Below are 288,358 nucleotides of genomic sequence, written 5' to 3'. Positions count from 1 at the left end.
TAGACAATTTAAAACTATTAAGTCCAAACAATACTTGGCAACTCAGGAACATTCACTGTCTTCTTTGTAAGCAACTCCAATGTAGATTTGTCATTGTGTTGAAGGTTATTGTCCTGCTGGAAGGTGAATTCCTCTTCCAGTGTCTGGTGGAAAGCAGACTGAACCAGGTTTTCCTTTAGTAATTTGCCTTTGCTTAGTTCCATCCCGTTTCTTTTCATCCTGAAAAACTCCACAGTTTTTAACGATGTCAAGCATACCCATACCATGATGCAGACACCACCATGCTTGACAATAAGGAGGCAGTTACTCAGTGATTTGTTGTGTTGGATTTGCCCTAAACATAAGGCTTTGCATTTGGGCTAAAAAGTGTATTCCGTTGCAGTTTTTTTCAGTATTAACTTTAGTTCCTTGTTGCATACAAAAAATGTATGTTGGGGCGGCAGGTAGCCTAGTGGTTAGTGTGTTGGACCAGTAACCGAGAGGTTGCTAGGTTGAATCCCCAAGCTGACAAGGTAAAAATCTGTTGTTCTGTCCCTGAACAATGCAGTTAAAACCTCTTCAGGATCGGACCTGTTTTTTTTCTCCAATTTTTGCCTAAAATGACATACCCAAATCTAACTGCCTGCAACTCATGCCCTGAAGCAAGGATATGCATATTCTTGGTACCATTTGAAAGGAAACACTTTGAGGTTTGTGGAAATGTGAATGGAATGTAGGAGAATATGACACAATAGATCTGGAAAAAGCTAATACAAAAAAAAAAAAATGTTCTTCTGTATTTTTTTATACCACCATCTTTGAAATGCAAGAGAAAGTAGCTTTTGGCTACTAGATGGCAGCAGTGTATGTGTAATGTTTTAGACTGATCCAATGAACCATTGCGTTTCTGTTATATAGCATGGTATTATTTCACTGTAATAGCTACTGTAAACTGGACAGTGCAGTTAGATGAAGAAGAATTTAAGCTTTCTGCCAATATCAGATATGTCAATGTCCTGGAGAATTTTCTTGTTACTTACAACCTCATGCTAATCGCATTAGCCTACGTTAGCTCAACATCCCGCAGGGAACCCACCGATCCATCTATCAATCACTACCCTTCTTTATGAGGCTTTCAAAAAGCTCCCTGGTCTTTGTAGTTGAATCTGTGCTTGAAATTCAATACATGACTGAGGGACCGAGGTATGGGTAGTTATTACAAAATAATGTCAACCCCTATTAAGTCCATATAACATCATCTGTGATTTGTTAAGCCAAATTTAACTTGTTAACTAATTTAGATTTTAAAAAATCGAAATTAAACCAATTTCAAGCCAATGTAACACAATAAAATGTGAAGAAATCCAAGGGGTATGAATACTTTTGCAAGGTACTTTATGTATAGTAGTTGAAATATTATATTTGAGGAGGCGCTTGACCAACGTGAGATTAGGTGCAAACAAAAATTATAAAACCCTTTGAAAGGAATAGGTGCTTCCTATTGATATTATTATCCCTTATTTATTATTGATTATATATTGAATGATTTATTTTCTGCTTAAAAACATTAAGGTACCTTTTAAGTTTTCTTTGTCTTACGGTGGCAAGAAATGGGACGATGACTGGATCAAGGCCGAGGACCAGGTTTCTCCAGTTTAACCTCTACTTTATGCACAAATGTATTCCTCACTCTCCCTTCACATGTATCCCTGTCAATCATAAATGGCCAAATTCGCCATGATTTACCATTGAAACATTCATGGAGCATCAGCATGCCAACCATTTGATCTCAATTAGTTTCATGAGAATATGCATTTAGATATTCTTGATATACAAAAGTATTGCAACAGTGACACATTTTTTGTTATTTTGGATCTGTACTCCGGAACTTTGTCTTTGAAATTATACAATGACTATGAGGTTGACGTACAGACTATCAGCTTTAATGAGGGTATAAAACGTCGGCGCACTATTAGAAAAGGCGCACAGGTTAACATACACAGTTCTTCATTTTACCTGGGCCTTTTCCAATATAGTAAAGCTACAACATTCTGTTTGGAACAAATTAATGCAAATCTGAGACTTACTGTAAAGGTCACTTGTTTCCTTCTGTCTTTCTACTGGAACGATGTTAGTTCAGTGGATAAAGGTACTGGATCCTTTCTTTCCAAATGCCACCCTATTCCCTTGAATGTGCACTACGTTTGACCAGAGGCCTAGGCACATAGTATAATGTTGATATATTAGTTATGAGCAGTGGATTGGGCTGATCAACTTTAGTACTTAGTGAATGTCTGATGAGTAATGAGAAAAGAATCATCAAAATTGATGAGAATGTAGTATTTTGGCTGGCTGACGTTGTCCTTCACAATTCATATCCAAATGTATTATAGGCCTATAGGCTAGGCACAGCTAGGCTATATATTATAATACATAGGCCTACGTGTATATCAACACAGATTACATTTATATATAATGCTATAACGTATATGACTTTACCTGCCTTTTTATAGGCCTGAGTCATATTGACAAGCAGCATGTTTAGCGCATTGAGGCATACAGTATATCTGCTTGGTATCTAGGCTAGTTGTCCATGGAAAGTATAGTTTTATAGGCCTGAGTCATATTGACAAGCAGCATGTTTAGCGCATTGAGGCATACAGTATATCTGCTTGGTATCTAGGCTAGTTGTCCATGGAAAGTATAGTTTTATAGGCCTGAGTCATATTGACAAGCAGCATGTTTAGCGCATTGAGGCATACAGTATATCTGCTTGGTATCTAGGCTAGTTGTCCATGGAAAGTATAGTTTTATAGGCCTGAGTCATATTGACAAGCAGCATGTTTAGCGCATTGAGGCATACAGTATATCTGCTTGGTATCTAGGCTAGTTGTCCATGGAAAGTATAGTTTTATAGGCCTGAGTCATATTGACAAGCAGCATGTTTAGCGCATTGAGGCATACAGTATATCTGCTTGGTATCTAGGCTAGTTGTCCATGGAAAGTATAGTTTTATAGGCCTGAGTCATATTGACAAGCAGCATGTTTAGCGCATTGAGGCATACAGTATATCTGCTTGGTATCTAGGCTAGTTGTCCATGGAAAGTATAGTTTTATAGGCCTGAGTCATATTGACAAGCAGCATGTTTAGCGCATTGAGGCATACAGTATATCTGCTTGGTATCTAGGCTAGTTGTCCATGGAAAGTATAGTTTTATAGGCCTGAGTCATATTGACAAGCAGCATGTTTAGCGCATTGAGGCATACAGTATATCTGCTTGGTATCTAGGCTAGTTGTCCATGGAAAGTATAGTTTTATAGGCCTGAGTCATATTGACAAGCAGCATGTTTAGCGCATTGAGGCATACAGTATATCTGCTTGGTATCTAGGCTAGTTGTCCATGGAAAGTATAGTTTTATAGGCCTGAGTCATATTGACAAGCAGCATGTTTAGCGCATTGAGGCATACAGTATATCTGCTTGGTATCTAGGCTAGTTGTCCATGGAAAGTATAGTTTTATAGGCCTGAGTCATATTGACAAGCAGCATGTTTAGCGCATTGAGGCATACAGTATATCTGCTTGGTATCTAGGCTAGTTGTCCATGGAAAGTATAGTTTTATAGGCCTGAGTCATATTGACAAGCAGCATGTTTAGCGCATTGAGGCATACAGTATATCTGCTTGGTATCTAGGCTAGTTGTCCATGGAAAGTATAGTTTTATAGGCCTGAGTCATATTGACAAGCAGCATGTTTAGCGCATTGAGGCATACAGTATATCTGCTTGGTATCTAGGCTAGTTGTCCATGGAAAGTATAGTTTTATAGGCCTGAGTCATATTGACAAGCAGCATGTTTAGCGCATTGAGGCATACAGTATATCTGCTTGGTATCTAGGCTAGTTGTCCATGGAAAGTATAGTTTTATAGGCCTGAGTCATATTGACAAGCAGCATGTTTAGCGCATTGAGGCATACAGTATATCTGCTTGGTATCTAGGCTAGTTGTCCATGGAAAGTATAGTTTTATAGGCCTGAGTCATATTGACAAGCAGCATGTTTAGCGCATTGAGGCATACAGTATATCTGCTTGGTATCTAGGCTAGTTGTCCATGGAAAGTATAGTTTTATAGGCCTGAGTCATATTGACAAGCAGCATGTTTAGCGCATTGAGGCATACAGTATATCTGCTTGGTATCTAGGCTAGTTGTCCATGGAAAGTATAGTTTTATAGGCCTGAGTCATATTGACAAGCAGCATGTTTAGCGCATTGAGGCATACAGTATATCTGCTTGGTATCTAGGCTAGTTGTCCATGGAAAGTATAGTTTTATAGGCCTGAGTCATATTGACAAGCAGCATGTTTAGCGCATTGAGGCATACAGTATATCTGCTTGGTATCTAGGCTAGTTGTCCATGGAAAGTATAGTTTTATAGGCCTGAGTCATATTGACAAGCAGCATGTTTAGCGCATTGAGGCATACAGTATATCTGCTTGGTATCTAGGCTAGTTGTCCATGGAAAGTATAGTTTTATAGGCCTGAGTCATATTGACAAGCAGCATGTTTAGCGCATTGAGGCATACAGTATATCTGCTTGGTATCTAGGCTAGTTGTCCATGGAAAGTATAGTTTTATAGGCCTGAGTCATATTGACAAGCAGCATGTTTAGCGCATTGAGGCATACAGTATATCTGCTTGGTATCTAGGCTAGTTGTCCATGGAAAGTATAGTTTTATAGGCCTGAGTCATATTGACAAGCAGCATGTTTAGCGCATTGAGGCATACAGTATATCTGCTTGGTATCTAGGCTAGTTGTCCATGGAAAGTATAGTTTTATAGGCCTGAGTCATATTGACAAGCAGCATGTTTAGCGCATTGAGGCATACAGTATATCTGCTTGGTATCTAGGCTAGTTGTCCATGGAAAGTATAGTTTTATAGGCCTGAGTCATATTGACAAGCAGCATGTTTAGCGCATTGAGGCATACAGTATATCTGCTTGGTATCTAGGCTAGTTGTCCATGGAAAGTATAGTTTTATAGGCCTGAGTCATATTGACAAGCAGCATGTTTAGCGCATTGAGGCATACAGTATATCTGCTTGGTATCTAGGCTAGTTGTCCATGGAAAGTATAGTTTTATAGGCCTGAGTCATATTGACAAGCAGCATGTTTAGCGCATTGAGGCATACAGTATATCTGCTTGGTATCTAGGCTAGTTGTCCATGGAAAGTATAGTTTTATAGGCCTGAGTCATATTGACAAGCAGCATGTTTAGCGCATTGAGGCATACAGTATATCTGCTTGGTATCTAGGCTAGTTGTCCATGGAAAGTATTTGATGAAGATGAAAGACAGTGAGAATACATTTTCATCATTGTTGCTTATCAGGAATATGATGTGCCGAGGACCATGGCAATAGAGGTGTGGTTATAAGGCCATGCGGGTAATGACTGTTGAATGTCTATTTTTTTACTTCTAGAAGCGTCAATATCGATGTTACAACATTTATATAAGCATTTCTGTACGTGTTTTCTGCCATGAATAAAGATGTATAACGATACACCCCTAGGAAACGTTTGTAAGAGGTCAGGTCAGGTCAGGTCAGGTCAGGTCAGGTCTGGTCTGGTCTGGTCATGGAATGCCCAAAAATATGTTTTTGTTTTTTGTAGCTCAGTTTTATAGCTTGGCACAAATAATCCTTTGCATGAATCAGACATAATTATGCAATCCCATACCCCTGGTGGCCATGGGGTGCTCAGTAGCACCACCAACAGTTGACTTTCTCCCAAACTTTGATGATTTTTTAATCAAGAATAAATAGGAATATTTCCAATTTTGCAACTTAACACGTAAGGGAAATGCACTGATCTTCCCAAAAGATGCCATGGGTCAGAATTGGGTCAGAATTGGGTCAGCATAATAAAATACAATAATCACTTCAATCATTCTGTGTCCATACTTTTGATTAAGTGTGAGTGCCTGTATATTCTAGGCAACATGGGAGAGCAGATGGGAGAGTCAGTTCTTATACTCAGCCCTCACAAAAACTACTTTAGTGAGAGTAAAGAAGTAACTGGTCAAAGTACCATGTACTAGTTAAGCATTTGTACATCTCATACATACATAACAAGGAATTGTTGACTTAAAAGCCCATAACTAATGTACTGATGTAGCGCCATCAGGATGCAAATGATTACTTGAAGACCAATAAATCATTCTCCCCGTCAAAGGTTCTGTAAAAAGCAAAGGGATGGGGCTGGAGAAACGGAACCATAGTTCCAGTGGTGTCAATCTAGTGTGTGGTGCTTTTCAATTAAGACCTAGACAACCAGGTGTGGGGAGTTCCTTAGTAATTAGTGACCTGAAGTCATCAATAATGTACAAGGGAGGAGCAAAAACCCACAGACACTCGGCTCACCCGTGGAATGAGACACATGCTAGGCTGTATGTTCACATTGACTTTGTTTACAAACATCGGAGTAGAAAAAGGTTATATTTGGGGTTCTGATGGGGTACGGTAGTTGAACTATGTTTGAGGCATTTATACATTATATTCTTCAAGAATCCAAAAGTGGATGTAGCAACTGCATATTTTCTATTTAAAAGGGGTGCATCGGACCTGGTCATGTGACCGGGCAAAAGCAGTAACAGACCAGCGCCCTTCTCAGATATGTGCCACATGATCACATCGTCAACAAGGAAGAAACATAAACGTTTATTTTCCATAAAATGTTCAAACTATTTTTCCTTAGGAAGGCAGATAAAGCACATATTTTTCACCCAGTGCAAACTGCGTCCACCCAAACGAACACCTTCAGGCTGTGATAGATTCCTAGTCATCAGAGCTGTAGTGAATGCTCTCCTCTTCCAGGAGGTAATCTAGTAAGTTATTTTCTAGAAGGGAGGTGTCTTGGCCCATAGCTTTACTGTATATCAGTTGGACAGAGTCCTGGTGTCTTCTGAGGCTGTTGACTCTCCTCTGAAGCATGGAGAAGAGACCTCTGCTCCCAGCTTCTGACGGATTCAATTGACAGCCTAACACCAACAATCATAATGTGTAGTGTAAATAAACTCAGCAAAAATAGAAATGTCCCTTTTTCAGGACCCTGTCTTTCAAAGATAATTCGTAAAAATCTAAATAACTTCACAGATCTTCATTGTAAAGGGTTTAAACACTGTTTCCCATGCTTGTTCAATTAACCATAAACAATGAATGAACATGCACCGGTGGAACGGTCATTAACACTAACAGCTTACAGGCAATTAAGGTCACAGTTATGAAAACTTAGAACACTAAAGAGGCCTTTCTATTGACTCTGAAAAACACACAAAAAAAGGGTCCCTGCTCATCTGCGTGAACGTGCCTTAGGCATGCTGCAAGGAGGCATGAGGACTGCAGATGTGGCCAGGGCAATAAATTGCAATGTCCGTACTGTGAGACGCCTACGACAGTGCTACAGGGAGACAGGATGGACAGCTGATTGTCCTCGCAGTGGCAGACCACGTGTAACAACACCTGCGCAGGATCGGACAGGTACAAGATGGCAACAACAACTGCCGAGTTACACCAAGAACACACAATCCCTCCATCAGTGTTCAGACTGCCCGCAATAGGCTGAGAGAGGCTGGACTAAGGGCTTGTAGGCATGTTGTAAGGCAGGTCCTCACCAGACATCACCGGCGTCACTTGAGTGGGTTGAGTCACTGATGTGATCTTCCTGTCCCCCCCCCCCCTTGGGTTGTACCGTGGCGGAGATCTTTGTGGGCTATACTCGACCTTGTCTCAGGATGGTAAGTTGGTGGTTGAAGATATCCCTCTAGTGGTGTGGGGGCTGTGCTTTGGCAAAGTGGGTGGGGTTATATCCTTCCTGTTTGGCCCTGTCCGGGGGTGTCATCGGATGGGGCCACAGTGTCTCCTGACCACTCCTGTCTCAGCCTCCAGTATTTATGCTGCAGTAGTTTATGTGTCTGGGGGCTAGGGTCAGTTTTTAAAATCTGGACTACTTCTCCTGTCCTATCCAGTGTCCTGTGTGAATTTAAGTATGCTCTCTCTAATTCTCTCTTTCTTTCTCTCAGAGGACCTGAGCCTTAAGACCATGCCTCAGGACTACCTGACACAATGACTCCTTGCTGTCCCCAGTCCACCTGGCCGTGCTGCTGCTCCAGTTTCAACTGTTCTGCCTGTGATTATTATTATTTTACCATGCTGGTCATTTATGAACATTTGAACATCTTGGCCATGTTATAATCTCCACCCGGCAGAGCCAGAAGAGGACTGGCCACCCCACATAGCCTGGTTCCTCTCTAGGTTTCTTCCTAGGTTTTTGCCTTTCTAGGGAGTTTGTCCTAGCCACTGTGCTTCTACACCTGCATTGCTTGCTGTTTGGGGTTTTAGGCTGGGTTTCTGTACAGCACTTTGAGATATCAGCAGATGTATGAAGGGCTATATAAATACATTTGATTTGATTTATGGGCACAAACCCACCGTCGCTAGACCAGACAGGACTGGCAAAAAGTGCTCTTCACTGACGAGTTGCTGTTTTGTCTCACCAGGGGTGATGGTCGGATTTACGTTTATTGTCGGAGGAATGAGCATTACACCGAGGCCTGTACTCTGGGGCGGGATCGATTTGGAGGTGGAGGGTCCATCATGGTCTGCGGCATTGTGTCACAGCATCATCGGACTGAGCTTGTTGTCATTGCAGGCAATCTCAACACTGTGTGTTACAGGGAAGACATCCTCCTCCCTCACGTGGTACCCTTCCTGCAGGCTCATCTTGACATGACCCTCCAGCATGACAATGCCACCAGCCATACTGCTCATTCTGTGCGTGATTTCCTGCAAGACAGGAATGTCAGTGTTCTGCCATGGCCAGCAAAAAGCCCAGATCTCAATCCCATTGAGCACGTCTGGGACCTGTTGAATCGGAGGATGAGCGCTAGCGCTATTCCCCCCAGAAAGGTCCGGGAACTTACAGGTGCCTTGGTGGAAGTGTGGGGTAACATCTCACAGCAAGAACGGGCAAATCTGGTGGAGTCCATGAGGAGGAGATGCACTGCAGTACTTAATGCAGCTGGTGGCCACACCAGATACGGACTATTACTTTTGACCACCCCTTTGTTCAGGGACACATTATTCCATTTCTGTTACTCACATGTCTGTGGAACTTGTTCAGTTTATGTCTCAGTTGTTGAATCTTGTTATGTTCATACACATATTTACACATGTTAAGTAAACGCTGAGTGAAGTATTCCTTAAATGCAATATCAAAACAGAAACATAGTTATTGTGACTCACAAACATATTACTTACTTTGTCAATGCAGCTCCCAAGGCCATACATGAAGGTCTGTGGAAAGGATCTCATCTGCAGATGGTATTGCTGAATCTGGTGAGGGAAAAAGGGAACTGCACACTGCTTTTGATAGATTCACTGATCTTTAATAAGCTTACGCATCGGCCTCACTGACAATAGCTCTGACGAAGGCCGCGAGGCCGATATGTAAGCTCATTCAAGATCAGTGATACTATCAAGAGCAGTGTGCAGTTCCCTTTTTTCCCTCATTTGTCCAACTGTTGCCATGCACCTGCAAAGAAGATTGCTCAGATGTGCGAGTGCCTTTTGAATTTTGAATTGCTGAATCTGGTACAAGGGTGTTGTACTCCTCTATGGCAGCTGTTCATTTGGCCTTTTCTTCGAATATCTTTCTGCGCAGAGGGTGTCGTTTCTTGCATCCATCTGTCATGAAAACAAAGGGAGAACGGAATTATTTGATAAATTGAATGGCTTTTAAATTAAAGAGAACTTCAGTATGTGCAATTCAATATTCATTAAATGTAACAAACCTGTCTGACGGTAGAAGTTCTGTTTCCTTTGTTTGATGCTAAGAAACAGGACTTCAATTGTTCTCTGTACTACCATCCGTGTTCTCAGCTGTTTCCTCTGAAATACAATACATCTATAAATTAACACTATATCTCCAATGGTGAGTAGTTGCACTCACTTCCCGGAGGAACATGTGAAGGTTTCTGTAACAAATTATTTGTTACAGTGGGGAGAATCTAAAACAAAAATCCAGAAAATCACATTGTATGATTTTTAAGTAATGAATTTGCATTTTATTGCATGACACAAGTATTTGATACATCAGAAAAGCAGAACTTAATATTTGGTATAAAAACCTTTGTTTGTAATTACAAGGATCAGTTCTTGACCAGGTTTGCACACACTACAGCAGGGATTTTGGCCCACTCCTCCATACAGACCTTCTCCAGATCCTTCAGGTTTCGGGGCTGTCGCTGAGCAATACGGACTTTCAGCTCCCTCCAAAGATTTTCTATTGGGTTCAGGTCTGGAGACTGGCTAGGCCACTCCAGGACATTGAGACGCTTCTTACAGGGCCACTCCTTAGTTGCCCTGGCTGTGAGTTTTGGATCGTTGGAAGATGGATCATGTTGGAAGACTCAGTCACGACCCATCTTCAATGCTCTTACTGAGGGAAGGATGTTGTTGTTGGCCAAGATCTCGCGATACATGGTCCCATCCATCCTCCCCTCAATACGGTGCAGTCGTCCTGTCCCCTTTGCAGAAAATCATCCCCAAAGAATGATGTTTCCACCTCCATGCTTCACGGTTAGGATGGTGTTCTTGGGGTTGTACTCATCCTTCTTCTTCCTCCAAACACGGTGAGTGGAGTTTAGACCAAAAATATATATTTTTGTCTCATCAGAACACATGACCTTCACCCATTCCTCCTCTGGATCATCCAGAGGGTCATTGGCAAACTTCAGACGGGCCTGGACATGCGCTGGCTTGAGCAGGGGGACCTTGCGTGCGCTGCAGGATTTTAATCCATGACGGCATAGTGTGTTACTAATGGTTTTCTTTGAGACTGTGGTCCCAGCTCTCTTCAGGTCATTGTCCAGGTCCTGCCGTGTAGTTCTGGGCTGATCCCTCACCTTCCTCATGATCATTGATTCCCCACATGGTGAGATCTTGCATGGAGCCCCAGAGGGTGATTGACCGTCATCTTGAACTTCTTCCATTTTCTAATAATTGCACCAACAGTTGTTGCCTTCTCACCAAGCTGCTTGCCTATTGTCCTGTAGCCCATCCCAGCCTTGTGCAGGTCTACAATTTTATCCCTGATGTCCTTTCACCCTCTCTTGTCTTGGCGATTGTGGAGAGGTTGGAGTCTGTTTGATTGAATGTGTGGACAGGTGTCTTTTATACAGGTAACGAGTTCAAACAGGTGCAGTTAATACAGGCAATGTCACACCCTGACCATAGTTTGCTTTGTATGTTTCTATGTTTTGGTTGGTCAGGGTGTGAGCTGGGTGGGCATTCTATGTTACATGTCTAGTTTGTCTAGTTCTATGTTTGGCCTGATATGGTTCTCAATCAGAGGCAGGTGTTTGTCATTGTCTCTGATTGGGAACCACATATATTTTGCCTGTTTGGTGTTGGTTTTTGGTGGGTGATTGTCCTTGTAACTGTCTAGTGTTAGTTTGCACCAGTTTAGGCTGTTTCGGTTTTCACATTACGTTTATTGTTTTTGGATTGATTCATGTTTACTTAGTTTTTATTAAACATGAATCTCAATAGCCACGCCGCATTTTGGTCCGACTCTCTTTGCCATACAGAAAACCGTGACAGGCAATGAGTGGAGAACAGGTGGGCTTCTTAAAGAAAAACTAACAGGTCTGTGAGAGCCGGAATTCTTACTGTTGGTAGGTGATCAAATACTTATGTCATGCAATAAAATGCAAATGATTTACTTATAAATGTGATACGATGTGATTTTCTGGATTTTTGTTTTAGATTCCGTCTCTCACAGTTGAAGTGTACCGTGTACCTATGATAAAAATTACAGACCTCTACATGCTTTGTAAGTAGGAAACACTGCTGATTTTGCAGGTTATCAAATACTTGTTCTCCCCACTGTATGTAGGGGGTGAGTGAGCCCCAACCTGGAGGACCAGGGAATACACCCTCTAAGGGTTAGCTCTCAGGGTCATTGGAGTATGCAAGCCTCTCCACCACATCAAAGTGACAGTCCAGGAGAGTTACATTTAGGATTTTTAAAATTTATTTGTATTAATTGACCTGTATTAGCCCATTGCTGAACTTCCGTTGTACAGAGTCTCATTGCCTACACCCAAATCACTACTCCTGGATTTTTTTTCCTGAGAATTATGTCAAAAACAAAACAGAGTAATTAATAACTTAAAAATAAATTAAATGCATAGATATAATACTTCTAAAATAAATGTATTGATCCACAAAATACACCTTCAGGTATCTTCTGGAAAATACGCTGTGCAGGTTCTTCTTTCTGTTCCCCCCCACGGCCTGGATGGTTAACATGTCTGTTTCCCCCCACGGCCTGGATGGTTAACATGTCTGTTCTTCCTTCTGTTCTCCCCCACGGCCTGGATGGTTAACATGTCTGTTCTTCTTCCTTCTGTTCCCCCCCCACGGCCTGGATGGTTTACATGTCTGTTCCCCCCCACGGCCTGGATGGTTTACATGCCTGTTCCCCCCCACGGCCTGGATGGTTTACATGCCTGTTCCCCCCCACGGCCTGGATGGTTTACATGCCTGTTCCCCCCCACGGCCTGGATGGTTTACATGTCTGTTCCCCCCCACGGCCTGGATGGTTTACATGTCTGTTCCCCCCCACGGCCTGGATGGTTAACATGTCTGTTCACGGCCTGGATGGTTAACATGTCTGTACCCCCCCCACGGCCTGGATGGTTAACATGTCTGTACCCCCCCACGGCCTGGATGGTTAACATGTCTGTACCCCCCCACGGCCTGGATGGTTAGCATGTCTGTTCTTGCTAGAAAAGCCAAATAGAATTTCTTATTCCAGATAGGTACGAACATAGCTGAATAGAACAACTTTAAACAAATTGTTCACCTCCTTTGGACATTTGCTTGGAACAGACTGCAGCCCTCGACAAGAAGCTGTTCCCTTGTTCCACTTCCTCCCCCAGAGTTGTGCCAGCTCCTTTCTGATTCCGTCCTCCGCACTTAATCTTAGTTTAAATTTTTTTTTAAATTGACTTAATGTTGCTATAACGTGAATAACAAACATCTAAATGGGAAGCCGTGTAAAGAACTGAAGCTGGAAATTCTCTTTGAACATTTTGATAAAGAAACACTGACCTCGCATTTCAAACGATGTGCCTTCGCATGACGGAAAGCATTGGCCTCATGTCTAGAAGAGTGGCGAGCTCTGGATAATGAAGGGAAACTTTGGTCAGGTGTGGCCAACATTTGCAGATCATATCCGTACACATGAATTGTATGTTCCTGCTGCCAGACAATTCCTTCTGCAAGAACAGTTGGTACGCAAAGATCTCTCCACGCATCATGTTGAGGCTCCTCGGAAGTGTTCTGTGGTGGCAGATGGCAACTTTGAGTCCCTCTTCATCAAGTTTGTCATTTGTTTTCCTTGACGACTCTTTAGCTGCTGTCCACTGGGATGATCCACATACCCCTTTTCCGTGGAGGGGGTGTTGACGTGACAGTGGTTAGGTTTCTAAAACCTAGCTGAGGGTGCTGAGCTACAATGGAGATCAGAAGTTGGAGATCGACTGTCAAAAAGAAGCACTTGTAAAGTGTGTTGCATTTCTGAACGGATGGAATTGTGTAATGACCCTGGACCATGAAATGATCTGTTTTTATTGGACTAGTGTATAACAAGTCTGCCTTTGAGTCAGATGGCCCGAGGTCAGTCCTATTCTTAATTACATCTTCAAATGGGGGGACTAGACATATGAAGTGCTTTTATTTCTAAACGGTAAATCAGATAAGTCTGAAAATACCCCGAAATAAAAGGTGACATTCTGTACTGTAACCTCATATCAAACATTTGATCTCAAACCCGAAATTCTGGAGAATAGAGACACATTTAAAAATGTTGCATCACTGTCAAAATAAAGATGTAGTGCAGTATAATTCAGCAACATCAAGATGACCCCAATTTTGATAGTGAAACAATTTAAACATACCTATTGCTTCATCAATGCCGACAACTGGAGTGGATTCCAATCCACTGGTCCTTGTCTCTAAAATAAGATATGCAAAAAGGGATTAGACTTAATGGGGCATTCAGAAGTTGATGAAGCCATTTTTTTGGACATATATTAATGATATGAACTCATTGATTCTTCAAGATTATAACTTATTAATTTCTCATGAGTTTAATTCAACGGTCGTGCACCATCAGAACCCAAAATATAAGCCTGTTTTACCCAAATTATAAGCCTGTTTTACCCAAATTATAAGCCTGTTTTACCCAAATTATAAGCCTGTTTTACCCAAATTATAAGCCTGTTTTACCCAAATTATAAGCCTGTTTTAGTCAAATGTTTGCAAATAAAGTAAATGTAAAAACCAGAACACACTGTATAGCCCAAAAACATGGTTAAAACGATTTTAATAACATTGATGGTAAGTTATTGCATCCAAAGCTGTCTATAAATTGGCCAGGTCGCAGTTGCAAATGAGAACTTGTTCTCAACTAGCCTACCTGGTTAAATAAAGGTGAAATACAAAACATTTAAAAAGTGGTTACATTTTCCCCAACCCCATCACTCAGCTTTAAACCAAAACAGCGGAGGGGAGTGTGCTTTGTCATTTTTTCAACTACCGATTAGGGCTTTAATAAAAATACAATAAATGAATTATAAGGCCACTGAATAACAAGGAATTGTATAGAATAATCTATTCAATCGCTCATCAATACCATATTCTTCTTCCTCAGTGACTGGCCAACAATTTTGCACTGGTCTGGCTCTTGGTGTACTGGCTCTTGGTGTACTGGCTCTTGGTGTACTGGCTCTTGGTGTACTGGCTCTTGGTGTACTGGCTCTTGGTGTACTGGCTCTTGGTGTACTGGCTCTTGGTGTACTGGCTCTTGGTGTACTGGCTCTTGGTGTACTGGCTCTTGGAGCTGAAAAAAAAAAAGATTTGCTGGAGTTCTGACTCTCCTTTCGGTAAATATGTATTTTCATCAGAGAAAGACAACAGTTAGAGAGTTAGGGAAAAGTGGGATCAGACCCCATGTAATATATTATGTGCTGTGGGTAGATGGTACTAGACCGGCCTATGGAACGGCAACAAACCTTTGATATGCTATGATACAGTATGTTTGAAAGGAAAAAGTCACACCAGGGACGAATAAAATGAAACACCTAGACAGGATGAAACTTACCAAGAGAAGTGGATGTAGTTGCCTTCCTGGTTGGAGGAACAATCTATTCTCTCTCATCCCTTTGTCCCTGGAGGCTTGATTGTCTGTTTCTTATTATTTTCCTAAAATGTGCATTTCAATTATCATGGCTGGCCCACTAATAAAAGTCTCCCACAAGCATGGCTTGCTTGTGCACATACGGAGCACGAGCAAGACTTTTATTTTCACATATGGTGAAGTGATTTTTCAGCTGAGGAAAGGCACCTGCAGTAGACTCAGGTTCTGGTTCACTCACACAGCTAACATGTGTAGAGGTTCACAAGGATGCTAACAAGTGCACCCTTGTGCCTCATGCTCAATGGGCAATATCATTGATGCCTGTGATCAGGTCATATCACGGAGTCCACGTTTGAATTGACATTTGTGCCATGTGGGCTCTACTTTGACAAACAAAATGCAATGATAAATCATAAATCTGTGGTGCTGGGAGTATTTGTGGCCATATGGGAGCTATGGGGGTTACATTACATTAAATCCAAAAGCTTTCTAGCTATTACGCATTGACGGTAATTTAAATAAATGTTATACGGGGGGAAAAAGTGGTATTGATGGACAAAGGCTGCTATTGTATTTTCAGTTACATTCTGGTCAACAAAAATGGTTTACACATTTGTTTTTTGTAATAAATATAAATACATGAAACTACAACCGAATAAAATACCATTAGCCATCATGCATTGCTTAATATTCATTCTATTTTGAAAAGGATGTTCAGAAAAATCAAAAACAGTACATATAGGCATACAACCACAATGTTTAAATAGGGATTAAATAAAGACAAAATATCTATATATTCATAATGTAACAAAAATAATATTAAATAGTCGCGTCAATGGTTATATAGGCTATCGCGTCAATGGTTATATAGGCTATCGCGTCAATGGTTATATAGGCTATCGCGTCAATGGTTATATAGGCTATCGCGTCAATGGTTATATAGGCTATCGCGTCAATGGTTATATAGGCTATCGCGTCAATGGTTATATAGGCTATCGCGTCAATGGTTATATAGGCTATCGCGTCAATGGTTATATAGGCTATCGCGTCAATGGTTATATAGGCTATCGCGTCAATGGTTATATAGGCTATCGCGTCAATGGTTATATAGGCTATCGCGTCAATGGTTATATAGGCTATCGCGTCAATGGTTATATAGGCTATCGCGTCAATGGTTATATAGGCTATCGCGTCAATGGTTATATAGGCTATCGCGTCAATGGTTATATAGGCTATCGCGTCAATGGTTATATAGGCTATCGCGTCAATGGTTATATAGGCTATCGCGTCAATGGTTATATAGGCTATCGCGTCAATGGTTATATAGGCTATCGCGTCAATGGTTATATAGGCTATCGCGTCAATGGTTATATAGGCTATCGCGTCAATGGTTATATAGGCTATCGCGTCAATGGTTATATAGGCTATCGCGTCAATGGTTATATAGGCTATCGCGTCAATGGTTATATAGGCTATCGCGTCAATGGTTATATAGGCTATCGCGTCAATGGTTATATAGGCTATCGCGTCAATGGTTATATAGGCTATCGCGTCAATGGTTATATAGGCTATCGCGTCAATGGTTATATAGGCTATCGCGTCAATGGTTATATAGGCTATCGCGTCAATGGTTATATAGGCTATCGCGTCAATGGTTATATAGGCTATCGCGTCAATGGTTATATAGGCTATCGCGTCAATGGTTATATAGGCTATCGCGTCAATGGTTATATAGGCTATCGCGTCAATGGTTATATAGGCTATCGCGTCAATGGTTATATAGGCTATCGCGTCAATGGTTATATAGGCTATCGCGTCAATGGTTATATAGGCTATCGCGTCAATGGTTATATAGGCTATCGCGTCAATGGTTATATAGGCTATCGCGTCAATGGTTATATAGGCTATCGCGTCAATGGTTATATAGGCTATCGCGTCAATGGTTATATAGGCTATCGCGTCAATGGTTATATAGGCTATCGCGTCAATGGTTATATAGGCTATCGCGTCAATGGTTATATAGGCTATCGCGTCAATGGTTATATAGGCTATCGCGTCAATGGTTATATAGGCTATCGCGTCAATGGTTATATAGGCTATCGCGTCAATGGTTATATAGGCTATCGCGTCAATGGTTATATAGGCTATCGCGTCAATGGTTATATAGGCTATCGCGTCAATGGTTATATAGGCTATCGCGTCAATGGTTATATAGGCTATCGCGTCAATGGTTATATAGGCTATCGCGTCAATGGTTATATAGGCTATCGCGTCAATGGTTATATAGGCTATCGCGTCAATGGTTATATAGGCTATCGCGTCAATGGTTATATAGGCTATCGCGTCAATGGTTATATAGGCTATCGCGTCAATGGTTATATAGGCTATCGCGTCAATGGTTATATAGGGCTATCGCGTCAATGGTTATATAGGCTATCGCGTCAATGGTTATATAGGCTATCGCGTCAATGGTTATATAGGCTATCGCGTCAATGGTTATATAGGCTATCGCGTCAATGGTTATATAGGCTATCGCGTCAATGGTTATATAGGCTATCGCGTCAATGGTTATATAGGCTATCGCGTCAATGGTTATATAGGCTATCGCGTCAATGGTTATTGCAAAGGCTTGTGTGTACTGGTTAAATTTGTCTTTTCGCACAAATTAAGTAGGAAAAAATGCACAAAAACGCACGAAATCCGCTGAAATACTTGATGTACATATATGCACAAATTGAATGTGAGGTTGGGCTGAAATAGCAGCACCACCACCTTTGCCTCTCCTATCAGCCCTAAACACATTGTAACCATCCATAGCAACATCAGAGTCCAGGGTTTTATCAGTTAACCAGGTCTCAGATACAATACAAATATCAGGGTCTGCCTGAGAGACCCAGATCTTGACATGATCAATTTGTCAAACCTTTTCTACATTTGAAATCATACAGAGTTTCAATACTTTGAGATTTCAGAACAACAGGATACTCAATGATTGGATTATACATATTAGGAAAAGAGAACAAAGTAGAAATAGCAATGACATTTCTCCGGTTAGCACCATTAGGCATGTCACCACTTTCAGATACAACATGTGGAACTCACAGTGACCAAAGAGAAAACCGACTGACATGTAATGCTAATATTGTCCTCATATACCATCTACTGTATCTTGCCTATGCCGCTCTGTACCATCACTCATTAATATATCTTTATGTACATATTCTTTATCCCCTTACACTTGTGTCTATAAGGTAGTAGTTTTGGAATTGTTAGCTAGATTACTTGTTGGTTATTACTGCATTGTCGGAATTAGAAGCACAAGCATTTCGCTACACTCGCATTAACATCTGCTAACCATATGTATGTGACAAATACATTTGATTTGATTTTTGATTTGAAATACATTTTGATGACCAACAACCTTTCCAATGTTTGATGACAACAGCCGGGAGCCATTTTCACCCAGGTGAGTTCCGTCTTCCACCAAGTAGCCAGGCCTATTCCAGAAGGAGTCAAAATTGTCGACGAAGAACATGTCCAAGTACTTGGTCAGATGCGTTAACCACTGGTGAAGAGACCAAAGACGGCTATAAAACACTCAGTCCCACAACGGTGAGGAGATGGAATTGGGCCCGAGACAATTAAATTGTCTCTTAGCTTTACAGAATACATATGCATAATATCATTAGACCCAATATGCAACACAATTCTTTTCAGAGCAGGAATCTGTTTCTTGATGGTGGGCATGACCTCTGATAAATCCAATACCCTAGCTCCAGGAAAACAAAGTGTACAGGTATTTCGGACTTCCACCGATCTAACCATGGAACTTCCCATAAAAATGGTTGATGGCTGCTGTCCATTTGGAGCCGGAGCCCTCATTAGGAATAGCAGAGCCCACCGTAAACCCTGGTGACGCAGAACCCACCTTAGTCCTCGGCGATGCCATCACAATATTGGCTGATACCGAAGGAACCTCTGACTCTCCATGAGAAGATGGGGCCGCCGTTGTGCCGAAAAGCTCCCCCATGCCAGATCCCCCCCCACCCTTCACGTGAACGCGCACGCACTCAATTCTTCATTGCTGTGACTTGCTTGCTAGTTGAAATTTCTGATCACGTTAGGCTGCGTTTCATTTTATTTTTGATGATGGTTTGATAGCGGGGAGTCACTAGTAATGTCTCACGTTTTTGGTTTGGCTGTTTGTTTCAGGTCTATTAATTATTCATATCGGTTGCCCATTCTGATGTGAAGTATTGGACTCTGATGTGTGCCACAGAGAGTATTTGACTCTAGCCACAAAATTAAGGAAATTAGAAGGGAGAGGGGCTATTTTCTTGCCTGCCGAAATTCTCCCTCCCTTCTATCTTGGGACTGCAAGGCCTGGCACACTTCTGGATAATTTTGGTAGCTCTTGTTGACCAGTAGTGTGTGCCACAGAAAGTATTTGACTCAAGCCAAAAAATTAAGGAAATTAGAAGGGGGGGAGGATTTCGACAAGGCCATTTTCTTGCCTGCCGACCCCCCCCCCCCCTTTCTATCTTGGGACTGCAAGGCCTATCATGCCTTCTGATATGTGCCACCAGAAGTATTAGACTCTAGTCACAAAAGGAAGTTGTTATTTCAGCAATAATAGTTATCAGAGCCCTCTACTGTTCTCTCTACCCATCCCTCAATCCCCCATCCCATTGTGCTTTTCCCTCTTATGGCTTTTCCTACATTTTTTAAAAACTTTTTCTGTTTTAGTTTTTAATAATGTAGGGACAGTAGCAATACTAAAATAATAACAATAATAAATACAAAAACTGTACTCTGGGCGAAAAATAAAGTTCAAATATATAAGTCAACATGAGTGCAGAGGAAAGGGGGCAAACTAGATCCCAACTATCTCGGCCAATATACGATTTGAGGTCTCGAAGGGAAAAGCGCTGACTTGGAAGATGACAAGGGGGTTGTCTTCCCTAAAATAAGCGTGTATCACCTGATGCCTCATATAGAGGAGACTCATCAGATCCCTAAAATCAGCAGCCTCCACAACCACCACACCAGCAGGTGCAGCCTCCACAACCACCACACCAGCAGGTGCAGCCTCCACAACCACCACACCAGCAGGTGCAGCCTCCACAACCACCACACCAGCAGGTGCAGCCTCCATAACCACCACACCAGCAGGTACAGCCTCCACAACCACCCCACCAGCAGGTACAGCCTCCAACACCACCACACCAGCAGGTACAGCCTCCACAACCACCACACCAGCAGGTACAACCACCACACCAGCAGGTACAACCACCACACCAGCAGGTACAGCCTCCACAACCACCACACCAGCAGGTACAGCCTCCACAACCACCACACCAGCAGGTACAGCCTCCACAACCACCACACCAGCAGGTACAGCCACCACACCAGAGGCCTCCACAGCCACCACACCAGAGGCCTCCACAGCCACCACACCAGCAGGTGCAGCCTCCACAACCACCACACCAGCAGGTACAGCCACCACACTAGCAGGTGCAGCCTCCACACCAGAGGCCTCCACCTCCACAGCCACCACACCAGCAGGTACAGCCTCCACAACTACCACACCAGCAGGTACTGCCTCCACAACTACCACACCAGCAGGTACTGCCTCCACAACCACCACACCAGCAGGTGCAGCCTCCACAACCACCACACCAGCAGGTGCAGCCTCTACAACTACCACACCAGCGGCCTCCACGGCCACCACACCAACGGCCTCCACCTACACAGCCACCACACCAGCAGCAGCAACTACTGATATAAACAAATGTATGTATGTAATCTTGTCAGGTGTATTATTGTTATTATAAACTGGTTACCAACATAATTACAACAGTAAACAAGTAATTTGTCATACCCGTGATATATTGTCTGATATAGCATGGCTTTCAGCCGATCAGCATCCAGGACCCAAACGGTCCTGTTTATAATATACATTAATATAAATTAATCAGTTTAGATCAGGGGTGGGCAAACTGTTTTTGCTCAAGGACCAAGTCGTGATTTTGAAATTCAAGTGTGAGCTGCACAATTTTTTTTAATGAATGATTTGTTTCATAAAATCAAACTGTGGCTCAGAGAAAGGTCAGTTATTTGAAAATATGTAGGTCCATTGTAGAAATTATATACTGTCTATCTAGTTTTAGACGTTAAAGTGTGGCCAGAGTGTGTATTATAAAAAAATAAATATATACAGGTATATATAACCCATTTATTTTTTTCCCCTCAAACATCCCACGTAACGATTGAATGGGCTCCGGCCCACGGGCCATAGTTTGCCCACCCCTGGTTTAGGTTGTCAATGGCTGTTTTTTTGTGTCACAGATACGAGTCCAACCTTGTCCGAATCAATGAGCCAATCCCTCAACTTCCTGGAAGGCAGAGCCTGTGGAGGAGGAGCCAGGAGTCATGGATGACACAAATGCAGAGAACCTCTACATCATTGTTAATTGCCCTCATGAACCCCCCTCATATCAATCACATGTATTTATATAGCCCTTTTTATCAGCCGATGTCACAAAGTGCTGTACAGAAACCCCAAACAGCAAGCAATGCAGACATAGAAACACGGTGGCTAGGAAAAACTCCCTAGAATGGCCAGAACCTAGGAAAAAACCTAGAGAGGAACCAGGCTCTGAGGGGTAGCCAGTCCTCTTCTGGCTGTGCCGGGTGGAGATTATAACAGTGCATGACCAAGAGTTTCAAACGTTCATAGATGACCAGCAGGGTCAGATAACAATAATCACAATGATTGTAGAGGGTGCAACAGGTCAGCACCTCAGGAGTAAATTTCAGTTGGCTTTTCATAGCCGATCATTCAGAGTTAGAGACTGCACACATTTTTGTCTGTCATAGTTTAAGTGTACCTATGATGAAAATTACAGGCCTCTCTCATATTTTTAAGTGGGAGAACTTGCACAATTGGTGGCTGACTAAATACGTTTTTTCCCTCACTGTAGTTCTATGGATGGTTTTACATTGTAGTCATTTATGTCTGAGATTATATGAACATAACTGGGCATTCTAACATATCTGTATTTAGGTCTAGTGTGATTCAGGCAAAAATAGCTCAAGTTAGTGAACTAGCTGGCTAACATTAGCAGACCTTCGGCTAGCTCTAGCTAATGTTATAATGGTATATCAATTTACTTCTGTTGAAATGGGAAACAAAGACTACAAAACATTTCCATACACACAACAGCTGTTACATACTGCTACCTGACAGATAGCCATGGGCTAGCTAGAGCTGAACTGGCTGTGGTAGTTACTAGCTAGCTAACTAGCTGCTAGTAGTTCATTCACCTAAGTCGGGATGAAACATTGGATAACGTAACACATCAGTTACACTACTAGCTCAGCACTGCAAGTATTTCTTTTCTTCTGTCAAACAGCAGTTACCTTGCCAGCTAGATCAGTCAACTAAAGAGTAGCCAGTTTCTGCTCTGCTTGCTTGTACAACTCAGAGAAAAAGTGCAAGTACACTGACAGCAGCTCCCTCTATTAATCTCTCCCATACTGGTCCTATACACCAGCCTTTCAGAAGCTTTGCCTTCACACAGCCTGTCCGCACGTTCTGTTTTGTCCTTGCATTTCAGCCAGAAAGCAGCCTACCCGACAGCTCTGAGGCATCTGCATGGTCCTAAAGCACACTGGTGCCGCATTTTGTATCACAGTGCAATGATAAAATTGGGGGGGGGGCAAAAATGCCATTTCAGAATGTGGGAGGGGGGTCATTTTTTATTTTATTTAACTAGGCAAGTCAGTTAAGAACAAATTCTTATTTACAATGACGGCCTACCAAAAGGCCTCCTGCAGGGAGGGGGGCTGGCAAAAAATAAATATATATATATAGGACGAAACACACATCAGGACAAGGGGGACAACACTACATAAAGAGAGACCTAAGATGACAACATAGAAAGGTAGCAACACAACATGGTAGCAGCACAAAACATGGTACAAACATTATTCGGCACAGACAACAGCACAAAGGACAAGAAGGTAGAGACAATTCATCACGCACATCATGTCCCGCCTGTCCCCAGTGAAAGTTGCGAACCTGTGATTGGACAAGACTCGAGCAATAGCACTATGATCATTGGGCGGATTAGATTATGCTGAGCCTGGGGCCCTGGGCAAGGCCTGTCACATCATCCAGCGAAAGTGGGGTGGGAGGTGCACCCTTCCCAAATCGAACAATAATCTGCACCACTCTGTCATTTTGTCAACAAGGCAGCATGGTGCATCCTACAGAAACATACATCACTTTACCATGTAATAAATGTTTCCACATAATAACTTGTTTTCATTAACAAAAGCAACCCCTTTTGCATTGGAAACACAGAATCCTTGTAATTATGGCGCTTTCATGACAACAGGAAACTCATACAAAAAGGTTGAATTACGTCAGTCATTTTCAGATCAGAAAGTCGAGCTTTATAAAGTGCCCCGAGTTCCCGAATTCCGAGATGTATGACCAAAACGAATTTTCGTTTTTTCCGAGTTCCATTTTGTTGTGAACTAACAGAAGTCCGAGATTTCTGAGTTCCCAGTGGTTTTGAACACGGCGTTACTACACGTGCTTAATTACATCACATTTGTTTCGAACCGATTTTGCGGGCGGGATTAATCGAGCCCCCCTTTGGACGATAACTCCTCCTTTATATTCCAGTACAGGTTTGTTCGAGTATTGTGAATGGTTGAAAGGATTGTGTTTCGTATTGGTTAGACGGACTCTGGTATTACGTTTTGATTCGTTGATCCACATTGCCCGGTGTCCGGGTAAAATGGCGTCGGAAGAACACTGCTCGGTACCACCTCGATGGCGGTCGATATCGCTAACCCACGTAGAGTTCCCTGCTGGTAAGTGTATTGACTAATCATTATTATTATTTTACATTTGTCTGATAGATACTCGATGCTTTGGTAATCTGCAAGATATCGTGGGATGTTTTCCGATTGAATTGGCACGACCGACGTGACCTGCCAAATAGTGAAACAATAAAAAGCATATACACAGCTCTGCAGAGAACGTTGGTAACATTAAATGCCAAATAGTGGGACAGTTCCGCATGCGCAGTTGGAAAAATTGTCCACAATGCTAAGTTAACTAGTTCGAGTTTGCGTTGCTACATAAAATGTTGAACTTAAATGGTCATGAAACAGCGTATGCTCAGAATAAAATGTAGTTTAAAGTTTGTCGCGTATAATTTCCTACTTGACTTGTTACTGGCCCGGTATAGCCAACTAGGTTTTGTTGATCGCAAAGTAGCTAGTTAGCTGAGAGACACTACGGTAGTAAATTGGCTAGCAAGGTTACGCCTTCCAAGCCTAGAAAATGGCCAAACCATATGTAGGTTGTGTACCTTTTTTTATCACGCAAATTGATAATTTGTAATGTATACACACCTTGACGTTAGCTAGTAGACTCATATTAACCAACTAGCTAGCTGGCAAACTAACCCTGCATCCATTGTAATGGGATGTGGATGCCGATACAAAATTAATCTAATCATGCAATTAAACAAGCTACATTTATGGTGTTTGAATATTAACTTAACAATTATCTGTATAATATCCAGGCATTGAGAACTTCTGCTTGATGTATGCCCCTTCTCCTTCAATCATCACTGATTTGACAGTAAGTGTATTGGAAAGGTAAAGGCATGAGAACTCTGCCATAGCATACTAGACAGGTAGCCACTCCACAAGCTAAATACCCCCATGCCCTACTGTACATTCCCCTGAATTTGTATTTATTTGATTTAACAAGGCAAGTTTGTTAACAAATTCTTATTTACAGTGACTGCCCTAACCCGGACGATGCTGGGCCAATTGTGTGCCACCCTATGGGACTCTCAATCACGGCCGGTTGTGATAGAGCCTGGAATCGAACCAGGGTCTGTAGTGATGGCTCTAGCACTGGGATGCAGTGCCTTAGACCACTGAGCCACTTGGGAGCCCCTCCCGAGTGTTCAAATTGTCTTGCAAAGGGATTGTTTATATTATATATTTTTCCCCCAAAGGTGATCTGACGGGACAATTGTTGGCCTACACCAGCCTGCTACCCATAGTGATCCTTGTGGGCTTTGTCACCCTCATAGTGTTCAAGCGTGAACTGCACACGGTAAGTAATATAACCCAGATCCTTGCCCCATATGGGACCTCTATTACAGAAATCCATAAAAGAGGTCCCAAATGGGGCTACCCAAGTCCCTGCTGGACCACTAAATGAGGACAGGACACGTGTCACACTCACACATGACGCATGCTAAAACTCTACATACAGAAATGCTTGTACAAGGTCATATAGATTAGATTATCATTGGCCATTAATATTAAAGACTAGGGTATTATTGAAAGGTGCATTACTGTAAGCACGTTTCTAAAAGCTGTATCCATTCACAGTGTGGACTTAAGCAAATTATCACACCTAATCCTTTTCCCATTCCTCTTTCATAGATCTCCTTCTTCGGTGGGCTCGTACTGAACGAAGGGGTGAACTGGCTGCTGAAGCATATTTTAAGGGAGCCCCGCCCATGTGAAGGTGAGGAAAGCGACAAGCCACTTACTGCAATGACCCAGTACATACACCAATAAAAGTGTCTGTCTGTGCATCATATGTACAGTCGTGGCCAAAAGTTTTGAGAATAACACAAATATTAATTTCCACAAAGTTTGCTGCTTCCGTGTCTTTAGATATTTTTGTCAGATGTTACTATGGAATACTGAAGTATAATTACAAGCATTTCATAAGTGTCAAAGGCTTTTATTGACAATTACATGAAGTTGATGCAAAGAGTCAATATTTGCAGTGTTGCCACTTCTTTTTCAAGACCTCTGCAATCCGCCCTGTCATGCTGTCAATTAACTTCTGGGACACATCCTGACTGATGGCAGCCCATTCTTGCAAAGTCAATGCTTGGAGTTTGTCTGAATTTGTGGGTTTTTGTTTGTCTACCCGCCTCTTGAGGATTGACCACAAGTTCTCAATGGGATTAAGGTCTGGGGAGTTTCCTGGCCATGGACCCAAAATATCAATGTTTTCTTCCCAGAGCCAGTTATCACTTTTGCCTTATGGCAAGGTGCTCCATCATGCTGGAAAAGGCATTATTCGTCACCAAACTGTTCCTGGATGGTTGGGAGAAGTTGTTCTCGGAGGATGTGTTCTTTATTCATGGCTGTGTTCTTAGGCAAAATTGTGAGTGAGCCCACTCCTTTGGCTGAGAAGCAACCCCACACATGAATGTCTCAGGATGTTTTACTGTTGGCATGACACAGGACTGATGGTATCGTTCACCTTGTCTTCTCCGGACAAGCTTTTTTCCAGATGCCCCAAACAATCGGAAAGGGGATTCATCAGAGAAAACAACTTTACCCCATTCCACACAAGTCCAATCCCTGTACCTTTTGCAGAATATCAGTCTGTCCCTGATGTTTTTCCTGGACAGAAGTGGCTTCTTTGCTGCCCTTCTTGACACCAGGCCATCCTCCAAAAGTCTTCGCCTCACTGTGCCACCCTCCTTTTGAAGCTTCCAGTCTGTTATTCGAACTCAATCAGCATGACAGAGTGGTCTCTAGCTTTGTCCTCATCAACACTCACACCTGTGTTAACGAGAGAATCACTGACATGTCAGCTGGTCCTTTTGTGGCAGGGCTGAAATGCAGTGGAAATGTTTTTTGGGGATTCAGTTCATTTGCATGGCAAAGTGGGACTGATCACTCTTCATAACATTCTGGAGTATATGCAAATTACCATCATACAAACTGAGGCAGCAGACTTTGACGAATATTAATTTTCATTCTCAAAACTTTTGGCCACGACTGTACACTGTGAAAGGCTTACATACAAGCCCTTAACCAACAATGCAGTTTTAAGAAAAATACCTGGTAGATAAGAAACTTATTTAACAAATTAAAGAGCAGCTGTAAAATAACAATTGCGAGGCTGTATGCAGGGGGTACCGGTTAGTTGAGGTAATTGAGGTAGTTATTAAAGTGACTATGCATAGATAATAGCAACAGAGTAGCAGCAGTGGAAAAGAGGAAGGGGGGGGGCAATGCAAATAGTCTGGGTAGCCATTTGATTAGCCGTTCAGGAGTCTTATGGCTTGGGTGTAGAAGCTGCTGTTTAGAAGCCTCTTGGACCTAGACTTGGTGCTCCGGTAGCGGAGAGAACAGTCTATGACTAGGGTTGTTGGAGTCTGACGATTTTTAGGGCCTTCCTCTGACACTGCCTGGTATTAAGGTCCTGGATGGCAGGAAGCTTGTCCCCAGTGATGTACTGGGCCGTACGCGCTAACCTCTAGTGCCTAGCGGTTCGGAAGCCGAGCAGCTGCCATACCAGGCAGTGATGCAACCAGTCAGAATGTTCTCGATGGTGCAGATGTATAATTTTTTGAGGATCTGAGGACCCATGCCAAATCTTTTCAGTCTCCCAAGGGGGAATAGGTTTTGTCTTGCCCGGCCAGACACCGATTTTTTTGTATCTGTCAAACACAGATGAGACAATGGATTTTCTACGGGGCCTATATGTTGGACAGTGGAGGGGAATGGAAGTATCTCCAGTTTTGCCCGTCGTTTTTACATACGAAACTCGCCCGACTGTCCATCAAAAGTTCAATGAAACTTTTGACCAACAAAAATGGACATTGACGAAGGCCTTTGCTTTTCATCCGTTTTAATGTCATCCATGTCTGGCCACGGCCTAAAGCATCTATTCGTGATTAATTTCGTAGCATGTGGTTAACCCCATGTCTATTCTCTTCCCCAATATTTTTCCAGGAGCTCATGCAACCCTGACCACTGAGTATGGGATGCCCTCCAGTCATTCCCAGTTCATCTGGTTTTTTGTTGTTTACTTCTTTCTTTTTCTTTATTTAAGGTGAGTGACTTCTCTCCCAGTCTACATTTCTTAAAAAAATGGTCACGAAAATAATTATTTTTCATAGTCATTATTCATACGTGACATTTGATGTTGGCTGACGCACTTTGCCCATGTCTAGAATGCATCAAACGAACAACGCTCGCTGTGTGGAGCTGCTGTGGAGACATATACTGTCCATCACCTTGTTAGGTGTGGCCTTCTCCGTGTCATACAGCAGGTGAGGGCGGGAGGGATGACAATGGAGGAGACTTAGAATAAATACAAATATTGATTTGAATGTATTTTTAGAGCATGACACAGTTGCTCAATTTGGTCCCAACTCCTCAAATAGGTTTGTTGTTAATAACTGTCGTAATTAGCTCAACTCAAAAATGGTGCACATTTTATTAAAAAAATATGCTCAATGACTAAATAGTGTTTTTTTTTTTTTTTTCCTTTCTCAGGGTTTACCTGTTGTACCACACCTGGAGTCAGGTATTCTACGGGGGAGTGACCGGTAGCACCATCGGAGTAGTCTGGTTCTTCTTCACACAGGAGGTGCTGACACCGCTATTCCCCAAGATGGCAGCATGGTAAAGAATGGGGACACCTCTCGGGGGGGGGCACACAGGCTTAGAAGAAAGTGCCTGGCACAGATTTGGGCAGAATGCACTGTAGCTACAGATTCTCAGTGAATCTGATGTTTTTCATTTGATATGATGTATTTTTTTCCTTTTGTTTCTCAATGTTTAACTTGTCCCACCTCCCAAACCCTGACTGCTGACAGGCCGATATCAGAGTTTTTTCTGGTGAGGGACACAAGCCTGATCCCCAACATCCTGTGGTTTGAGTACACGGTGACCAGATCAGAGGCAAGGTGAGTTATATATTTTATTCACCATATTAGGTGGGAAAGCTGTGACTTCATATTGAGATGTTTTCATCCGTGTTTAGTAATAGTTTGAATGTCTGCTTATCCTCCAGAAACAGACAACGGAAGCTTGGAACAAAACTTCAGTGATTGTAGCAGTTCCTTGATGAAACTGAGTAAAGGACCACACACATATGCGCGCACACACACACACACTCATAAAAAAACACACTGGAGAATCATCTTCTGGACTGACCTGATTGCAAAAAGGGCCAACCCATTTACAGGTGTACCTAAAGAGAGTGCCAGGACACGGCCCGGAGCCTGCAGCCTGAGCAAGTCCGTCCACATGCCTCACTTTGTACAGCTTGCCCAAATGCTCCCCCGACGCATAAAAGACCGTGAAAGAGGGCATACTATTTAATGACAAATTAATATATACTTTAACTGTAAACTCACACACAGACAGGAACCATTTACTGTAAGAAAGAGATTTTCAGAAACCAACGGAGGGCTAACAAAACATTGTCTGGTGTTAATACACCATGACATTTGTCACACTTTTGTTTTGGGTTTGCTGGTGGGGGAAATATGAGATTGGTGGGGTAGTAAACCCTTGTTTTTTGGGGGGGTCTTATATTACAGAAAAGAGAACCATTTTTAAGACTCTGGTGTAATATATAAACATGTGTACTTTGTTAAAATTAAAGAGAAGTGTGTGGGCGGGTTAACACTATTTACATGAGAAAGGTGGGCGGGGTAACACTATTTACATGAGAAAGGTGGGCGGGGTAACACTATTTACATGAGAAAGGTGGGCGGGGTAACACTATTTACATGAGAAAGGTGGGCGGGGTAACACTATTTACATGAGAAAGGTGGGTGGGTTAACACTACATGAGAAAGGTGGGTGGGTTAACACTATTTACATGAGAAAGGTGGGTGGGTTAACACTACATGAGAAAGGTGGGTGGGTTAACACTATTTACATGAGAAAGGTGGGCGGGTTAACACTATTTACATGAGAACGGTGGGTGGGTTAACACTACATGAGAACGGTGGGTGGGTTAACACTTTACATGAGAACGGTGGGTGGGTTAACACTTTACATGAGAACGGTGGGTGGGTTAACACTTTACATGAGAACGGTGGGTGGGTTAACACTATTTACATGAGAAAGGTGGGCGGGTTAACTTTATTTACACGTGAAAGACCCCTGTTTCCCCCTCTGATACATCTTGTCAGCCCAATGTATTCGGTTCCAAAATGTACTTGCAGGCGTTTAAGCCCTCACATAGTGTACAAGCCAAGGCTAGTGTATCTTCTGTACAACTTGAGGTCTCGATGATGCAGAAGAAGAGAAACGAGCCAGAACACAAGGGGCTCTGTTCTTTTTCTATTCCTCTTCCACACAGGGAGCGAGGGAGTGTTTTCTCAACCCCTTTCTCATGTCTGACACCCCAGGAGCACAAACCTGGGACATGTATTTCTCCTTTCATTTGCGGTTCTAGAGAACATGAAACAGTGGATTAACACGTGTCCTTCCTAACTTTCTTTTTACCTGTCTTTTCAAAACATTCCATATCATCTGGTGAAAGAAACAAATGATATGACTGCTGAGGGGAAATGTTAATGGTGATTATTTTTTTTCTTCTATTAAACCTCAGGTCAATCTGTAGCATGTGTTAATGCTGCATTCCTCGGAAATGCAAGAGCTGATGTTTGAGGCTGTCTGGTGAAGGTTAAAAGCTGATTTGGAATTGTCATGTCATTAGCTCCATAAAGGGAAGTAGTTCTCTTAGATTATAATTTTGTGTAACCCATATCAGGCTGAATAAATAAATGAAGTGTTTATCTAAAATTGTATGCTTCTTCTCTTCCCCCCCGCCTCCAATTCTTCAGTGAATAATAGTAAATTAAAAGAGAGCTTATGTAAGAATCATTATGCAATCCATTTTGGATTATTTGGAACCTACCTGCACAGAGATCATACACAAGCATGTCACATAAGATGTTCAACTTATGTTAACATGACTATGTTCAGGAGATCTGCACCGTAAGATACCACATTATGGCTTTTAGACCAGGGGTTGTTTGCGGCCCAATCATCAACTATGCCAGTCAAATTCAATGATTGGTCATTCAATTCATTCAATTTATTGGTCAAATCCCCCAGTGAACAATTTGCATGAACCAGACCTTGTCTGATATCAAATTTGTACACCATAAAATGATCATGGTCTTCCCATCTTGATGTGAAGAGGGTGTACCTGCCCTATGCTGTTTCCCAAAAGCATTGTAGAACTAATATATTTTGTCCATCTTAATTCCATTTAAACTAAATTATCTTAGTGCTACAATGCTTTTGGGGAACTCAGCCCTAGTTGTCAATGTATCGGTTTACTTGGACATGTCGTCATGAATGATATTCATTCTCTCAAGTTATTTCTTTGCTTATTTGTGTAATGAAGAACAAATCCCTGAGTCGGAGTACTACATGTCAGGCCCAATTTTCTATAAATTAGGGCCACTTCTCAGCGGTACAGTAATGAAACATGGTAATGGCTAGATGGGATCCAGCTTTTAAAAAACTTTTTGTAGCAGGTTCGGAGTACTGATGCAGCAGGTTAGGACAATTAACGTAGTAGGTTAGGATAATTAGCTCAAAGGTTAAATAACATTTTTTAATTAGGTGAAGTTTAGGATAAAATGATTCGAATGGTTAGATAAAAAGAAAAAAAAATCAACTTTTGATGTTAATTTGACAAAAGCTGTATTCCTACTAGCCATGACCAGCATGACCATGAACATGGCCTAAAATGAACTTTTTGGTCCACCAGCCACTATGGCAGGTAGATTTTAAATGTACCAGCCACTCAGATTTTTTTACCCGGTCAAAATTCAACATTTTCTACAATAAAGTTTTCTTAGTGTCCTACAAGCTTTCTCTGCCCTTAACATTGTTCTGAACACCTCCAAAACAAAGGTCATGTGGTTTGGTATGAAGAATGCCCCTCTCCCCACAGGTGTGATTACTACCTCTGAGGGTTTAGAGCTTGAGGTAGTCACCTCATACAATTACTTGGGAGTATGGCTAGACGGTGCACTGTCCTTCTCTCAGCACATATCAAAGCTGCAGGCTAAAGTTAAATTGAGACTTAGTTTCCTCTTTCGCCCCAGCTGCTAAACTAACCCTGATTCAGATGACCATCCTACCATGCTAGGTTACAGAGATGTAATTTATAGACCATTCAATCCATTGTAAAATTCCATTGGGGCCGAAACTGTAGGCTTCACCCCAGTAAGTACGGACCAATGCCTACATCTTTTTTGGACCGGCCATCTTTTTTTCTGTTTTACACTGTAGGCTACACCCCAGTAAGTACGGACCAATGCCTACATCTTTTTTGGACCGGCCATCTTTTTTTCTGTTTTACAAACGGTAGACCTGCCACGTAGATGGGCATTCATACAATTTCTTTGTCGGCTGACACTGTAGGCTACACCCCAGTAAGCACAGACCGACACAGACCTCTTTTGGATGTATTCTTTTCATATTTTATTTCCATGTCCACAGATGTAGATTTTTTGGTCCGGTCCAAATCTGAACAAACATAGACATCTATAATTGGTTCAGATTTGGACCAGACTAAAAATCTACTTCTGTGGACATGGAAATAAAATATGAAAAAATACCAGTCTGGACCGGCCTTGATTTGACGTATTTGCAACTTTAATTTCAGTACCAAAAATTTATCTGATTTAAATGTCTGGAAAATATGTATTTTCAACGTCTGGAAAACACATTTTCAACTTTCATTCAAAAAACTAAATCTAACTTCAATGTCTGGAAAATATGTATTTTAGACTTCTTTTCAATGTACTTTTGCTTACTGGGACTATTCTAGTTTTTCGGGGTATAGGAGGGTGTTTTTTGCGCAGTGGCGTGTATTCATGGATGCCAAAGGAAGCCATGCTTCCCCAAATATTTGATCAATACATTTTTTTAAAAATTATAAAATACATTTAGTCTCACTGTGTTTTCATACTGGAGAAATCATTGGAGCGAGGGAAACAGCACCACATTTCTCAGTATGTGTAGCCCATGTATCCAATGCTGTCTGGAACAAAAGAATATGACATGTTGTCACCATAGCATTTTGTTTGATTGATGCCAGCAAGCATTTGGCCTCCCTTGATAAAACAATTATAAAATAATTAGCCAATCAGCGTTGAGCTGAGCTCAACTGTGGATTGTCCTGGAGCAGAAAAACACCCCCCCAAGGGAGGCCAGTTTGGATTTGGCTTCACATCAATCAAATCGCATCCTAAGCAAAACGTCATCATTATCAGACAAATGTGTTTGTTTCTGGTCTGCTTGTGTTGATGTGCTGAAGTAGCTAGCTTACTAAATTGGCCTTTTCCTAAGCCTTGGATGAAGATGTAGATTTGGACTTGTGATTTATAGGTATGTACAGGCCAATGATTATGACAGCGATTCTGATCTAAACGAGAAATTAATATATTGTGTCACTGGCCTGAGACGATTGAAGTTCAATATGTAGCCTAGCTAACTTAGCTGGTTAATTTTTGTCCATGCGAGGAAGTTAGGCAAACAAGCATTTTAGCTAGGTAGCCTATGAAAAACAAAAAACAAAAAGCGTACTGTATGACAGAGCGATAGACCGTTTTACAGAACATGAAAGAGAGGATGATGGCACAGCGTACACACACACACACAGAGACAGCAATCAGTACCATGAACAGCCACATGATATTTAGGAACATTTATTGAACTAAACTGTTTTTTGTGTCTTTAAGTTTGTTTTCAGTGTATTAAACTATGCATATATAGCCTTGTTGATTTGATTATGTTTAAATGTTTAAGTTGAAATGGTGCTGGAATACTGGAAGCAGAGCTCCTATTGTCTTTGTGCTGACTTGCGTTAACTCTGTAGTTCTAAATCAGTAGTTGTTTAGTAAACTGTCAAAAACATTAACTTGCTTGACCATGCTGCAGGTCATATGACTGTTTGTTACATGCAATATTTGCTTTGTGGACTTCACCAGACAGATGTTGCTCTCTGGTTTTGTGATGAAACAATGTGTAGTTGAATTTATTCAGCCACTATGTGACTGTTGTCTTTTTGTTGTCACGGCTTTATTGTATATACCAGTGGTGTATGAACGAATAGGTTATAGTGCAAACAACGCAAATATCACAACATAGGTTGTAATATGGCTTTTGTTTTTGCTTGGCTTCCCCAGTGTTTTTACCCACGATTGTACCCAATGTTTTTGGGAGGCAGAATGGGCCTGGTGAAATAGAAATCTACCCGCATTTGGCAGATATTAATTTTAGGCCCTGACCATGAAGCACCTGCACAGGACTAGGGGAGCACGAGCTGAGAACGCCACTTGCCAATATCTGCACTGTGGGGCGGACGGCTGGCATTGCAGAGTAAACTTTCTATGTGGAAACAACATGTTAGCGAGAAATATCATTGAACGTTCTCGTGAATGTATTTGTCTACCAGGATTGATTAAATTACTGCACACTTTGGATTAAGCATACTGAGTTTTGGCTATGAACAAGACATGTAGCTAGCCTAGCTAGTCAGCTAACGACTGCCCAGACAAGGCATTTCGCCGAGTTCGACTCAACACTTGCCACACTACAGTATCACATCCGTTCGCCAGCCAACTTTGTCAACACAGCTAGAAGTTATCCTGCAAAACGTTGCTAAAACTGATAACAAATTGATTGTAATTCGCTGATGAGGAAAATAATGACAGGTAACTAGCTAACTAGCGAATAAAGTAAGCCTAAGCATACTAACGTTACCCAGGGATTTCAACTAGCTAGTGATATGCAGATTGCAAATGATTTGTTATTTTTGAAAGACTCTTTTACTGACTCGAGAGTCTCGTTCATTTCAGTCTTTCGTTTAACCTGCTGGCTGGTCACAATTAATTCTACAGCAGGATTAACACGTGCTCCTCCGGCTCAGCGACCAACACACAGCTGTCATATACAGTTGAAGTCGGAAGTTTACAGTTTACATCCTGACAGAGTTGGTGGAGGTTTGTAAGGCCTCCTTGCTTGCACATGCTTTTTCAGTTCTGCCCACATATTTTCTATAGGATTGAGGCCATGGCTTTGTGATGGCCACTCCAATGCCTTTACTTTGTTGTCCTTAAGCCATTTTGCCACAACTTTGGAAGTATGCTTGGGGTCATTGTCCATTTGGAAGACCCATTTGGGGTGGCAGGGTAGCCTAGTGGTTAGAGCGTTGGACTAGTAACCGGAAGGTTGTCAGCTCAGGGTTTGAACTTGCAAGGCAGTTAACCCACTGTTCCTAGGCTGTCATTGAAAATAAGAATTTGTTCTTAACTGAATTGCCTAGTTAAATAAAGGTACAATAAAATAAAAAATGCGACCAAGCTTTAACTTCCTGACTGATGTCTTGAGATATTGCTTCAATATATCCATATAATGTTCCCTCCTTGTCAACCCTTTGGATGACAAGTCAGAGGAAGATTTTCAAAAAGAAAGTTAATATTTAATCGCTATTTGTGAATTTATGAAACCTGTGCCGGTGGAAAAATATTTGCTTTCGCTGTAATAGCTACTGTAATAGCTACTGTAAATCGGACAGTGCAGTTAGATTAACAAGAATTTAAGCTTTCAACCGATATAAGACACATGTATGTACCTAAATGTTTATTCATAATTCTTATGATTATTTATTTGAATTGCGCGCCCTCCAGTTTCACCGGAAGTTGTCCCGCTAGCGGGACGCCTAGGCTTAACAAGGCACACCTGTTAATTGAAATGCATTCCAAGTGACTACCTCATGAAGCTGGTTGAGAGAATGCCAAGAGTGTGCAAAGCTGTCATCAAGGCAAAGGGTATATATCAAATATAAATATAAAATACATTTAGATTTAACACTTTTTGTTGGGTTACTAGTGTAGAAAATAGTAAAACAATAAAGGAAAACCCTGCAATGAGTCCAAACATTTGACTGGTACTGTAGCTAAGACTGGAAGTGATTTTACCCTTGCCCTAACCTTAACCTCAGTCGTCTAACCTACATCAATTCTCCTAACCTGCTGCTTAAGTTCTCCTAACCTGCTACGATAAATGTCACTTCCAGACGTTGGTGTATCGAAGTGGAGTAAAAATAGTGTTACTCCTTCATTTGCGTCCTTGATGCTACCTATTAGCTACAAACCTTCTAATATCTTCTAGTGAGCTAGCTACTTAACCAGTCACTTGACGAATTCAAGTTATTTCCATATAAAACTGTCACGCCTGCTCAATCACCTCTGTCATTACCTGTCCAATAGCGGTCTGTTTCCCCCCGCTCTGTAACCCGCTTCAGTATTGATTGCCATATGTCCTTGTATACCCATGTGCTGACACTCTTCCTGTCTTGTTCCATGATTAAATGGTTGACTCCCCGTACCTGCTTCTCTATTCCAGCGTTGGTCCTTTACATAAGACATTACGTTTAGACAGTTATGCGATGCCGACATATGGAATATGAGCGATATTGGAGGCCTGATTCAGAGGGGTTAGGTTAAATGCGCAAGACACATTTCAGTTGAATGCAATCAGTTATACAACTGACTAGGTATCCCCCTTTCCCTTTTGTTGGGGAAAGGTGCCTGACACGGCTAGCTAACGTTATAGCTAGCCATAAGAATACGACTTTTGTTAATTTCTTCTCTCTACTAGTCGGAATGGTGCTCTGCCAGAATGTGGACAACCAGAGCCCAGAAAACATACCTCTATTGAGGGATGGAATATGTCGCTGTCGTCCTAATTAACCCAAAACGATGAATGATGAATCTATAAGATTTGAATACTGCTAGTTTTGAATTATGCTGCTGTTTTTGTCAGCATGCTAGGCTAGCTAATGCTATAGCATTACATTACAGCCCATAGATACACACTGCGAGGCATAGTTTAACGTGAACACGCCCCAGAAAAGGGTACATCCGTAGGGTTCTCCCATGTAATTAGCGTAACTTTGACGTCATCGTAAACAAACTACTGACACTTTTCTCATTTCAATAAACATTTTCAGCAGTCTCACGTATCATTACTAACATCCTTTACTGTCACAACAACAAATAATTTGCATGATACTTATTCTGCCACTCTAATCTGTTACCCGACATGCTAACACTGACAGTAATGCCCTGTTGAAAACAACTGAGAACTCAGAAATTTCAGACTTCCGACTTCAGTGCGTTCAAGACAACTTGATTACACACAGGTGGATTGTATTTATCATCATTAGTCATTTAGGTCAACATTGGATCATTCAGAGTTTGCTGCACTGAAAGTAAAGGGGCTGAATAATTTTGCACGCCCAATTCTTCAGTTTTTGATTTGTTAAAAAAGTTTGAAATATCCAATAAATGTCGTTCCACTTCATGATTGTGTCCCACTTGTTGTTGATTCTTCACAAAAAAATACAGTTTTATATCTTTATGTTTGAAGCCTGAAATGTGGCAAAAGGTCGCAAAGTTCAAGGGGGCCGAATACTTTCGCAAGGCACTGTATATATACCTGTTCTGAAAGGCCCAAGAGTCTGCAACACCACCAAGCAAGCGGCAGCGCCAAGCAAGCGGCACCATGAAGACCATGGAGCTCTCCAAACAGGTCAGGGAAAAAGTACAGATCAGAGTTGGGTTATAAAAAAAATATCTGAAACTTTGAACATCCCACGAGGCACCATTAAATCCATTATTAACGTTTTTTAAGAATTTGGCACCACAACAAACCTGCCAAGAGAGGGCAGCCCACCAAAACTCACGGACCAGGCAAGGGGGGCATTAATCAGGGAGGCAACAAAGGGACCAAAGATAACCCTGAAGGAGCTGCAAAGCTCCACAGCGGAGATTGGAGTATCTGTCAATAGGACGACTTTAAGCAGTACACTCCACAGAGCTGGGCTTTACAGAAGAGTGTCCAGAAAAAAAGCCATTGCGTAAAGAAAAAAATAAGCAAACATGTTTGGTGTTCGCCAAAAGGCATGTGGGAGACTCCCCAAACATATGAAGAAGGTACTCTGGAAGGTACTCTGGTCAGATGAGACTATAAAATGGAGCTTTTTGGCCATCGAGGAAAATGCTATGTCTGGTGCAAACACAACACCTAATATCACCCCGAGAACACAATCCCCACATTGAAGAATGGTGGTGGCAGCATCATGCTGTGGGGATGTTTTTCATCGGCTGAGACTGGGAAACTGGTCAGAATTGACATCATGGGAAAATCTAAAGAAATTAGCCAAGACCTCAGAAAAAAATTGTAGACCTCCACAAGTCTGATTCATCCTTGGGAGCAATTTCCAAACGCCTGAAGGTACCACGTTCATCTGTACAAACAATTGCACTCAAATATAAACACCATGCGACCACGCAGCCGTCATACAGCTCAGGAAGGAGACGCGCTCAGGTACAAACGTATTCATATCCACAGTAAAACGAGTCCTATATCGACATAACCTGAAAGGCTGCTCAGCAAGGAAGAAGCCACTGCTCCAAAACCGTCATAAAAAAGCCAGACTATGGTTTGCAACTGCACATGAGGACAAAGATTGTACGTTTTGGAGAAATGTCCTCTGGTCTGATGAAACAAAAATATAACTGTTTGGCCATATTGAACATCATTATGTTTGGAGGAAAAAGGGGGAGGCTTGAACCCCATCCCAATCGTGAAGCACGGGGGTGGCAGCATCATGTTGTGGGGGTGCTTTGCTGCAGGAGGGACTGGTGCACATCACAAAATAGATGGCATCATGAGGCAGGACAATTATGTGGATATATTGAAGCAACATCTCAACACATCAGTCAGGAAGTTAAAGCTTGGTCGGAAATGGGTCTTCCAAATGGACAATGACCCCAAGCATACTTCCAAAGTTGTGGCAAAATGGCTGAAGGACAACAAAGTCAAGATATTGGAGTGGCCATCACAAAGCCATGACCTCAATCCTATAGGAAATCTTTGGGCAGATCTCAAAAAGTGTGTGCGAGCAAGGAGGCCTACAATCCTGCCTCAGTTACACCAGCTCTGTCAAGAGGAATGGGCCAAAATTCATCCAACTTATTGTGGGAAGTTTGTGGAAGGCTACTCGAAACGTTTGACCCAAGTTAAACAATTTAAAGGCAATGCTACCAAATACTATTTGAGTGTATGTAAACTTCTGACCCACTTGGGAATATGATGAAAGAAATAAAAGCTGAAATAAATGATTCTCTCTACTATTATTCTGACATTTCACATTCTTAAAATAAAGTGGTGATCCTAACTGACCTAAGACAGGGACTTTTTACTAGGATTACATGTCAGGAATTGTGAAAAACTGAGTTTAAATGTATTTGGCTGAGGTGTATGTAAACTTCCGACTTCAACTGTTGCTAGATACAAACAAGTGTAAGCGACTCACTGGTGATGAAGTGTTTCGAACACAAATGTATCGAGTAACTGGAGCACACAGGTTTCTATCATCATTGCGGCGTAATAGCTTGAAAATATGAGGTCTGTCTAACCTGGTCCTTGGGCAGTTGATGAAACTTAATTTGGTGGTATTTTGGTGGTATTTTCTCCTACTAATGTTCTCACAAAACAGTATGCTAGATTTTTGGCATCTTAACCGCTGGGTTAGTTAGTTAGCTAGTTAGAATGTTGGAATTGGCGAGGATCCTTAGGCCCATTGTCGTGCCATTCATCCGCCGACATCACCTCATGTTTCAGCACGATAATGCATGTTGCAAGGATCTGTACACAATTTCTGGAAGTTGAAAATGTCCCAGTTCTCCAATGGCCTGCATACTCACCAGACATGTCACCTATTGAGCAGTTTGGAATGCTCTGGATCAACGTGTATGAAAGCGTGTTCCAGTTCCCGACAATATCCAGCAACTCTATTCGCACAGCCATTGAAGAGGAGTGGGACAACATTCCACAGGCCACAATCCACAGCCTGACCAACACTATGCGAAGGAGATGTCGCACTGCATGAGGCAAATGGAGGTCACACCAGATACTGACTAGTTTTCTGATCCACACCCCTACTTTTTTTTAAGGTATCTGTGACCAATGATACATATCTGTATTCCCAGTCATGTGAAATCCATAGATTAGGGCCTAATGAATTTATTTCAATTGACTGTTCTTCTTATGTGAACTGTAACTCAGTAAAGTCTGAAATTGTTGCGTTTTATATTTGTGTTCAGATTGTAACTCGTTTAGGTGTGATTTTAGGTCCATTTAGGCTTTTGGCAACTGAAAACGATAGTCAATATAGCATTACAAAGAGCATTAACATTTTGGCAAACTTTAGAGTTATGAGTAATGAGTCATGAAGCTATTGGAAAGGCCGTCTTTTAGCATCGACCTCTTAAATTAAAGTCTCGAAATTCCTTTCCCTCATCAAAGCTTTCAGGTGAATGGCTAAAGAACAAGGAATCAGGAAAGGTGGTATCAGAATTTGAAAGTTTTGCAAATGAGTACAGCCACAGTGTTTTGCAATGTTAGGTTTAGAGGTAAGCTTAATAAAGTAACAGATTATATTATGCTAACCTTAAAAACAACGAAGCTTGACGCTTGCACTAGAATCAACATACTACAAACATTGATGATACAAATTTCATGATGCTAAAAATATAAATTGTGTTTATTTGTAATGCTGTGTTACAAGGCTGATCCACACAACAAACGTATTTTTGTCTGCGAGCATTACTGAGAATAATGACGTCAGCTGCACCCTGAGGAGGATGACCTGGTCATTCTATGGCTGTCCCAGAATACAGGTGCTTAACGGCACGAGCAGGGCTTTCTGGATCCCAAGGAACATTTTGGCTATGTGCAGAGATGTTTTCAACAGAGGTGTGGGTGAAAGCACGTTTGTGTGTAAGAGGCCAGGAAGGGATAGGCTTATATGGAAAGAGGGAACGGGGTTGTATTGATATGGAAAGTTGAATGTAAATATCCTCTACACAAAAGACTGTCATGTTTCTTTAACTTCTTCCATTGTTATTTTCTGTTGTTACCTCTATTCATCCATTCTCATCATAAATATGGATGTATATATCGTATTACCTCTATTCATCCATTCTCATCATAAATATGGATGTATATATTGTATTGGTGTGCTGTACTGTATGTAACGTATTGGTGTGCTGTACTGTATGTAACGTATTGTATTGGTGTGCTGTACTGTATGTAACGTATTGTATTGGTGTGCTGTACTGTATGTAACGTATTGTATTGGTGTGTTGTACTGTATGTAACGTATTGTATTGGTGTGTTGTACTGTATGTAACGTATTGTATTGGTGTGCTGTACTGTATGTAACGTATTGGTGTGCTGTACTGTATGTATTGTATTGGTGTGTTGTACTGTATGTAACGTATTGTATTGGTGTGCTGTACTGTATGTAACGTATTGTATTGGTGTGCTGTACTGTATGTAACGTATTGGTGTGCTGTACTGTATGTAACGTATTGTATTGGTGTGCTGTACTGTATGTAACGTATTGTATTGGTGTGCTGTACTGTATGTAACGTATTGTATTGGTGTGCTGTACTGTATGTAACGTATTGGTGTGCTGTACTGTATGTAACGTATTGTATTGGTGTGCTGTACTGTATGTAACGTATTGTATTGGTGTGCTGTACTGTATGTAACGTATTGTATTGGTGTGCTGTACTGTATGTAACGTATTGGTGTGTTGTACTGTATGTAACGTATTGTATTGGTTTACACCGTTAGTGTGTGGATCATCTTAAATGCACTTTATTTCAAACATGGTGTGATGTATTTCTCTGCTGCCCTTCAGGCCAGTGCCCCAACCTGAACCTGATGATAAGGACCCGGGGAAACGTGGTGAACAAGCAGGCGGTGCACTGTGATGTGGTGAGCTCCGGGTCAGCACCATGTAGTCCCATCCCTCCTCAGCCCACAGGTCTCATACTCCACACCCTGAACCTGATGATAAGGACCCGGGGCAACGTGACGTTGGTGAACAAGCAGGCGGTGCACTGTGATGTGGTGAGCTCCGGGTCAGCACCATGAGGGAGTAGTCCCACCCTTCCTCAGCCCACAGGTCTCATACTCCCCACCCTGAACCTGATGATAAGGACCAGGGGCAACGTGACGTTGGTGAACAAGCAGGCGGTGCACTGTGATGTGGTGAGCTCCGGGTCAGCACCATGAGGGAGTAGTCCCACCCTTCCTCAGCCCACAGGTCTCATACTCCCCACCCTGAACCTGATGATAAGGACCAAGGGCAACGTGACGTTGGTGAACAAGCAGGCGGTGCACTGTGATGTGGTGAGCTCCGGGTCAGCACCATGAGGGAGTAGTCCCACCCTTCCTCAGCCCACAGGTCTCATACTCCCCACCCTGAACCTGATGATAAGGACCAGGGGCAACGTGACGTTGGTGAACAAGCAGGCGGTGCACTGTGATGTGGTGAGCTCCGGGTCAGCACCATGAGGGAGTAGTCCCACCCTTCCTCAGCCCACAGGTCTCATACTCCCCACCCTGAACCTGATGATAAGGACCAGGGGCAACGTGACGTTGGTGAACAAGCAGGCGGTGCACTGTGATGTGGTGAGCTCCGGGTCAGCACCATGAGGGAGTAGTCCCACCCTTCCTCAGCCCACAGGTCTCATACTCCCCACCCTGAACCTGATGATAAGGACCAGGGGCAACGTGACGTTGGTGAACAAGCAGGCGGTGCACTGTGATGTGGTGAGCTCCGGGTCAGCACCATGAGGGAGTAGTCCCACCCCTCCTCAGCCCACAGGTCTCATACTCCCCACCCTGAACCTGATGATAAGGACCCGGGGCAACGTGACGTTGGTGAACAAGCAGGCAGTGCACTGTGATGTGGTGAGCTCCGGGTCAGCACCATGAGGGAGTAGTCCCACCCTTCCTCAGCCCACAGGTCTCATACTCCCCACCCTGAACCTGATGATAAGGACCCGGGGCAACGTGACGTTGGTGAACAAGCAGGCGGTGCACTGTGATGTGGTGAGCTCCGGGTCAGCACCATGTAGTCCCACCCCTCCTCAGCCCACAGGTCTCATACTCACCACCCTGAACCTGATGATAAGGACCCGGGGCAACGTGACGTTGGTGAACAAGCAGGCGGTGCACTGTGATGTGGTGAGCTCCGGGTCAGCACCATGTAGTCCCACCCCTCCTCAGCCCACAGGTCTCATACTCCCCAACCTGAACCCTATTATAATAGGCATTTGAATTGGGAGAGTTTGGCGTTTTTTACATGGAAGATATTCCTTTGTGGAACTATTGGGTAACCAACTACAGAGTATTTGTGTGACTCCAGTGAGTCTTTATCAACATTCAAATAATTAGAATTTGCGTTGCTTCTTTACTATACAATTGTAAATCTGTCAAATGTTTTTGTTTGATATCAGGTGGCCCCTTGCATGTGTGATAATTGCCTTGTATACAGGTTTTCTAGTAATTGTATGTTAACAATACATCTATATGATGTGTTTGTCCCAGGGTTACAACCCAAGCCAGGTGAGGGCGGTGAGAAAACAGTATGTCCATCATCAGAAACCAACAGCGCACCCCCAAAATCTGCCTGATACACGGACCCCCAGGAACAGGAAAGAGCAAAACCATTGTGGGCCTGCTGCTAAATCTTTTCTCTGAGTTACGCTGTTTATCTTGTTTCTGGACATTCTGTCTGGACATTTTAGAGAGTGTCTAATTATTTCATCTTGTTTCTGGACATTCTGCTCTAGCATTCTAGAGAGTGTCTAATTATTTCATCTTGTTTCTGGACATTTTGCTCTAGCATTCTAGAGAGTGTCTAATTATTTCATCTTGTTTCTGGACATTCTGCTCTAGCATTCTAGAGAGTGTCTAATTATTTCATCTTGTTTCTGGACATTCTGCTCTAGCATTCTAGAGAGTGTCTAATTATTTCATCTTGTTTCTGGACATTCTGCTCTAGCATTCTAGAGAGTGTCTAATTATTTCATCTTGTTTCTGGACATTCTGCTCTAGCATTCTAGAGAGTGTCTAATTATTTCATCTTGTTTCTGGACATTCTGCTCTAGCATTCTAGAGAGTGTCTAATTATTTCATCTTGTTTCTGGACATTCTGCTCTAGCATTCTAGAGAGTGTCTAATTATTTCATCTTGTTTCTGGACATTCTGCTCTAGCATTCTAGAGAGTGTCTAATTATTTCATCTTGTTTCTGGACATTCTGCTCTAGCATTCTAGAGAGTGTCTAATTATTTCATCTTGTTTCTGGACATTCTGCTCTAGCATTCTAGATTGTGTCTAATTATTTCATCTTGTTTCTGGACATTCTGCTCTAGCATTCTAGAGAGTGTCTAATTATTTCATCTTGTTTCTGGACATTCTGCTCTAGCATTCTAGAGAGTGTCTAATTATTTCATCTTGTTTCTGGACATTCTGCTCTAGCATTCTAGAGAGTGTCTAATTATTTCATCTTGTTTCTGGACATTCTGCTCTAGAATTCTAGAGAGTGTCTAATTATTTCATCTTGTTTCTGGACATTCTGCTCTAGCATTCTAGAGAGTGTCTAATTATTTCATCTTGTTTCTGGACATTCTGCTCTAGCATTCTAGAGAGTGTCTAATTATTTCATCTTGTTTCTGGACATTCTGCTCTAGCATTCTAGAGAGTGTCTAATTATTCCATCTTGTTTCTGGACATTCTGCTCTAGCATTCTAGAGAGTGTCTAATTATTTCATCTTGTTTCTGGACATTCTGCTCTAGCATTCTAGAGAGTGTCTAATTATTTCATCTTGTTTCTGGACATTCTGCTCTAGCATTCTAGAGAGTGTCTAATTATTTCATCTTGTTTCTGGACATTCTGCTCTAGCATTCTAGAGAGTGTCTAATTATTTCATCTTGTTTCTGGACATTCTGCTCTAGCATTCTAGAGAGTGTCTAATTATTTCATCTTGTTTCTGGACATTCTGCTCTAGCATTCTAGAGAGTGTCTAATTATTTCATCTTGTTTCTGGACATTCTGCTCTAGCATTCTAGAGAGTGTCTAATTATTTCATCTTGTTTCTGGACATTCTGCTCTAGCATTCTAGATTGTGTCTAATTATTTCATCTTGTTTCTGGACATTCTGCTCTAGCATTCTAGAGAGTGTCTAATTATTTCATCTTGTTTCTGGACATTCTGCTCTAGCATTCTAGAGAGTGTCTAATTATTTCATCTTGTTTCTGGACATTCTGCTCTAGCATTCTAGAGAGTGTCTAATTATTTCATCTTGTTTCTGGACATTCTGCTCTAGAATTCTAGAGAGTGTCTAATTATTTCATCTTGTTTCTGGACATTCTGCTCTAGCATTCTAGAGAGTGTCTAATTATTTCATCTTGTTTCTGGACATTCTGCTCTAGCATTCTAGAGAGTGTCTAATTATTTCATCTTGTTTCTGGACATTCTGCTCTAGCATTCTAGAGAGTGTCTAATTATTCCATCTTGTTTCTGGACATTCTGCTCTAGCATTCTAGAGAGTGTCTAATTATTTCATCTTGTTTCTGGACATTCTGCTCTAGCATTCTAGAGAGTGTCTAATTATTTCATCTTGTTTCTGGACATTCTGCTCTAGCATTCTAGATTGTGTCTAATTATTTCATCTTGTTTCTGGACATTCTGCTCTAGCATTCTAGAGAGTGTCTAATTATTTCATCTTGTTTCTGGACATTCTGCTCTAGCATTCTAGAGAGTGTCTAATTATTTCATCTTGTTTCTGGACATTCTGCTCTAGCATTCTAGAGAGTGTCTAATTATTTCATCTTGTTTCTGGACATTCTGCTCTAGAATTCTAGAGAGTGTCTAATTATTTCATCTTGTTTCTGGACATTCTGCTCTAGCATTCTAGAGAGTGTCTAATTATTTCATCTTGTTTCTGGACATTCTGCTCTAGCATTCTAGAGAGTGTCTAATTATTTCATCTTGTTTCTGGACATTCTGCTCTAGCATTCTAGAGAGTGTCTAATTATTCCATCTTGTTTCTGGACATTCTGCTCTAGCATTCTAGAGAGTGTCTAATTATTTCATCTTGTTTCTGGACATTCTGCTCTAGCATTCTAGAGAGTGTCTAATTATTTCATCTTGTTTCTGGACATTCTGCTCTAGCATTCTAGAGAGTGTCTAACCTTGGCTAATAGCATTGATAAATTCAAACGTTGATATATTTTCCCTGTGTTCCTCTGTATCATCAAGCACTGATGTCAGAGTGCAGCTACATGAGAGCATCGAGAAGATCTCCAGGATGTTGCCCAAACTGCCAGACTGAGAAAATGGTAACCACAGGCTTTCACCAGCAGGGTCCGCTAGAGGGCTAGCCACCTACCTACACTTGCCAAAACTATTCAAAGCTCTAGTCATACGCTGTGGTCTCGCTCATAATCAATGTAGACCTATGCTCAGACATGCATTAGGAACTGCAAATCCCATTAATATCCTAAGACTTGTTCAGAGTTGTTGTTCATGGCTTCTCTCTTTCATTTCCTCCCTCTCTTATTGGCTGGTGTGTAGCACCATGAGCTGGCAGAGAAAGTACAGACTGCTCAGAGAGAGACAGACTCAGCTACGAGCTAAAACAGGCAAGGCACTGTACCACATTATGTGCATACAGATGTTAGCAACTTTGTCATGCGTATAAGGGCTTATCAGATACGAGGAGAGATTATTATTCAGAATGAAAGGGGATTGAAAAAACTGCTTTGGGGAGAGAAATCTCATTAGAAATGCCTCTCAGCTCTCGCTTTCTCTTCTATTTCCTGTCTCTCTTTGTTGACCTCTTTCCTCTTCTTCCTTTCCTGTCTTTCTCCCATTTCTCCCATAGTCTCATTAGGAAGCAGGAGACCCAGCCCTGTGTCTTACTGCTGCACCCAGAGCACGAGCTGCAGCTCCGCCCTGGAGTCGGCTTTCCAGTGCCTGGGACATGAGCCCTTCCTGTCTTTCTCCCATAGTCTCGCATTAGGAATCAGGAGACCCAGCCCTGTGTCTTACAGGACACCCATGTGGTCTGCTGCACCCAGAGCACGAGCTGCAGCTCCGCCCTGGAGTCGGCTTTCCAGTGCCTGGGACATGAGCCCTTCCTGTCTTTCTCCCATAGTCTCGCATTAGGAATCAGGAGACCCAGCCCTGTGTCTTACAGGACACCCATGTGGTCTGCTGCACCCAGAGCACGAGCTGCAGCTCCGCCCTGGAGTCGGCTTTCCAGTGCCTGGGACATGAGCCCTTCCTGTCTTTCTCCCATAGTCTCGCATTAGGAATCAGGAGACCCAGCCCTGTGTCTTACAGGACACCCATGTGGTCTGCTGCACCCAGAGCACGAGCTGCAGCTCCGCCCTGGAGTCGAATTTCCAGTGCCTGGGACATGAGCCCTTCAGTTGCATCATCGTTGACGTGGTCAGAATTTGTAGCTCCTTTAGTTTGGCTGCATTTCAATAGTGTAAAGCAGCAATAGTGTTCTATATACCATTGGGTTCCTGTCCAGTGCTGTAACACAACTGATTCAACGAAATGATGGCTTGATTGGAATAACCTTTATTTAAGTCAGTTAACAAAAAAAATCGTATTTTCAATGACAGCCTATCCTGGTCAAACCTGGATGACACTGGGCCAATTGTGCGCTGCCCTCTGGGACTCCCAATCACGGCTGGATGTGATACACCCCGGATTCAAACCAAGGATTGTAGTGACACCTCTTGCATTGAGATGCAGTGCCTTAGACCGCTGCGCCACTCAGGAACACCAGTCTTCCCCAGTTGGACTGCATCTCCTCTACTCAATCTGTATGAATGTGAGGACCAACCCCTTGTCTGTGTTTGTTGTGTCCCTATGGCACTGTGTGCAGGCAGAGCAGACCACTGAGACGGAGACACTCATTCCCATGCTCTACCTCATCCTTGTGGGAGACCCTGATCAGATGCCCACTACTGTCATCTCCGAGGTACTGCAGCTCTCACTTCAGTATGTGGAACAGGGTCTTACTTTATTAAAGGAGTAGTTCACCCAAATTGCAAAATAATTGCAGTCTGTGGAAACAATGGTCATTTTGTCATTTGTTTGAACTATAAAACGAGAATTCCTTAGAATACCAACCCAAAACATTAACATTCAAATATACCTACAGCAGATACTTACTTTGTTATGGCTCTCATTTGTAGAATGAAGAGTGGACCAAGGCGCAGCGTGGAGGCGGACATCGTCTTTTTATTGATGACACCAAAACAAAACAAAAAACTAAAGCACAGAGTTCTGTACGGCCAAGAAACTAAACAGAAAACAAGATCCCACAAAAACTAAAAGGAAAATGACAACTTATATATGATCCCCAATCAGAGACAACGATAAACAGCTGCCTCTGACTGGGAACCACACTCTGCAAAAAACGAAGAAATAGAAAACTGACTTTCCCACCCTGCCCTAACCAAACATAAAGAATAATAAGGATCTCTAAGGTCAGGGCGTGACAGTACTCAGGTCAGGTCTGAACTGACTCTGCCAACTGACTCCGCCAATCTCCCCGTGTGCCCCAAGCCTCTCGTGCTTGCTTTGTTGGTATAACTCCCCGTAACGTCGCCGTTCCGCTGTCATGAGTCATGACCACAGTAAAATTCCACAGTAATCTCCCTTTATGCACTCTGGAATACTTTGGTAGTACTCAACTTGCTAATGACCATCAGGTCCTAATGGCCTGGTACTCAGGGCCCTATTGTCCCTCTAATGTTGTTCCACTTCATGATTGTGTCCCACTTGTTGTTGATTCTTCACAAAAAAATACAGTTTTATATCTTTATGTTTGAAGCCTGAAATGTGGCAAAAGGTCGCAAAGTTCAAGGGGGCTGAATACTTTCGCAAGGCACTGTATATCCATTGATTCTTGAAGAATATAACTTATAAATGCCTCATGAGCTTAGTTCAACTGGCACACTCCTAGAGAACCCCAAATATAAACATTGAACATATAAACAAACACTGTATAGCCTCATAATATGGTTAAAATAATGTGTTTATCATGGATGGTCAGTCCTTGCATCCATAGCTCTGTCTATTAATCTGAGAGTGGTTATATTTCTCCAGGTATATCCCTCAGCTTTTTACCAAAACAGAGGCGGGGCACCCATTTTTTTGTTTCATCTGTGGATTTGCCCTTTAAACAGCTGCATTTTATCAAGATGTCAAAGTGTCCTCATCAAAAAAGGTAAACAATAGGCCTATAGCAAAGCAGCATATGGCATTCATTTTTCACATGTAAATAGCATTTATCATTTTTCAGTAGAAATCCGAGCACGGGTTGCCTTCCAGAGAGACATCAGAGATTGTTCTTCATTTCACGGAAACATGGCTCACTCGGGATACGTTATCAGAGTTGGTACAGCCACCTGGTTTCTTCACGCATCGCACAGACGGAAACAAACTGTCACGTCCTGACCTTTAGTTCCTTTTTTATGTCTCTATTTTGGTTTGGTCAGGGCGTGAGTTGGGGTGGGCATTCTATGTGTTTTTTCTATGTTTTCTATTTCTATGTGTTTGGCCTGGTATGGTTCCTAATCAGAGGCAGCTGTCAATCGTTGTCTCTGATTGAGAACCATACTTAGGTAGCCTTTTCCCACCTGTGTTTTGTGGGTGTTTATTTTTCCATGTGTGTTTGTGTGCACCTGTTTACCTGTTTGTTTTTTGGTTATTTCGGTTTCACTTTCATTAAAAGATGTGGAACTACATGCACGCTGCGCCTTGGTTGATTTATGACAGGGAGTTTGAGGATAGCGAGTGTGACACAAACATCTCTCTGGTAAAAAGAAGGGCGGGGGGGGGGGTATGCCTTAGGATTAACGAGATGTGGTGTGATCATAACAACATACAGGAACTCAAGTCCTTTTGTTCACCTGACCTAGAATTCCTTACAATCAAATGCGGTCTGCATTATCTACCAAGAGAATTCTCTTCGATTATAATCACATAATCCCCCCCCAAGCAGACACATCGACGGCTCTGAAAGAACTTAATTGGACTCTATGTAAACTGGAAACCACATATCCTGAGGTTGCATTTATCAAAGGAGTCATCTCAGGGGTGACGACGGATGTTCAGGTTGAATACTTGAAGAGAAAGTCTGTCACTCCTGTTGTTTTTTGATAAAGAGCAAATACCTACGCATGTGAAGCTTGGTTATGTAAGAGACGCTGTAAGAGCTTTCGTCCCAAAACCATTGCAGTGTAAGAATTGTAAAGGATTTGCCCATATTTCAAGTATGTGCAGAAGGACAGAGTAAACTGAAGAACGATGTGTAGAAGGAAAACGGGAGTTGCAATTGTGGTTGGGATAATGATCCTGAGTTCCTGGAGCTCCCTGTAAGGGTCAAGGAGATTGAGGTGGCAAAGGTTTGAGCGGTCAATCAAATCTCCTAGGCAATTAAAAGAATTGAGAGAACAAGTGATGCTAGTAGATATGGTAGTGGATGCACCAAAGCCTATAATAAATGTTTGCTTCCAGTCAAAATATACCCTGTGTGTTAAAAGGGTACATGGGGCAGTAGCGTCCCACCTGACCAACATCCAGTGAAATTGCAGAGCGCTAAATTCAAAAACAGAAATGCTGATTATAAAAATTCAGAAAACATACAAGAGTTATACATAGGTTTAAAGATGAACTTCTTGTGAATCCAACCACGGTGTCAGATTTCAAAAGGCTTTACGGCGAAAGCTTACCATGCGATTATCTGAGAACATCGCCCAGCAGACAAATCATTACAAACAGTAACCAAATAGAAGAGTTACACAAGTCAGAAATAGAGATAAAGTTAATCACTTACCTTTGATCTTCATATGGTTGCACTCAGAAGACATTCATTTACTCAATAAATGTTCGATAAAGCCTCTCTTTATATCCAAAAACCTCAGTTTTGTTTGCACGTCTTCTTCAGTAATCCACAGGCTCAAACGCAGTCAAAACAGGCAGACAAAAAATTATACTTTAGTGTCCAGTCATTGACTGGTCTTACTCCCTCATTTTTGAGAATAAAAGCCTGAAACAATTTCTAAAGACGGTTGACGTCTAGTGGAAGGCATAGGAACTACAATTTGAGTCCTAAGTCAATGGATACTGTAATGGTATTGAATAGAAAACTACAAAAATAAAACAAATCCTACTTCCTGGATGGATTTTTCTCAGGATTTTGCCTGCAGAATCAGAATCAGTTCTGTTAAACTCACAGACATTATTTTAACAGTGTTAGAGTGTTGTCTATCCAAATCTACCAATTATATGCATATCCCAGCTTCTGGGCCTGAGTAGCAGGCAGTTAACTTTGGGCATGCTTTTCATCCTGAGGTGAAAATAGTGCCCCCTACCCTAGAGAAGTTAAAAATATTTTGTGGCGTTCTTTGCCCCACTATGGCACAAGTCTCAAAGAAGTCTAAGAAACTGGACATATTGTGGCTGCGGCAGAAAAGTTCTTGGGACTTCAGGATTTTACATCTGAAGACTTGCAAGGGGTACTGGCGCCAGAAGACCCGCCCTCCCAGGTTCCCCTTGAGCCTGTGTAGGTGTCAGATTAGTTCGATTTTTTTTGACAGAAAAGTTGTTCAGTTTATCTTTAGATTTTTTTGTTGGTAGTTTGTTCTGTTTTTGGGAATCCTGTTTCCATCCCGCACCGTATGTGGAGAGATGCACATTGAATTGTGCGATCACCAATATGCCAAATAAGAAGAGCCTGGAGGGCCTTCCCTCGCTTGTTTGAATACTTTTCTTTCCGGCTTGCATGCCTTTGTATTTTCCCTTCTATTTATTATTTTTACTTTGTTATTTCTCGTTACCATTCTGCACCAAATAGAACTGCACTGGTTGCCTACCAAGTCAGTCTTCCTAGTTACCTGGAAACCAGACGTTTAATTGCACAGAGTTCTACATTGGGAAGAAATTAGCATTTTAATCAGGAAAGTTTCCCCTCATGACCTCGAAAAGCCCGAATGTGAATCCACAAACTTGTTGGGTGCATTTGCTTCTTGTTTTGGTTGTTTCAGATTATTTTGTGTCCAATTTGAAATGAATGATAAATAATGTATGATAATTTTGGAGTCACTTTTAAATAAGCATAGAATATGTAAATAAGCATAGAATATGTTTCTGAACAATTCTACATTCATGTGGATGCTACCATGATTCTGGATAGTCCTGAAAGAATCGTGAATAATGAGTGAGAAGGTTACAGACGTACAAATATCATAGCACCAAGACACACTAACCTCTCAACATTACAATAACAGGGGATGTTAACATTTTTTGGGGGTATGACATCAAACTTTCTCAGTCATAATTTTTCACGGTTAATTCAGGACTATCTGTAATCACGGCAGCATCCACATTAATGTAGAAGTGTTTCGAAAATAGTCTATTCTTATTTACAATGAGTGACTCCAAAATGATCATACATTATTTACCATTCATTTCTATTGGGCACAGAATAATCTGAAAGATTGATGTCATCATTGCGTGTTAGGAATACTAAACTTTTTGACTACTTTAATACACAAGTGCATTTGTCCCAATTACTTTTGGTCCCCTAAAATGGGGGGGGGGGGGGGACTATGTACAAAAAGTGCTGTAATTTCGAAATGATTCACCTGAAATTAAAGTCTGCACATTAACCTCATAGTCATTGTATAATTTCAAATCTAAAGTGTTGGAATACAGAGATCAAACAACAGCGGAGCTCACTGTATCCACGGGGAAGTATAATTACACGGGGAAGTATAATTACACGGGGAAGTATAATTACACGGGGAAGTATAATTACTCACTGTATCCACGGGGAAGTATAATTACACGGGGAAGTATAATTACACGGGGAAGTATAATTACACGGGGAAGTATAATTACACGGGGAAGTATAATTCCCTTTTCAAAGCGCTGATCACCTGAAGCATGCACACAATATGAAAATACATGCACAAGATGCATGCATACTTGCCAAGCTCGTGCAAGTGTTAACATGGTTCTGCACATGCTTCAGGTGATATAAAACTGAACTCATTACTAGTGCTTTGAAAAGTTTATGTCATTATACTGTGTATATACAGTACAGTGCATACGGAGTGTTTATACCCCTTGACCTTTTCCACATTTTGTTACGTTAAAGCCTTATTCTAAAATGGATTAAATACATGTTTTCCCTCATCGATCTACACACAATGCCCCATAATGACATCACAATGCCCCATAATGACATCACAATGCCCCATAATGACATCACAATGCCCCATAATGACGAAGTGAAAACAACGTTTTAGAAATGTTTGCAAATGTATGTAAAAAATCTAACAGAAAAACCTTATTTACATAAGTAAATATGATATGAGACTTGAAATTGAGCTCAGGTTCATCCTGTTTCTGTTGATTATCCTTTATGGTAGTCTCGCTAGATGGAAGCCACTCCTCAGTAAAAGGCACATGACAGCCCGCTTGGAGTTTACCAAAAGGCACCAAAAGGACTCTCAGACCACGAGAAACAGAATTCTCTGGTCTGATGAAACCAAAACCTATTTGGCCTCAATGCCAAGCATCACGTCTGGCACCATCTACGTTGGTGGACATCTTCACAGCTGTGGGGATGTTTTTCAGCGGCAGGGAGACTAGTCAGGATCGAGGCAAAGATGAACGGAGCAAAGTACATAGTACATAAAACCTGCTCTAGAGCGCTCAGGACCTCAAAGGTTCACTTTTCAACATGACAATGTCCCTAAGCCAAGACAACACAGGTGTCTCAGAGTGGCCCAGCCAGAGCCTCTCTGGAACATCTCTGGAGACCTGAAAATAGCTGTGCAGTGACACTCCCCATCCAACTAGTCAATTCAGTTAAGAACAAATTCTTATTTTCAATGACGGCCTAGGAACAGTGGGTTAACCACCTGTTCAGGGGCAGAATGACAGATTTGTACCTTGTCAGCTCAGGGATTTGAACTTGCAACCTTCCAGTTACTGTTCCAACACTCTAACCACTAGGCTACCCTGCCACCCCAACATCACAGAGTTTGAGAGGATCTGCAGGGAAAAATAAAATAAACTCGCCAAACACAGCCAAGCCAAGCTTGTAGCGTCATACCCAACAAGACTCGAGGCTTTAAATCGCTGCCAAAGGTGCTTCAACAAAGTAATGAGGAAAGGGTCTGAATACTTATGTAAATGCAATATTTCGTAAAAAAAAAAATGTTTTATGCATTTGCAAACATTTCTGAAAATGTGGGGTATTGTGTGTAGATAGAATTTTATCAATTTTAGAACAAGGCTGTAATGTAACAACATGTGGAAAAAGTGAAAGGGCCCAAATATTTTCCACATGCACTGTATTGTCTCACATTCCCAGCGCCAAAAGGACCAAGCGCACGGAGAGCCAGTAAAGTACGTTAAAATTATATTTTAATGTACTTTACTTGTTGTCTGTATGTTTGGTCCTTTTGGCAGTAGGATTGTGAGACAATACACACACACACACAACCATAATCAACCATAAACACCGCCCCTTTGTTTGTGAAGCGCATCTATCTGATGCTGTCTGGTCAAAAAGAGTATGATAGTGTTGCCGCCCGTAGCATTGAAGCCAGCGAGCATTTGACAGTTTGGATTTGGCTTCACACCAATCACATCACAAGCCACACGTCATTGACAGAAAAAAACTTGAATTGTTGCATCTCGTTGTGTTGTTGTCCTCTTGTGGCTAGCTAGTTAGTTAAAATGGGCCCTTTCCTAAATTAGCCATGGACGGAGATAGGGATATGGACTTGTGGTTTTACTGGCTAATGATTATAACGGAGATTCTGCTCCAACAATAAATTCATACATTGTGCCTCTGGCCTGAGAGGATGGACGTTTAATATGTAGCTAGATGTACGAGGCTAATGTTAACCAGCTGGCTAATCATTGCCCAGCGAAGGAAGTGAGCAAGAATTCTTTATTTAATTGTTTTATTTTTTGTACGTTTTTACCCCTTTTTCTTCCCAATTGGTAGTTAGTCTTGTCCCATCGCTGCAACTCCCGTATGAACTTGGAAGCGAAAGTCGAGAGCCATGCGTCCTCCGAAACATGACCCTGCCAAGCCGCACTGCTTCTTGACACAATGCTCGCTTAACCCGGAAACCAATGTGTCTGAGGAAACACTGTACAACTGGTGACCGAAGTCAGCGTGCATGCACCCGGCCCGCCACAAGGAGTCGCTAGAGTGCAATAGAACAAGGACATCTCGGCCGGCCAAACCCTACCCTAAACCGGACAACGCTGGGCTGATTGTGCGCCACCTCATGGGTCTTCCGGTCGTGGCCAGCTGTGGCACAGCCTGTGATCGTGACCCGGGTCAGTAGTGATGCCTCAAGCACTGCGATGCACTGCCTTAAATCGCTGCACCATTCGGGAGGCCCGTGAGCAAGCATTTTAGCCAGGTAGACTAGAACAACAAAAACTAAAAGTGTACTGTATGACAGACTCATCGACTGTTTCGGCAACATGAAAGAGAGTATGGCGTTGGCGTTTCTCTACATGTCAGGTGCATCAACATGTTTTATCTACTTACATACACACACATAAATCAGTACCATGGACAGCTACATCATGTTTAACTGATGTTGATTGAACTAAATTGTTTTTGGAGTCTTTTAATTGTCACTGTCTTAGAGTAAACATAGGTGATTTGATGTTGAAGTTGAAATGGTGCTGAAGTAGTGGAGGCCGCTCCTGTTTTCCTTGTAACCCTCCGGTGTTCTAAATCAATACTTGTTTTGTATGTCCAAAATTATTGATTTTGATTTTTTGATGTAGGTCATGAAACTGTTACATACAATATGTCCGAAATTATTGATCATGATGTAGGTCATGAAACTGTTACATACAATATGTCCGAAATTATTGATCATGATGTAGGTCATGAAACTGTTACATACAATATGTCCGAAATTATTGATCATGATGTAGGTCATGAAACTGTTACATACAATATGCTTTGTGGATTCCACCGGACAGATGTTGGGTTCCCAGTTGTTTTGAACGCGGCATATATCACGGTGGCAAGGCATATGAACTAACAAGTTAAAGAGCAAACAACAGAGTTCTCACAACACAGGTTGTAATATGGCTTTTTTCCCATGAATCTGCTTCTTCTGGGATTTTACCCACACACTGCTACTGGTTGCGCCTAAGTAAGGTCATAGTTTTCATCCACCGAACACTTCAGTTTATTGATCTAGGATAATTTCATCCTATTTCTGTGCTGTTCAGCCAGGACAACTCCTACCTTGAGATCTCTGATCTGCACCCAGATTATTCTGTGAGGATCCCCCCCCCCCACACTTCTCAATTCACTCCTTACTTACACCTCCACTTTGCCCTTAATTTTAACACTTTGGACTTCTTCTGAAATGGATCCCAGAATAGAGATGCCTTACAGACAGAATAGACTAGAATACCTAATGATTTTTATTTTACCACCGGCTGAATGGCTTTGTCTTTTCTTTTTATTCCCTGCGGACACCCACCACCTTTTTTGCATTCCTCCCAGGTATGCTTTGTGGAGTGCTGGAGTGCTTTTGTCATGGAGTAATGGTGCATTTCTCCTGTAGTTCTCTATTTATTCAAAATGTCAGTGACTACAAAGCCAGGTACTACTCTTTCACTGAAAAAAAAAAAATATTATTACGTCTTTTACAAAAGCTTAGTAAAAGATGCAACACAGTGCCTAGGGTGTCATTAACATGACCCCGTAAGCCTGGGGTTTCACTTTGGGAGAACCATAGAAATAAAAATAGTGGTCTGGGCGCTTTTTACATTCTAGTAAGTCTATTTCTACAAGGAGAACACTTGTCAGAACCTTACGGGGGAAAATGTTTGTCTGGACATTATGGTGCAATTTTTGTTCAACTTTTTTATGATTGTATTCTCATGTGCATTGGGATTGTCTGTCGTTATGAGTGAATCTCATAGTGGTTTGACAGATTCAGTTGTTGGCGTCACTCTTCATGTCAGTTCTTTTACCATTTGCATAAAACATGTCAGACCTAAATGAAATCAAATACCAATGAATGAGGTTGTCTTTTCCCCCCACTTTTCAGCAATCCAGACAGTTCCAATCTGGAGTAGACAATTGAGAGTTTTGGTTGGTAGTGACAAATTTTTTTCTCTTGAAAGAATGAATTGAATCAATAAAGTACAAGCACAGGTAAATAATTCACATTTACTGTAAAGCTTACAGTGTAATAAAATGCTCCTCTGGAATAGTTTATGTATTATAACTAAACAAAAAGAATCTCCACAAAGAATATTCAAATAATGACTTATAATATTGATACTTTCTCCCCCTTTCTCTCTCTTTTTAGACTGTTGGTAAATTAGATTGTTTTATTCCTGAATTCTGTGTGAAGATTAAATCTAGCTAAACGGTGGCAACACTCATTCCTATAACGACCGTAATAGTGACTAAAATCTTAATATTGATAACCCTCTGGATATGGATATTGTAATAATTAAATGTATCATCTCAGTCTGTCGGTGGGCACATAAGATACATTAATGACAGAAAAAGATGCTGAAATAAAAAAACTGCAGCAGAAAAAGGTCAAAACAAGTCTGTTTTCGAGTCGAAGTCGTGGAACCTGGTTAATATTCTAAGTAGTCCTCAGCAGCGAATCACGACCTAGTCCTCCCCCTCCCTCTAGCTCCCTGCTCATGTCTAGTCAAACAATCCCTGTCTTTCTTTCTGCAGCAGTAAGTGCAGTGTCTCAAGAGAAGTGGGGTGCATTAACTCAAATCAATAAAGACAAAGGAAACGTCATTGTTTTACATCAGCCATTTCCTCCCTCCCTTCTTCTTCATAGTGAACAGTAATGATTTAAAGTGTTCTCATTTCCTCCCTCCCTTCTTCTTCATAGTGAACAGTAATGATTTAAAGTGTTCTCATTTCCTCCCTCCCTTCTTCTTCATAGTGAACAGTAATGATTTAAAGTGTTCCCATTTCCTCCCTCCCTTCTTCTTCATAGTGAACAGTAATGATTTAAAGTGTTCTCATTTGCTCATTTAATAGTAATAATAATGCTTTTTGGTATGCGATTTCTCCAGGTCTCTCGTATAAAGGGAGAGACAGTGGGTTGGTTGTCTTGATTTTCCTCAGTCTTCCTCTGAAGTCTCATTTTACTTTCACAACAGGGGGGGTTCCCCGAGTCAGTAACAGTCTTGTGATGTTTGTGTGTGTTCATAGGGTCCTTGGCCAGCTAGCAGGCCTTTCCTACTCTTCCCTCTCTGGGGTTGCCCACACACACAACAGTATTTGAGGAGGCAGCAGGTGACTCAGTGTGCAGTTAATGTGGCCAAAAGGTGTGGTAGCAGGACGCAGAGCAGTAGGGGGACGAGGGCCAGGAGGTGGAGGGTGGAGGCGGTGTTGCAGGCCTTGCCCCCCTCGCAGCGGGACTGTTGGCACAGCACACCCTTAAACTCTGGAGGACAGATACACTTCTGGTTCTGGGAGCACGTCCCACCATTCTGGCACAGGAGCAGCTCCTCGTCACACACATTAGCTGTAGGAGAGAGAGGGGGGGGCGGGCAGAAGAGAGGAAGGAGAAGGACGTGGTAGAGAGAGAAGGTGTGGATGAAGGTAGAGAGGGAGGAAGAAGAAAAAAGCGAGAGGAACGGTACATGCAGAGAAAGGGGGTTACGGAAGGAGAAAGGAAGAAAGAAGAGTTGTAAGTGGCAAAACAACAGTTTCATGAAAGATAAAATGAGGATGGGGAGCAAAGAGAAGGAGAGTAGTAGGATAGAAGGTGAGAGCGATGAGGTGGAAGATGAGAGGACAAGTTTTGCCACAGAAACAACAAGATAGGAAAGAGGGATGGAGTGAGAAGGGAGCAATTAAAAGTAAAGATAAAAAGAGAGGGGGAAGGAAGAAAAAAGGGAAAAAAATATGAATTCTCCAACCAGTAACACTTCTTTCTTTTCTGTTTTTCCCAAGCATTTTCTCTGGGTCAGTTGAATGTCTCTTTTTAATCAATTCATACATTTTTAAGTCAATGTTGCTATTTTTAATTCCAACTTGGTTCAACATGTCCACCCAAGAAAGCGAAGGTAACTGAATTAAATGGCTATTGTAGCACTCACTTCTGTCATCATGAAGTGCCTTAAGAGGCTATCATATCACCTTATTTGACAACCTAGACACACTACAATTTGTATACCGCCCCAACAAATCAAATCAAATCAAATATATGGATGAGCAATGTCAGAGCGGCATAGGCTAAGATACAATATATAGTATATAATACAGTATATACATATGAGATGAGTAATGCAAGATATGTTAACAGTATTAAAATGGCATTATTAAAGTGACTAGATCCATTGACAACGCTCAGTCTTCAACATCATAGTGCTCTCCAAGCTCATCACTAAGCCCAGGGCCCTGGGTCTGAACTCTGCCCTGTGCAACTGAGTCCTAAACTTCCTGATGGACCGACCCCGGGTGTTGAAGGTAGGAAACAACACTTCTACCACGCTGATCCTCAACGCGGGGGCCCCACAAGGGAGTGTGCTCAGACCCATCCTGTACTCCCTGTTCACCCATGACTGCGTGGCTATGCACATCTCCAACTCAAACATCAGGTTTTCTGACCACATAACAGTGGTAGGTCTGATTACCAACAACGACAAGACAGTCTACAGAGAGGGAGAGCCCTGGCGGAGTGGTGCCAGAAAAACAACCTTTCCCTCAACATCAACAAATCAAAGGAGCTGATCGTGGACTACAGGAGACAGCAGAGAGAACCCGCCCCCACCGATGGGACTGCAGTGGAGAGGGTCAAAAGCTTAAAGTTCCTCGGCATGCACATCATTGAGGACTTGAAATGGTCCTTCCACACCGATAGTGTGGTGAAGAAAGCGCAACAGCGCCTCTTCAACCGCAGGAGGCTGAAGAAATTTGGCTTGGCCACTTAGACCCTCACAAACTTCTACAGATGCACCACCATCAAAATAATGATGTCGGGTTGTATCACCACCTGGTACAGCAACGCATCACTGGGGGCACACTGCCAGCACTTCAGGACATCTACACCCGATGTCACAGGAAGGCGAAGAAGATCATCAAGGACCTCAGCCACCCGAGCCACAGCCTGTTCACCCTGCTACCATCTTAAAGGCAGAGACAGTACAGGTGCATCAAAGCTGGGACAGAGAGAACGATTTAACAGTCTGATGGTCTGAAATAGAAGCCGTTTATCAGTCATCACTAAACGGCCTACGCCCAGTACCCTGCCCGGAACCTTAGTCACTTTAAAGGAGGCTGCAAGCACCACTCAGCCGATCAATGTGCGTGGATGTGCAAGGGCGGAGGCAGTATTTTTGGGGCATCGCGCACTTTTGTCCAAATTTTGTTGTTGAGTTCCACCCAGAGAGGAATTCTGCCTTGTGTAGTGCTTATCCACTAGAGGTCTTGGGGTGCCAGAGTAGGTTACCAAGCAAGAGGTTCCAAGGCACTCTTTGACTGTAGCTAGGGACGCCATTTGAACTTCCGGATCTGGTGTTATATGCCTTTTGGTTTACAAATACTAGCTAAATAGCTAGGATTTTGTTGCTTATCCCTCTGTGGCAAAATGGGCAGAAATCACAAGAGAGTTTGGGGATTGTTGCAATTATCTGTTTTGTGCAGGAGCAGTCGACGGAAAACATATTAGGATCTGAGCTCTAGCAAACTCTAGCAACGAGTACTACTACTACAATGACTTTTCTGTATGGTCCTGATGGCAGTCTACGACGTAAGTCCCGCTTCACGATGATCGACATACGAGCATATGGTCGGGAGGGAGATGCGGGAATCTTCTCATAAACTATGTTCAGCTCCCAAGTCATTGCAGGCCAGCTTTCGCTACCAATGCCAGAGTGCTTGCCGAGGATCCAAACACCGAGCCCATATGTGTGACTCATTTCAGGTATGTTGTGCATTTGAACGTAAACCTTGTAATGCACTTTTTGGCAGAAATACCTTCTGGAACATGTGAACTTTCATGTGCCTTAATAACAAACTTGTTTGCCATCTGTAAATTACGAATACAATTGCGAAATTACAAGCCTAGTTGGTTTAGCCACGGGAAAAGACAAGAACCTTCCCGCTAGCCATGATGGCCTGGAAATGCCGAGGGATGAGTTCGGATTGGTCTGCCATGTAACACACTTTTGTCTATAACATACGCTGGTCAATATGTGTAGGTAAATCCTTTCTACCGCTGCTTTTTTGATAGATGTAGTAGAACTGCAAAAATGTTGCTCTCCACTTTCTGGAGGACCGAGTTTTGAAATCAGTGGAATGCCCTGTGGAATTTGAGTATGATAGCTAAGGAGATGGAGAAAATTCTAGCGTTTGATTGCAAATATGCAGAGGGTGTCAAAAAGAGAACACACTGTAACGGAACTTGACATTCATTGATTTAAATAAAAATATATAAAAATATTTCTACAGTATATTTTTATAGTTAAAATACTCCAAACCAGAAGGTGGCAGTAGCGTTGTTTGGCAATGCCATTGCCTACGGTCTAGATTCCAAGCTATCTGTGCTAATGTTGCTATTTCGTAGAAAGTAGGGCTGTTGTATAAAACACATGTCTGTGGATTACATCTTCAAACTAAGGGAAACCATGGCATCCGTGACAGAGAGGGAGATGCGTCCATACATGTATACAGGTAAGATAGTCTAGCTAGCTACATTTTCAGATATCATATGCTTCTAAAAAAGTCATTTTAATTTCAAGATATTGTTGCGTACTGTTAGCTAGCTAATGTTAGCTGGCTGGCTGGCTATGTGTATGATCGGTGTAGTAATATTATTTGTAAATTGAACCTGGTTGTTTAGCTACCTGCAGATTCATGCAGGGTAGTAACGTTATGAGTTGGGATTATGGTTCATTGTTTAGCTAGCTAGTTAGCTGCATGTTTAAGCAAAAGACTCCACTATGCAAGTAATCATTTCACTACACTAGATCCTGTGCATACAAATAAACGTTGATTTGATATAGTATGTGTTTACCAGAGACGGTAATGTGAAGAACATGAACTGCATCCAAGTGAAATTAGGATATAAAGTTAGGCCAACGTATCCACATCCTAAAATTCTCAGAAAGCTATTCTCTGTAATTGGCTCACCATTAACTTGTAAATAATAATCTTGTGAGTTTTTCCTGTAATAATGAAGACAAATTAAAGTGAAGAAGTTGTCAGCTATATGAGGTCATTATTTGAACTGGCTAGCCAGCTAACTTAACATTAGCTAGCTAGCTAACAAGCTAGAAACGAACAAAAACATTGTTTTCGAAAGTTGCTTTGAGTTGCCTGGTTTGAAAAAATAACCATACAAAACGTAAAAATAACAAGACAAAAACATTTGCAGACCTTTTAGATATTTACAATCATAAGAGTAATACACAGGTGAAATGTGATGAAAGGGGAAATAAGAGAAAAAAACAAAGAAAACACAAGTAATTTACCACATTAACATGTGCATGAGTAAATATAGAAAAACATACCCCTCCACCCCAGTGAATAAGAAATAAGTACACACACCAGTTTTTGGGGTGAGACGGAGATCTCACTCGAGACACAGTACTGATTGATGGTCCTGTGAAGTACATTGTCATGTCCCTGACAAATGGGAGGTATGATCAGAAGGAATAGACCAATGGGAGGGGTGGACCCTTTGCTGGACCTGCAGTTTCTTTATATATATATTTAATATTTACACTGGCCAAACCCAGACAACGCTGGGCCTGGATACAAACCAGGGTGTCTGTAGTGACACCTCTAGCACTGAGATACAGCTGCGCCACTCGGGAGCCCTTTAACTCATCCACCCGTAGTATAATGTCAGTGACCAAACGATCTTCAGCTGTCTTCCTCTTCCTGCCACTGGAGCTGGATCAGGGAGATGGGTTTGAGGTTGATGGAGTTGCAGGGCAGAGAGCAAGGGTGTGCCTGGATGGTGGGATGGGTGTTGGTGAGAAGGGCCTGGGTGTTGCGTAGAGGGGCCTGGGCGTTGGGGAAAATGGCCGGGAGGGGATTGATAAACTGTCCAAAACACCACCCCCTTCCAACACCTACAAGCAGATGGCAAATACATTAGAATATATTGCAATTACATCTTAAAACATCTCCTTTTGAGTTAAAATGCTCAAAATATTTGATTTAAAAAACATCTCAATCTAATTAGCACACACCATGGTGCCTGTGTGTCAAATGTTTGAACTAGCCCTGCTAATCATTATGATAACAACACAGGCACTGAATATTTTCCACTCACAATTTCTCCCATCCAGAAAAGAGCTGAATACACATGTTCTAACTAGGTCTGCTAAACATAAGTTCACAAACACACACACACTGTACAAAAGGAGTCGGCTGCATGACATGAGTACATACCGTATCTGGCATATTGGTGTATGTCTGACGATGTTTCACGTAAACACGAAGCCAATCCAGTTGTCGAAAAAAAAACTTCAGCAGCCCCACTCCTCATCTCCTTCACCTTTTTCAGACTTTTTAATTTTTAAAAATGTATTTCTCCTTTATTTAACCAGGTAGGCTAGTTGAGAACAAGTTCTCATTTGCAACTGCGACCTGGCCAAGATAAAGCATAGCAGTGTGAACAGACAACACAGAGTTACACATGGAGTAAACAATTAACAAGTCAATAACACAGTAGAAAAAAAAGGGGAGTCTATATACATTGTGTGCAAAAGGCATGAGGAGGTAGGCGAATAATTACAATTTTACAGATTAATAACACTGGAGTGATAAATGATCAGATGGTCATGTACAGGTAGAGATATTGGTGTGCAAAAGAGCAGAAAAGTAAATAAATAAAAACAGTATGGGGATGAGGTAGGTAAAAATGGGTGGGCTATTTACCGATAGACTATGTACAGCTGCAGCGATCGGTTAACTGCTCAGATAGCAGATGTTTGAAGTTGGTGAGGGAGATAAAAGTCTCCAACTTCAGCGATTTTTGCAATTCGTTCCAGTCACAGGCAGCAGAGAACTGGAACGAAAGGCGGCCAAATGAGGTGTTGGCTTTAGGGATGATCAGTGAGATACACCTGCTGGAGCGCGTGCTACGGATGGGTGTTGCCATCGTGACCAGTGAACTGAGATAAGGCGGAGCTTTATCTAGCATGGACTTGTAGATGACCTGGAGCCAGTGGGTCTGGCGATGAATGGTGAAGAATATGTAGCGAGGGCCAGCCGACTAGAGCATACAAGTCGCAGTGGTGGGTGGTATAAGGTGCTTTAGTGACAAAACGGATGGCACTGTGATAAACTGCATCCAGTTTGCTGAGTAGAGTGTTGGAAGCAATTTTGTAGATAACATCGCCGAAGTCGAGGATCGGTAGGATAGTCAGTTTTACTAGGGTAAGTTTGGCGGCGTGAGTGAAGGAGGCTTTGTTGCGGAATAGAAAGCCGACTCTTGATTTGATTTTCGATAGGAGATGTTTGATATGAGTCTGGAAGGAGAGTTTACAGTCTAGCCAGACACCTAGGTACTTATAGACGTCCACATATTCAAGGTCGGAACCATCCAGGGTGGTGATGCTGGTCAGGCGTGCGGGTGCAGGCAGCGAACGGTTGAAAAGCATGCATTTGGTTTACTAGCGTTTAAGAGCAGTTGGAGGCCAAGGAAGGAGTGTTGTATGGCATTGAAGCTCGTTTGGAGGTTAGATAGCACAGTGTCCAAGGACGGGCCGGAAGTATATAGAATGGTGACTGCAAACATACCGGTCCCGACTATTTCTCCCTATTTCAGTATCAGTGTTTTGTGTGCTTGGCCGAATACAACTTCCTGTTGAATGATGAATGAGGGAGAGCTTGGTTTGTTGTTTTGGAAAGTTTTGAAAGTCTCTGAAAAAAGTGTTAAATTGAAAAAGTTTGTTTTACTACCCTTTTCAGTTTGGATCACGTGATGCGGTTGGATCCGCTGCTCTCCGGGGATCCTGCCGACCACGTTACATTACAGCCTTATTCTAAAATGGATCAATTTTTCCCCCTCATCAATCTACACACAATAACCCATATTGATAGAGCAAAAACATTTTTTTAATAGATATTTTAGTTAATTTAGTAAAAATACAAAACATAAATATCACATTTACATAAGTATTCAGAATCTTTACTCTGTACTTTGTTGAAGCACCTTTGGCAGTGATTACAGCCTTGAGTCTTCTTGGATATGATGCTACAAGCTTGACACACCTGTATTTGGGGAGTTTCTCCCATTCTTCTCTGCAGATCCTGTTAAGCTCTGTCAGGTTGGATGGGAAGCGTTGCTGCACAGCTATTTTCAGGTCTCTCCAGAGATGTTCAATCAGGTTTAAGTCTGGGCTCTGGCTGGGCCACTCAAGGACATTCAGAGACATGTCCCAAAGCCACCCCTGTGTTGTCTTGGCTGTGTGCTTAAGGTAGTGGTCCTGTTGGCAGGTGAACCTTCGCCCCAGTCTGAGAATAATTTTGCACGCCCAATTTTACAGTTTTTGATTTGTTAAAAAAGTTTGAAATATCCAATAAATGTCGTTCCACTTCATGATTGTGTCCCACTTGTTGTTGATTCTTCACAAAAAAATACAGTTTTATATCTTTATGTTTGAAGCCTGAAATGTGGCAAAAGGTCGCAAAGTTCAAGGGAGCCGAATACTTTCGCAAGGCACTGTATATACATATGAGATGAGTAATGTAGGGTATGTAAACATTATATAAAGTGGCATTGTTTAAAGTGGCTAGTGATACATTTATTACATCAATTTTTCATTATTAAAGTGGCTAGAGATGAGTCAGTACGTTGGCAGCAGCCACTCAATGTAGTGATGGCTGTTTAACAGTGATGGCCTTGAGATAGAAGCTGTTTTTCAGTCTCTTGGTCCCCGCTTTGATGCACCTGTACTGACCTCACCTTCTGGATGATAGTGGGGTGAACAGGCAGTTGCTCGGGCGGTTGTTGTCCTTGATGATCTTTTTGGCCTTCCTGTGACATCGGGTGGTGTAGGTGTCCTGGGGGGCAGGTAGTTTGCCCCCGGTGATGCGTTGTGCAGACCTGACTACCCTCTGGAGAGCCTTACGGTTGTGGGTTGCAGTTGCCGTACCAGGCGGTGATACAGCACGCCTTCTTCACCACGCTGTCTGTGTGGGTGGACCATTTCAGTTTGTCCGTGATGGGTAAGCCGAGGAACTTAAAACTTTTCACCTTCTCCACTACTGTCCCGTTGATGTGGATAGGGGGGGTGTTCCCTTTGCTGTTTCCTGAAGTCCACGATCATCTCCTTTCTTTTGTTGACATTGAGTGTGAGTTTATTTTCCTGACACCACACTCCGAGGGCCCTCACCTCCTCCCTGTAGGCCGTCTCGTCGTTGTTGGTAATCAAGCCTACCACTGTAGTGTTGTCTGCAAACTTGATGATTGAGTTGGAGGCGTGCATGGCCACGCAGTCATGAGTCTCTCAAAGCACTTCATGATGACGGAAGTGAGTGCTACGTGGGCAATAGTCATTTAGCTTTAGTTACCTTCGCTTTCTTGGGAACAGGAACAATGGTGGACCTCTTGAAGTATGTGGGAACAACAGACTGGGATAAGGATTGATTGAATATGTCCGTAAACACACCAGGCAGCTGGTCTGCTCATGCTCTGAGGATGCGGCTGGGGATGCCGTCTGGGCCAGCAGCCTTGCGAGGGTTAACACGTTTAAATGTTTTACTCACGTTGGCTGCAGTGGAGGAGAGCCCGCAGGTTTTGGTAGTGGGCTGTGTCAGTGGCACTGTGTTGTTGTTTTAGTTTGTCTGGAAGCAAGACATTGTGGTCCTCGACAGGGCTGGTTTTCCTTTTGTAGTCCGTGATTGACTGTAGACCCTGCCACATACTTCTCGTGTCTGAGCCGTTGAATTACGACTCTACTTTGTCTCTATACTGACGCTCAGCTTTCTGGCTTGCTGCCAGCTCTTAGTAAACTTTTGTAAAACATGGTGTTTGACCAAATACAATGCTTTTTCTCTGTTAACAAATGAACAACATACTTTTATCATTCTTATAGTATAGAGAAGGGCACTCAACATGTACTGCACTGACACAAATTACTGGTAGATTGGTATTGATATTAGTACGATTATGGGAGCTGTACTGGTAGATTTCAGTGCAGCCTTTGATATTATTGACCACAACCTGTTGTTGAGAAATGTGTATGTTATGGCTAGGGCTGTTGTGGTGACCTTATTACCGCCACACCGGCAGTCATGAGTCATGACCACAGTAAAATTCCACAGTAATCTCCCTTTATGCACTCTGGAATACTTTGGTAGTACTCAACTTGCTAATGACCATCAGGTCCTAATGGCCTGGTACTCAGGGCCCTATTGTCCCTCTAACCACTCTAACATCAATGCAAATGAAATCGATAATTACATGAAACACTTATCAAAACAGTATCCTGAAAATATGATGATCATTTTGAAGAAAGAAGTTCAACAGCAGGTTGAAACAGTGTAAAACATGGTTGTTGTGGATGTTGTTGTAAAGCCTAACACAACGGAATGGGCAGCGCTTTCTAAGTTGATTAATTAAAAACACCCATTCGCATATTAGAGCTTATGTATATGCATAGGCTTATGAGCCCAAGACTGACAAAAAAACTGTAAAAATTATGATAGTTCCTTATTGATCCCATTGGTAGTTATACAGTCTTGTCTCATCGCTGCAACTCCCGTACGGACTCGGGAGAGGCGAAGGTCGAGAGCCGTGTGTCCTCCGAAACACAACCTGACCAAGCCGCACTGCTTCTTGACAAAATACCCACTTAACCCGGGAGTCAGCCACACCAAGGTGTCGGAGGAAACACCGTGCACCTGGCGACCGTGTCAGCGTGCCCTGTGCCCAGCCTGCCACAGGAGTCGCTAGTCTGCAATGGGACAGGGACATCCCTGCTGGCCAAACCCTCCCCTAACCCGGACGACGCTGGGCCAATTGTGCATCTGCAACAGAGCCTAGACTCGAACACAGCATCTCTAGCACAGCCAGCACTGTGATGCAGTGCCTTAGACCACTGCACCACTCAGGAGGCCCTGATGGTTCCTTATACAATACATAGCCTACCACATATTACGCAAGCCAGTAAAACATAAAACAGAACTGATTTAAGATGTCTTTTGTGCATAATCGCTCTAGCATCTACTCAACTTAAATAATTAGAGTAGACCTAATAGTATTTGAGTGTGGACTGTATTATTATGCTACGCTATCCATGAGTCTGGGAGAGAACGTATAGCCCTAGACAATGCTGAAATGTCTATCCATGAGTCTGGGAGAGAACGTATAGCCCTAGACAATGCTGAAATGTCTATCCATGAGTCTGGGAGAGAACGTATAGCCCTAGACAATGCTGAAATGTCTATCCATGAGTCTGGGAGAGAACGTAGAGCCCTAGACAATGCTGAAATGTCTATCCACGAGTCTGGGAGAGAACGTATAGCCCTAGACAATGCTGAAATGTCTATCCATGAGTCTGGGAGAGAACGTAGAGCCCTAGACAATGCTGAAATGTCTATCCATGAGTCTGAGAGAGAACGTATAGCCCTAGACAATGCTGAAATGTCTATCCATGAGTCTGGGAGAGAACGTATAGCCCTAGACAATGCTGAAATGTCTATCCATGAGTCTGGGAGAGAACGTAGAGCCCTAGACAATGCTGAAATGTCTATCCATGAGTCTGGGAGAGAACAATCAATGAACTGTTAGTTCATTGATTGTGCAGGGTGGCTTACAGTTAGCCTACAATTATTGCGAATTTGTATTTGATTTTGAATAGTTTAGTAATAGAGATAATTAATTGGATGACACATATCCTTTAGCTAATCAGAATGTCTCACCACCATGTGTTTCCATCTCCTCTCTCTCCTTTATTCCTTTCTCGAGCGTGCAGAGTGGCTGTCAACAGTTTAGTGATATTTTTCATTGCGAAAACATGTTACTATCGATGTTCCCAACCAGATTTCACTTGGTTTCCAAAATGAACCACTGGGTAGCTCCAGGAACAGGGTTGGAGAGCTCATGGCGTATGGAGTTAGGGCGGTATATCACCTGTCGTGCAGCGAGAGCATGCTCCTAAAACAGTGGTTGATGCATGGAGTCAAATAAGTCTTTATTTCTCATCTGCTCATATTAAGCACAGCTCCGCCATAACACCAAAGTAGCCTACCAGGCATAATTGGAAAAATGGACCGGCGGGAAATCTCGTGGCCTCGAGTTTGTTATTCTTAAATCTAAACAAATTTGACATATTAGTAAAACTGAGAATAGTCTGAATAGTTGGATGGGTGAAAATATGATGAGATTACAGCTGTGCCGCCTGAGGCGAGGAACAGAGCGCAAGCTTTTTTGCAACTTTTTCAAATCATTAATTGCCTATCGCATAATTTAGCCCATATATATTTTGATTTTTAAGGTTTGTATCATTCAGAACTAAAATGGCCAAATGACTCTAAATCTGGTGTATAGGGCCTAATAATACGCATATCTTATATTCTTGGCATGAGTAGCAGGAAGTTGAAATTGAGCACGCTGTTTATCCAAATGTGAAAATGCTGCCCTCTATACCTTATTAACCACTCCACAAATTTCAATTTCAATTTTGATCATCCCGTCTTCAATTTTCTCTATTATTTACGTTAAAAAATACCTAAAGTTGTATTACAAAAGTAGCTTGAAATGTTTTGGCAAAGTTTACAGGTAACTTCGAGATATTTTGTTGTCACGTTGAGCAAGTTGGAACCTGTGTTTTTCTGGATGAAACGCGCCAAATAAATTGACATTTTAGATATATTTCGACGGAATTAATCGAACAAAAGGACCATTTGTGATGTTTATGGGACATATTTTAAGTGCCAACAAAAGAAGCTCGCCAAAGGTAACGCATGAACTATATTTGTGTTGCGCCTGCAGGGTTGAAATATGTTTTCTCTCTTTGTTTACTATGGTGCTATCCTCAGATAATAGCATCGTTTGCTTTCACCGAAAAGCGTTTTTGAAATTTGACATGTTGGCTGGATTCTGGTCCATGCTGGTCACCGTGCTTCTACACCTGCATTGCTTGCTGTTTGGGGTTTTAGGCTGTGTTTCTGTACAGCACTTTGAGATATCAGCCGATGTACGAAGGGCTATATAAATACATTTGATTTGATTTGATTTGATTCACAACAAGTGTAGCTTTAATTTGCTATCTTGCATGTGTGATTTAATGAAAGTTATTTATTTTTTTGAATCTGGCGCTCTGCATTTTGCTTTAGGCCAGGTGGGACGCTAGCTCCCACATATCCCAGAGAGGTTAACAAACTATAGTTTTGGCAAGTCGGTTACATTGTGCATGACACAAGTCATTTTTCCAACAATTGTTAACAGACATATTATTTCACTTATATTTCACTGTATCACAAATCCAGTGGGTCAGAAGTTCACATACACTAAGTTGACTGCCTTTAAACAGCTTGGAAAATTCCATAAAATGTCATGGCTTTAGAAGCTTCTGATAGGCTAATTGACATCATTTGAGTCAATTGGAGGTGTACCTGTGGATGTATTTCAAGGCCTACCTTCAAACTTAGTGCCTCTTTGCTTGACATCATGGGAAAATCAAAAGAAATAAGCCAAGAACTCAGACATTTTTTTGTAGACCTCCACAAGTCTGGTGCATCCTTGGGAGCAATTTCCAAATGCCTGAAGGTACCACATTCATCTGTACAAACAATAGTACGCAAGGTTAAACACCATGGGACCACATAGCCATCATACTGCTCAGGAAGGAGATGCATTCTGTCTCCTAGAGATGAACGTACTGAGAAAAGTGCAAATCAATCCCAGAACAACAGCAAAGGACCTTGTGAAGATGCTGGAGGAAAACAGGTACAAAGGTATCTATAACCACAGCAAAAGGAGTTCTATATCAGCATAACCTGAAAGGTCGCTCAGCAAGGAGGCCTACAAACCTGACTCAGTTACACCAGCTCTGTCAGGAGGAATGGGCCAAAATTCACCCAACTTATTGTGGGACGCTTGTAGAAGTCTACCCGAAACGTTTGACCCAAGTTAAACAATTTAAAGGCAATGCTACCAAATACTAATTGAGTGTGTGCAAACTTCTGACCCACTGGGAATGTGATGAATGAAATAAAAGCTGAAATAAATCGCTCTCTCTACTATTATTCGGAAATTTCACTGACCTAAGACAGGGAATTTTTACTTGGATTAAATGTCAGGAATTGTGAAAAACTGAGTTTAAATGTATTTGGCTAAGATGTACGTAAACTTCCAACTTCAACTGTATATACTGTATTCTAGTCATGGCTCATCCTATATAACTACTGAGGTACACACAATTATTTATTTATATATATTACTGCACTGTTGGAGCTCGATATACAATCATTTTGCTACACCTGCAATAACATCTGCAAATCTGTGTACGCGACCAAAAAACTGTCATTGATTGATTGAGAAGACTCATATATAGACTCTTATTTGCCTATACATCATTGGTTGAATGAATAATGTCACACCCTGATCTGGTCACCTGTCCTTCTGACTGTCTCCACCCCCTCGAGGTGTCGCTTATTATCCCCGGTGTATATATCCCCGTGTTCTCTGTCTCTCTGTGCCAGTTCATCTTGTTTGCCAAGTCAACCAGCGTTTTTACTTGCTCCTATTTTTCCCAGTCTCTGTTTGTTTCTAGTCCTACTGGTTTCGACCCTTGCCTGTCCTGACTCCGAACCCGCCTGCCTGACCACTCTCCCTGTTCTGACTACCAGCCTGCCTATCGTCTGGTACTGTTTGGACTCTGACCTGGTTTAATAAATATCGGAGCTCTACCATCTGCCTCCTGTGTCTGCATTTGGGTCTTGCTTCGTGCACTTATAACATACCATCATTAAAAAGCTATAAACAGGGTGGTGAAATACACTCTGGTAGTTTTTATATTGTACAAGATAGTTGACTTAAAAACATAGTATGTGTACAAGAGAGCGTGTATGTGTGTTTGTCACAGCATGTGTGCATGCCTCATGCATGTGTGTGTGTGCATGCATGCATGTGTGTGTGTGTGCGTGGATGCACGTGTGTGACAGAGATGTGAAGATTTGTGGGGCATGACACAAAAGCATGCTTAAGCTTTTCTGTTCTGGATCTTGCTGTGCATCTTGCTGAAGAAAGTAAATATGGCCCAATGGTGCTTCCATGCCATATTTCTTAAAGCGACCTAAATACCTAGCCTTTTACTCTCTCACTTTAATCTAAATATGGGATCCACTATGTCCTACTTACACATTTGGCTAACTAACCAACTGCAGTAAAGAGGAATTCCTTCTGATTCTAGCCTGTAGGGAAAAAGAGGTAGGTGGGGCTATATGTGTTTGAGACGTGGCCCTGCTGACTGTATGGCAGCTTCACCCAAACTCTTGACGATGTGCTGATTATTTGAATTGGCTATGTAGTGCTCGGGGAAAAGCCTAAATGTGCACCCGTTGGAGTCCTTAGGACCGAGTTTGGGAAATGCTGCTGTATGGTATATCATATGGCGAAAGAGGCTCCCAAAAATTGTGTTAAGGTGTGACAGGGTCATCCATTAAAGGAACAGGGGATGCTACTAACGTGATACCAGTCCCATGGGTAAGCAAGGAGATATGGATGCTAAGAATAACACAAAGACCAAGTGGCAGAGTGTGGAGAGAGGTTTCTGCATCTGAACAAAGGGCACTATATCTGTGACTTTTTCCCTACAACATTTCTCATTTAATACAAGCATGGGCACTTACATAGATGCACCTAAAAAAAAACTCCTCTCCACCCCCCACCCCCACTCCAAGGCCTTCTCCCGCTGTATACTCACAGTAGCAGCCTTGTTTCCAGTAGTACCCAGGGAAACAGTCGTCACACTTGGGCCCCGTAGTGCCATCTTTACACTGGCAGAAGCCTGTCCCATTACACCGGTCATGGACAGAACCCATCTGGTTACAGTTACACTCTGGTGAGAGAGGAGGGAGGGGGAGACGAGAACGAGAGAAAAGACATGTTAGAAAATATATTTATTTCATTTTGTGAGTGCATGAGACGCACACACACACTCTCTCCCTGCGTTCTCTCTCTCCTTTTCTCTCTGCTCTGTATTGATTCGGTGCCAGTCTCAGTGTGCCAATAGCCTGGCAGGTGAGCTAATGGGGCCTCATTTGTGCTGACTCCAAGCCCCCCCCCCCCAGCCTCCCTCCGCTCACCTGCAGATGGACTACATCAACACCACAGTCAACTCCAGAGTCCACAGTCAACTCAAGGCTACCCTGGGGTGGCAGGGTAGCCTAGTGGTTAGAGCGTTGGACTAGTAACTGGAAGGTTGCAAGTTCAAACCCCGGAGCTGACAAGGTTCAAATCTGTCATTCTGCCCCTGAACAGGCAGTTAACCCACTGTTTCTAGGCCGTCATTGAAAATGTGTTCTTGACTGACTAGTTGAATAATAAATAAATAATATTAAAGTAAAGTCTTATCTCAGTGTTTTTCTACTGTCTTTATCTGTTTTGGTGTTCTTTTTTCCACGCAGTATCGGTTGGAGATGGAAATGCTGATCTTTCTAAACTGCATGGTTGATCAATGATGCCTTGGTGAATCAACATTACACAATGCCCCCCCCCCACACACACACTGTGACTGACCGATGCAGACACCCTCATCATCAAGTTCAGCTGAGTTATTTCTGAAGTAGCCCAGTCTGCAGTGCTGGCAGTTCTGTCCTCTTGTATTGTGCTTGCAGCTGACACACGTTACGATGTTCAGGTAGTCTATGTAGCTGCAGCGGTTAGAGTGGCCGTAGCACTCACAGTCTGAGAGGAGAGAGAAGAGTTAAAGAATGGTTTGAGAATGGTTATGGGATGGTTAGAGTACAGTAGTGACATTGGAGGGGAGAGAGAAGAGTTAGTGTTATTAACAGTGGGACATAGGACAGTGTTTCCCAACTCCACTCAGACAGTTTTAATAAACAGTTAGAGTAGGTTTAGGATATTAACAATTTAGGAACGCTTCAAATATCTTAACATCAGGCAATCTGAGTCAATGAATCGATAATGAGTGCTTTCATCATTGTAGAAAGAGAGAGAGATCCTTCCTGTGATTATCTTTGCTGAGGTTTCTACCTAATTAAGGTTTTATTAAACTTCAGCTGCAGTGTGTGTGCGCTGCAAGGCATCGCTGTCCTCTAAGGAGGCGTTTACCAGGCATGTTTATGCAAATCCACATTTAAATGCACACTAAAAAGTTGGCGTTTAGCTGTTTAATTAGCCATCACATTATTAATGTATTATTGTTTGGTTGATGACACTGAAATATTTATGGGCTGTTTTGAGAGGGGAGAACTGCGAACTGAGAAGTCAAATAAAACGCGAACACACACTTGCACAGGCTCACATAAAATGCTTCTCTCAGTGATAAAAGATGGGTCAGGTGAGAAACGTTACTCAGTAATTCAATATAAATACCCAATTACACCACAGACGGGAGAGAGGGAGAATGGGGCATTGTTCCACAAATGCAGGAAAAGTCAAGATGGGACTTCATGGAAGGCCGTAAATAAAATATTGTAACAAGGGAGAGGCTCTTATTTTGAAGATTCCGTATGCCTATATTAATTGGCATTCAAAATAGGGATGAATAATATTTCTGTCACACATTAGGAGAAGTGTTGGACAAGGAGCAAATGAACCTGTTTGAATGGTGATAAATAGTGATTAGCAATGACTAGATAGTGACCCGTGGATACAACATAGTGACAGAGAATAAGACATGTAGATGCTTACCTTGTGAGCCAAACAACACCAACACGATGAGGAGGGATGATCGAGTCAGACAGAAGAAACAATGAAAAGGAAGACAACAAAGACACGCAGAGAAAAGGAATCTTTTCACGGTTTTTGCCACTGATCTGGTCATTCAGACAGTGAAAATGTCTTCAAGTCTACTCAACTAACTCTCTACTCCACTATCTACTCTACTAACTCTCTACCCTACAATCTACTCCACTACTAACTGATGTCTACTTACTAAACAAGATTCCATGCCCGGATGATGCTTCAGTCTCCTGTACACATCCCTAGTCACTCCACTGCTAGCTACTATTGTTCTGCGTCTTACCTTTGAAATCATCATATATGATCCCATACAACTGTCTGGCCTGGGGCTCTCCTCCTGAGATCAAGAGCTTGAGAATCCCTTCAGGAGATGAAGGAATCATTGTTTTAGAAGGGTTTCCTGGATCCAACCTGAATCTGCAACCCAGCACAACATGCAAACAGCCCATGCTAGAGCACAACAATGTAGCCTATGGGCTACCTATTGCAGCTGCATATTCTTACTTGGGTACAGCTAGTTTTATCTCTATGGGTTGGTCATCATCTAGATATAGTAAGGACATGGCTTGGGAGTAAGGTGATCACATTTAAAATACCCAAATGCGGGACAACATAATTATGTTGTGGGACAGTGTAGCCTACATGAATACAAAATGTTGGCAGCATTCTTCACCTTTTACCGGTGAAACGTCAAAACTGCATCTGCATGACAATCATTGGATCTCAATCGGTTTCATGGGAACATGCATTTAGCTCTTCAATTATTATTATTTTTTTCAACCACTGAACGCTTGGCATGAAAGGCAACTGATATTTACTCCTGAGGTGCTGACCTGTTGCACCCTCTACAACCACTGTGATTATTATTTGACCCTGCTGGTCATCTATGAACGTTTGAACTTCTTGAAGAACAATCTGGCCTTAATGGCCATGTACTCTTATAATCTCTAGGTCTCTTCCTAGGTTTTGTGGGGTTCTTCCTAGCCACCGTGCTTCTACATCTGCCTTGCTTGCTGTTTGCGGTTTTAGGCTGGGTTTCTGTACAGCACTTTGTGACATCTGCTGATGTAAAAAGTGCTTTATAAATACATTTGATTTAGTGGCGGCCACTGTTGAGTTTTGAAAGCATGAGAATATTTTTGGGACTAATCAGAAATGACTAACGTGGTGTTTTTGGTGCATCAGTAACATTATAATATGCAATTATATTTGGTTATGTTATGTATAATACTAATGAATCATTATGTGATCGTCAAAGACATTGATTCAGCTTTGATCTAACTTTACTAAACAATCACAGGATCCGGCAGCACTACATCCCTACTGCACCAAAATTAGCTAATTAGCCTACTCTTTTGCAGAAACGAGAGACCGTGTGTGGCTGTTTTTATGAAAATCTGGGAATATTTGGCCAAGGAAACATTTCTGGTTGGTCTCGGGGAATGTAAAACAGTTAGGAAGGGAGACTTTTAAAACGGGATTGAGTGAAGTAGCAGCAAATATGGTGAATGAGCAATGAGCATGGAGAGTCTCATAAGTTTGACGAAATCACCTTATATCTTTCAGTCTAATAAGACTATTTACTTACATTAGTAGCTCGCTGTCAGAAGCATGAACAAAGTAGTTAGGCATCTGTCCTATCTATGTTTAGCTGGAATGTAGCCTGATGTCAGTGTTTTAAGTATTTTTTCTTTAGTGCAACATGACTGCAAGAGACAGGTTGGAATGTCTGACTGAAATACAGGACAAATCTAGCTGTTTTCTAAATTAGTGGTGTTTGAATTTGTTGATAAAATGCGTGATTGTTTGGTTGTGGAACTAAGGGCCAAATGTGGGACTGTACCGGACAATCCGGGACATGTGGTCACCCTACTTGGGAGAGATGCAATCTACCGGATCCTAGCCTATAGGGTGTGTACACTACACACTAGCATAAGTTCTACCTTTCTTTTTTGCATACTCTCTCTCCTCTTCACTCTCTTCCTCCTCCCACTTCTTCTTCTCTTCTTCTCTCTCAGGGGGCTCCAAGGTCTCCTGACCCAAGCTTCCCCACTCAGGTGATTCGCGAACTTCCTCTGGATCACCACAGAGGAAGAATGAGAGATTGGAGATCTATTTCTCTACAGGTTGATTAGTGCTGTCTGACTGCTCCCATTTTCACGCTCCAACTTCGACTATACACTCACTAGCACTACACACTAGCTCTATACATGTACAGCTCATCCACAGAAGATACCTTCAGTCTTTTTTCCTGTGTCCTCCTCCCTCCCCTCCTCTTTCTCAGAGGGTTTCCCGGTCTCCTGTGTGCCACCCGTCCCCTCCACTTCAGGCATTGGAGGGGCTGCGAGCACCAAAGGATCACATCATTCATTGATTTGTTATTTTGTTTGTTCATCCTCCCGTCTGTTCATTCATTCATTCATAATACTAGTGTACCTAATTGATCCAGTCTATTTCAAAGGAGCACAATGAGTTATACAACGACTAACTAATGCAGTCTTTCAAATCCTACACCTTGACAGATACCTTCTGCCTCAATCTCCTGCTTTACCACTTCCTCCTTCTTTCCTTCTCCCTCAGAGGGGCTCTCACTCTCTCCAGGGCCCTCTTCCTCAGGTTGGGGGGGAACTGTGAGAGTCAGAAAGGGCCCGAAAAACCGAAGTCAGAATTTGTTCACTTCGTCTCATCTCCTATGAACTACAAACTACAGGTCACTTAGAAAAACGTAACATTTTACACAGCTAGCAAGCTATAACCTTTATTTCTCTCCTTCTCTGTTGTCATCTCTTTCTTTTCCTCTTTCTCCACCATCCGCTCATCTTTGCCAGAGGGCTTTTCTCTTTTCCCAGAGTCCACTGCTTCAGGCTTTTGGGTGACTGCGAAGCGAGCACCAGTGAGACATTAGCACTCTCAGAAAACTTAAAAAGTTATGTCCGTAACTCTGGTACCGCAAAACTTCAATTAACAGCCCAGGCGTTTATTTGCTTAAATCACTGAACACAACAGGGAGATTTCTCAGGGTTTGTACTCCCGAAGTTGTTTACTGTTTTTTGCTTGCCTGTTAGCTAGCCGTTCTCTGCTGTTAGCAGCTAATGGCTAGCAGGTTCTTGCTACAAATAACAAATAACACATTAAACCAATCATGTTTATTTCAAACAGGCGTTTATTTGCTGAAATGTGTGCTGTTGCCCAGGTATTAAATGGGACAGGCGGCTATTTGAGACTCAGCGTTTAATTGACGTTTTTTGCTCCCATTATGATTTAATCGGACGCACAAAACAGATAATGTATCGATTTGAGTTGGATCTTCGTCAGGTCATACCACTGTAAATGCACCTACATAAATATCCTCAGAGGCATGTAGGCTACATCTGATCAATTAAATTAATTAATATAAATATTACACAGTATACATACAGTGCATTTGGAAAGTATTCAGACCCCTTCATGTTTTCCACATTTTGTTACGTTACAGCCTTAATTCAATTACATATTTGACTCATCAATCTACACACAATACCCCATAACGACAAAGCGAAAACAGGTTTTCAGAAATGTTTGCAAATGAAATTCAAAATTCAAAACACAAATACATTATTTACATAAGTATTCAGACCCTTTGTTATGAGACTCAAAATTGAGCTCAGGTGCATCCTGTTTCCATTGATCATCTTTGAGATGTTTCTACAACTTGATTGGAGTCCACCTGTGGTAAATTATATTGATTGGACATTGGAAAGGTACACACTTGTCTATATAAGGTACCACAGTTGACAGTGCATGTCAGAGCAAAATCCAAGCCACAAGGTCAAAGGAATTGTACGTAGAGCTTCAAAACAGGACAGTGTCGAGGAACAACCCTTCACAGCATTGAATGTCCCCAAGAACACGGTGGTCTCCCTCATTCTTAAATGGAAGAAGTTTGGAACCACCAAGACTCTTCCTAGAGCTGGCCACCCGGTCAAACTGAGAGATCGGGGACAAGGGGCTTGGTCAGGGAGGTGACCAAGAACCCGATGGTCACTCTGACAGAGCTCCTCTGTCGAGATGGGTGAACCTTCTAGAAGGACAACCATCTCTGCAGCATTCCACCAATCAGGCCTTTATGGTAGAGTGGAAGCCACTCTTCAGTAAAAGGCACATGACAGCCAGCTTGGAGGCACCTAAAGGACTCTCAGACCTGAAAATAGCTGTGCAGTGATGCTCCCCATCCAACCTGAGAGAGCATCTGCAGAGAAGAATGGGAAAAACTCCCCAAATACAGATGTGCCAAGCTTACCCAAGAAGACTCGAGGCTGTAGTCACTGCTGAAGGTGCTTCAACAAAGTACTGAGTAAAGGGTCTGAATACTTATGTAAATGTGGTATTTCACATTTTTTCATTTGCTAAAATATATAAAAACCTGTTTTTGCTCCATCATTATGGGGTATTGTGATGTCATTATGGGGTATTGTGTGTAGATTGATGAGGGGAGAAAAACGATTTAATAAATTTTAAAATAAGGCTATAACGTCTGAATACATTCCGAATGCACTGTATATGGAAAAACATCCATGCATTTTGATTTGCTTATTCTTATGGGTGTGCAATAGATTAAAAACAGGTGAGACAAATGTCTCAATCATTTTGTATATTATATAAGGAAAATGGGAAAATGCAGCCAGCCCCTGGGGAGCAGAACATATCTAGTTCCACATTTAGACCTCTTGGAGAGGTGGATTATCCTCAACATTATTGTTGAGGAAATGTATCCAAAATGACTCTCGTCTCAGGAGGAAATTGTCAATATTGCCTCCTCTATGTGACATTTTCACATGTTCAATTCCCAGGTATTGAAGAGAGGACAAGTTGTGCTTTGCCTGGGAAAAGTGCAAAGCAAGGGGACTTTTGATATCATTATTCCTTATGCAACTCCTGTGTTCTGTGATTTTTAGCGCTCTGATTGCCTTTCCCACATTCCCCAATCCGCATGGACACTTGATCAAATAGAGGACGTTTGGGGTGTTGCGGGATATTGTGCCTTTAATTTGTGTCTCTTTGCAAGTCTCTGGGTGAAAAAAACCCTGCCATTTGTGAATCAAGTTGTCCTGAGTGCAATACCCACATAAGCCTACACAATTCCCACTGGGAATATCACTAAGAAAGTATCTTGCTGGGGTGTTCACACAGGGCAGGTGTGCGTAGAGAGCACTCTGGACCGTATGCCCTTACACATGGTTCCTCCTACTCCTCCCTTGACATCAATTTCAACTCCAGCCTTCCCAGCCAGGGTGAGAGGCATTTTTTAGGCTGTGGGAAATACAGGCCCAACATCATACCCTCACCACGGAAGAAGATGTGGTGGGGGAAGTGCAAACACTTACTATGGAGAACGCAGGTAGGCCTACATGACACAGAGCCAGAAAAGTTGAATGTGATAAATCTATCCAGCAAGTCCCTATCTGAACCTTGTATCTGCTCTCAGCAAAGGCGTATCATTCATATATCACTAGCAACACATTGACTTTAACGCTTCAGTATGGCGATTTTCAAACGTTTTTCAGAACTCTAAGACTGATGAAATGATTTGCTACAAATGATACTGTGTCTATTGGAAATGCCCATAATGTTGACACAAATTACATGGAAAATGAGAAGGCATCAGAAATCAACTTACACTCAATACAACGAATATGTAGCAAATCTGCTATTTTCAGGGGTAAATCCACCTTTACGCCTCAGAGAAAGAATGCATCACTGGAAACATATTGAAGACCAAGTAAAACATGTGAATACCAGGTGTTGAGTAACTTGGCCAAAGAGAGAAGCTTTGAGCGATTTGAACAAATATTTAACTGTCATTGTGAAGCCTTCTGATAAAGGTAGTGCAATATTGGTACCTGGTGGACTATGAGACAGAGATGAATCGACAATTGTCTGACAATGTTTTGTATCAGAAACTCCCTTTGGACCTTACTTCCCAGTTAAATGCCTCTATTCATGACAAGCTCACGCTACTGCATATCAGAGAGAAAATCCCTAAGAATGACAAGCTCACGCTACTGCATATCAGAGAGAAAATCCCTAAGAATGACAAGCTCACGCTACTGCATATCAGAGAGAAAATCCCTAAGAATGACAAGCTCACGCTACTGCATATCAGAGAGAAAATCCCTAAGAATGACAAGCTCACGCTACTGCATATCAGAGAGAAAATCCCTAAGAATGACAAGCTCACGCTACTGCATATCAGAGAGAAAATCCCTAAGAATAGCGCCCTATTATTGACGGAATTGGGAGCCCGACAAAAAAAAAATCCACTTTTGTTGACTCATTTCTCAAGCCATGTGTCTCCTCCTTACCCTCCTTCACTGGGGACTATGGTGACATGATTAATGTACTCAAAAAAATTCCCCAGATCAATGACAACACACTACTGGCCTGTTTTGACTTTGAAAACCTATACATGTCTATACCCCACCAAGTTAGACTAGAGGCCCTGAGCTCCTTCTTGGAACAATGCCCTATAGACTCTCAGCCTAGCTCCTCATGTATCAGAGACTTAGGCCCTGGGCTCCTTCTTCAGACTCTCAGCCTAGCTCCTCATGTATCAGAGACTTAGGCCCTGGGCTCCTTCTTCAGACTCTCAGCCTAGCTCCTCATGTATCAGAGACTTAGGCCCTGGGCTCCTTCTTCAGACTCTCAGCCTAGCTCCTCATGTATCAGAGACTTAGGCCCTGGGCTCCTTCTTCAGACTCTCAGCCTAGCTCCTCATGTATCAGAGACTTAGGCCCTGGGCTCCTTCTTCAGACTCTCAGCCTAGCTCCTCATGTATCAGAGACTTAGGCCCTGGGCTCCTTCTTCAGACTCTCAGCCTAGCTCCTCATGTATCAGAGACTTAGGCCCTGGGCTCCTTCTTCAGACTCTCAGCCTAGCTCCTCATGTATCAGAGACTTAGGCCCTGGGCTCCTTCTTCAGACTCTCAGCCTAGCTCCTCATGTATCAGAGACTTAGGCCCTGGGCTCCTTCTTCAGACTCTCAGCCTAGCTCCTCATGTATCAGAGACTTAGGCCCTGGGCTCCTTCTTCAGACTCTCAGCCTAGCTCCTCATGTATCAGAGACTTAGGCCCTGGGCTCCTTCTTCAGACTCTCAGCCTAGCTCCTCATGTATCAGAGACTTAGGCCCTGGGCTCCTTCTTCAGACTCTCAGCCTAGCTCCTCATGTATCAGAGACTTAGGCCCTGGGCTCCTTCTTCAGACTCTCAGCCTAGCTCCTCATGTATCAGAGACTTAGGCCCTGGGCTCCTTCTTCAGACTCTCAGCCTAGCTCCTCATGTATCAGAGACTTAGGCCCTGGGCTCCTTCTTCAGACTCTCAGCCTAGCTCCTCATGTATCAGAGACTTAGGCCCTGGGCTCCTTCTTCAGACTCTCAGCCTAGCTCCTCATGACTTAGCAGAGCTGGTACTCACAAATAACTGTTTTATGTTTAGAAGTGACTTTTTCCAACAAACAAAAGGAACCACTATGGGGAGTATGATGGCACCCAATTATGGCAATCATTATATGGGACTCTTAGAACATGAACACATTCACAACCCTGAGCAAAATATCCAATATCCAATATCCCTTTCTATCCAAGATCAAACTATATCAACGTTATATACAGTTGAAGTTGGAAGATTACATACACCTTAGCCAAATACATTTAAATACACTCAGTTTTTCACAATTCCTGACATTTAATCCAAGTAAACATTCCCTGTCTTAGGTCAGTTAGGATCACCACTTTATTTTAAGAATGTGAAATTTCCGAATAATAGTAGAGAGAATGATTTATTTCAGCTTTTATTTATTTCATCACATTCCCAGTTGGTCAGAAGTTTACAGTATTTGGTAGCATTGCCTTTAAATGGCTTAACTTGGGTCAAGCGTTTCGGGTAGCCTTCCACAAGCTTCCCTCAGTAAGTTGGGTCAATTTTGGCCCATTCCTCCTGACAGAGCTGGTGTAACTGAGGCAGGATTCTAGGCCTCCTTGCTCACACATGCTTGTCAGTTCTGCACACACATTTTCTAGGATTGAGGTCAGGGCTTTGTGATGGCCACTCCAATATCTTGACTTTGTTGTCCTTAAGCCATTTTGCCACAACTTTGGAAGTATGCTTAGAGTCATTGCCCATTTGGAAGACCCATTTGTGACCAAGCTTTAACTTCCTGACTGATGTCTTGAGATGTTGCTTCAATATATTCACATAATTTTCCTACCTCATGATGCCATCTATTTTGTGAAGTGCATCAGTCCCTCCTGCAGCAAAGTAACCCCACAACATGATGCTGCCACCCCTGTGCTTCACGGTTGGGATGGTGTTCTTCAGCTTGCAAGCCTCCCCCTTTTTCCTCCAAACATAAAGATGGTCATTATGGCCAAACAGTTCTATTTTCGTTTCATCAGACCAGAGGACATTTCTCCAAAAAGTACGATCTTTGTCCCCATGTGCAGTTGCAAACCGTAGTCTGGCTTTTTTATGGCGGTTTTGGAGCAGTGGCTTCTTCCTTGCTGGGCAGCCTTTCAGGTTATGTCGATATAGGACTCGTTTTTACTGTGGATATAGATACTTTTGTACCTGTTTCCTTCAGCATCTTTACAATGTCCTTTGCTGTTGTTCTGGGATTGATTTGCACTTTTCGCACCAAAGTACGTTCATCTCTAGGAGACAGAACGCGTCTCCTTCCTGAGCGGTATGACGGCTGCGTTGTCCCATGGTGTTTATACTTGAGTACTATTGTTTGTACAGATGAACATGGTACCTTCAGACATTTGGAAATTGCTCCCAAGGATGAACCAGACTTGTGGAGGTCTACAATTATTTTTCAGGTTTTGAGGCTTTGGCTGAGGTTTTGGCTGATTTCTTTTGATTTTCCCATGATGTCAAGCAAAGAGGCATTGCGTTTGAAGGTAGGCCTTGAAATACATCCACAGGTACACCTCCAATTGACTGAAAGGATGTCAATTAGCTTCTAAAGCTTCATTATTAATGGGAATTTTTCAAGCTACTTAAAGACACAGTCAACTTTGTGTATGTGAACTTCTGACCCACTGGAATTGTGATGCATTGAATTATAAGTGAAATAATCTGTCTGTAAACAATTGTTGGAAAGATTACTTGTGTCATGCACAAAGTAGAGGTCCTAACCGACTTGCCAAAGCTATAGTTTGTTAACAAGAAATTTGTGGTGTGGTTGAAAAATTAGTTTTAATGACTCCAACCTAAGTGTATGTAAACTTCCGACATCAACTGTAGATGATACACTACATGATCAAAAGTATGCGGACACCGAACATCTTACTCAAAAATCATGGGCATTAATATGGAGTTGTCTTCTCCGTTTCTGCTATAACAGCCTCCACTCTTCAGGGAAGGCTTTCCACTAGATGTTGTAACATTGCTGCTGGGACTTCCTTCCATTCAGTCACAAGAGCAATAACAAGGTCCGGCACTGATTTTGGGGGATTAGGCCTGGCTCGCAGTCTCCATTCCAGCTAATTTTAAAGGTGTTTGATTGGGTTGAGGTCAGGGCTCTGTGCAGGCCAGTCAAGTTCTTCCACACCGATCTCAACAAACAATTTCTGTATGGACCTTGCTTAGTGTATCGGGGGCATTGTCATGCTGAAACTGGAAAAGACCTTCACAAAACTGTTGTCACAAAGTTGGAAGCACAGAATCGTCTAGAATGTCATTGTATGCTGTAGCATTAAGATTTCCTTTCACTTGAACTAAGAGGCCGAGCCAGAACCATGAAAAACAGCTCCAGACAATTTTTCATCCTATCCTATCATCTACCTATATCTAGTGTTTTTTGCAGGTAGCATAGGTAGCGTTCTCCTGGCATCCGCCAAATCCAGATTTGTCAGTTGGACTGCCAGGATGGTGAAGTGTGATTCATCACTCCAGAGAACGAGTTTCCACTGCTCCGGAGTCCAATGGCGGCGCTTGCCAGCCGACGCTTGGCACTGTGCAGGTTGATCTTAGGCTTGTGTGCGGCTGCTCGGCCAAGGAAACCCATTTCATGAAGCTCCAGACAAACAGTTCTTGTGTTGATGTTACTTCCGGAGGCAGTTTGGAACTCAGTATTCAGTATTGAGGACAGACGATTTTTACATGCTACACACTTCAGCACTCGTGGTCCTGTTCAGTGAGCTTGTGTGGTCTACCACTTCGCGACTGAGCCATTGTTGTTCCTAGACAATTTCACTTCAAAATATAAGCAGTTGACCAGGGCCGCTCTAACAGGGCAGAAATTTGACTTGTTAGAAAGGTGGCATCCTATGACAGTGCCACGTTGAAAGTCACTGAGCTCTTCAGTAAGGTCTACTGCCAATGTTTGTCTATGGAGATTGCATGGAGGTGTGCTCCATTTTATACACCTGTCAGCAACCGATGTTTCTGAAATAGCCTTATACCTTTGTTGATGTAGTGTATATTGGTATTATTTGCTGGGACTCCCATTGAACTTGAGATGCTCCATGAGTTCTTAGACAAGATGGCGCTGACAAACATCGTCACCCTGTTCCTAGCTCCTAGTCTTATTCCTTACATTATTAGTTCAGAGCGTTTCTTGAATTATTCCCTACAGCCAAAATTAATTTTGGGATATTTGATCGGCGGTCACTCACCAGCCTTTCAACCAAAAATGTGACTTTCCTGAATTTGATCCTTTGTTTGTACCTCACAAGGCAATTCCACTGAGACCAGGGTCTGCTCCAAGATGACATCGACAGAGAACAGGAATTTGGAGTGGGCTTTTATTCCGACTCAGGAGGCGTGCATACCGTCCACCGCTTCTGAGTATATTACTTGCCAATGTTCAGTCCCTAAACAATAAAGTAGACGTGCTCAGGGCGAGGATCTCATTCCAGACAGACCTCAGGGACTGTAACATGCTCTATTTCAAGGATACGTTGCTCTCTCTGGATATACTGTCCCTGTCCATTACAGTCAGCAGGGTTCTCCGTACATCGCACGGACAGGAAGAAAGAACTTCCTGGGAAAAAGAAAGGCGGAGGTGTATGTTTCATGAGTAACTCATGGTGTGATTGTGGTAACGTACAGAAACTCAAGTCTTTTTGTTCTCCCGATCTGGAATAGCTCACCATCAAATGCTGTCCGCATTACCCCCTGAGATAATTATCTTCGGTAATCGTCATGGCTGTGATATTCCCCCTCAAGATGACACCATGATGGCTCTCAAGGAACTACAATGGACTTTGTGCAAACTGGAAACCGCATATCCTAAGGCCGTATTTATTGTAGCTGGGGATTTCAATAAAGCAAATCTGAGGAAAACGCTACCGAAGGTTTGTCAACATAGCTACTGCGCTACTCTCTAATTGAGAACTTTTGACCATTGCTACTCCCCCTTCCAGGACGGCCACAAGGCCCCGTCCTCCCTTCAGCAAACCAGATCATGCCTCCATTCTGCTCTTCTCCTCCTATAGGCAGAAACGTAAGCAGGAAGTACCTGTGGTAAGGGCTGTTCAACATTGGTGTGACCAATTGGAATCTATGCTTCAAGATTGTTTTGATTATGCGGACTGGGATATCTTCCGGGTTGCCTCTGATATTAGCATTGACGTACACACTGACTTGGTGACTGAGTTATCAGGAAGTGCATAGAGGATGTGTCAATTCTCATTGAAAGCAAGTCTAAGAAACGGTAGACCTTTAGAAAATATTTACTAAATAAACAAAAGTGAACCCCCCAAAACTATCTAAAAGTAACACAAGAAAATTACATAACAATAATGATGCTATATACAGGGGGTAACGGTACCAAGTCAATGTGCGGGGGTACAGGTTTGTCGAGGTCATTTGTAAAGTTACTATGCATAGGTAATAAACAACGAGTAGTAGCAGTTTAAAAATAAGGGGAGGGAGGGTGTCAATGTAATGTAAATAGTGTGGGTGGCCATTTGATTAATTGTTCAGCAGTCTTATGGTTTGGGGGTAGAAGCTATTGGTCCTAGACTTGGCGCTCCTGTACCGCTTGCCGTGCGGTAGCAGAGAGAACAGTCTATGACTTGGGTGACTGCAGTCTTGGACACTTTTTGGGGCCTTTCTCTGACACCACCTAGTATATAGGTCCTGGATGTTAGGAAGCTTGGACCCAGTGATGTACTGGGCCGTACACACTACCTTCTGTAGCGCCTTACGGTCAGATGCCGAACAGTTGCCAAACCAGGCAGTAATGCAACTGGTCAGGATGCTCTCGATGGTGCAGCTGTAGACCTTTCTGAGGATCTCAGGACCCATGCCAAATCTTTGGTGAACTTAAAATTCTCGACCCGCTTAACTTCAGCCCCGTTGATGTTAATGGGGCCCGTTCGGCCCACCTTTTACTATAGTCCACAATCAACTCCTTTGTCTTGCTTACATTGAGGGAGAGGTTGTTGTCCTGGTAACACAATGCCAGGTCTCCTTCCTCCTCCCTATAGGCTCTCTTATCAGCCTATGACCTCCTCCCTCCTCCCTATAGGCTGTCTTATCGTTGTCGGTGTCGTTGTCGTCAGTACACTTAATGATGGTGTTGGAGTTGTGCTTGGCCACGCAGTTGTAGGTGAACAGGGAGTACAGGAGGGACACGCACCCCTGAAGGGCCCCAGTGTTGAGGATCAGCGTGGCAGATGTGTTGTTGCCTACCCATATCACCTGGGGGCGGCCCGTCAAGTCCAGGATCCAGTTGCAGAGGGAGGTGTTTAGTCCCAGGGTCCTTAGCTACGTGTTGAGCTTTGAGGAGAACTAAGGTGTTGAACGCTGAGCTGTAGTCAATGAACAGCATTCTCACATAGGTGTTCCTTTTGTCCAGGTGGAAAAGGGCAGTGTGGAGTGCGATTGAGATTGCGTCACCTGTAGATCTGTTGGGACGGTATGCGAATTGGAGTGGGTCTAGGGTTTCTGGCATGATGGTGTTGATATGAGCCATGACCAGCCTTTCAAAGCACTTTATGGCTACCAATGTGAGTGCTACGGGGCGGTAATCATTTAGGCAGGTTACCTTCGCTTGCTTGGGCACAGGGACTATAGTGGTCTGAAACATGTAAGTATTACAGACTCGGTCAGGGAGAAGATGAAAATGTCAGTGAAGACACTTGCCAGTTGGTCGCGCATGGTTCGAGTACACGTCCTGGTAATCCGTCTGGCCCCGTTGCTTTGTGAATGTTGACATGTTTAAACGTCTTGTTCACATTGGCTATGGACAGCCTGATCACACAGTCTTCTGGAACAGCTGGTGCTCTCATGCATGCTCAGTGTTGCTTGCCTCAAAACAATCATAAAAGGCATTTAGCTCGTCTGGTAGGCTCGTGCCACTGGGCAGCTGGCGGCTGGGTTTCCCTTTGTAGTCCGTAATATTCTTCAAGCCCTGCCACATCCGACGAGCCCCAGACATATGACATATGATACCTTTCTGGAATTGTCAGATGTTTCCTGATCACACAAATGTCAATTATATTGTAATTGGGGTATAATTAGGACTAGAATAATGGTGTCCCAGTTTATCTAACCTGCTATTCCAGTGTGCCAAAAGCAAACTGAAATATGGTTTTGACTCAGTGTATACATGGGTGTGTCATGCCTCATGTGAATATGATATCAACATTTGATATCAACATCTTGAGGATTTCAGAAATGTATCATGTGTTGGGCTAATATGTTGGATAGATGTCGAAAAAGGTTATAGAATACAGAAAGTGTCCCACTTATTTTGAATTCACCCTATGTGGATTGTGCACTCGGGACAACTTTACTCACAAATGGCAGTTTTTTTTAAAACTCAGAGACTGGCAAAGAGACTGACAAAGAGAAACAAATTAAAGGCCACACTGCAACACCACAAACGTAATTTATTTGATCAAGTGTCCATGCGGATTGGCGTACGTGGGAAACACATTCAGAGCGCTTAAAACCAGAATCAAATAACACAGGATTTGCTTAAGAAATAATAATATCAAAAGTCCCCTTGCCGTGCACTTTTCCCAGGCAAAGTACAACATGTCCTACCTTTGCTACCTGGGAATGAAACATGTGAAAATGTCACATAAAGGGGATATTCTCAATTTCCTCCTGAGACGAGAGTCCTTTTGGATATATCAAATGAAATTTTATTGGTTAGCAGATATTATTGCGAGTGTAGCTAAATGCTTGTGCTTCAAGTTCCGACAGTGCAGTAATATCTAACAAGTTATCTATCAATTCCACAACATCTTGGCGGCAGGTAGCCTAGTGCTTAGAGCATTGGACTAGTAACCGAAAGGTTGCCAGATCAAATGTATGGTAGCGGGGTGAACAGACAGTGGCTCGGGTGGTTGTTGTCCTTGATGATCTTTTTGGCCTTCCTGTAACAATGAGTGCTGTAGAAGTCCTGGAGGGCAGGTAGTTTGCCCCCGGTGATGTGTTGTGCAGATCCAACCACCCTCAGGGGAGCCCTGCGGTTGTGGGCGGTGCAGTTGCCGTACCAGGCGGCCCGACAGGATGTTCTCAATTGTGCATCTGTAAAGGTTTGTGAGGGTTTTAGGTGACAAGCCAAATTTCTTCAGCTTCCTTCTTCACCACCCTGTCTGTGTGGGTGGACCATTTCAGTTTGTCAGTGATGTGTACGGCGAGTAATATACAACCTATTAACCTATTGCACATCAATATTACTTGACAAGAATGAACTAATCAAAATGTATTCATATTTTTCCATATATGTCGACTGTGTAATATTTATTTTGATGTTAATGTATCGTATTCATTTGACTGGATGTATTCAATGACCGGTTGTAGCCTACATGCCTCTAGTCCAGAGGTTAAGGTGTGTTTCATAGTGGTGTATGACCTGATAAAGATCCAACTCAGATCGACACGTTGTCAAATCAAATCAAGCTTTATTTGTCATTGGCGTCGAATACAACAAGTGTAGACCTTACCGTGAAATGCTTACTTAGAAGCCCTTAACCAACAGGTGTAGACCTTACCGTGAAATGCTTACTTAGAAGCCCTTAACCAACAGGTGTAGACCTTACCGTGAAATGCTTACTTAGAAGCCCTTAACCAATAGGTGTAGACCTTACCGTGAAATGCTTACTTACAAGCCCTTAACCAACAGGTGTAGACCTTACCGTGAAATGCTTACTTAGAAGCCCTTAACCAACAGGTGTAGACCTTACCGTGAAATGCTTACTTAGAAGCCCTTAACCAACAGGTGTAGACCTTACCGTGAAATGCTTACTTAGAAGCCCTTAACCAACAGGTGTAGACCTTACCGTGAAATGCTTACTTACAAGCCCTTAACCAACAGGTGTAGACTTTACCGTGAAATGCTTACTTACAAGCCCTTAACCAACAGGTGTAGACCTTACCGTGAAATGCTTACTTACAAGCCCTTAACCAACAGGTGTAGACTTTACCGTGAAATGCTTACTTACAAGCCCTTAACCAATAGGTGTAGACTTTACCGTGAAATGCTTACTTAGAAGCCCTTAACCAACAGGTGTAGACTTTACCGTGAAATGCTTACTTAGAAGCCCTTAACCAACAGGTGTAGACTTTACCGTGAAATGCTTACTTACAAGCCCTTAACCAACAGGTGTAGACTTTACCGTGAAATGCTTACTTAGAAGCCCTTAACCAACAGGTGTAGACTTTACCGTGAAATGCTTACTTAGAAGCCCTTAACCAACAGGTGTAGACTTTACCGTGAAATGCTTACTTAGAAGCCCTTAACCAATAGGTGTAGACTTTACCGTGAAATGCTTACTTAGAAGCCCTTAACCAACAGGTGTAGACTTTACCGTGAAATGCTTACTTACAAGCCCTTAACCAACAGGTGTAGACTTTACCGTGAAATGCTTACTTAGAAGCCCTTAACCAACAGGTGTAGACTTTACCGTGAAATGCTTACTTAGAAGCCCTTAACCAACAGGTGTAGACTTTACCGTGAAATGCTTACTTAGAAGCCCTTAACCAACAGGTGTAGACTTTACCGTGAAATGCTTACTTACAAGCCCTTAACCAACAGGTGTAGACTTTACCGTGAAATGCTTACTTACAAGCCCTTAACCAACAGGTGTAGACTTTACCGTGAAATGCTTACTTACAAGCCCTTAACCAACAGGTGTAGACTTTACAGTGAAATGCTTACTTACAAGCCCTTAACCAACAGGTGTAGACTTTACAGTGAAATGCTGACTTAGAAGCCCTTAACCAACAGGTGTAGACCTTACAGTGAAATGCTTACTTACAAGCCCTTAACCAACAGGTGTAGACCTTACCGTGAAATGCTTACTTAGAAGCCCTTAACCAACAGGTGTAGACCTTACCGTGAAATGCTTACTTAGAAGCCCTTAACCAACAGGTGTAGACCTTACCGTGAAATGCTTACTTAGAAGCCCTTAACCAACAGGTGTAGACCTTACAGTGAAATGCTTACTTAGAAGCCCTTAACCAACAGGTGTAGACCTTACCGTGAAATGCTTACTTACAAGCCCTTAACCAACAGGTGTAGACCTTACCGTGAAATGCTGACTTACAAGCCCTTAACCAACAGGTGTAGACTTTACAGTGAAATGCTGACTTACAAGCCCTTAACCAACAGGTGTAGACCTTACAGTGAAATGCTTACTTAGAAGCCCTTAACCAACAGGTGTAGACCTTACCGTGAAATGCTTACTTAGAAGCCCTTAACCAACAGGTGTAGACCTTACCGTGAAATGCTTACTTAGAAGCCCTTAACCAACAGGTGTAGACCTTACCGTGAAATGCTTACTTAGAAGCCCTTAACCAACAGGTGTAGACCTTACCGTGAAATGCTGACTTACAAGCCCTTAACCAACAGGTGTAGACTTTACAGTGAAATGCTGACTTACAAGCCCTTAACCAACAGGTGTAGACCTTACCGTGAAATGCTTACTTAGAAGCCCTTAACCAACAGGTGTAGACCTTACCGTGAAATGCTGACTTACAAGCCCTTAACCAACAGGTGTAGACCTTACCGTGAAATGCTTACTTAGAAGCCCTTAACCAACAGGTGTAGACCTTACAGTGAAATGCTTACTTACAAGCCCTTAACCAACAGGTGTAGACCTTACAGTGAAATGCTTACTTACAAGCCCTTAACCAACAGGTGTAGACTTTACAGTGAAATGCTGACTTACAAGCCCTTAACCAACAGGTGTAGACCTTACCGTGAAATGCTTACTTACAAGCCCTTAACCAACAGGTGTAGACCTTACCGTGAAATGCTGACTTAGAAGCCCTTAACCAACAGGTGTAGACTTTACCGTGAAATGCTTACTTACAAGCCCTTAACCAACAGGTGTAGACCTTACAGTGAAATGCTGACTTACAAGCCCTTAACCAACAGGTGTAGACTTTACAGTGAAATGCTTACTTACAAGCCCTTAACCAACAGGTGTAGACCTTACAGTGAAATGCTGACTTACAAGCCCTTAACCAACAGGTGTAGACTTTACAGTGAAATGCTGACTTACAAGCCCTTAACCAACAGGTGTAGACTTTACCGTGAAATGCTTACTTACAAGCCCTTAACCAACAGGTGTAGACCTTACAGTGAAATGCTTACTTACAAGCCCTTAACCAACAGGTGTAGACTTTACCGTGAAATGCTTACTTACAAGCCCTTAACCAACAGGTGTAGACCTTACAGTGAAATGCTGACTTACAAGCCCTTAACCAACAGGTGTAGACCTTACAGTGAAATGCTGACTTACAAGCCCTTAACCAACAGCTGTAGACCTTACAGTGAAATGCTTACTTACAAGCCCTTAACCAACAGGTGTAGACTTTACCGTGAAATGCTTACTTACAAGCCCTTAACCAACAGGTGTAGACCTTACAGTGAAATGCTGACTTACAAGCCCTTAACCAACAGGTGTAGACTTTACCGTGAAATGCTTACTTACAAGCCCTTAACCAACAGGTGTAGACCTTACAGTGAAATGCTGACTTACAAGCCCTTAACCAACAGGTGTAGACTTTACAGTGAAATGCTTACTTAGAAGCCCATTCCCAACAGGTGTAGACTTTACAGTGAAATGCTTACTTAGAAGCCCTTAACCAACAGGTGTAGACCTTACAGTGAAATGCTTACTTACAAGCCCTTAACCAACAGGTGTAGACTTTACAGTGAAATGCTGACTTAGAAGCCCTTAACCAACAGGTGTAGACTTTACAGTGAAATGCTTACTTACAAGCCCTTAACCAACAGGTGTAGACCTTACAGTGAAATGCTTACTTACAGGCCCTTAACCAACAGGTGTAGACTTTACAGTGAAATGCTTACTTACAAGCCCTTAACCAACAGGTGTAGACCTTACCGTGAAATGCTTACTTACAAGCCCTTAACCAACAGGTGTAGACTTTACCGTGAAATGCTTACTTACAAGCCCTTAACCAACAGGTGTAGACCTTACAGTGAAATGCTTACTTACAAGCCCTTAACCAACAGGTGTAGACTTTACAGTGAAATGCTGACTTAGAAGCCCATTCCCAACAGGTGTAGACTTTACAGTGAAATGCTTACTTAGAAGCCCTTAACCAACAGGTGTAGACCTTACAGTGAAATGCTTACTTACAAGCCCTTAACCAACAGGTGTAGACTTTACAGTGAAATGCTGACTTAGAAGCCCTTAACCAACAGGTGTAGACTTTACAGTGAAATGCTTACTTACAAGCCCTTAACCAACAGGTGTAGACCTTACAGTGAAATGCTTACTTACAGGCCCTTAACCAACAGGTGTAGACTTTACAGTGAAATGCTTACTTACAAGCCCTTAACCAACAGGTGTAGACCTTACCGTGAAATGCTTACTTACAAGCCCTTAACCAACAGGTGTAGACTTTACCGTGAAATGCTTACTTACAAGCCCTTAACCAACAGGTGTAGACCTTACAGTGAAATGCTTACTTACAAGCCCTTAACCAACAGGTGTAGACTTTACAGTGAAATGCTTACTTACAGGCCCTTAACCAACAGGTGTAGACTTTACAGTGAAATGCTTACTTACAGGCCCTTAACCAACAGGTGTAGACTTTACAGTGAAATGCTTACTTACAGGCCCTTAACCAACAGTGCAGTTCAAGAAGAAAATATTTACCAAATAAACTAAAGTAATAAATAATAAAGAAGTGGCATCTGTCTGTTTTGTGCATCTGATTAAGTCACCATGGGAGCATAGCAGAGTTGTGGACATTACTTTTGTCTTTGATACATTGTTCTGTCCTGTACCTGATAAGTTGGATGTGCATATTTTTCTATTTGTTCTTATTTTTTCACCCACAGAAAAACAACACTAAAGTTTTACCATAAGGATGGGTCCATGGGGATTTAAAAAGCAGACTCTTAACAGACATCATTTATCAGCACTATACTGTAGCTACCTTATAGTAAGTGTCTTAGTCTGTCTATGAACAATGACACAGCTACAAGTACTTTACTTCTACTACACATTAACCTACCAGTACACACAATGCACAATAGACCTATACCTTCTTCAGTCTTTTCCTCTTTCTTCTCCATTCCCTCTTTCTCCTCCACACCCTCTTTCTTTAGTCCTATCATAGAGGGAGTATCACTCTTCGCATTGTCCTCTGCTTCAGCAGGTTTGGAGGTGACTGTGAACATTGAAAGATTTTGTCCTTTACAGTCTGAATATGCATGTCTCTCTACAAACGCATAGTACTACAGAACTACAGTACCCACATACTAGACCTACACAATGCGGCTACAATACACCAGCTATACCTTCTTCAGTCTTTTCCCCACTCTCTTTCTCCTTCATCTCTTCTTCCTCACCCTCTTTTTCAGAGGGAATCTCAGTCTCTCCTGCATCTTCTGCCACTTCACTATTAGCATCTGTACAAAAAACATTGCAACCTCCAAAAGAAGTATGTGCAAAAATATTGTTATTTTCAAAGAGCTCTAAGGGGTATCTAACCTCTAAAATAGGAATGACTAATCTGTCAAGGCGTGTGGGAAACAAGTTGTAAATAGGGAACATTCTCCTTTAAAGATGTAATCTGCATTTGGGAAAACAGCGTCATGGTTTCCCTCTGGAAAATATTGGAACATATTCAGACCCCTTGACTTTTTCCACGTTTTTTAAAGTTACAGCCTACAATGGATTGAATTGTTTTTCCCCCTGATCTATCTACACACAATACACCAAAATGACAAAGCGAAAGCAGGTTTTATACATTTTTGCACCCCCCCCCCCCACCATGAATACGTTATTTACATAAGTATTCAGACCCTTTGCTATGACACTCGAAATTGAGCTCAGGTGCATTCTGTTTCCATTGATCATCCTTGAGATGTTTGTACATCTTGATTGGAGTCCACCCGTGGTAAATTCAATTGATTGAACATGATTTGGAAAGGCACACACCTGTCTATATAAGGTCCCCCAGTTGACAGTGCAAGTCAGAACAAAAACCAAGACATGAGGTTGAAGGAATTGTCCATGGAGCTCCGAGACAAGATTGTGTCAAGGCACCAAATTATTCCTAGAGCTGGCCGCTCGGCAAAACTGAGCAATCGGGGGAGAAAGGTGCTACTTATGTAAATAAGGTATTTATGAAGGACAACCATCTTTGCAGCACTCCACCAATCAGACCTTTATGGCAGTGCCCAGATGGAAGCCAATCCTCAGTAAAAGGCACATGGAGTTTGCCAAAAGGCACCTAAAGGACTCAGACCATGAGAAACAAGATTCTCTGGTCTGATGATACCAATATTAAATTCTTTGGCCTGAATGCCATCGTCACATATGTAGAAAACATGGCACCATCCCTACGGTGAAGAATAGTGATGGCAGCATCATGCTGTGGGGATGTTTTTCAGTTGCAGGGACTGGGAGACTAGTCAGGAACGAGGGAAAGATGAACAGAGCAAAGTACAGAGAGATCTTAGATTTCTTTTTAACTGTTCCAGAGAACTCAAGACCTCAGATAGGGGAAAAGGTTCACCATCCAACAGGACAACAACCCTAAGCACCCAGCCAAGACAATGCAGGAGTGGCTTCGGGACAAGTCTCTGAATGTTCTTGAGTGGCTCAGCCAGAGACCAGACTTGAACCCGATCAAGCATCTCTGGAGAGACCTGAAAATAGCAGGGCAGCGATGCTCCCCATCCAACCAGACAGAGCTTAAGAGGATCAGCAGAGAAGAATGGGAGAAACTCCCCAAATACAGGTGTGTCAAGCTTGTAGCATCATTCCCAAGGAGACTCGAGGCTGTAATCGCTGCCAAATACAGTGTTGCTGTAAGCTTGTAGCATCATTCCCAAGGAGACTCGAGGCTGTAATCGCTGCCAAATACAGTGTTGCTGTAAGCTTGTAGCATCATTCCCAAGGAGACTCGAGGCTGTAATCGCTGCCAAATACAGTGTTGCTGTAAGCTTGTAGCATCATTCCCAAGGAGACTCGAGGCTGTAATCGCTGCCAAATACAGTGTTGCTGTAAGATTGTCTCGAGACCATTTGCTGATACACAAAGCAACTCTAAAAACATTGAAAATGCACTGTCCTTAGAGATCCTTTAAAGTCTTTATTTGGTAGGTCAGGGTGTGACTAGGGTGGGAAATCTATGTTTATATTTCTACGTTGGCAGAGTATGGTTCAAAATCAGAGGCAGCTGTCTATCGTTGTCTCTAATTGGGGATCATACTTAGGCAGCCCTTTTCCCAACTTTTGTTTTGGGATCTTGTCTTTTTATGTTGCATATGTTGCACTCCTTCCTGCTTTTTGTTCGATGAGTTGTTTATTGTTTTTGGTGGAACATTTAAAATGAAAGAAAATGTACGCCTACCACGCTGCACCTTGATCCGGTCATTCTACAAACGAGGATCATTTCAGAAGATCCCACCACCAACGGACCAAGCAGGGTGGTCAGGAGGACTGGACCTGGAGGAAATCCTGGAGGGAGCAGGACCCCCGCATTTGCCGGGAGGAAGTTGGCATCCAGCCAGGACGGGTTGTGCCAGCTCTACACTCGAGACGTCCAGTGCAACTCCGCGGCCCAGTGTATGAGGTGCCTGCTCCATGCACCAGGCTTCCAGTGCATCTCCCCAGTCTGGTGATACCTGTTCCGGTTCCACGTACCAGGCCTCCAGTATGTCTCCCCACTCTGGAAAGCCCTGTGGAAGCTCCACGCACCAGACTTCCAGTACGTCTCCTCAGTCCGGTGAGACCTGTTCCGGCTCCATGTACGAAGCCTCCAGTGATGATCCATGGCCCGGAGCCGGTAGTTATGATCCATGGCACGAAGCCTCCAGTGATGATCCATGGCCCAGAGCCTGTAGTGATGATCCATGGCACGAAGCCTCCAGTGATAATCCATGGCCAGGAGCCTCCAGTGATAATCCATGGCACGAAGCCTCCAGTGATGATCCATGGCCCGGAGCCTGCATTGAAAATCCAGGGCACGGAGCCTCCAGCGACGGTCCCCAGTCCGGAGCCTCCAGCGACGGTCCCCAGTCCGGAGCCTCCAGCAACAGTCTCCAGTCCAGAGTCTCCAGCAACGGCCCCCAGTCCGGTGTCTCCAGCGACAATCCGCCGGCCGGAACCTCCAGCGGGGGTTCCCAGTCCGGAGCCTCCGGCGACGATCTGCAGTCCCGAGCCTCCAGCGGTGGTTCCCAGTTCAGAGCCTCCGGCGATGATGCACGGTCCGGTTCCTCCGGCAACGATTCACGGTCCGGAGTCTCCGGCGTCGATCAACGGTCCAGTTCCACAGAAGTGGAGGGATCAGCGTAGGGAGCGGGGGCTACGTCCCAAACCGGAGCAGCCACCCGGGCCCTCCCCTCCCCTCAATACGGTGCAGTCGTCCTGCCCAGTGACAGCCCCGAAACCTGAAGATTCTGGAGATGGTCTGTATGGAGAAGTGGGCCAAAATCCCTACTGCAGTGTGTGCAAACCTGGTCATAAACTACAGGAAACGTATGATCTCTGTAATTCCAAACAAAGGTTTCTGTACCAAATATTAAGTTCTGCTTTTCTGATGTATCAAATACTTATGTCATGCAATAAAATGCAAATGAATTACTTAAAAATCATAGAATGTGATTTTCTGGATGTTGTTTTAGATTCTGTCTCTCACATTCGAAAATTACGGACTTCTATATGCTTTGTAAGTAGAAAAACCTCAAAAATCAGGAGTGTATCAAATACTTGTTCTCCGCACTGTATATATATAGATATATACAGTTGAAGTCGGAAGTTTTCATACACTTAGGTTGGAGTCATTAAAACACATTTATCAACCACTCCACACATTTCTTGTTAACAAACTATAGTTTTGGAAAAGTCAGTTAGGACATCTACTTTGTGCATGAAACAAGTCCTTTTTCCAACATTTGTTTACAGATAGATTATTTCACTTATAATTCACCGTATTACAATTCGAATGGGTCAGAAGTTTACAAACACTAAGTTGACTGTGCTTGGACAATTCCAGAAAATTATGTCATGGCTTTAGAAGCTAATTGACATAATTTGAGTCAATTGGAGGTGTACCTGTGGATGTATTTCAAGGCCTACCTTCAAACTCAGTGCCTCTTTGCTTGACATCATGGGAAAATCAAAAGAAATTGTAAATTGTGGATCTTCCACAAGTCTGGTTCATCCTTGGGAGCAATTTCCAAATGCCTGAAGGTACCACATTCACCTGTACAAACAATAGTACGCACGTATAAACACCAGGGGACCACGCAGCCGTCATAACGCTCAGGAAGGAGACGCGTTCTGTCTCCTAGAGATGAATGTACTTTGGTGCGAAAAGTGCAAATCAATCCCAGAACAACAGCAAAGGACCTTGTGAAGATGCTGGAGGAAACAGGTACAAAAGTATCTATATCCACAGTAAAACGAGTCCTATATCGACATAACCTGAATGGCCGCTCAGCAAGGAAGATGTCACTGCTCCAAAACTGCCATAAAAAAGCCAGACTACGGTTTGCAACTGCACAATAGGGACAAAGATCGTACTTTTTGGAGAAATGTCCTCAGGTCTGATGAAACAAACATGGAACTGTTTGTCCGTAATGACCATCATTATGTTTGGAGGAAAAAGGGGGAGGCATGCAAGCCGAAGAATACCATCCCAACTGTGAAGCACGGGGGTGGCAGCATCATGTTGTGGGGGTGCTTTGCTTCGGGAGGGACTGGTGCACTTCACAAAATAGATGGCATCATGAGGCAGGACATTTATGTGGATATATTGAAGCAACATCTCAAGACATCAGTCAGGAAGTTAAAGCTTGGTCACAAATGGGTCTCCCAAATGGACAATGACTCCAAGCATACCTCCAAAGTTGTGGCAAAATGGCTTAAGGACAACAAAGTCAAGATATTGGAGTGGCCATCAAAAAGCCATGACCTCAGTCCTATAGAAAATTTGTGGGCAGAACTGAAAAAGCGTGTGCGAGCAAGGAGGCCTACAAACCTGACTCAGTTACACCAGCTCTATCAGGAGGAATGGGCCAAAATTCATCCAACTTATTGTGGGAAGCTTGTGGAAGGCTACCTGAAACTTTTGACCCGAGTTAAACAATTTAAAGGCAATGCTACCAAATACTAATTGAGTGTATGTCAACTTCTGACCCACTGGGAATGTGATGAAAGAAATAAAAGCTGAAATAAATCATTCTCTCTACTATTATTCTGACATTTCACATTCTTAAAATAAAGTGGTGATCCTAACTGACCTAAGACAGGGAATTTTTACTTGGATTAAATGACAGGAAATGTGTATGTACATTTCTGACTTCAACTGTGTATATATATATAGTATATATATATATATATATATATATATATATATATATATATTCTTTTTTTTGTCCATATAAATTAGCTAGCCCAAATATAACTGTCAGCAATGTTTATTAAGATAGCTAGGTAGCTGGTTCATCTTGGACAATTTTTGATTAAACTTAACAGGGTGAGGTCTGGGTACATTACATATATATGTTGACTGTCAGACAATATTCATATACACAACACGACCAAAAGTATGTGGACATCTGCTGGTCGAACATCTCATTCCAAAATCATGGGCAATAATATGGAGTTGGTCCCCCCTGTGCTACTAAAATAGCCTCCACTCATCTGGGAAGGCTTTCCACTATATGTTGTAACATTACTGTGGGAACCTGCTTCCATTCAGCCACAACAGAATTAGTCAGGTCAGGTACTGATGTTGGGCAATTAGGCCTGGCTCGCAGTCTGTGATCCAATTCATCCCAAAGGTGTTCGATTGGGTTGAGGTCAGGGCTCTGTGCAAGCAAGTCAAGTTCTTCCACACCGACTGTATCCACAAAGTTGGAAGCACAGAATCATCTAGAATGTCATTGTATGCTGTAGCGTTGATTTCCCTTCACTGGAACAAAGGGGCCTCGCCCGAACCACGAAAAACAGCCACAGACCATAATTCTTCTTCCAACAAACTTTACTGTTGGCACTATGCATTCGGGCAGGTAGCTCCTGGCATCTGACAAACCCAGATTTTTCCATCGGACTACCAGATGGTGAAGCGTGATTTATCACTCCAGTGAACGCGTTTCCACTGCTCCAGAGTCCAATGGCGGCAAGCTTTACACCACTTCAGTTGACGCTTGGGATTGTACATGGTGATTTTAGGCTTGTGTGCGGCTGCTTGGCCGTGGAAACTCATGTCATGAAGCTCCCGACGAACAGTTATTGTGATGACATTGCTTCCAGAGGCAGTTTGGAACTCGGGGGTCAGGGTTGCTAACGAGGGCAGACAAGTTTTATGCCCTAAGCGGTTCAGCATTCAGCGGTCCCGTTCTGTGAGCTTGTGCTGCTTCTAGACTTTTCTACTTCACCATAACTTACAATTGACTAAATTTCACAAACTGACTTGTTGAAAAGTTGGCATCCTATGACGGTGCCACGTTGAAAGTCACTGAAGTCTTCAGTATGGCCATTCTACCACCAATATTTGTCTATGGAGATTGCATTGCTGTGTGCTCGATTTTATACACCTGTCAGCAATGGGTGTGGCTGAATTGCCGAATCCACTAAATTGAAGAGGTGTCCACATACTTTTGTATATATAGTGTATCTTGACTATCAATGATGTCAAGAAGTTTGTATGAATTTCTTGTTTGGCATGTCTCTTAATGTAATAACATGACTATTTGATGAATAGGGGAAACGTCTTATTATATTTGCTGACACGCTGCAGTCAAATTTTGGCACCAGTAGACTAGCTACCTAGCTATGTAAACCACACCCCTCTGCGAACATGCCTTCTGCGATGTTGGTTACAAGACTGTACTTATGTATTAAAATGAGGCTTTTTGTGATGTCACAATCCTGCGTCCATCCTGCCTCCTGCATCCAAGTGTTTGACATGGGGAGGGGACCAGTAACTTTATGATCAAACTTCATCAATGTAGAAGCAACAGTCATTTTTCATACTTTGGAGATAGATACATTTCACATTGCTGAGATACTCTACTTTGATCTAGTTTCATCCAAATATCATCCAGTTGAATGAAAAACATGATTTTGACCGTTCGGGACCTTTAAGATGACCAGGCCATTGACCATTCAATGACCACATATTGATTATGCAGCACTACTGGGTGTATGGGTGCCATAGAAATACAATCTATTCTATATATGGTTCCAGGTGTACCCTAGAAGTAGTCTCTATCAACAGCCAGGTGACATGAGAGTCTGCCATAGAGAGCCATTGCCTATCTATACATAGGTATGGCCTTTTCTGTGACGGAGACACATAAGAGCCCGCTATTCATCTCTATGGAGCTTACCTAGAGGATAATTTAGCTTACACGCTCCCTGAGGAGCGCCAACTGATCCTAGTATAGATCGTGCTGCTGAGCCGCAGAGAGAGGGGACACAGGCAGCTGTTCCCAGAGCACCCTGTCCCCCTCGTCCCGCTTTACACAGCTGGCTCTCAGCCATCATACCTCATCAACGTGACCCCGCCCCCATCCCCCTCATGTTTGAGTCTCGCGATTTTCCCTCTCCCCATTCTACATACGGGATAGGTAGCGATTGGTTAACACCTCCTCATACATGCATGCACACGTGCGTAAACACAACACACACGTATGCATGTACACAGGGATACCACAGAGAAGACCCACTGGGTACAGACATCATATCATTGGATTTAGGTTCAAAGCTGAAAAAAATGCAAAATTCCAATATGTTGATGACTTTTTTCAAATCCAATCAGTTTTCTAATTTTTTTTGTTGAAATGACATGGAAACAACATTGATTCAACCACTTTTTGCCCAGTGGGGACAAACACTGAAAAAGAGTGCCACCAAATGGTGGTGGACTCGGAAAGATGCCAGTTTCGATTATAGGTGCAACGGTCCCAGAGTCCCGGTAAGAGGACTGAATAACCAGCAGGGGACAGGGATACAACTCACACTTTATTGCCACACCGGACAGACAGGCACACTGGAAACAAGAATAGAAGGAAACAGGTGTAATTGATAGTGTAAGTGATCATTTTATGTTCAGTGATGCGCTAAAGGATGTCCAGAGGAAGCCCAGAGGCAGGATTGTCCATGTGGAAAAAGTCCAGATGGGAGTTGAGGTGAAGGACAGGAGTTTAAAGAGGTTGTTTCAACCTGCCGTCCTGGAAACAACTAAAGAGTTCAAGGGCAGACTGGGGTCTCCAACCCAAGGCTGGGCCACTGGTTTGCTGATCAGCTGACTCTGTTCTCTGGCAACCTGGTCCCTAATACATAGGTGTGAAGTGGCCTTCTGCAACAGAACAGTCCCAGGGCGCGCGCACACACACACACACACACACACACACACACACACACACCTCCCTATGGGGGCTGATCTCTCAGGGACACTGAAGTTACACTGGCTGATCTAGCAAAACAGAGAGCATAAATGCATTTAATCTCAGTTACCCACGCTGCCTTGGGGGAGAGAGCGCTTCACAGCCATACCGGCATTAATCTCAATCGGCTCGTCAGCTCAACCCGCACTGTCTGAATGGCACGTACGCACACACACACACCCAGGGAGATGGGGTTGGATTTGTGTGTCTGTGTGTGTGTAGAGGGCAGCTTAGCAGAGCAGGACAGTGATGGAGCTCTCAGATCATCTGCTCTGGTCACTGCCAGCAGTTTGATCGAGAGTCAACACATCAACACTGTTTGCCCTCTAGAGCTCCCTGACTCCCCACACCAATTCTCAACCAGCAGGCAGACTGCCTCCCTACAGAATCATGTTCACAGTGCCTGGCAGCATGTCATTCCAGCCACCAAAATTCCTTGACATAAACCATACAAGTGAAATACTGCATCCATATTAGGAAGTTGTGACAGTTTTACCTGAAATTTGACATCTTCCTAATATGAATGCCGTAGATGTGGAGGTAGCCTACATGGAATTGTAAAATGTGAAGGAGGTGAATTTATGCATTGTCAAATATGGAGCAAATTGTGAATAGAGTATAGACCTTTGAAATTGTGTGTTGACAGCAAGTTTGATCAAGAATGGTTCAAGGCCTCTTTATGAGTTGTGTAAAATCATTCTCTGGGAGTGATGATGCAAATGGATGGGTTTTGTTTTGGCCTCCCCTCTCTACAGTACCTCTCTCTCTCTCTCTCACTCCCTCCCCGCTATTCCTCTGCCAGTAGCTTGACAGGAACCCAGTGTCTCTGAAACGTGTTGAAATCACACTGACAGTGAAGCAGGACTTTATCCCACCCTCTCTCCCTTTCTCTCACTCTAGCTTTTTCTCCCTCCCCTTCCACATTCTCTCACTATCACTCTCGCTCTCTCTGTCTCTCTCACTCACACACTCACACACGCTTAGACTCACACACACACACTTAGACTCACACACACACTTAGACTCACACACACACTTAGACTCACACACACACACACACCCACCCACCCACCCACCCACCCACCCACACACACACACACACACACACACACACACACACACACACACACACACACACACACACACACACACACACACACACACACACACACACACACACACACATCCATTAACTGGGTTTCAGTATCATTATCTAAATTGAATGAGCAGCTCTGACATCGAATATGATTATTGTGTAATGTAAGGGGACACTCCTTATTAAATAGCCCTTTTTGTTCCAGGCCTTACCTCTGAGGGAAGCCAGTCAGAGAGAAAATAGATTATATTTCTATGACGCCACACCACAGGAATCCTTCAAATAAATCAGAATGCTTTTCAGTTTAGAGGCTATAGCTCTACTCTACATCTACTCTAAACTACTACTCTATGGGTCTGGCTTACCTTCTTCACTCTCTACAACCATTGGCTTAGGCAGCTCCGTTGGGGGCGGTGTTGTGACAGGGGCAGTGCTCTCGGTCAGGAACGGTGACGTGAGCTCTTCCATGATTGGTGGAGGGGGTGTGGACTCCTCTGTGATAGGGGTGGTTGTAGGGGGCGTGACCTCTGTGGTAATGGGACGTTCGTCCTCTATAAGTGGAGGTGGTGGAGGGGAATCGGTGGGGGCGATGAGGGGGGGCTCAGGGTCCGTAACAGGGGGCTCTGTTGGGGGAGGGGTGGTGGTGTCGGTTGGGGCCTCGGTTGAAAGGATGGGCTCTTGAGGAAAGAGAGAGAATGTGAAAGGGATGAGAAATGAGTGGTGTAAGGCATTAGCATAGGGAATGTTGTCTCAGATTGGTTATCCAAAAGAAAGCCAAGCTTTTCTTTTCTCTGACCCACGCACGTACGCGCGCACACAAACACACATAGACAGACTTGCAAAATGTGCATGTAAGCACATGCACAAAAGTGTCAGCATGCACAAGCACACACTCGCAAAACACTTGCAGGCACAAGCACAGAAGTGAAGACATGATGGAAGTGTGATTTCACACGGCTGAAATTGACTAAACTCAAAAGTAGTACCTTTCCCTACTTTGCACCTATGGGAGGGGCTGACAGTATTTGATTTTTTTACCTTTATTTAACTAGGCAAGTCAGTTAAGAACAAATTATTATTTTCATTAGGGACCCCCTCAAAATCAGAACACAACTCTGACTTTACAGTGTGATAAAAATAACATACAAGGCGTTTTACTATGACGCGCATGGCCAGACTAACCAAGTCTCGGGCCCTGGGTCTGGGGCCCTGGGAACTAACATTTTAAAGGCCCCCCTCTTAGCATCAGGGATCATTTCTATTGCTTTTTTCACGGTAATTTCCTGCAATTCTACACCATTTTCCATGGAACAGAAAAAAAAGGCAGTTTAAAAGCACATTCCTGCATGTCTACACATTGTAGTTTCAAAGTCTAAATTATAGTGCAAATTTTTACCGAGTACCATGGATCCCTGTGAGCCTCCCAGGCCCTGTTGTGCATCTAAGGTAGCCTATATTGTAGATGAATAATATGACATATTATTGTATTGCACCCTCTAAACTTGTTCCACGGACCCCTTGGCCAAATTCATTTAATCTGTTGTTGCTAGCAATATTGAATATTGCCGCAGTACCTCCGCGGACCCCCGTTTGGGAACCCCTGCACTAGTGTGCTACAAAGGCCACTATCTCTTTGTGTTAAAGCATTAATAACAAGCTAGATGTTGGCTTTCTAAATCTCAGAGTACATATGGTCCCACTCTACAGAGTGTAAAAAGTAACACTTAAAGAGTTCATGTTAACACTATCTCAGAGTACATATGGTCCCACTCTACAGAGTGTAAAAAGTAACACTTAAAGAGTTCATGTTAACACTATCTCAGAGTACATATGGTTCCACTCTACAGAGTGTAAAAAGTAACACTTAAAGAGTTCATGTTAACACTATCTCAGAGTACATATGGTCCCACTCTACAGAGTGTAAAAAGTAACACTTAAAGAGTTCATGTTAACACTATCTCAGAGTACATATGGTCCCACTCTACAGAGTGTAAAAAGTAACACTTAAAGAGTTCATGTTAACACTATCTCAGAGTACATATGGTCCCACTCTACAGAGTGTAAAAAGTAACACTTAAAGAGTTCATGTTAACACTATCTCAGAGTACATATGGTCCCACTCTACAGAGTGTAAAAAGTAACACTTAAAGAGTTCATGTTAACACTATCTCAGAGTACATATGGTCCCACTCTACAGAGTGTAAAAAGTAACACTTAAAGAGTTCATGTTAAAACTATCTCAGAGTACATATGGTCCCACTCTACAGAGTGTAAAAAGTAACACTTAAAGAGTTCATGTTAACACTATCTCAGAGTACATATGGTCCCACTCTACAGAGTGTAAAAAGTAACACTTAAAGAGTTCATGTTAAAACTATCTCAGAGTACATATGGTCCCACTCTACAGAGTGTAAAAAGTAACACTTAAAGAGTTCATGTTAACACTATCTCAGAGTACATATGGTCCCACTCTACAGAGTGTAAAAAGTAACACTTAAAGAGTTCATGTTAACACTATCTCAGAGTACATATGGTCCCACTCTACAGTGTGTAAAAAGTACTCTGATTATAGTATTACATTTGGAGTGTTTATGTAAAATATTAACACTGCACTTGCCAGTGTTACTAAAATGTAACACTATTGGGTAATTAACACTCACAGAGTGAGTTTATATACAACACTAGTGTTGATCTAGAGTCCTATCAGTGTTAAACAAAAACACTATTACAGTCACTCATTTTTGGTGTTGTTTTCACACTGTATGGTGTAAAGCCTAATTTTCATATTTCCCAAGGTAACTTTCATTTGGAGTGAATTGTAGAGTTACCAGCCATCACTGTTTTTGCAATATCCCTTTCATACTAAGGCTTTTCCCCACCAGTTTTATCATACCGCCATCTTTTCCCCACTAGTTGTATCATACCGCCATCTTTTCCCCACTAGTTTTATCATACCGCCATCTTTTCCCCACCAGTTTTATCATACCGCCATCTTTTCCCCACCAGTATTATCATACCGCCATCTTTTCCCCACCAGTTTTATCATACCGCCAGCTTTTCCCCACCAGTTTTATCATACCGCCATCTTTTCCCCACCAGTTTTATCATACCGCCATCTTTTCCCCACCAGTTTATCATACCGCCATCTTTTCCCCACCAGTTTTATCATACCGCCATCTTTTCCCCACCAGTTTTATCATACCGCCATCTTTTCCCCACCAGTATTATCATACCGCCATCTTTTCCCCACCAGTTTTATCATACCGCCATCTTTTCCCCACCAGTTTTTCATACCGCCATATTTTCCCCACCAGTTTTTCATACCGCCATCTTTTCCCCACCAGTTGTATCATACCGCCATCTTTTCCCCACCAGTTTTTCATACCGCCATCTTTTCCCCACCTTTTCTTTATATCTGAAAGGTATTGCCGGTATCAAAGCCAAAACTTGAATTTCCTCCAAACGACCCAGTAATCATTTCAGTAAAGTTCTGCATACAATGCTGCAAACGCTGAAGGCGGATTTGGCACACATTACGCTCTCAATTAAACTCTTGATGGTGGCTAAGGCTTCGTCTGTTATCTTCCTACCAGTTCTAAACTTTGCAAGGCATGTCCCTTCGCCCATCTTTTCGCATAGCCCACCACTGAGCATGCACCGTCTTCCGAACCACACCTGGATGGATACATAAAGAATTAGGCTACCGTGGGAATAAATATCACCGAATGATGAAAATATATGCTAATGCAATTGAAGTCATGTATCAAATTGTTGCACACTGAAACTTGCAAAGTCAACCAATCCTTGTAATACATTTGAAGCAATTGCCTACCCGCGTGTGGTCAACTCGATCTCCTAAACCCGGTCGTAGGGCCCTTCCTGGGTGCACATTTTGTTTTCAAATAGCCGACTCATCATCAAGCTTGGATTATTTGAATCAGCTGTGTAGTGATAGGGGGAAAAAACTAAACGTGCACCCAGGGGGGGCCACAAGACCGAGTTTGGGAAACCCTGAACTAGATGATCATTTCTTCGCTTCTAATAGACAAGCGTGGGGACTCGTCTTGGTAAATCAAGAAATGTCTGATTTTAGTTTCCCCTGAATCTCCGTTTGGATATTGGTTAGGCTACAATTACATCGGGAAAATGTTAACTAAGTTGAGGTGAGTGCTGCCTATGATCATCTTGTCTAGTTGGCTAATTTATTAGAAAATTTTGTCATGTTATGTAGCTTAACAAATGGATCATTTTGCTCTTCACTCGCAGTCACTTAGTAGCCGAGGCCTACTCCCAACCAAAAGCCTGTGACTTCACTGACTTGTTTCACTGGAACTCACTGGATATTTGGCTAATTGGTTTCTGGCTGGGCAAATAAGTGGAGGTGGTAGCTTATCTATTAGTTGCTCATCTATAACTTATCAGAAACATTTAGCATGTAATACTGTGGCCTAAATCAAGTGTAGACCTATTATTTTGCTCTATCACATAGAGGTGGTGAGTGGTGAAAGGTGGTGAAACATGAAAGAGACTCAGATGCATTTGAAAATAGGATGTCGATTATGAAGGTAAGACTGCCTCAAAAGCCCGCGGACGTGGTGAAACATGAACGAGACTCAGATGCATTTGAAAATAGGATGTCGATTATGAAGGTAAGACTGCCTAACAAAGAGGGGTGAGAAAGAGGGGTAGGAAAGAGATGAAATGTGGATTTAAAAAACAAAGAGGGGTGAGGGTAGGAAAGAGATGAAATGTGGATTTAAAAAAAATACTCCCTAACAAAGAGGGGTGAGGGTAGGAAAGAGATGTAATGTGGATTTAAAAAACAAAGAGGGGTGAGGGTAGAGGGGTGAGGGTAGGAAAGAGATGTAATGTGGATTTAAAAAACAAAGAGGGGTGAGGGTAGAGGGGTGAGGGTAGGAAAGAGATGAAATGTGGATTTAAAAAACAAAGAGGGGTGAGGGGTGAGGGTAGGAAAGAGATGAAATGTGGATCTAAAAAACAAAGAGGGGTGAGGGTAGGAATGAGATGAAATGTGGATTTAAAAAAAATACTCCCTAACAAAGAGGGGTGAGGGTAGGAAAGAGATGTAATGTGGATTTAAAAAACAAAGAGGGGTGAGGGTAGAGGGGTGAGGGTAGGAAAGAGATGAAATGTGGATTTAAAAAACAAAGAGGGGTGAGGGTAGGAAAGAGATGAAATGTGGATTTAAAAAAATAGCATGGGCTTGGCCTCTGTTTCAAAATATAACTGTTTTATATTAACAGCTGCTCCAGACGTTCCCATGACACAAGTTGTCTGGGAAAAATATTTGTTGTATTTTATTCTGTTATATTCCATTATATTCTTACTATAAAATATATGTGTTTTGACTGTGATTGAGTGTCTTTGTTAGTTTAATTAACAAAATAACAAACTATTGATTTCATTTGGATGGCGCACAGAAATGTGTAATGGGTTCGCTCTCAAAAAGATGTCGCATGAAGCTTACTTCATTGCTCATACTTCATTTGCAGTGCATCAGGGATAGCGTACACAGACGTTTTGGAAGCCATGGCTGCACAGACTCGCAACATAGGCCTTTTATTTATTTTTATTTATTTCACCTTTATTTAACCAGGTAGGCTAGTTGAGAACAAGTTCTCATTTGCAACTGCGACCTGGCCAAGATAAAGCATAGCAGTGTGAGCATACAACAAAGAGTTACACATGGAGTAAACAATTAACAAGTCAATAACACAGTAGAAAACAAAGGGGGGGTCTATATACAATGTGTGCAAAAGGCATGAGGAGGTAGGCAAATAATTACAATTTTGCAGATTAACACTGGAGTGATAAAAGATCAGATGGTCATGTACAGGTAGAGATATTGGTGTGCAGAAGAGCAGAAAAGTAAATAAATAAAAACAGTATGGGGATGAGGTATGTGAAAAGGGTGGGCTATTTACCAATAGACTATGTACAGCTGCAGCGATCGGTTAGCTGCTCAGATAGCTGATGTTTGAAGTTGGTGAGGGAGATAAAAGTCTCCAACTTCAGCGATTTTTGCAATTCGTTCCAGTCACAGGCAGCAGAGTACTGGAACGAAAGGCGGCCAAATGAGGTGTTGGCTTTAGGGATGATCAGTGAGATACACCTGCTGGAGCGCGTGCTACGGATGGGTGTTGCCATCGTGACCAGTGAGCTGAGATAAGGCGGAGCTTTACCTAGCATAGACTTGTAGATGACCTGGAGCCAGTGGGTCTGGCGACGAATATGTAGCGAGGGCCAGCCGACTAGAGCGTACAAGTCGCAGTGGTGGGTGGTATAAGGTGCTTTAGTGACAAAACGGATGGCACTGTGATAGACTGCATCCAGTTTGCTGAGTAGAGTGTTGGAAGCCATTTTGTAGATGACATCGCCGAAGTCGAGGATCGGTAGGATAGTCAGTTTTACTAGGGTAAGCTTGGCGGCTTGAGTGAAGGAGGCTTTGTTGCGGAATAGAAAGCCGACTCTTGATTTGATTTTCGATTGGAGATGTTTGATATGAGTCTGGAAGGAGAGTTTGCAGTCTAGCCAGACACCTAGGTACTTATAGACGTCCACATATTCTAGGTCGGAACCATCCAGGGTGGTGATGCTAGTCGGGCATGCAGGTGCAGGCAGCGACCGGTTGAAAAGCATGCATTTGGTTTTACTAGCGTTTAAGAGCAGTTGGAGGCCACGGAAGGAGTGTTGTATGGCATTGAAGCTTGTTTGGAGGTTAGATAGCACAGTGTCCAAAGACGGGCCGAAAGTATATAGAATGGTGTCGTCTGCGTAGAGGTGGATCAGGGAATCGCCCGCAGCAAGAGCAACATCCTTGATATACACAGAGAAAAGAGTCGGCCCGAGAATTGAACCCTGTGGCACCCCCATAGAGACTGCCAGAGGACCGGACAGCATGCCCTCCGATTTGACACACTGAACTCTGTCTGCAAAGTAATTGGTGAACCAGGCAAGGCAGTCATCCGAAAAACCGAGGCTACTGAGTCTGCCGATAAGAATATGGTGATTGACAGAGTCGAAAGCCTTGGCAAGGTCGATGAAGACGGCTGCACAGTACTGTCTTTTATCGATGGCGGTTATGATGTCGTTTAGTACCTTGAGTGTGGCTGAGGTGCACCCATGACCGGCTCGGAAACCAGATTGCACAGCGGAGAAGGTACGGTGGGATTCGAGATGGTCAGTGACCTGTTTGTTGACTTGGCTTTCGAAGACCTTAGATAGGCAGGGCAGGATGGATATAGGTCTGTAACAGTTTGGGTCCAGGGTGTCTCCCCCTTTGAAGAGGGGGATGACTGCGGCAGCTTTCCAATCCTTGGGGATCTCAGACGAGATGAAAGAGAGGTTGAACAGGCTGGTAATAGGGGTTGCGACAATGGTGGCAGATAGTTTCAGAAATAGAGGGTCCAGATTGTCAAGCCCAGCTGATTTGTACGGGTCCAGGTTTTGCAGCTCTTTCAGAACATCTGCTATCTGGATTTGGGTAAAGGAGAACCTGGAGAGGCTTGGGCGAGGAGCTGCGGGGGGGGCGGAGCTGTTGGCCGAGGTTGAAGTAGCCAGGCGGAAGGCATGGCCAGCCGTTGAGAAATGCTTATTGAAGTTTTCGATAATCATGGATTTATCAGTGGTGACCGTGTTACCTAGCCTCAGTGCAGTGGGCAGCTGGGAGGAGGTGCTCTTGTTCTCCATGGACTTCACAGTGTCCCAGAACTTTTTGGAGTTGGAGCTACAGGATGCAAACTTCTGCCTGAAGAAGCTGGCCTTAGCTTTCCTGACTGACTGCGTGTATTGGTTCCGGACTTCCCTGAACAGTTGCATATCACGGGGACTATTCGATGCTATTGCAGTCCGCCACAGGATGTTTTTGTGCTGGTCGAGGGCAGTCAGGGTTGGGGTGAACCAAGGGCTGTATCTGTTCTTAGTTCTGCATTTTTTGAACGGAGCATGCTTATCTAAAATGGTGAGGAAGTTACTTTTAAAGAATGACCAGGCATCCTCAACTGACGGGATGAGGTCAATGTCCTTCCAGGATACCCGGGCCAGGTCGATTAGAAAGGCCTGCTCACAGAAGTGTTTTAGGGAGCGTTTGACAGTGATGAGGGGTGGTCGTTTGACTGCGGCTCCATAGCGGATACAGGCAATGAGGCAGTGATCGCTGAGATCCTGGTTGAAGACAGCGGAGGTGTATTTGGAGGGCCAGTTGGTCAGGATGACGTCTATGAGGGTGCCCTTGTTTACAGAGTTAGGGTTGTACCTGGTGGGTTCCTTGATGATTTGTGTGAGATTGAGGGCATCTAGCTTAGATTGTAGGACTGGCGGGGTGTTAAGCATATCCCAGTTTAGGTCACCTAACAGAACAAACTCTGAAGCTAGATGGGGGGCGATCAATTCACAAATGGTGTCCAGGGCACAGCTGGGAGCTGAGGGGGGTCGGTAGCAGGCGGCAACCGTGAGAGACTTATTTCTGGAGAGAGTAATTTTCAAAATTAGTAGTTCGAACTGTTTGGGTATGGACCTGGAAAGTATGACATTACTTTGCAGGCTCTCTCTGCAGTAAACTGCAACTCCTCCCCCTTTGGCAGTTCTATCTTGACGGAAGATGTTATAGTTGGGTATGGAAATCTCTGAATTTTTGGTGGCCTTCCTGAGCCAGGATTCAGACACAGCAAGGACATCAGGGTTAGCAGAGTGTGCTAAAGCAGTGAGTAAGACAAACTTAGGGAGGAGGCTTCTGATGTTGACATGCATGAAACCAAGGCTTTTTCGAACACAGAAGTCAACAAATGAGGGTGCCTGGGGACATGCAGGGCCTGGGTTTACCTCCACATCACCCGCGGAACAGAGAAGGAGTAGTATGAGGGTGCGGCTAAAGGCTATCAAAACTGGTCGCCTAGAGCGTTGGGGACAGAGAATAAGAGGAGCAGTTTTCTGGGCATGGTAGAATATATTCAGGGCATAATGCGCAGACAGGGGTATGGTGGGGTGCGGGTACAGCGGAGGTAAGCCCAGGCACTGGGTGATGATGAGAGAGGTTGTATCTCTGGACATGCTGGTAGTAATGGGTGAGGTCACCGCATGTGTGGGAGGTGGGACAAAGGAGTTATCAGGGGTATGAAGAGTGGAACTAGGGGCTCCATTGTGAACTAAAACAATGATAACTAACCTGAACAACAGTATACAAGGCATATTGACATTTGAGAGAGACATACAGCGAGGCATACAGTAATCACAGGTGTTGAATTGGGAAAGCTAGCTAAAACAGTAGGTGAGACAACAGCTAATCAGCTAGCACAACAACAGCAGGTAAAATGGCGTAGACTAGGCAACGGGGCCAACAGATAAAACAAACAAGCAGAATGGAGTACCGTGATTTATGGACAGTCCAGCGTGCATCAGCTATGTAGCCAAGAGATCAGTGTCCAGGGGGCAGCGGTGGATGGGGAAGGGAAGCTGGCCTGGCGAGTGTTATCCAGGTAAAAAGAAAACGAACAATGACTAAATAGCTTGTAGCTAGTTAGCTGGTTAGCTTCTGGAGGTTCTTGAGTGTGTTCTAAAAATAAATAAAAAATAATAGCGATTCCGTATCACATTGGGTGAGGCAGGTTTCCGGAAGGTATAAACAAATTAAAAGTCAAAAGAGATAGAAAGTAAATATGGGTCCGGTGGGCGTTTGGGACGCGGCGATTCAGGCGGTTAGCAGGCCTGTGCTAACAAGCTAACAGTTTGTAGGCCCGGGCTAGACAAGGTAGCAGTTAGCGGACCGGAGCTGGACAAGCTAGCAGTTAGCAGGCCGAATTAGCAAGCAGGGAGATAGCGAGGGCTAGAGAGTTAGCCTTTGGGGGACGTCGCGATGGGGTGAGTCTGTTTATTCCTCTTCATGCGGTGACATCGATAGACCGGTCGTGGGCCCGGGTATTGTAGCTCAGGAGTATGCTACGGTGGTAGCGCAGGCCGGGCTAGCTTCAAGCTAAGTGGGTGGAAACGCTAGCCAGGGGCTAGTTGTGAAGATCCAGCGTATTTGGAAGCTTAGGTTTAGCAAAATGTTTTTAAAGGGATAGCTATGTAAAAAACGAAAAATAAACAAAATATAAACAAAATATACAGGGACACGACACGACACGACAGGACGACTTACTGCTACGCCATCTTGGATTTTAAACATTTTAAAATACATTTGATTAGTCTTAAAATGTTTTTTTTAGGACCTGCCTAAATGAATTAACAATGAATTTATTTTTGATGGTGTATTTTCTCAATAGATTTATTAAAATAGACAACCACCTACATCTGCACACCACTACTAACACTTGTCCCCTGTATGCCGGCATGTGCACGGGAGGTATAAAAGGTGCCTGTTTGTAAGGGGGTCATATAAACATTGCCCCAATTTTTCTGAAGGCTAAATACTGTGTGAAAGCAGTATTAGTGACCGCAGACATGGTTGTTAAATTCTTTCCTTTTAAAGGCCTGTGGATTTCACCAAATTACTATCTAGGTCAGAATTAGATACATTATAATAATGGCGCCGGAGGAGATGGCTGCCGTTTTAAGCTTTTTCAGCTCAAGACCCAAATGAGAAATGTACTGTCCTCAAACAACCCAAATTAAGAAGAAATAGATGCCCAGGGCCCAATTTGGGTCCCAAACTATAGTTTAAGAAAACCTGATCTAGGCAAATGTTGTCATTAAAATGGAACTTCATGACAATACATTACATATATCACAAGGCCTTACTGTGATGGCCTAGTTTTACCATAACACAGTGGTGTTGGGAAACTCTTGGTTTACATGCCACATCAGGCCTGCAAGTCACATCATGCTGGCTTGCAAAGTGATTTGTAATTCCTATAGGAATCAAGCCAGAGTTAGGATATCCAACAGTTGGAATTTGTATTCACCCGCAACCTGCATTCAAAATGACTGCCAGGGTAGGGAAGATTGAATACCGACAACCTCAATAATTTAAACTGGAACAACTATCTCAGTAACGGGTGCAATGAGTCAAACTTCTAACAGATTGGATTAGTGTGGAAAAAGGTATGCTATTTATCTTTGTGTAGCATAAAACGTATCAATCATACAATGTACATGCAAAAACACAGATATTAAAAGGAACAATTTTGAAAATCGCCCTGCAATAGAGCATGCCGGGAAATATTATATATGTTTCTATGTAGAACCCTTCTTGCCTTCTAAGAACCCTTCTTGCCTTCTAAGGAATCATCAAATAATACTTCTTCCAAAAAACAGTTAAAGGTTAAAGGTTCTCGATTGAACCCTTTGCCTTTAAAATAACCTTTGTCTTCCAAAAGCAGTTGTTCAGATTAAAATAACCCTTTTGGAACCCTTTTTTCTAAGAGTGAATAGTCTTTGGATGACTATAGGTCATTGGTGACCCATCAAACAGGGCAGAGCCTCACCTGTCTTGAGCCCCACCTGTTTAGCTAAAAAAATAAATGCAAAAAATATAAATGTTTTTTGTTGCCTGTTTTGCCTGTTATTTTGGCATTAATATGTGTCACAAACAATGTAAAACAACAAAAAAGCTGCATACAAATATAGTCTATTTTTTTTCTTTCTTTAGTAAGGAAGCTCCAAAATGCAGGTGTTTGAGCACACACAACACACACACAACACATATACCCTCCACGTCCCTTGTATTTCTACTCTTTCCTGTCACGCAAACACATCTGCGTAAAATGAGACAATTTGTCAATTGTTTGGGTTAATGTAGGCAGGATAAACGATCACAATGACATTAAATGCCGCCTGCCAGTTTTGGTGTGCCTGGCATTTGTTACTGCAGTGCTAGACAGCCATTTGCGCAACGCTAACAATGGTAATGTGATTCAGGGAGGGATCGAGATAACGTTCCCAGAACACCTAATAACACCCAGATGAGTGACAGGATGTTTAAAAAAAAAACGCGTGTTCTCCTACAGACTACATTGTTATTAGGTTTGGATTTCTCTGGGTTTAATAAATGGTCATGTTTATGCAAAGTTGAGTCCTACTGGACTGTTACTAGAGCATAGGAGGATAGACTGTTTGTATGCTTGCGCAGCAAGTGTCTGTGTTTCTTAGTTAGCAGATAGGGAATGCCGCTTGACCTGCCAAGGCCTCTATCTGCAAAGGCAGATTTAGGAAGGGGAGGGGTCAAGTGGGCCCAAGGATTTGGTCTCTCTGGGAGAATCTCAATTGCATACTCCTCCTCTCCTCGCCTCCTTCTCAAATCCCATTGCATGAGAAAGCCAAAGATCCCTCCCCTCCGACCTTCTCCTCCAATGTGTTTTGAAAAGGAGGCAACGAGAGAGGATGCGAGTAGAATGCAATTGAGATTCTCCCTCTGACCAGCCCTCCTCTCCTCTCCCCTCCCCACACCCATCTGGCCAAATTGACCAATGGGGTCAGAGCTCTGTAGATCCTTCTGGCTGGCCACTGGACTACTAATCCCCTGTCCATCTGAGCATGCTCAGTAGCAGAGACTGACCGGCTGACTGGCTGGGGGAGGGAGGCCCATGAGACTAATAAGGGAGAGTGGATCTACAGATTAAGGCAGCCCTCTGCAGCTCTCTGATCCAGAGTGGTTGGGTTAAATGCGGTAGACACATTTTGTAAGAATTGCATTCATTTGTGCAACTGACTAGGTATCCCATTTCCCTTTCCCTACAGTGAGCTCCAAAAGTATTTGAACAGTGACACATTTTTTGTTGTTTTGGCTCTGTAGTTCAGCACTTTGGATTTGAAATATAACATGGATTTGAGGTAAAAGTGCAGACTGTCAGCTTTATTTTGAGGGTATTTTCATCCATATTGGGTGAACTGTTTAGAAATGACAGCATTTCACATTGTGTTTCAGATTATTTTGTGCCCAATAGAAATTAACAGTAAATAATGTACTGTCATTTTGGTGTCACTTTTATTGTAAATAAAAATAGAATATGTTTCTAAACACTTCTACATTCATGTGAATGCTACCATGATGACGGTTATTGTGTAGGGCCAAACAACGCCATTTACTTGCAACTGTATTCATGACACAGCACTGCCTCTTGTGCCTTATTTAATTAAGTATGACACACTTCTCTAACTCTGTAGACAAACTCGTGTGGATGGAATGTGCATTCTTTCTGCAGGGAAGAAGCATCCCCATGCCTACACGCACGCACACACGTGTGTTATGACTGGACTTGGAATTATCAGGGTTTTTATTCTTAGATCCATGAGAAGAGGGTGGACTCCTGGTCAGGCACAGCATGTACTCTACCTGTAGGGAGGTGATGGGGAGGTGGGGGAGTGAGTGAGAGCTCGGATCCCCGGGAGGATGATATATGAGTTTCTCTGAGCCATCCATAAACACACAGATTGCACACCAGACTGGTAACGAGATGACTGTTTCTTTTTGATGTTTTAGAGCTGCTCCTCAATCACAGCTCATCAGTGACTCTATAGGAGCTCTTGACATCGGCCTTAAAATACGGAAAAGTGCTGTGCAATTCAACAACAGCATTTAATGGATTTCCTCAAAGAAAATTCTGACGACATCAGACACGACGTTCCTGTCATTCCCTCTTTCGCCGTCCTCTCCCTCCCTCCTCCCTACACACTAAGTGCTTTTCCCGGAGGAACACGATTGGCCCTCTGGCTCCCAAGATGTCAGGTTTAAATTTAACCTAGGACCGTTGTCGGTCGGGACTAGACCTGGTTCTGAGGACCACTTTATATTCACGGTCTTGACAGGGTGTTTGGTCCTGTCGGATAGGGGCTCCTCAAATCCAGTCAATCAGAAAGAATCCAGCCAACCTGTCCATTCTATAGTAGCACAACGCCCACTCTCTCCTATGGATGGACTACATGGACACATCACATCATTAATGTCAACCAAGATGATGGATGGTTTGACAAAAGAGACTTTAATGATAATGCACTTTAATGATAATGTACTTTAATGATAATGCACACACACGTGTGCATGGGCACAGACACATGACACACACACACACAATTATTGTCTATGATAAGTCTATATTTTTCTACTGTACCTATATCTACTCTACCCACTACCACTAAGTCTATCTTCTCTAGGTGCCCACCTTCCTGAGTAGTAGTAGCAGAAGCTTCTTGAGTAGCGGTTGTGGTCAGGTCTGGTTCTGGTGTGGTAGTGGGGAATACGGTTGTAGTTTCAGGTTCACTTTCACTTATGGAGGTTGTAGTGGGGGCTGAAGTAGTGGTTGTGGTGGTCAAAGGCAAAGTTTCTGACAGTTCTGTGAGAAAACAGATTTCAAGTTGACGAACAAACAAAACATCTCCCCTCTCCACTCAAAAAATCAGGGGTAGTTAACCCTGTTCCTGGAGTGCCGCAGGTACTGCAGGATTTTGTTCCAACTAGGCCCTAAACCACTGGTGCTTGAACATTTGTTACATTGCGGAATGGTTTGTACTGAACGACACGTTTTCCTGAAACGTTCTTGAACAGACTTTGAGATACGTTTGGTCCATTTAGTGGGTGTGCAGGGGTGTGGCTTGAGGCAACGAGTGACTTATTTAAAGAGCAGCGGTACATTTTGAACCCACAACCCGTCCCGGTTTTTCAACTGGTCATTCAATACAACAATGCTTCTGTTCAATTGAACATTCTATTACATTTGCATCTACTGAACGCAGCCCTGACCAACTGAGATAATTGATCAGTTCAGTGATTGCCTAAATTCAACACACCTGGTCTTCCAGGTGGGTTAAATCAGAAACATGAAGTGCCTGCAGTACTCCAGGACCAGGGTTGCCTACCACTGCACTACAACATTGGCTAGTCCTATATATGACTAGTCTAAAAGCATATGTCATATTTGTTTATCCTTGAATAGCTTTAAGCCAAGTCTAATAATAGTTTTACAAGTCTATCTTAACCCCAAAGATCCCCAGTCAGTCCTATGGGGTGAAGTCTATCTTAACCCCAAAGATCCCCAGTCAGTCCTATGGGGTGAAGTCTATCTTAACCCCAAAGATCCCCAGTCAGTCCTATGGGGTGAAGTCTATCTTAACCCCAAAGATCCCCAGTCAGTCCTATGGGGTGAAGTCTATCTTAACCCCAAAGGTCCCCAGTCAGTCCTATGGGGTGAAGTCTATCTTAACCCCAAAGATCCCCAGTCAGTCCTATGGGGTGAAGTCTATCTTAACCCCAAAGATCCCCAGTCAGTCCTATGGGGTGAAGTCTATCTTAACCCCAAAGATCCCCAGTCAGTCCTATGGGGTGAAGTCTATCTTAACCCCAAAGATCCCCAGTCAGTCCTATGGGGTGAAGTCTATCTTAACCCCAAAGATCCCCAGTCAGTCCTATGGGGTGAAGTCTATCTTAACCCCAAAGATCCCCAGTCAGTCCTATGGGGTGAAGTCTATCTTAACCCCAAAGATCCCCAGTCAGTCCTATGGGGTGAAGTCTATCTTAACCCCAAAGATCCCCAGTCAGTCCTATGGGGTGAAGTCTATCTTAACCCCAAAGATCCCCAGTCAGTCCTATGGGGTGAAGTCTATCTTAACCCCAAAGATCCCCAGTCAGTCCTATGGGGTGAAGTCTATCTTAACCCCAAAGATCCCCAGTCAGTCCTATGGGGTGAAGTCTATCTTAACCCCAAAGATCCCCAGTCAGTCCTATGGGGTGAAGTCTATCTTAACCCCAAAGATCCCCAGTCAGTCCTATGGGGTGAAGTCTATCTTAACCCCAAAGATCCCCAGTCAGTCCTATGGGGTGAAGTCTATCTTAACCCCAAAGATCCCCAGTCAGTGGGGTGCCGTTTGTAACATGCTATATTTTGTGAAAAAGATCAATTCCGTGCAAAAAAAGTCCTGTAGACTAACCAGGAGAGCCCAGTGCTGTCTGTCAGGTCTGATGTTGCCACTTTGCTGATCATTTCCATCTAAGCGCTCTGAGCTGAGAGTGTCTCCACAGAGAGTATCTCTAATCAAATTCCATTTGATTCATTCCTCTAGGAGCTCCTCACTCACAATCACACCGTATTACAGCACACTTACAAATTCCCCTGCTCCCCCTCTCTACCTTTCATGCTCACGTCCTATCCCCCTCTCTCTCTCTCTCACACACACACACACCGCATTACAGCCCACATTTCTCAGCCCACATTTCCCTCTCTCTCTTCCCCCTCTTTATTTCATTCTCTTTTTCTCTCCCATGCCTCTCCACCAGTGACTTCATTCTAACATAAGAGAGACAGAACTGTGAAAAGATTCCTGCAGTGGAAGCTAGTGTAGCTGGGATGAAAAAATGACATTTCGATGCCATGGTAGCAACCGTACAGGACGTCCTATCAATGATATGGAAGACAAGTCCAGCACTGCAACCAACAAAAGAAGAAGAGCGGAAGCTGAAGAACAGAGATATGTAACGAGAGAGAGAGAGAGAGAGAGAGAGAGAGAGAGAGAGAGAGAGAGAGAGAGAGAGAGAGAGAGAGAGAGAGAGTGTGAATGCAACATCCTCTTCTTGGCTTGTTATTACTTACTAGAACCACCGCCTGTGGGGGCACCAGCGATTGCACCTGAAAAACAGGGCGAGAGAGGGGGGGGGGGGAGAACAAAAAGAAACTGTATAAGTATCTGTTTATTTATGCAGTCTTCCCGACCTTGTTAATCACACTCTGTAGAATGATCTTGTGTGTGTTGTGCGTCAAAAAACTGCATATCAGCTTTCTTTAATCCTGGCCTGACCTTGGTGGGTACCTACAGGAGTGTTCAGGCTTTTGCTCCAGCCCAACATCACCAACACACCTGATACAACCAATCAACTACCATTAATAATTTGGCCATAATTAGTTAAATTAGTTGTGCTGGTGCTGGGGTGGAACAAAAGCCTGCACAGTCTGTGGGATGAGGACAGAGGAACTCTGATCTGTATGCAGTTTGCTACTAGATCCTCTGCAGTAGAACACCACTCAAATCTGTTCATCCAGGCCCCTGTTCTCTACCCAACTCTGGTTCTCTGATCATGGGATGATAGGGGAGGCATAGGCTCTCGCCACCAGGCAAGTGCCAGAGGAGTTGGGCCGCCCCCAGAGCAGGCTTGATCTGCCAGAGAGCTGACAGAAGAGTCCAGGCTGGGAGGCAGGGAGGGTGCTCTGCAGTGGTGGACGAAGGGAGGCAGAGGAGGGGTTTGGGGGGGGGGGTTATGGCAGGATGGGATGTGCTGCCTGGCCTAGATTATTATTTTATCATCGCCAGTGCGAGCAACAGTACATTCTCCAACAAGATCCCCCCCCTCCACACTACACTACACTGCTCTCTGCTCTGAGGTACAGGATCTGGAACCTCTCGTGGAAATATTTTTTAAATGTTTTCCTTAAAGAATCATAGTCGTGGGATTTGTGCTGCAGCACCTCTGATAAATTTAAATACATTTGTCAAAGTTATAGAATTAGGACTACTGCTCTCTGTTCAAAAATAAATTAAATCATTCAGAACAGTCCACCAGGATTAGGCCTATAATTTCGCCATAGAGGATCAATAGCTCCCTTTTATTTTTAAATGCCTCGCTGTGAATTCTGTCTATGCCAATCACAAGGTGTCAGGAAAGCGCAGCAAATATGTCAGTGAACAGCATGCAGCCAAAACAGGCCTTTTGCAATATTTTTAAAAGAAATGCGGGAAAACACAGGTTGGAAAGCAAATGTTTTCAGATGAAAAGAGAAGTCTCTAATCTGTCTGTATGTTGCCAAAATATTTGAGCAACTTCCAAATAGGCCTAGCGAACAGTAGCCTAGGTACAAAGTAAAACAAGAGAGTGCATCGGACATCGCCGGCAAGTGAGCTGGGCATCAACGGGTGAGTCAGTGAAAGCTTTTTTAGATCTATACTTTCCTCCTCTTATTGTACAATGTCTCCTCACACCTAGGCCCAGGCTAGTAATGGATTCAAGACAAGGTTGTTTTTATTGATCTCAGATTCTCAGTTTGTCAGTGTCAAAATAGCCTGTCATTTCAATCTTTTGTGCAGTCTTAAAAAGATTCTGCTAAGTGTCCAGTCATGTAAAATGATGTAAAATTGCATTATTTATCAAATGAGTTTATAAAAGGCCAAACTTTTCCAGGACTCTATAGGCTAACAATGTTCCAGAACCTCAGAGCCCCCCAGGTAACCCTACTCTAACAATGTTCCAGAACCTCAGAGCCCCCCAGGTAACCCTACTCTAACAATGTTCCAGAACCTCAGAGCCCCCCAGGTAACCCTACTCTAACAATGTTCCAGAACCTCAGAGCCCCCCAGGTAACCCTACTCTAACAATGTTCCAGAACCTCAGAGCCCCCCAGGTAACCCTACTCTAACAATGTTCCAGAACCTCAGAGCCCCCCAGGTAACCCTACTCTAACAATGTTCCAGAACCTCAGAGCCCCCCAGGTAACCCTACTCTAACAATGTTCCAGAACCTCAGAGCCCCCCAGGTAACCCTACTCTAACAAATGTTCCAGAACCTCAGAGCCCCCCAGGTAACCCTACTCTAACAATGTTCCAGAACCTCAGAGCCCCCCAGGTAACCCTACTCTAACAATGTTCCAGAACCTCAGAGCCCCCCAGGTAACCCTACTCTAACAATGTTCCAGAACCTCAGAGCCCCCCAGGTAACCCTACTCTAACAATGTTCCAGAACCTCAGAGCCCCCCAGGTAACCCTACTCTAACAATGTTCCAGAACCTCAGAGCCCCCCAGGTAACCATACTCTAACAATGTTCCAGAACCTCAGAGCCCCCCAGGTAACCCTACTCTAACAATGTTCCAGAACCTCAGAGCCCCCCAGGTAACCCTACTCTAACAATGTTCCAGAACCTCAGAGCCCCCCCGGGTAACCCTACTCTAACAATGTTCCAGAACCTCAGAGCCCCCCAGGTAACCCTACTCTAACAATGTTCCAGAACCTCAGAGCCCCCCAGGTAACCCTACTCTAACAATGTTCCAGAACCTCAGAGCCCCCCAGGTAACCCTACTCTAACAATGTTCCAGAACCTCAGAGCCCCCCGGGTAACCCTACTCTAACAATGTTCCAGAACCTCAGAGCCCCCCAGGTAACCCTACTCTAACAATGTTCCAGAACCTCAGAGCCCCCCGGGTAACCCTACTCTAACAATGTTCCAGAACCTCAGAGCCCCCCAGGTAACCCTACTCTAACAATGTTCCAGAACCTCAGAGCCCCCCGGGTAACCCTACTCTAACAATGTTCCAGAACCTCAGAGCCCCCCAGGTAACCCTACTCTAACAATGTTCCAGAACCTCAGAGCCCCCCAGGTAACCCTACTCTAACAATGTTCCAGAACCTCAGAGCCCCCCAGGTAACCCTACTCTAACAATGTTCCAGAACCTCAGAGCCCCCCAGGTAACCCTACTCTAACAATGTTCCAGAACCTCAGAGCCCCCCGGGTAACCCTACTCTAACAATGTTCCAGAACCTCAGAGCCCCCCAGGTAACCCTACTCTAACAATGTTCCAGAACCTCAGAGCCCCCCGGGTAACCCTACTCTAACAATGTTCCAGAACCTCAGAGCCCCCCAGGTAACCCTACTCTAACAATGTTCCAGAACCTCAGAGCCCCCCAGGTAACCCTACTCTAACAATGTTCCAGAACCTCAGAGCCCCCCGGGTAACCCTACTCTAACAATGTTCCAGAACCTCAGAGCCCCCCAGGTAACCCTACTCTCGCGCTCACTTTTTGTTCCGTCACCTCCCGATTCACAAATGATGCACTGGGTAAGAGAAAAACAACTCTGTCTCTTCATCTCTCATTTCATTCAGGAAATTAGTTGGAGAAGTCTGGGGAATCCACAGCCCCCCAGGTAACCCTACTCTAACAGGGGAATCCACATCCCCCCAGGTAACCCTACTCTAACAGGGGAATCCACATCCCCCCAGGTAACCCTACTCTAACAGGGGAATCCACATCCATCCTTCACAGATGGTTCAATTAAACATTTAGAATCAATAAGAACATAATATTTTATGTAAAAGATCATAAACAGGTTCCAACATACTGTACAATTCTCATAATTGAACTAATTGGGACCTGTAAAGAATATAATTCAATTCACTTGGTAAGAGTGAGCTATGTAAGTGGGTCCTGTTCAAAGTGGTCAAGGAACAGAATAGAAATGAATAGAAACAGAATAGAATAGAACTCTACTGTACAAATGGGGGATACGTACAGGTGTTGGGAGATCCGTTGGGTGTGGGCAGGTAGGAGCCAGCTTTCCAAGACTTGGCCTTGAAGCCCTTCTTGCAGCGCTGACAGTCCTGTCCCGTGGTGTTGTGTTCACACTGACACTGGAGGTTCCCCTCTTGCAGCAGGCACAGCGACGAATGCAGGTTACACTTACACCTGAGGACAAGGGATAGGAAGAAGGGTGTGAGTGAAAGGAGGCACAGAAGTATGCATGTGCGGTGTGTACTCGCTTAAGCATATTGCAGCGACTTTAACCCAACACCTAGGCACCTTGTCAAGAAGTTCAGATCCCTTGGGGAGGGGGGGGGGGTGCAAAGTTGTCATCAAGGAAAAGGGTGGCTGCTTTGAAGAATCTCAATATGAAATGTATTTTGAATTGTTTAACACTTTTTTGGTTACTACAAGATTACATATGTGTTATTTCATCGTTTTGATGTCTTCACTATTATTCTACAATGTAGAAAATAGTCCAAGTAAAGACAAATCTTAGAATAAGTAGTTGTATCAAAAATGTTGACTGTTACTGTATACTTCCATTCATTTTTTTCAACGGGTACCGGGTGACCTGAAGACAAGTCTTGTGAGGCCTGTGGGCATCCTAGAGCAAAACCTTTCCACAGAGGGGTCATATTAGTGTGTAGCCCAAACTGTTCGGATGCTACAGACTGAAGTTGGCAGATCAGCTGTACCAACTTCAGATGAGTCCCAAGACGCAGAAATGGAGACCACCCTCGTGTTCTTTAGAGTCTCATCTTTCCATAGAGGGGTCATAATCGTTTCTAGGTAAAACCGTTCGGACGCTACAGACGATTTGTGAGAAGACCGATTTTCGGGATGTCTCATGGTCTTTTTACGGGGATTTTTTTATTATGCTAATTCAATTTCTTAATTTAATTAATTTTTTAATGTTTTGAAATCATCACTTTATGTCTTATACATCACTGTGTGTGTGTGTTTAAAAAAAATTATATCTCACTCCATAATATTTTTTAAAACAATTTATTTCCCAGAGCCTCCTTGGGCCAGTGGAATGCTGATCTGATTGTGTGAGCGTTAGTAAAAAACATTTCATATGAAATTAGAGATATGTACATACACAGCCTGATTGGTTGATTGGATGGTCTAGAGCCCACCCCCACCCCTTACACCTTCAAAAACAACAACAAAGGCACATGGTATTCAACCTGTCAGTTGGAGCTGGAGTTGGACCCTGAAAGTGATGAACTTCCACAGGTGTCTTTGTTTTGTCATTAAAACAAAAGGCATACAGTACATAATGCATCTTAATTTGTTGTATCATTATTGTACTGTTTTCATTAGACCACCAGAAGATGCAGGAACAGAACAGCCTATTTGCATGTGGGACCATCCTAGCCTATACCCTGTCTGCCATCTATTCATTGCAGAATGCCATGATTATCTACAGGGCTAACTATAGGCTTCTGCATCTCAGAGGCCAAACACATACTTAGTATTGCTTGTTGTGTTAAGCCTATGATGCAATGGCCCATGGTGTAATCTTCAGTATCATCACAAAGTATATTCAGAATTTTGCAAAATTTATTGACATTTTTTCAAATGAGTAAACACTCTTGAATTCTGTTGTTGAAAGCCAATAAAGAAACCAGACTGCAATGAAAGGTTGTTGTCAGTTTGTAACATTATGAAGCGGCAAAACAATTCCATCCCACCTGAACAGGTTGAAATTCCACTTTTTGACTTCATAGTGTGGAAATATCATCAAAAAAACTACACTTCCCATTCAACTGATCCTAATATGCCTAAATCATCTGGAGTTTATGTGGGAGATTAACTCAATTTACTAGATTTCTGTCCAAGGATGTCCAAGGATGTCCAAGGATGTCCAAGGATGTCAAGAAATGATGTGAATGATGTGAATCTGTGATATCTTGTTGCATTCGTATTATGTGACTAAATTAGCGCCTTTTCCAGATGAGCGGCTGGATTCCAATACGGATTGTTTCCGCTGGAGTGAACAGATATCTGAATGTCTGCATAATATATTCAAAGAATAAACCCTGTATGCTGGCAAAATAACCACCTCAATCTTCCTCTCTCTCTGTCTGCCAATCTCTTTCTCTCTCTGCATGCTGGGAGTGTTTGGTGCATGCTGGGAATTGTATGAGCGAGTGTTGTCTGGAGTTAGTTCGCCTGTTTTTTCTTTCTAGTTTTACTTCTCTTGGTGGTTTTCCTTTTCCTATGCATGATTAAGGTGATTGTTTTAATTTTTTTGTTGTGGTTGAATTAAGCATATTGTTTTTCTTGTTGAAATTGTCCTAGCTTTGGCGGGGATGGCGACCCACATGGAGACGCCGTCCCTGTCACTTCGGCATGGCTTAAGGTGTGTTACTGAAGCTAATGTCACTGTGGAGGAGTTTCTGGTCGCGGTAGGAGAGAAGGTAGGCTATGAAAATGTTGCTTATGTGTCACGGATGAATAAAGCGGTGGTGTTTTGTCTTAAGGAAGACCGTCTTGTAGATCAGATGGTTGAGCATGGTGTACTTCTTAAAGAAGAGCGTCTTGTTGATCGGATGGTTGAGCATGGTGTACTTCTTAAAGAAGAGCGTCTTGTTGATCGGATGGTTGAGCATGGTGTACTTCTTAAAGAAGAGCGTCTTGTTGATCGTATGGTTGAGCATGGTGTACTTCTTAAAGAAGAGTGTCTGGTTGATCGGATGGTTGAGCATGGTGTACTTCTTACAGAAGAGTGTCTTGTTGATCGGATGGTTGAGCATGGTGTACTTCTTAAAGAAGAGTGTCTTGTTGATCGGATGGTTGAGCATGGTGTACTTCTTACAGAAGAGTGTCTTGTTGATCGGATGGTTGAGCATGGTGTACTTCTTAAAGAAGAGTGTCTTGTTGATCGGATGGTTGAGCATGGTGTACTTCTTAAAGAAGAGTGTCTTGTTGATCGGATGGTTGAGCATGGTGTACTTCTTAAAGGAATGTTTATTCAAGTTACTCCGCTTTTCTCTCGGTCAACAAGGGTAACGATTTTGAATGTACCACCGTTTATTCCCAATGAGCTATTGGAGCGCGAGTTATTGCGGTTTGGGAAGTTTGCAAGTTCAATTAAGATTGTCCCATTGGGTTGCAAACACCCGGCTCTGAAACAGGTTATGTCGTTTTGGCGACAGGTGTTTATTTTTTTGGACTAGCCGGAGCAGCCTTTGGAGTTATCGTTTAAAGTCAAGTATGACAACAGACGGTATATGGTTTATGCTAGTATGGGTAGTCAACAGTGTTTTGAGTGTGGGGATGGTGGCCATAAGCGACATGCTTGTCCGAAAAGGGAGAAGGCGGAGGGAGGGGTGCAGGAGGTCCTCGTAAAGCCTGGGCCCACTGATGTAAGGAGAGGTGGTCCGACAGTGGTAGAGCAGTCACAAGCACCTGTTGCTGAGGAACAAGTTGTCTGTGTTGAGGGCAGGGATTTGTACCAGATGGGAATGTTATGCAGCAGATCTGGAGAGCAAGTACCAGTGATGGGTTACAGGAGGGGGTTCATGTGAAGCTAGTCTCCCAGGTATTGGGAGGAGATGCCCACTACGAGTAATGGGGTAGAGGAGGGGGATCAGGTGGGGCTAGTATCCCAGGTAGTGGAGGAGATGCCCACTACGAGTAATGGGGTAGAGGAGGGGGATCAGGTGGGGCTAGTATCCCAGGTAGTGGAGGAGATTCCGGGTACGAGTGATGGGGTGCAAGTGGGGAGTGTTGAGAGGGATGTGGCTGAGGGGAGTCAGATGTGTCCTCAGTTGAGGAGGATCAGGAGAAGGATATGGATATCTCTCTTGATATGATAGCAGCTGGTGATGACTCAATTTACAATCTAGAGGAGGTTAATGGGTTCCTGGATCAGACTTTTGGGAAATCTGTCAAATTGGCACATTTATTTTATGTTGATAAGTTTGTGAGGTCAGCTGTGATGTTACAGAGGACGGTGGGGTTAGACCAGTTGAGTGAGAAAAATAGTTTTTGCTTGAGGAACTGTGTTACTGCTGTCACGGCATCAAAAGGTAGTGGGAAACGTGGTCAGGTTCAGAGAAAATTAAAACAATGATGATGATCATGCCTCATAGGGTGTTTTTTTTTCTCTTCGTCTGGTTTCTCTGTGGTTTCTTCTGCTTTTCCTTTCTCTTTTCTATATGGAGGTACTAAGGGTAGTTTCTCTTCAATATTAATGAGGAAAGGGACAGGAATAAGAGGGCTTGGGTATTAGAAGTAATAAAACAGAAAAGGAGACCCATAGTGATGAAGCTAACGAGGTTGACTGGGGTATGTGGTGGGAGGGACAGCATATACTCAGTCATGGTACTAATTTCAGTGCTGGGTGGTATCTACAACAGAGATTGTCAAGGGTCGGGTTTTATTAGTCAAGTCAGATGTTATTTAAAAAAAAATATATATGTTTATGCTCCTAATGAGGTTAGAGAGCGTATTGCTGTATTTGATCAAATAAAGGAAACCGTAAGACAGTGTGACCAAGAGGAGTGTATGGTTTTAGGGGGGGACTGGAACTGTACAGTGGATTTTACTGTTGACCGCACTGCTGAAGACCTCACCTGCAGTCAGCTACTTGCCTGTCTGGTCTATTAACTGAGTTTGAGCTTTCTGATGTGTGGAGAGTAAGGAATACAAAAGTTAGGCAGTACACATGGTAAAGGTTAATGAAGGTGGTGTCAGTGCAGCAAGGTTAGACAGGTTGTATGTATCTGATCACTACTGTAGTAGGGTTGTAAGGTTAGACAGGTTGTATGTATCTGATCACTACTGTAGTAGGGTTGGAAGGTTAGACAGGTTGCATGTATCTGATCACTACTGTAGTAGGGTTGGAAGGTTAGACAGGTTGTATGTATCTGAGCACGACTGTAGTAGGGTTGGAAGGTTAGACAGGTTGTATGTATTTGATCACTACTGTAGTAGGGTTGGAAGGTTAGACAGGTTGTATGTATCTGATCACTACTGTAGTAGGGTTGGAAGGTTAGACAGGTTGAATGTATCTGATCTCTACTGTAGTAGGGTTGGAAGGTTAGACAGGTTGTATGTATCTGATCACTACTGTAGTAGGGTTGGAAGGTTAGACAGGTTGAATTTATCTGATCTCTACTGTAGTAGGGTTGGAAGGTTAGACAGGTTGTATGTATCTGATCACTACTGTAGTAGGGTTGGAAGGTTAGACAGGTTGTATGTATCTGATCACTACTGTAGTAGGGTTGGAAGGTCCAAGCAGGTCATCACCTTATTTGTACTTTAATGTTAAATTGTTACATGATGTCATGTTTTGTGAAATGTTTTTGTTGTTTTGGGGGAAAATGGAGGGTTACAAAAGGGAGTTTTGAGTCCCTGAGACAATGGTGGGAGGTTCTAGAGACAATGGTGGGAGGTTCTAGAGACAATGGTGGGAGGTTCTAGAGACAATGGTGGGAGGTTCTAGAGACAATGGTGGGAGGTTCTAGAGACAATGGTGGGAGGTTCTAGAGACAATGGTGGGAGGTTCTAGAGACAATGGTGGGAGGTTCTAGAGACAATGGTGGGAGGTTGGGAAGGCCCAAATACGATTGTCTTGTATCCTGCTCTGTCTCGTAAGTTAAAAGAGACTATCAGGGCCCTTGAACAGGACATAAAATCTATTGAATTGAAATTGCTCACCCAGAATGACCCCGGACTAGTCATGAAATTACAGGACAAGTGACATGAACTGAGGTCGCTTCTACATGAAAGAATGAAGGGTGCCTTGATTAGGTCTCGCTTTGCTACCCTCAAGGATATGGATGCTCCTAGCGCTTTTTTAAAACCTAGGGCAGTCAACATTGCAACGCAAACAGATGGTCTGCCTTCATCTCCCTGATGGGAAAGTGACCACGGATGACGGTGAGATGCGCCAACATGCCGTGGATTTCTACACTGTCCTCTACAAGGTGAAGGATTGTGATTCTCTGTGTGCTGAACAGTTGTTACATGGACTTCCTCAATTGGGCCCTGAGCAGGGAGTTGCTTTGGACTCTGACATGACTCTGCAGGAGCTGTCCACAGCAGTTATGCAGCTCTCATCTGGCACCGATGGTTTACCATCTGAGTTCTATAAGCATTTGGAGGTATGGTGGGGGGGATTTTTATGAAGTGGTGTGTGAATCTTTTCATGAGGGTTCTCTTCCTGTTTCCTGTCAATGTGCTGGGCTTTCTTTGTTGCCAAAAAGGGGGATTTGTCTCTTCTAAAATCGGTGACCTGTTGCATTGCTGTGTGAAGAATATCAAATTGTATCTAAATGTCTCAAACAGGTTAAAAGAATATCTGGGGATTTTGGTCCAGAAGGACCAGTTTTACTGTGTACCTGACCTCTCTGTTGTTGATAACTTGTTTCTGATAAGAGATGTTTTAGACATTTGTAAACTGTCTTATGTGAATGTGGGTTTACTTTCTTTGGATCAGGAGAAGGCCTTTGACCGTGTGGACCACCAATACTTGTTCAAAACAATGAAAGCCTTTGGGTTTGGGGATGTTTTTTTGTCTTGGATGAGTTGACTGTATGCTGGGGCCTCATGTATGGTGAAGGTGGGGGTGGTTTAAGTTGCCACATCCCTGTTCAAAGGGGTATCAGGCAAGGATGCCCAATTTCAGGGCAGTTATTTTGTCTGGCAATTGAACCAATGCTTTGTTTTTTAATAGCGAGACTTACTGGTTTCTCTGTGCCAGGAGTAAGGATAGCACTGTCTGCATATGCAGATGACGTGACAGTTTTTATAACAGGGAGTGAGGTTGTTAAGGTTCTCTCAAACACTCTAAAGGTGTGAATACGGGGTCCACTCCATGGTTACCAGGGGGGCTTCAGTGGGGCAGAGATGGGATGAAGACTTTGGGGGGTTTGTTTTCTAGGCTCCAATGTCTTTCAGAAAAATAACTGGAAGGGTGTAGTGGAGAAAGTGTATGCCAGATTGTCAAGGTGGAAATGGGTGTTATCCCAGCTGTCTTACAGAGGAAGGGTTCTGGTTGCCAATAATTTAGCTGTCTCTACCCTGTGGCACAGACTAATGATTTTACGGCCAGCGGGGGGGTGGGGGGGGGGGGGGGGGGGTAAGAGCTTCAGAGGAGCCTTGCCAATTTCTTTTGGTCTGGACAACATTGGATTAAAGCTGCGGCCCTGTGCCTGCCACTGCACGAGGGTGGGCAAGTTCTGGTGGACATTTCTTCCAGGATCATGGCTTTCCGGCCTCAAGCAGCCAGAGACTGTTGTACAGTGACTGTCCTAGCTGGGTCGACACAGCCTACACATTGATGAGGAGACCGGGCTGTTTGGGCTTAGACAAGCATCTTTTCCTCTTAAAGCTAGAGGGGGGTGATTTGTCTGGCTTGACTCCATTTTATGAGTCTGATATGCAGGCTTGGAGAGTTCTTGTCAAGTCCCGTAAGGCCGGCATGCCACCAGGGATGTGGCTTTTTGAAGAGCCTCTGCCATCCAGTCCTGTGCTATGGGTTCATCCAGCCTACGTTCATGCCTGCTAGGTGTGGGGTGTACCAAGCTGGGTCATTTGATGCGGAGTAGGAGCAGATCATTGCAGGAGCTGGGAGAAAGAGCGGGGATCCGATCATCTCTCTTACTGAGGAAGGTCGTAGTTGAGGTCTGTAATTCCTTGCCAGTACTTCATCGGCAGTATGTGATTGACACTTCCAATTCTGATCGGTGGATGGAGGGTCTGGATTATGTGTTCCCTGCGCTGAATGTTAGTGCTGCGGCGGGGGCATTCGAGGAGGACGTGGAGATGCTGTTTTCCATCCATACCCCGGAGCTGGGGGAGTTCAAGGCGGTGGGAAAGAAGGCCATGTACATAATGTGTAAAAGTGTCCCGTGCTTCTACCCTAGAAGGGGTAAAATCGACGAGGTGGGTAGGGGTGTTTGGTCCAGGTGCCTCCCCAAAAGGCTGTTGGCGGTCTTTATACAAACTGCCTATTGAAAAGAGGACAGCTGACCTCCAATGGAGGATAATACACAGAGCCATAGCCACCAACATGCATCTGGTACATCTGGATCCTACTGTTGGGGAAGGGTGTCCATTCTGTGCTGAGTCTGAAACTCTGGCACATCTGTTCTTACAGTGTTCCAGGTTGGTCAGGATGATTGACCTGATCACTAGATGGTTTTCAGCTCTGTTTATATTTGGTGTATATTATATACAGTTTATATTTGGGCTACAGTGTAGGTTTAATCGAAGGGGTGTAGTTATTTTGCTTAATTTGATGTCGGGGGCTGCTAAATTGGCAATATGGAAGACACAAAAGAACAGTATTCGGGGACAGGGATCTGTGGATGTGGTGGGAATGCTGGAGGGGATGTTTGCAGGGTTGAGTTTGCCTATTACAAAATGGTTAACAATATTGATCTGTTTATGAGTATATCGGGTATTCAGAGGCTGTTGTGTTTAGTTACTGTGGAGGAAGATTTTTAATTGATGGTTTGTATGAGTGTTTACCGTGTTATGGGTTCCCAGACGCAGTAAAGGTTATTTAAAACTCAATCTCCTCTCACTCTCTCACCAGTTCTCTCCTCCACTGCTTCCACGGCATTATCTTCATTCATTTTGTTTGATGACAGCACCGAGCTCCACTACGTAGTGGAGGAACGCACACGACCAGCACTAAATAGAAACATGATAATGCCCTGGACCAGCACTAAATAGAAACATGATAATGTCCTGGGCCAGCACTAAATAGAAACATGATAATGCCCTGGACCAGCACTAAATAGAAACATGATAATGCCCTGGACCAGCACTAAATAGATACATGATAATGTCCTGGACCAGCACTAAATAGCACTATGATAATGCCCTGGAACAGCACTAAATAGCACTATGATAATGCCCTGGAACAGCACTAAATAGCACTATGATAATGCCCTGGACCAGCACTAAATAGATACATGATAATGCCCCGGACCAGCACTAAATAGAAACATGATAATGTCCTGGACCAGCACTAAATAGAAACATGATAATGCCCCGGACCAGCACTAAATAGAAACATGATAATGCCCTGGACCAGCACTAAATAGCACCATGATAATGCCCTGGACCAGCACTAAATAGCACCATGATAATGTCCTGGACCAGCACTAAATATCACCATGATAATGCCCTGGACCAGCACTAAATAGCACCATGATAATGTCCTGGACCAGCACTAAATAGCACCATGATAATGCCCTGGACCAGCACTAAATAGCACCATGATAATGCCCAGGGCCAGCACTAAATAGCACTATGATAATGCCCTGGATCAGCACTAAATAGCACTACAATAATGCCCTGGACCAGCACTAAAAAGCTCTATGATAATGCCCAGGACCAGCACTAAATAGCACCATGATAATGCCCTGGACCAGCACTAAATAGCACCATGATAATGCCCTGGAGCAGCACTAAATAGCACTATGATAATGTCCTGGACCAGCACTAAATAGCACCATGATAATGTCCTGGACCAGCACCAAATATCACTACGATAATGCCCTGGACCAGCACTAAATATCACTACGATAATGCCCTGGACCAGCACTAAATAGCACCATGATAATGCCCGGGGCCAGCACTAAATAGCACCATGATAACGTCCTGGACCAGCACTAAATAGCACCATGATAATGTCCTGGACCAGCACTAAATAGCACCATGATAATGTCCTGGACCAGCACTAAATAGCACCATGATAATGCCCTGGACCAGCACTAAATAGCACCATGATAAATCCCTGGACCAGCACTAAATAGCACCATGATAATGTCCTGGACCAGCACTAAATAGCACCATGATAATGCCCTGGACCAGCACTAAATAGCACCATGATAAATCCCTGGACCAGCACTAAATAGCACCATGATAACGTCCTGGACCAGCACTAAATAGCACCATGATAATGCCCTGGACCAGCACTAAATAGAAACATGATAATGCCCTGGACCAGCACTAAAGAGCACCATGATAATGTCCTTGACCAGCACTAAATAGCACCATGATAATGTCCTGGACCAGCTCTAAATAGCACCATGATAATGCCCAGGACCAGCACTAAATAGCACCATGATAATGCCCAGGACCAGAGCTACAGTTGAAGTCGGAAGTTTACATGCATTCAGTTTACATACATCATTAAAACTTGTTTTTTAACCACTCCACAAATGTCTTGTTAACTTCTTCGATATAGGGGGCGCTCTTTTAATTTTTGGATAAAAGAACGTTCCTGTTTTAAACAAGATATTTTGTCACGAAAAGATGCTCGACTATGCATGCAATTGACAGCTTTGGAAAGAAAACACCCTGACGTTTCCAAAACGGCAAAGATATTATCTGTGAGTGCCACAGAACTGATGCTACAGGCGAAACCAAGATGAAATCTCAAACAGGAAATGCCCCAGATTTTGAAGGCGCTGTGTTCCAATGTCTCCTTATATGGCTGTGAATGCGCAAGGAATGAGCCTACACTTTCTGTCGATTCCCCAAGGTGTCTGCAGCATTGTGACGTATTTGTAGGCATATCATTGGAAGATTGACCATAAGAGACTACATTTACCAGGTGCTCGCTTCGGGTTTTTTTCTTAGCCAAACGTGATGAACAAAACGGAGCGATTTGTCCTACACAAATAATATTTTAGGAAAAACTGAACATTTGCTATCTAACTGAGAGTCTCCTCATTGAAAACATCTGAAGTTCTTCAAAGGTAAATTATTTTATTTGAATGCTTTTCTTGTTTTTGTGAAAATGTTGCCTGCTGAATGCTAGGCTTAATGCTATGCTAGCTATCAATACTCTTACACAAATGCTTGTGTAGCTATGGTTGAAAAGCATATTTTGAAATGACAAAGATGACAGTGTTGTTAACAAAAGACTAAGCTTGTGAGCCAATATATTTATTTCATTTGCAATTTTCATGAATAGTTAACATTGCATTATGCTAATGAGCTTGAGGCTATGATTACACTCCTGGATTTATTTTATCTTTATTTAACTAGGCAAGTCAGTTAAGAACAAATTCTTATTTTCAATGACAGCCTAGGAACAGTGGGTTAACTGCCTGTTCAGGGGCAGAACGACAGATTTGTACCTTGTCAGCTCGGGGATTTGAACTTGCAACCTTCCGGTTACTAGTCCAATGCTCTAACCACTAGGCTACCCTGCCGCCCCCGGATATGGGATTGCTCGACGCAAGAAGTTAACAAACTATAGTTTTGGCAAGTCGGTAAAGGACATCTACTTTGTGCATGACACAAGTCATTTTTCCAACAACTGCTTACAGACAGATTATTTCACTTATAATTCACTGTATTACAATTCCAGTGGGTCAGAAGTTTACATACACTAAGTTGACTGTGCCATTAAACAGCTTGGAATATTCCAGAAAATGATGTCATGGCTTTAGAAGCTTCTGATAGGCTAACTGACATAATTTCAGTCAATTGGAGGTGTACCTGTGGATGTATTTCAAGGCCTACATTCAAACTCAGTGCCTATTTGCTTGACATCATGGGAAAATCTAAAGAAATCTAGACCTCCACAAGTCTTGTTCATCCTTGGGAGCAATTTCCAAATGCCTAAAGGTATCACATTCATCTGTACAAACAATAGTACGCAAGTATAAACACCATGGGACCACGCAGCCATCATACCCTCAGGAAGGAGACGCGTTCTGTCTCCTAGAGATGAACGTACTTTGGTGTGAAAAGTGCAAATCAATCCCAGAACAACAGCAAAGGACCTTGTGAAGATGCTGGAGGAAACAGGTACAAAATAATCTATATCCAAAGTAAAATGAGTCCTATATCGACATAACCTGAAAGGCCGCTCAGCAAGGAAGAAGCCACTGCTACAAAACCGCCATAAAAAAGCCAGACTACGGTTTGCAACTGCACATGGAGAAATGTCCTCTGGTCTGATGAAACAAAAATAGAACTGTTTGGCTATAATGACCATCGTTATGTTTGGAGGAAAAAGGGGGAGTCTTGCAAGCCCGAAGAACACCATCCCAACCGTGAAACACGGGGGTGGCAGCATCATGTTGTGGGGGTGCTTTACTGCAGGAGGGACTGGTGCACTTCACAAAATAGATGGCATCATGAGGGAAGAAACTTATGTGGGTATATTGAAGCAACATCTCAAGACATCAGTAAGGAAGTTAAAGCTTGGTCGCAAATGGGTCTTCCAGATGGACAATGCATACTTCCAAAGTTGTGGAAAAATGGCTTAAGGACAACAAAGTCAAGGTACTGGAGTGGCCATCACAAAGCTCTGACCTCAATCCTATAGAAAGTTTGTGGGCAGAACTGAACAAGCGTGTGTGAGCAAGGAGGCCTACAAACCTGATTCAGTTACACCAGCTCTATCAGGAGGAATGGGCCAAAATTTACCCAACTTATTGTGGGAAGCTTGTGGAAGGCTACTCGAAACGTTTGATCCAAGCTTAACAATGTAAAGGCAATGCAACCAAAAACTAATTGAGTGTATGTAAACTTCTGACCCACTGGGAATGTGATGAAAGATATAAAAGCTTCCCCTATGACTCCATGACATTCATGACATTCTCTATCTCTCTCTCGTTCACACACACACAAACGTATGCACGCATGCACACCTGCTTCCCCAACTCCTGACACTCACCATCTCCCCCTCCCATCTCCACTATTGCACTTTGTTTTTACGGATGGGTGACGGTGACACTGAGGGTTTTGAAGAGTGTGTGTCTCTCTCTCTTCTGCTCTCCTGCTGAGGACAGCTTGTTGTGGGATTTCTCAGTCTCTCTCTCTCCTGCTCTCCTGCTGAGGACAGCTTGTTGTGGGATTTCTCAGTCTCTCTACTTTACAGTCCCTCCGCAGACAAATAATACATGGGCCACAATCATATGTTAATGTGCAAGATGTCTAACTGCTGCATATCCCCCACTGCAAAGACATCAACGTGAAGTAAGAGGAGCAGAGAAGGAGAGAGCTCTTAGTCAAGGGACGTGAAGATAGGACAGAAGGATCCATCACACAAAGAGAGAGAGAGAGAGAGAGATATGCAAACGCATCCCTCTGTCCACCCGCGCAGATGGACAGAGATGGTGGACTGTCTGTCTTTGTGCCTGCCTGTCTGTGTGTATGGTCTGAATTATGTTGTGCACCTGTCTCTCTCTATCTCCCTCACTGGCAGTAACGTACAATGTGTGCTCCCCTTGTGTGAGAGAGACCTGTGTGTGTGTGTGTGTGTGTGTGCATGCATGCACGTGTTTGTGTGTGACGCGGGGAGGAGAGCCAGTTGGAGAGATGCGGCAATTAGGGGAATAAATACGAATAAAACATAAACAAACATCAAGGGAGCGTTGTGGCAGAGGGAAGAGGCGAGGGAAGGATAGAGGAGAGAAAGACTGGGGAAGCAGCCGTTAATAGGCCTTTAACTCTGTCTTTAACGCCTGTTCCTCCCTCCCTCTCCCTCTCTCTCTTTCTCTCTCCAGGGACTTAACTATCACTCCCTCTCTCTTTCCCTTGATCATTATCTCTCTATCGCTTGCCCAATTGTTCCCTCTTTTCTGGTGTGGAACTCTTCTTCTCTCTTCTCATTTAGAGTGACTCCCTGAACCTCTTTCTGCCCATTCTACTCTTGCCCTCTCTGCCTTTCCTCACTTTCCATGTCTCTTCTCTCTCTCACCCAATGGACCATACAGTGTAAAGTTATTGGGTTGTGGGGGCAAGGGGAGGATGTGAGAATCCCTTCCTCTGAGATGAAGGGATGATGTAGGAGAGGAGGAGGGTTTACTACTCTGCTATAGAGGGGCTATCAAAGTGATGCCGGTCTGCCTTGCTCCCTGACTGCAGGGGAACACCAGGAGGACGGTCTGCATGGATGCTTCTCTAACCTTGTTTACATTGCCAAAGCAAGTGAAATGGATAAACAAAAGTGAAATAAACAATAAAAAGTTAACTGTAAATATTGCACTCACACAAGTTCCAAAAGAATAAAGGCATTTCAAATGTCATGTCTTTATACAGTGTTGTAGTGATGTGCAAATAGTTAAAGTACAAAAAGAAAAATAAATAAATAAATATGGGTTGTATTTACACTGGTGTTTGATGCCCTTTTCTTGTGGCAACAGGTCACAAATCTTGCTGCTGTGATTGCACACTGGTATTTCATCCAATAGATATGGGAGATTATCAAAATGGGATTTGTTTTCAAATTCTTTGGGTCTGTGTAATCTGAGGGAAATATGTGTCTTTAATATGGTCATACATTTGGCAGGTTAGGAAGTGCAGCTCAGTTTCCACCTCATTTTGTGGACCGTGCATAGTAAACTATTTCCTTAATTTTGGGTCAGGTGGTCAGGTTTTCTGCCACTGTGTACACTCTGTTTAGGGTCAAATAGCATTCTAGTTTGTTATACAATTACAACAATACTAAATGAACACTTTTATTTTAACTTAATATAATACATCAATAAAATCAATTTAGTCTCAAATAAATAATGACACATGTTCAATTTGGTTTAAATAATGCAAAGACAAAGCGTTGGAGAAGGAAGTAAAAGTGCAATATTTGCCATGTAAAAAAGCTAACGTTTAAGTTCCTTGAGAACATATGAAAGCTGATGGCTCCTTTTAACATGAGTCTTCAATATTCCCAGGTAAGAAGTTTCAGGTTGTAGTTATTATAGGATTCATAGGACTATTTCTCTCTATACCATTTTATATTTCATATACCTTTGACTATTGGATGTTCTTATAGGCACTATAGTATTGCCAGCCAAATCTCGGGAGTTGATAGGCTTGAAGTCAAAGCCAGAGGTTTCCTCCCGAGTTCAATCTAGTTTCTCATGGTCTGAGAGTCCTGTAGCTGCCTTTTGGCAAACTCCAAGTGGGCTGTCATGCCTTTTTACTGAGGAGTGGCATCCATCTGGCCACTCTACCATAAAGGTCTGATTGGTGGAGTGCTGCAGAGATGGTTGTCCTTCTGGAAGCTTCTCCCATCTCCCATCTCCACAGAGGAACTCTGGAGCTCTGTCAGAGTGACCATCGGGTTCTTGGTCACCTCCCCGACCAAGACCCTTCTCCCCCGATTGCTAAGTTTGGCTAGGCGGTCAGTTCTAGGAAGAGTCTCGAGGGTTCCAAACTTCTTCCATTTAAGAATGATGGAGGCCACTGTGTTCTTGGGGACCTCCAATGCTGCAGAAATGTTGTAGTACCCTTCCCCAGATCTGTGCCTCGACACAATCTTGTCTCAGAGCTCTACGGACAATTCCTTTGTCCTCATGGCTTGGTTTTTGCTCTGACATGCACTGTCAACTGTGGGACCTGATATAGACAGGTGTGTGCCTTTCCCAATCAATTCAATTTACCACAGGTAGACTCCAATCAAGTTGTAGAAACATCTCAAGGATTAGTAATGGAAACAGGATGCACCTGAACTCAATTTTGAGGCTCATAGCAAAGGGTCTGAATACTGATGTAGATAATTCTGTTTTTTTATTTTTTATACATTTGCAAAAAATATCTAAAAACCTATTTTCACTGTCATTATGGGGTATTGTGTGTAGATTGATGAGGAACATTTATAATTGAATACATTTTAGAATAAGGCTGTAAAGTAGCTAAATGTGGAAAAATGGAAGGGTGTGAATACTTTCTGAATGTACATGCAAATACACACCCACACACACCAGTGGAGGCTGGTGAGGGGAGAATGAATCATAATAATGGCTGGAACAGAGCAAATGGAATGGCTTCAGACATGGAAACTACAGTGCCTTGCGAAAGTATTCGGCCCCCTTGAACTTTGCGACCTTTTGCCACATTTCAGGCTTCAAACATAAAGATATAAAACTGTATTTTTTTGTGAAGAATCAACAATAAGTGGGACACAATCATGAAGTGGAACGACATTTATTGGATATTTCAAACTTTTTTAACAAATCAAAAACTGAAAAATTGGGCGTGCAAGGGGGCCAAATACTTTCGCAAGGCACTGTATGTGTTTCATGTATTTGATACCATTCCACCTAGTCCGTTCCAGCCATTACCATGAGCCCGTTTTTCCCAATTAAGGTGCCACCAACCTCCTGTGTAACACACACACACACACACACCATAGTGTGCAGCCGGGTCATTGATCAGCAGGCCAACGGCCTCGCCCCCCCCCCCCCCTTTCCTTCCTTCCTTCCCTCCCTCCTCCCATTGTAAATTCAGCAGAGCTAATTGGACATGACTGCCTTTATGTTCCCGCTTCATAAATTTCTTTACTCTGAAGGAGGAGGATCGATTTTCCTGGAGTGCAGTGCAGTCTTCCGGAGTGTGTGTGTGTGTGTGTGTGTGTGTGTGTGTGTGCTCATGCGTGTGTGAGTCTCTTCAAACTATCTTCGCCTCACCAATCCTCTTTTTCTTTGATGGGCTCAGTAAATCTATAACGGAACTCCCCTTCGATGATCTGGTGACCGGAATAATTATGCGCCTGTGGGTCTCCTTCAAACGATCTTCGCCTGACCAATCCTCTCTCTTTTTAATTTAATTCAATTAAAGGGCTTTATGGGCATGGGAAACATATGTTAACATTGGTTTGTTATCTAATTCACTTGATTTGGCTAAGTGAAAAAAACATGGGAAACATATGTTAACATAATAATTAATGTTTTACTATTTGAGATTCTTCAAAGTAGCCACCCTTTGCCTTGATGACAGCTTTGCACACTTTTTGCACACTCTTGGCATTCTCTCAAATCTGGACTCATCAGACCAAAGGATAGATATCCTCCGGTCTAATCTCCATTGCTCGTGTTTCTTGGCCTTATTATTTGTGTCCTTTGGTAGTGGGTTCTTTGCAGCATATCAACCACGAAGGCCTGATTCATGCAGACTAATCTGAACAGTTGATGTTGAGATATGTCCTTTACTTGAACTCCAGTCTACAATACATACTGTAGTAAACATGGGAAAGTGCCTAATTCCTTACATAAGGGAGAGCAGGCTATGTCTGTAATACAGAATGCAGGGCACGCGGGAAACCGGGGTTCAAATCCCTGTTGGGGAGGAAGGAGAAGGCTGTCCTTGTAAATGGGAATTTGTTCTTAACTGATTCCATGTGTGTTGTTTCATAGTTGTGATGTCTTCAATATTATTCTACAATGTAGAAAATAGTAAAAAATGTAAAAATCCTGGAATGAGTAGGTGTGTCCAAACTTTTGACTGGTACTTGCTGGAACCAAACATTACGGTCGGCAGTACAGTACTGGGCTATTTACGAGGAAGGAGTAAGTTGTCGTTGTAAATAAGATTTGTTCATAACTTACTTGCCTAGTTAAATAAAGGTCACACTAAGAGCATAACATTTATGCACCCTAATTTTCTAATTCTTGTTTAACCAATAAACAAATTGAGATTATTAAAACCTGTTAAGGCTATGGCAGAATACTGCCCCCGTTGGAGAAATGCGTGCCCATAGTAAACTGACAAAAAATCTGTAAAAAATTGCTAATATATGCATATAATAAATATTATTGAATAGAAAACACTCTAAAGCTTCTAAAACCGTTCAAATTATGTCTCTATGTAAAGCAGAACTCACAGGGCATCCATTCTTCCAAACTCTTTCTGTCAGCAGAAAAGTTGGCCCAACTTTGACGTCATCGCCCCCACCCTTCCCAACCAGCTACAGATCTGGAAACAGTTTCTATCTCTTCAGCGCGATGTCCTCTTTCAATGGGGCGAGTCATTGTGAAGATTGCCGCTCCCTCACCCTTTGGCAGGGCGAAACCCTCCGGTCACGCAATAATATGTGCGCGCGTCTGCAAATTCTGTCTTTTGTTCCAAGATCCACCAAACGACGTAGGCTTCTCCTTTCGAGCTTAGATCTTTTATATATGATTAAAACATGTTTTAGCTCGAATCTGAACTTAGTTTGACCAGTTTAGTCGACATATAATATGTAATTTTGAAGTTTCGATGCGCAACCCATAGATTTTTGAGTGCTTTTCAGCCGAAATTAGTCTCGTTTGATAACCCAAAGACACACATTTGAAAGGCAAACGCTGGTTTTGGTAAGTATGACTTCTTCCACGACTTCTGATCGAACAACGGCTAAGGTAAGGGAAGATTTATGTGGTTATTATGTGTTTCTGTGGACTCCGAAATAGCGAAGCCATATTGCTAATCTATGAGCGCCGTCTCATATTATTGACAAGTGAACGAATTCTGTAACGTTAAAAATAAATGTAACACAGCTGTTTTATTTAGAAGAAGTGTATCTTTCTAACTATATGTAGAACATGTATATTTAGTCAACGTTTATGATGTGTATTTCTGTTATCTGGCAGAGTTATCATAATTTCTCCGGGCATTGTTGTAGCATTTTTTGGCCATGACCTTCTATGTAAACCGTGATTTTATGGATATAATTTGCATATTATTGAAAAAAACATAAATGTAATGTATAACATGTCCTATTCCTGTCATCTGATGAAGATTTTCAAAAGGTTAGTGAATTATTTTTCTTTTAATCCTGCTTTTGTGATTGCATCTATTGTTCTACAAAATGGCTATGTAAATTAGCCTATCTTTGGTGGTGGTTTGACATAAATATGTGCTATGTTTTCGCCGTAAAACATTTTAGAATTCTGACTTGGTGGCTAGATGAACAAGGTGTTTATCTTTCATTTGAGCTATTGGACTTGTTAATGTGTGGAGGTTAAATATTTCTAATAATATTTTTGCGTTCTGTGCGCCACTGTGTCAGTTGAGCAGTGGGGGAGGGTACCCCTAGAGGGACGTGTGGGGCCATGTGTAAGTGAAATATAAACATCCGCATTGGAATGATCTTTTTCTTCTTTCTATTTTTTTATACAAAAACATAAAGATGTTAATGAAAAAATACTGTACTGCTGTTTTGAGTTATAAATGTAACACTTTAGAGTACTTAAATGGGAAACGAGTAACCAACTAGTCAGTGACAACTGTTTTGAGTTTGGCATTTGTGACAATGTCCTGGGACATCCCACAAACGCGTCACCTTCTAACTACGATTGTGTGGCCTGTGAGTGGTATAGAGCGAAATCGATTACATGTACGTGTTCGTGAGAGTCCCAGCATTCCATAGAGGGGTCACAGCAGCTTCTAGCTCTAACCATTCAGTCTATACAGATGTTTTTGTTAGAAGGGTTAAAGCCCAACACTGCAAACTTATGGTTTGTACCAATGCTCCACGTTTTTTCAAAGGTCCAACACACCAGCTCCTCGTTAGTATAGTGGTGAGTATCCCCGCCTGTCACGCGGGAGACCGGGGTTCAATTCCCCGACGGGGAGAAAGGACTGCTTTTTTTAAGGTGAACAATGTAGCTGAGCCCACAAATCGAAAAATATGCTTGGAGATAAAGCTTTATGATACGATTTCCGGCCTTTTCTCAGTATTCCAAGGCATTGGTTGTTCAGTGGTAGAATTCTCGCCTTACTCTTGAAAATTCTGACTTTGCTTTCATTTACAGTTTGGACATTTACTCACACTCATTCTCAGTAGACTTTGGTGAATCCATTGTAGATTTCCAGCATAGAATACTTTGCAAGTTGAGGGATTTTCACAACAGTAGCCGGGATATAAAAAGTATATTGTCCTGCTAATCGAAAACATTTGTATGATGGGCTACACCTGCTAGTTGTGATGTCTTCACTATTATTCTACAATGTAGAAAATAGTACAAATATAGAAAAATCCATGAATGAGTAGGTGTGTCCAAACTTTTGACTGGTACTTGCTTAATTAATTAGATTAATATTATGATGGATCACTTAAACAACACAATGTAACTCCAAGTCAATCACACTTCTGTGAAATCAAACTGTCCACTTAGGAAGCAACACTGATTGACAATAAACTTCACATGCTGTTGTGCAAATGGAATAGACAACAGGTGGAAGTTATAGGCAATTAGCAAGACACCCCCAATAAAGGAGTGGTTCTGCAGGTGGTGACCACAGACCACTTCTCAGTTCCTATGCTTCCTGGCTGATGTTTTGGTCACTTTTGAATGCTGGCGGTGCTTTCACTCTAGTGGTAGCATGAGACGGAGTCTACAACCCAGACAAGTGGCTCAGGCGAGCTGTGGCAAGAAGGTTTGCTGTGTCTGTCAGCGTAGTGTCCAGAGCATGGAGGCGCTACCAGGAGACAGGCCAGTACATCAGGAGACGTGGAGCAGGCCATAGGAGGGCAACAACCCAGCAGCAGGACTGCTAACACTGCCTTTGTGCAAGGAGGAGCAGGAGGAGCACTGCCAGAGCCCTGCAAAATGACCTCCAGCAGGCTACAAATGTGCATGTGTCTGCTCAAACGGTCAGAAACAGAGTCCACAAGGCTGGTATGAGGGCCCGACGTCCACAGGTTGGGTTTGTGCTTACAGTCCAACACCGTGCAGGTGTTGGACAGACACTGGGAGACTGCATTCTGTGAGGACAGACCCTGGGAGACTGCATTCCGTGAGGACAGACACTGGGAGACTGCATTCTGTGAGGACAGACACTGGGAGACTGCATTCCGTAAGGACAGACACTGGGAGACTGCATTCTGTGAGGACAGACACTGGGAGACTGCATTCTGTGAGGACAGACACTGGGAGACTGCATTCCGTGAAGACAGACACTGGGAGACTGCATTCTGTGAGGACAGACATTGGGAGACTGCATTCCGTAAGGACAGACACTGGGAGACTGCATTCCGTAAGGACAGACACTGGGAGACTGCATTCCGTAAGGACAGACACTGGGAGACTGCATTCTGATGGACAGACACTGGGAGACTGCATTCCGTAAGGACAGACACTGGGAGACTGCATTCCGTAAGGACAGACACTGGGAGACTGCATTCCGTAAGGACAGACACTGGGAGACTGCATTCCGTAAGGACAGACACTGGGAGACTGCATTCTGTGAGGACAGACACTGGGAGACTGCATTCTGTGAGGACAGACACTGGGAGACTGCATTCTGTGAGGACAGACACTGGGAGACTGCATTCTGTGAGGACAGACACTGGGAGACTGCATTCTGTGAGGACAGACACTGGGAGACTGCATTCTGTGAGGACAGACACTGGGAGACTGCATTCTGTGAGGACAGACACTGGGAGACTGCATTCTGTGAGGACAGACACTGGGAGACTGCATTCTGTGAGGACAGACACTGGGAGACTGCATTCTGTACTATAATAGTAATAATAATATAATACTTATTTTCCACCATAATTGTAATTAAATTAATTAAAAATCCTACAATGTGATTTTCTGGAATTCTTTTTCTCATTTGTTCTGTCATAGTTGAAGTGTACCTATGATGAAAATTACAGGCCTCTTTCATCTTTTTAAGTGAGAGAACTTGCACAATTGGTGGCCGACTAAAATACTTTTTTGCCCCACTGTCGGTAGCACACAGGAGGACACTTTTCTCTGTTGATCATTTCCTTTTGAATATCTAGCCAAATGTTCCTGTTTTGATTCATTTAATAGAGTGAGTTAGGTCTGCTCTATACCAAATTAGCATACCCCCTGAGTCCCTTCCCTGTTTCACACCTGGTGGTGGTGGTTGGGTGGATGGGACTACCAGCTCCCTGTAACCTAGAGGGTAACCAGTGGGTCCGTCTCCTCTATACCATGTTTCATGTAGGATGACAATGTCTGTATATCTTTGGTGAAGTCTAGGTTCCTGCTTGGGCCTGTAATCCTGACGACAACCTGGGCGTATGTGTGTCCTCCATGTTGAGGCACTCTTTGCGGGAGTGGGAGACATGGGGCAAGCAGGAGGGGCATAGGTCTGATCTGAATGGGGGGACCTGGACCTTTATCTCTCTTTGATGGGCTCAGTTAATCAACAACGGAACTCCCCTTCAATGATCTGTTGACCGGGATAATTGTGAGCCTATTCACAGCTCTTCACTCATTCAAACCAAAGGGAAAGTTTGACTCTAATTCTCAATTCTTCCCATCGGATGCAGGTTGACGTTTGTCATGAGTCTTGTCCTGGGGGCAGAACTGAGCCATATCCCATTTTATAGGCCAGCTGCAAAGTCTAAATTGGCTATATTGTCAAATTGTATGAAAACAAAAAGTGCCTTTTTTTCTGTTTAGTGATCACTCTCCAGATTCATGACGGAAAACTCTAACCTGTTCAGCGGTCTCTCTTTAGATCTCTTCATTGTTACCGGAAACATTATTGTGACAGTAAAAGCTTCTAAAGTTTGTAATGTACATTCAATTTATTCCCTGTCCATTTTCACTGTTGTTTTGGACTTGTATTCCAGATAACATCAGACACTCTCTCTACTGTAACATCTGAGGGACCATTGGACATGCCAAAGGGACTGTGCTTTTAGGGTAAGCAAAACAAGCACATTGCCCCGCTCTCATACACACACACACACACACACACATGCACGTACGCTCACACGCACTCACGCACACGAGAATGCACAAAATCAACACACACACACGCTGAAGCTGAGAAGCATTTGGGGTTGAGAGTTCACTGCCATTAGACCCAACCCAGAGGAAAATGGGGAAAGCACTAAGACACTTCGAAATGACCTTGATTGCTTTAGAAATAGTTGTGTGTGTGTGTAGAGTAGAAATGGGCAGGCGGGGTAGTTACATAAGCACATGCTGTGAGGGTGTGTATCTATGTCTACGTGTGAACATGCATGAGGACGTTTGCCCAGTGTCTTGGTATGTGTGTGTGTACTGCTGTGTGAGTATACATGTGTCAATAATTCACACAGGATGCAGTAAATGGCTTGGGAACTGGGCTAGGTGGTGAAAGAGAGAGACTCAGAGAGCGAGAGAGACCTATTCAGAGTACAGTAATACAGGGCCGCTCTAATGTATGAATGCTGAGCAGCAGCAGCCCTACTGGTAATATATAAATGATGAAACAAGCTTGGCCACGTCCTATTTCAAACTCTCATCTTCTCACGCACAGAAGAGCAGTAGTTTAGAAATATGGTTGGTAGAAGAACATCCTGTGTCCGAACCGTTTGGGCTACAAACTAATGGGATTCAATGGTGTTCTCCGTTTTGCTCTAGGACCCCCACAAGTGTCATGGGACTCGTCTGCAGGTAACTGAGAAAAAAGAAAATGTATGCTAGTATGAAGCTAGTTTTGTGCCAAGCCAAAAAAATGGGTTAAATATGTGTACAATATATACACTACAGTTCAAAAGTTTTGTCCAATAAAATTGATCAGAAATACAGTGTAGACATTTATTTTGTAAATGACTCTTGTAGCTGGAAACTAATAATTTTATTTTTAATGGAATATCCACATAGGTGTGTAGAGGCACATTATCAGCAACCATCACTTCTGTGTTCCAATGGCACATTGTGTTAGCTAATCCAAGTTTATAATTTTAAAAGGCTAATTGATCATTAGAAAACCCTTTTGCAATTATGTTAGCACAGCTGAAAACTGTTCTGATTAAAGAAGCAATAAAACTGGCCTTCTTTAGACTAGTTGAGTATCTGGAGCGTCAGCATTTGTGGGTTCGATTACAGGCTCAAAATGGCCAGAAACAAAGCACTTTCTTCTGAAACTCGTCTGTCAATTCTTGTTCTGAGAAATGAAGGCAATTCCATGCGAGAAATTATCAAGAAACTGAAGATCTCGTACAACGCTGTGTACTACTCCCTTCACAGAACAGAGGAAACTGGCTCTCACCAGAATAGAAAGAGGAGTGGGAGGCCCCGGTGCACAACTGAGCAAGAGGACAAGTACATTAGTGTCTAGTTTGAGAAACAGATGCCTCACAAGTGTCTGTGTTATTTTGCCCATCTTAATCTTTTCTTTTTAGTGGCCAGTCTGAGATATGGCATTTTCTTTGCAACTCTGCCTAGAAGACCAGCATCCCAGAGTCGCATCTTCACTGCTGACGTTGAGACTAGTATTTTGAAGGTACTAATTAATGAAGCTGCCAATTGAGGACTTGTGAGGCATCCGTTTCTCAAACTAGACACTCTAATGTACTTGTCCTCTACTCAGTTCTGCAAAAAGTACGATCTTTGTCCCCATGTGCAGTTGCAAACCATAGTCTGTTTTTGTTAATGGCGGTTTTGGAGTAGTGGCTTCTTCCTTGCTGAGCGGCCTATGTCTCATGATCCAAGATGGCGTAGCAGTAAGTCGTCCTGTCGTGTCGTGTCCCTGTATATTTTGTTTATATTTTGTTTATTCTTCGTTTTTTTTTTACATATTTTTCGTTTTTTACATAGCTATCCCTTTAAAAACATTTTGCTAAACCTAAGCTTCCAAATACGCTGGATCTTCACAACTAGCTATCTAGCTAAACCGCAACCCTGGACCCTGGACGATTACCCCTGGCTAGCGTTTCCACCCACTTAGCTTGAAGCTAGCCCGGCCTGCGCTACCACCGTAGCATACTCCTGAGCTACAATACCCGGGCCCACGACCGGTCTATCGATGTCACCGCATGAAGAGGAATAAACAGACTCACCCCATCGCGACGTCCCCCAAAGGCTAACTCTCTAGCCCTCGCTATCTCCCTGCTTGCTAATTCGGCCTGCTAACTGCTAGCTTGTCCAGCTCCGGTCCGCTAACTGCTACCTTGTCTAGCCCGGGCCTACAAACTGTTAGCTTGTTAGCACAGGCCTGCTAACCGCCTGAATCGCCGCGTCCCAAACGCCCACCGGACCCATATTTACTTTCTATCTCTTTTGACTTTTAATTTGTTTATACCTTCCGGAAACCTGCCTCACCCAATGTGATACGGAATCGCTATTATTTTTTATTTATTTTTAGAACACACTCAAGAACCTCCAGAAGCTAACCAGCTAACTAGCTACAAGCTATTCAGTCATTGTTCGTTTTTTTAACCTGGATAACACTCGCCAGTCCAGCTTCCCTTCCCCATCCACCGCTGCCCCCTGGACACTGATCTCTTGGCTACATAGCTGATGCACGCTGGACTGTCCATAAATCACGGTACTCCATTCTGCTTGTTTGTTTTATCTGTTGGCCCCGTTGCCTAGTCTACGCCATTTTACCTGCTGTTGTTGTGCTAGCTGATTAGCTGTTGTCTCACCTACTGTTTTAGCTAGCTTTCCCAATTCAACACCTGTGATTACTGTATGCCTCGCTGTATGTCTCTCTCAAATGTCAATATGCCTTGTATACTGTTGTTCAGGTTAGTTATCATTGTTTTAGTTCACAATGGAGCCCCTAGTTCCACTCTTCATACCCCTGATAACTCCTTTGTCCCACCTCCCACACATGCGGTGACCTCACCCATTACTACCAGCATGTCCAGAGATACAACCTCTCTCATCATCACCCAGTGCCTGGGCTTACCTCCGCTGTACCCGCACCCCACCATACCCCTGTCTGCGCATTATGCCCTGAATATATTCTACCATGCCCAGAAACCTGCTCCTCTTATTCTCTGTCCCCAACGCTCTAGGCGACCAGTTTTGATAGCCTTTAGCCGCACCCTCATACTACTCCTTCTCTGTTCCGCGGGTGATGTGGAGGTAAACCCAGGCCCTGCATGTCCCCAGGCACCCTCATTTGTTGACTTCTGTGTTCGAAAAAGCCTTGGTTTCATGCATGTCAACATCAGAAGCCTCCTCCCTAAGTTTGTCTTACTCACTGCTTTAGCACACTCTGCTAACCCTGATGTCCTTGCTGTGTCTGAATCCTGGCTCAGGAAGGCCACCAAAAATTCTGAGATTTCCATACCCAACTATAACATCTTCCGTCAAGATAGAACTGCCAAAGGGGGAGGAGTTGCAGTTTACTGCAGAGATGGCCTGCAAAGTAATGTCATACTTTCCAGGTCCATACCCAAACAGTTCGAACTACTAATTTTGAAAATTACTCTCTCCAGAAATAAGTCTCTCACGGTTGCCGCCTGCTACCGACCCCCCTCAGCTCCCAGCTGTGCCCTGGACACCATTTGTGAATTGATCGCCCCCCATCTAGCTTCAGAGTTTGTTCTGTTAGGTGACCTAAACTGGGATATGCTTAACACCCCGCCAGTCCTACAATCTAAGCTAGATGCCCTCAATCTCACACAAATCATCAAGGAACCCACCAGGTACAACCCTAACTCTGTAAACAAGGGCACCCTCATAGACGTCATCCTGACCAACTGGCCCTCCAAATACACCTCCGCTGTCTTCAACCAGGATCTCAGCGATCACTGCCTCATTGCCTGTATCCGCTACGGAGCCGCAGTCAAACGACCACCCCTCATCACTGTCAAACGCTCCCTAAAACACTTCTGTGAGCAGGCCTTTCTAATCGACCTGGCCCGGGTATCCTGGAAGGACATTGACCTCATCCCGTCAGTGGAGGATGCCTGGTCATTCTTTAAAAGTAACTTCCTCACCATTTTAGATAAGCATGCTCCGTTCAAAAAATGCAGAACTAAGAACAGATACAGCCCTTGGTTCACCCCAGACCTGACTGCCCTCGACCAGCACAAAAACATCCTGTGGCGGACTGCAATAGCATCGAATAGTCCCCGTGATATGCAACTGTTCAGGGAAGTCCGGAACCAATACACGCAGTCAGTCAGGAAAGCTAAGGCCAGCTTCTTCAGGCAGAAGTTTGCATCCTGTAGCTCCAACTCCAAAAAGTTCTGGGACACTGTGAAGTCCATGGAGAACAAGAGCACCTCCTCCCAGCTGCCCACTGCACTGAGGCTAGGTAACACGGTCACCACTGATAAATCCATGATTATCGAAAACTTCAATAAGCATTTCTCAACGGCTGGCCATGCCTTCCGCCTGGCTACTTCAACCTCGGCCAACAGCTCCGCCCCCCCCGCAGCTCCTCGCCCAAGCCTCTCCAGGTTCTCCTTTACCCAAATCCAGATAGCAGATGTTCTGAAAGAGCTGCAAAACCTGGACCCGTATAAATCAGCTGGGCTTGACAATCTGGACCCTCTATTTCTGAAACTATCTGCCACCATTGTCGCAACCCCTATTACCAGCCTGTTCAACCTCTCTTTCATCTCGTCTGAGATCCCCAAGGATTGGAAAGCTGCCGCAGTCATCCCCCTCTTCAAAGGGGGAGACACCCTGGACCCAAACTGTTACAGACCTATATCCATCCTGCCCTGCCTATCTAAGGTCTTCGAAAGCCAAGTCAACAAACAGGTCACTGACCATCTCGAATCCCACCGTACCTTCTCCGCTGTGCAATCTGGTTTCCGAGCCGGTCATGGGTGCACCTCAGCCACACTCAAGGTACTAAACGACATCATAACCGCCATCGATAAAAGACAGTACTGTGCAGCCGTCTTCATCGACCTCGCCAAGGCTTTCGACTCTGTCAATCACCATATTCTTATCGGCAGACTCAGTAGCCTCGGTTTTTCGGATGACTGCCTTGCCTGGTTCACCAATTACTTTGCAGACAGAGTTCAGTGTGTCAAATCGGAGGGCATGCTGTCTGGTCCTCTGGCAGTCTCTATGGGGGTGCCACAGGGTTCAATTCTCGGGCCGACTCTTTTCTCTGTGTATATCAATGATGTTGCTCTTGCTGCGGGCGATTCCCTGATCCACCTCTACGCAGACGACACCATTCTATATACTTTCGGCCAGTCTTTGGACACTGTGCTATCTAACCTCCAAACAAGCTTCAATGCCATACAACACTCCTTCCGTGGCCTCCAACTGCTCTTAAACGCTAGTAAAACCAAATGCATGCTTTTCAACCGGTCGCTGCCTGCACCTGCATGCCCGACTAGCATCACCACCCTGGATGGTTCCGACCTAGAATATGTGGACGTCTATAAGTACCTAGGTGTCTGGCTAGACTGCAAACTCTCCTTCCAGACTCATATCAAACATCTCCAATCGAAAATCAAATCAAGAGTCGGCTTTCTATTCCGCAACAAAGCCTCCTTCACTCAAGCCGCCAAGCTTACCCTAGTAAAACTGACTATCCTACCGATCCTTGACTTCGGCGATGTCATCTACAAAATGGCTTCCAACACTCTACTCAGCAAACTGGATGCAGTCTATCACAGTGCCATCCGTTTTGTCACTAAAGCACCTTATACTACCCACCACTGCGACTTGTATGCTCTAGTCGGCTGGCCCTCGCTACATATTCGTCGCCAGACCCACTGGCTCCAGGTCATCTACAAGTCTATGCTAGGTAAAGCTCCGCCTTATCTCAGCTCACTGGTCACGATGGCAACACCCATCCGTAGCACGCGCTCCAGCAGGTGTATCTCACTGATCATCCCTAAAGCCAACACCTCATTTGGCCGCCTTTCGTTCCAGTACTCTGCTGCCTGTGACTGGAACGAATTGCAAAAATCGCTGAAGTTGGAGACTTTTATCTCCCTCACCAACTTCAAACATCAGCTATCTGAGCAGCTAACCGATCGCTGCAGCTGTACATAGTCTATTGGTAAATAGCCCACCCTTTTCACCTACCTCATCCCCGTACTGTTTCTATTTATTTACTTTTCTGCTCTTCTGCACACCAATATCTCTACCTGTACATGACCATCTGATCTTTTATCACTCCAGTGTTAATCTGCAAAATTGTAATTATTTGCCTACCTCCTCATGCCTTTTGCACACATTGTATATAGACCCCCCCTTCGTTTTCTACTGTGTTATTGACTTGTTAATTGTTTACTCCATGTGTAACTCTTTGTTGTATGCTCACACTGCTATGCTTTATCTTGGCCAGGTCGCAGTTGCAAATGAGAACTTGTTCTCAACTAGCCTACCTGGTTAAATAAAGGTGAAATAAAAAAATAAATAAAATAAAATTCAGGTTATGTCGATATAGGACTCGTTTAACTGTGGCTATGGGTACTTTTGTACCTGTTTCCTCCAGCATCTTCACAAAGTCCTTTGCTGTTGATCTGGGATTGATTTGCACTTGTCGCACCAAAGTACGTTCATCTCTAGGAGACAGAACGCGTCTCCTTCCTGAGCGGTAGAGCAGTTGCGTGGTCCCATGGTGTTTATACTTGAGTACTATTGTTTGCACAGATGAACGTGGTACATTCAGGCATTTGGAAATTGCTCCCAAGGATGAACCAGACTTGTGGAGGTCTACAATTGGGCTGATTTCTTTTGATTTTCCCATGATGCCAAGCAAAGAGGCACTGAGTTTGAAGGTAGGCCTTCAATACATCCACAGGTACACCTCCAATTGACTCGAATTATGTCAATTAGCCGATCAGAAGCTTCTAAAGCCATGACATCATTTTTAAATTACCTGTCATGCACAAAGAAGATGTCCTAACCAACTTGCCAAAACTAGTTTGTTAACAATACATTTGTGGAGTGGTTGATTTTCCCACATTTTGTTAGGTTAGCCTTATTCTAAAATTGATTAAAACGCCCCCCCCCCCCCTAAATCTACCAACAATACCCCATAATGACAAAGCAAAAATACGTTTAGAAATTTTTGCTAATTTATTGAAACAAAAAAAACAGAAAATTAGATTTACATAAGTATTCAGACCCTTTACTCATTACTTGGTTGAAACACCTTTGGCTGACATGGTTGTCCTTCTGGAAGGTTCTCCCATCTCCACAGAGGAACTCTAGAGATCTATCAGAGTGACCATCAGGTTCTTGGTCACCTCTCTGACCAAGGTCCTTCTCCCCGATTGCTCAGTTTGGCCGGGGGTCCAGCTCTAGGAAGACTCTTGATGGTTCCAAACTTCTTCCATTTAAGAATGATGGAGGCCACTGTTCTTGGTAACCTTCAATGCTGCAGACATTTTTTGGAACCCTTCCCCAGATCTGTGCCTCGACACGATCTGGTGTCGGAGCACTGAGGAGAATTCCTTCGACCTCATGGCTTGGTTTTTACTCTGACATCCACTGTCAACTGTGGGAGCTTATAAATGCCTTTCCAAATCATGTCCAATCAATTGAATTGAGTCTCATCGCAAAGGGTGGACTCCAATCAAGTTGGTGGACTACCACAGGTGGACTCCAATCAAGTTGTAGAAACATTTCAAGGATGATCAATAGAAACAGAATGCACCGGAGCTCAATTTCGAGTCTCATAGCAAAGGGTCTGAATACTTACAGTACCAGTCAAAAGTTTGGACATAACCTATACCTACTTTTTTACTATTTTCTACATTGTAGAATAATATTGAAGACATCAAAACTATGAAATAACATACATGGAATCATCTAGTCATCAAAAAAAGTGTTAAACTAAACTAACTAACTAAACTGATTCTTCAAAGTTGCCACCCTTTGCCTTGACAGCTTTGCACACTTGTCATTCTCTCAACCAGCTTCATGAAGTAGTCACCTGGAATGCATTTCAAATAACAGGTGTGCCTTGTTAAAAAGTTAATTTGTGGAATTTCTTTCCTTCTTAATGTGTTTGAGCCAATCAGTTGTGCTGTGACAAGGTAGGGGTGATATACAGAAGATGGCCCTATTTGGTAAAAGACCATGTCAATATTATGGCAGGACCAGCTCAAATAAGCAAGGGGAAACGACAGTCCATCATTACTTTAAGACATGAAGGCCAATCTATACGGAAAAATTCATGAACTTTGGAAGTTTCTTCATGTGCCGTCGCAAAAACCATCAAGCTCTATGATGAAACTGGCTCTCATGAGGACCGCCAGGAAAGGAAGACCCAGCGTTACCTCTTCTGCAGAGAATAAGTCCATTAGAATTACCAGCCTCAGAAATTGCAGCCCAAATAAATGCTTTACAGAGTTCAAGTAACTGACACATCTCAACATCTACTGTTCAGAAGAGTCTGCATGAATCAGGCCTTCATGGTTGAATTGCCTCAAAGAAATCACTACTAACAGGACACCAATAAGAAAAAGAGACTTGCTTGGGCCAAGAAACATGAGACCGGTGGAAATCTGTGCTTTGGTTCGATGAGTCCAAATGTAAGATTTTGGGTTCCAACCGTGTCTTTGTGAGACGCAGAGTAGGTGAATGGATGATCTTCGCATGTGTGGTTCCCACTGTGAAGGATGGAGGAGGAGGTGTGATGGTGTGGGGGTGCTCTGCTGGTGACATTGTCAGTGATTTATTTAGAATTCAAGGCATACTTAACCAGCCTGGCTACCACAGCATTCTGCAGCGATACACATTATCCCACCTGGTTTGCGCTTAGTTGGACTATCATTTGTTTTTCAAACAGGACACTGACCCAACACATCTCCAGAATGTGTAAGGGCTATTTGACAAAGAAATTGAGTGATGGGAGTGCTTCATCAGATGACCTGGCGTCCACAATAACCTGACCGCAGAGTTAAGGAAAAGCAGCCAACAAGTGCTCAACATATGTGGGAATTCCTTCAAGACTGTTGGAAAAGCATTCCTCATGAAGCTGGTTGAGAGAATGCCAAGAGTGTGCAAAATTGTCATCGAGGCAAAGGGTGGCTACTTTGAACAATCTCAAATATAAAATAGATTTTGATTTATCACTTTTTTTTGTTGGTTACTACATGATTCCACATGTCTTATTTCATCATTTTGATGCCTTCACTATTATTCTACAATGTAGAAAATAGTACAAATAAAAACCCTTGAATGAGTAGGTGTGTCCAAACTTTTGACTGGTACTGTATGTAAATAAGGTATCTGTTTTGTATTTTTAATACATTTACAAACATTTCTAAAAACCTGTTTCGCTTTGTCATTATGTGGTATTGTGTGTAGACCGCTGAGGAATTTACTGGGTTTAGTTTTACATCTCCTAGATTTAGGACAGACACTTCAAAACCTTGGGTCTTATTTATTTTTTGACTATCCTTTTTGCCATTTAAGAATGTGTTATTCAATGAGTTTCTATGGGCTATAGTTAGTAAAATCTAACAATCTATATCTTTAACAAATACCGAAAGGGGTCCTAATATTTTAAAGTCAAATAGCTAAATGATCCATAGTATGACCATCTTATAACAATTCCATATGTCAGTTTAGCACCCCCCCCCCCTCTTCTGCTACAGGCTCAGGGAGGGATGGGGGGATGGAAGGAGGGAGGGATGGGGGGGTGGAAGGAGGGAGGGATGGGGGGTGGAAGGAGGGAGGGATGGGGGGGTGGAAGGAGGGAGGGGTGGGGGGGTGGAAGGAGGGAGGGGTGGGGGGGTGGGAGGGGTGGGGGGGTGGAAGGAGGGAGGGATGGGGGGGTGAAAGGAGGGAGGGAAGGAGGGATGGAAGGATGGGGGGGATGGAAGGAGGGAGGGATGGGGGGGTGGAAGGAGGGAGGGATGGGGGGGATGGAAGGAGGGAGGGGTGGGGGGGTGGAAGGAGGGAGGGATGGGGGGATGGAAGGAGGGAGGGATGGGGGGGTGGAAGGAGGGAGGGATGGAGGGAGTGATGGGGGGGTGGAAGGAGGGAGGGGTGGGGGGGTGGAAGGAGGGAGGGATGGGGGGTGGAAGGAGGGGGGGATGGGGGGGATGGAAGGAGGGAGGGATGGAAGGAGGGATGGAAGGAGGGAGGGATGGGGGAGGGAAGGAGGGAGGGATGGGGGGGTGGAAGGAGGGAGGGATGGGGGGGTGGAAGGAGCGAGGGATGGGGGGGTGGAAGGAGGGAGGGATGGGGGGTGGAAGGAGGGAGGGGTGGGGGGGTGGAAGGAGGGAGGGATGGGGGGATGGAAGGAGGGAGGGATGGGGGATGGAAGGAGGGAGGGATGGGGATGGAAGGAGGAGGGATGGGGGATGGAAGGAGGGAGGGATGGAAGGAGGGAGGGATGGGGGGGTGGAGGGATGGGGGGGTGGAAGGAAGGAGGGATGGGGGGATGGAAGGAGGGAGGGAGGGATGGGGGTGGAAGGAGGGGGGGATGGGGGGTGGAAGGAGGGAGGGATGTGGGGGTGGAAGGAGGGAGGGATGGGGGGGTGGAAGGAGGGAGGGATGGGGGGGTGAAAGGAGGGAGGGAGGGATGGGGGGGTGGGAGGGATGGGGGGGTGAAAGGAGGGAGGGAGGGATGGGGGGGATGGAAGGAGGGAGGGATGGGGGGTGGAAGGAGGGAGGGATGTGGGGGTGGAAGGAGGGAGGGATGGGGGGGTGGAAGGAGGGAGGGATGGGGGGGTGGAAGGAGGGAGGGATGAGGGGGTGGAAGGAGGGAGGGATGTGGGGGTGGAAGGAGGGAGGGATGGGGGGTGGAAGGAGGGAGGGATGGGGGGGTGGAAGGAGGGAGGGATAAAGGGGTGGAATCAGGAAGAAGAGAAGAGGATTCCATAGTTATGGAACGGCTCCAAAAAGAAAAGAGAAAGTGATAGGAAAAGAAAAAGAGAGGGTTAAAAGAAAGAGACAGCAGCGATGGAGGGATGTCAAAGCTCGAACCCCTACAGGGTCTGTTGGCCTCCCAGGGTGCTGGTACTGGGTTACTGAAGATCTGTTTTCCTTGAGGGCCTAATGGAAGTGTGTGTGTGTGTGTGTGTGTGTGTGTGTGTGTGTGTGTGTGTGTATTGGTGCATAATTCAGGGGCTGACAGGTGCTGTGCGGTAAGACGAGCTGAAATCAGCCAGAGGACAGGGGTTAATACAACTTTCCTGCTAAAACATTGAGAGGGAAATCATCCGTCATAGAAGAGATAGAGAGCACAGAGCTGCCTCAGGTCTGGGAGAGGGAGGGAGGCAGGGAGGGCGAGAGAGACAGAGGGAGAGAGTGTGTGTGTGTGCATGTGTTTGCGCATGAGAGTGCTTCAAAAAACAGAGAGAGAGAGAGTCAAAAATCAGCCATAGTTAACAAGTCAAGTACAAGGCCTAATTCGTGGAGGTATTTTACTATGAATATTTACTGGCGCTCTAGAAATACTTTTGGGGTAATATAATACAGGAGGTAACTGCTACTTCTCAGCATCTCCATTGACTTCTTTATTATTGTTCTGTTTAAATATTATTTATTACTTCTACAAAATGGCTATGTAAATTAGCCTATCTTTGGTGGTGGTTTGACATAAATATGTGCTATGTTTTCGCCGTAAAACATTTTAGAAATCTGACTTGGTGGCTAGATGAACAAGGTGTTTATCTTTCATTTGAGCTATTGGACTTGTTAATGTGTGGAGGTTAAATATTTCTAATAATATTTTTGCGTTCTGTGCGCCACTGTGTCAGTTGAGCAGTGGGGGAGGGTACCCCTAGAGGTACGTGTGGGGCCATGTAGTTAATGAGTAACCGTTTCCAGAATTCACTCAAAGAATATCTCCTAAAGTTACAATGTTTTCGTCATAACGTCTTCATTTAACGTTAAATAACATAACAAAATCGACATTCATTTTCATATTCCATCTACCATTGTTACCACCATTTTGGCTGATGAAATATAATGTCCCAAAGTCCATTTATTTGATGTTCTGTAGTTTTGGGCTGTAAACTCTTAAGGCACATACATTCCAGTCTCTCACATTATCGACTAGGAACGGAGTTGGGCTGCTGCCTTAGAATTTACGACGGCCGTGAGGTCATAAACCCCCCCCCCCCCCCCCCCCCCCCCCATCAATCCCTCTATACCTCTCCCTCTCTGCAGGAGGGAGGGATATCTCTGTAGAACCGTGATCCATTGTAACCTGATCCTCACAGGCCAGTCAAGACAACAAACTCCACTCCTCCTCATGTTCCCCCACTTCCAATTCCCAGCATACATCTCAGCTTTAAAGGCACGCATCACGGTACCAAGAGAATCCACCCTTCTCAACAGATGCTAGGTTAGGCACAGTGCAGGTGGGTGGGCGGATGGGCTGTATAGAGCCAATGAGTTCAAAAGAATTGTTCCAAAAGAAAAAAAGTAAATAAAGAAAAAAAATATTGTATGCGAAAGTTGAAACTGGAAATGTAATAGCTGAATTGTATGAACAAAAAAATGTTGAATTAAAATGTACTGAACATTATTTTGAAAGCATTCAGTTGATGTCTGCATACAATCTTAGTTTCTTTGATCAAAAAAAGTATTTTCACTCTTGGTTCTTGTCCTTGTGATGACAATTTTTTCCATCTTCCTTCAAGTCATCTTTTCTCTGCACCAAGTTTTTGTACTCTTTGACATGGAGGCAAGGTTATGGGGGATGGGCGTGTTTTTCATGGTAAAAAAGGTCATGGAGATCTGCTTCTTGCCTTCTATTTTCATTGTGTTATATATATATATATACACATACACACACACACACACACACACACACACACACACACACACACACACACACACACACACACACACACACACACACACACACACACACACACACACAGTAACAGTCAAAGGTTTGGACAGACCTACTCATTCAAGGTTCATTCTTTAGTTTGACTATTTTCTACATTGTTCAATAATAGGGAAGACATCAAAGCTATGGAATAACACATGGAATCATGTTGTAACCAATATAGTGGTAAAAAAAAATCGAAATATATTTTTATATCTGAGATTCTTCAAATAGCCAACCTTTGCCTTGACAGCTATGCACAATCTTGGCATTCTCTCAACCAGCTTCACCTGAAATGTTTATCCAACAGTCTTGAAGGAGTTCCCACATATGCTGAACACTTGTTGGCTGCTTTTCCATCACTCTGTAGACCAACTCATCCCAAACCATCTCAATTGGTTTGTGGTCAGGTGATTGTGGAGGCCAGGTCATCTGATGAAGCACTCCATCACTCTCCGTTTTGGTCAAATAGCCCTTACACAGTCTGGAGGTATCTTGGGTAATTCTCCAGTTAAAAAAACAAATGATAGTCCCACTAAGTGCAAATTAGATGGGATGGCGTAACACTGCAGAATATTCTGGTCGACATGCTGGTTAAGTGTGCCTCGAATTCTAAATAACTCACTGACAGTGTCACCAGCAAAGCACCCCCACACCATCACACCTCCTCCTCCATCCTTCACAGTGGGAACCACACATGCTGAGATCATCCATTCACCTACTCTGCATCTCACAAAGACACGGCGCTTGGAACCAAAAATCTCAAATGTGGACTCATCAGACCAAAGGACAGATTTCCACCGGTCTAATGGCCATTGCTCGTGTTCTTGACCCAAGCAAGTCTCTTCTTATTATTGGTGTCCTGTAGTAGTGGCTTCTTTGCAGAAATTCAACCACGAAGGCCTGATTCACGCAGTCTTCTCTGAACAGTTGATGTTGAGATATGTCTGTTGAACTCTGAAGCATTAGTATTAATTTGGGCTGCAATTTCTGAGGCTGGAAACTCTAATTAACTTATCCTCTGAAACAGAGGTAACTCTGGGTCTTCCTTTCCCGTGGCCGTCCTCATGAGAGCCATAGAGCTTGATGTTTTTTGCGACTGCACTTGAAAAAACTTTCAAAGGTCTTGAAATGTTCTGCATTGACTGACCTTCATGTCTTAAAGTAATTATGGATTGTCGTTTCTCTTTGCTTATCTGAGCTGTTCTTGCCGTAATATAGACTTGGTCTTTTACCAAATAGGGCTATCTTCTGTATACCACCCCTACCTTGTCACAACACAACTGATTGGCTCAAACGCATTAAGAAGGAAAGAAATTCCACAAATGAACTTTTAACAAGGCACACCTGTTAATTGAAATGCATTGCAGGTCTGTATTTGTCTCACAGGGTGTGAAATGCATGGGTTCATCGACAAGATGATTATATCCAAGCCTACACCAAACCGCATTGCAGAAGGAGTGAGGTAAGCTATGAAATTACTGTATTTTATTGTTTAAGATCTCATAATTTCTGTCTACAAATTCACAGATTTAGGTATATGCATTTTTTTTTTGCTTACTTATTACCTAGCTGGATCATGGAGTTTTGAATAATAGCCAAAAATCATGTTTGGTAAAACTATAGTTCTTATAACTGGGGAAAAGAAAGAACAATATTCCCCAACATCCGTATGTATTTGGACAGTGACATTATTCAAAACATCCTGTAATTTCTAAGTAGTTCATTTGATATGAATAAAAACACCTTATAGCTGACTGTCTGCACTTTAACCCCATTGTCAATGTATATTTTAAAAATTCAATGTGCTGGACTACAGAGCCAAAACAAAAATTGTCATTGCCCAATTTTTTAAACATTTTTTTATACCTTTATTTCAACAAGGAACACAGACTGAGACCAAGATCTCTTTTACAGCTGGGTCCTGTGTAACGGTTTTCTTGACGTGAAGGAGAGGCGGACCAAAGCGCAGCGTGGTTATTTTGATTCATGTTTAATAAAGCTTCACATGAACAAACTAACAAAAACAAGAAACATGAAACCCTAAACAGTCCTATCTGGTGCAAAGACAGGAACAATCACCCACAAACACACAGTGAAACCCAAAACAGCCCTATCTGGTGCAAAGACAGAGACAGGAACAATCACCCACAAACACACAGTGAAACCCTAAACAGCCCTATCTGGTGCAAAGACAGAGACAGGAACAATCACCCACAAACACACAGTGAAACCCAGGCTACCTAAGTATGATTCTCAATCAGAGACAACTAATGACACCTGCCTCTGATTGAGAACCATACTAGGCCGAAACATAGAAATACCCAAATCATAGAAAAACAAACAGACTGCCCACCCAACTCACGCCCTGACCATACTAAATAATGACAAAACAAAGGAAATAAAGGTCAGAACGTGACACCCTGCGTAGACATGTTTACACATACAGTTTAGGTACAATGATTAAGAAACTACACAAGACAAACAAAACGATCACAGATAACACAAACAAATACAGCAACAGATTACATTTACACACAGGGGAATAACCTGTTAGGGGAATAACCTGTTAGGGGAATAACCTGTTAGGGCAATAACCTGTTAGGGGAATAACCTGTTAGGGGAATAACCTGTTAGGGGAATAACCTGTTAGGGGAATAACCTGTTAGGGGATAACCTGTTAGGGGAATAACCTGTTAGGGGAATAACCTGTTAGGGGAATAACCTGTTAGGGGAATAACCTGTTAGGGGAATAACCTGTTAGGGGAATAACCTGTTAGGGGAATAACCTGTTAGGGGATAACCTGTTAGGGGAATAACCTAACAGCCCAAGAACATTACCCGAAACAGTTAAAAGCAAAAATAAAATCCTCCAATAAATGTTTAAAATGGGCGACAGGGGGACAAGAGTCTGAAGTTGAAGTTTAGTCTGCAGGCTCTTCCATAGTCAAGGAGCGTAACAGGAAAAGGCAGCCATACCCAACTCTGTGGAAATCACATGGGCCTCAAGTGGAATCCATGCTTGAGACCTGGTTTTAGGAATTATAATTCTAATATTGATGAGTGATGATAAATAAGAAGGTAGCTTATTCAGAAGTGCTTTATAGACAAACACGAGAGCATGTTGTTCTCGTCTCACGGACAGCGAAGTCCAACCCACATTTTGATATAAAACACAGTGGTGAGTTCTGTAGCTAACACCCATAATACACCTAAGTGCGCAATGATAAGTAGCATCCAGCGATTTAAGTGTTGATGCCGTAGCATGCATGTAAATAATATCCCCATAATCTATAGCAGACATAAAAGTGCAAGCTACATAAGGGTAGCTTGCACAATTTGTCTTCTTTCTATAGATGAACCCTAGCTTGATTTTTAGCCGTTTACAAAGTTTGTCAATATGCAATACTTACAGATTGCACATTGTGCTGTTTAAGTTCATTTGTATAAAACCAAACTGGTCAGGCTGTATACATTTTGCCAAGATTGATGCAATAATTTTGTCCACAGAGGAAACATCCATTAAAGATAAACTACAATATCGTCACCTCTGCAACCACAAACAAATGAACTAAGGAACTATCAAACACCTCTTCATCCGTCCAAACAAAACACGTTGGAACTCAACTAGGAGGTCGACCGATTATGATTTTTCATCGCCGATACTGATACCGATTATTGGGGGGAGAAAAAAAAGGGAAAAAAAGCCGATAACGATTATTCGGCCAATCTTTTATTTATTTATTTGTAATTATGACAATTACAACAATACTGAATGAACACTTATTTTAACTTAATATAATACATACATAAATCAATTTAGCCTCAAGTAAATAATGAAACATGTTCAATTTGGTTTAAATAATGCAAAAACAAAGTGTTGGAGAAGAAAGTAAAAGTGCAATATGTGCTATGTAAGAAAGCTAAGGTTTAATTTCCTTGCTCAGAACATGAGAACATGTGAAAGCTGGTGGTTTCTTTTAACATGAGTCTTCAATATTCCCAGGTAAGAAGTTTTAGGTTGTAGTTATTATAGGAATTATAGGATTATTTCCCTCTATACCATTTGTATTTCATTAACCTTTGACTATTGAATGTTCTTACAGGCACTTTAGTATTGCCAGTGTAAAAGTATAGCTTCCGTCCCTCTTCTCGCTCCTCCCTGGGCTCGAACCAGCAACACAACGACAACAGCCACCATCGAAGCAGCGTTACCCATGCAGAGCAAGGGGAACAACTACTAAAATGCTCAAAGGTTTTACTTCGGTTACACCAGCCTCATCTCAGGAGTTGATAGGCTTGAAGTCATAAACAGCGCAATGCTTGACGCACAACGAAGAGCTGCTGGCAAAACGCACGAAAGTGCTGTTTGAATGAATGTTTACGCGCCTGCTTCTGCCTACCACCGCTCAGTCAGATACTTAGATACTTGTATGCTTGTATGCTCAGTCAGATTATATGCAACGCTGGACACGCTAGATAATATCTAGTAATATCATCAACCATGTGTAGTTAACTAGTGATTATGATTGATTGATTGTTTTTTATAAGACAAGTTTAATGCTAGCTAGCAACTTACCTTGGCTTACTGCATTCGCGTAACAGGCAGTCTCCTTGTGGAGTGCAACGAGAGAGAGGCAGGTCGTTATTGCGTTGGACTAGTTAACTGTACGGTTGCAAGATTGGATCCCCCGAGCTGACAAGGTGAAAATCTGTCATTCTGCCCCTGAACAAGGCAGTTAACCCACAAAATAAGAATTTGTCCTTAACTGACTTTTTAAATAAAGGTATAAAGGTATATAAAAGATTTTTAAAATCGGCAAATCGGCGCCCAAAAATACTGATTTCCGATTGTTATGAAAACTTGAAATCGGCCCTAATTAATCGGCCATTCCGATTAATTGGTCGACCTCTAAACTCAACATACCTGGCTGTGGAGAGGATCACACGTATCATACAAGAGAAGGAGGAGGATGCCATAAGAAATGTGTGTGAAAAATTTAAAGTGATAATGTGAGTAGCAATTCTTTGAATCAATGTAATGTTTTCCTATTGTAGCAATATTTATATGTTAGGATTCTAAGATGTATTACATTTACCTTACCTTATCTTTCAGGCTGAGCCCGGCAGAAATGTCCTTCTTGAATGAGTACTGCAAAGTGATGAAGCCTTTGGTCTCAGCTTTGAATATTCTACAGTCTGAGACCAACACGCATATGGGGTGGCTGCTGCCAGTGATCTTCTTACTAAAAACAAAACTTCAAAGGCTGGAAGCATCTTGCCAAATGTGCCTACCACTTATCGTAGCCAATCAGAACAGTCTCCAAAAGTGCTTTGAGAAATGATGGAAGAGCCACAGCTTATTGCCGCTGTACATCTTGGACTGACAAAGCTGATGTCATCACAGCCGGTATGATTTCTTTGCTCCAAAAGGTTTGAACCTCATTGTCCATATGATGATATTTTTTGGTCTTTGAGTCTTTTCTTTACTTGTTTTTTCTTATGTTTATATTTTTTTATTTAAGTTACATTACAGGTGCTGGACAATAACCTATGCATACACTGTAACTATGTTTGGGTACAGCCAGAGGGACTACTGCGCCCACCACCTCATCAAGCTCATGAAGTGTAAGAGGGACAACTGGCCCAACTTCCTGGCCTGTAAACACGAGAGACACGACTGGGACTACTGCGAGCACCAGGAGTAAGTATCTGCCTGGTTCTACCTCAGCATTAGAGAGTTTGTTAGGTCTGAATGTATTGGAACAACTCAAATCAATCTCAGTATCTGAGAATAACAAGTGTGGAAGTCTGTGTTAGAGCTATTGCAATGCCAATAATATGATTGTGTTGCCAGCCACATACAACAGAGTTGGCTGAAACACTGAATATGTGAATGTTGTGTTGTTTCCAATTTACAGGTTTCCGTATCTGAAGAATCATCTTGACACAATCACACAGGACGAGACTGAGCATCTAAGGCAGCATTCATCTGATGAAGAGGATTTATTCTCAACACTGACAATCAAACGGTCAGAAGGTACAGGGGAGCTGGATGGGTATCTTGCTAGTCCATTGGACAAAATGGATTTACTTAATTTGTTTCCGTACATAAAGAAGTTGTCCCTCAAACTCATCACAGGCCTGTCTGCATCTGTCGCTTGTGAGCATCTTATTAGGTGTGCTGGACTACTCTTCACTGCAAAGCGAGACGGGACAGACTCAATTAACTTAGAAAAACAGCTCCAACTGAAATGGAAAATTCAGAGAGAAGTGAAGTGAGTTAAGTGTTCGATAGGTAGTTACACCAACAACAAAAAAATGCCTTTTGAGCATTTTGTATTTGTGAAGATTTAATATTAAAATCAGCTGGATCTAATGTTGTTGGTTATATTTTGGTGTTTTATGGGACATTTAGCCTGTCAAGCATTACATGTAAACAATATTACATATAGAGTAGTATATAAGTATATAAGAGTAGTAGAAAAGTAATTTCTTTATACTAATTTGTTTGTGAAGCTTGCATTCAATTGCCACACCCTTTTCACATGAACATCCATTCAATTGCCACACCCTTTTCACATGAACATCCATTCAATTGCCACACCCTTTTCACATGAACATCCATTCAATTGCCACACCCTTTTCACATGAACATCCATTCAATTGCCACACCCTTTTCACATGAACAGCCATTCAATTGCCACACCCTTTTCACATGAACATCCATTCGTGTAAAAGGAAAAATAAAAATAACCATCAAAATTGAAAAAGCTAATTATTTTAGAAGTATCTTAGTAACTCTTCCTCTGAGTACTTTTTAAATGTGCTACTTTTTACTTTTACATGGGTCCGTCATGGTCTGGGGAAGTGTGTAACAGCATCATCGGACTGAGCTTGTTGTCATTGAAGGCAATCTCAACGCTGTGCGTTACAGGGAAGACATCCTCCTCCCTCATGTGGTACCCATCCTGGAAGGCTCATCCTGACATGACCCTCCAGCATGACAATGCCACCAGCCATACTGCTCGTTCTGTGCCTGATTTCCTGCAAGACAGGAATGTCAGTGTTCTGCCATGGCCAACGAAGAGCCCGGATCTCAATCCCATTGAGCACGTCTGGGACCTGTTGGATCGGAGGGTGAGGGCTAGGGCCATTCTGCCCAGAAATGTCCGGGTACTTGCAGATGTCTCAGTGGAAGAGTGGGGTAACATCTCACAGCAAGAACTGGCAAATCTGGTGCAGTCCATGAGGAGGAGATGCACTGCAGTACTTAATGCAGCTGGTGAACACACCAGATACTGACTGTTACTTTTGATTTGACTATTTCTAGGTATGTGTTTGGGTAAAATGAACATTTTTGCTTTATTCTATAAACTACTGAAAACATTTCTCACAAATGTCAAATAAAAATATTGTGGTCAAAATAACAAAAAATATGCAGTGTTGTCAGACCTCGAATAATGCAAAGAAAATAAGTTCATATTCATTTTTAAACAACAAAATAATAATGTTTTAATTTAGGAAGAGTTCAGAAATCAATATTTGATGGAATAATCCTGATTTTCAATCACAGCTTTCATGCATCTTGGCATGCTCTCCACCAGTCTTTCACATTGATGTTGGGTGACTTTTTGCCAATCCTGGCGCAAAAATCCAAGCAGCTCGGCTTTGTTTGATGGCTTGTGACCATCTTCCTCTTGATCACATTCCAGAGGTTTTCAATCACCGGTCCTCCACCAAATTTCTCAGTGGTTGCGAGACATGGTGGCTTGTAGGCCTCTCCAGGTCTCGCACCCACTGTGAAATTTGGTGAAGGATCGGTGATGATATGGGGGTGCTTCAGCAAGGCTGGAATCGAGCAAATTTGTTTTTGTGAAGGATGAATCAAGCCATGTACAAGGTTGCCCTGGAAGAAAACTTGCTTCCCTCTGCTCTGACAATGTTCCCCAACTCTGAGGATTGGTTTTTCCAGCAAGACAATGCTCCATGCCACACAGCCAGGAAAATCAAGGTGTTGGTGGAGGACCACCAGATCAAGACCCTGCCACGGCCAGCCCAATCTCCAGACCTGAACCCCATTGAAAACCTCTGGAATGTGATCGAGAGGAAGGTGGATGCTGAAGTGGTGAAGTATGTGGTCCAAGGGCTCCAACCATTCACTGTTATAGAACAAGAACCATTCAGAGTGTTTGTGCAGGATCTGCAGCCTAACCCAAAGATAATATTAAGGCTCACACTATGCTCCAGGATTGATGAAGCATCCAAGGAAATTAAGAAGGTGACTGAGGCCATGATCGGAGTTGACCACATTGCCACCACCACCGACTGCTGGTCTACAAGAAGATGGAGCTTCATTGGTGTTACAGCCCATTGGATAGACCCTGACAGTCTCAACAGATGCTCCGCAGCGCTGTCCTAAAACGTTTGGATCGCACACCTTTGATGAGTTGGCAGGCGCCCTAAATGACATCCATCTGGAGTAAGATTATGAGAACAACAGACAATGGCTCTAACTTCTTGAAAACTTTCCAAGTTTTTGGGGAAGATGAAAACAACGAGGCAGTCGAAGCAGTGGGTGGTGGTGAAGCAGTTCAGCCAGGACAGGACGATGGTGAAGAGGAACAAGAGGAGATTGAAGGAGTGGAGTTTGTTGATGTGGCAACGATCCTGAATGAAGATGATGGTTTTGAGTACCAGCTGCCGAAGCACCAGTGTTGTGCTTGTCACCTACTCAACTTAATATCTACAGTTGATGCCCTGAAAGCAACATTCAGTGAGGCTTTCAAAGAAAGTGTCCTGTTCAACATTTGGCAAGTGTCAAGCACTTTGAAACAAATGTGGGATATCTACACTTGCAGCCGAAACCGTTGAAGATACTTGCAACGTCCAGCTGCTGTGCCGGAATGCTACAAGGTGAAACTCCTGGTTCATGGCTGTAGAAAGACCCCTGAGGATCATCAAAGACAAAGGCGAGGCGGCCATCAGAGTTCTCTGCACAGACCTCGAGGTTCCAACGTAAGTAAGAATTATGTATTATTTTATCATAATGTAAGGTCTTGAATATCATCTAAATCTGTTGCAGTGTTTCCTGACCTTTTGCTTGGGGACTAATAACTTTCCCATATTGTAGCCCTACTCTATAACTTAGTCAACTACTCATCCAGCCATTGATTATTGTAGTTAAATCAGGTGAAATAGTTAGTGGTCCCCTTTTGTAGGTAAGGAAACAGTATTATTATTATTTTTTTTTAATTCACTGGTTCAGTTGAACTCGCCTTCCTCACAGAGTATGCTGCCACCATGAGCCCAGTCGCAAAGGCCATCAACATCCTGTCAAGATGGGGTGGCTACTTCCAACTATCAACCTGCTGATCACAAAACTTGACTGGATCAAGTTGTCCCTGAAGTACTGTAAGCCTCTGGTCAATGTGCTACAACTGGGACTGAAGAAGCGCTTCAGCCACATATTTCAAGACCCTGAGCTGATCGCAGGTGCAATCCTTCTCCCCAAATTCACAACAACGTGGGAAAATGATGACGCCACCATCAGAATGGGTAAGACAACATTAACAATATTTTATTATACATGAACTACTTTGTATATTGTACATTTTGACACTTGATAGATTTGAGAAACACCCATTTAAACTACATTCCTGACTTTGTGGTTCAGTCCAATGGGTAACCGATTTAGCCCTGTTGCTTGGTTTATATAGATGGGGATGGATTAATGTAGGCTCACAAAAAATATAACTGCATAATTTCTATTGTCATCACCCTTGTATTTCAGGAATGGACTACATCAAGGACCAGTTCATCATATGAGCAGCTTTCTGCAGCTAAGTGATGGCACAAGTTCATCAGATGAGCAGCTTTCTGCAGCTAAGTGATGGCACCAGTTCATCAGATGAGCAGCTTTCTGCAGCTAAGTGATGGCACCAGTTCATCAGATGAGCAGCTTTCTGCAGCTAAGTGATGGCACCAGTTCATCAGATGAGCAGCTTTCTGCAGCTAAGTGATGGCACCAGTTCATCAGATGAGCAGCTTTCTGCAGCTAAGTGATGGCACCAGTTCATCAGATGAGCAGCTTTCTGCAGCTAAGTGATGGTACCAGTTCATCAGATGAGCAGCTTTCTGCAGCTAAGTGATGGCACCAGTTCATCAGATGAGCAGCTTTCTGCAGCTAAGTGATGGCACCAGTTCATCAGATGAGCAGCTTTCTGCAGCTAAGTGATGGCACCAGTTCATCATATGAGCAGCTTTCTGCAGCTAAGTGATGGCACCAGTTCATCAGATGAGCAGCTTTCTGCAGCTAAGTGATGGCACCAGTTCATCAGATGAGCAGCTTTCTGCAGCTAAGTGATGGCACCAGTTCATCAGATGAGCAGCTTTCTGCAGCTAAGTGATGGCACCAGTTCATCAGATGAGCAGCTTTCTGCAGCTAAGTGATGGCACCAGTTCATCAGATGAGCAGCTTTCTGCAGCTAAGTAATGGCACCAGTTCATCAGATGAGCAGCTTTCTGCAGCTAAGTGATGGCACCAGTTCATCAGATGAGCAGCTTTCTGCAGCTAAGTGATGGCACCAGTTCATCAGATGAGCAGCTTTCTGCAGCTAAGTGATGGCACCAGTTCATCAGATGAGCAGCTTTCTGCAGCTAAGTGATGGCACCAGTTCATCAGATGAGCAGCTTTCTGCAGCTAAGTGATGGCACCAGTTCATCAGATGAGCAGCTTTCTGCAGCTTTTCTGTATTTTCTTGATGTATGTTTAAAATTAGCAAGTTATAGGTGTCCTTGTTAATTACAGCTTAATGCTAACAAGCCCACGGACAGGGATGCCTTGATGCATGTTTAAAATTAACAAGTTATAGGTGTCCTTGTTATAGGTATGACCTGACACTGATTTCTAATACAGTTCCATCAGTGGGGATGTCCACATATTCCTACAGTGAGGTTGTGTGCAGTTCTGTACATATACTTTTGATGAGCTCATCATCTACATTTTCTATAGGATGTTGTTTCTATAGCAAAGTGACTGATTGTAACTGCTTATGTTTACTGGCTATATTCCTTCACTAAGACATACCTCTATTTTGTCTGTAAGAGATGTATTTTCAAGTGTTGCCAATTTGAGAATCCACATTCTTTTATTTTATCTGAACACTTCTTGCATCCGTAAGACTGTTACCTTTCAGAAAAACTCAAGCTCAAACCAAATAAAAGGTCTGACTGTTTTGCTTTTTGGATTTATGGCTCTTACTTTTGATACTTAAGTACATTTAATATCAGGTGCTTTAAGACTTTTACTCAAGTAGTATTCTAATGGGTGACTTTCACTTTTACTTGAGCAATATTCCAGTAAGGTATCTTTACTTTTACTCAAGTATGGCTTTTGGGTATTTTTTCCACCACTGTTCATCAGCATTTTCCCTCGATGCTGAAGCAAACTGACTGCACAACAGTGTCATCACACCAACCACAAGGCTTTACATCTCATAAGAGCTTTATACTGGTAGTTGGAGAGCAGGCATGCCACAGTGAAGAGCTGGTTGAGGGTTCCTGCAATAGCTAGGGGAATGTTGGCATCGAACAACTTATCCTTTTCGTGCCGAATCACTCGCTCCACATGGATCCTCAGACGAGTGTTATTTGGCTCTGTTTTAAGAGCTATGGACGACGGTATACCTTCCCTGGTACAAGGTCATCGATGAGGAACCCCTTGTTGGCCATTACTGCCATGTCCTCGGTGAGATAGTGTTGGTTGCCTGACGGTATTTGTTGCTGATGGAGCCTACATACAGTGAGGAAACAAAGCTAATCGCCTATGAGGAGCTATTCCTACTAATGCGTACATTTTGCAGTGGGATTTGTAGTTGGAGAACATCTCATTCCTCAGCAGATGAGAGGACGATGTCTGACAACTTCTGTGCAGTCAGTAATGACCTGCGTGTCTGTGTAGCTTTTAAATTCCTCAGGCATGTTGGCTTTTACTTCCTCTTGTGACATCAAGATGTTCACTGCTCTGAGCTGTGTGTAGGAAGTTGGCCCACTTGATGATCCTACTGACTGTAGAGGGATGGATGTGAAAGTGTTGGCCCAGGTCTCTCTCCCTAAACCGCAGAGTGAGATGTGTGAGGAAGAGGAATAGCTCATCCGCAACGCTGTCTCAGTATACACAGGCAACACACATATCTAATTGATTAGTTTGATGTCATTGCTGTACATTTCTATCAAATAACCAATCTTAACATAATCACTAGTTAATAACCTCTTTATCCTACCCCCTACTTTTTCAAACATTCTGTTAAAAATCGCGCAACATTTCAGCGCCCTGCTACTCATGCCAGGAATATAGTATATGCATATGATTAGTATGTGTGGATAGAAAACACTCAGACGTGTATAAAACTGGTTAAATCACGGCTGTGACTATAACAGAACGTGCGTTTCATCGAAAAGTGCAGGAAAATCTGATCACTGAAAATGGGAAAATATATCCATGCGCCACTTGAACCCATTGTTAAACGTGAACCACATTAAATGGGGCCGAGGTTGCAATACCTACATCTTCCACACGATGTCAACAGTCTTGTCATTTGCCTACGATTTGTTTCTTGGTCAAACGGACACTAGGCAGCACATTTCTTCCGGTCTCTGACCGGATATTTTGGTGGAGATTTACCCGGACATTATTTCCAGAAGTACAGCTATAGAATATACATCGCCTCGTGATCAATTTGATGGCTTATTAACGTTTACTAATACCTAAAGTTGCATTACAAAAGTATTTCGAAAGTGTTTTGTGAAAGTTTATCGTCGGTCTTTTGGGGTGTTACATGCTATCAGATAATAGCTTCTCATGCTTTCGCCGAAAAGCATTTTAAAAATCTGACTTGTTGCCTGGATTCACAACGAGTGTAGCTTTAATTCAGTACCCTGCATGTGTATTTTAATTAACGTTTGAGTTTTAACGAGTGCTATTAGCATTTAGCGTAGCGCATTTGCATTTCCAGATGTCTAGATGGGACGTCTGCGTCTCGGGTAGGAGCAAGAGGTTTTAACTACACATGGTTGAAGATATTACTATCCTGCGTTGCATATAATCAATGCGGTGCCTGTTAATTTATCATTGAATCACAGCCTACTTCGCCAAATGGGTGATTTAACAAGCGCATTCGAGAAAAAATCACTGTCGTTGCACCAATGTGTACCTAACCATAAATGCCTTTCTTAAAATCAATACACAAGTATATATTTTTATTGCCTGCTAACATGAATTTCTTTTAACTAAGGAAATGATGTCAATTCTCTTGCGTTCTGTGCAAGCAGTCAGGGTATGTACAGCAGTTTGGGCCGCCTGGCTCGTTGCGAACTGTGTGAAGACCATTTCTTCCTAACAAAGACCGTAATTAATTTGCCAGAATTGTACATAATTATGACATAACATTGAAGGTTGCAATGTAACAGCAATATTTAGACTTAGAGATGCCACCCGTTAGATAAAATACGGAACGGTTCCGTATTTCACTGAAAGAATAAACGTTTTGTTTTCAAAATTATAGTTTCTGGATTTGACCAAATTAATGACCAAAGGCTCGTATTTCTGTGTGTTATTATAGTATAATTTAGTCTATGATTTGATATTTGATAGAGCAGTCTGACTGAGCGGTTGTAGGCAGTAGCAGGCTCATAAGCATTCATTCAAACGGCACTTACCTGCATTTGCAAGCAGCTCTTCACTGTGCTTCAAGCATTGCGCTGTTTATGACTTCAAGCCTATCAACTCCAGAGATTAGGCTGTCAATACTATAGTGCCTATAAGAACATCCAATAGTGAAAGGTATACGAAATACAAATGGTATTGAGAGAAATAGCCCAATAATTCCTATAATAACTACAACCTAAAACTTCTTACCTGGGAATATTGAAGACTCATGTTAAAAGAAACCACCAGCTTTCATATGTTCTCATGTTCTGAGCAAGGAACTTAAACGTTAGCTTTTTTACATAGCACATACTGCACTTTTACGTTCTTCTCCAACACTTAGTTTTTGCATTATTTAAACCAAATTGAACATGTTTCATTATTTATTTGAGGCTAAATTGACTTTATTGATGTATTATATTAAGTTAAAATAAGTGTTCATTCAGTATTGTTGTAATTGTCATAATAACAAATATATATATAAAAATTGTCCGATTAATCGGTGTCGGCTTTTATTGGGTCCTCCAATAATCGGTATTGGTATCGGCATTGAAAAGTCCTGATCGGTCGACCTGTACCCTGCACCTTAGAGATTGCTCTAATTGCATAGTCATTGAACACTGTTCACCTGAATAAAGTGTACAGACTGTTTTACATACAGAGCTCAGAAATCAGATCAGAAACATCATTACATCAGAAACTATTGACACCACTTGACTTTTTCCACATTGTTGTTTTACAGTCTGAATTTAAAATGGATTAAACTGAGATTATTTTGTCAATAGCCTACAAACAATACTGCATAATGCTCCGTTTCCCAAACTCGGTGCTCGGGAGTCCAAGGGCTCGAGCATGCCAAGAGTGTGCAAAGCTGTCATCAAGGCAAAGAGAAGAATCTCAAATATATTTTGATTTGTTTAACACTCTTTTGGTTACTACATGATTCTATATGTGTTATTTCATAGATTTGATGTCTTCACTGATATTCTACAATATAGAAAATAGTGAAAATAAAGAAAAACCCTTGAATGAGTAGCATATCAACGTTTGACTGGTAAATGTATATATATATTTTTTGTTTCAATGTGCATCACTTTCACTTACAATTCTTTTGGGCATATTCTCTTGAACAAATTGACTCCATAGAGTACCACAAGGAAGAGAAGATAATTATGTATTGTGTATGTGAATTTAAAAGGATATTTATGGAAGAAGGGGGGTGCGTGTGTGTAAGTGTGTGTGTGAAGCATAGAGAAGAAAGCAAGATTCACTGAAAGAGGAGAAGAAACCAGTGAAACAAAAAAACAAACATAAAAAATAAAAAAAACGCTGACTTCTTACTTTCTCCTGCCTTGGAGGGGAAATAACCAGTGATTATCAAATCAGTTACAACCTCTGTGTCATAAATCACTGCATATGAGAGGAAGAATGACACCTCATTGCCGCTTTGTTGCCCTTCCTCTCCTCTCCTTTCTGCATGTCTTTCTTTTCCCGAAGAGCCATCTCATGAATGATTTAAAGAGCGATCTGTTTTCTGAGAAAGCTGTCTCTCTAGCTGGAAGTTAACCTCTGAGGGGAGGAGCTTGCCTGAGGTAACATATAAGGGGCGTGGAAAGCCACAGGGTTTACTCAGGGCCAATTCTTGCCCTTATGCCACCATAGGCAAGACCAAAAAAATGCAAAACTAGAATAGTCCCAGTGAGCAAAATTATGTTGAAAAGATGTCTAAAAGACGTTGAAAAGGCATATTTTCTAGACGTTAAAAAATATGTATTTTCCGGACATTGAAATCAGGTACATTTTTGGTTCTGAATGAAAGTTGAAAATAAGTCATTTATAGATTTCTATGTTTGGGCCAAATCAAGACAGGACAAAATCTGAACCAAACATTGAAAGCCTATGATTGGATCAGATTTGGTCTGGCCCGGACCAAAAATCTATGTCTGTGGACGTTGAAATCAATACGGGTCTGGACTGCACCAAATCTGAACCAAACATAGACGTCTAGGATTGGTTCAGATTTGGTCCAGACCAAAAACCAAAGTCCATGGATGTCGAAATCAAGGCCGATCCGGAACTGCACCAAAAGACATCCAAAAGGCATCAGCATCAGTCCATGCTTACTGAGGTACATTTAAAACCATGACCATGACAATATGGAATGATTGTCCATTCCATATTGTCAATTTTACTTGGACCTGTCCTCTTTTTAGGATATGTTGTTTGTTAACATGACATTTTATTTTTGATTGAGCGTCATTTAGGTTAGGCTATTTGATCGGCTGCACGATGTAAAAAGTGTCCGTCTCATTACATCATACATTTTATCTCCAGCCTGTAGACTACAAACATTTGTAAAAAACATTGTTTTTAGGCAGACTTGTCTGAGGTTTTATGTGTTGTTGTTGGAGGTGCGTCTTGGTCAGTTTAGCTCAGATTCTTTTTTTTATCTCCAGCCTGTAGGCTACAAAAAAGGCCACATATTCTTTCCACCATATCCTGTATCTGCTACATGATTTATGATAGATTATGTTTTTGAAGGAACGTTGGTGGAGCGCTGCAGAGATGCGTCTCTCCAACAGGACCCTGGAGAGGCGCGCTTGGAATGCACAAACAAAATATTTTGCCCCCTGCCTTTGACAAAGTGGGCACTGCTATCAATGTTCAGCATCTGCGCTCACCTAAAACGGCCATATGCCACTGCTTGAGAGAAATTTTCATTGTTTTTAGGCAGACTTGTCTGAGGTTTTATGTGTTGTTGTTGGAGGTGCGTCTTGGTCAGTTTAGCTCAGAAAATGCTGCACTTGTTAATCTGTCAGCCCTAATCCTGTCTAATGAGCGGGCCGGCCTTGAGTTTACTCCGCACAAAATCTGTCCACGAAAATAAAACCATGAAGTGAGGGATTGTTGAATCTACATAAAGTTCTTCATACATGAGTTGTCATGCAGTCAATATGCTGTTCTGACCGAGAGTTCAATGACCGTGTCGAATTTGGTCAACATATTTTTTGTTGTTGCTAATTTGCTACATGAGGTTTATTTGATCAAGATGATGTTTCGTAATGGTGAGGTTGTTAGGAATGCACTGACATAAATGGAGACGTGTGGAATTTCGGCAACTTTGGAAAAAAAAACACTTGATATCGGAGTTGTGCTCGTATCTGCCCTCTCATTGGCTAGAATGGTCCCACCTTATCTGCATTAATGCATGTGTAGAATGTATCTTTCCAAGACACTTCTCACACGTAAGATACCGTATGTTTGCATTTTCTAGTTGGATGGAAATGCTAAAATATATCAACATCATTTTTTTAAAGTGTTATGATATGAGATCAGATATCCAGAAATCATTGTGTTAACTTCAATTTATTACCTGAGATCTTAACATATATTTGGTGGAACTGCAGTCACGTACAACCTCATTATCAGTTTTGGAGGTGGAATGCTACTCACTCACCATGTAGGCAGCTGTGTGTTGGATGACACAGCTTCACACACACACACACACACACACACACACACACACACACACACACACACACACACACACATAACCATAATTCAACACAAAATCACACAGCCCAGTACAATGCTTCTATACTGGAGGTTCATCATCTCAACATCTATCACCCTCCCTCCCTCCCTCCCTATATGGGTTTCTACCTCCTCTCCCCTCACCTTCACAAGGTAAAGGACACCAAAGAAAACTTTGGCATAATTCAAAACCCAGTCAGTGTGGCAGTTTCCAAAGACAAAGTTCCAATAACATCGATAATCAAGTCCTAAAAAAGAGTGCTGTGAAACAGAGAAACAACAAAGGGCTAGCTAGCATCAATCCTTCATTCTCCACAGGAGGTAAAGTAGACAGAGCTTTGAGACCCAAAATTACTCACTACTTGGGACTAACAACCTGTCATTTTCACATAATACATACAAACCTACCTGTCACATAGCCTTACCTGTCACATAGTCCTACCTGTCACATAGCCTTACCTGTCACACAGTCTTACCTGTCACATAGCCTTACCTGTCACATAGTCTTACCTGTCACATAGTCTTACCTGTCACATAGTCCTACCTGTCACATAGTCCTACCTGTCACATAGTCCTACCTGTCACATAGTCCTACCTGTCACATAGCCTTACCTGTCACACAGTCTTACCTGTCACATAGCCTTACCTGTCACATAGTCTTACCTGTCACATAGTCTTACCTGTCACATAGTCCTACCTGTCACATAGTCCTACCTGTCACATAGTCCTACCTGTCACATAGTCCTACCTGTCACATAGTCCTACCTGTCACATAGTCTTACCTGTCACATAGCCTTACCTGTCACACAGTCTTACCTGTCACACAGTCTTACCTGTCACACAGTCTTACCTGTCACATAGCCTTACCTGTCACATAGCCTTACCTGTCACACAGTCTTACCTGTCACACAGTCCTACCTGTCACATAGCCTTACCTGTCACATAGCCTTACCTGTCACATAGTCTTACCTGTCACATAGCCTTACCTGTCACATAGTCCTACCTGTCACATAGTCCTACCTGTCACATAGTCCTACCTGTCACATAGCCTTACCTGTCACATAGCCTTACCTGTCACATAGTCTTACCTGTCACATAGCCTTACCTGTCACATAGTCCTACCTGTCACATAGTCCTACCTGTCACATAGTCCTACCTGTCACATAGTCCTACCTGTCACATAGTCCTACCTGTCACATAGTCTTACCTGTCACATAGTCCTACCTGTCACATAGTCCTACCTGTCACATAGTCCTACCTGTCACATAGTCCTACCTGTCACATAGTCCTACCTGTCACATAGTCCTACCTGTCACATAGTCCTACCTGTCACATAGTCCTACCTGTCACATAGCCTTACCTGTCACATAGCCTTACCTGTCACATAGCCTTACCTGTCACATAGTCTTACCTGTCACATAGCCTTACCTGTCACACAGTCTTACCTGTCACACAGTCTTACCTGTCACATAGCCTTACCTGTCACATAGTCTTACCTGTCACATAGCCTTACCTGTCACATAGCCTTACCTGTCACACAGTCTTACCTGTCACACAGTCTTACCTGTCACATAGCCTTACCTGTCACATAGCCTTACCTGTCACATAGCCTTACCTGTCACACAGTCTTACCTGTCACACAGTCTTACCTGTCACATAGCCTTACCTGTCACATAGCCTTACCTGTCACATAGCCTTACCTGTCACACAGTCTTACCTGTCACATAGCCTTACCTGTCACACAGTCTTACCTGTCACATAGCCTTACCTGTCACATAGTCTTACCTGTCACATAGCCTTACCTGTCACATAGCCTTACCTGTCACACAGTCTTACCTGTCACATAGCCTTACCTGTCACATAGCCTTACCTGTCACACAGTCTTATCTGTCACCCACATATGTACCTCACACAGAGCTCTTGAATGTCACACATAACTTCCTATCACACAAAGTTTACACAGACCTTGCCTGTTAAACAAATCCAGTCCTATCTGCAGGCTATTTTACAGCTTGTTTCTAGCCTAAAGCACTAGAGATGTATGTCTTATTTTAGATCGGCATAAACAAATACAAATTGTAAAAAACTAAAATAAATAAAACAAGAAATATCCCTCAAATCAAGGAAGGTCTCACCCCCCCACTCCCCAGTCCTCCAAACCTGCAGTAGCCTCACCCATTCCATCCCTACCCCCCGTCCCCTAAACTTGTAGTACCCCAGGCATAGCCGCACCTGTTACAACCCTCAGCCCTACCACCCCACACTCCCCCAAACTTGCAGAAGCCTAGCTCCACCCGTTTCCACCCTACCAGCACAAACAGCTGGGTAGAAGGAGACTGAGGGAGCCAAGAGCGCTCAGCACATTATCTCACTCAGCAGGGGGCCCAGGTATCAAAGGGAGATACACATGGCCAAGAGACAAACACGCCAAACAAGCACGATACGACATGTTCATCTGAAAAACACTACTCCGATTCATTAGCATTAACATCGTATGGTCACTTGGTTCTCCAACGTGTTGAGAAAGTAAAGAAACAATTAATTAAAAGAAGAGTTGTTCCCTCAACTTGGGACCTGTTCAAACTCAACTAAGAAAGTCTTTGGGCAACATTTTCATTTTGTTAATCTCTCTGGGATATGTGGGACGGTAGCGTCCCACCTCGCCAACAGTCAGTGAAAGTGCAGGGTGCCAAATTCAAAACAACAAAAATCTCATCATTAAAATTCCTCAAGCATACAAGTATTTTACACAATTTTAAAGATAAAATTCTCGTTAATCCAGCCACAGTGTCTGATTTAAAAAATGCTTTACAGCGAAAGTACCGCAAACGATTATGTTAGGTCACCTACCAACTCACAGAATAACACAGCCATTTTTCCAGCCAGAGAGGAGTCACAAAAAGCACAAATACAGTTAAATTAATCGCTAACCTTTGATGATTTTCATCAGATGACACTCATAGGACTTCATGTTACACAATACATGTATGTTTTGTTCGATAAAGTGCATATTTATATCAAAAAATCTCATTTTACATTGGCGCGTTACCTTCAGTATTTCTAAAATATGCGGTGACTGTGCAGAGAGCCACATCTATTTACAGAAATACTCATTATAAATGTTGATGAAAATAAAACTGTTATACATGGAATTAGAGATATACTTCTCCTTAATGCAACCGCTGTGTCATTTTTTTTTTTTATCTACGGGGAAAAAAACAAACCATGCAATAATCTAAGTACAGAATCCAAAAGCACGTTCAGGTCGGACAAAAAGTTTAAACAGTCCCGTTATAGCACGTAGAAACATGTCAAACTAAGTATAGAATCAATCTTTAGAATGTTTTTATCATAAAACTTCAATAATGTTCCAATTGGAGAATTCCTATGTAGAAAAGCAATGGAACGAGAGCTAACTCTCTCCGGACCTTGCCTCAGAGCCTGTGGCAATCTGCCAGACACCTGACTCATTCCTCTCTCATTCGGTCCCACTTCACAGTAGAATCCTCAAACAAAGTTCTAAAGACTGTTGACATCTAGTGGAAGCCCTAGGAAGTGCAACATAACCAATATTCCACTATATCTACAATAGGGGCTGAGTTTAAAAAAACTACAACCTCAAATTTCCCACTTCCTGGTTGGATTTTTCTCAGGTTTTCGCCTGCCATATGAGTTCTGTTATACTCACAGACATCATTCAAACAGTTTTAGAAACCTCAGGGTTTTTTCTATCCAATACTACTAATAATATGCATATATTAGCATCTGGGACAGAGTAGCAGGCAGTTTCCTCTGGGTACCTTATTCATCCAAGCTACACAATCCTGCCCCCCTGTCACCAAGAAGTTAAACAGCTGCGCTGTGAACTAACGCACTGCAACATTGAAAATAATGGTAGAATACTATACCTCGCGATTGCAGTGCTTGTGGCACCTGTACCGCGCTTTAACTAATTGGCCATTTAAACTAGGAAGGGGCATCGCGTGGTGAAATATCGGAAGCCATTCACTTTCAATTAAAGGAAAGTGAGAGAAGCAAAGTGGTCAGGGGAACCGTTGAGCGATGCGAGCGAGGCGAGAAAGCTAAACTTGCACTAAAGTTGGGGAAAGCTGAACATTATAAAAAAATACTCTGCAATATCATGACGTAAATTACAAATGGATGCTCACAATAGCTTCCGACCCCTACTGGATTGTCTGACAATGGCTGTTGATACGTAGCACTAGCTTGCTTGCTTGCTGGCACCCACATGAGGGCGATGCAAGTGCTGCTTGTATAGTGTAAATGCTCCGTAAATCTGCGCTTACATTTAAGTTTCTCCTCATTGTAATTGATAAAAAGAAATGCTACAACATAAATCGCGCTGCAGATATAATTTTGTTTACACTATGCATTAGCTCACAGCGCAGGTGTCTTTGTGACAGGAAAAAGTCACCCTCTGTGTGCCTTTTAACAGACGTCTTGATGCCGCCTATAGCCTGCCACCCTGCCTTATGCTTTCTGTCAGATTACCAGGGAGACAAATGTAGGTCTTCACCCTCATTGCCCTCATCCTCATCCGTCTCTGGCCACAGCAGGGCTTTCTGTCTTGGGCCTATAATCCACTTAGGTGGCTCTTTCTATTCTTCCTGTATGGCTCTAAGCCGGAACATCGATTCCATTATACAGACTCACTCAACGACCTGCTGCCTATTCCATTAGAAAGGCCCAATCCACGTCTGTGCACAGTCCTAATCCAAATACATTATACATTCTAGAATGGTTTAGAATGGTGGTTGGTAGCAGCGCCCCCCCCCCCCCCCCCCCCCCCCCCCCCCCCCCCCCCCCTCCCCACTCCATAGCTCTGGATAGCCAGTGACAGATGGGGAGATGAAGAGGGGAGAGAGAGAGTCAGAGTTCCGGTTATACAGTGAGATAGCACCGTTTTTATAGGGCCTGATCAATACAGTATGAGCAAGGAAGGTGTATGTACAGTACCTGAGTAGTATAGAAATGATTTAATCTCTTGGGGAATATAGACCTATAATAAGTCTCCAACAACCTTGTCTCCCATCCAGGTTGCTAAATGATTCCAAACATCCGGCACATACACAGATCTAACAACCCCCCCCCCCACACACACACACACACACAATCTCTCCTCCTCTCCTGCATCGGCACTTAATGGCCTATCGTGTTAGGATTACCCATACTCACCTCATTGAGTTAAATTACTGATTATTACCTTTCACTGTTTAGTGTTCAGACACTGAGCTGCTGCTTAAGGGGCCAGGAGTGGGGAGTGCAGGGGCCACACGAGCCCTTCAGGAAAGGACTCTCTACCTCTCCCCACTGTCGATATCACCACCCTATGTCATTACTGCGGCGACCTGGACTAGGAAGCACGCCATTTGGTCTTCTTTTATAATATAAAACCAATTTCAGCGCGAGCGGTCCCAGCGGTGCATCTGCAACGGGGGTAAATATTCAATATTCATTATTAAAATGTTCTCCCGAGCAGTTTGGAAATCCAAATATGTTCCGTGCCAGATGAGATGGCCCTATTGTCCCGAGGGAACATTGACTAATCGCCTGGCCTTCGGAAATCAATATCCAACGGTAATCATCAGACACCTCCGATTATACAGTAGTGCCCGGAGACCCCCCCACCGGCCCATTGACCGACCAACCCCCATCACCCAATATTCCCTCACTCCTTCCCTCCCTCCATTCAATCCCAGAATAACAGCATTGATCAGTGACTATGTTACTGGGGATGTGGGTGGGGATGGAGGAAGACATCAGGCGTCAGTCATTTCTATGGGGGCTATTTGGGTCCCCTTATTACCGGATGCAGCAGCATAGTCAGTATTGTGTTATAGCTTCTTTGCTCGATCCGGATGTAAAGGGAGAGACTGAGAGATGAGGTATGTTCTGTAGGTAAGGAAATTAGAATATTATATGGACATTTAACTAGCAGACGCTTTTATGCAAAGCAACTTAGTCACTGCGGTTGTTCAGTAGCTATTGCTCTAGCGAGAAATCACAAAACAACTGATAGAGGTATTGTATTTGATTAGGGGAAATTGCGCAACATTGGTAAGTTAAGTATTGGGCAAAGTGGCTTGGTCAGGGTTGTTGGGTTTGGGAGATAGGGTCAGGAGTTATTCCTGACCAAGTGACCAGAAAGTAAACAGGATACTCTAGGCTCTACATCTAGGCTATTTGTGGTCAGGAAAAACTCCAAGCCCAACCATGTGAAATTGCATATCCCTCCCCTCTTTACACCTTTCTTTCTATCGCTCGCTCAGCTTTTCCATCTGCGTCTCCATGCTAAGCATGATCAATACCTCCAGGCCTGCTCCTGCTTCTAACCACAGGCCGGGGGGTGGCAGAGCTACCTGGGGGGCTGGAGTGCTGTGTCAGCATCCACTCAAGACCTCAAACACCTCTACTCCTCTTCTTCTCTCATCACCTCTGTCAACCAACACTTCTTCAACACAATCCCTCACTCACATGTTTCTCACTTTTACCACTACACACCTCCACCCCCCTTCTCTTCTCCTCCCCTCCTCCCTCCATTCCAATGTGGCTGTTAAATACCATTCAAATGTCACACTGCCATTTTGATTGGAATAATCATTTTGAGAGGAGGGAGAAATGGCTTGTTGATGCTAAGCAGGCGGTGCAACAGCGAAAGCCATCTCTCCCTGTCACAAAGTTGCTGTGTAAGAGGTTCCCAGTTCCTGCCCGGCCCCACGGCGCCACAGTAGATGTGGACACAGGTTTATGTTAAGACCACCGAGGCCATGTGTTAGCGTCGTTCATCATCACGCCTAGGTAGACCAATGACAGCGACAGTACTAGGATTCATGCACAGGGAGTAACAGAGGAGTAACAGAGGATCAGTGTAAAGGACCTATGATTAGTGTGGTTATGTATGTTGGGGAGTGTGAAAGTGTGTATGAATGTAAGAGTGATTTAATTATAGCTTTCTAAACTAACAATAAGAGTAGCGTTTCAGGTGTTTGACCTATTTTCAGTGTATGAACCTTGAAGTAAACTCATTTACCCAGCAGCCAACACTTCTCTCTATAAAACACCTTGGTCCTGCTCAGTAGAGAGCAAACCGTAGTAGAACGTAGCAGAACATTAGCATCAGAAAATGGACAAGACATGACGCTGTTCTCTATCGCATTTAACAGTAACTCAATCTTTTTTTTTGTTTTTAGTAAGAGGATCACTGGATCAATCTTACCTTGCGGGCACCTCGATGTTGGAGATGGCGTAAAAGTACTTGAGCAGGTTGTCCCTCTGCATGTAGGTTCCCCCCAGGGCCGGTCTGAGCAGCCTCAGCCTGAGGTTAGTGAAGGTAAAGAATTCCCTCAGGCCCTTCATACTCTCCATACGGGTGTACAAGCTGTCCATGTTGAGCAACCTCGGCCCGGCGAACACTGCGAAACGCTCCCGAACCTCGAACTTTACGTTCTTATCGTTCTTCGATCCCACCCAGCGTGAGAACTGCTCGGTGCAGATGACAAGGGTAATATTTGCAGGCGATAGGTCGGGGACACGCTTTGGTGCCATGTTAAAGGACTCGAGACAATCGTCAGCGTAGAACTGGAAGGGCTGCCAGGTGCGGCCGTGGTCCATGGACTTGTCCAGAACCATTAAGGTGGGGCGGCCGTACTCAAAGGTAATGGCGATGTCGTCCGTCAGCTCCAGGCTCTTGTTCCAGGCTAGGGAGATGTTGGCCAAGAGGGGTTCTGGATAACGGGCCCATGTGACTGTCTGCCAGTAGGTGATGCGGCCGGTGTGCTCACGGTCCTGCATCAGCTGAGGAGGGTGGGCCAGGTCCGGGTTGGAGGCGTCACACTCGTCACTGCACAGGTACGGGTTCTCCTGCAGAGTCAAAAGAACACAAACGAGTCAGTGGACAGACAGTGAATGGATGCACTAAATGATTCTCAAGTCTTAGGTGAAATGGAATATAGTCTATCATCAGTCCCTCCAGGATTCTGCAATCACAATTTTCTTTAGCAAAATCGACCAATCACAACTATTTCATCACAATATTATCATCAACGCAGTACATAGAGGGCTTGCAATTTCAACCAATCACTGCACTTTACTGCATAATATGGTTCAATCGAGCCTCACGTCAACAATCCTTTTCCCTCGTCAGCTAATTTTCACAAGAGATTTGACAAAATCACCTACTGGCAGACAGTCACATGGTCCTGTTACCCTGAACCCCTCTTAACCAACATATTGCATGCAAAATGTCAGAACTTACGCAGGAAAATCAAGCATTTTCGTCCACAAATATCACAAAAAATGCAAAATCCTGGACTATATGATGCAAAAGAAGAAATTCCTGTACCTACTTTCATGCTCCTGGCATTCATCCTAAAACTTAAACCAAAACATTTAATATTAAATTTTAAAAAGTGAAAAGTAAATCTATAAGTTGGTGAACTGTGCCTGTACAAAAAACTAACCAGTCAGTCAAACCCACACTAATAACAAAATAAAGTTTACAGTTCTGTGCAGGCTGAGTTTATAAATCATCTGATTTATGATGACACTGAGCTAAGAGAAAAAAACAAGCATATGCAAAATCTAGTGGTGCGAGGGTAAGAGAAACTTCTCAGAAGAAAGGAAAGGGGGATACCTAGTTAGTTGTACAACTGAATGCATTCAACTGAAATGTGTCTTGTGCATTTAACCTAACTCCTCTTCTTAACTGCCTTGCTTACTGCCAGAATGACCGATGTTTACCTTGTTGGCTCAGGGCTTCGATCCAGCAAGCTTTTGGTTACTGGCCCAACGCTCCTACCCGCCAGGCTACCTGCCGCCTGCTCGAGTGGGGTACTCAAGATCCTAACCTCAGGATAAAAGTCTGTGCGTGACGACATAGCGCACATAAAAATTATTTTGCGTTTAAATTCCCATGTACAGATAAAAAAAATACAAATACAAATTCAACTCTACTGATAGTTTTGTGCCCACTCTGGTTTTGGCACGTGTGCTCTAGCTAACAGTTTACAGATACAGTTTAGATTATTATGGACATAAGAGCAAAATTATTTTAAGTTGTAAATACGGCAGGCAAGCATCATCGATCATCATGTCACCAGAATAAAACCCTCGATATTTATTGGAAAGGAGCATCAGGCTTCTCACCTTACACTTTCACCACCCTGTGAAGTTCATCTTATTTCATCTGTAGCCTAATAAACTGCATGCTTTCCCGAGTCGTAGTGGGAGAACCATACAACATGTCATCACATGACTCTGTTGTGGAATTATGGAATCTAAATATTTCACAGATACCAAAACTTGTGTAAATTCAATTAGACTTTATTACAAAGTAACAGAGCCGGGCAATTCCATGGAACAACTGACTCTTCATTCTTAGTATTTGGCTTTTATACAGTCTTACCCTTACACCCTTACATTGTCACTCCACTTTATGAATCTTGGTGTCTTACTTAGTTTCCATTCTCTTATTGACTCAGACATTGGGGCATAGATTCTATTTGTGGCGTGACATGCACACTCCTACTGGTGCCTATCACAGATTATATAATGTTCCTGTCCAAAAGTGCAGGCCGATGTTGTCTATGTTTGATTAACCGATGTCCAGTAACCTTCACAAGACCAGTCACGTCTTGTTGGTCTACCTTGCCTCATCCACACAGATTCTGCTTACGATTCTGTTTTTTACATATCTAATAGTTGACTCGATGTTGATCCAGCTTTGTACACTCACATGGGCTCAGCCTTCATTCTGCTTACACATGTCTAATATTTAAACATATATCGATTATTCATTCTACTTCAAAGAGAACAGTATCGATACTGAGAATCATCAGATGACTGGAAACTCTCCAACAACTCCAAGTTTACATCGATATGATGGTTATTACAGTGCCTTCAGAACGTATTCACACCCGTGGACTTTTTACAAAAAAAATTGTGTTACGGCCTGAATTTAGAATAGATCAAATTGAGATATTGTGCCACTGGCCTACCCACAATACCCCATAATGTCAAAGTGGAATTATGTTTCTTAAATTTTCTTTTACAAAAGAATAAAAATGAAAATCTGAAATGTATTAAGTCAATAAGTATTCAACCCTTGTGTTATGGCCTAAATAAATTCAGGAGTAAAAATCTGATTAACAGGTCACATGATAAGTTGCATGGACTCACTATGTGTGCAATAAAAGTGTTTAACATGATTTTTGAATGACTACCTTGTCTCTGTACTCCACACATGCAATTATCTGTAAGGTCCTTCAGTTGAGCAGTGAATTTCAAACACATATTCAACACAAAGACCAGGCTTTCCAATGCCTCGCAAAGAAGGGCACTTATTGGTAGACTGGGGAGTTTTTCAGGATAAAAAAAAAATAGAATAGTGCTAAGCACAGCCAAAGTCCTAGAGGAAAACATGGTTCAGTCTGCTTTCCACCAGACACTGGGAGATGAATTCACCTTTCACCAAGAAAATAACCTAAAACACAGTAGATGTGGGTGCCCCTGAGTGGCAGAGTCACAGGCAAGACCTGAAAATAGTTGTCTAGCAATGATCAACAATCAATTTGACAAAGCTTGAGGAATTTTGAAAAGAATAATGGGTAATTGTTGCATAATCCAGGTGTGGAAATCTCTTAAGAGATTTACCCAGAAAGACTTACAGCTGTAATCACAGCCAAAGGTGTTTCAACAAAGTATTGACTAGGGGGGGAATACTTATGTAAATGAGATATTTCTGTATTTCATTTTTAATACATTTGCAAAAATGTCTTAAAAACATGTTTTCACTTTGTCATTATTATTGTGTGTAAATGGGTTAAAACAACGTTTTAATCCATTTTGAATTGAGTCTAAAAACAAAATGTGCAATTAGTGAAGGGGTATGAATACTTTCTGAATGCACTGTATATCAATATTTGCGCATAAAAGCGACATTTCAAAAAAAAAAATTACAGAAACAAAAAGATACCACCTTATCTAGAGTATTTAGTTTTGTCGATATTTGGAAAGTTTACCAACAAATGTTCTGCTTCCATCAGACCTTTACGGGCATAAAAGATAGGATGGAAACCTGGTTACTGACCGGTCAAAGATTCCACTCGAGGCTGTGTTCAGTAGAGATATAATGTTTTGAAACAGAGGTTGAAAAATATTTAGCTTCGGTGTGCCCTACTGCACACTACCCCGCTGTGTTCAAGGCATCAATCCCTGTTAAGAGGAGAAGAATGAAACGCCAGCAGTACTACAGATTTTGAAGCTCGGAATTGAACAGCCCTGCTATAGAAGATATTGCAGTGTGGGCGGCTATGACTTAATATTGAAACGACTGGGTCTTCTCTCCGAACAACAACATTAGATGAGAACCTCCCACTCTCACTGGGGAGAGGTGGCATGCTTGTTTCCTCTCCGTAACTATTACTACATTTCCAGAATTTCCAGGAATCCCAGTTGGAAGATTCCTAGAATCAGCAGGGAATAAGCAGGTCATTCGGAATCCTCCAACCAGGATTTGTGGAAAACCTGTGAATTTTTGGTTCTGGTCCTGGGCCAAAAAAAAGGTACAAATATTTGTCCAACCTTCACTCCTGCTTCAGACACAACGAGGATTAGTGACATGCCATGAGGAAACGACCACCGTTAGACTGTACAGACACTGTCCCAGATGCACAAGAACATATAGGTTACTCTCGACCCCGATATATCTTTTGACGAACATATCAAGAATATTTTAAGGACAACTTTTTTCCATCTTCATAACATTGCAAAAATCCTAAACTTTTTGCCAAAAATTATGCCGAAAAACAAATCCATGCTTTTGACACTTCTAGATTAAACTACCGCAATCCTCTACTCTCCAGCTAGCCGGATAAAGCACTAAATAAACTTAGAAGCTTAACACAGTTGCTAGAATCCTGACTAGAACTGATCATATTACTCCAGTGCTAGCCTCTCTACACTGGCTTCCTGTTAAGGCAAGGGCTGATTTTAAGGTTTTACTGCTAACCTACAAAGCATTACATGGGCTTGCTCCTACCTATCTCTCCAATTTGGTCTACACGTCCACTATGGTCACAAGACACAGGCCTCCTTATTGTCTCTAGAATTCCTAAGAAAACAGCTGGAGGCAGGACTTTCTCCTATAGAGCTCAAACGTTTATGGAATGGTCTGGCTATCCAACTCTTCAGTAGGTCCTATGATTGAGTGTAGTCTGTCCCAGGGGTGTGAATGTGAACGGCAAGGCACTGGAGCGACAAACCGCCCTTGCTGTCTCTGCCTGGCTCCCCTCTCTCCACTGGGATGCTCTGCCTCTGACCCTATTACGGGGCTGGGTCACTGGCTTACTAGTGCTCTTCCATGCCGTCCCTAGGAGGGTTGCGTCACTTGAGTGGGTTGTGTCACTGACGTGATCTTCCTGTCCCGTTTTGCACCCCCTCGGGCTCGTGCGGTGGAGATCTTCATAGGCGATACTTAGCATTGTATTAGGGTAGTAAGTTGGTGGTCTGTTGATATCCCTCTATTGGTGTGGGGGCTGTGCTTTGGCAAAGTGAGTGGGGTTATATCCTGCCTGGTTTGCCCTGTCCGGATGGCCCGTCTGGGGGTATTTTCGGACAGGGCCACAGTGTCCCCCCGACCCCCCCGTCTCAGCCTCCAGTATCTATGCTTCAATAGTCAATGTGCCGGGGGGCTAGGGTCAGTCTGTTATATCTGGTGTAATTCTCCTGTCTTATCTGGTGTGAATTTAAGTATGCTCCCACTAATTCTCTCTCCCCTCCTGGAGGACCTGAGCCCTAGGACCATGCCTCAGGACTACCTGGCCTGTCCCCAGTCCACCTGGTCGTGATCCTTCTCCAGTTTCAACTGTTCTGCCTGTGGCTATGCAACCCTGACCTGTTCACTGGATGTGCTACCTTTTCCCAGACCTGCTGTTTTCGACTCTCTCTCTACCACACCTGCTGTCTCAACCTCTGAATGCTCGGCTATGAAAAGCCAACTGACATTTACTCTGAGGTACTGACCTGTTGCACCCTCTACAAACACAGATTATTATTTGACCCTGCTGGTCATCTATAAATGTTTGAACATCTTGAAGAACAATCTGGTCTTAATTGCCATGTACTCTTCTAATCTTCACCTGGCACAGCCAGAAGAGGACCTCTAGGTTTCTACCGAGGTTCCTGCCTTTATGGGGAGTTTTTCTTAGCCACTATGCTTCTACATCTGCATTGCTTGCTGTTTGGGGTTTTAGGCTGGGTTTCTGTATATTTATAAATACATGTGATTGAATTTGATTGACATACCGGTAATGTATAGCAATACGTAGGACAGAGTGACGGAAGGTCTGTATAAAGAATGACGCAAATATATTATAGTGTTTCTGGATTGGGTGTTTTGCATGTACAGTGAGGTCACTTGGCACCCTTGATAAAGGTTAGCTAAAAAGACTGTATAAAATAAATACACCTACTGAGCTATATTGCTTGCCCAAAACATTTAGAAAATTATATTATTTGATACTAATACAATTACTCAGAGAAAGAGATATTGTTGAACAAGTACATACCTAAGTGTACTAAGCATTATGGGCACCTGCACTTTCCATGACATAGACTGACCAGGTGAAAGATACGATTCCTTATTGATGTCACCTGTTTAAGTGCCTTGACACAGCCCTTAGCTGTGGTATATTGGCCATATACTACAAACCCCCGAGGTGCCTTATTGCTATTATAAACTGGTTACCAACGTAATTAGAGCAGTAAAAATAAAATGTTGTCATACCCGTGGTATACGGTCTGATATATCACAGCTGTCAGCCAAACAGCATTCAGGGCTCGAACCACCCAGTTTATAATACTAGTTATGTTACTTTGCGTTACCTTTATGAAAGAAAAAAAAAGATTGCACTGCTTGTTTGACTGTCAAGCTTGATAACTATTTTCTCCTTTCATATGTAGCTCTGTTTTCCTGTGCTGTGCTATTGTAACAGGGTTGATTATGTTTCCACTTGCCTCTAAAGAAAGGTGTATTTAATGTTCAAGCAATCTTATTGGTTGGTTCAATTCCGATGACAATAAGGCGTGTTGTTATTGGCCCCGCTTGCAGATAGGGCGAGATCGCGAACGTCAGGTCTCCCCAGTATGAAAATGTGATGCAAGGGGTAGGTCACATTCTGAATACTGAATACTGTTTTACAATGTGTACAAGTTTGCTGTACATTCCTGATTTATACATGTGTGGGTATATGGTACCTGTTAGGGAATGAGGGGCTTTCTGGGATGTGCTTTGGTATACGATTTCTGTATATAAGTGTGTTAGCTAGCATGCACCGATGTAATGGCCACATAAGCTCACTGCTAACACAGTTGTTTTCATGCTACAGATTTTACCATCGACAGCCATCGACATCATTAAGCCCTGCACAACTAACGTGCTGTTTCCTATTTAACAACAGGTATTTACACATGTTATATTTTGTATTGTATTTTTGTATTTTGTTTATGCCCCAGTATGAAAATGTGATGCATGGGATGTTACCATCGACAGCCATCAACATCATTAAGCCAACTACAAATTGGATTATGGAAACACGTGCTCAGTAGAAATGTGATTGTGAAAGTACAAGTCGTTTGCCAAAATATCTGTGATAATATTACGCAATTTGAAAAAAGGAAGCACTTCTTTACTCGCTTACTCATAAAAGTCATCTGATTACATAACACGTTAGCCACTGAACGGCACAGAACATTTTTCTAAAATGTTTTATGTTGTACAAGAACACATTGGGAGGGATCTTAGACCATTCCTCCATACAGCATTTTTCCAGATCCTTGAGATCAATGATCTGTGCTTATGGACGGCCCACTTCAATTCAACCACAGCTATTCAATAGTGTTCCCGGCGAAAGATGGCCATTGCAAGATGTTGATTTTGTCAAGGATGTCAAGGATCTGGAAAGATGCTACTTGTGTCTGAACGGTCAAATCTGATGTATTTTTCCTCAAGTGGTTTTTAGTCTGTTATTTGGCATTGCTAGTGTTGACAGTTTGACAAGGACATGTGGTAGCTAACCATCTTGCAAATTGTTCACAAATAAATTAGTGAGTGATCTAGTAAGCTAAACAGCTAGCTAGTTGACTGATGTTTCGATAGTTGGATCGTCATATCCTTTGAGGCTTTAAAAGTGTTCTAACACTATGATTTTGAACATTCAAAGTAACTGGGAAATGTCCATGGCAGGTATATTGTTGTCACCTTAGCTTCTGAGTGATGGGAAACACAAGAACCAATCAACCTACACCACTCACACCCGTTGTTACTATGGCAACTAGCGTAGTCATGTCATCAAATGAATGCTGTCTGAACACAATAAATCTGGTCACTTGCTGTTTGGACAGTCAGCAGTCCAAAACAGATTTGAAAAACAAAACTGATTTGAGCATTAAGGCCTGCAGTGTGAACAAAGCTTTAGATCCCTCCAAATGTGTTCTCCAATATCATAAAATATTTTTGGAAAAGGCTAACATGCAAGGTGAGGTATTGAAAGGTATTGAAAACAGGGGTGTCAATAATTTGGACCCCAATCTTTGAGAAAAAAAATAATGAATTAACTAATTAAACAAAATCGCTTTCTCTGAGCAATTGCATTAGTATAAAATAATATAATTTCCCACCAAAATATGAGCATACAATACAGCGCAGTATTTATACTATTTATTTTATTTATTTTATTTATATATTTTTTTGCTCATCTTTATCAAGGGTGACAAAAATGTCAGACGCCACTGTACATCTGGATCTGGTGCGTGTGTTGAGTATGAGGGACTGAGCTGTGATGCGCTAAATGATTCACTGAAAGCTGCACATGACCTGATTGTCTGTCCTCTCTGTCTCTCAGATAATCAGGGACGGGATGTATTTCATTTTGTATGGGAGGGTTGTGAGTGTATTTGTTTAAACCCTCCCCCTCTCGTGCCCTCTTTCCTTACCCCCTCTCTCCTTATCCTGCTACTCTCTCCTCTTCTCTGGCCCACATAGCTACCTTCTGCCAGCAGTGTGTACACACACATGCACACACACAGAGAGATCCTGGCCAACTGCTACGGCAGGTGGCCGGCACCGCTAAGTCCCTCCAGCAATTATCCTCACTGGGATCCTGTCACTGTGACGACCAGCGCGATGGAACTCTGTCGCCGTGTCTACACGCAGCGGGCCATGGTGATAAGTGGGTTCTTGTTTTAGGCGGGACAAGTCCCAATCAGAACAGAAGCTTGCTCATTCCTTAGGTACATATGTCTTACTCGGAACACTCAATAACCATGGTCCAAAAGGCATACAGTGTTTTATGATTCGATGTGACACGTCCCAATTGGAACAGAAGCATGCATGAGCCCTCGATCCCTACACCTGAGGGACCTAGATTTGGATACCAACACTCAGTCATCATGGCCTAAAAAGACTAAAAACCTAAGTATGATACGCTGAGACATTTTGATATGTCATTTGGAGAATTTATACACTGAGTGTACAAAACATTAGGAACACCTTAATATTGAGTTGCACCACCTTTAGCCTTTAGAACAGCCTCAATTCTTTGGGGCATGGACTCTACAAGGTGTCGAAAGCGTTCCACAGGGATGCTGGCCCATGTTGACTCTACAAGGTGTTGAAAGCGTTCCACAGGGATGCTGGCCCATGTTGACTCTACAAGGTGTTGAAAGCGTTCCACAGGGATGCTGGCCCATGTTGACTCTACAAGGTGTTGAAAGCGTTCCACAGGGATGCTGGCCCATGTTGACTCTACAAGGTGTTGAAAGCGTTCCACAGGGATGCTGGTCCATGTTGACTCTACAAGGTGTTGAAAGCGTTCCATAGGGATGCTGGCCCATGTTGACTCTACAAGGTGTTGAAAGCGTTCCACAGGGATGCTGGCCCATGTTGACTCTACAAGGTGTTGAAAGCATTCCATAGGGATGCTAGCCCATGTTGACTCTACAAGGTGTTGAGAGCGTTCCATAGGGATGCTAGCCCATGTTGACTCTACAAGGTGTTGAAAGCGTTCCATAGGGATGCTAGCCCATGTTGACTCTAATGCTTCCCACAGCTGTTTCCAGGATGGTGGAACATTCTTGATATGTTGTGTTTTTTTGCATGCTCTTTTAATATGCCAATTAACCAATGATATCAGGCCACACCCGGCCATGATTAGACATCTGTGTGTATTTTGACACTATATAAATGAGTCATCCCGCAGTGTTTGTCATTATACCCTGATGAAGACAGCTTGTCTGTCGAAACGTTGGACATAAATATTTTTTGTGTGCGGCTCTCCTTTATTTTCATAAGTGTTCTTGATACACACAGGAAATTGTTGAGTGTGAAAAAGCCAGCAGCAGTGCAGTTCTTGACACACTCAAACTGGTGCGACTGGCACATAGTACCATACCCTGTTCAAAGGCACTGACATCTTTTGCCTTGCCCCTTCACCCTCTGAATGGTATACATACAAAATCCATGTCTCAAGGCTTAAAAATCCTTCTTTAACCTATATCCTCCCCTTCATCTACACTGATTGAAGTGAATTTAACATGTGACATCAATAAGGGATTATAGCCTTCACCTGGATTCACCTGGTCAGTCTATGTCATGGAAAGAGTAGATGTTACTAATGTTTACCTACTCAGTGTAGGTGAGCACGTCCATCTTGAGGAGAGAGGAAACATTATAACAAGTTAGAGACATCCCAACACTGGAGAACTACGTACCAAACATGAATATATTCAATAAAAAAATAATCACTCACAATATCAATGCAATTTGGCTGTTTATCTAAAAAGTAATAGGACTCAATCATATTCAAATGACCTACACCAACAAGAGGGATGTTCTGTAGCTATTTTTGTAACTCTCTCTCTCGCTCTCTCTCGTTATAGTACTTTCCAGGTATTGCCAGCAAGGGGAATAAAGACCATGACAGCCGAAGAACACAATGTTTAGAACAATCATCAAATGAAATGAGCCTCCCATAAAATAAAACACACACAGTGGGACAGACATGGGGATATTGCTTTCTTGCATTATGTTGTTTTGTTCAGAGATGTGAGTTTAGGTCACTAGAGGACTCTCTGTCTCCCTTACCCTGTTGGGAAATGTGATTGTCCTGTACAGAAACATGTGTGTGTCTGTTATTGGTGTAACTTGCTGCCAGTGAGTGATGAAGTGTGTGTGTGTGTGTGTGTGTGCATGCGTGCGTGTGTGTGTGTGTGTACATGCGGGTATCGGTGTGAGTATTGCATGTGTGTGTGTGCTGATGTGTGAGACAGAGAGTGTGTGTCTGCGTTATTTTGCTAACCCTTTTGCCACGTTTAATTACAGGCTCAGTTTCCCTGAGGAGTCCCAGTGACAGAGGAGTGGGTGGTGTGTGCGTGTGTGCGTGTGTGTGTGTGTGTGTGTGTGTGTGTGTGTGTGTGTGTGTGTGTGTGTGTGTGTGTGTGTGTGTGTGTGTGTGTGTGTGTGTGTGTGTGTGTGCATATGAATGCATGAATCTGCATGTATGCATCTGTACATGCATTCGTCTATATAGTACCAGTCAAAAGTTTGGACACACCTACTCATTCAAGGGTTGTTCTTTATATTTTACTATTTTCTACATTGTAGAATAATAGTGAAGACATCAAACTATGAAATAGCACATATGGAATCATGTAGTAACCAAAAAAGTGTTAAAAAATTACAAAATATATTTAGCAAATATTACATTTTGGTTTCCTCAAAGTAGCCACCCTTTGCCTTGACAGCTTTGCACACACTTTGGCACTTTCTCAACCAGCTTCATGAAGTAGTCCCCTGGAATGCATTTCAATTAACAGGTGTGCCTTGTTATAGGTTAATTTGCGGAATTTCTTTCCTTCTTAATGCCTTCTTAATGCGTTTCTTTCCTTCTTAATGCGTAATGCGTTGTGATGAGTTAGGGATGGTATACAGAAGATGGCCCTATTGGGTAAAAGACCAAGTCCATATTATGGCAAGAACAGCTCAAATAAGCAAAGAGAAATGACAGTCCATCATTACTTTAAGACATGAAGGTCAGTCAATCCGGAAACTTTCAAGAAGTTTAAAGAAACATCAAGCCATACGCCGAAACTGGCTCTCATGAGGACCGCCACAGGAAAGGAAGACCCAGAGTTACCTCTACTGCAGAGGATAAATTCATTATAGTTACCAGCCTCAGAAAAATCCAGCCCAAATAATGGCTTCACAGAGTTCAAGTAACAGACACATCTCAGCATCAAGTGTTCAAAGGAGACTGCGTGAGTCAGGCCTTCATAGTCGAATTAGTGCAAAGAAACCACTACTAAAGGACACCAATAATAAGAAGAGACTTGCTTGGGCCAAGAAACACGAGCAATGGACATTAGGTGGAAATGTTGTCTTTTTTTGGTTCCAACCGCCATGTCTTTGTGAGACGCAGAGTAGTTGAACGAAAGATCTCCGCATGTGTGGTTCCCACCGTGAAGCATGAAGGAGGAGGTGTGATGATGTGGGGGTGCTTTGCTGGTGACACTGTCTGTGATAATTTTTTTTAATTCAAGGCACACTTAACCAGCATGGCTACCACAGCATTCTGCAGTGATATGGTTTGCGCTTAGTGGGACTATCATTTGTTTTCAACAGGACAATGACCCAACACACCTCCATGCTGATTAAGGGCTATTTGAAACTCTTTCAAGACTGTTGGAAAAACATTCCAGGTGAAGCTGGTTGAGAGAATGCCAAGAGTGTGCAAAGCTGTCATCAAGGCAAAGGGTGGCTACTTTGAAGAATCTAAAATATATATTTTGATTTGTTCAGCATGGAGGTGTGTTGGGTCATTTATTTGTTTAACACTTTTTGTGGTTACTACATGATTCCATATGTGTTATTTCATAGTTTTGATGTCTTCACTATTATTCTACAATGTAGAAAATAGTAAAAATAAAGAAAAATCCTTGAATGAGGAGGTCTCCAAACTTTTGCCTGGTGCTGTACGTGCACATGCATGCAGCTGTGAAAAGCAGGCCAAAAGATGAGACAAATCCCAGTACTGGAAGAGAAGAGAGGTGACGAGAGAGGAGAGGGGTGATGAGGGTTGGGTCATCTGGCTGCTGCTCCACCACAGGACAGTGTGCCAAGATTATCAGCAGCCAGGTCTGCATTGTGTAGTAGGCTATCCTTTGGCAGCTTCTGCTGTGTGCAAATGAGACAGTGATGTCCCAATCCCCAGGGTTACTTATCTCTCCTTACCACTAGTTGCTCTGTTTGAGGGACACTCAAAAACTAGGGGGAGATTGAGCCTATGGCTACCATAGCTGTAGGAAAATGTAACACTAGCCTACATTTATGAAACGCAGCCTAAGTACTAATAAAATAATACTCAACTAACTTTATCAGGTTTGGGGACATATTTCAAGGGACACAGGATATCCTGCTATCTTTTTGCTATAAGTATCCCATGGCTAAAGACCGGAAATCTTAACTTACGAACCCTCAGCTATGTTCCCAATATTGTACTCCATCCAAGGATCCAAGAGGCAGAGAGGTGAAGTGGTATCATTGGGAGGCTTAGAGGTGGTGTGAGTTCTTCACCTCAGACTGTCTGAGCCCAGTAACAGATCCTCCCTAGTCCGAATTTGAACCGCCTAAGGCTTTATTGATATCATTCCACCAACAAACCATGTGTATCTAAACAGTCTCAGCATGCATGTACATCATATGTACACACACACACACACACACACACACACACACACACACACACACACACACACACACACACACACATGAAACATTGCACCTAAAATAAATAGAATTATAAACTATGAAAATATCCACCACCATATTTTACAGTAGGTATCTTTTCTGCTTATACATTCTCATTTCGACACCAAAGTGCTCTATTTTTTTCATATAATCTAACCAAATCAAATCGCTCTTTGGCCACTCACACCAGTGGTGGGTTTGGCATCGAAATGAGTACGCATGAGTAGAAAAGAGCCCCATATCTACTGTAAAATATGGTGGTGGACCTTTGATGTTATGGGCCAGTGGTCCTGGGACTCTTGTTAAGGTTAACAGCATCATGGCCTACACCGTACCAGGAAAACCAGGTTGCCTCTGCTAGGAGGTTCAAACTTAGCCGCAAGTGGATCTTCCTGCAAGACAATAACCCCAAACCCCCCAAACACACACATCCATAAAGAAATGGTTAATTGGCCACAAAATCAACATTTTGCAATGGCCTTCTCAGTCTGCAGCACTGAAACCCATTGAAAACCTGTGGTTTGAATTGAAGCGCAGACAAGTTATTTCAAGGATCTGGAAGGATTCTGAAAGGAGGAATGATCTAAGAATTCTCCCAACGTGTTCTCCAACTCTGGAAACATTTTAGATGGCTGAGTGCCATAACCCTCGCAAGGTGAGGTATAGAAAGGTAAAAATTACATAGGAAGCTTATGTTAGAGAAATGAACATTCAATTATCTGGCAACAGCTCTGTTGGACATTCCTTGCAATCAGCATGCCAATTGCATGCATTTTAGAGGGGCCTTTTATTGTCCCCAGCACAAGCTGCACCTGTGTAATGATCATGCTGTTTATTCAGCTTCTTGATATACCACAACTGTCAGGTGGATGGATTGGATGGATTATCTTGGCAAAGGAGAACTGCCCATTGACAGAGATATAAACAAATTTGTGCACAAACTTTGATAGAAAAAGGCTTTTTGGAAAATTTTGGGGATCTTTTGTTTCAGCTCATGAAACATTGAACCAACACTTTACATGTTGCGTTTATATTTTAGTTGACATTTCATTTCCTGTGTTAAACCTAACCTTTGGAATGACTTTGATAGCCACAATGAATCTATTTAGTAATTAGGTGGAGATCTCTCAATAATCATTCTCATGAGAGCACATTGGTAGCAGTCAGTGACGAATATCAATGCTAGGGCTTGGTTAAAATCCTGGATGTGAGACCAAAGGGATAGCTCTAGATTAACTCATCAGTAGGCGGTGCTGCCCTGACTATTGTTTTTTTCTGATAGTGGAAATAATGTTGAAAATCTGACTTGTTTCAAAGGTAAAAATTCAACATATGTTATACAATATTTGTTTATGATGACATAATCCTGTGGTTGAAATTTCACCCTTTTTGCAAATCCAATGTGTTTTCCACATAGATTCCACGTCACAATATGTTGACAAATTTAGCTGAAACAACTTTTATTCAACCACTTTGTGCCCAATTGGTTGGCAATTTTAGGACTATTCATTTGTTGTTGTTGATTGAATCATTCCTTTGTTGCTTATGTTGAACTCCTACCCCCCTGTCATGGCGCACCTGACAAAGTTCCTCAATCTTTTCTTTCTGTGTAGTTTTTGCAACTTTGTTAAAAGCTAGTTGTTCTATGTTCCCAGTTCAGCTCCATCTTTATCTGCCATGATCTAAAAACGTATCTATGCAGACCCTTGGTCTTTTTTTCCAGACCAAGACTAACATCTGATCAAGAGCTTGGTGAATAGTTGGTCACTTCGCGATGATTAAGTCCCTGCCCTTTGTACACACCGCCCGTCGCTACTACCGATTGGATGGTTTAGTGAGGTCCTTGGATCGGCCCCGCCGAGGTCGGTCAAGAGGAAGTAAAAGTCGTAACAAGGTTTCCATTGGTGACCATTAATGTGCTCCAAAAACAAAACTGTGGGCTGGGTAGGGTAGGGGGCTCACGCCCCCCGCCTCTCCCTTCCCTCGGCGCAGGGTTCTTGGCCACCCAGGGGCCATCTCAACCCCCTTTCCCCGTTAGGCAAGGCCGCATGGCGCACCTGTGGGTAGGTTATGCTGTGGAGTCCAACACGCATGCAAGTCCAAGGGTTTTCTCCAAACACACCCCGTGGCGCAATGAAAGTGAGGAACGGTGCACGCCAGCTGAGGTGGGATCCCTCAGCACCACCGGCTCGTCTAGCCCGCTCTGTCGGGGAGGTGGAGCGTGAGCGCGTGCGATAGCACCCGAGATATGGTGAACTATGCCTGGGCAGGGCGAAGCCAGAGGACACTCTGTTGGAAGTCCGTAGCAGTCCTGAAGTGCAAATCGGTCGTCCGACCTGGGTATAGGGGTAAAAGACTAATCGAACCATCTGGTAGCTAGTTCCCTCCGAAGCCTCCCTCAGGATAACTGGCGCTCACAGTTTTATCTGGTAAAGCGAATGATTAGAGGTCTTGGGGCCAAAATGATTCTCAAACTTTTTTGTATTTCACCTTTATTTAGCCAGGTAGGCCATTTGAGACAAGTTCTTATTTACAACTGCGACCTGGCCAAGATAAAGCAAAGCAGTGCGACAAAAAAAACTACACAGAGTTACACACAAACAAATGTACAATCAATAACACAATAGAAAAATCTATGTACAGTGTGTGCAAATGTAGAAGAGTAGGGAGGTAAGGCAATAAATAGGCCACAGAGGCGAAATCATTTCAATTTAGCATTAACACTGGAGAGATAGATGTGCAGATGATGATGTGCAAGTAGAGATACTAGGATAAATAACAATATGGGGATGAGGTAGTTGGGTGTGCTACTTACAGATGGGCTGTGTACAGGTACAGTGATCGGTAAACTGCTCTGACAGCTGATGCTTAAAGTTAGAGAGAGGGATATAAGAGCCCAGCTTCAGTGATTTTGCAATTCGTTCCAGTCATTGGCAGCAGAGAACTGGAAGGAAAGGCAGCCAAAGGAAGTGTTGGCTTTGGGGATGACCAGTGAAATATACCTGCTGGAGCGTGTGCTATGGGTGGGTGTTCCTATAGTGACCAGTGAGCTGAGATAAGGCAGCGCTTTACCTAGCAAAGACTTGTAGATGACCTGGAGCCAGTGAGTTTGGCGACGAATATGTGGTGAGGGCAAGACAACCACAGGTCGCAGTGGTGGGTAGTGTATGGGGCTTTGGTGACAAAACAGATGGCACTGTGATAGACTGCTTCCAATTTGCTGAGTAGAGTGTTGGAGGCTATTTTGTAAATGACATCGCCAAAGTCAAGGATCGGTAGGATACATACCCTTGTATGCTGCCAAACATACAAGGGTATGTTTGGCAGCATGAGTGAAGGAGGCTTTGTTGCGAAATAGGAAGCTGATTCTAGATTTAATTGTGGATTGGAGATGCTTAAAATTAGTCTGGAAGGAGAGTTTACAGTCTAATCAGACACCTAGGTATTTGTAGTTGTCCACATATTCTAAGTCAGAACCGTCCAGAGCAGTGATGCTAGTCGGGCAGGCAGGTGCAGGCAGCAATCGGTTGAAGAGCATGCATTTAGTTTTACTAGCATTTAAAAGCAGTTGGAGGCCACGGAAGGTTTGTTGCATGACACCAGCAGCAAGAGCGACATCATTGATATATACAGAGAAGAGAGTCAGTCCAAGAATTTAACTCTGTGGCACCCCCATAGAGATTTCTAGAGGTCCGGACAACAGGCCCTCCGATTTGACACACTGAACTCTTATCAGACAAGTAGTTGGTAAACGAGGCGAAGCAGTCATTTGAGAAGCCAAGGCCATTGAGGCTGCCGATAAGAATGCAGTGATTGACAGAGTTGAAAGCCTTGGCCAGGACAATGAAGATGGCTGCACAGTACTGTCTTTTATCGATGGCAGTTATGATATCGTTTAGGACCTTGAGCGTGGCTGAGGTGCACCCATGACCAGCTCGGAAACCAGATTGCATAGTGGACAAGTTATGGGATTCGAAATGGTCAGTGATCTGTTTGTTAAATTGGCTTTTGAAGATTTTAGAAAGGCAGGACACGATGAATATAGGTCTATAACAGTTTGGGTCTAGAGTGTCTTTGAAGAGCGGCAGCTTTCCAATATTTGGGGATCTCAGACGACAAGAAAGAGGTTGAACAGGCTAGTAATAGAGGTAGCAACAATTTCGGCAGATCATTTTAGAAAGAGAGGGTTCAGATTGTCTAGCCCTGCTGATTTGTAGGGATCCAGATTTTGCAGCTCCTTCAGGACATCAGCTGTCTGGATTTGGGGGAAGGAGAAGCGGGGGGGGAGGGGGGGCTAGGGCAAGTTGCTGCAGGGGGTGCTGAGCTGTTGGCCGAGGTAGGGGTAGCCAGGTGGAAAGCATGGCTAGCTGTAGAAAAATGCTTTTTGAAATGATCGATTATCGTAGATTTATCTGTGGTGACAGTGTTTCCTATCCTCAGTGCAGTGGACAGCTGGAAGGAGGTGCTCTTATTCCCCATGGACTTTACAGTGTCCCAGAACTATTTGGAATTAGTGCTACAGGATGCAAATTTTTGTTTGAAAAAGCTAGCCTTAGCTTTCCTAACTGAGTATATTGGTTCCTGACTTTCCTGAAAGTTGCATATCGCAGGGGCTATTGGATGCTAATGCAGAACACCACAAGATGTTTTGTGCTGGTCAAGGGCAGTCAAGTCTGGGGTGAACCAAGGCTATATCTGTTCTTAGTTCTACAAACTTTAAATGGGTAAGAAGCCTGGCTTGCTGGCTTGGAGCCAGGCGTAGAATGCGAGTTGCCTAGTGTGCCACATTTGGTAAGCAGAACTGGTGTGGTGGGATGAACCGAACGCCGGGTAAAGGCGCCTGATACTGACACTCATCAGACCCCAGAATAGGTGTTGGTTGATATAGACAGCAGGATGGTGGCCATGGAAGTCGGAATCCGCTAAGGAGTGTGTAACAACTCACCTGCTAAATCAACTAGCCCTGAAAATGGATAAATATTCAAACGAGAACTTTGAAGGCAGAAGTGGGGAAGGGTTCCATGTGAACAGCAGTTGAACATGGGTCAGTCGGTCCTAAGAGATGTATGCTCTCTGGGCGAACGCCGTTCGGAAGGGAGGGGCGATGGCCTCGAAAGAGAGTCAGGTTCAGATCCCCGAATCCGGAGTGGCAGAGACGGACGCTGTGAGTCGGCAGGTGCGGTAACGCGACCCTTTCCCAGAGAAGCTGGCGGGAATCCCGGGGGAGAGTTCTCTTTGTGAAGGACAGGGCTGGAATGGGTTCGCCCCGAAAGAAGGGCCCAAGCCCTGGAAAGAGTTGCGGTTACGGCGGCGTCCGGTGATGGCCCTTAAAAATCTGGGGGAGAGGGTGTAAATCTCACGCCGTACCCATATCCACAGCAGATCTCGATCTATAAGCCCAGGATGATAGTAAAGTGGGCAATAAGTGACATTACAAGAAAGGGAACACAGATATAACAGTAAAAAAAAGGTTGCAGGTTGGATGGCCATCTAACAAAAACAGATCGGAGGGCCGTCAAGCGAAACAGACCAACGAAGCGTGGATAAACAGCGCGAGTATTTATAACTCTTTGAAGGCCGGGTAGGCTTCTCCCTTCCCTCGGTGTGGTGTCCTGGGCCGGGAGGGTGGCGTCGGCCCTCGCCCGAGCTCAGTTCCCCGCATTTCACGTTGCCTGGGTTTCGCCCGACCGGCTCCATCCCCCCTTTCCCTGTTAGGCACGGACGCATGGCTGGCCGTGTCCGAAGGGGATCGGGGGTTGCCGGTGAACCGGGTCTTCCCACCTCGGTCTCCAATATCAACCGCCTGGGTCTTGCCCAAGACCCTTGCGGTACCCAGTCAACCACTCTGGATAATCAGGATAGGAGAACACAGACCTAACACAAGGTCTGCTGGGTTTGGGTGGCCCTGTATGTTACCCTGGGCAGAGGTAGCCAGGGAAAGGGCAACGGCAGGGTTAGCCTGGCTTTAGCAGGGGGAGGTGGCATGGCCCTGGGCCCAGATTGGGACAGCAGTGATCTACTGACTGTTCTCATAGATCTGTATATAATGACGAGACGCTCATGTCTCCGCCATAACAATGGGAGTTGTTGTCCCAAAGGCAGGAAGGCAGGCGACAAGCTTAGGTCCATAGAAACGCATTGGGCATATTTTGGACCAATTTTGGCAAGAGTGAAACCTCTAGCTTCACCTCTTCCTCTCTGCTATTCTCTACTCCACCACACTACCAGCTGCCATCTTCCTCTCCTTTCAAGCATGCTCCTCTTCCGCTTAAGCTTCTCTCCCTCTCCCTCTCTCTCTCTCTCTCTCTCGTCTATTTTTAGAGCTGGCTGATTTCTACCTTCTAAAACAGGCAAAATCTGTTGTGGAAGAGGAAGGGTTTTTTCCCTTCTTTCACACATGAACATACTGTACATACACACTCTGTTCATCCCTCATCTGTCACTACACACACTCGTACACATACACGGCGAGGAATCAATTTTCATGGGGGTACTTTACCTAAGGGACTTGATTGAAGGTTTTGGTTCAAACCAAGCCACATGAAAGACGTACTGTACACTAACACAGGCTTGTTGTCTGTGTTTGTGTGTGTGTGTGTGTGTGTGTGTGTGTGTGTGTGTGTGTGTGTGTGTGTGTGTGTGTGTGTGTGTGTGTGTGTGTGTGTGTGTGTGTATGTACGAGGACAGTGCTGGTCTGATTTCATCTTTCTGCTTAGCTAAGATGTGATCTTCTCCACCTCTCCCTCATCATTATCTCTCTCTCCCTCCCTCCCTGCCTGCAACACACACACACCATCCCCAGGGGTTACACATGACCAAAACAGTACAACTACCATGTATAGAGAGCTCGCTACAGTACAGTAGAATCGTCCTCAAAAGAAAGAGGGCCGCCATGTTTAAAGGAGTTACCATACTGCCCCAGTTGGCAGAGGACACTACCTATAGCTAGCTTCACTCCCCATGAACAGGAGATGAATATAACAGTGTATCCCAGAGGAGAGGAGGAACAGGGCTAAATGAAGGCAGGGAAATCTGTGCCTCAACACCAAACTAGCATCCGCATTCACGGCCTTCGTTTTGGGGAAACAGTGTATTCATGTGAATAATAATTAAGGTACAGTGGGGACATACATTGGTGAAAAAGCGCACGCACATACATAAAACACAGAACACACACATGCATAAAACACCCACACATACATGTGTGTATTTACTGTAGTGTAGGTCTTTAAGTTACATCTGTCCCACTATTGCATAACGTAATAGAAAACAGTATTGGGATCTGACTACTGTCCATATGTCCATTCATATACTTAAGCACCATGTCGGTGTCTTCCAAGTGCTGCTCTCTCTCTTTGGGGCTCAAACCATTTCAGCACCATGGCTACCAATCCATACTGTACACTGATACTGAACTGCCATCACACACACACACATGCATGTACTGTATGCATCCATACACACAAACATACATGCACACACACACTTTCTCTGTTTGTTACTTATTCCGATGAACAACAAGATGGTTGAAACTTCAATCACCTTTTAACTTTTCTAAATAAAGGATTTTGGTGGAGCTAACGAGTGCACACATCAGTGAAGGAATGAAGTATGCAGAATGGTGGCGACACACAGCCTTGGATGATCTAAGAGTAGGGATGCACAATATATTGGTGAATATATCAGAATCGTCCGATACTAGCTGAAAATGCCAACATCGGTATCGGCCTGATGTCTAGTTTAACACCGATGTGAAAGCTGACGTGCATACCTATATAATGACCCCACGTAAAATTTTCCGCTACACGTGCAACACAGCATCCCTAACCTAGCCTACAATTTCTGCTGTGTGGATCGAGCAGTCAACAAGTCGAGCAGTCAATTGAAAGATAAACAACATTTCAGCGAGGCAACTCAAAGGCGAAATCTATTAACGCCAAGATAATGGAATTCATTGTCCTTGACAATCAACCGTTCCCTGTCGTGGGTGATGTTGGCATTCTCAACTGATCGAGCACCAGTACACACTAACGTTACCAAGTGCGCTACTGTTCAGATGTTGCCCTACCGGAGTACACAGTAATAGCGTCACTGCTATTATCTTCATGACATACTATGGAACGCCGTTTGGGTCTTTGCGTGTCAAAAAAGATACAAGTCAAATACCATTATTTTACGAATTAAATAAGCTTTTAATTTGATACGTCAAATAACACAGTTTGACAATGTTGTGTGTTCTGAATTTGCACGTGCAAACCAAGCGCCACCACTATCAGTAGCACTGTCAAAGCTGTACAAAAAAGTCTGAAAACAAGCAAACTGTTACGGTTTTCTTCCGTCGAAAGAGAGTCGGACCAAAATGCAGCGTGGCTAATAATATACATCTTTAATGAAGATGAACACGAACAATACAAAACAACAAACGGAACTTGAAAACCTATACAGCCTATCTGGTGACAACTAACACAAAGACAGGAATAATCACCCACGAAACACTCAAAGAATATGGCTGCCTAAATATGGTTCCCAATCAGAGACAACGAGAATCACCTGCCTCTGATTGAGAACCGCCTCAGGCAACCATAGACTTTGCTAGAACACCCCACTAAGCCACAATCCCAAAACCTACGAAAAACCCCCATACATAAACACACCACAAAATAAACACCCTGGCCTGACCAAATAAAGAAAGAAAACACAAAATACTAAGACCAGGGCGTGACACAAACACGAACAATGTGTTTACAATGCCGCGTTGGTAATAAAGCATTATTTCTTCGACCGCAACTGGGGTAGCTAGCTAGCTTTAGCTTGGTACTTAGATAGCGCCAATACAACCAGGCTGAAAACAATGTCCAGTTGAAACTGCAGTCATTTAAACTATTCTTATTAATGATTTAGGAATCCTTGTGCGTATTAGCTTGGTAGCCACTTGTTGTTCGCCTATTGAAATTGAGCTTCAGTTCAATGAAAATAAATAGCTAGCCAGCTACTTAACCCTGTTGCCCAAAGCAGCCAGCTAGCTTCATCTGGCTAGTGAGACCTGACAGGGTTATGTGTTGTGAAGCTAGCCACATTAACGATTAGGCACAATAGTGGAATTTACGGTTTGCCTTCAAAATAAAAGTACCTCTTTGAAATTGATGCAGAGGGTTACAATTGGTGGAATCATGCCATATTTAGACTAGATCATGTTAAATAAGGTTGTAATGTGAAGCAATGAAATGGGGTGTCTGTCTACTCGGTGACACCCACAGGACACAACTATGAAGAGTTTACGCAAATATTAGCGTTGTAGCTTTTATCGCGGGACTTTGACTGTGAAATCCCCTCCCCAGTCAGCCTATTGTGTGTGTTGACATTCATATTGCACTGTACAGTTTTACCTAAGGATTGGGGATCACTGAAATGGGGTAACGGTCTACTCATTACCAAATATACATATTTTCCCAACATCCTCCTCAGAGTTATCAGACTCCAAAACATCCACACAGTATTGTTTTTCCTCTGGAATGGTGTTCAATGCATATGGGTTAACAGTTGTTTCAGAGTCCCGCAATAAGAGCTACGATGCTAATGTTCTCTGGGTGTCACTGAGTAGACTGATACCCCATGTCATTGATCCACAATCAATAGGTAAGGCTGTACAGTGAAATAAGTATGCCCCCAATGCAACTCTAAAGTATAATACATCCAGTGTGATTTCAACAGATTTGTGTCAAATTAACAAATGATTGTCTTTTGTTGATTTTATATAACATTACAATCTCGTTTAGCATGATCTATTCAATTATGGCATAATTCTACTATTTGTATTCATTTGCATCACTGTCAATGACATACTTTTATTTTGAAGGCTAACCACAAAGTCCACTATTGTGGCTAATCCTTATTGTGGCTAGCTTCACATAGATGGGTCCGACCACCATTAATCAAATAAGAACGGTCTTATAAATTAGGGTTATTTTAGATGATGACACCGAGCTATATAGTTAGCTAGGGTAATTACAGCTACTGAATCAGATTGTCATTTTGCTATGTTCTTTATGACCAGCACTGTACATGCAGGAGACAACTTTACCAGCATCATAACATACGTATGGATAAATCGTTGTGACATATGAAATACGAGTGTAATCAATGTGTAATAACTATGTAAAACATTTATGAACACGTTCAATTATTATGTGACGTGCCGCATTCATATTCAGGTCCTGATTGGTCAACAAGCTTCTTTGACATGTCAAAAAGTATTACTTGACGTGTATCTTTTTTGACATACAAAGACCCAAACGGCGTTCCATGGAAATCCTGGTTGAGAATGAAACGACTGAACAAATGAACAACGAAACAGCACAGCAAGTAAGTGAAAGAAATAGGCTTTGATTATGTTTGACTTGTAATGGGGACATACATAAATGCCAACAAAATAACTTTTTGGTCAGTGTGTGTGTGTGTGTGTGTGTGTGTGTGTGTGTGTGTAACCTTTATTTAACTAGGCAAGTCAGTTAAGAACAAATTCTTATTTGCAATGAAGGCCTACCCCGGCCAAACCTGGACAACGCTGGGCCAATTGTGCGCCACCTTATGGGACTCCCAATCACGACCGGATGTGATACAGCCTGGATTCGAACCAGGGACTATAGTGATACCTCTTGCACTGAGATGCAGTGCCTTACACGGAACCCAAACCGGCTTCGCGCGCGCCATCGTGCATAAATGTATTTTGTCCCCCCACACCAAACGCGATAACGACACGCAGGTTAAAATATAAAAACAAACTCAGAACCAATTATATTAATTCGGGGACAGGTCGAAAAGCATTAAACATTTATGGCAATTTAGCTAGTTAGCTTGCACTTGCTAGCTAATTTGTCCTATTTAGCTAGCTTGCTGTTGCTAGCTAATTTGCCCTGGAATATAAACATTGAGTTGTTATTTTACCTGAAATGCACAAGGTCCTCTACTCTGCCAATTAATCCACACATAAAACGGTCAACTGAATCATTTCTAGTCATCTCTCATCCTGAATCATTTCTAGTCATCTCTCATCCTGAATCATTTCTAGTCATCTCTCATCCTGAATCATTTCTAGTCATCTCTCATCCTGAATCATTTCTAGTCATCTCTCATCCTGAATCATTTCTAGTCATCTCTCCTCCTTCCAGGCTTTTTCTTCTCTTGACTTTATATTGCAATTGGCAACTTTCATAAATTAGGTGCATTAATGCCACCGACCTCGTTCGTCTTTCAGTCACCCACGTGGATATAACCAATGAGGAGATGGCACGTGGGTAACTGCTTCTATTAACCGATGAGGAGATGGGAGAGGCAGGACTTGCAGCGCAATCTGCGTCAGAAATATAACTGATTTCTATTTTAGCCTGTGGCAGCGCAGACGCTCTTTGGCGCGCGCGAGCAGTGTGGGTGCAATAATTGAAAAACATTTTTTGAAAAACACATTTTTCAAAGCTCGCGCATGCGACGCAAGCAGTGTGGTCAGCCTGTTAAATATTGGTTATCGGTATAGTTCTTTTTGGCAAGGAAACTATTGGATATCGGTATCGGCCAAAAATGTAATATCAGTGCATCATTATCTAAGAGGAAGGGACCAGTCTGCTCTACTCAAGCCTATTGATCCCAGCTGGTATAAAAACTGATGACTAAGACTAATCTGCTGTCCCAGGTACCACCCACAACCCCTCCCCTATGGAACATTCCAGGAGGATAGAGAGAGCCTAAGACTGGGATCTGGAACGGAATGGCGGCTAGCGTCCGGAGCTCCTTGTAAGGAAGAAGCCCATTAAGGAGAACATCAATATTTCATCGCTCAGAAACATAATTGTGAAAGTTTCTAGCTGCAGGTTCGGGCCATGCCATTAGAGGGCAAACGTCAATACAGGAGGCCCCAGCATTTCTCTCTCTCTCTTTCACACAGGACGCCTCAGCATCTCTCTCTCTTTCACACAGGAGGCCCCAGCATTTCTCTCTCTCTCTTTCACACAGGATGCCCCAGCATTTCTCTCTCTCTCTTTCACACAGGACGCCTCAGCATCTCTCTCTCTTTCACACAGGAGGCCCCAGCATTTCTCTCTCTCTCTTTTCACACAGGACGCCTCAGCATCTCTCTCTTTCACACAGGACGCCTCAGCATCTCTCACTCTCTCTCTCTTTCACACAGGACACCTCAGCATCTCTCTCTCTCACAGGATGCCTCAGCATATCTCTCTCTCTCTCTCTCTCTCTCTCTCTCTCTCTCTCTCTCATGACACCTCAGCATCTCTCTCTCTCTCACAGGATGCCCTCAGCATCTCTCTCTCTCACAGGATGCCCCAGCATCTCTCTCTCTCTCTCTTTCACACAGGACGCCTCAGCATCTCTCTCTCTCTCTCACACAGGACGCCTCAGCATCTCTCTCTCACACAGGACACCTCAGCATCTCTCTCTCACACAGGACACCTCAGCATATTTCTCTCTCTCCCACACAGGACGCCTCAGCATCTCTCTCTCACACAGGATGCCTCAGCATCTCTCTCTCTCACACACACAGGACGCCTCAGCATCTCTCTCTCTCACACACACAGGACGCCTCAGCATCTCTCTCTCTCACACAGGGCGCCTCAGCATCTCTCTCTCTCTCACACAGGACGCCTCAGCATCTCTCTCTCTCTTTCACACAGGAGGCCCCAGCATTTCTCTCTCTCTCTCTTTCACACAGGACGCCCCAGCATTTCTCTTTCTCTCTTTCACACAGGACGCCTCAGCATCTCTATCTCTCTCTCACAGGATGCCTCAGCATATCTCTCTCTCTCTCACACAGGACACCTCAGCATCTCTCTCTCTCTCTCTCTCTCACAGGACGCCTCAGCATCTCTCTCTCTCTCACACAGGCTGCCCCAGCATCTCTCTCTCTCTTTGACACAGGACGCCTCAGCATCTCTCTCTCTCTCTCTCTCTCACACAAGATGCCTCAGCATCTCTCTCTCACACAGGACACCTCAGCATATTTCTCTCTCTCCCACACAGGACACCTCAGCATCTCTCTCTCTCTCTCTCTCTCTCTCACACAAGATGCCTCAGCATCTCTCTCTCACACAGGACACCTCAGCATATTTCTCTCTCTCCCACACAGGACACCTCAGCATCTCTCTCTCTCTCTCTCTCACACACAAGATGCCTCAGCATCTCTCTCTCACACAGGACACCTCAGCATATTTCTCTCTCTCCCACACAGGATGCCTCAGCATATCTCTCTCTCTCTCACACAGGACACCTCAGCATCTCTCTCTCTCTCTCTCTCTCTCACAGGACGCCTCAGCATCTCTCTCTCTCTCACACAGGCTGCCCCAGCATCTCTCTCTCTCTTTGACACAGGACGCCTCAGCATCTCTCTCTCTCTCTCTCTCTCTCTCTCTCTCTCTCTCACACAAGATGCCTCAGCATCTCTCTTTCACACAGGACGCCTCAGCATCTCTCTCTCTCTCACACAGGACGCCTCAGCATCTCTCTCTCTCTTTCACACAGGAGGCCCCAGCATTTCTCTCTCTCTCTTTCACACAGGAGGCCCCAGCATTTCTCTCTCTCTCTCTCTTTCACACAGGATGCCTCAGCATCTCTTTCTTTCACACAGGACGCCTCAGCATCTCTCACTCTCTCTCTTTCACACAGGACGCCTCAGCATCTCTCACTCTCTCTCTTTCACACAGGACGCCCCAGCATTTCTCTTTCTCTCTTTCACACAGGACGCCTCAGCATCTCTCTCTCTCTCTCTCTCTCACAGGACGCCTCAGCATCTCTCTCACACAGGATGCTGAGGCATCTCTCTCTCTCTCTCTCACACACAGGACGCCTCAGCATCTCTCTCTCTCTCTCACACAGGGCGCCTCAGCATCTCTCTCTCTCTCTCGCACAGGACGCCTCAGCATCTCTCTCTCTCTCACACAGGATGCCTCAGCATCTCTCTCTTTCTCTCTCACATGACGCCTCAGCATCTCTCTCTTTCTCTCTCACATGACGCCTCAGCATCTCTCTCGCTCTCCTTCTGAGGAGCAGTCACTGGAGAGGGCTTTCTCAGGCCTCAGCAGTTTCTGCTACTTCTACATTAAACAAATCATTAACCATTAGGTAGCCGAGGAAGGAGCATATCCACTCTGCTTCACGTTATCAAATGATCCTTGAGTCCTGTTATTAGTCTCAATGAGGAGTGTGTGTGTGTGTGTAGATATGTTTGTAAAATGCAGGATTAAGGTAGCCATACACTCTTAGGAAGAAAGGGTTCCAAAAGGGTTCTCGGTAGATCCCTTCGTAGACGGTTCTAGGGAAAACCTTTAGATGATAAAATGGTTCTTGGTAGAACCATAGAGGATTCTAAGCAGACCCCTTCATAGAGGGTTCTAGGTAGAACCATATACAGACGGTTCTTTGAAAAAGCCTAGAACCCTCTGCAAAAGGTTCTACCCAGCACCAAAAAGGGTTCCCCTATAGGGACAACACAAAGAACCCTATACGGTACTACTTAGCACCTTTTCTAAGAGTGTACAATACACAGTGTGTGTATGTGAAAGTGTGGTTCTGAGACATCAGTGGATAATGAATAAATCACTTCTGTATCTCTGTCCTTGGTTGTAAGTCCTTCCTCATCTGATTACCTCACGACTCATTGACTGGGTAGCTGTTACAAGGATTGTCCAGCCAAGTGATAGGGATCTTGCGCCAAACACATTAAGTAGACACTCAGATTGTGTCCAAGTTGTGACAATTAAAAGTAAGCAGTATGCTGTAGCTAAAACAGGCCCACAGAGGTAGCCTATTCTAAAAAGTTTCAAACTATCCAAACTTCCTACTTCTAGAGTTTAATTCCACTCAACAACCTATTAAAGCGGGAACTATAACATTGAGCCTTGCATTCTAATGCCTAGTATTTTCCCGCAGTTCTCCACTCTCGCCCTGCGAGTGCCCTTGAAACGAAAGGTCCTCCACCCTCTCTCTTGTCTTGATGCTGTTTAGCAGGCGAAATTTGAAGTCCTCCCGAAAACGCAATCAAGCCGGTTGACAGTCTGCCAACACAATGTGAATGTAAACAACACCTCCGCACCTCTCTCAGTGAGCTCGAGCCCATGGCCAAGTCATTTCACTGATGTCATGGCTTTTGGAGCCCGCCAAACTTGGCCAAGGACCGCTCAAGCCTGCTCAAATTCACATTGCATCAGGAGGTTCTGACCTGACTAAGCCCAGTAGCCTGGTATGTTTTTTTTGATCCAACTCTGCTTCTGTTGTTCTCACATTTCCTTTATTGAGCAAAAACTCTGCATATCGCCTCTTACTGTGTTATTTAAGTCCGCAAACAAATGAGGCTTTCCCAAAGTCACACTGAAATAGTGTTGATTGCAAATAGGCATTGCGATAGGTTACCCTTTGCCTGGATGTTCCCTGGACTATAGTTCAGACCTGTCAATTCAACTCATTATTTAATTCATCGCCCTCACTGCAGCAACTTCCAACATCAATTGCAGTGCATTACAATAAACCACCCACTCCGCCTTTCCAACTTACCAGAGTGCAGAATCTCTCGGGCGGGTTGCCGCAGGTGATGCCCGGCGGGTCCACCTTCACCCGCATGTAGTCCTTCATGGACTGGGCCTTGGGCTGGCATGCATACTGCTCCCACACTGCGCCATCGTCCGTGCTCACCAGGGACTTGCACAGGTCGTACTGGCCCAGCGCCAAGGGGGAAAAGCAGTGCAGGAGGAGCAACACGGCCTGGCGGAGCATGGCACGAGAGTGGTCCGAGGACGAGTGGGGTCTGGCGGAAAAGGGCGAGGGGGGCCACAGTAGTCAGAGTTGAGGCGAAGAGCATGGAACTCGACTGAGGATCATACGGACACAGTAAGTAACTTCGTTGTCACCAATATGCATCTGCACGCTCAGCTGAGCTTAAGGGGACGTTTTGGGGATGATGGAAAAAATACAAAATGCAAGAGAAACAAAAGTGCTCGAGTTGGCTAAGTCAAATTTACAGCCGTTCAACAAACGTGGGCAAATAATCACAGCTCCTTTAGGAAATGACACTAACTTGTTTCGATGTCGGATATGGAAAAGTGACAATAATAGAGCAGGGGGCGTCGAAAGTCAGAGAAACTTCACATCTACTTCAACCATAGTGGCGCCAGTGCTGCGTTGGCGGTGGTGGCGGTTGGAGAATCAGCAGAACAAATCCATACTTCAGAGGTCCTTTTCGCCTGGGAGAGGTGAGAGCTGCCCGCTAGGGATGATAAAGGGAGAGTGGACTACGTCTTTAGATACAGCCATCGGGTCGTGATGCAGCGGCCCGGAGCCTTGCCTCAGTGATTGTCCTGTAAAGAAGAGGGAAATTATTAAGATATTAGACTGATAGAGGGAGAGAGAGACTACATAGCATAGTTTATCTTGTTCATCACATGTTTCACTTGTTTTATTTTCCAATATTGGACATTTAGGCTACATAACCTAAGTTGTATTGGGAGAGTAAGGCCTATGACTGAACTTCCCAGAAATTGGACCAAACCATGTAGGCTGACAGAGAGGATATTGTAAGCAAACAGTATGTCATTGTGATCGTGTAGGTGACATATTTCAGAGATCTTATTTCCAGAATTATGCACAAGTTTTTAAGTCATATGCAGGGCTTGGTGCCAATTTACAAAAGGTGGGAATGTGTGGGTGGTGTAGTTTGGGTGTGGACTTTCAATGAAAGAAGGAAAGGTGGGAATGTGTGGGTGGTGTAGTTCGGGTGTGGACTTTCAATGAAAGAAGGAAAGGTGGGAATGTGTGGGTGGTGTGGTTTTGGCGTGGACTTTCAATGAAAGAAGGAAAGGTGGGAATTTGTGGGTGGTGTGGTTTGGGCGTGGACTTTCAATGAAAGAAGGAAAGGTGGGAATGTGTGGGTGGTGTGGTTTGGGCGTGGACTTTGAATGAAAGAAGGAACGGTGGGAATGTGTGGGTGGTGTGGTTTGGGCGTGGACTTTCAATGAAAGAAGGAAAGGTGGGAATGTGTGGGTGGTGTGGTTTGGGCGTGGACTTTCAATGAAAGAAGGAACGGTGGGAATGTGTGGGTGGTGTGGGTGGGATGGGGGGGGGGGGGGGGTGCGGGTGGGATGGGGGTTGGTGTGGGTGGTGTGGGGGGGATTGTGTGGGTGGTGTGGGTGGGAATGTGTGGGAATGGGTGGGTGGTGTGGGTGGGGTTTGGGTGGTGTGGGTGGGTGGGATGTGTGGGTGGGTGGGATGTGTGGGTGGTGTGGACTTTCAATGAAAGAAGGAAAGACGTATGAGCTAAAACTTAACTTATGATGTAGCATATATATCTGACATAGCATAAAGTATTACACACACCGTCACTCTGCTGTCCTGATTGATGTATGATATGATGTAGCATATGCATTGCGTCTTGGAAGGTGGGTTAAAGGAAAGTGAAAAAGTCACTCCACCACTTTGTGCATCAGTTCTATAAAATATGAGGCATCCTAACTTCACCTGCATCGCCATGCATTGTATCTGACATAGCACTTAGTAAATTATTACACACACCGTCACTCTGCTGTCCTGATTGCGCACCTGCGTAAATGTAACAGTATAGCTTCCGTCCCTCTCCTCGCCCCAACCTGGGCTCGAACCAGGGACACTCTGCCGCCTATGCGCGAGAGTTTGATTCTGCATCGCCTTTCCAAATGCTAGATGACCAGAGTGAGCAAAATGCGTTTTAATTGGATTAACCCCGTTCACAGTTTGGCTATCTGTCCACAGATATTTTTTTTTCCACGAAAATTAGGTAAAGCTAAATTCAGCGTTTAGTTTGAAAGTCGCCAAAGCTGTTCTTCAAATACGGTATAGGGGTGTGTCTGACTAGTGCTTCTGCTAGCTTCAGCAGGGCGAATCAAAAGTAGCAACCATTCAGGCTGCATTTAATTTGGTAGCCTAATAAATAATATTATTTCTAAACATAATATGAAGTGACAACTGTTTTATTGATTGTTGAGTATATGCCTAATACTATTTAGAATAGTGAGTGGCAATTGAATAGTCTGCATCACTCGAAGTGAGCGGTGCGTTTTAGACTAGGTTTCGTAATCTCGTTTATTTTTTTTAAATCAAACATTTTGACACGTGTCGGATTTGCGACTTACTTAGAACATTCATCTGATCCGGGAGAGCTTCTCTGTCCCTTTATACGACCGCCTCTCTGCCGTGAGCCTTGCACGGCTCCATCTACACTATCGGGCTCCTGTCGAGGTGTAGGCTACTGTACTCCACTCCTGTTATCTGGTCTGGTCTCCTTGTTGGTCTTCTCCAGCGGGTAACTTTTTTACTACACCGCGGAAGGCTGCACAGAGTAGAACGGTATCCTAGATCTGGAAACGGGCGGTTGGGGAAAAAGAGCGTGATTTCCAGTTTGAAGGAGGATCAAAAGTGAAAATATTGACTTTGAGGAAGGGCTGGTGCCCGTTTCTTCTCCTCCCACTTTACAAGCTCGGGTTTACCCGGGATGCTCAAGGGCAGAAAAAAAAAGCTTGGTGGAAAATCTCTCTCTCGTCTACTCCCTGTCCCTCTCTCTCTCCCCTTCTCTCTCTCTCTTATGTACTCACTTACCCTTCTCTCCCTCTTATGTACTCACAAACCCTTCTCTCTCTCTCTTAATGCCTGGGCTAAATCCTTTTCACCATCACTTCCAATCACTTTGAGGGCTTTTATCTGCTAACCTCCGGGGCGGGCGGCGCAACTTCGCTCTCGACGCTTTCTCGCGTGGGCCGACATGCACCAAACTGAACCGTCCCACAGGCCGATCAGCACGCGCTGCTTAAAGGACCTGCGGGGAAGTGGAGCTATAGCCCATGTCGTATCGTCCCGCTCTCTGTCACGGATTCATCCTGTGCGTCCGAGCGGTCCGATAGTTGGATCAGGAAATCGCTAGCAGCAGATAAGCCAGAGTTGTTTGCGCGTTTTAGGACGTGTTGGATAGATGGCGGTTTAGATTCGGGACATAAACACTGCTCGGGTTTAACACCATCCATATTGGATTTATATATGCCATATATTTTTCAACTGTGCTGTTTCACACAAGTTCTGAACCTTTCTATTCTCATTGTTTCTACAGATTGAAAATAAAATGTTTTGCTTAAAGAATAAATTATATTTTTGATCGATTGACTATGGCTTTTCAAATCACCAGTATTGCTATCTGCAGCGTTAAGCGCTAGGTACATGTTACAATTCTTCAGCCATTCCTGGACCTGTGACCAAAAACGAGCTACATATGGACAGTACCAAAATAAATGATCTAATGACTCTGCCTCCTCAGCAGAATCTGCAGAGATGGAAAGATTGTATCCCCCATATATATATATAACATTCTATTAGTTGCAAGAATTTTGTATAATCATTTAAATTAAAACATTCAACATTTTGAATCTGGCCTCCTTTTGCGTATCTGTTCAGCATAAACCATGTGCCATGGAATCAGTACCTCAAAAATCTTTTCCCAACTTTTTTGAAATCTATAAGGGCACCGCTGTCAATGTTTTGGTCCTTATATTATACTGGTATACTCTTTTATTTATCACAATTTTCTTCAACCAATGATGGTCTTCAAGGAAAGTTTCTTACTTTCTCTCCCTTTCACTTTCCTTTTCCATTTTTGCAGTAATGCTGCATTAGTTGGTTGTAATTTGGGTCGAGCAGACATTTCCATATGTGTTTTTCCATATGTGTGCAGTCCTATTTAAAAAAAAATAAACATTGAACCTTTATTTAACTAGGCAAGTTAGTTAAGAACGAATCTTATTTACAATGACGGCCTAGGAACAGTGGGTTAACTGCGTTGTTCAGGGGCAGAATGACAGATTTTTTCCATGTCAGCTCAGAGATTCAATCCAGCAATTTTTCAGTTACTGGCCCAATGCTCTAACCACTAGGCTACCTGCCGCACTTATAGCTCTGGCTAGCATTAGTTTATGTTATTGATGTGCATAACTGCAATAAAATAAAAAAACCTTACCACTTACCAAATGATGATAATATGAAACTTATTCTTGAAAAGGGAGACGCAAACAAATTTAGTAGCAACATCCTCTTTGATAACACCCCAGCAGCCACTGCAAACTATCCGACAACAAAAGCTATCTAGCTAGACCATGGGAAAAATACTGCTCGCTATTGCTCAGTGACCTGTTAAGCTATCTAGCTAGACCATGGGAAAAATACTGCTCGCTATTGCTCAGTGACCTGTTAAGCTATCTAGCTAGACCATGGGAAAAATACTGCTCGCTATTGCTCAGTGACCTGTTAAGCTATCTAGCTAGACACTAGCTAACATTAGCGAGCTGAATCCTAGCTCTTAAACTCTAGGCGGCATTCTGCCTTCTCCCTACAGTTTCCAGCGGTCAGCTTTGTCCACAACTGTAATATTCATATGTGTAAACATACTGAATTGTAATTGGATGCATTTTACCGCCATATCATACTGTGCTATGATTGGTTAAGACCACCCAAATGGTTAGGTCATGGTCAGTTTGATCCTGGTTGGCGATACGTGAACATGCCAGTTATAGCTGGCTAATAAAGAGCTACGTTAAGAAATATCCTGAAGTACCACATTTTATTATTTTGTACAAAGTGTACAAAACAAGACAACAACTGGCTCATGTGAACCACAATCCTGACGCTGTGTTTTGATGTTTAGAAACATCAGCAATCATCGCTTGCGATATGGCTTTCGAAACATGGCCTTTTATCTTTCGTCAGCGAGAAAAAAAATCCTTCAAATAAAAAGATGAACTTACTGTAGCGGTTTTGCACAGATCCATACAGCTATTGGTGCCTCCCGTCTGAGGAAAGTACACTTTTGCTACACTTCCAGAGTCATGCTGACACAGTGTTAAGAGCAAGCTAGGTAGCTAATTAGCACAGGTGGTCAACTCTGTCTTCGGTCTGTTTTCTGTAAACAAGCGCTGTATCATAGAGATATAGCTGTGTGGGAACACTAACCCTATAAAGGTGTGTATCAATTTAATATTTGTTATTATTATTATTATAATTTCTCGGTGATATGAAATATAAGGTCCTTATGCTTCCAAGAGCGTACCGCAAGTGATGCGTGTTAATGTTCAGACCGAGCGTCGGGGCTCTTAACAAAACTCATGATCAAAGGGCTGGCTGAATCCCAGACATAGGGGGAAGTATGCCTAGGGGAGCATTTCACCTTTACAATTCTGAAATTACTTGTTATGTAGCTAGCAACAGGTAGGCTCCCTAGCTATGTAAATGTAAATGTAAGGTAGCTATCCTAGTTGCAGTCGCTAAGCTAACGTTAGCTACCTAGCAGCAGCACCACAATATTATGTCTTTTGCCTTTAATAATGATAGCTAGCTAGAAGAATAACTATATAGATGCTTATTTGAAAGATTGCTGCCGGATGCAAGATGTATGAGACAGAATCCTGACGGAGCAAGATGGATGATGAAGCTGCTAGCAAATCCACTGGCTGGTTAGTGTAGCTAGCTTGTCAAAATGTCTAATCAGATGAAGTGATTGTTCTGCTGGAAGACAGTGCAAAGAAACAATTGCTGCCTTGCTGCAATATCTCTGGCTTTTTGCTGTGCATAACTAGTTAGCTACCTCTCCTGTGTATGACAATAATTTGACAGGGCGAGTAGGAGGGGATATTGAAATCAAAGATGAACTCATTGGTCAATTACAATCAGGCCGCGGACAAAAACACCAATTTACCTGAACAGGCTGAAATTCCAGGCTTTTTTTAACAATTTGTTTAAATTTCTGTTTTATTTCGACCTCATAGTGTGGAAATATCATCCCAAACTCATTTTAGATGTTTAGACTGCACTGTCCTTTTAACATTTGTTTTAAGCCTTTCCAGAAAAGAGAATTAGACAAAAAATCTGACAATGGTGCTGGACCTTCTGACATAAAAAGAAAAGGGGAAAATATGATGTAAAAAAAATGGTAATAAAGGTTCAAATCCAGGTCATGTGACATGATTAACCAAAACACAGGGCCCTACTATAAAGCTACAGTGTAGCTCTATTAGCAGTGTGCCTCAGCAGGGTGTTTCATTGTTATCGATGCTGGGGGATGAAGGTAGGCATAATTTAATTTTAAACATATCAAGCCCCTCATTCATCACCATCATCACTGCTGACATTTGAATGAAATTACATTGAAGTGGATCTAGTAGAGTGTAAAACTATTGGAATATACAATATTCAATCGTTTACCACGTTTTACCTGTTTTTGACCACCATTATACAGTAACACCTTGAAAATTGGGAGTGGTAGTATTGTCAAAGACAGTACAGTATGAAGATAGGCAAAAACTGCTTATCCAATAGAAATCCCCGATCACACTTGTAGGTGATATCATGGCGATGTTGGCTAGCTAAACTCATGAGTAGAAACACGTCATCTGGTCTAACGGTCGTCTCACGCCGAGCTGCGCATTTGCAGGCAATCAAAGGCACTCCTTCGATATAAAGTTGTTTTTGATGAAATTGGAAATGTGTCACTTTGTTGGAGTAATGACATCTTCAACTACTTACAACATTGTCTCGAATTTAGGTTGTGCCTTCAGATTTTGAAAAATTGAACAACTAAGGAAGAATTTTCACTTCTCTCATTGACTTCTCAAACCCTAAACCCTGGCCTGGTCGGTTTCGCAAGCGTTCCCGGAAGTCTCGCGATGTTGTGCATCTGGGTTTAGAAACTGGTATTATCAAATTATTCACCCTTGATGTAACAAAAGCTGCAGTTTAGAGAAGCAATCGATATGATATATTGTTTCCATAGGCCTAACCATCTCAAGCAAGACCAAAGACCACCAAATAAATTGACATGCATTTGAGTAGAGTAGAGAATAGTTTTATTGATCCCAACTTGGGAAATTATTTTATCACCTCAAGCATCATCAATGATTACAAGGATAAGGACAAACACATAATGAATAAATAAATAAGACACCTGCATGCTGCACCTTAGTAGCCAGAAAGATAGAGACCAATAATTTAGCATACCTTAATTAGCAATACAAAGTCCAATAATTTGACTACAACCAGAAAGTGGAATACAAAAACAATCAATAATAACCTAAATGAGATCATTCATTGACGTATTTATTGATGCTGAAATGTTCTGATGCCAAGTCTCGTTTTCAAGTGAACTGGATTTGATGTGACCAAACTAGCTAATGTCAGCGACAGTGCTGACGTCAGGAAAATGACCAAATCTAAATCATGTGTGGGCCTTTGAGAAAGATGTCAGGACTCATATCATATGGACAGCTTTTCTAACTTTGATGAATGCCACATCCTAATGCATGGTATGTGACTCCAAGCGATCACGGGCCGATTTAGCCTGTTTATTTACGTCTTTTCTCAACTGTCATTGGCATTTTAGAGTGTTTATATGAAGACTTCATTACAGAGTAAAACATTTTTTCGTGGATGGGTGAAGGGGGCTCAGTTGGGCATTGCAAGGGTTAAGAAGAATCTGAAAGATGTGAGAAAGACAGAGGAGACGCGGCAAGGACAAACTATCGATCAACGCCATGCTGTACTGTCAGTGTTCCCAGATAGAGGTTCAGAGTTCCCTTCCAAATACACGTTTCTCTCTTTCTACCTCTCTCTCGCTATCCAAAATCACCATAAAAAAGTGGTAAACCAGAAAACCCCATGACATTGTTATTACACCATAGCCTATTGTAGCTTCGGTTCTTCTCTTGTAATACATGTCACAGCTCTTTTTGCACACCAGATGTACAGCCTCCTGACCCGCCAAGTAAAAGCCAACAATGGGTGACCTTCTGACGCTACTAGTCTGTTCCCTATCAGATGACCAGTGGGAGAAGTATACATTGCTCCTGCGTGCTTTGAAAGGTGAGTTTTCTCGTCGTTTTGAGGATTAAGTGTTGGAAAATGACATGCTGTTGGTTTTCTCTCCTTTCACCTTCAATGTGGATAACGCTCCCACTGACCTGCAACTTGAGCTTATCGATCTTCAGTCTGATGCAGTGATTGGAGAACTATTCAAAACAATGTCACTGACGAGGTTCTATGCATCTCTTGATGAACACAACTTTCCAAAGATTAGGTGTCACGCCGAGTGTCACGCCCTGACCATAGATAGCCTTTTTGTTCTCTATTTTGGTTAGGTCGGGGTGTGACTAGGGTGGGTGATCTAGTGCATTTATTTCTATGTTGGCCTGGTATGGTTCCCAATCAGAGGCAGCTGTTTATCGTTGTCTCTGATTGGGGATCATATTTAGGCAGCCATTTCCCCACTGTGTTTTGTGGGATCTTGTTTCTGTGTTGCTGCCGGTGAGCACTGCTTGAACTTCACGGTTCATTTGCTGTTTATTGGTTTAGTGAGTTTCCTCTATTAAACATGTGGTACCCAAATCATGCTGCAGTATATTTCCAGTTAGTACGACAATCTTGACACTCAGAAGATGTTGGTACTGTTTGGGTAACCTATGTATGTGAACAGACATTTTCAGTGATGAAATATAACAAGTCAAGGCACAGATAATCTCTTCCTGACTCACACCTCTCAGCAATCCTGTGCATAGCGATGTCAGAAACTATACCTGACTTCACTGCTCTAGTCAATGCCCATCAGAGACTTCACTCCTCACACTGATTGAGTAGTTTAAATGTAATGTTGAGGTCTCTCTCTTTCTTGTGTTGTTGTGCATACCCGTTAAGAGGAGTTCTGTCCGTGGTGCTGAATGCACAGTGTACTTTTCCCTTTCCTTAATAATGAAAATACCTACCAAAAGGAGAACATGGATGTGGTTTATTTCTGTTCATATCTGGACGTGGTTTACAGTAGATATATCTGTCAACAGAGTCATACACATTATGTATAATACTGTAATTTGATTCTGGCCCGCGATGGCAAAAATATATTCTAACGTGGCCCTCCATGGAAAATAATTGCCCAAACAGAAATAGGCCCATTTCCAAAGAACCTGTGGGACAAAGACCGCCCGCTCCCGCGCGCACCTCTAGTGCAGTCAGTACAAAACACTACGCTCATCATGTGTTAGCAAGATGGTGGCAGGGGTTCCAGCAGGGTCAGACAGCCAGGGAAGACCAGTCTACAGAGCTCAGGGGAATTTTGCAGAATATTAACACAACCAGTGAATGATACAAAGTTCCATCTTGAGAAGATAGATAGAGCTACAGTAGCTACAGGACAGAAGCTTAAAGCTACAGTCTAGGAATGATGGTCATTTCTATTATTCAACCACTGATTATATTATTGGATAATTTAAGTTATAAATGTACACCAAGGTAATTCTTTGTCATGCCTCATTTAAGGAGGTTCAGATGGTGACGGGTCTCAGCAGGGTCAGGCAGCCAGGGAAGACCAGTCTGTGATGGAGGTGAGGTGAATGTTTTCAGATACAACACTTTATTGTCTCTGTGCAGCAAACACTGGACAAACACTGGACAAGAAGCTATTGATGATGAGTGGTTACAGATATGTTTGAAGGCCCAGTCATGTTCATATCATCTCAGACATAAATTACTGCAGTTTAAGGCCATCCGTAGAATGTACTATATGCCAGTGAAACTGAACTACATGCACTCAGAAATGTCAATCCTCTGCTGGAGGTGTTTTATCACCCTGATCTGTTTCACTAAACTTGTGCTTGTCTTCAACCCCCACCAGGTGTCTCCCATTTGTCCTCATTATCTCCTGTGTATTTATACCTGCGTTTTCTGTTTGTCTGTTGCCAGTTTGTCTTGTCCCACCAGCGTGTTCCCGTGCTGTAGTTTTTTTCCCCCTAGTCTTCCCACTTTTGACCATTCTGCCTGCCCTAAGCCTGCCTGCCATTCTGTACCTTTCTGTACCTTTCTGACACTGCCCTGAATTACTGACCACTGCCTGCCCATGATCTGTCATTTGCCTGCCTATTGTTTTGTAAATAAACATCAGTGATTCGAACTGTCTGCATCTGGGTCTTATCCTGATTCCTGATAGGTGTAAAACACAAATGGGACATTTTTGCATATGTATGGTCTTGTGAAGGCTGGCTGAATTCTGGAAGAGAGTATGTTATTTTATTTCAGCATGTCTACAGATTCTCCCTGTCTTTTTATGCCATGAAATGTTGATACTGGAGACTGTTATATTAAAAACTGAATAGCCAAGCATTTATAGCGGCTAAGAAATGCATTGCCATTTATTGGAAGGTTGTTTATCCTCCCACAATGTCAAGTTATGTATCACTAGATTTGATTTATTAGAGGGTATACTGGTCAACTTTAATAAAGTCTGGATGCCTTACATGGAATACAGTACGACTAAAGGAGTCTGTATTGAAAACATGCCCACGTCAGAAGAGATAACTATTTAGGCAATCCCTAGCTGCTGGGCTGCTCAGTCCTGGCCCTGGGGATTCTGCTATCCTGTAGGTTGTCACTATGTGTTTTTTTGTTTCCAAACCTTTCTCTTGTGAATTATATTTTTTAAAGTGCGAACTGGAAAGGAAATTGTGTTGGGGGAGAGTTGAGTTGACTAGACTGTTCGGGGTCGGGCGTGCAGGTGGCTTGGGCTGTCTGGTTGGGACTAATAACTAATAAGAACAAGATAACTAAAACATACTGTGACCTTAAAACGTACAATTTAAGTCTCGAAGTTTACATACACCTTAGCCAAATATATTTAAACTCAGTTATCACAAATCCTGACATTTAATCCAAGTAAAAATTCCCTGTTTTAAGGCCAGTTAGGATCCCCACTTTATTTTAAGAATGTGAAATGTCAGAACAATAGTAGAGAGAATTATTTAAGTCAGCTTTTATCTCATTCATCACATTCCCAGTGGGTCAGAAGTTTACATACACTCAATTACATACACTCAATTAGTATTTGGTAGCATTGCCTTTAAATTGTTTCGGGTAGCCTTCCACAAGTTTCCCACAATAAGTTGGGTGAATTTTGGACCATTCCTCCTGACAGAGCTGGTGTAACTGAGTCAGGTTTGTAGGCCTCTTTGCTCGCACATGCTTTTTCAGTTCTGCCCACAAATTTTCTATGGGATTGAGGTCAGGGTTTTGTGATGTCCACTCCAATACCTTGACTTTGTTGTCCTTAAGCCATTTTGCCACAACTTTGGAAGTATGCTTGGGGTCATTGTCCATTTGGTAGACCCATTAGCAACCAAGCTTTAACTGATGTCTAGAGATGTTGCTTCAATATATCCAATTAATTGTCCTAACTCATGATGCCATCTATTTTGTGAAGTGCACCAGTCCCTCTTGCAGCAAAGCACCCCAATGTTTGATGCTGCCACCCCCGTGCTTCACGGTTGGGATGGTGTTCTTTGGCTTGCAATCCGCCCCTTTTTCCTCATAATATAATGATGGCCTTATGGCCAAACATTTCTATTTTTGTTTCATCAGACCAGAGGACATTTGTCCAAAATGTACGATCTTTGTCCCCATGTGCAGTTGCAAACCGTAGTCTGGCTTTTTTATGGTGGTTTTGGAGCACAGGCTTCTTCCTTGCTGAGTGGTCTTTCAGCTAATGTCGATATAGGACTCGTTTTACTGTGGATATAGATACCTTTGTACCTGTTTCCTCCAGCATCTCCACATGGTCCTTTGCTGTTGTTCTGGGATTGATTTGCACAAAAGTATGTTCATCTCTAGGAGACAGAAAGCATCTCCTTCCTGAGCGATATGACAGCTTCGTGGTCCCATGGTGTTTATACTTGCGTGCTATTGTTTGTACAGATGAACGTGGTACCTTCAGGCTTTTGGAAATTGCCACCAATGATGTACCAGAGTTTTGGAGGTCTACAATTTTTTTCAGAGGTCTTGGCAGATTTCTTTTGATTTTCCCATGATGTCAAGTAAAGAGGCACTGAGTTTGAAGGTAGGCCTTGAAATACATCCACAGGTACACCTCCAATTGACTCAAATGATGTCAATTAGCCTATCAGAAGCTTCTAATGTCATGACATAATTTTCTGGAATTTTCCAAACTGTTTAAAGGCACAGTCAACTTAGTGTATGTAAACTTCTGACCCACTGGAATTGTGATACAGTGAATTATAAGTGAAATAATCTGTCTGTAAACAATTGTTGGAAAATGTACTTGTGTCATGCACATAGTAGATGTCCTAACGGACTTGCCAAAACTAAGAAATTTGTGGAGTGTTTGAAAAACTAGTTTTAATGACTCCAACATAAGTGTATGTAAACTTCAGACTTCAACTGTACATATGAGATGAGTAATGCAAGATATGTAAACATTGTTAAAGTGGCATTATTAAAGTGATCCATTTATTAAAGTGGACAATGATTTCAAGTCTATATGTAGGCAGCAGACTCTCTGTGCTAGTGATGGCTGTTTAACAGTCTGATAGCCTTGAAATAGAAGCTGTTTTTCAGTCTCTCTGTCCCAGCTTTGATGCACCTGTACTAACCTTGCCTTCTGGATGGTAGCGGACTGAACAGGCTGTGGCTCGGATGGCTGTTGTCCTTAATGAGCTTTTTGGCCTTCCTGTGACATCTGGTCCTATAGGTGTCCTGGACGGCAGGTAGTTTGCCCCTGGTGATGCGTTGGGCATACCGCACCATCCTATGGTGAGCCCTGCGCATGTGGGTGGTGCAGTTGCAGTAACAGGCGGTGATACATCCCGACAGGATGTTGTCAATTGTGCATCTGTATACGTTTGTGAGGGTTTTAGGTGACAAGCCATATTTCTTTAGCCTCCTGAGGTTGGAGAGGCGCTGTTGCACCTTTTGTGAGGTCTTAGGGGTCAGGAGTAAAAGGTCCTGCCCCCAGAGCGCAAATCACATTTTCACTTGAAAATCTCTTTCTACAAACGTACAACACTTTGTACAAGCTTACGAATCACTCGGTAATGTGACAACAGTGACAGAACTCCAAGCGCGCATAAATTCAAATTCTGCAAGTGGATTCACAGCATACTCGTAAATGGTCTTGTAATAATTCTGAAAATAAATTATACTTACAAATCTTATTGAATGTATTCAAAAGTCAAGTTAAAACTTTGCGATCTTAAAGAAAATAATATTTTTCTAAATAATAATAAATCTTTCACACATGATACAAGCTTACAAAATTAAATTACACATTTGCGAATCGTACTTGCAACCACGAATCTCAATGTGCGACCATGGAATTCAAAATATAAAAACTCACGTAGTCGTCATTCATTACATCATTATAATCCCAGGATTCAGACAGGATTCGTTTTTTCTAAACTCTGCAATTCGTTCTTTTTTGTTGTTTATGACAGAAGCCTGGTGTTTTTTTCTAGATATTTCAAGAAGTCCCGGCATTAACAGACTGATAACTCGACTTCCCCCGTTTCTTTAAACCAAACAATCTTTGTTTTTTTGTTTTTTTATAATATTTGAATTGAGGAAGTGTGATCATAATCATTAGGATATTTTAGCAAATCGCAATAGTAGACGTCCTTAATGCCCCCCAGCCTTGTTTTTAGGCTTTGAATGAGAAAGTCAACTTGTCATTTCACGTATAGCTCAGCTGCTTTGTTTTTTTTGTTGCTGATGTTCAATGAATTCCAACAGAACAAAATAATTCACTATAAAGTTGATGCATGTAGGCCATTCATATATAGGCTATATGTAGTACTTCATTCAATTTATCGGATCAGTTCTTGTTTTCTTGCTCAAACTGCGAGCAACACCTGTCAAACTCAAATATTTATCTCAGAACACAGGGATGTTTATATTCGCACGGACTAGTATTATCAGAGAACTTTGAAGTTGGACAAAAAAACAGTAAGTTATTTTGTCTGGAATTGTTACTTTCATGCCATGTAAAAATTACTGACATTGCAGATTCGGACTGGACTAGAATTACAGATGTTGTGTTTTGTGCTCGTGCACGTAATTACATTACCTGACCTCCCCCAGTTAAACAAATCCTGTCCGAATAAGGCTTCTTTTTTTGAAAGTGGTAAGGGGTTGGGCCCTAGACCGTCCTATTAGCCAATCAGGGCTGTGTGTGAAAATATCTAATTTCATGTTAAAATTATCAAAAATATATTTTGTATTTATATTTTAAAAATTTATTACACATAAAATGATGATTTAAAAATACTATTAAAAGGACTGCAAGTGGGCTTTAAAATCCAGGTAATGTGGCATGATTTACCAAAACACAGGGCCCTACATACGGAAAGTATTCAGACCCCTTGATTTTTCCACAAAATACCCCATAACGATAAAGCAAAAACATTTGTTTAGATTTTATTGTAAAAATAAAAAATAAACTGAAATATGACATTTACATAAGTATAGAGACCCTTTACTCAGTGCTTTGTTGGAGCACCTTTGACAGCGAAATACAGTCTCGAGGCTTCTTGGGTATGACACTATAAGCTTGGCACACCTGTATATGGGGAGTTTTTCCCATTCTTCTCTGCAGAGCCTCTCAAACTCTGTCAGGTTGGATGTGAGGCATCGCTGCACAGCTATTTTCAGATCTCTCCAGAGATGTTCGATCGGGTTCAAGTCCGGGCTCTGGCTGGGCCACTCAAGGACATTCAGAGACATGTCCCAAAGTCACTCCTGTGTTGTCTTGGCTGTGTGCTTAGGGTTGTTGTCCTGTTGGAAGTTAAATCTTCGCCCCCGACTGAGGTCCTGAGTGCTCTGGAATAGGTTTTCCTCAAGGATCTCTCTGTACTTTGCTCCGTTCATCTTTCCTTCGATCCTGACTAGTCTCCCAGTTCCTGCCGCTGAAGAACATCCCAACAGCATGATGCTGCCACCATGCTTCACCGTAGGGATGGTGCCAGGTGTCCTCCAGACGTGTCGCTTGACATTCAGGCCAAAGAGTTCAATCTGGGTTTCATCAGACCAAAGAATCTTGTTTCTCATGGTCTGAAAATCTTTAGGTGCCTTTTGTCAAACACCAGGCGGGCTGTCATGTATCTTTTACTGAGGAGTGGCTTCCGTATGGTCACTCTACCATAAAGTTCTGATTGTTGGAGTGCTGCAGAGATGGTTGTCCTTCTGGAAGGTTCTCCCATCTCCACAGAGGAACTCTAGAGCTCCTTCAGAGTGACCATCATAGGTTCATAGTCACCTCCCTGACCAAGTTCCTTCTCCCCCAATTGCTCAGTTTGGCCGGGCGGCCAGCTCCAGTCTTGGTGGTTCCAAACTTCTTCCATTTATGTCACACTTGTCTATGTGCTTGTCTCTACCCCCCTCCATGTGTCACCCACCTTCCTCATTATCCCCAGTGTATTTATACATGTGTACTCTGTTTGTCTGTTGCCAGTTCGTCTGGTCTTGTCAGGTCTTACGAGCGTGTTTTCCCGTCTCCCTGCTTTCTCAAGTTCTGTTTCCTAGTATTCCCGGGTCTGACCATTCTGCCTGCCCTGACTCTGAGCCTGCCTGCCATTCTGTACATGTCCGGTATGGCACTCGCCTTGTGGGAGCCGTCTGCATCAGTCTGGAGGAGTTCATGGAGGATGTTCGGAAGGTGTTTGATTCTCCGTTGTCCGGGAGAGGCTGCTCGTAAGCTTCTCCAGCTGCATCAAGACTCCTGTCGTGTAGGAGACTACGCTGTGAATTTTCGCACGTTGGTGTCTGAGAGTGCCTGGAACCTGGAAGCATTGTTCAATATGTCCCTTCACGGATTATCAGAGGTGATCAAAGATGAGCTCGCAGCCCGGGTGCTCCCTCATAGCCTTGACCATCCAGCCCGGGTGCTCCCTCATAGCCTTGACCATCCAGCCCGGGTGCTCCCTCATAGCCTTGACCATCCAGCCCGGGTGCATCCAGATCGATAGGCGGCTTCGAGAACGCAGGAGGGCGAGGGAATCTGTGCCCTGTCGCCCTTGATTCCCACCTCGCCTCCGAAGAATCCCGGAGACCCCCAAAGCCTACATGTCTGAGTGAACCCGACGTCACCCGAGTTCTCTCGGGAATCACCTAGGGCTCGCCTCCTTCGGAGTCCGTGCACCTGGGCAGGGCTAGCTTGACTCCACACACAGAGCTGTCAATATTGTGGAGCTACGGGACATTTCGTAGCTATATGCCCATTAAAAACCCAGGCTCTTCAGGAAAGGCTGAGTACTCTGGTGGGCCTTATGGAGAAACTTACTCGCACCCCTTTCCATGTCATCCTGCTGTGGGGGAACCAGTCGAATCCTCTGCGGTTACTCATCGACTCTGGGGCCGATGAGAGCTTTTTGGATGCTGCCCTGGTGTCAGAGCTGGGCATCCCTACTCAGCCCCTCTCCAGTACCATGGACGTTAGAGCACTGGACAGACACTCTATAGGCCAGGTCACTCACAATACCACTTCCATCAACCTACGAGTTGTAGAAACATCTCCAGGATGATCAATGTAAACAGGATGCACCTGAGCTCAATTTCGAGTCTCATAGCGAAGGGTCTGAATACTGATGTAGATAAGGATGAACAATAGAAACATGATGCCCCTGAGCTCCATTTCGAGTCTCATAGCGAAGGGTCTGAATACTGATGTAGATAAGGATGAACAATAGAAACATGATGCACCTGAGCTCCATTTCGAGTCTCATAGCGAAGGGTTTGAATACTGATGTAGATAAGGCTGAACAATAGAAACAGGATGCCCCTGAGCTCCATCTCGAGTCTCATAGCGAAGGGTCTGACTACTAATGTAAACATGATGCACCTGAGCTCATAGCGAAGGGTCAATAAGGTATCGGGGGTCTCATAGCAAAGGGTCAATAAGGTATCGGGGGTCTCATAGCGAAGGGTCAATAAGGTATCGGGGGTCTCATAGCGAAGGGTCAATAAGGTATCGGGGGTCTCATAGCGAAGGGTCAATAAGGTATCGGGGGTCGAATAGCGAAGGGTCAATAAGGTATCGGGGGTCTCATAGGGAAGGGTCAATAAGGTATCGGGGGTCGAATAGCGAAGGGTCAATAAGGTATCGGGGGTCTCATAGCGAAGGGTCAATAAGGTATCGGGGGTCTCATAGCGAAGGGTCAATAAGGTATCGGGGGTCGAATAGCGAAGGGTCAATAAGGTATCGGGGGTCTCATAGCGAAGGGTCAATAAGGTATCGGGGGTCGAATAGCGAAGGGTCAATAAGGTATCGGGGGTCTCATAGCGAAGGGTCAATAAGGTATCGGGGGTCGAATAGCGAAGGGTCAATAAGGTATCGGGGGTCGAGTCTCATAGCGAAGGGTCAATAAGGTATCGGGGGTCGAGTCTCATAGCGAAGGGTCAATAAGGTATCGGGGGTCGAATAGCGAAGGGTCAATAAGGTATCGGGGGTCGAATAGCAAAGGGTCAATAAGGTATCGGGGGTCTCATAGCGAAGGGTCAATAAGGTATCGGGGGTCTCATAGCGAAGGGTCAATAAGGTATCGGGGGTCGAATAGCGAAGGGTCAATAAGGTATCGGGGGTCTGAATAGTCAATAAGGGTTTTCTGTTTTTTCTGTTTAATAAATGTGGTAAAAATGTCTAAAAAACAAATTCTGCTTTGCCATTATGGGGTATTGTGTGTAGATTGATATTTTAAAAATAAATACATTTTAGAATAAGGCTGTAAGGTAACAAAATGTGGAAAAAGCCAAGGGGTCTGAATACTTTCCTAATGCACTGTAGGGCTCTAGGGAAAAGTAATGGCTATATAGGGAATAAGGGTGCCATTTAGATTGAGCTTGGCAATGACACAATACGATAATACAGTGTTCTCATTGGTCAGAATATACTGAACATACTCTATATATAGGCCAATTCTGGATGTATTAGGCTAATAAACCATTGTTAGCTACCTAGGTCATGTTCAGTATCCGCGAAACTAAAGAAAGTGTTCCGAAGAGAGGAGGTACTATCTCAACGTCTCTAATAATAAACACACATTTACATTTTTCATTGCAAAACCATTTAAATATTCCATTCCAAAACATTGTGATATGGTGTTCACTAATGAACCCAACACCCTCTAGATGTTTGATTTCCATGACATCGTAGAAGTGTGCAAAATGCTGAGTTTGAAAACGTGGTGAGGGCAGTACTCTGTCTCTGGATCTGTCCCAAATGGCACCCTATTCCCTATGGGCCCTTATCAACATTAGTGCACTAAATAGGGAATAGGATTCCATTGGGGATGTAGCCTCTGTGTGTCCATATGTCTGGCAGAGGGCTGGGGTTCCTGAGTAGCCTGGTTGGCAGACCTTGATAAAAAGATATACGGTTCATCATAACGACATGCATAGTTTGGACTGGGCTCAGGACGGTGCTCACGCCACCACACACACGCACACGTACACACACACAAGCACGCACGCACACACACACACACACACACTCTCGCTCTCTCTCTGGCCCTCTTTCTCTTTTCTATGTCTCCTCTTTCACAGCTTTTTTCCATCTCTCTCCCCTTCTCTCTGTCTCTCTACTTCTGTTTCTTTCTTACTATTTTTTGCACACATTGTATATAGACTCCCCCTTTGTTTTCTACTGTGTTATTGACTTGTTAATTGTTTACTCCATGTGTAACTCTTTGTTGTCTGCTCACACTGCTATGCTTTATCTTGGCCAGGTCGCAGTTGCAAATGAGAACTTGTTCTCAACTAGCCTACCTGGTTAAATAAAGGTGTTCTCAACTAGCCTACCTGGTTAAATAAAGGTGTTCTCAACTAGCCTACCTGGTTAAATAAAGGTGAAATAAATAAAAATTTAAAAACGTACTTTCTTTCTTTCTTTGCATCTCACTCCCTCCTATCAGTTTGTGAAGACGCAAAAGCAAAAGTCAAGTTGTGTGGGAGTCGTGCTTGTGCATAAATCAGTCTGGAAATTTGGGACGGCCCCAAAGAAGTGGTGCATGATCTGCAATGTAATGTAGATGTTCACCATGGTCCGTGGACACACACACGGTTGCTGTGTTTGGTCAGGAAAAGTGACACATCTGTAAACAACCAGAGGGACCCTTTGGCACAGTGTTGTCGTAGCCAGGATTCAGGTGAGGATCCTTGGGGTAGAAAGAGGACAGAGACCTGACAGACCATAGAGAAACGTTCTTAGTTCATTGAGTTGTAGTGAATTGGCTGTCATTTTCCCAATGGTCCCAGGTCTCATGATGGATTAGGTTGCATGTGTCAAAACTGTGGTATCACAAGTTAATCAATGACTGAAATACTGCAGTGTTTTATTCATAAAGTAGAAGTGTGTGTAATCTGTATACTGTGACAACATTTTCAAAAATGTAGTTTACCAAAGTTTACCAGTAAGGCTGGTCTGAATGTCTTGTCACTTTTACATTTATCTAGTAAACACAATATAATTCACATTGTGTCCTATCTCACATGCATAGCAGGTATTCATTTGGTAGCATGTATAATGTTAGCTCATTAGCAGAGCAGGTATTTATATGGTAGTGTTTATAATGCTCCCTCATCAGCGTAGCAGGTATTTATATGGTAGTGTAGACTCAGCCTTAATTTATGTGTTCTCTGTCACCTGGAGCCGCATGGCAAATGGTCCAGGAACAAAGAACATTGCCCAAGGACTAGTCAGCCCTTCCCCTCTGAGGGGCCAACATGTATCTCTTTGTTACAGTATCCAGAGGACTTACTATTGAATGTGATAGAATAATACTATATTATCCATGTCTGGTATCTATCTGAAACTTGTACTTAGAGGATAACTGCTATCTGTATGTATGTATTATCTCTGTGGTTACTTGTATCTGTACAGGGTGAACTATGAATTAATGTCTTCTCAGGAATTCTGTCTTATTTGCATTTGTCTCATCCCAAAAGTTGCCTTTAAATGCTGTGACACCCTGTGTAGATTGGGCCTGTGAGTGTTAGGTTACCGTAAACTTGGGATAGTTTGATTGGTCAATGGTGGTTAGTTTGGTTGCAACTTCAGATGTTATAAATGGAATTAAATGTGTTTGTTCTCTCTCTTATCCTGTATCCAGTCTGTGGAGGAAGGTTGTATGATCAATTAGAATTTACTAGGTTTCTGGGCCTCTGGCCTAACCTAGCAAGCTGCTAGTGATCGCTATTTAACAGTCTGATGGCTTTGAGATAGAAGCTGTTTTTCAGTCTCTCGGTCCCAACTTTGATGCACCGGTACTGACATCACCTTCTGGATGATAGCGGGGTTAACAGGCTGTGGCTCAGGTGGTTGATGTCCTTGATATTTTTGGCCTTCCTGTGACATCGGGTGCTGTAGGTGTCCTGGAGGGCAGCCAGTGTGCCCCCGGTGATGCGTTGGGCAGAACGCACCACCCAGCTCGAGAGCCCTGCGGTCGCGAGTGATGCCGTTGCCGTACCAGGTCGGTGATACAGCCCGAGAGGATGCTTTCAAATGTGCATCTGTAAAATTTCTTCAGTCTCCTGAGGTTAAAGAAGCGCTGTTGCTCCTTCTTCACCGCACTGTCTGTGTGGGTGGACCATTTCAGATTGTCAGTGATGGGTACTCCGAGAAAATTGAAGCTTTTCACTTTCTCCTCTGCGGTCCCATCGATGTGGATAGGGGTGTGATCCCTCTGCTGTCTCATGAAGTCCACAATCAGCTCCTTCATTTTGTTGATGTTGAGGGATAATCAGGCCTACTACTGTTGTGTCATCTGCAAACTTGATGATTGAGTTGGAGGAGTGTGAGGCCACGCAGTCATTGGTGAACAGGGAGTACAGGAGGGGGCTGAGCACACACTCTTGTGTGTTGAGGATCAGCGTAATGGAGGTGTTGTTTCCTACCTTCAACACCTGGGGATGGCCCGTCAGGAAGTCCAGGACCCAGTTGACAGGGTGGGGTTCAGACCCATGGCCCGAGCTCGATGATGAGCTAGGAGGGTACTATGGTGTTGAGGGCTGAGCTATAGTCAATGAACAGCATTCTTACATAGGTATTAGTCTTTTCCAGATGGGATAGGACAGTGTGCAGTGCGATGGCGATTGCATCGTCTGTGGATCTTTTGGGGCGGAATGCAAATTTAACCTCTCTGGGATATGTGGGGCGGTAGCGTCCCACTTGGCCAAAAGCCAGAGGAAATGCAGAGCGCCAAATTCAAATAAATTCCGATAAAAATCAAAGATACCAAATTAAAGCTACACGTGTTGTGAATCCAGCCAACATGTCAGATTTCAAAAAGGCTTTTCCTGCGAAAGCAAACAATGATATTATCTGAGGATAGGAACTGAGGAACCCAGCAGGCACGAAACAAAACGCAGAAATAAAAATATAAATCATGCCTTACCTTTGACGAGCTTCTTCTGTTGGCACTCCAATATGTCCCATAAACATCACAAATGGTAATTTTGTTTGATTAATTCTGTCCATATATATCCAAAATGTCCATTTATTGGGCGCGTTTGATTCAGAAAAACACCGGTTCCAACTTGCGCAACGTGACTACAAAATATCTCAAAAGTTACCTGTAAAACTTTGTCAAAACAATTCAAACTACTTTTGTAATACAACTTTAGGTATTTTTTAAAGTAAATAATCAATCAAATTGAAGACGGGATGATCTGTGTTCAATACAGGAAGAAAACAAACTGACGCTAGCTTTCTAGTCACGCGCCTCTATCAAACAGTACACATGAAGTTACTCTCGTTTTGAACAGGGCTACTTCTTCACAAAGGAAAAACCTCAACCAATTTCTGAAGACTGGTGACATCCAGTGGATGCGGTAGGAACTGCAGGTAAGTCCCTTAGAAATCTGGATTCCAAATGCCATTGAGAAGAGAGTGACCTCAAGTGTTGTCGGGTGAGTGTCCTCGGGGTTTCGCCTGCTACATAAGTTCTGCTATACCCACAGACATAATTCAAACAGTTTTAGAACCTTCAGAGTGTTTTCTATCCAAATCTACAATAATATATCTTATCTTCTGGGGATGAGTAGCAGGCAGTTGAATTTGGGCATGCTTTTCATCCAAAATTACAAATGCTGCCCCCTATCCTAGAGAAGTTAACGGGATTGCAGCCCAAAGAGTTTAACACAGTGCCACCGATGCAGCCCGCTCTCAAGGACTGTGGGCTCTCGTTCTCTGTGGTCGACGTGAGTAAGACATTTAACCTTTCCGGTGCAGGCGTTCCGCTAGCGAACCACCTTGACAACATCCGGTGAAATTGCACAGCGCGAAATTCAAATGACAGAAATATAAATATTTAACATTCATGAAAATACAATTGTCATACATCAAAATAAAGCTTAACTTCTTTTTAATCCAGACGCTGTGTAAGATTTCAAAAAGGCTTTACGGCGAAAGCACACCATGCGATTATCTGTGGACAGCACCCCGCATACAAAAGCATGAAAACAGTATTTCAACCAGTCAGGTGCACCACGAAAGTCAGAAATAGCGATATAATAAAAGCCTTACCTTTGAAGATCTTCTTCTGTTGGCACTCCAAAAGGTCCCAGCTACATCACAAATGGTCCTTTTGTTCGATAAATTAATCCCAAACGTTACCAATAAACTTCTCGAAACAAGTCAAACAACATTTATAATCAAACCTCAGCTATCCCAATACGTAAACGAACAATAAAATTGAATAAACAACAAAGAAAGCGCTTTCATTCACGCGCATGAAAACACTATAGCCAAAATGGGAGCCACTTAGAAAAACTAATAATTCTAGCTCATTTTTTCAAAAAACATGCCTGAAACTCTTTCTAAAGACTGTTGACATCTAGTGGAAGCCCTAGGAACTGCAATCTGGGAGGATCTTGCCTCATAAACATAGCAGCCATTGAAAACATTTTTTTGGGGATGGTTTGTCCTCTGGGTTTCGCCTGCCCTATCAGGTCTGTTATACTCACAGACATTATGTTAACAGTTTTAGAAACGTTAGCGTTTCTATCCAAATCTACCAATTATATGCGTATCCTAGCTTCTGGGCCTGAGTAACAGGCAGTTTACTTTGGGCACGCTTTTCATCCGGACGTTAAAATACTGCCCCCTAGCCCAAAGAGGTTTAAAGCGTGTTAACACTCGCAAGGCTGCCGGCCCAAACGGCAACCCTAGCTGCTTCCTCAGAGCATGCGCAGACCAGCTGGCTGGAGTGTTTACGGACATATTCAATCTCTCCCTATCCCAGTCTGCTGTCCCTTCTTGCTTCAAGATGTCCAACATTGTTCCTGTACCCAAGAAAGCAAAGGTAACTGAACTAAATGACTATCACCCACTTCTGTCATCATGAAGCACTTTGAGAGGCTAGTTAAGAAGCCCTCCTATTCTCCACTCATTGCCTATATTAACTGCACCTGTTTGAACTCTTTACCTGTATAAAAGACACCTGTCCACACACTCAATCAAACAGACTCCAACCTCTCCACAATGGCCAAGACAAGAGAGGGTGTAAGGACATCAGGGATAAAATTGTAGACCTGCACAAGGCTGGGATGGGCTACAGGACAATGGGCATGCAGCTTGGTAAGAAGGCAACAACTGTTGGCGCAATTATTAGAAAATGGAAGAAGTTCAAGATGACGGTCAATCACCCTCGGTCTGGGGCTCCATGCAAGATCTCACCTCGTGGGGCATCAATGATCACGAGGAAGGTGAGGGATCAGCCCAGAACCCTACGGCAGGACATGGTCAATGACCTGAAGAGAGCTGGGACCACAGTCTCAAAGAAAACCATTAGTAACACACTACACCGTCATGGATTAAAATCCTGAAGTGCACGCAAGGTCCCCCTGCACAAGCCAGCGCATGTCCAGGCCTGTCTGAAGTTTGCCAATGGCCATCTGGATGATCCAGAGGGGGAATGGGAGAAGGTCATGTGGTCTGATGAGACAAAAATATAGCTTTTTGGTCTAAACTCCACTCGCCGTGTTTGGAGGAAGAAGAAGGATGAGTACAACCCCAACAACACCATCCCAACCATGAAGCATGGAGGTGGAAACATCATTCTTTGGGGATGCTTTTCTGCAAAGGGGACAGGATGACTGCACCGTATTGAGGGGAGGATGGATGGAGTCATGTATCACGAGATCTTGGCCAACAACCTCCTTCCTCAATAAGAGCATTGAAGATGGGTCGTGGCTGGGTTTTCCAGCATGACAATGACCCGAAACACACAGCCAGGGCAACTAAGGAGTGGCTCCGTAAGAAGCATCTCAAGGTCCTGGAGTGACCTTGCCAGTCTCCAGACCTGAACCCAATAGAAAATCTTTGGAGGGAATTGAAAGTCCGTATTGCCCAGCGACAGCCCCGAAACCTGAAGGATCTGGAGAAGGTCTGTATGGAGGAGTGGGCCAAAATCTCTGCTGCAGTGTGTGCAAACCTGGTCAAGAACTACAGGAAACGTATGATCTCTGTAATTGCAAACAAAGGTTTCTGTACCAAATATTAAGTTCTGCTTTTCTGATGTATCAAATACTTAGGTCATGCAATACAATTCAAATTAATTACGTAAAAATCATACAATGTGATTTTCTGGATTTTTGTTTTAGATTCCATCTCTTGCAGTTGAAGTGTATCTATGATAAAAATTACAGACCTCCACATGCTTTGTAAGTAGGAAAACCTGCAAAATCGGCAGTGTATCAAATACTTGTTCTCCCCACTGTATATGTCAATGATATTCTCAGAGGCAACCCGGAACATATCTCAGTCCGCGTGATCAAAACATTTTGAAGCATAGATTTCGATTGGTCAGACCAGCCTTGAATAGAATTTAGCACAGGTACTTCCTGTTTGAGTTTCTGCCTATTGGAAGGGAGGAGCAGGATGGAGTCATGATTTGATTTGTCAAAGGGTGGGCGGTGGAGGGCCTTGTTGCCATACCGTAAGGGGGAGTACCAATGGTTGAGAGTTCCTGAGAGTGTGAGTTCTACAGGCATCCCTAATTTGCTTTGTTATAATCCCCAGCTATAATAAATACGGCCACAGGATATGTGGTTTCCAGTTTGCACAAAGTCCACTGTAGATCCTTGAGGGCCGTCATGGTATCGGCTTGAGGGAGAATATACATGGCTGTGACTATAACCAAATAAAATGATATTGGGAGGTAATACGGTCAACATTTGATTGTGAGGTATTCTAGGTCGGGTGAACAAAAGGGCTTTAGTTATTGTACGTTATCACAATCACACCATGAGTAGTTAATCATGAAACAAACACCACCGCTTTTCTTCTTCCCGGAGAGTTCTTTATTTCTGTCTGCGCAATGTACTGAGGACCCAGCTGGCTTTATGGATGGGGAAAGTATATCCAGAGAGAGCCATGATTCCTTGAAACAGAGTATGTTAAGGTCCCTGACGTCCCTCTGGAAGGAGATCCTCCGATTGCTCTTCTCCACCGCCGGCATCTTGGAGCAGTCTTCGGGATAAGTTCAGTTGCCCTGGGGCGTACGAACAAAGGAACCAATTCGGGAAAGGCCTATTTCTGGTCGTAATGCTAGTGAGTTACCGCCGCTCAGACATCCAAAGGTTATTTCGGACTGTTTATAATAACACAACAACGTTCTGGGACGGGTGATTGTAGAGGCCAGGTCAACTGAGGCAGCACTCCATCACTCTCCTTCTTGGTCAGATAGCCCTTACATAGCCTGGAGGTGAGTTTTGGGTCATTTTCCTGTTGGCAAACAAAGGATAGTCCCACTAAGCGCAAACCAGATGGGATGGCATATCGTTACAAAATGCTGTGGTAGCCATGCTGGTTAAGTGTGCCTTGAATTATTAATAATTCACTGACATTGTCAACAGCAAAGCACCATCACACCTCCTCCTCCATGCTTCATGGTGGGAACCACACATGCGGAGATCATCAATTCACCTACTCTGTGTCTCACAAAGACTTGGTTGGAACCAAAAATCTCACATTTGGACTCATCAGTCCAAAGGACAGATTTCCACAGGTCTAATGTCCATTGCTTGTGTTTCTTGGCCCAAGCAAGTCTCTTCTTATTATTGGTGTACTTTAGTAGTGGTTTCTTTGCAGCACTTCGACCATGAAGGCCTGATTCACACAGTCTCCTTTGAACAGTTGATGTTGAGATGTGTCTGTTACTTGAACTCTGTGAAGCATTTATTTGGGCTGCAATCTGAGGTGCAGTTACCTCTAATGTACGTATCATGAACGTAATGATGGACTGTCATTTCTCTTTGCTTATTTGAGCTGTTCTTGCCATAATATGGACTTGGTCTATTACCAAATAGGGCTATCTTCTGTATACCACCCCTACCTTGTCACAACACAACTGATTGGCTCAAATGCGTTAAGAAGGACATACATTTCACAAATGTACTTTTAACAAGGCACAAACTGAAATGCATTCCTGGTAACCCCCTCATGAAACTGGTTGAGAGAATGCCAAGAGTGTCACGGCAAAGGGTGGATACTTTGAAGAATCTAAAATATTAAATATATTTGACACTTTTTTGGTTACTTCATGATTCCATATTTGTTATTTCATAGTTTTGATGTCTTCACTCTTATTCTACAATGTAGAAAATAGTGAAAATAAAGAAAAACCCAAAACTTTTAACTGGTACTGTATATGTAATACACTTTAAATACACATATCAGATATTACACTACAGTTGTGTTTATAATGCTACCTCATCAGCTTAGCAGGTATCCATATTAGAGGTCGTCCGATTAATCGTAATGGCCGATTAATTAGGGCCGATTTCTAGTTTTCATAACAGTCGGAAATCGGTATATTTGGCCGAATTCCTTTTGGTTTTTTTACACCTTTATTTAACTAGGCAAGTCAGTTAAGAACACATTCATATTTTCAATGACTGCCTAGGAATGGTGGGTTAACTGCCTTGTTCAGGGGCAGAATGACAGATTTTTACCTTGTCAGCTCGGGGATTCAATCTTGCAACCTTATGGTTAACTAGTCCAACACCTGCCTTATATTGCACTCCATGAGGAGCCTGCCTGTCGTTGCTCCAATGTGTACCTAACCATAAACATCAATGCCTTTCTTAGAATCAATACACAAGTGTACATTTTAAACCTTCTTACTGGTTGGTAGGTGATCAAATATTTATGTCATGCAATAAAATTACTTAATAATCATACAATATGATTTTCTGGATTTTTGTTTTAGATTCCGTCTCTCACAGTTGAAGTGTACATATGATAAAAATTACAGACCTCTACATGCTTTGTAAGTAGGAAAACCTACAAAATCGGCAGTGTATCAAATACTTGTTCTCTCCACTGTACTTCCTTTCCAGTGGTTCGATGTTATTTGAAGCTGAGAGAGAGTTCCCTATTTCTCTTCTTCTCTATAGTGTAGTACTGTATAGTGATTTAGGGCAATTAGGCTAATGTAAACCTTCTTCAGTTTGTCACCAAGGCTAAACACTGAGTGTACAAAACATTAGGAACACCTGTTGTTTCCATGACTTACGTAGACTGACCAGGTGAATCCAGGTGAAAGCTATGATCTCATGTTGGTGTCACCTGTTAAATCCACTTCAATCAGTGTAGATCACCAACCCTTTCTGAGTCAAGACTACTTTCACAGTCAAAAAGCAAGCGGGGATCTACTAAGAATATATTTTTAAAAAAACATGAAAACATGACTTAAAAAGTATAACCATAACCTAATAAAAACAGTTCTGTAGGAATTAGGTTTGTATTAGGTTTGTATTAGGTTTGAATTAGGTTTGTATTAGGTTTGTATTAGGTTTGTATTAGGTTTGAATTAGGTTTGTATTAGGTTTGTATTAGGTTTGAATTAGGTTTGTATTAGGTTTGTATTAGGTTTGTATTAGGTTTGTATTAGGTTTGTATTAGGTTTGTATTAGGTTTGAATTAGGTTTGTATTAGGTTTGTATTAGGTTTGTATTAGGTTTGAATTAGGTTTGTATTAGGTTTGAATTAGGTTTGTATTAGGTTTGAATTAGGTTTGTATTAGGTTTGAATTAGGTTTGTATTAGGTTTGAATTAGGTTTGTATTAGGTTTGTGCAGTATATTGGCTATATGTCGGGCCTGCCAATATTGTTCTTCTCAGACCATATAATATTGTATTTCAAAACATAACCTTTGTAGCACTTGCAAAGCACAGCTGAGCATGAATTGAAATAATTCGCTTTTTTATTTTACTAGACCGATGGTACATACATCTCATTGTCATGGTGCTTTCAAGACAACTGTGAACTTAGATTTCCTTGGGGGTAAAATCACACACAAGAACACACACACACACACACACACACACACACACACACACACACACACACACACACACACACACACACACACACACACACACCCCTCTCCGCCCCCACACACAGTTACCTCAGCTTGGTCTCCTAGCAACCCACAGTGAGTGCTTCCACCTTGGGAGCGGTGCTCTTTTCACCTCCTCCATCAGGTGTTCTGTTCACTCACCAGGAAACAGGGAATGACCACCCACTGACCCTGACCCCCCCCCCCCCAAAAAACCCCCACACATGGTGACCTTTGGCCCTTTACCTGGTCATCCCAAGAAAGTTGTTAACAACCTGCAGCATAGCTGTTTCTTTCAAGCCTCTCTTCTAGATCTGCCTTTTCTCTCTCTCTTGCATTTCTTTGCCATACAGGATAAAGTGATATTCCAAAGGCCACCCACCAAAAATGTATTGTTTTGTGACCCAGAAAAATGAAACTGCTACATTTCAGCAACATTATGTAAATAATGTTATGAACATGAATACTGTGTGATAAAAAAAAGTAGCATATCATTTATTTAATCTTTAATCGAAATCACAGCTCATCTTGGGTAAGGTTTATTATTTATTATTACTATAATTTTTTTATGGAATGTTTAAAACATACAATGTACTTGCAGTGAAGCCGCTCGACACGTTAGTAATCTAACAGACTCCCATCCAGAGCGACACACAGAAGATACCAGTGTCAACTCATACACCCTGTACCATGGAATTGGTACATCAAAAATCTCTTCCCAACTATTTTGCAATCTGTATGGCACAGCTGTCAACATCCTGGTCCTCAAATGAAACTGGTATACTTTCCTATTTATGCTATTTTTGATCCTTTATATTGGGCAGACAGACCAGTTCCCTACCTCCTCCCACTGCCACCTGCCTCCTCCAGTTTCGATCCTTTATATTGGGCAGACAGACCAGTTCCCTACCTCCTCCCGCTGCCACCTGCCTCCTCCATTTTTGGGGTAATGCTGTAATCAATTGGTTGTACTCTTGGATTGAGCAGACCTTCCCAAACAATTCTGATAACTCCATGAAAGACATTACGCTACCATTCCAATTTACAATATCATTTAAAAATAAAATACCCTTTTCAAACATCTTTCCCATAAATACAGGCATTTTATCAACCAGCACATTTTAGTTCAGCCATATAATGTGTTCTTTCTTTTCAGAGGAATGAAATGTAAATTGTAGCCAGCTCTACAATGCTTGTTTGAAAAAGAGAGATACTTTGAAAAAAGTATCATTTTCAATTTATCGAAAATGAGACATGGCAATCTGCACAAAGGCAAAAAGGCCATTTTTAAACAAGGGATGAGTTTTTCTTAGTAATCTACATGAAAACCATTTAGGGTTCAAATAAAACGTTTGAGTAAGTTTTTAGAGAGAGGTTTAGTGCTTTTATATTCAATAATCTCAACCCACCCAATTCATATTCATTATATAGATAGGCTCGCTTTATTTTGCCTGGTTTAACGTCCCAGATAAAGCAAAATATGTTTTGCTCATACGATTTGAAAAAGGAATCATCAGGAGTAGGCAGCGTCATAATGTAACGGTTTTCGTAGGTGGAAGAAGGTGTGGACCAAAGCGCTGCGTGGTACGTGTTCATGATTTTAATAATGGAACACTGAAATACAAAACAACAACGTGAATAAACGAAAAAAAAGAAACAGTCTTGTAAGGTGCAGAAAACACTAAACAGAAAATTAAACACCCACAACCAAAATGGGGAAAACAGGCTACCTAAGTATGATTCTCAATCAGAGACAACGAACGACACCTGCCTCTGATTGAGAACCATACTAGGCCAAACACATAGACTACCCACCCCAACTCACGCCCTGACCAACCTACAAAGACATAACAAAGGAACTAAGGTCAGAATGTGACACATAAGTAAATGAGTCAACTGAGATATGACTAAGGAGTTAATCAAGGCAATTTTTTCCATAAATAGACAAGTATTTACCTCTCCATTGTTGCAGGATCTTGTCTATTTTTAGAAGTTTTCTATTGAAATTCATTGTGGAGAGCTCATTTATATATTTTGTGATATGAATACCAAGTATGTCTACTTCACCGTCAGCCTTTATGTAGGTAAACTGCAGGGTAATGTAAAAGTTGTATTTTTTAAAGATCCAATATGTAATATTGTACACTTATCATAATTAGGTTTTAGTCCAGAGGTCCATCTTCAATGAGACATTGCAGGGATCTAGCTTGTGGACTTAATATATAACTTGAGACATTGCCATACATGGACACCTTTTTTTTAAGCATTGAATTTCTAATACTCCAATGTTGTTATTTGATCAGATTTTAATAGCTAGCATTTTAATGGCCATAACTAATAGATATGGCGACAGCGGACACCCTTGTTTAACTCCTCTTGACAATTCAAAACTCTCTGAGAAGTAGCCGCTATTTACTATTTTACACCTAGGGGTTGTTATACATTACTTTTACACAAAGGCCTTTTCAAAATCCGCAATAAATACCAGGCCTGGCTTCTTAGATTTTTCATGATGTTCTATTATTTCTAGTAGTTGTCGTGTATTATCTCCAATGTAATGTACATGTAAAAAAAACTGTAACGTAATCTATCAATTCCACAACAACTACCTAATACACAGAAATCTAGGCCTGGTATTCATAGCTGACTTTGGAAAGGCTTTTGACACAGTACACCTGAAATGTATATTTAAATGCCTGCAATATTTCCATTTTGGAGAATCTCTTATACAATGGGTTAAAACCTCTTCATCCTACCCCCCACTTTTTCAAACATTCTGTTAAAAATCACGCAACATTTCAGCGCCCAGCTACTCATGCCAGGAATATAGTATATGCATATGACACCAAGGTGGCATAGCAGTTCAGACGTCTTTTGTCCTCGTCTTGTCGTGTCCTGTATATATATATATTTACAACTTTTTCACATACATTTTATTTTTATTTTCCATCAACTCATCTTCAAAACACTCTCCTGCAACCCGCCTCACCAATGTATATTTATAAAAAAGTATTATTTACCTCAGATCTGTAATCCTCCAAGAAGCTAGCCAGAAACTCCAAGAAGCTAGCCTGAAACTAGCCAGAAGCTAGTTCAGAAGCTAGTTAGCTCCTTTACTGGCAAATCGTTAGTATTCAGCTAACCACGGTTTGTGGTCATCAGCTATCCTTTAGCTCGAAAATCTATCGCCAGTTCTGTACGGCGCAGCGCGGCTCGGAACGGAACATACCGGACCAATTTTTCTCTCCATGTCCCTGGATTTCGACTGCTCTCTGGACATTCATACCTGGATCTCACAGCTAGCTAGCTGCTATCCGTGTGACTATCGGCCTTCGTCGATTCCGGAGCAAACATCAATTATTCCGGAGCTAGCAAGCTCCGTCAATCACTCCTGAGTTCCATCAATCACACCTGGGCTGCAGTCACCTATCCGGACCCGTTTTGCTGCCTTCGCGGAGCCCCACCGGGCCTTCACAACTGGACTGCCGACGTTATCTACCTGAAGGAGTTATTCGGCTGGCTCCTCCGTCGCGACGTTACCTGAACGCCCATCTGCGGCCTGCTAACCGTTAGCTGTCTTACCGGCTGCTATCTGAATAGACAATCGGACATTTTTTTAAATATTTTTTATTTTTTTATACTTTTTATATTATTATTATTATGTTTTCTTCTTGGGCCTCTATAACTATATCTATTGTTTTTATTTTTGTTGTTGCTGTGTGATTTGGATTAATCCCCTCTACCACACGGAACCCCACTAATCTACTGACGGAACGCAAGAGGTAGCTAACAACAGACCTCCATCCTATGCTAGCTTGCTACCGATGCCCTGGCTAGCTGTCTAAATCACCAACCAACCTCTCCACTCACCGGACCCTTTTGATCACTCGACTAAGCATGCCTCTCCTTAATGTCAATATGTCTTGTCCATTTCTGTTCTGGTTAGTGTTTATTGGCTTATTTCACTGTAGAGCCTCTAGTCCTGCTCACTATACCTTATCCAACCTATTAGTTCCACCACCCACACATGCAATGACATCTCCTGGTTTCAACGATGTTTCTAGAGACAATATCTCTCTCTTCATCACTCAATACCTAGGTTTACCTCCACTGTATTCACATCCTACCATACATTTGTCTGTACATTATACCTTGATGCTATTTTATCGCCCCCAGAAACCTCCTTTTACTCTATGTTCCAGACGTTCTAGACGACCAATTCTCATAGCTTTTAGCCGTACCCTTATTCTACTCCTCCTATGTTCCTCTGGCGATGTAGAGGTGAATCCAGGCCCTGCAGTGCCTGGCTCCACTCCTATTCCCCAGGCGCTCTCTTTTGACGACTTCTGTAACCGTAATAGCCTTGGTTTCATGCATGTTAACATTAGAAGCCTCCTCCCTAAGTTTGTTCTATTCACTGCTTTAGCACACTCTGCCAACCCGGATGTTCTAGCTGTGTCTGAATCCTGGCTTAGGAAGACCACCAAAAACTCAGACATTTTAATTCCAAACTACAACATTTTCAGACAAGATAGAACTGCCAAAGGGGGCGGTGTTGCAATCTACTGCAAAGATAGCCTGCAGATTTCTGTCCTACTATCCAGGTCTGTACCCAAACAATTTGAACTTCTACTTTTAAAAATCCACCTCTCTAAAAACAAGTCTCTCACCGTTGCCGCCTGCTATAGACCACCCTCTGCCCCCAGCTGTGCTCTGGACACCATATGTGAACTGATTGCCCCCCATCTATCTTCAGAGTTCGTGCTGCTAGGCGACCTAAACTGGAACATGCTTAACACCCCAGCCATCCTACAATCTAAACTTGATGCCCTCAATCTCACACAAATGATCAATGAACCTACCAGGTACCTCCCCAAAACCTTAAACACGGGCACCCTCATAGATACCATCCTAACCAACTTCCCCTCTAAATACACCTCGGCTGTCTTCAACCAAGATCTCAGCGATCACTGCCTCATTGCCTGCATCCGTAATGGGTCAGCGGTCAAACGACCTCCACTCATCACTGTAAAACGCTCCCTGAAACACTTCTGCGAGCAGGCCTTTCTAATTGACCTGGCCGGGGTATCCTGGAAGGATATTGATCTCATCCCGTCAGTAGAGGATGCCTGGATATTTTTTTTAAATGCCTTCCTAACCATCCTAAATAAACATGCCCCATTCAAGAAATTTAGAACCAGGAACAGATATAGCCCTTGGTTCTCCCCAGACCTGACTGCCCTTAACCAACACAAAAACATCCTATGGCGTTCTGCATTAGCATCGAACAGCCCCCGTGATATGCAGCTGTTCAGGGAAGCTAGAAATCATTATACACAGGCAGTTAGAAAAGCCAAGGCTAGCTTTTTCAAGCAGAAATTTGCTTCCTGCAACACTAACTCAAAAAAGTTCTGGGACACTGTAAACTCCATGGAGAATAAGAACACCTCCTCCCAGCTGCCCACTGCACTGAAGATAGGAAACACTGTCACCACTGATAAATCCACCATAATTGAGAATTTCAATAAGCATTTTTCTACGGCTGGCCATGCTTTCCACCTGGCTACTCCTACCCCGGACAACAGCACTGCACCCCCAACAGCAACTCGCCCAAGCCTTCCCCATTTCTCCTTCTCCCAAATCCATTCAGCTGATGTTCTGAAAGAGCTGCAAAATCTGGACCCCTACAAATCAGCCGGGCTAGACAATCTGGACCCTTTCTTTCTAAAATTATCTGCCGAAATTGTTGCCACCCCTATTACTAGCCTGTTCAACCTCTCTTTCGTGTCGTCTGAGATTCCCAAAGATTGGAAAGCAGCTGCGGTCATCCCCCTCTTCAAAGGGGGGGACACTCTTGACCCAAACTGCTACAGACCTATATCTATCCTACCGTGCCTTTCTAAGGTCTTCGAAAGCCAAGTCAACAAACAGATTACCGACCATTTCGAATCTCACCATACCTTCTCTGCTATGCAATCTGGTTTCAGAGCTGGTCATGGGTGCACCTCAGCCACGCTCAAGGTCCTAAACGATATCTTAACCGCCATCGATAAGAAACATTACTGTGCAGCCGTATTCATTGATCTGGCCAAGGCTTTCGACTCTGTCAATCACCATATCCTCATCGGCAGACTCGACAGCCTTGGTTTCTCAAATGATTGCCTCGCCTGGTTCACCAACTACTTCTCTGATAGAGTTCAGTGTGTCAAATCGGAGGGTCTGCTGTCCGGACCTCTGGCAGTCTCTATGGGGGTGCCACAGGGTTCAATTCTTGGACCGACTCTCTTCTCTGTATACATCAATGAGGTCGCTCTTGCTGCTGGTGAGTCCCTGATCCACCTCTACGCAGACGACACCATTCTGTATACTTCCGGCCCTTCTTTGGACACTGTGTTAACAACCCTCCAGGCAAGCTTCAATGCCATACAACTCTCCTTCCGTGGCCTCCAATTGCTCTTAAATACAAGTAAAACTAAATGCATGCTCTTCAACCGATCGCTACCTGCACCTACCCGCCTGTCCAACATCACTACTCTGGACGGCTCTGACTTAGAATACGTGGACAACTACAAATACTTAGGTGTCTGGTTAGATTGTAAACTCTCCTTCCAGACCCATATCAAACATCTCCAATCCAAAGTTAAATCTAGAATTGGCTTCCTATTTCGCAACAAAGCATCCTTCACTCATGCTGCCAAACATACCCTTGTAAAACTGACCATCCTACCAATCCTCGACTTTGGCGATGTCATTTACAAAATAGCCTCCAATACCCTACTCAACAAATTGGATGCAGTCTATCACAGTGCAATCCGTTTTATCACCAAAGCCCCATATACTACCCACCATTGCGACCTGTACGCTCTCGTTGGCTGGCCCTCGCTTCATACTCGTCGCCAAACCCACTGGCTCCATGTCATCTACAAGACCCTGCTAGGTAAAGTCCCCCCTTATCTCAGCTCGCTGGTCACCATAGCATCTCCCACCTGTAGCACACGCTCCAGCAGGTATATCTCTCTAGTCACCCCCAAAACCAATTCTTTCTTTGGCCGCCTCTCCTTCCAGTTCTCTGCTGCCAATGACTGGAACGAACTACAAAAATCTCTGAAACTGGAAACACTTATCTCCCTCACTATCTTTAAGCACCAACTGTCAGAGCAGCTCACAGATTACTGCACCTGTACATAGCCCACCTATAATTTAGCCCAAACAACTACCTCTTTCCCAACTGTATTTAATTTTAATTTATTTATTTATTTTGCTCCTTTGCACCCCATTATTTTTTATTTCTACTTTGCTCATTCTTCCATTGCTAAACTACCATTCCAGTATTTTACTTGCTATATTGTATTTACTTTGCCATCATGGCCTTTTTTGCCTTTACCTCCCTTCTCACCTCATTTGCTCACATTGTATATAGACTTGTTTATACTGCATTATTGACTGTATGTTTGTTTTTACTCCATGTGTAACTCTGTGTCGTTTTATCTGTCGAACTGCTTTGCTTTATCTTGGCCAGGTCGCAATTGTAAATGAGAACTTGTTCTCAACTTGCCTACCTGGTTAAATAAAGGTAAAATAAAATAAAAAAATAAAATTAGTATGTGTGGATAGAAAACACTCAGACGTTTATAAAACTGGTTAAATCACGGCTGTGACTATAACAGAACGTGTGTTTCATCGAAAAGTGCAGGAAAATCTGATCACTGAAAATGGGAAAATATATCCATGCGACACTTGCACCCATTGTTAAACGTGAACCACATTAAATGGAGCCGAGGTTGCAGTACCTACAGCTTGCCACACGATGTCAACAGTCTTGTCATTTGCCTACGAATTGTTTCTTGGTCAAACGGACACGAGGCAGCACATTTCTTCCGGTCAACCGACCGGATATTTTGGTGGAGATTTATCCGGACATTATTTCCAGAGGTACAGCTATAGAATATACATCGCCTTGTGATCAATTTGATCGCTTATTAACGTTTACTAATACCTAAAGTTGCATTACAAAGGTATTTCGAAGTGTTTTGTGAAAGTTTATCGTCAACTTTTAAAATTTTTAAAAATGATGTTACGTTATAAAACGCAATTTTTTCCTTGATCACACAGTCTTCATAGATCGATATCTAGGCTATATATGGACCGATTTAATCGGAAAAAAAGACCCAATAGTGATGTTTATGGGACATCTAGGAGTGCCAACAAAGAAGATGGTCAAAGGTAATGAATATTTTATATTTTATTTGTGCGTTTTGTGTAGCGCCGACTATGCTAATTATTTTGTTTACGTCCCCTGTGGGTCTTTTGGGGTGTTACATGCTATCAGATAATAGCTTCTCATGCTTTCGCCGAAAAGCATTTTAAAAATCTGACTTGTGGCCTGGATTCACAACGAGTGTAGCTTTAATTCAATACCCTGCATGTGTATTTTAATGAACGTTTGAGTTTTAACGAGTGCTATTAGCATGTAGCGTAGCACATTTGCATTTCCTGATGTCTAGATGGGACGTCTGCGTCTCAGGTAGGAGCAAGAGTTAAAGTTATGTATAGTAACCCTATTTGTAAAATAGTCAATAATGGCTACTTCTCAGAAAGTTTTAAACTGTCAGGAGTAAAACAATGCAGTGTTGAATATGGCGCTGGAGGGGATGGCTGCTGTTTTACGGGCTCCATTTGGGCTATTTTGTGTGTTTATTCACATTGTTTGCATCTTATATAGTACATAATGTTGCTGCTACCATCTCTTATGACTGAAAATAGCTTCTGGATATCAGAACAGCAATTACTCACTTCGAACTGGACAAAGATTTTTTATTTAATGAATCCGACGTGAACGATATACTGCTTCTCCGAGACCAGGCCCAAATCCCTGTTGTTCGCGCGAAGAAAAGATGGTGGAGATCAGGGTGCCTTGTTAGAATTAGTCGTCGAGTGGGCAACCCGCCTCAACCATCCGATCTCCATTCTAGACCATCCTACCAAAGGGACATTAAAAACTGTAATATCTTATGTTTCACCGAGTCGTGGCTAAACGACGACATGGATAACATATTTTTGGCTGTTTTTTCGTGCATCGACTGGACAGAACAGCTACGTCTGGTAAGACGAGGTGGTGCGTGATGTCTAATATTAAAGAAGTCTCAAGGTAATGCTCACCTGAGGTAGAGTACCTCATGATCCACTTATCTACCAAGAGATTTTTCATCTATATTTTTCATAGCCATCTGTTTACCACCACAAACCGATGCTGGCACTAAGACCACACTCAATAAGCTGTATAAGGCAATAAGCAAATGAGAAATTGCTCATCCAGAAGCGGTGTTCCAAGTGACTGGGGATTTTAAAGCCGGCAAACTTAAATCCATTTTACCTCATTTCTACTAGCATGTCAAATGTGCAACCAGAGGGAAAACGACTCTAGACCACCTTTACTCCACACACAGAGACGCATACAAAGCTCTCCCTCGCCTTCCATTTGGAAAATCTGACCATAATTCTATCCTCCTGATTCCTGTTTACAAGCAAAAACTAAAGTGGAAGTACCAGTGACTCACTCAATACGGAAGTGGTCAGATAATGCAGATGAAACACTACAGGACTGTTTTGCTAGAACTGGAATATGTTTCGGGATTCATCCAATGGCATTGTACCACCTCAGTCACCAGCTTCATCAACAAATGCATCGATGAAGTCGTCCCAAGAGAGACCATGCGTACAAATCCAAACCAGAAGCCCTGGATTACAGGCAACATCCGCACCAAGCTAAAGGCTAGAGCTACTTCTTTCAAGGAGTGGGACCACTAATCCGGATGCTTATAAGAAATCCCGCTATGCCCTCTGACGAAACATCAAACAGGCAATGCGTCAATACAGGACTAAGACTGAATCCCACGACGATGACGGCTCTGATGCTCGTCGGATGTGGCAGGGCATTGAAAACTATTACAAACTACAAAAGGAAGCCCAGTGACGCGAGCCTACCTTACAAGCTAAATGTATTTTTTGATTGCTTCGAGGCAAGCAACACTGAAGCATGCATGAGAGCACCAGCTCTTCCAAACGACTTTAAACAGGTCAACACAGACAAATTACCAGGACATTTTCAACCTCTCCCTGATCGAGTCTGTAATACCTACATGTTTCAAACAGACCACCATAGCCCCTGTGCACAAGAAAGCGAAGGTAAGCTGACTACTTCCCGTAGCACTCACGTCGGTAGCCATGAAGTGCTTTGAAAGGCTGGTCATGTCTCACATCAACACCATCATGCCGGAAACCCTAAATCCACCTCAATTCGCATACCGCCCCAACAGATACACAGATGAGGCCATTTCAATCGCACTCCACACTGCCCTTTCCCACCTGAACAAAAGGAACACCTATGTGAGAATGCTGTTCATTGACTAAAGCTCAGCATTCAACACCATAGTGCCCACAAAGCTCATCACTGAGCTAAGCACCGTGGGACTAAATTCCTCCCTCTGCAACTGGATCCTGGACTTCCTGACGGGCCACCCCCAGGTGGTAAGGGTAAGCAACAACACATCTGTCATGCTGATCCTCAACACGGGGGCCCCTCAGGGGTGTGTTCTTAGTCCCCACCAGTACTCCTTGTTCCCCCATGATTGTGTGGCCAAGCATGACTCCAACACCATCATTAAGTTGCTGACGACACAACAGTAGTAGACCTGATTACCGACAACAATGAGACAGCCTATAGGGAGGAGGTCAGAGACCTGGCAGTTTTGTGCGAGGACAACAACCTCTTCCTCAACGTCAGCAGGACAAAGGAGCTGATCGTGGCCCAAATGTATTGGGGCAACCGGGAGATCCATGAGGCGACGTACAATTGGGCCAACTTCGTCTGGGTTAGGGGAGGGTTTTTTCGGCCGGGATGTCCTTGTCCCATCACGTTGTAGCAACTCCTGTGGCTGGCTAAGCGAATGCACGCTGACACGGTCGCCAGATGTACGGTATTTCCTCTGACACACTGGTGCTGCTGGCTCCGGGTTAAGCGCATTGTGTCAAGAAGCAGTGCGGCTTGGCAGGGTTGTGTTTCGGGGGAAGCATGGCTCCCAACCTTCGCCTCTACCGAGGCCATACTTGAGTTTCATTGATGGGACAACACTGTAACTACCAATTGGATGTGACGAAAAGGGGGTAAAAAACATGGTGGTTGGGTATAATATGTATGTATAAAATGTTGGATACATTTATTTACATTTGCATCGAGCCGCTTCTGGGGGATTCTGGTAAAATGTAGGCAAAGTTGGCTGAATTCCGGTAGACAGAAATGGCCCAATGTACTTGGGACGATTCTGGGGAGTCATTCATTTTGATTTCGGGCCGAGTCCGACACCTGATTCCATGCCGATTCAATCAGTTCCTGGCCCCCAGAAGAGGGACGCTTCTGGGCCGATTCCTCATTGCTAGCTGGGTGTATACTAGGCGGTGTCATAGGAAAGCGCCAAAAAATTGTGAAAGACTCCAGGTACCCAAATCATAGACTCTTCTCTCTGCTACATGGCAAGCGGTACCGGAGCGCCAAGTCTAGATCCGAAAGGGCTCCTTAACAGCATCTACCCTCAAGCCATAAGATTGCTGAACAATTAATAAATTGGCCACCCGGACTATTTACGTTGGGATTGGTTAAAATGTGGATGTGAGACCAAAGGGTAGCTGTAGATAGAAACATTTGAAGATCTGATGTTGTTTAAAAGGTACAGATTCAATATATTTTGTACAAGGTTTGTTTATGTTGAAATTTGGTTACCATGATGACATAATTCTGTGGTTGAAATTTCACCCTCAAAACAACAATTTACTTCGATTACTTTTTTCAAATCCAATACATTTTCCACACAGATTTTCCACATAGATCACAATACGTTGACAAATTATGTTGAAACAACAGTTGATTCAACTAGTTTGTATCCGGTGGGTTTTTGGTGGGTGGCCCTTGGACTTTGTAGGCTGATCTTCCTTTGAGAGTTCACTCCTTTGCTTGTTAGTGGAGAGATTGAGACCTGTAGTGGTAAAGTGAAATGAGCGGAAGTAATCATATGAAGCCTCAGGGGTTTATTTATGCTCATCATTTGTAAAGGGATTGAGTTGATAATTAAATCCAATAGTAGTCAGATTCTGGTCGTTAGTCTAGTTGTTTTTTCACACAGATTGAGTTAGGGGAGTGATTTACTGTGTGTGTGTGTGTGTGTGTGTGTGTGTGTGTGTGTGTGTGTGTGTGTGTGTGTGTGTGTGTGTGTGTGTGTGTGTGTGTGTGTGTGTAGTGGACTCTTTTCTGCTTGGCGGCCTATGCTTGAGTGAATCTCCTCAGCTGCCTTGTGTGATCTGGTGATCGATGCAGGTCCTCTGGAGGTGCCTTTCACACACACTCCCCTGCTCTCTAGACTACACCACGTCTGTCTCCACTGAAGGTTACACACACACACACACACACACACTGCATTGGCAGCCAGGCAGTTTGAGGTACTTACCCTGTTATAATGCAGTTAGAAGAGGTTGTGTCCCCGACTAAGGTTAAACCCTGACAACCAGCCTCCCAATTCAAACAAAAGGTCTTCACACACAAAGAATGCAGAGCGCATTTCCAGATAGCTCACCTTCAGTGCTTAATTTGTAAATCGGGAGGTGCCGGAACAAAAAGTGAGCTTGAGAGGGGGTTACCTGGGGGGCTCTGAGGTTCAGAAACACATGAAAAAACAACAACTTTCTCAAGTATTTCCTGGATATCATCGCATGTGTGTAGTGGCATAGAGCAATAGAGTAGAAGTGTGTGTAGTGGCATAGAGCAATAGAGTAGAAGTGTGTGTAGTGGCATAGAGCAATAGAGTAGAAGTGTGTGTAGTGGCATAGAGCAATAGAGTAGAAGTGTGTGTAGTGGCATAGAGCAATAGAGTAGAAGTGTGTGTAGTGGCATAGAGCAATAGAGTAGAAGTGTGTGTAGTGGCATAGAGCAATAGAGTAGAAGTGTGTGTAGTGGCATAGAGCAATAGAGTAGAAGTGTGTGTAGTGGCATAGAGCAATAGAGTAGAAGTGTGTGTAGTGGCATAGAGCAATAGAGTAGAAGTGTGTGTAGTGGCATAGAGCAATAGAGTAGAAGTGTGTGTAGTGGCATAGAGCAATAGAGTAGAAGTGTGTGTAGTTGCATAGAGCAATAGAGTAGAAGTGTGTGTAGTGGCATAGAGCAATAGAGTAGAAGTGTGTGTAGTGGCATAGAGCAATAGAGTAGAAGTGTGTGTAGTGGCATAGAGCAATAGAGTAGAAGTGTGTGTAGTGGCATAGAGCAATAGAGTAGAAGTGTGTGTAGTGGCATAGAGCAATAGAGTAGAAGTGTGTGTAGTGGCATAGAGCAATAGAGTAGAAGTATGTGTAGTGGCATAGAGCAATAGAGTAGAAGTATGTGTAGTGGCATAGAGCAATAGAGTAGAAGTTGCACACATGGGGAATATTATTAGTCTATACGCTCCGGGAAATATCAACGTCATGCAGTTCTACGTCATTTTACATGACTGGAGACTTAGCAGAATCTTTTGAAGACAGCACAAAAGATAAAAATGACAGGCTACTTTGACACTGAGAATCTGAGATCAATAAAAACATCCCTGTCTTGAATCCATTAATAGCCTGGGCCTAGGTGTGAGGAGACACACACATTGTACAATATGAGTAGGAAATTATAGGCCTAAAAAAGCTTTCCAGTTTCCCTGACTCACTCAATGATGCGCAGGTTACTCGCCGGGCGATGACCAATGCACTCGTGCCAAAAGTCTATCTCCCTCTTGTTTTAATTTGCACCTGTAAAAACTTTTCCCTGTAAATGTACAGTATTATACGGGCACCAGGATTGCCAGCTTAATACTGAAATGTTGCTTTACAGTGGAGATGCTGTAATATATTTTATAGCACTATTTCCCTTGCTGTAAAACATTTTTACAGCATACAGCATCCCTGCTGTAAATGTATGTTTTACAGTAAGAAAAATTGTACTGTGAAATATATACTGAACAAGAATATCAACGCAACATGCAACAATTTCTAAGATTTTACTGAGTTACAGTTCATATGACAAAATCAGTCAATTTAAATAAATTCATTAGGTCCTAATCTATGGATTCCACATGACTGGGAATACGCATACGCATTTATAGATACCTTTAAAAAAATGGGCCAATGGGCTTCGTTCTCATCACTGTATTTTTGGGCATTCAAATTGCCAAACAATAACTATTTTGTGTGCGGGGTTAAGAGGGCACAAGGCGAGACCCAGATGCAGATGAGTCTTTGATATTTATTATAATCCAAATGGGTAGGCAAGAGAATGGTCGTGGACAGGCAAAAGGTCAAAACCAGATGAGTCCAGGAGGTACAGATTGGCAGACAGGCTTGAGGTCAAGGCAGGCAGGCGGGTACAGAGTCCAGAAACAGGCAAGGGTCAAAACCGGGAGGACTAGCAAAAGGAGAATAGAAACAGCAGGAGCACGGGAAAAACACGCTGGTTGACTTGAGTAAACACAGAAGACGAACTGACACAGAGAGACAGGAAACACAGGGATAAATACACTGGGGAAAATAAAATGACATCTGGAGGGGGTGGAGACAATCACAAGCACAGGTGAAACAGTTCAGGGCGTGAGAGAGGGAGAGAAAGAGAGAGAGAAAAATAAAGAGTAGAATGAGAGACAGAGAGCACCAGGGATGTTACTCTATAGGTAAAAAGACAGGTAACAAGGGACATATCTAGTTGGTGTCTTGTACAGTATGCTAGCCTGTTGACTTGTGATCATTGCCCTTGCTAGTTTTGTTCTATTTACATTCCCAGCCCTACCTACATTCGTCTGTTTTTGTCCAGAATATTGAGTCATTGAAATTGAAACACAGGCAGCAAACAATGTACTAGGTCAGCTGTGATTTACAACCTGATAGCAATATGTTTTGAACCAAGAAATGTTTTGGTGAATTATATTAATCATGCATTGAACTGCTTCAGTCTGTTCTGCCAACAATGCCTTAGTGTTTGGCATGGAACGTTGAGTCAAATAGATCCTATTTTTTAAACCTCTTAAAGTTGGTTTTGTAGCATAAACTGGTAACTTGATATTTTTGACTGATGATTTCAGATATGAAACAGTCAAAGTGGTGAAATGTTTTTTCAATGGGAAGTAATAGTTGTACATTTCGATTGGAAAATGCTTAATGGTTGTGTTTTGCATTATGATTGGGAGCTACTGGCTTATTAGGTCTGAGTTTATGGACTGGTTATCTGGTACGTTGTCGACTAAAGGAGGAAAGTTATGCTCAGAATCTTGGGAGTTCCACCAAAGTGTTATGAAATGTAACATTTTAAATGGTATATAACTGTGCTAATGAAGCTGCTGCCTTGGCATCCTTAATAAATACAAAAACATAATGCTGTGAGACTGTCCTTCCATTGGCCCTAATACAGTGGTGTAGTCATGCCTGGAGATGTGAATATACTCAAATTTTGACCCCAAAAAACCTACACGCTCAGCGAAGGAAAGGCACCCTGTGTGAGCTTTATAGATTCAAATTCACACTTTCTATAGAAAAAATACAAATGTGATGATCTAAGTCCACAACAATGCTTGAACCACATAAATCTTTCCAACACACAGGCCCATTAATGTCTATGCCCCTTATGCAAAACACATGATGACAATAGCGTGTCACAATAAACTTCTTCAATTCCTGGTTTGCATACCCATTGTTGCCTTAATTAGCATTTACTGGTAAGTTGAAATGTCCCAACACACTCTGGCAGCTTTCATGGCTCGGATCAGTTATTTCCCCTTCTGGCACACAGCTTCAGGATAGTCCTCGTTGAGGAAGATATACGTTCCTCTCAAGTTCTTGGCTCTTTCCAGAACAGCTATTTGGGCCTTGAACCTCAGGAACTTGACTATCGGCCTGGGCCGATGGTAGGGTTTCCAGATTGTCATGGTAGCTAGCAACGTAGGTTACGCCTTGCAGTTCCAGACAGGGCAGGTCACAGGGAAGATTGAAAACAACAAACAGCAGGGATCTAGACAGCCACAAACTCGGGACAATCCGCAGTCCCAGCCAGAATGGCTAACCATGTCACGGGCTGTGTTCAATCCCTCAAAATCTTGCTAGCTTGATATGCAGCTAGCTAGCATCTAGGCTAGCTGCAATGCCAAATAGCTCCTCAGACCCGTCCTTGGTCATCTGGATCACTGGACAAAGACTAGCAGTCCCAGCAACTGACAACTCTGTCACGGGATCCCAACGAAGAAATGATCTAACTTTTTAAAACAAGAAAACAGAGCTCTTCCTCATTCTGCAACAGGTCTGTGTAATCATGGGATGCCAGGACTGGTGGTTAGTAGACCAGTGACGTAGAGCGCCAGAGGCAGGTGAGCGGGAGAAGACGTGACAAGGTTAATGAAAGTTCACAGAAGTAGGGGGATAAGGGTCCCAAATGGCTTTAAAGTATTTTTGCTAGCCAGCGAACTATGTTGTAGGTAGATAAGTGATAATCCACCGATGAATCATCTTATTATGAAGTAATTTCTATGCATATCAACCATGACTACTGATTTGACCTATGCAGACACTTCACTCAGCCTTTGTATGACCTTAAACAATGATATGGGTAATACAGAAGTAAAGTGCAGTGTCTACAATCTAAATGTGTCGTTCCAACTTTCTTGTTGTTTTTCTGTTTGATGGAAACAGAGTTCTAACTTACATTCCAACTGTATTTAATGGTTTTATATTTTATGTTTTCATGTTTTGAATGTTGTATTTGAATGACCCTCAAACATTTTTTGATTTTTCCCATCTTCAATCTAAATCTGTTAATTCAACTTTCTTGTTCTTTTTCCGTTTGACTTTGTATGGGAATTTATTCGACTGATATGCATAAACAATCACTCCATAATAAGATAATACATCAGTGCAATATCACTTTTCTGCCTACAACATATTTGGATGGACAGCAAATCAACTTTAAAGCATTTTTTCTGTGATTCACTGTTTGTGTAGTTACTGCTCTTTGCCTTTGTATGGAAGAGCGGGTACCTGCAGTACACAGTGGAACAAAACCAAAGTACATTCAGTTACTGCTGTTTGCCTTTGTATGGAAGAGCGGGTACCTGCAGTACACAGTGGAACAAAACCAAAGTACATTCAGTTACTGCTCTTTGCCTTTGTATGGCAGAGCGGGTACCTGCAGTACACAGTGGAACAAAACCAAAGTACATTCAGTTACTGCTCTTTGCCTTTGTATGGAAGAGCGGGTACCTGCAGTACACAGTGGAACAAAACCAAAGTACATTCAGTTACTGCTCTTTGCCTTTGTATGGCAGAGCGGGTACCTGCAGTACACAGTGGAACAAAACCAAAGTACATTCAGTTACTGCTCTTTGCCTTTGTATGGCAGAGCGGGTACCTGCAGTACACAGTGGAACAAAACCAAAGTACATTCAGTTACTGCTGTTTGCCTTTGTATGGCAGAGCGGGTACCTGCAGTACACAGTGGAACAAAACCAAAGTACATTCAGTTACTGCTGTTTGCCTTTGTATGGCAGAGCGGGTACCTGCAGTACACAGTGGAACAAAACCAAAGTACATTCAGTTACTGCTGTTTGCCTTTGTATGGCAGAGCGGGTACCTGCAGTACACAGTGGAACAAAACCAAAGTACATTCAGTTACTGCTGTTTGCCTTTGTATGGCAGAGCGGGTACCTGCAGTACACAGTGGAACAAAACCAAAGTACATTCAGTTACTGCTGTTTGCCTTTGTATGGCAGAGCGGGTACCTGCAGTACACAGTGGAACAAAACCAAAGTACATTCAGTTACTGCTGTTTGCCTTTGTATGGCAGAGCGGGTACCTGCAGTACACAGTGGAACAAAACCAAAGTACATTCAGTTACTGCTGTTTGCCTTTGTATGGCAGAGCGGGTACCTGCAGTACACAGTGGAACAAAACCAAAGTACATTCAGTTACTGCTGTTTGCCTTTGTATGGCAGAGCGGGTACCTGCAGTACACAGTGGAACAAAACCAAAGTACATTCAGTTACTGCTGTTTGCCTTTGTATGGCAGAGCGGGTACCTGCAGTACACAGTGGAACAAAACCAAAGTACATTCAGTTACTGCTGTTTGCCTTTGTATGGCAGAGCGGGTACCTGCAGTACACAGTGGAACAAAACCAAAGTACATTCAGTTACTGCTGTTTGCCTTTGTATGGCAGAGCGGGTACCTGCAGTACACAGTGGAACAAAACCAAAGTACATTCAGTTACTGCTGTTTGCCTTTGTATGGCAGAGCGGGTACCTGCAGTACACAGTGGAACAAAACCAAAGTACATTCAGTTACTGCTGTTTGCCTTTGTATGGCAGAGCGGGTACCTGCAGTACACAGTGGAACAAAACCAAAGTGCAGTACATTCAGTTACTGCTGTTTGCCTGGATTTTTACTTGGATTTTGTAGTTACTGCAAATATCACACTCCATTTTCTCTGAAACAAAACATCATTGAACCAGGACACTTTGTCACAAGATAAAACATATTCTATAAAGCCTGATTTCAGTCTTAAATATTTTGTTTTTGCAAAGGTGTAGTTACTACATTGTGCCTTTGTAGGGCAGTATAGTACAGTACTGTACAGTAGTTTAGTACAGTATAGCACACTAGAGTACAGTATAATGTACTGTACTGAACTCTACTCTGCTCTGCTGTGCTGCACTGTGCTCAACTGTGATGTCCAAACTTGTGAAACATAGACATCTATGATTGTTCAGATTTGGTCCGATCTGTACCAACCACATTTGGTCTTGTTTGGGAGGGAGCTCATTAGAATAATAGCCGATGTGTTGAATAATACCCAAACACGCCAAGGAGGATATTGTGCTTTTCTACCTTTATGTACCAATTCAGGATACATCACAATGAATGCATAACATATCCATAATTATGCATTTCTGTATAGTACATATCAGGGACACATGATGTCATTATGTTACTGTCATTCTGTTATCAGGTGTTTATCCACTTCACTTACTGTAGCTCAAAACTCAAAAGAGATTTTTCCGAAATCCAGGTGTCATTATAATTAAGTGATAATGCCTGTGAAGCCAGTGTTTGGAGGATATATTGGCCCTGGGGCATTAGCACATTCATACAATGGGTTACCAACATATTCAAATAATGATTGACGTATGTTCATTACAAATGTTATTTTGATGAATTTATTCATACTATTACATCCTTCCACAAGATATAGTCCCAACACAAATCAAGGGTTGCTATCCAAGCTGGCTGGTCGTTCGTTCTAGAGACGTGACCCAGTTGTTCAGTCTTTTTGTTCTGTATCTACGTTCATTCTAAGTGTTCCATTGCCGTACTGGCTGGCAACTAGCCAGCTAGCCAGCTTGCTGGCTAGCTAGCCAGCTACTTACAGTCAAGTCAAAAAAGTGCAGCCAGAATAACAGCAAAGTAGCTGCATTTGCATTTGTTTAAGCTGTTTACTAGTGACATTTATTTGGATACATCCATAACAATGAGCGAATGAGTTACGGTTTCCCCTGATATAGAACATTTGCTCACTCGTCAGGACACTGTTGTTCAAATGAGCTAGCCAACAACACAGCTAACACAATAACGTTTGATATTAGGGAACATGAACGTTAACATGTTGCAGAAGGCATTTTAATTTAAAAAAAAGAGTTCTAATCACTCTCCTGTGAAGTAGTGACGCGTGACATATGCCTAGTTTCCTGAAACGAGTCACAAATGTCCTTCAAAATATTTGTATAGAGCTCTGACATAATAGTACTCTCTGAACCTCTGAAGCAAAAGCTGACGCAACAAGGATGTGAAAAATAAAATAAAGTTCTCAGAAAACATCTGTTCTCATACAAAGAGAGAGAAGGAGACAGAGAGAGAAAGAGAGTAGAGATAGAGGAATATGGACGACCATCAACTTAAATTTGGTGGGGACCAAACTCAAAAATGCACAAAAACTTGAAGTAAAAAGCCTGTAGTTCTCACATGCAGCAAACCAACATTGAAAAACGTGTAAAATATTAATTTGATCCTCCCTCAGTGGTCCAAAAATGTGTGTGTGGGTTTGAGTGTGAGTATATGTTTGTGTGATAGTAAAATAAAAAATAAAATAAATAAAAAATATAACACAACATAAATCTTTCCGGATGATGGATTATTGGATTTGTCTTTTGAAGAGAGAGAGAGGAGGAGAGATACCGAGGCGTGAAACAGGGCCATTAACAACGTAGAAAAACGAGATCCTGAGCCACATCACAAACACACAGTCAACTCAATTAGTGGGCTAGCGTTGCTCATTGATTTGTCAGGAGAGCTGACAGAGGGAAGATTCCCTACGTCTCTCAGAGTGTTGGGTAACACCGGAAAGGCCTGAATGCGGTTTATTCTCGAATGTAGACAGAGACACTGATGGGGAGAGAGATTGGGAGAGAGAAGAAAGAGAGAGGGAGGGAGGGAGAGAGGGAGTGGGGGGAAGGGAGAGCTTAGACTCACTAAAGCTTGGAAGAGTGGTATACACAGAGCAGATAAGAAAAATGTATGAGAAAATTGAAAAGCTATAGTGATCTTACACAGCAAGGAAAAGGTATGAGAAAGAGGGGGGGGACAATACAGTGAAAGAAAAATACATTACAATTGTTCTGTACAGGGAGATGTCGTGCCGGGAAAAAAAAGAAAAGAGAGAGGATTTAAGCCTTGTCTGGCCTGAGTTCTGCTCCTTATAGTTATGTTATAACAACACAGGGTGAGACCCAGATGCAGACACAGGAGGCAGATGGTTTGAGTCTTTGATATTTATTAAAAAGTATGGGTCAGACAAGAGGCAGGTCGAGGACAGGCAGAAGTTCATTAACCAGGTGAGAGTCCAAAAGGTACAGGGCGGCAGGCGGGCTTGAGGTCAGGGCAGGCTGAATGGTCAGGCAGGCGGGCTCAGTGTCAGGGCAGGCAAAAGGTCAGAACGGGGAAGACTAGAAAAACAGAGACTAGAAAAAAGCAGGAGCACAGAAAAAACACGCTGGTTGACTTGACAAGACGAACTGGCAACAGACAAACAGAGAGCACAGGTATAAATACACTGGGGATAATTGGTGACACTTGAATGAGGGTGGAGACAAGCACAAAGACAGGGGCAACAGATCAGGGTGTGACCCCCTCCAGGGTGCAAACCTGGTTGACCAAGGTTGACCTGGGTGCCGCTGGTGAAAGTCGGCGATGAGGGCTGGGTCCAGGATGTCTTTAGCAGGAACCCAGCACCTCTCCTCTGGGCCATAACCCATCCAGTCAACCAGGTACTGGAAACCCCTGCCCCGTGGTCAAACACACAGGAGGCATCTCACCGTGTATGCTGGAAGGCCATCGATGACATGGGGATGAGAGGTGGGCCTGGAAACAGGAGACAAAGGCCTGTGAGACAAGGTCTTAATCTTGGACACATGAAAAGTGGGATGTATACGGAGTGTACTGGGAAACAGAAGACGAACAGCAGGTGGACTAAGGACTTTAGAGATGGGGAAAGGACCAAAAAAACGGGGGGAAAGTTTACGGGAAGGTCCCGTGTAGACAGCCATACCCTCTGCCCGAGAAAATAGAGGGGAGCCATGATTGGCTGAGATAATGGGTGGTAGGCTCGACATGCCGAGAAATTTGTTCGGATTGGTCTGCCATGTAGTACGATTCTGTCTATAACATGAGCTGGTCAGTATGTGTAGGTAATCCTTTAAAACACAACTTTAAAAAACAGATTTCACACAGTTGAACCAAGTTTTGAAATCAGTGGAATGTCCGGTGGAATTAGAGTATGATACCTAAGGAGATGGAGAAAATTCCACTGCTAGCATTGAGCCTGGTAGTTGGTTAGTTACCTGCAGATTCATGCAGGGTAGGAACGTTATGAGTTTGCCTTAAGGTTAATTGTTTAGCTATCTAGCTAGCTACATGTCTAGACATAAGACTCCACTATGCAAGTAACCATTTCAAAAGAATATTCAAGATGTCACTGCGACAACTGTCGATAGACGTAGCTGGTAAATTTGCTCTGGCTATCTACTCCAATTTCAGAGCACTCTCGTTTGAGTGCAGAATAACTGACAAATTTACGAACGCTCAACATCCATTGAATATGTCCGGTGTCAGTAAACATTAGCAAAAAAACATAGTTACATTTTTGCCAGCAACACTGATACAGTCACCAACACTCTGCTGATGTTAGGCCAGAACTCTTGGATCAACCTTACTCCTCGGCCAGAGCGTCCAGTGTTCGCTCTGAACGCTCCGAGACAACGCTTTGAGTTTACGAATGCCCAGAGTGAACTCTGTCACTCCAGATTGAGTTTACGAACACAACCATAGAATAAACAAGACTTTTAGTCTTGAAATCTTTGGGTGTTTAGTACATGGCCTCACATGTGAATCCTTAAAGACATTGGCGGGGTTAAGGCTTAATAGGGTGTGAACGATGTTGAATGGGTGGAGACAAAGAAGAGTACTCCAGTAGGTTTACCAAAACATTCAAACACCACAGGTGTTGGTAAATTCAAGTTGTAGAAAAATCTCAAGGATGAGCAATGGAAACAGGATGCACCTGAGCTATTTTTCGAGTCTCATAGCAAAGGCTCTGAATACTTATGTAGATAAGGTATTTCTGTTATAAATTTGTAAACATTTTAAAAAAATCTGTTTTCTCTTTGTCATTATGGGGTATTGTGTGTAGATTGATGATAACTTTTTTTTTTAAATCAATTTTTGAATAAGGCTGTAACGTAACAAAATGTGGAAAAAGGGAAGGGGTCTGAATTCTTTCCAAATGCACTGTATTTTGATCCAGCTTATATCATCTGTCTCTCTCCCTCTCTCTCATCACAGTGCTGTGCATCTGTTATCACATGAAAACGTCCCACACACATACCCATTAGGAGAATAGTGAGCGCACACACACACACACAGACACACACACGCACACTCCCCAGTGTCAGTGCCATCTGAGGAGGTGTTGTATAACATGTAATTACAGGTCTTTCCATCTAGATAACAGGCTGACAGAACACACTGATGACAGACAGCAGAAAAAAGAAGATTTCCACTGATCATTTCTGGGAATAGCCACTCAGTACAGAGTATTTTACACACATACCCGAGTGAACACACACACACACACACACACACCGGAAAAAGGCATACATATGCGAGTGCACGCAGGCACACATTCACAAGCCAAATCACACACTTACGAACATGTATGCAAACACACACACGCACACACACCTACCTCTGGGATATTCCCCCCAGTTGTTATCAATGGAGCATTCCTCTCTACAGTGTGACTCTCACAACCCAGTCACTAGATCACTGTCAGATGAACCCGCTTTCTGGTTCCCCATGGACGCCCCATGGGTGCTGAGCCCCAGTGTGTGCACGCACTTGTGTGTGAGAGAAAGAGAGTGAAAATGTGTGTGTGTACGTACCTCTATATATGTGTGTGTGTGTGTGTGTGTAATGGCAGGGAACACAGTGATTAACGCTGGGCGCACGGTAGCGGTTGCCCCTGGTGCTGACACTAGTCATAGGGGAGCGTTGAGCCATGTAAGCACCTGCTTTATCCCCTCCCAGCGAGATGCCAGGATAAAGACATAAAGTAGAACACACACACACAGACTCTCTTTATTCTCCCTCTCTCTTTCTCTCTCTCGTTCTCTCTCTCTCTTTCACACAAATACACACACATTTGATCTTTCCTCTTTCTCTCCCTCTCGTACACACACACCTAGGCTGTTACCGCTGCAACTGAAGATATTTAGGCTGCTTGGCACCATGCCAATCAGAAGGAAAAGACACATTGGGCCTTCCCGGACTATATTATTCACATCGCCTTGACCCACACAGACTGCTAGGGCTCTGCTGGGCTGGAACCAGTTAGCCATAAATGGACAGTAGGGCTCTGCTGGGCCAGAACTATGGGATTTAAATGGGCCCTTACTCAGGACCAGGGGCGACCCAGCTCTGGATCTAGTTCATGTTGTTCTGTTGGATCAGAACCAACAAGTGCTTAGCTTGGGTATGCGTCAATCTTTGGCTTGTCCCACAGTCCCTGGCTGTGTATGTGTGTGTGTGTGTGTGTGTGTGTGTGTGTGTGTGTATGAGAGAGAGAGTGTGAGTGTGTTTGTGTGCATGCACTCTAGTGTAATACATACATCACAGGATACAAAGGATAAGACAACAGGCCCAGTTGTGGTGGCTCTGAACAGTAGGTTTACAGTGGGGGAGCCACAATGGATTCATAGCTTCCATCTGTTCCATAGACAGACTGAACACAACAGAGGCAACTGAAACACGCAAAAAACACATCTCAAATGGCCCAACATTTACTGCCAAGGTCCGCTGACATGTAATCCTAGTGTAAACCATCTTTATTTATTCAGAAATGTTCTGTTGCTTTCGGTTATGTTTTCTAAATGATCTGTATCATAATAACCAGTGAGAGAGGTCCATTGATGTAGAGAAAGTACTGTATAGAACTGAAAAGGCATTTTTTTGCGTGTGAAAGAAACAGATGCTCTTTTGATGTTCTTTTTCCACGATAGTGTTTAACTTATATCTTACTTACGCTTACTTTCTGAATGACATTGAGGTTTGTTTCCTTTTACAGTTGAAAGTTAATTTTACAGCCTGGTATCAGTTTATATGTACCACATTTTGACATTTTGCAAAAAGGTACGACTCACAACTGTTTGTGCCATTCTGACCTGAGGCTCCAGTAGAATCGGTATGGCTCAGCGACATCCTGAGTTCCAGGATGTTATGTATCTGACACCGAGGGGGCCGGATCTCTCATGTGTCACTGAGAGTTGTCGCCACACAATTTGATATAGCCCAGATTATCAAAAAATACTAAGAGTTCAGCAGAATGAGTCAAGTCAATGAATCTGATCTGCCATTGAATTTCTTACTGTACTCTGATAGATGTTGATCCATTGGTGAATGATCTACAAAGGGGAATTAGTTACTAACTGTACCATATAGATGTAACCCAGTAAACACAAAACGTTGTAAAGACTTTTCAAATTGGTGAATGATCTACAAAGGGGAATTAGTTACTAACTGTACTATATAGATGTAACCCAGTAAACACAAAACGTTGTAAAGACTTTTCAAATTGGTGAATGATCTACAAAGGGGAATCCTATTCAAATCAAATTGTATTTGTCACATGCGCCGATTACAACAGTGAAATGCTTATCCTGTTAAGGCTATGGCAGAATACTGCCCCCTTCGGAGGAATGCGTGCCCATAGTAAACTGACAAAAAATCTGTAAAAAATTGCTAATATATGCATATAATAAATATTATTGAATAGAAAACACTCTAAAGCTTCTAAAACCGTTCAAATTATGTCTCTATGTAAAGCAGAACTCACAGGGCAGCCATTCTTCCAAACTCTTTCTGTCATCAGAAAAGTTGGTCCAACTTTGACGTCATCGCCCCCACCCTTCCCAACCAGCTACAGATCTGGGAACAGTTTCTATCTCTTCAGCGGGATGTCCTCTTTCAATGGGGCGCTTCATTGTGAAGATTGCGCGCTCCCTCACCCTTTGGCGGGACGAAACCCTCGGGTCACGCAATAATACGTGCGCACCTCGGCCTTTTTCTCTCTTTGTTCCAAGATCCACCAAACGATATAGGCTTGTCCTTTCGGGCTAAGGATTTTTATATATGATTATAACATGTTTTAGCTCGAATCTGAACTTAGTTTGACCAGTTTAGTCGACATATAATATGTAATTTTGAAGTTTTGATGCGCAACCCATAGATTTTTGAGTGCTTTTCAGCCGAAATTAGTCGCGTTTGATAACCCAAAGACACACATTTGAAAGGCAAATGCTGGTTTTGGTAAGTATGACTTCTTCCATGACTTCTGATCGAACAACGGCAAAGGTAAGGGAATATTTATGTGGTTATTATGTGTTTCTGTGGACTCCGAAATAGCGAAGCCATATTGCTAATCTATGAGCGCCGTCTCATATTATTGACAAGTGAACGAATTCTGTAACGTTAAAAATAAATGTAACACAGCTGTTTTATTAAGAAGAAGTGTATCTTTCTAACTATATGTAGAACATGTATATTTAGTCAACGTTTATGATGTGTATTTCTGTTATCTGGCAGAGTTATCATAATTTCTCCGGACATTGTAGTAGCATTTTCTGAACATGACGTTCAATGTAAACCGTGATTTATGGATATAAATTGCATATTATTGAAAAAAACATAAATGTACTGTATAACATGTCCTATTCCTGTCATCTGATGAAGATTTTCAAAAGGTTAGTGAATAATTTTTCTTTTAATCCTGCTTTTGTGATTGCATCTATTGTTCTACAAAATGGCTATGTAAATTAGCCTATCTTTTGGTGGTGGTTTGACATAAATATGTGCTATGTTTTCGCCGTAAAACATTTTAGAAATCTGACTTGCTGGCTAGATGAACAAGGTGTTTATCTTTCATTTGAGCTATTGGACTTGTTAATGTGTGGAGGTTAAATATTTCTAAGAATATTTTTGCGTTCTGTGCGCCACTGTGTCAGTTGAGCAGTGGGGGAGGGTACCCCTAGAGGTACGTGTGGGGCCCTTAACCAACAATGCAGTTTTAAGAAAAATACATAAACATAAAAATAAAAAAAGCAACAAATAATTAAAGAGCAGCAGTACAATAACAGTAGTGAGGCTTTGTACAGGGGGTACCGGTATAGAGTCAACGTGCGGGGACACCGGTTAGTTGAGGTAATTGAGGTAATATGTACAATGAAGGTAGAGTTATTAAAGTGACTATGCATAGATAATAACAGAGAGTAGCAGCAGCGTAAAATCAGGGGGGGGGGGCAATGCAAATAGTCTAGGTAACCATTTGATTAGATGGTCAGGAGTCTTATGGCTTGGGGCTAGAAGCTGTTTAGAAGCCTTTTGATAGATGTCCTGGATGGCAGGAAGCTTGACTCCAGTGATGTACTGGGCCATTCACACTACCCTTTGTAGTGCCTTGCGGTCGGAGGCCGAGCAGTTGCCATTATCAGGGAGTGATGCAACCAGTCAGAATGCTCTCAATGGTGCAGTTGTGAAACCTTTTGAGGATCTGAGGACCCATGACAAATCTTTTCGGTCTCCCGAGGGGTAATGGGTTTTGTCGTGCACTCTTCACCACTGTCTTGGTGTGCTTGGACAATGTTAGTTTGTTTGTGATGTGGACACCCAGTAACTTGAAACTCTCAACATTCTCCACTACTGCCCCGCTGATGAGAGTGGGGGCGTGCTCGGTCCTCCTTTTCCTGTAGTTCACATCTCATTTGTCTTGATCACGTTGAGGGAGAGGTTGTTGTACTGGCACCACACGGTCAGGTCTCTGATCACCTCCCTATAGGCTGTCTCATCATTGTCGGTGATCAGGCCTACGACTGTTGTGTCATCTGCAAACTTAATGATGGTGTTGGAGTCGTGCCTGGCCATGCAGTCATGAGTGAACATGGAGTACAGGAGGGGACTGAGCACGCACCCCTGAGGGGCCCTTGTGTTGAGGATCAGCATGGCAGATGTGCTGTTAACTACCCTTACCACCTGGGGGCGGCCCATCAGGAAGTCCAGGATCCAGTTGCAGAGGGAGGTGTTTAGTTCCAGGCCTTCCTCTGATACCACAATGGTATAGATGTCATGGATGGCAGGAAGCTTGGCTCCAGTGATGTACTTAGTGATGAGCTTTCAGGGCACTATGGTGTTGAATGCTGAGCTGTTGTCAATGAAAAGCATTCTGACATAGGTGTTGTTTTTGTCCAGGTGTGAAAGGGCAGTGTGGAGTGCAATAGAGATTGCATCATCTGTGGATCTGTTGGGGCAGTATGCAAATTGAAGTGGTTCTAGGGTTTCTGGGATAATGGTGTTGATGTGAGCCATAACCAGCCTTTCAAAGCATTTCATAGCTACAGACGTGATTAATACGGGGCGGTAGTCATTTATGCAGGTTACCTTCATGTTCTTGGGCACAGGGACTAAGGTGGTCTGCTGTTGGTATTACATGTACATGTTGGTATTACAGACTCAGACAGGGAGAGTTTGAAAATGTCAGTGAAGACACTTGCAATTTGGTCAGCGCATGCTCGGAGTACACGTTCTGGTAATCTTTCTGGCTCTGCAGCCTTGTTGAATGTTGACCTGTTTAAAGGTCTTACTCACATCGGCGATGCGTCATCACACAGTCGTCCGGAACAGCTGATGCTCTCATGCATGTTTCAGTGTTACTTGCCCCGAAGCGAGCGTGAAGGTAATTTAGCTCATCTGGTAGGCTCGTGTCACTGGGAAGCTCATTTAACATGCTGGTAGAAATGAGGTAAAACAGATTTAAGTTTCCCTGCATTAAAGTCCCCGGGCACAAGGAGCCTCTGGATGAGAGTTTTCCTGTTTGCTATATATTCATATTCAGCTCATTGAGTGTGGTCCTAGTGCCAGCATCGGTATGTGGGGGTAAATAGATATCTACGAAGAATATAGATGAAACATCTCTTAGTAGATTGTGTGGTCTACAGCTTAGAATTAGATACTCTACCTCAGGCGAGCAAAGCCTTGAGACTTTCTTAGATATCATGCACCAGCTGTTGTTTACAAATATACACAGACCGACACCCCTTGTCTTACCAGAGGCTGCTGTTCTATCCTGCTGATACAGTGTGTAACCCGACAGCTGTATGTAGTTCAGCCACGACTCGGTGAAACATAAGATATTACAGTTTTTAATGTACCTTTGGTAAGATATACGTGCTTGTAGTTCATCCACTTTATTATCCAGCAATTGTACGTTGGTCAATAGTACCGATGGCAAAGGCAGATCAGCCACTCGTCGCCGGATCCTTACAAGGCACCCTGATCTCCTTCTGCGATATCTCCATCTTTTCTTTTCTCCTGCGAACCTCGTCGGGTGACTGGAGTAAATCCCTCTCGTCTGATTCATGAAAGAAAAATGATTGGTCCAGTTCAAGATGAGTAATCGCTGTTCTGATGTCCAGAAGCTCTTTTCGGTCATAAGAGACGGTAGCAGCGACATTGTGTACAGCATAAGTTACAATTTTTTTTGTTGAAAAAACAAACAAAATAGCGCGGTTGGCTAAGAGTCCATAAAACGTCAGCCATCCCCTCCGACGCCATTACATACTGCATTCTACATCCCACTGCCATAACGATCTCTTCAAAATCAGAAGCACATTCTGTCACGACTTCCGCCGAATTCGGTCCCTCTCCTTGTTCGGGCGGCGTTCGGCGGTCGACGTCACCGGCCTTCTAGCCATCGCCAATCCACTTTTAATTTTCCTTTGTTTATCACACCTGGTGTCCCCCAATTACTTGTTCATTATTTAACCCTCTGTTCCCCCATAGCTTTTTGTGAGTGATTGTTTTGTATGCAGTACGGTCCGTTTATGTGGGCTCTCTTTTGTATTGCATTTGATTTATGTTGAGTATAGTAGTTTATTTACTCATATCTGCTGTCCTGCGTCTGACTCCTAACCAGCTACACACAGACCTCATTGCACATTCTTTGTACCAGGAATGTTACTGTTGAAATGGTGCTGACAGCAGTGGATGATCTCTTGTACACATCAGTGATAAACTTTTCCGCAGTAGACGATAGCTCTATGTTCTCTCACTCTTACAGGTGAAGTCGGAAGTGTTCATATACTCAGGTTGGAGTCATTCAAACTTGTTTTTCAAACACTCCATACATTTCTTGTTAACAAATTATAGTTTGGGCAAGTCGGTTAGGACATCTACTTTGTGCATGACACAAGTATTTTTTCCAACAATTGTTTACAAACATAAAATTTAATGTATCACAATTCCAGTGGGTCAGAAGTTGACATACACTAAGTTGACTGTGCCTGTAAACAGCTTGGAAAATTCCCAGAAAATGATATCGTGGCTTTAAAAGCTTCTGATAGGCTAATTGACATCACTTGAGTCATTTGGAGGTGTACCCATGGATGTATTTCAAGGCCTACCTTCAAACTCAGTGCCTCTTTGCTTGACATCATGGGAAAATCAAAATAAATCAGCCAAGACCTCAGCCAAGACCTCAGACCTTCACAAGTCTGGTTCATCCTTGGGAGCAATTTCCAAACACCTGAAGGTACCACGTTCATCTGTACAAACAATAGTACGCAAGTAAGAACACCATGGGACCATGCATCTGTCATACCACTCAGGAAGGAGATACATTCTGTCTCCTAGAGATGAACGTACTTTGGTGCGACAAGTGCAAATCAATCCCAAACCAACAATCAAAGGACCTTGTGAAGATGCTGGAGGAAACAGGTACAGAAGTATCTATATCCACAGTAAAACGAGTCCTATATCTACATAACCTGAAAGGCCGCTCAGCAAGGAAGAAGCCACTGTTCCAAAACCGCCATAAATAATCCAGACTACGGTTTGCAACTGCACATAGGGACAAAGATCGTACTTTTTTGAGAAATGTCCTCTGGTCTGATGAAACAAAAATGGAACTGTTTGGCCATAATGACCATCGTTATGTTTGGAGGGAAAAGAGGGAGGCTTGCAAGCCAAAGAACACCATCCCAACCGTGAAGCATGGGGGCAACATCATGTTGTGGGGGTGCTTTGCTGCAGGAGGGACTGGTGCACTTCACAAAATAGATAGCATCATGAGGGAGGACAATTATGTGGATATATTGAAGCATCATCTCAAGACATCAGTCAGAAGTTAAAGCTTGGTCGCAAATGGGTCTTCCAAATGGACAATGACACCAAGCATACTTCCAAAGTTGTGGTAAAATTGCTTAAGTACAACAAATTCAAGGTATTGGAGTGGCCATCACAAAGCCCTGACCTCAACCCTATAGAAAATGTGTGGGCAGAACTGAAAAAGTGTGTGCGAGCAAGGAGGTCTACAAACCTGACTCAGTTACACCAGCTCTGTGAGGAGGAATGGGTCAAAATTCACCCAACTTATTATGGGAAGCTTGTGGAAGGCTACGTTAGACAATTTAAAGGCAATGCCTCCAAATACTAATAGAGTGTATGTAAACTTCTGACCAACTGGGAATGTGATGAAAGAAATACAAGCTGAAATAAATCATTCTCTGTACTATTATTTGGAAATTTCCCATTCTTAAAATAAAGTGGTGATCCTAACTGACCTAAAACGGGGAGTTTTTACTCAGATTAAATGTCAGGAATTGTGAAAAACTGAGTTGTATTTGGCTAAGGTGTATGTAAACTTCTGACTTCAACTGTATTTGATCTCCCAAACATTGTAGTATGACTCCATTCTCCATTTGGTTTCATCTGTTATTGTTTGGTTGTTAGGGTGGGGTTATTTAAGTTAGTTTAGCCCACTTCTGTTTGTGCGGGCTTGTTCTCCTGTATGTCTGAGAGGTGTTAGTGTTTTTTGTTGGGTTTTCTCGCTGTCCTAGTATTTCACATCAGGGGACTATTTTGTTTTATAGTTACACCTGTGTTGGGTATACTATTTTGTTCCTGTTCATTTTTGGACATTAAAGCGTGTTTTTCCCGAATCCTTTGCTCTCTGCGCCTGACTCCACACCCATTCACTCATTGAGTGTTACAGAAGCCCGCACCTTATTATGGAGTCAGCAGGAGCAGCGACCCACGATGGAGGAGAGAGTTCTTCATCACACGTCCATCCTCCATCGCATCGGATCAGCGATGGATCAAATGATGGAGAGGATGGACCGTTGGGAGAGGAGTGGTCTCCCTACTACCCCACCTACCCTCCCACCAGCAACACTACCATCTCCCCCAGCGGGATCCGGTACCAGCGCTCTGCGCATTACGCCCTCGAGGGAGTACGATGGAGCGGCGGCGGGGTGCCAGGGATTTCTACTACAACTAGATCTCTACCTGGCCACCGTTCGGCCGGCTCCCTCGGACGAGGAGAGCGTGAGTGTCCACGTCTCTTGCCTTACGGATAGAGCCCTGGAGTGGGCCAATGCTGTCTGGAACGGGCCCGACTCAGCGAGGGGTGACTACCCGGAGTTCACCCGCCGTTTCCGGGCCGTGTTCGATCATCCTCTAGTAAGATATCCCTCTAGTGGTGTGGGGGCTGTGCTTTGGCAAAATGGGTGGGGTTATATCCTTCCTGTTTGGCCCTGTCCGGGGGTGTCCTCGGATGGGGCCACAGTGTCTCCTGACCCCTCCTGTCTCAGCCTCCAGTATTTATGCTGCAGTAGTTTATGTATCGGGGGGCTAGGGTCAGTTTGTTATATCTGGAGTACTCCTCCTGTCCTATTCGGTGTCCTGTGGGAATCTAAGTGTGCGTTCTCTAATTCTCTCCTTCTCTCTTTCTTTCTCTCTCTCGGAGGACCTGAGCCCTAGGACCATGCCCCAGGACTACCTGACCTTCCTGTCCCCAGTCCACCTGGCCGTGCTGCTGCTCCAGTTTCAACTGTTCTGCCTTCTTATTATTCGAACATGCTGGTCATTTATGAACATTTGAACATCTTGGCCATGTTCTGTTATAATCTCCACCCGGCACAGCCAGAAGAGGACTGGCCACCCCACATAGCCTGGTTCCTCTCTAGGTTTCTTCCTAGGTTTTGGCCTTTCTAGGGAGTTTTTCCTAGCCACTGTGCTTCTACACCTGCATTGCTTGCTGTTTGGGGTTTTAGGCTGGGTTTCTGTACAGCACTTTGAGATATCAGCTGATGTACGAAGGGCTATATAAATCAATTTGATTTGATTTGATTTGATCCTCCGGAGGACCGAGTGGCGGGTGAGAGGTTGTTCCATCTCCGGCTGGGGACGAGGAGCGCGCAGGACTTTGCTGCCGCTGGAGCAGGGTGGAACGACAGGGCCCTGATAGACCATTACAGGTGTAGCCTGAGAGAGGACGTCCGCAGGGAGCTGGCTTGTTGGGACACTACGCTCAGCCTGGATGAACTGATAGACCTGTTGATCTGGTTAGACCATCTGCTAACTGCTCGTGGACGTTCTGAAAGGGTCCTGTTAGTTCCACCTCCTGACCCTCCCCACTCCTATCCCGATGGAGCTAGGAGGGGCTGCATCTAGGGAGACCGGAGGGGGAAGCTCCTCCTGTACCAGTTGTGGCTGGAGAGGGCACACTTCAGGTCGGTGCTAGAGGAGTTCATCTGGGAGTCGAGAGGGCAGGCAGAACACTCCTCGTTTACCCCAGGTGAGTCAGCACCACACTCTCCCAGAGTTTCCTGTTGGTCACATGTTTTTATTAATATGTTTCCTTAAATATTTTCCCTCTCTCCAGCATAAGGCGCTAGTCGATTCAGGCGCAGCTGGGAACTTTATAGATCGCGGACTCGCTCAGAGGTTGAGGATTCCGTTAGTTAAGGTAGACCCCCCTTTTCCCGTGCACTCATTAGATAGTCGACCGTTAGGTTCAGGGCTGGTCAGGGAGGCCACTATTCCTTTGGAGATGATTACACAGGGGAATCATAAGGAGCGGATTAGTCGGATTAGTCTGTTCATCGATTCACCTGCGTTTCCGGTGGTGCTGGGGATTCCCTGGCTGGCTATTCACAATCCGACGATTTCGTGGAAACAGGGAACTCTCCAGGGGTGGTCTGATGAGTGTCCAGGCAGGTGTGTAGGAGTTTCCATCGGTGCGACAACGGTGGAGAGTCCAGACCAGGTTTCCACCGTGCACATTCCCGCTGAGTATGCCGATTTGGCTGTCGCCTTCAGTAAGAAGAAGGCAACCCAATTACCACCCCATCCACAGGGGGATTGCGTGATAAACCTCCAGGTAAACGCTGCACTCCCCAGGAGTCATGTGTATCCTTTATCCCAGGAGGAGACGTTGGCTATGGAGACATATGTCATGGAAGCTCTGGGACAGGGGTACATTCGGCCCTCCATGTCAACAGTCTCCTCGAGTTTCTTTTTTGTGAAAAAAAAGGATGGTGGTTTGCGTCCGTGTATTGATTATCGAGGTCTCAATTCCAACACGGTGGGTTTTAGTTACCCACTCCCTCTCATCGCTACGGCAGTGGAATCATTTCACGGAGCGCAGTTTTTCACGAAACTGGATCTCAGGAGCGTGTATAATCTGGTGCATATTCGGGAGGGAGATGAGTGGAAAACCGCGTTTAGTACCACATCTGGCCATTATGAGTACCTCGTCATGCCGTATGGGTTAAAGAATGCTCCAGCTATCTTTCAATCCTTCGTTGACGAGATTCTCAGAGACCTGCACGGACAGGGTGTGGTGGTGTATATTGACGATATTTTGATCTACTCCGCTACACGCACCGTGCATGTGTCTCTGGTGCGTAAGGTTCTTGGGCGACTGCTGGAGCATGAACTGTACGTGAAGGCGGAGAAATGTGAGTTTTCTAAATGAGCCGTTTCCTTCCTGGGCTATCGCATTTCCAGCTCAGGGGTGGTAATGGAGGGTGACCGCGTCAAGGCCGTGCGTAATTGGCCGACTCCAACCACGGTAAAGGAGGTGCAGCGGTTCTTAGGTTTTGCCAATTACTACCGGAGGTTTATCCGGGGTTTTGGTCAGGTAGCAGCTCCTATTACCGCACTGCTGAAGGGGGGGGGCGGTGCGTTTGCAGTGGTCAGCAGAGGCAGACGGAGCTTTCCGTAGGTTGAAGGCGCTGTTCACTGAGGCTCCGGTGTTGGCGCATCCGGACCCTTCTTTGGCGTTCATAGTAGAGGTGGATGCATCCGAGGCTGGGGTTGGAGCGGTGCTCTCACAGCACTCGGGTACGCCACCGAAGCTCCACCCCTGTGCTTTTTTTTCCGAAAAAGCTCGGGCCAGCGGAGCGGAATTATGATGTGGGGGACAGGGAGTTGTTGGCTATGGTTAAGGCTCTGAAGGTGTGGAGACACTGGCTTGAGGGGGCTAAACACCCTTTCCTCATCTGGACTGACCACCGTAACCTGGAGTATATCCGATCAGCTAGGAGACTGAATCCTCGTCAGGCAAGGTGGGCCATGTATTTTGCCAGATTTCGTTTTACGATCTCGTATCGACCAGGTTCCCTCAACACTAAGGCCGACGCGCTGTCCCGCCTCTATGACACTGAGGACCGGTCCATCGATCCTACTCCCATCATTCCGACAGCTAAGCTAGTGGCACCAGTAGTATGGGAGGTGGACTCGGACATCGAGCGGGCGCTAAGAGAGGAACCTGCGCCTCCAAAGTGTCCGGAGGCTCGTAGGTACATGCCGCTCGCTGTTCGTGATCAATTGATTCGATAGGGCTCATAGTCTTTCCTCGTCGGGTCACCCAGGTTTTTATAGGACAGTGCAAGGTCTTAGGGGGAAGTACTGGTGACCTACCTTGGTGAGAGATGTGTGATTCTATGTCTCCTCCTGTTCGGTGTGCGCCCAGAGTAAGGCTCCTAGGCACCTGCCACGAGGGAGGTTACAACCCCTCCCCGTTCCACAACGACCATGGACCCATCTATCGGTGGATATTCTTACTGACCTTCCCCCCTCTCAGGGGAACACTATGATCCTGGTCGTTGTGGATCGGTTCTCTAAGTCCTGCTGTCTTATCCCGTTGCCCGGTCTCCCTACGGCCCTGCAGACCACGGAGGCTCTTTTCACCCATGTCTTCCGGCACTACGGGGTGCCCGAGGATATTGTTGCTGATCGGGGTCCCCAGTTTACCTCCCGAGTGTGGAGGGCATTTATGGAACGTCTGGGGGTTTCGGTCAGCCTCACCTCAGGGTAACACCCGGAGAGTAATGGGCAAGTGGAGAGAGTGAACCAGGAGGTGGGTAGGTTTCTGCGGTCGTATTGCCAGGACCGGCCAGGAGAGTGGAAGAGATACATCCCCTGGGCTGAAATGGCCCAGAATTCATTAAGCCACTCCTCTACCAACATGTCACCGTTTCAGTGCATGTTGGGGTAACAGCCGGTCCTGGCACCATGGCATCAGAGCCAGACTGAGGCTCCTGCGGTGGAGGAGTGGGTGTAGCGCTCTAAGGAGACCTGGAGAGCCGTCCAGTAGTCATTATGTCAGGCGAGTGGACGGCAGAAGAAGAGCGCTGACCGTCACCACAGTGAGGCCCCCGTGTTTGCACCAGGGGACAGGGTCTGGCTCTCGACCCGAAACCTGCCCCTCCACTTTCCCTGCCCGGAAGCTGGGTCCGCAGTGTATAGGGCCATTTAAAGTCCTGAGGAGAATAAACAAGGTTTGTTATTGATTATTACTTCCTTCGTATTATCGCATTAACCCCTAGTTTCATGTGTCTCTCCTCAGGCCAGTGGTAGCTGGTCCCATGCAGGAAGGTGAGGTTCCGGAGGTCCCTCCGCCCCCTCTGGACATCGAGGGGTCCCCGGCGTACACAATACGAGCTATTCTGGACTCGAGACGCCGGGTGAGGGGCCTGCAGTACCTCGTTAACTGGGAGGGGTACGGTCCGGAGGAGAGGTGCTTTGTCCCGGTGGGGGATATTCTGGATCCATCTATGTTGAGAGAGTTCTATCGCCTCCATCCGGATCGCCCTGTGCCTCGGCCCCCAGGTCGTCTCCGAGGCCGGCGTCGGCGCGTCAGGGGGCTGCGCGTCAGGGGGGGGGGGGGGGGGGGGGGGTACTGTCACGAATATTACCGAAGGTGGCTCCCCTTCTTGTTCGGGTGGCGCTCGGCAGTCGTCGTCGCCGGTCTACTAGCTGCCACCGATCCTTTGTTCCGTGTTCGTTTGGTTTTGTCTAATTGGTTTCACCTGTTCATTGTTTGGTTGTTAGGGTGGGGTTATTTAAGTTTGTTTAGCCCGCTTCTGTTTGTGCGGGCTTGTTCTCCTGTATGTCTGAGAGGTTTCAGTGTTTTTGTTGGGTTTTCTCGCTGTCCTAGTATTTCACATCAGGGGACTATTTTGTTTTATAGTTACACCTGTGTTGGGTATACTATTTTGTTCCTGTTAATTTTTTGACATTAAAGCGTGCTTTTCCCGAATCCTTTGCTCTCTGCGCCTGACTCCACACCCATTCCCTCATTGAGTGTTACACAATCACTGATATTTGCACCAGCATCAGAGTTTTTTGTGTAATGGACGGAGGTTGGTAGGGATCAGTAGTGTCAGATAGAGGCACTATTCCGCTGGTCTCTCTGTATCCCAGAAGGTCGCAGGCTCTCCTCCTCCCTTCCTTCTCTTCCTCTCTTCCATTCCTTTTCTGAGGGGAGCATGGAACTAATATTGCAAACTAATGATCGCAGAGAGAGAGAGAGACATATTTCCTCCTTTAGTAGAACTCTTTTATTTAACCTGTTTTCTATACAGTAGAATGCTTTACTTTCCAGTGGAATATGTGAATGTGTTGAATTGTAAAGGGTACAGTGCTGTATGTGTGTCCAAGCTAAAGCCCATATTTCTGTCATAACTTGTCATCATAAGCAAACAGGATTGTGGGCAGGGTGTGTGCGTTTCTTGACAACACATGAAAAACTGATGACTAGTCTGTCTGTTTTGTGTGGATGTGTTGATGTATTTGTGCAGATGTGTTTTTGTGTGTGCGTGTGTACATGGGTACGTGCATTGTGTGTGTGTCAGTGCACGTCTCTTCTCCTCTGGCTTTAATCATTTATTGACCGAGGCCGTAGACAGAACCCAGTGTTGATCCACCCCTGCAGCTAGCCCATGCTAATCTGTGTGCGCTGTGTGTGTGTGTGTCTGTGTACGGGCATGTGTGTCCCGCTACGCTTACTAACGAGTCAAAGGAAATACTCTCTCTGCACTCTAATGACAAAGAACATGTTGTCTCGACTGCTCAATCAAAAACAGAAAAAGTCATGGCACCCAAAACAATCTATGAGAGAAAGAAAGTGTAACAGCCAGAGCAGAAACCTTCAGAGAAAGGCAAAAAAAAAAAAACAGAGAGCTCATCGGCACAAGAAACTTCGACTTTGAGATATTTCAAATGTGTGTTTATTATTTTCATGGGGCAGGGGGGTCACGATTGAATGGCAGAATCACAGTTAGTTTGTTTATCTGTTTTAACACGAATTCCTCATTAAAACCGGTCTGAGACGGCAGGAGACATTTGATAAGAAGCGGCACCATGTTTGCTTTACTTCTTCCACCATGCTGTCTTCTGGCTCCGTCTGCTCAGCCTACTGTTTTTGTTGGCTACAGACACCAGGAGACTATTGATTTGGCTTGAAAACATGTATAATTTGTGCATAATTTTCATAAAATGATCATTATCTGTGTGAAGATTTATAATTCCAACACCATTATAATCCACTGCATGAGAATATTAAGTGCTTGGTCAGGAGCTAAAAAGCCCAAAGGTTGGTGAAATAGAGTTACGAAACCCTACCACCACCTCCCCTTTGCCCTGGCCTCTCCTCTCTCTCACATCAAATGCTGATCCCTTTCATCAAATTACTTCACTGCGGCCGTGTGGTTTGTGCATGTGCATGTGTGTGTGGATGTGTTTAACTATACGTGTGGGAACCAGAAATCCCCACAAGAATAGTAAACAAACAAAAATGTGACCAACTGGGAACACCACAAGGTCAAATGCTATTTCTAGGTTCAAGGTTAGAATCAGTGTTAGAATTAGTTTAGGTTTAGGGTTACGGTTAGGTTTTGGGGTTAAGGTTAGAGTTAGGGAAAACAGGGTTTTGAATGGGACTGAATTGTCCACACAGGTCCACTTGTTCAATCACTGGGGGCACCACAGACGGCATTATATCCAAAATTAGTTTGCTGATTAGGAACCTGTCCCCTCGCATCCGTGTATTCCAGGGATCCTGATTTATGAGGGCCCAACCCAGGAAATACCACAGACCTCAATCTCATCGGCCCTTTAAACTTTGGAGATTGATTACTTTGTTACTTCATTACGCTGGCTCAAGTCTCTCTCTTACACTCATTGTCTCTGTTTTTATATCACTCTCCTTCTCACCACTCTCTCCTTTTGTCCCCAGTCTCTATCCCCCTCTCCCTGTTTCTCTACCCTCTTTATCTCTACAACATACTCCTTCTCTTCACGCCTCACCGTCCATTATTTTCTTCAGCCTTCTGTTCCTTTCTTTCCTCTCTTTAGACACATCTTTCTCTCCTCTGGTTTGAAACCTTCAACCACAAAGCTTGCTAACTTATAGATGCAGTCATGTTAGCTACAATGGCTATCTAACCAGGGAGCTTGCTAGTCCATCAGTTTCACCTGTTAACTGTGCATATGTAACAGACAGAGGTTTTAGTCCTTGTCTATCTGACCCTGCATTCGAACCCTTGTCAACTCAACCCTTGTCAACACAATTTTTGTTGTTGGGGTGGCAGGTAGCCTAGTGGTTAGAGCAGTGGGTCAGTAACCGAAAGGTTGCTAGATCAAATCCCTGAACTGACAAGGTAAAAATCTGTTGTTCTGATAGTTAACCCACTGTTTCTAGGCCATCGTTGTGAATAAGAATTTGTTTTTAACTGACTTTCCTAGTTAAAATAATTCAACCATACTGCTGACGGAGCAAGATGCTAGCTTGTTACTCTGAGAGTGACAGTTGACATTTAGATCTCAGGGCAGGTGACGTCACCACACTAACCAACGCTTCAGTAACCTGCTAGTTCACATCTGCTTTTGTAAAGACTGACACTGGAGAAGAGAAGCAGGAACGGGGAGTCAACATTTAATTGGAACAGACATGAAAACTGGGTAATACACAGACGCTGGGAACAGAACTGGGGAACAGACAGATATAGGGGAGGTAATGACATGGGTGATTGAGTCCAGGTGAGTCCAATAATCGCTGATGCGCGTGACAAGGAAGGCAGGGGTGCGTAATGCTGGGGAGCCTGGCGCCTTCGAGTACCAGGTAGGAAGAGCAGGAGCAGGCGTGACAGCTTTACCTGTTTTATTTCATACCTGTCCTCTCCATGTGGGTACAGTAATCCAATAGAGTATTCCCGGTATTCAGTATTCCCCACCCATTAAGTGTTCACTCTATCATAGAGGGTTTGATCATTAGGACAGTACAGATGAAATCAATCCTATGAGCCGATTCATATGACATCCATGGTTTCTGTCGTGGAAATTTAGTACAGAGAGAGACTTGGTAATTTCTTCAAACAATCATCTTTATTTCATTAATTAATGCAATACTAAAACCGTCGAGCCTACAGTCTTGACTGTTTGGCCGACAGCCTACCCTTTACAGACATTGCACAGTTTATATAGCTGATACCCAGAATGCTTGGTTCCACCCCTCCCATATAGATTTGGGGGACACCATAAGCCACTTTGGGTTCATCCTCTGGTCATCTGCCACTGGTTGTTTCCCAAATGGCAGGATAATTAGGAATACTGAGGCCTTTGTTCTGTTCCTCCAGGCTCTCTCTATCTCAGTGACACCAATCACATCTGATCTATGGAATGCTGAGGCCTTTGTTCTGTTCCTCCAGGCTCTCTCTATCTCAGTGACACCAATCACATCTGATCTATGGAATGCTGAGGCCTTTGTTCTGTTCCTCCAGGCTCTCTCTATCTCAGTGACACCAATCACATCTGATCTATGGAATGCTGAGGCCTTTGTTCTGTTCCTCCAGGCTCTCTCTATCTCAGTGACACCAATCACATCTGATCTATGGAATACTGAGGCCTTTGTTCTGTTCCTCCAGGCTCTCTCTATCTCAGTGACACCAATCACATCTGATCTATGGAATGCCAGCTGTATTTTTTTTGTATTACCAAGCCATCACTTAATCAGTTGCCAGCCCAAGCTCCATAAAGACTCCTCTCAGTTAACTCAGAAAGGGAGAGAGAGAGAGTCCTAAGAACCTTACTCTATTTCATAAAACAACCATTTGGTGCATGAAGATAACATCATCTTGTAATCCTGCTACCACACTTCAATGACCTTGACTGCTGGCTTATCCTGGTGGATATATAAAGTAGGTGGGGTGATATAGAGTATGTGATGTGTAGATGAGGCGTTGCATATTAAAGTAATGGTGAGATGGGAGTCATGGTAGGTTGACAAATTCAAAGGGATGTTAAGAAGTTCTTAGAAATCAAAAGACTCAAGAGACTTTTCTTGTTACAGCCTCGCGTGGCAAGCTTCTAGGTTCTCCTGTAATAGCACTGGTAGTCTCCTGTGACCGAGTGGTTCTGGGTACTGAGATTATGGCGTTGGTGACGGGAGCTTCAGTATTGTAGAGGTCACTGATTTGAGGTTGTGGAACAGGGATAGTGGTGCGTGGCTTGTTCTCTGCTGGGTGTCATTTGTTTTCTCATTATCTTAAAGTAAAAAATACCTGGTTGAGCTGAGTGGGTTATGAGTGTTAGTTAGAAACTATGCAGGTGTTTGTCACTGACCCACCTGAGTATATAAATAAATTAGCTACCCATTAGATCTGATAGTGTCATCTGTGTGCGTCTCAGCTACTTGCACTGAAGGTAGGAAGAGATCTCCATAGCCAGCAGTTCTACAGGAAACGTGCTGGTGGCTGGAAGGTAGTAAGACAAATGTGTTCCAGACTGGGGCAAATGTCAGTGCTTCATAACTGAAGAGTAATAACTAACTACAGTATGTGTTCCAGCTCCTTCTGCACTGTGCATAGACCGAGAGAGACACCGGGACACACTGTTTCAAAGGCTGATTCTTCTCCTCTTTTCTCACTCTGACTGACTTCTGCAGAGAGCGAGAAGAGAGGGAAAGAGAGAAGAGGTGTCTCACGTCAGACTTTTTTTCATCACGACACAGATTCATAGTGGGAGACAAAATGATGTCCTCAGACTGATTTGGCAGCTCACATTGTTAGAGCCCAAAACACCTTTCTTTCTCTCTCCCACTCTCCCTGGCCTTGGTATCTGGAATTTTCTTGAGCATATTTCTTCTTGACCAAAACTCTGCTTCCTCTCCCTAGTAAGTGCCTAAAATTGTTTTTCCTTGGTCTGGTCATGTGATCAGGAAAACATCCTGATCTCATCACCCTCTGGCTCTGAGTGAGCCCTACCTAATTGTTATTATTATTTATTCAACTTTACATTTATTTATGTAGCCAAGTGGTAAACACATAGCTTGTATTCATTACAGTATAGCCAAAGTCATAAACCCCAGCCATTTAAAAATGTGTCTTCAAATTTGACTTTAAACTCTAAACTTAACCCTAACCTTAACCACACTGCTAACCTTGTGCCTAACGCTAAACCCTAACCTTAAATAGCCTAAATGTTTAGCCAATTTTGACTTTGTGCTGTGGATTCTGACTTTGTGGTTACAGAAGCTATTGGAAACAGAGAAGCAATTACACTGGAGAGCTGTTTGAATCCAATGTGGGTCAAACGTTACTTTTGATGAGCAAATAGTACTTTTTATCTAATTGTTGTACTGAATATCTCATATTAAGCATCATCTGCAATGTATACACGTTTGTTTTGTAGTATTTATGCTTATGTCAGATGCTCATGTTAGAATGTTGATTTTCAGATTGTCACATGAAGTGTTAGCTTCTTGCTAGCTGAGGTCCAATGCTCTCAGAATCACGTTGTGGAGTTAATGTGGAGCCCAAACTGTTCAGAAGCTATGGACAGAAGTTGGCAGATCGACTGTACTGACTTCAGACGTGTCGAAGACGCTTGTGGGAGTCATAGAGCAAAATAGTGAACACCTTCGAGTTCGTGTGAGTCTCATCTTTCTATAGAGGGGTCATAATAGTTTGTATGCCGTTGCACTACCGTTCGGACACTACATACAATATTTGTGAGAAGACCGATTTTCCGGATGTCGCATGGTCTGACAAACACCGCTCTAGCGCCATCACCTTTCACTGCAGATGTGGAAGTGCGACGTAGGCAAAAAAACGGACTTTGTAATGTTATCTACCCACTTAATAAACACCACAGATAATTTAGACAATAACTCTGACCATAAAGGGGTCCTATTGAGGTCATTTTGACCATAGTCCAGCTACTTGAAAAAAATATGTGGACTTCGCGGCACCAAATTTCACACACAGCTAGGGTATGTCAATACACCATCGCAGATTTTGTCCATTACCCCACTGGAGGTCATTTCCAATATGGACGCTGAAAAAAAGGCTAAGAAACCCAAGATAGGTAACTGGTTGGATAGATGTCACCAGGGGTACTCTGCTCCGGCCAGACAGCAAGCAGATGACAGAGACAGTCCCAAAGTTCACATATTTATTCAAAGACTTGTGGTTGGACATGGTAAAGTTGGGATTTGTGTGGTTCTGCAGAGAGTTTTGCAGAGAGATATTATGAGCAGGTTGCATGACATAAAAGGAAAAGGTGATAAGGCTGAAAGGAACTGAAAGAAACTCATTTCTTAACTTGGACACACACACTGGAAAGAAACTGAGGAATGGCTTGACCGGATGTAAATACAAACTAAAGGTGTTTAGTTAGGCTATCAGGGCAGTCCTGATAATTATTGACTAGTATGTGGCATTGAGAGAGAGTCAACAGTTGAAATCAACTTGGTTGATCACGTTCATCTCAGTAGTATGCTGCTCAACTGAGGGCTTTTGTACAGCCGCCAACCAGCTGCATGGGGTCGTATTGGACACAATTCACATGGCCCTATCTCCATAAACAATTGGTACATACAGCCCGATGATGGCTTAAAATGTTTGATGGGGTCTGGAAAACACATATATATATATATATCCTATAACATTTGAGTAGAATAAGTGAAAAAAACATGTGCAAACATATTGTTTCTTGTGAATGTTTTCATGGTTCCAACAGATACATTTAATAATATAATATCCCTGAAGTTTAAATTTAATAATATTAATGATTATTATATGGGGCTCCCTGAAGTCTACTGATTGTAATGATATAAACTCAGCAAAAAAAGAAACATCCCTTTTTAGGACACTGTCTTTAAAATACCATTCATAAAAATCTAAATAACTTCACAGATCTTCATTGTAAAGGGTTTAAACACTGTTACCCATGCTTGTTCAATGAACCATAAACAATTAATCGTTAAGACATTAACAGCTTAAAGACGGTAGGCTATTAACTTCTTCGATATAGGGGGCGCTCTTTTAATTTTTGGATGAAAAACGTTCCCGTTTTAAACAATATATTTTGTCACAAAAAGATGCTCGTCTATGCATATAATTGACAGATTTGGAAAGAAAACACTCTGCCATTTCCAAAACTGCAAGATATTGTCTGTGAGTGCCACAGAACTTACAGAAAAAAACCCAGATAAAAATACAATCAGGAAGTGCCGCATTTTTTTAAACCGCCTCATGGCAATGACTCCTTATATGGCTGTGGAGGAGCTAGGAGTCAGCTTACCTTTTCCACATTTTCCCCAAGGTGTCTGCAGCATTGTGACGTATTTGTAGGCATATCATTGGAAGATTGACCATAAGAGACTACATTTACCAGGTGGTCGCTTGGTGTCCTCCGTCGCAATTATTGCGTAATCTCCAGCTGCAGTATTTTTCCGTTTGCCTCTGATGACAAACTGACTGCCAGGAATGATTTTTCATCGAATAGAATTGTGAAAAACACCTTGAGGATTGATTCTAAACAACGTTTGCCATGTTTCTGTTGATATTATGGAGCTAATTTCGAAAAAAGTTTGGCGTTGTAAGTGACTGCATTTTCGTTTTTTTCTCTTAGCCAAACGTGATGAACAAAACGGAGCTATTTCTCTTACACAAATAATCTTTTTGGAAAACATTTACATTCGCTATCTAACTGAGAGTCTCGTCATTGAAAACATCCGAAGTTCTTCAAAGGTAAATTATTTTATTTGAATGCTTTTCTTGTTTTTGTGAAAATGTTGCCTGCTGAATGCTAGGCTTAATGCTATGCTAGGCTATCAATACTCTTACACAAATGCTTGTGTAGCTTTGGTTGAAAAGCATATTTTGAAAATCTGACATGACAGTGTTGTTAACAAAAGGCTAAGCTTGTGTTTCAATATATTTATTTCATTTCATTTGCAATTTTCATGAATAGGAAACGTTGCGTTATGGTAATGAGCTTGAGGCTATGATTACGCTCCCGGATACGTAATATTGCTCGAAGCTAGAGGTTAAGGTCACAGTTATGAAAACGTAGGACACTAAAGAGGCTGACTCTACTGACTCTGAAAAGCACAAAGAAAGATGCCCCGGGTCCCTGCTCATCTGCGTGAACGTGCCTTAGGCATGCTGCAAGGAGGCATGAGGACTGCAGATGTGGCCAGGGCAATAAATTGCAATGTCAGTACTGTGAGACGTCATGGTCTGGGGCGGTGTATCACGGCATTATCAGACTGAGCTTGTTGTCATTGAAGGCAATCTCAACGCTGTGTGTTACAGGGAAGACATCCTCCTCCCTCATGTGGTACCCTTCCTGCAGGCTCATCCTGACATGACCCTCCAGAATGACAATGCCACCAGCCATATTGCTCGTTCTGTGCGATATTTCCTGCAGGACATGAATGTCAGTGTTCGGCCATGGCCAGCAAAGAGCTCGGATCTCAATCCCATTGAGCACGTCTGGGACCTGTTGCATCAGAGGGTGAGGACTCTGGCCATTCCCCCCAGAAATGTCCAGGAAATTGTAGGTGCCTTGGTGGAAGAGTGGGGTAACATCTCACAGCAAGGACACATTATTCAATTTCTGTTAGTCACATGTCTGTGGAACATGTTCAGTTTATGTCTCAGTTGTTGAATCTTGTTATGTTCATACACATATTTACACATGTTAAGTTTGCTTTCAATTAAAGCAGCTGACAATGAGAGGACGTTTCTTTTAAGAAATGCGACAGGAAACCTGCCCTGTACACATCACTTTAGGAAAATCCCATAGAAATGCATTGTTCAGCAGAGAGACAGGTAACCCATTATGGAGAGATCTTTCAGTCTTTACACAAAGTTAGTAAACTACATAAAGATGTCTAGCCACGGGTCATTGCAGATTTAATAACCTATTACGCTCTAAAGACCCGTTTAAAAAAGAAATGAACGCCAACCAGCTACACTGGTTCTAATTGGGCAGGATTCACATGGCCATATCTCCATACATACAGCCCAATGATGACTTAAAATGTTTGAGGTGGTGTGGAGAACATAATAAAATGACATAAGTATGCCTTATGTGTCCTTTAGATTTTATGCAGAAATGTGGTGGAAACGTCTGCTAAAATTACTGTTCTGTCATTTGAATTGGCCATAACTTCAATAGTAAGTGGTAGAATAAGTTGAAGCTTAATATACCACTTAAGGCAGTGTGGACAATACAAACAAATAGATAATGTCTATGTTTTACTTTAGGGAACACCCATTTGACAGTTTAAAGTGTTTAAATGGAAAATACAGAAAATTAGTTATTAATTAATTAATCAAATTTGAAAACAGATTTTTGGAGCACTTTTTCACTACTTTTGTACAAAATCTTTGTCATTGGTGTCACACCCTGATCTGTTTCACCTGTCTTTGCACTTGTATCCACCCCCCTCCAGGTGTCCCGCATCTTCCCCCATTATCCCCTGTGTATTTATACCTGTGTTCTCTGTTGCCATCTCGTTTTGTCTCGTCAAGCCTACCAGCGGCTCCTGTCTTCCTGGGTTTTGACCATTTGAATCAGAATCTGCCATTCTGTACCTTGTCACCCCACCCTGGATTACTGCCTGCCCTGATCCTGAGCCTGCCGTTCTGTACCTTTC

The 288,358-nt window shown here is 43.2% G+C and overlaps 3 protein-coding genes and 1 non-coding gene across 10 annotated transcripts; 2 read left to right on the top strand and 2 right to left on the bottom strand.

Annotated features, from left to right (window-relative positions):
* The first annotated feature begins 23,852 nt into the window (after positions 1–23,852).
* LOC109874097 (dolichyldiphosphatase 1) lies at positions 23,853–30,849 on the top strand. 4 transcript variants are annotated; one of them, XR_004206181.1, is made up of 9 exons: positions 23,853–24,121; positions 25,285–25,385; positions 25,721–25,805; positions 28,043–28,142; positions 28,264–28,362; positions 28,589–28,717; positions 28,912–29,001; positions 29,109–29,745; positions 29,778–30,847. XR_004206181.1 is itself a non-coding variant. In XM_031809443.1 (9 exons), exons 1-8 carry the CDS (start codon positions 24,046–24,048, stop codon positions 29,143–29,145), a joined length of 717 nt encoding a protein of 238 aa, XP_031665303.1. In that variant the 5' UTR covers positions 23,853–24,045; the 3' UTR covers positions 29,146–29,171; positions 30,663–30,849. The 4 variants fall into 4 exon arrangements, 2 of the variants coding, with proteins under 2 accessions (XP_031665303.1, XP_031665302.1); XM_031809443.1 differs by having other exon boundaries at positions 29,109–29,171; positions 30,663–30,849; XR_004206182.1 differs by adding an exon at positions 24,841–24,899 and having other exon boundaries at positions 24,028–24,121; positions 29,109–30,847.
* Positions 30,850–57,254: 26,405 nt separating this feature from the next.
* Positions 57,255–216,393, bottom strand: LOC109873537 (netrin-G2-like). 3 transcript variants are annotated; one of them, XM_031809343.1, is made up of 8 exons: positions 215,595–216,385; positions 212,989–213,788; positions 183,853–184,496; positions 124,179–124,351; positions 120,498–120,533; positions 73,794–73,961; positions 72,979–73,113; positions 57,255–58,610 (listed from the first exon to the last, which is right to left on the bottom strand). In XM_031809343.1, exons 2-8 carry the CDS (start codon positions 213,205–213,207, stop codon positions 58,384–58,386), a joined length of 1,602 nt encoding a protein of 533 aa, XP_031665203.1. In that variant the 5' UTR covers positions 213,208–213,788; positions 215,595–216,385; the 3' UTR covers positions 57,255–58,383. The 3 variants fall into 3 exon arrangements, with proteins under 3 accessions (XP_031665203.1, XP_031665204.1, XP_031665205.1); XM_031809344.1 differs by lacking the exons at positions 57,255–58,610; positions 72,979–73,113; positions 73,794–73,961 and adding exons at positions 104,040–104,639; positions 118,077–118,247 and having other exon boundaries at positions 215,595–216,393; XM_031809345.1 differs by lacking the exons at positions 57,255–58,610; positions 72,979–73,113; positions 73,794–73,961 and adding an exon at positions 104,040–104,639 and having other exon boundaries at positions 215,595–216,393.
* On the bottom strand, positions 75,991–95,170 carry LOC116358285 (cilia- and flagella-associated protein 251). Of its 2 annotated transcripts, XM_031809346.1 has the most exons (6): positions 94,759–95,170; positions 94,503–94,628; positions 77,738–77,857; positions 77,508–77,609; positions 77,218–77,322; positions 75,991–77,056 (listed from the first exon to the last, which is right to left on the bottom strand). In XM_031809346.1, exons 1-6 carry the CDS (start codon positions 95,012–95,014, stop codon positions 76,902–76,904), a joined length of 864 nt encoding a protein of 287 aa, XP_031665206.1. In that variant the 5' UTR covers positions 95,015–95,170; the 3' UTR covers positions 75,991–76,901. The 2 variants fall into 2 exon arrangements, with proteins under 2 accessions (XP_031665206.1, XP_031665207.1); XM_031809347.1 differs by having other exon boundaries at positions 94,503–95,170.
* trnad-guc (transfer RNA aspartic acid (anticodon GUC)) lies at positions 143,447–143,518 on the top strand. The gene has a single exon. It is a non-coding gene; the product is annotated as a tRNA-Asp (tRNA).
* Positions 216,394–288,358: the final 71,965 nt, after the last annotated feature.

The sequence above is a fragment of the Oncorhynchus kisutch genome, linkage group LG29 (assembly GCF_002021735.2).
Source record: "Oncorhynchus kisutch isolate 150728-3 linkage group LG29, Okis_V2, whole genome shotgun sequence".
NCBI lineage: Eukaryota > Metazoa > Chordata > Actinopteri > Salmoniformes > Salmonidae > Oncorhynchus > Oncorhynchus kisutch.
This window is presented reverse-complemented; position numbering and strand designations above follow the sequence as displayed.

Excerpts from the sequence above, each read along its gene's own strand:
- LOC109874097 (XM_031809443.1), top strand. The coding sequence starts at position 24,046 with ATGGCGTCGGAAGAACACTGCTCGGTACCACCTCGATGGCGGTCGATA. Across the intron at positions 25,806-28,042 it reads GGAGCCCCGCCCATGTGAAG|GAGCTCATGCAACCCTGACC; the intron begins GTGAGGAAAGCG and ends ATATTTTTCCAG. Across the intron at positions 28,363-28,588 it reads TTCTCCGTGTCATACAGCAG|GGTTTACCTGTTGTACCACA; the intron begins GTGAGGGCGGGA and ends TTCCTTTCTCAG.
- LOC116358285 (XM_031809346.1), bottom strand. The coding sequence starts at position 95,014 with ATGTTCCCTATTTACAACTTGTTTCCCACACGCCTTGACAGATTAGTC. Across the intron at positions 94,629-94,758 it reads TGGGGAAAAGACTGAAGAAG|TCACCTCCAAACCTGCTGAA; the intron begins GTATAGCTGGTG and ends CAATGTTCACAG. Across the intron at positions 77,858-94,502 it reads AGAGGAAAAGACTGAAGAAG|TCACCCAAAAGCCTGAAGCA; the intron begins GTATAGGTCTAT and ends CTCGCTTCGCAG.
- LOC109873537 (XM_031809343.1), bottom strand. The coding sequence starts at position 213,207 with ATGCTCCGCCAGGCCGTGTTGCTCCTCCTGCACTGCTTTTCCCCCTTG. Across the intron at positions 184,497-212,988 it reads CCGAGAGATTCTGCACTCTG|GAGAACCCGTACCTGTGCAG; the intron begins GTAAGTTGGAAA and ends TTGACTCTGCAG. Across the intron at positions 73,114-73,793 it reads TGATGAGGGTGTCTGCATCG|AGTGTAACTGTAACCAGATG; the intron begins GTCAGTCACAGT and ends CTCTCTCACCAG.